Consider the following 288358-nt stretch of genomic DNA (forward strand, 5'->3'; position numbering starts at 1 on the left):
TTAATTCTCTCCAATAACCATGACAATGAGAGCATCAGAGGAGCACGTCATGAAATGGTTGCACAAAGGCAAACACAGTAACATTCTGTGGCTGAGCAGGACAGCCTCCTCAGGCAAGGTGGGAGCTAAACCAGCTTTTCCATTCAATCTAACCTCCCTAGGGGGGTATTCCTGGGGTCAGTTCAAAGGCAACTGTTCAAATACTTCTGTGTGGAAAAGTCAGGTGAGTTGTGTCTCAACCACTGTTGGAGGTACAGTCAGCTGCAGCATTGGTAAACCCCAGGCTACCAGCTATCCCCACTGCCCTTGCAGATGGGAACCCCTGTACTGAGCAGAGGGATGAGACTTGTCACCTGTTTGTGTTGCTGCTGCCTTGTTTGTGTTTAAAATAAAGCCTTCCGCCAGCTGGCCATCTCTTAATGGAGTAAGCCCGATGACACTAATTACTGAGAGGCATCTCTGCTGCACTGAAGGTGGTGCTTACTCGCTAAAAGTTGCAGGCAAAGTTTTTTATCCCCTTGCCTTGGCAAGCATATTCAGAACTGATTTTAAAAAGTAGTATTCCATGTACATACTTCACTGGCCAATAAATAAATAAATAAATAAATAAATAATGACACTTAAATGGGTAAACTCAGGGTAATACACAGAACAAAACTTTCTTGTAGGGCTGGAAAAGGCTTCTACTGGAAAACCGGAGATGTTAATCATGTCTGGATACCTGTTTTGTAAGTTTGACCCAATATTTGTCATACAAACCCACTGGACTGTTGTATTTTAAAACCAGTGGACAACTAAGCACCACACAGCCACTTGCTCACTTCCCTGCAGTGGGATGGGGTAGAGAATCACAAGCGTAAAAATTAGAAAACTCATGGGTTGAGATAAAACCAGTTTAACAATAAAAAAGAAATAATAGTAATAATAATAATACTAATTTTAAGTAAAAAAGAAAAAAAATAACAGAGAAAGATAAAAATAAAACCCAAAAAAGACAAGTGATGCAAATGAAAACAATTGCTCACCACAAATTGACTGATGCCCAGCCACTCCCTGAGCAGCACTCCCCCACCAACCTCCCCCACTGTTTTATTGCTGAGCATGATGTCATATGGTATGGAATATTCCTTTGGTCAGTTGGGGTCAGCTGTCCTGGCTGTGTCCCCTCTCAACTTCTTGAGCACCCCCAGCCTCCTCGTTGGTGGGGTGATGTGAGAAGCAGAAAGGGCCTTGACTCTGTGTAAGCACTGCTCAGCAATAACAAAAGCATCCCTGTGTTATCCACACTTTCCAGCATAAATCCAAAACACAGCCCCATACTAGCTACTGTGAAGATATTTAACTCTATCCCAGACAGAACCAATACAAGATGATAAAAAGCCCCCCCTGGAAGTCATCAGCTGTGTCCATTGGTCATATCAAAGTTAATCATTGTCAAACTGGTTGCCTCAATCACACTTTGAGGTGAATTCCCCCACCCTTCTTCAGGACACAAGTATATCAGATTCTGACATAAGAAAAGAATATTGGTAAATTTTTTCTAGATATCTCTCATAGCTCATCCTGCATAAACTATTTTAAGAACTTAAAAATAGCTTCATCAGAGCAACCTAAGGCAGAGACACTGACACAGGTAGGTGCTTTTATATCCTGTATCACTTCACTTCCATTCTACTTATTTGTTTTACACCTATATACCTCAGTGAACATAATTCAAATATGAGTTTTCACAGTGAAAAATCAGTAACAAAGAAAAATTAGAACTTATTAGGTCTAGACATTTTTGTTACATATTTCATTAAATTCCTGTGTACAATATAGTCTATTACTTGTCAAAGGAGTGTTTGGGAGCTTCTTTGGTGGAAAAAGGCACTGTTTGTAAGCATGAACGTTTCATAACATTCTCCTTTATTCGGACCCAGTCAAAGAGAGTAAAACTGTTCAAAACAAAACTCAGGATTTTTGTCTGTTAAAAACCCAATATAGAGTGAAAACCTTTTCCAAGATCTGTATTGAAAATAAATATACTATAACACTCATAAAATAGATCAGGATAATGATGCTTTAATATTATTGATCATATGCCACATATTCTGTTTTTTCACTTTCTTGCCCTATTTTTCTGTATGTTTGTAGATTGAAGATAAAGATGACTGCTTTTTAATTTCAGTTTTTCTCTAACCTTCCCATCTCTTTCTTGTAACAGATTTACATTCTATTCTATATTTCTGTCTTGAGCTTACTTTTTAAATTTCTGTTTCCCTTTCGCTTTCCTATTTCTATTATTTTAGCTATGCTATCCTCATTCTATTTTTTAACTCATTTTTTAATTTATGTAACTTATACCCTCCTCCATTCTTTTTATTTTTTCTTCTGGGTGAAGACATTTGCTCTTATGCTTCCTTTAGTCCATCAATTCAAAACAGGCAATTTAATTTGAACACCAAATAGCTGGAAGCATCAAAAAGCCCCTGTGTGTTATACTGTCTATGTCAGGTTTTATTTTACAGAAACACAAGATAATCAACTGGTATTAATATCTGCTACCATTGGATGGTTTCTCTTAACAAGCATTTCTTCCTACTGCCTGTTTCTCTATCTCAGCAAGAGCAACAAATCCCATTCCCCTTATTTCTCCATGTGACATCTGTGTCTCATTGCAAGGAGCAGACAACCCACATTCTAGATTTTTGTGCAACTGAAAAGCTAATTTTGCTCACAGTTCTTGAATCTTTGAGTTGACTCTTCTGTCCTGGTTTGCTCTTTTAACCTGTTCAAGATTTTGTTTTCTATATTTGACATTCAAGACTTTCTCTGTTCAACTCATTGTGCCACCTCTCTTTACCACCCTATCTTCCTCCCCTCCATGTGAATGTATGGTAGGATTAGGAGGATGATGAGTTAGGAACCAATGTCTCTTCCTAATTCACCCCTAAAAGAAAACTATTTACACCGGATAACTCCTGCTGTTGCTGAAGCTGAGCATCATAGACAGCAGGAGGGACGAACAGCTGCCATCTGAAACTGAGCTTTGCTTCTTACCCTCTCCTCACCCTTCATTTTCATCCAGAAATGACAAATAAAGGAAGCCCCGTCACTCTGAAAAGTGTGTACAGTTTAAACACTCATCTTGTGCATCAATTGCAAGACCACACACAAATAATATGGAAATGCAAATTTGTACAAGTCTTTGAGAATATAAAGTCCTATGCAAAAGCCAAGTAGAATTATGATGACTATTGGTGACCCTAAGTGCTGTGTGATTTTTTAGGGCAGAACTGAGACTAGTTTGACATATCAAAGAGAAGTTAGCCTAGATTTGAGGCTCTGCTTTAACAAAGTCAGTTTCACACCTGCTCCCTTTGTCAGTCCATATGTTTGTCATCAATGAAAAATCCTCTCCACATGAGCATTTCCAGTGGGAATGATTATGACATATTTCATCATCTTCAGTAAATTTGATGGTTCAGTCCTTGAACTGCTGAATACTCCACAGAGGTCTTGTCCGCATTGCAGACTTCACTCAGTTATAGTATAATTGAGCTGAACTCATCATATAGAGCCTGTGCTTCTAACTCTGCTGCAGAAAGGAATCTTTTCAGCTGTAGTTCACAGCACGCAGGGAGTATTTTTTTCCCAAATCTAAAAAAAAAAAAAAAAAAGAAAAGGTACCCATTTGATACCATATTTAGTCAGTGGAATTGAACAATTAGAGTAAGTAATCAATAAGAGCCCTTATTTATTTCTGATTTCTTAAGTATTGCTTAGAATTTCTAAAACTACACAGTGATTTCTTTATTAATATCCAGAAGATTCTCTTCACTGAATGAGTCCATTTCTATTGTACCTCAAAATAGTTATTGTCTCATTTTTTCCTATTCAAGGATGATAATTACACCTGACAATATTTTTACTCTATTATGAAGCATTTGTCAGGTTAAAGCACATCAAGGTCTTCCGTGTAATGGAGCTAAAGGATGTTGAATCAAAGTAAACAGCCTTTTCTTGCATTTCATTATTCCTTTTCTCCAACAAAGGCCAGAATTCAGTATTTTCAGAGTGTTTTAGAAAGTCAGAGTTCTACATGGGGTTACTGCATACAACCAGCTAAGAAGCAGCTGTTCACAGTTCCCACCCTGTTATCAGAAATAATACAATATATGTTCTTGGCATAGTGAACATTTAATACATACTCTTATAAAACATTGGAAATTATTTATGGAATAATGTATGAAATAACATTTTAACAAAAGCTGTTTTGTGCTGATTTTCCTCACAGAACTCTTTCCTTCATAAGTGGAGAAAATAACCTATGTGCAAGATTTAAACTCAAGGTTTACATCTGTGTATTTCAGGACCCCATATAAACACATTTCTCACTGATCTTTCAGAGTTGAGTTGGTAGTCTCTGGAGTGTGACCACAATACATAAGGCATGTGTCACCTTGTGACACTTGCTGGATTGATTCCTTCAAGTGAGGTAGTTTGAGGAATTCCTATTTTAAAGTTCTCAGTGGGGTTTAGAGATGAGAGAGATTTCAAGCTGCCAGGTACCAAAAGCAGGAGCAGAACTTCATTTTAAGTGAAGCTTTACACTGGAATACACACACTCACAAATTTAAAGGTGCCTCCAGGTGGTTAAATCTTTGGATAATTGCACAGGTATCTAGGTTTTAAAGAAAAATAAGATAAAGACAAAGTGTCATTTTTCAGAAAAAGCTGCCATCTAGTAATTATGAAATGGCTTAAAAACAAATGGGGATGGTGGGCTTGTTTAGGTTTTTATCTTTGTTTTTGTTTTGTCTTTTTGTCTTAATAGTATGGAAGAGTTTCCAAATAAGCAGGGTCACATGAAAACAGCTAATTATTTCCCAGTTGTAGAAAATAATTGGTTTATATTTATATTAAACCCCTCCCCCCCAAATACTGTATCACACAAACACAGAAAAAATATTATTCTTATATTGGAGGATTGTACAAGTGTATCACACCACTTTTTTAATCAGAAGAATATTAACCACAACGATTCAAGCATTATGATTCAGGTTGGGTCTTGGTTGAGAGGGAGAGAGAGAAGAGATTTTAGATTTTAATGAGGAAGCCTTCAGTGTTTGAAGGGCAACTTGTTTATTACAAGATCTGCAGTATCATGAGTAATGTGAATTAGTTTCCAAGAAGATGTATTCTTTTCTCAAGCACCAATAAGTAAAACAGGGAGTGATGCCTCATATGAAGCCATATTGTCTTGCAGAAAACCATGGTCTCTCCATCAAATCTTGATTTATAAGGCAAATGACATGCCGTACTCTGTCACCCATATCACAAAACCAACAGATTACTAGAGAAATTGAATAAAACCATCAAAATATAGTTGTTCTGGCTAGTTTGATATATGAATGCAGATAGTTAGGATTCCCTTGAAAATGTCAGGTCCACTTATTAGCCCTTCCTCTGCTAGTGAGACTTACCAGAAGATCATATCTTTAAATACAGACTCAAGGCAAAGAGAAGCAATGTATGATTTTTGATGATCTATATGATTTACCTTATGAAGAAATAAATTTTTTCACAATATTATGTCCCCAGTGACATTTCCACTGAACAAAGTTCCCAACACCTGGCTGCCTTCTTTTATAGAATGTTAGGTAAAAAGGCATTAACATTTTAGTGAGTAGATATAGTATTTTCTTTATAGCTTTGAATTTGTTTCTTGAAAAAGATTAAAAATATGCCAACTCTAGGAAAGACATAAAGTATAATTAATATGGTCAAAAAAACCCTTGGGAAGGCTAAAAGAGAATTATGTCATTGGAGCTGAAATTATGGTATGGGATGAGAGGAGGGGGAATGTGAGTTCTATATGTAAACTACTCACATGTGAAAGCCATCAATCCATCTTAGTCTCCATTATATAAATGCAGTAGAAGTGGGGCACTCAGGGCATGGAAAGGAGGATTTACTTTTTTCAATGTATGTCAAGAAATGCCATGGAATTAAATGCACTTAAGAACTCCTCAGGTGAACATACTTAATTGTTAACAGCTGTAATTTATTCACATCCTATAAGAATGCATCTCTACTATGAAAACTAAAACATTTGTAGAAGGGTTAGGATTTCAATTCCAGAAATCTATAATAGATTTATTTCCTAAAATTACATCTGATTGTATTTAAATCTTACTAGTTAACATTGTAAAGTCATTGTTTAATCATTTTTAATTAATTTGTTAATCTTTGTAATAAAATTAATCATGATGAATTGACTTGGCAATAATGGGGTTGTCATAAGTGCTTATAGAGGATTTACAGTGTAAAATCAACACTGAGGGATGAATATTTTCTGTTGAAGTTCTTTTTTATTGATGACAGATGTAAGAGTTCAGTAATCAGAGAGAGCAACAAGCTTTATATTTTCTTTGAGATTATGCTTTTTTTTTTTTTTTGAACATTTAGAAATGGTGATTTTTGGATATTATATAAACAGCAAGCTTTGCCAGGAATGGAACTAGTAAGGAAATGTTTTTGAGAGAAAATATTTTTCCTTTTGGCTTAAGTGTAAAACCAGAGTACAGAACAAAAATACTGTCAAAAAAATATCTTTTTACCCCAAACACCCTTTACATTCCACTAACACCGTTTTTAAAGATTGAAGCGGCATCCAGACTCAGTGTATCCTATTAATGAAAATAAGTTGTTTTTGCAGTTAGACTTTTGAAAGAAAATTCATTACAAAGGTAGCTATACTATAACTGGAACAACAAATGGAGAATATCTGTACACCAGAAAAGAATCAGAGGGGCTTTTTTTTGCTACAAATTCTATCTATCTATCATGGTGCAGGGGTTTCTTGTAGATAATTATTTGACAAGATTCAAGTAAGAATAATACAAGAAGCTGTCCCCATTTAAAAAAAAAAAAGAAATCCTGAAACTGTTACTGTACCTTTTGTATTGTCACACCTTTTTGACTCTAGTATTTTTAACATGTTGATAGATTAAAGATGATAAGAAAACAGGACCACTAAATCTGCTGTTTCTGTGGTTTCTAAAATATAGTTAAATTGTCCAAAATATTTTCCCCTCGAACCATAAAATTTTTCATGCTTTTTAAAATTGTAAGTAATGACCTTAATTTATACAGAACATATTTTTTTAGTAAATTTTTTTAAAATCTGAAATAAAATACTGTAGAGAAATAATATCATTAATTTCACTGAGATTTTTGAGTAGTCTACTGTAGTGGAAAAAAACCCCTATAGAATCATGTTCTGAATAGACAAATAGATAGATAGACTATAAATGTGAGAAAGCCATGAAAGATCAGAAGGAAATTTTTAGCACTTTATGTCCTTTTTAGTTTGCATTAGGATTTTCTTAACTTGTAGTTACAATAAATTTGAAGTAGATATACATATGAGAAAGTTAGAAGTAAGATATGAAGATCTCATATCTTCAATTGGCATGCAACTAACAATACTGTTCTTATACTTACCTCCAGAAAGCTGAGTTAAAGAGGTAGTATTGCTGCAAATGCCTGGAGGAGAAAAGAAATTACAATTAGGCACCATAATTTAACTATCTGAATGGTGCCCACAAAGATCTCCAGCAAAGCACAACCTCTGTACTGTTTGGTTATTTAAAAAACCCCCTTCATTTAGACAAATACTTCTGTCAGTGATGCAATATCAATTTATAGCATGGTATTATGATACCAAATAAGATTTTCCTCTTTTCCTATTGTATCTCAGAATACTGAAAGAATATCTTGTATTCCTATTCTGGAGTTTTTCTTTGTGTTTTTGTATGATTAACTCACAGTTGTCAGATGTGGTCATCTTTTACAAATTTGCCCTTCTCCAGAAACAATATGATCTGCCATGACATATCTACTTTAAAAATCCAGAGGGACCAATACTATTGTTATGTTAGTATATGATGGAATGAAAAGTTCAGTTCACATTTATTCATTGATTTCACTGCTCATTTATTCACTTATTTCATTGAGTATTTGTCATTTTCCAATCCTTTGCTTCATATGGCAACAGTGAACAAGACAATCATGTCCCTCAGCATGTCACTTGCCATGCAATTGCCATTCTAAAAGGGCATTTCTTGAATGTGCTAAATAAATTCCCAGGCATCTTGGGATATATTCACTTCATTGAAGAGGAAACATAAAATTAAAATTTAGCACTGTTGAGAAACCATTCTCTGTTAGTCTTCATGTACTTTTGTCCACATTACAACATGATGTCAATTATTTTCTAACTTTCAGGTTCTAAATAATATATGAAATACCATATTTATAAAAGTTATCTGTTTTGTTCAACCTGTCATTTTATACACAGAAACTCTTAGAAAGACATTGCCTGTGAATTTTTTTTCTTCAAATATGTATTCTTAATTTATTTTTTCAATGCAAATGACTCATGTTCAGAGGTTCTCTGGAAACTTCCCCTGTGAGTTAGCTGTTTTCTTTAGAAGCTCCAGCCTTTTCTTAGGATGTTTTCCTTTCCCTATGTGCTGTGTTGTTCTTCTGGTGGTGTTCCATTCTTTCATGTCCCAAGACAAAAGAACTACACAGGCCACATGCTGCTTGTTTAGACCAAAATATCAATTTAATCTTCTCTGAACTGTTCGACATATCCATCCAAATTCAAGTTCTAGCTGATGTCATGCAGGGACCAAGGTTATAATAGATATACTCTTCTACATACCTATGACATCCAACTCTGCATTCTACTCAATTATTTATGGCTCATTATATATTTTTTTAATGACTATATTGATTACAGTTCTGCTTTGAAGAAAACTGGTGTACATAAACCTTGGCTATTATTTTATGTAAATAATTCTTCATTTGAAAATAACATCAGTATATGGGTCCAGTTTTATATCATGTTACACTCAAATAGAACAACTCACTCATAATTTTGGAAAACAGAAGATGACCTACTGTATGGAGGAAATGAGGAAAAAAAATTCATAAGGACTTGAAATATTTATTTTACTCTGATGCACAAGTTTTGTAAATATTTTCTTCAGTTATCGAAAACTTTACTAAAAACCATGAGAAATAAACTCCTAACACACTGTCATAATTTTATTTATTTAAAATTTCTTTAATAATGCTAATTATTTCAATACATTATATAAATAAAACTACATATAGATTTGGTTTTGAACTTGTTTTGTTTGGTTTTGAGTATAAACTGTTCAGTCTTTAGTTTGTTTTTGTACATGAGCCAGCAGTGTGCACTTGTAGCCCAGAAAGCCCACCATATCCTGGGATGTGTTGAAAGAAGTGTAACCAGCAGGTCGAGGGAGGTGATTCTCCCCTTCTACTCTGCTTTCATGAGACCCCACCTGGAGCCCTGTATTTAGCTCTGGGGGCCCAAACATAAGAAGGACAAAGACCTGCTTGAGCAGGTCTAGATGAGGGTCACAAAAATGGTCAGAGAGCTGTAGCATCTCTGCTATGAAGAAAGGCTGAGAGAGTTGGGGTTGTTCACTGGAGAAGAGAAGGCTCTGTGGAGACATTATAGAGGCCTTTTATTATATAAACGGGGCATATGAGGAAAATAGAGAAAAACTTTTTAACAGGGCCTGTAGTGACAGGACAAGGGGCAATAATTTTAAACTGAAAGAGAGAAGGTTTAGATTGGACATAAGGCAGAAATTTTTCTGATGAACGTAGTGAGACACTAGAACAGGTTGCCCAGAGAAACTGGGTGCCCCATGATTGAAAGTGTTCAAGGTCAGGCTGGATGGGGCTTTGAGCAACATGATCTAGTGGAAGATGTCTCTGCCCATGGCAGGGTGTTTGGACTAGATGATCTTAAAGGTCCCTTCCAACACAAACCATTCCATAATTCTGTAAACTTTTAAAATGGAAATGGATCAGGAGGAGTAGAGAGGAGAAAGATAAAAGAAGTTATAATAAGCTAAGAGATAAGATGAAGTTTTATATGTTATCAGTAGAAACATGTGATATCTATAATGGAAAAATATATAAAATGTCTTTTTATTTAGACAGAATTTGAGGACAATTAAAGATACTTATATTGTACTTAATAGACACTGTCTATGCAAATTCTTGCATTTCCCAGATTTGGAGCTTATTAGCTGAATGAGCTTGTATGTGGTGTAGGTGGCAAGATTTTAGTAGTGGAGGGGACAGGTATTTCCCTGCAGTCCATGGAGAGGACCACACCAGAGCAGGTGTTTATTTTTGCTGTCCATGAAAACCCCACTCTGGAGCAGATTTTCTTGATAGCAACGTAGATGGTGGAGGACCCATCCTGAATTATCTGAATTGGAGTTATACTGAAGGACTGCAGTATGAAGTATGCATTATTTCCCTGAAATAGGGAAAAAGTGTGAGGAGAAAGGAAGGGCAGAGACAAACTGTTATGGACTGACCACAACCCCCATTCCCAACCCCCAGCACCACTCAGGGGTGGGGATGGGGGAGTTCTTAGGAATGAAGGCATGAAGTTGAACCTTGGAGAAAGGGGAAGGTGGAGAAAAGATGTTTTAGTTTTTGTCTTGTTTCTCATCATCCTGCTCTATTTTAATTACTTAAAAATTAAATTAATTATCCTCAAGTTGAGACTGTTTTGCCCATCATGATAACTGGTAAGTGATCTCCAGTCTTTTCTTCAACCCACAAGGTTTTAAATCTTATTTTCTCCCACTGTCCTGTTGAGAAAGGAGAGTGAGAGAGTAGCTAGGTGGTGTATTCAGCTAACAAAGGTCAACCCACTAGAGAAATTCACATTCAGTCCACAGATCTGTGCTTAGGGAAATAGTTTCTTCACCTGTTTTTATGTCAAAACTACAGCAAGACTTTGAAAAGGGTGGACTTTTGATGACTATTCAATTAACTGATTTATTTTTCATAGTGTTCCAGATTAAGAACAATAATCTATTACTTGTGTGTATATGTACATGCAGGTGTGTGTGTATGGTCATTTTTGTTTGCCAAGTAGGAAGCAGGAAAGAAAAATTATCTGATATAAAACAATAAGCCATAAAATTCAGCATGACAGTAAGAAATGGTAGACATATGTCTCAGGAAAGCCAGGCTGTAATAAGCAGAAGTAAATAAGGGAAAGAAAGGAAGTATACAGATCCTGTTGTGCATATTGAGCAAATGAAGAATTTAGGGATGTGGTGGCTAAAATGTGAATTCCTTGTCATAGGGCTCAATGAAGCTAAAAGATGTATGGATGAGAAGTGAACTACTGAATAAAACCTGAAGGACATTTTGACAGGTACAAATAATGACAAAGTGAGTGATATCACTTTAAACACATTGTGTAGCATTCTAGTTGCCATTTTGCAGTCATGTTATAGAAATAAAAAGAGCAGTAAATTACAAGACACTAGAAAAGCTCATCAAGGCGTTCTATTGCTTAGAAAAAAAATAATGAAAGCAGGTCTATAAGAAATCCAGAGTGACATGTGAAAATTCTGTAGGCTTGATAGCTTCTACAAGAGCCATAAATGTTACTTTCAGTTATCAGTAAAACTGATATTTTTTCTTTTTTCCCTGAAGATTTGCTTCATCTGAGGTCCACCACAGAGAACCTGTGGTTGAGTCAGTTCAAGGAAAATGAATGAGAAGGAAGAAGAAGACATTTCAATGATGAAGAATGTATTTGGTTTAATAGCCAGAGATTGATATAAAGGAATAAACTCATAAGGTTACAACCCAAAATTTAGGAAAAATAACACTAAACTTGCAGTCCTGTTGTTTTATAATCATCAAAAATTTTCATGACTGTCCATTACCAAAATTATATTGAGTTTTTTTATTTTTTCAGGAGATTTTAATTCTTGTCTTTGGAAAGACAGTTTAGATTCTAGTTCCAAGATGTCCCAGAAAAATATTTTTTTGTCTCTCTGTAGCTATTTAAATTTTCAAGAAGCAGCTTCACAAGTACATCATTCTATAATAATGCAAATGCTAATTCATGAGTGATTTTAATGACAAGAGATGGAATATGATTGAATATAGGATGCTTTAAGAAGTGTGTTTCTTTACATCATGACACAATGTTTGATAGGGGTAACCAACCTGCTCCTAAATAAGCAGTCCAGGTTTGCTTAATGTGCTTTTAGTAACCAAAATAACTGTTAAAAATTATTTATTGAAAAGCAGAGTGGCAATTTTTCCAATCATGCAATACAATTTTGACAGTCTTCTGTGTTGGGTTTGTGTGTGGGCAGGTTTTAGGTAGTAGTGGAGGGTGGCTTCTGTAAGAAGCTTCTTGAAGCTCCCACAGCTCCAAGTCAAACCTGCCTCTGGCCAAGGCTGAACAATTATCAATGCTGGCCACATCTTTGTGATAACATATTTAAGAAGGGGAACCTGAGAGGAGAAGGAGTTGTGAGGGAAATGCCTATGCAAACACCAAGGTCTGGAAGAAAGGAGAAGTAGGGAGGTACTCTGGTGCAGACACTCCCCTGCAGTCCGTGGCGAGAGGGCAGGCTGTGCCCCTACAGCCCATGGAGGTCCATGGTGGAGCAGATACCCACCTGCAGCCTGTGGAGGACCTCACACCAGAGCAGGTGGCTGTGCCCAAAGGAGACGATTCTGAGGAATACCTGCACTGGAGCAGTCTGTTTCTGGGAGCACTGCAGCCTGTATCAAGGGACCCACGCTGCAGCAGTTCGTGAAGAGCTACAGCCCTTTGAGAAAGAGTCACATCAGAGAAGTTCACAGAATCACAGAATTGACTAGGTTGGAAAAGACCTTGAAGATCATCTAGTCCAACCATTAACCTAACATTGACAGTTCCCAAATACACCATATCCCTAAGCCCTACGTCGACTCTACTCTTAAACACCTCCAGGGATGGGGACTCCACCACCTCCCTGGGCAGCCCATTCCAACGCCTAACAACCCATTCTGTAAAGAAATACTTCCTAATATCTAGTCTAAACCTTCCCTGGCACAACTTGAGGCCATTCCCTCTTGTCCTATTGCTTATTACTTGGTTAAAGAGACTCATCCCCAGCTCTCTGCAACCTCCTTTCAGGTAGCTGTAGAGGGTGATGAGGTCTCCCCTCAGCCTCCTCTTCTCCAGACTAAACAACCCCAGTTCCTTCAGCCGCTCCTCGTCCGACATGTGCTCCAGACCCTTCACCAGCTTCGTTGCCCTTCTCTGGACACGCTCGAGTAATTCAATGTTCTTTTTGTAGTGAAGGGCCCAAAACAATGGAGTTCATGGAGGACTGTCTCCCATGAGAGGGACCCCACACTGGAGCAGGGGAAGAGCGTGAGGAGTCCTCCCTCTGAGGAGGAAGGAGCACAGAAACAATGTGTGAGTGACTGACTGCAACATCCATTTCCCATCCCCTTGCACCGCTGGAGGGGAGAAGATAGAAACTCTGGAGCAATGCTGAGCCCAGGAAGAAGGGATGGTGGCAGGAAGGTGTTTTTAAGATGGGGTTGTATTTCTCACTGTCCTACTCTGTTTATTTGGTACATTGGTGGTGGTGGTGGTGGTTAAGTTAAATTGATGGTTTTTTTCTTACCCAATCAAGTCTGTTTTCTGCCATGGCGATAATGGGTGAATCATCCCTCTCTGTCCTTAATTTGACCCCTGAGCCTTTTGTTTTATTTTCTCCTTCCTATTCCTGAGGGGGAAGGAGTGGGTGAGCATGGTGCTCAGCTGCCCTCTGGGATCAAACCATGACACCAACATACCTGTAAAAATATTTTTTGTTGCTCTTGACATCCCTGGATAGATTTAAATCTATGAGGGCTTTGGCCTTCCTAACCTGATGTCCTGGTTTCGATCAGGATGGAGTTAATTTTCATTGGAGTATTTCATACCATGTGATGTCATGCCCAGGTGGGCAGGCTCTCTCGCTCTTGCTCTCTCTCGCACACCCACACGCCGTCTGCTCGTCAGGTGGTATTGTTGCTGTGGGGAGGCCGGTCGTCGCGCTCAGTAAGCCACTGCTGCATTTTACCCGTTTTCTTTTTGAACTTATTATTGTTACCGTTGTTCTCTTGTTATTTTTAGTAAATTCTTTCCTTTTATTCAACCCACGAATTCTCTTCTTTTGTTCCTCCCCTATCTTACCAGAGGGGGGAGGGGGAGGTGAACGGCCGGCCATGTGGCGTCAGGCTGCTGGCTGAGTTCAAAGCTCCACACCTGATCACTGACTAACTAGACAGTTTCTCTTTATTCCTCCCAGGTTACCTGTCCTTGCTTCCACCTTCTGTAGTCTTCCCTTTTATTTTTGAGCTTGTCCAGGAGCTCCTTGTTCATCCACGAAGGCCTCCTGGTGTTCTTACCTGACTTCCTCTTTGTCAAGATGGATCACTCTTGAGCCTGGAGGAGGTGATTCTTGAATATTAACCAGCCTTCTTGGGCCCCTCCTCCTTCCGGGGTTTTATTTCATGGTACTCTGCCAAGCAGATCCCTGAAAAGGCCAAAATCTACTCTCCTGAAGTCCAGGGCAGCGAGCTTGCTGTGCGCCCTCCTCGCTGCCCTAAGGATTTTGAACTCAACAATTTCATGGTCACTGCAGCCAAGGCTACCCTTGAACTTCACACTCACCACCAGCCCCTCCTCATTGGTGACAACAAGATCCAGCATAGTGCCTCTCTTTGTTGGGTCCTCTGTCGCTTGGAGAAGGAAGTTATCATTAATACATTCCAGGAACCTCCTGGACTGCTTATGCCCTGTTGTGTTGTCCCTCCAACAGATATCAGGATTTTCAAAGTCCCCCACGAGGACCAGGGCTTGTGAAAATGAGGCTGCTTTTATCTGTCTATAAAGGACCTCATCTGCTTGTTCTTCCTGGTCAGGTGGTTGTAGCAGACCCCCACTATAATGTCTCCTGTTCCTGCCTTCCCTTTAATCCTGACCCATAAGCTCTCAGTTCGCTCCTCATCCATCCCCGGGTGGAGCTCCATGAAATCCATCTGGTCATTGAAATAGCTGGAAAGAAGTGGAAAGCAAAGGGTGCAGGGTGATGGGAATAAGGGAGACTTTGGGAATGATAAAATAAAGTGAAAGAACACCTGTCTTAAGTGTTGGTACACAAATGCATGCATTCTGGGAAACATGCAGGAAGAACTACAGCGTGGTCAAAAAACTAAACCAGTGTTGAAACAACTAGATGTGTTGACCCAGCTTGCATGTCTAGAGTGCTGCAAAGATACATAATATCTTCAGGAGCAACATGCAGCGAAGGAACACAAGGGAGGATGTTATACTCTGTGAGCAAGAGCAGCCTGGATGTATGGAGCTGTTGTATGTGATGGACATCAGTCTGGGTGAGAGTTTGCAAGCCAGGGTCAGCAGAGAGGCCAGTAAAGGTGACATTGTGGTGGGAGCTTGTTAAAGACCACCCAATTCAAGTGAGGACATCTGTGACATCTTTAAAAACCCCTTGGGAGTCTGCAGCACAGACCTTGGTACTTGTGGGGGTCTGTAACATCCCTGTCAGCTCCTCAGAGGACAACAAGCAGTGAAAGGATTTCTGGTGTTGGGGAAAACTTCTTGATGCATGCACTGGATGGGAACTGCAGGATCTGCAGTTCACAAACAAAGAAGAAGTAACTGAGGAAGTGTTAATCAACGGTTGCCTTGGCAATATTGACCATGAGGAATTCAAGACCCTGAAGAGAAAGAGGAAGGAGAACGACAGTATACAGGTCATGGACTTCAGTAAAGCAAACTTTGTCTTATTCAGGGAACTAGCAGGTGGGATGCCATGGCAGGTAGCTTTAAAGGGCAAAGAAGCCCAGGAAATCTGGGACTTTAAGGACAGCATTCTTCAAGTGCAGAACCAGACCATAAGCAGCTGTATCAGGGCTCCATCTTGGCTAAGAGGGAATTCATAGCTGTTCTCCAGTGTAAAAATGCAGCATACAGGAGGTGGAAGCAGGAACAGGCTTCAGTGAAGGAATTTACAAACAGTGCCCAGGCATACAGTCTTGGTGTCAGGAAAGCTAAAACTCAATTTCACTGCAATGACACAGGCTGGGAAGAACAGACCTGCAGGAAAGGTCCTGGGGGCCCTGGTGGGCAGCAAGCTTAACCTGAGGCAGATGTGTACCTTCACAGCAAAGGTGGCCAAGAGCAGCCATTGCTGCATGAAAGAACACAACTAGCAGATTGCATGGAAGGGTTTATTCCCCTCTAGACAGAACTCATTAGACAACATCTTGAGTATTGCCTCTAGTCTTGACTCCTCTCCCTTTCCCCCTCAGTATAAGAAAGATATTAACAAACTAGAGCAACTTCAGCAGAGGGCAGCCAGGACATTCAGAGCTGGAGCACTTGCCCTGTGAGGGGAGGTGGAAGGACCAGAACTGGCTCAGCCTGGAGAAGAGACAGTTTTGGGGTCACCTAACTGCACCTCCTCAGTGCATCAGATTGTTGTGAAGACACAGCCAAGCTCTTCACAACCATTCATGTCAGGGTAACAAGAGACAATGGACATAAATTAAAAAAGAATTGTGTTTCCCCATGAAGTCAGTCAGGCAGTGAAGCTGACTACCCAGAGTTTTTGTCCTCTCTGTCCTTTGAGGCTTTCAAAACCTGACTGGATAAAGCTTTGAGCAACATGGTTTGACCTTGTAAGTGTCCGTGCTCTGAGCAAGGAGCTGGACTAGCTGTCCTTTGAACCTCAATTACACTCTGTCCTATGACTATGATAAAAAGTAAGGACAGACTCATTGCAGATTGGTCTATTAGGTTATATAGCATTTGCTACAGATAAAGTTCTGGACACCCTACTTCTGTAACATTTTAGCATATTATAAGGTTCTGGCCTTTAAAGAAAGCATCTGAATTTTAAGCAGTATTCTCCCGAAACTATTTGAAAAGTGCATTTCGGTTCTCTTTCTGTGCATTAAGCATGAAAGGTAGCTTTTATTTAATTTTAGCACTCTGAGCTCCATGCAGTTCTTATCACAGCCTTAAAAAAATAATGGAAGCAAGCTTAATCTGAAGCTAATTTATTGTTTATGGAATTCTGTTAGCAGTTGTTAGTCTGCCTTCACTGAGCCTAAAAGGGAATAGTCAATACATTTAAAATTAAATGGGGAAAAAGGCAGGGGGTGCAGGGAAGAGAAGAGAAAATAGGCTTGTCTTGTCACAGTCTTCTACAGTAATTTCACTTACTGAAAAGCAGAGTTGCAGTTTTTCAATCAAACAGAAAACCATTCTGAAAGAAGATGTACAGAATTAAGCACTGTCTATTTAATTCATATATAATAATAAATTGTGGCATTTCTTTTAGCACTTTCCAATTGTCTTCTGCCATTACACAGGAACCCTATTCAATTGGATTACCAAAGGCAACACTGAGGTCAAGGAAACACATTCTGCAGACTCCTCTAGAACAACCCATCGATTTCCACATTGCAGCTAAATTTCTCATTTATATTTTTAATTCATTGTGGTTAAAAAAAAAAAAAAAAAAAAAAAAAAAAAGACCTGAAGTAAAAAGCATATAGATAGTTTAGCAAATCAATGCAGAAGCTTTTATTTCTTGCAGCACTCTCTAGAAGGCAGATTTATTCCTTTGGGACTAGATTGTCTCAAATACTTTTCATTCCTATGGCAATAAATCTGACCCTCAAAATAAAATCATACAGCATTGACCTAGTTTTAAAACTATTCAGTCCTTTAAAAATTACATTTTCACTTTTTATTTGGATCATATGAGCTAAATTAATGATGCATTATTTCCTCTCTAAGCAATTCTTGGGTTTGGTTTGTTTTTTGGGAGTTTTTTATGGCTCAGATAAGTATTAATTTATGACTTAAAATACAAAAAAGTAGAGAATATTTAAAGCTACAGCACATTTGTGACACCATACTCATTTTAACAAGGAATTAGAAAAATATAGAAAACACTTGTTTGTATTTCTTGGGCAATAAGTAGTCTTTGGTATTTTGTGTACCACATGCCAGCTGATAACATGAAATGACTCTGTGCCTATAAAATTAAAACGGCTCCCTACATCTCTTCATAGAGATTCTGCACCTGTCCAGGACATTGTAACCTGTTTAATAAAGACTGAATACCCAGTGTCTCCTTGAAACTTCTCACTGCATTAATCTATTTTGTATGCACATGGATTGCTTTTTCCCTCTTTAGTGTTGTTATTGGGTTTATATTTTGTGCATTTTTTTTTTTGACTCAGCCTAGCACAGGAGTGAAATGACGATACACATCCTGAATTGAGACTGAAAGAAGCAAACACTTTAACTACAGCTACATATACCTCTATCTATCTCTACCTCTATCTAGCTGCATTCTCTAATCCATACTATGGCTATAAGGCATTTTATACTCTGTCAAAGGATAATGTTATTTCCTGATCATGAGATCATTCCAAGTAAAAGAGAAAATCTGAAAATGGTCATGCGGATCTCATCAGCTTATTTTCTCAGGAATTATATTCTGCTTCTCATTATTTATTTCTGCAAGATGTGTTTTGACCATGATTTCATATCTACCCTACACAATAAAGGTCTTTCAGGACATAAAATCTCAAGTATCCAGTCACAGTGGGCTCACTACTTGATACAGAATGCATGGTATAGACAGATCTTCTGTTTATAATACATCATCTGGCTTGGGTATCAGTGAACATGGTCTTTCAAGTTATTCAGTTTATTCCTATACCTTTTCAAAATAAACATCTGTAATAAAACAGTATGTTTTGACATCTACCGAAAGAGAACTAACTACTGGAGCTACAATTATACAATCTGCTCTTAGTACACCATGGATGATAATGTACCATGATTGAATAGTATCACATCCAACCTTTCCTAGCACCTTTACAGCTGTTTGTTGTTCTAGCTGATCCCTCTCAGGACTGTTATTAGTAATGTTCTCATCGAGATTTGGAGCCTTGAGTGAGGACTGGCTTTGCTGACTTCTAAAGAGAGAACATTGAATTTGTCGTATTGTAAACAAGACAAAGGATCTACTGTCTCACTCTCCAGATCTACCACATATATCTCGTGGTTTAACCCCAGACAGCAACTAAGCACCACACAATCTTCACACATGCAGTTCCAACAGATATTCTTAAAGTTTCAGTGAATTATTTAAAAACAGAATACTTAGCTGTTAAAAACTGTGCTGTTATAACTTAGACCTCAACCAATCATAAAAGACAATTCTCTATATGTGCTGACCCTCAAAAAGGTATATCCCAGACTCCATCTTCTCACTGCTTAGTTGTAGCAGCATGATGAGACAAGACACATGACCAGAACTAAAATAAGTCACTATAACCTGTGATTGAGAAAAAGAATATCAAAATCCAAAACGTGTGTGATTCTGCCTTTTAACTATAATCTTAATAGAGTAAGTGGCATGTTTAGTATGTCCAATTGTTCTAAGATCTTCGTAAACAGGGAACAACACAGAGTTTAAAACTGTTCATAAACAGAATGGCAGGATTTTTATTCCTTTTCCTAACTAATAGAAATCAATATTATGATTATAACAACATTGCTTTTCAACAAGAAATTGAAGTGGAACTTTATATATTATATGTATTATATTATGAATTGGAGCTTAGCATTTATATGTAATATATATATTAATTATATTAGAACTGAATGAAATTATGTGAAGTTAATTCTTCTGTGACTTGTTTCAAAAAGTTTATAGGACTGCAGCATGTGACATGCTAAACTCTCCTCTGATGACAGAGCTAAATTCTGCACTAGAATAAAAGTGATTTAATGATCTCTGATTACAGAAAGCAGGGCTTGTCTCTCTAAGCGTAAGTGTAAGGTAGCAATTCTGTGTCCCTGTTTCCTGCATGCCTTTCCTAAATGTTGACCGAATGTGAGCATTTCTTTTGTTCATGATGGCAGAGCCTCCTGGGCAGGCCTTGAAGGGATTCTCAAACCAGAAGATCAAATTATAATGTTTTGGCCTGCTACATCTTACACTGGCTATTGATGGTTTTCATCACTGCTTTGAGTATCTGGGCTTGTTGGAATCGATGAATCAGAAGGTCAGACTGTCACATTGTCTTGGTAGGGTAAAATTCCTTGTAGCTTCTGATGACTTCCACTGCTCATACTTGGAGTCTCTGCCTACTGAAATAGTTTGTTAGATTGTGAAGGTTATCCTGTCAGAAAATGCTCACAATTTCAGAATTTTTGTGCGTCATTGCAAGGCTTTTCTCTTGTGCCTAGATGAACTTGCACATTAGTGCAATCACTGAGCTTTGGAAAATGCTTTTTTTAGTGTCTTCTAAAAGCATCTGTGATCACAAGAGAAAGGTTGTTGTAAGAAATGATTACTTTTATTCTAGTCCTCATTTCTTGTTAATGCCTTGTGAGAATGGATTCATTTTCTGCTATCTTCTGCCCTCATTAGAATTTGCCAACTGGGAAAGAGGACTGGGAAACAAGTACATTTTAGCCTTTAAGTTACACGAAAAAGGTCATAGTCAATTGGTTTCATAATGTATGTCAAACAGTTGAAGATAAATGTATGCCAAGGTTCTTAGAAATCACGTACTTAGTGTTCAAATCACTATAGGTCATATGTTCAGATGCTGACCTTTTCTAGCAAGAAAACATAACTCAGTACATCTGAGACATGCAAAAGACCAAATGGAAAATGTAAAAAAAAGAAGAAAATATTAAAAGAAATAGTGGGTGTGTGAGAGTGATATAGACTCAAAAATATACATGTAACTGTAAAAATATTTTATTATTTCTATCTGACATTTATAACTGCATAATTTTCCTTACAAGTGTACAGTTAATATAGCAGGATTTAATTTTTTAATTAGAGATGCCAAGAACTAGTGACATACAGTATCAAAAATGTAAAATTAAAAAAAGAGTAAATACTAATTACACTGCAGTACAGCCATTATAACTGTTCACTTAATTTGGTTTGAAAGTTAGAAAACATTAAGAAAACTCATATTTTGAAAAAAATCATGACATTTTTCTCAACTGAGCAAGACTTTTAAGGTTGGATTCTCTCATAGATGTAGTTTTTTATGCATATTCAACATGCTTATTTGTAAGTGCTTGAATTGTGAGTTGTAAAAAAAGTATGCAACAAATACTGTAAAAGAGAGTTTAACTAAAGTGTTTAATGTTAAACTAAAGCCTTCTACATTATATATTCAGGCTATCTATTACCTGTGAAAGAAAAAAATTGTGTAAATTTAAGATGAGTATTTTATGCCAGAAGAAAGAATCATGTTAACAGCAATGACAATGGACTTTTTATGGAGTTTCAAGAAGAGCAGGAATGGGAGCAATACCAGAGGCTGTGAAGTTAAAACAATAGAGAGAGCTCTGGGCTGGAAGGAAGAACAGAAGAGAGTCTGGGGGTCAATGTCATAAGGACAAATCTACATGTCAGGATGACTGAAGAAAATGAAGAGAAAAAAAGATACAGTGAAGCAGGAAAGAAAAACTGATCATTGACTGATTTCAGGAGTCAGCTTAGAGTATAATTGCTGATTTAAGTAATAAGGCAGACTTAAACAAGCTTTTTAAAAGATCTGAAGGAATGTTAGAAATAAACACACATGGTCTAACTGCCTCTTCCCATTTCCCAACTGTATGCATTAACAGTGATACGATGTACCTGCCAGCCAGAAGAGCTTTGAATGCAGAGTATGTTAACTCTCCTGTTTTGACATGGAGATGGTATTCCACATGAGGTCTGACTAAGCACCGCACCAGTTTAAAAGATGTGAAATTTCTGGGCTAAGTAATTCTGCAGCAAAGAGATTAAGATCAATGTGTTTGCTCAGAAGCCCTTGTTTTGGATTAATTTCTAGCTAAGAGATATTTCATAAAGTACTGTTAACTAAGCTCAGGGCAAGAAAAACAAATTATAAAAAAATCTTTAAAGTTCTATTCTAGAAGGCAGTGCTAAGCAGTTTTCAAATGCAAACACATTATTACAGAATCACAGAAGGATTGAGGTTCAAAAAGACTGGAGGTTATCTGGTCCAACCTCCTTGCTCAAGCAGAAATACCTAGAGTCAGCTGCCCTGGACCATGTCCAGATGCCTTTGAATATCTCCAAGGTAGGAAACTGCACAGATTCTCTGATCAACCTGTGCCAGTGCTCAGTCATCCTCACAGTAAAAAAAGTGTGTCTGATGTTCAGGAGGAATCTCCTGTGTTTCACATGTGCCCATTGCCTCTGGTCCTGTCACTGGACAACACTGAAAACAATATGGCTTTGCCTTCCTTGCAACTTCTCTTCAGATACTTGTACACATTGATAAGGTCTCCCTTCTAAGCCTTCTCTTCTCCAGACTAAGCAGGCTCAGTTTTCTCAGCCTTTTCTCACAGGAGAGATGCTCCCGCCCCTTCCTCATCTCTGTGGTGCTTTGCTGGACTCTGTCCAGTAGCTCCACATCTCTCTTGTACTGGGGAGTCCAGAACTGGACCCAACACTCCAGGTGTGTCCTCACCAGTGCTGAGTAGAGGAGAAGGATCACCTCCCTTGATCTGCTGGCAATAGTTTGCCTAATGCAGCCCAGGATATTATTAGGATTTTTTGCCACCAGGGCACATTACTGCCTCATCTTCAACTTGGTGCCTGCCAGGAACCCCAGGTCCTTTTCTGCAAAGTTGCTTTCCTGTTGTCAGTCCCAGCATATACTGGTGCTGCCAGCATCACTTCCCAGCATGTACTGGGGAGGTTGTTCCTCCCCAGGTGCAGGGCTCTGTACTTCCTTGTGCTGAACTGCATGAGATTGCTGTCAGCCGTTTCTCCAGCCTGTTGAGGTCCCTCTGGATGGCAGCAGAACCTTTTGGCATATCAGCCACCCCTCCCAGTTTTGTGTTGTCCATAAACTTGCCGAGGGTACACTGTGTCCCATCATCCAAATCATTAAAGAAGATGTTGAAGAGGACTGGCCCCAGTGTTGACACCTGGGATACACACCTAGTTACTGGCCTCCAACTAGACTTTGTGCCACTGATCATGACTCCCTGGGCCCAGACACTGCCTCAGCCAGTTTTCAATCCACCTCACTGTCTCCTCATTCATCCCATACTTCATTAGCTTCCCTATGAGGATTTTCCAGGAGACAGAGTCAAAAGCCTTCCTGAAACAAAGTACGAAATACCCACTGCTCTCCCCTCACCCTCCAGGCCAGTTGTTTTTTTCATATAAAGCTACCTGGTTGGTCAAGCCTGGCTTCCCTTTTGTGAATCCTTGCTGACTACTCTCAGTCACCTTCTTGTCCTTCGTGTGCCTGGAAATGGTTTCCAGGATTAGTTGTTCCAGGATTTTACTTTTTGTTTATGTTCTATATTCTACTGTATTTAAATGCCAGTCTTACAATAAAATCTCATCCAAGTCAACTTTCAAACCTCTAGAGGAGTACTAGTGACTTTGAGATGATATTGATTGATTTTCCTATCTGTAAAAGAGGCTAAATAATATTTTACTGCTTTATATGGAACAGAATAAGCTTATTTTAAATTGGATCCTGAACTAAAAATATTCTGTAAAATCCTTTTTTTTTCTTTTTTTTTCTGACACAGCTAGGCAAGAAAAACAGCTTCATCAGTCTTACATCAATTTATAGTACAATTTGACCCAAGAATATGTTAAAATAGCGCATAATATAAAAAATTTTGTACATTTAGAATGCACTTTCCTGTATCTGTTAGATTGTAGAAGTATCATATTCCAAGTTTAACAGTATTCTGGAAAATTATCTGGGTTTTCAAAGAAATAAAATAATTAGCTTCAACTTGGCATTCATTGAAATGTCTTTCCAGTCATTTATAAAGGCGTTGATTTCATGGACTAGCTTCCAAGTTAATGTTGGCAATAAAGCATTAGCACTAAATTCTAAACATGAGCACCAAGTAGTGACATCACTAATCTACAGAGAAGGTGAGCAACTTCCAGTAATTTATTTACAAATTTCTAATAATTAATTTGATGTAAGTCTTGTCAGTGTCCACTTTTCATATCAAACACTGGTTTCTATTAAAATTGTCTATTTTGGAACATTTCATTTTTTGCCCATACACCATGACAAATAATGAGGGCAGAAAGAGATTTTTTTTCCGAGGTGGGTGGATGGTGGGTGTTGGTTTTTTTCCTCTCCTGGCTTCCAATAAATAACATCTGATACTTGTAAGCAGTAGTAGCTATTATTCTAAAGATATCTTCATTGGCATCTCTAAAATTACCATGTAATGGCTAATTCTATAACTATTTGAGGAATAAACTGTCGTGTATTATTTCCTGTCCTTCCCTATATTTTTTGTCAGTTTAAGCAGTTTTTAGCCACATATGTTATTTTCTACAGAAAATATCTCTTTTTAATACATCAACTTAAAAAAATAACATAGTCATTAAAAAACTATTATTGTATTCTTCTTGAATAATAGTAGGCAAAACTGTCAGCTATACGTTTACCGCATGGTCTTCGGAATTTTTTAAAATTAGAAAACGCAGAGTTTGAATTTCATATCTAATGAAAATATAATGTAAATACATGGAGACATGTATGTATCTGGTGGTTAGAGGGTTCAAAAACAATAAAAAAACCTTCTGACACAGAGACTGATGAAATCTAATACAGAAATCACAGATAAAAAATGAATGTGGAACTCAAGAGTGCCAACGTTTTTGTTAATGTTTAGAGTCCTTATCACTCAGATCATCATGAATGTCTGAAATGCCTTCTAATATCAGCGAAAGAGACTGTGCCACCCAAAATTTGCTATCTATACCATCACTGTAACTATACAAGCACTAATTAGATGAAATACAAAAATCCTACTTGTTTTCTCTCATTAGTACATTTTCAGTAGTATATTTAGGTCTTTGACTGGAGGATTTCTGCCTGCTGCTTTTGCTTCTTTTATTCATTATAAGGAATTCAGTTTAGAGAGGGAACACAGCTCTCCATTAAAACTGTAATAACCACTATTGCAATCTAGTAATGTCGAAGATGTTCTTCGATAGAGTTCTCTTTCACCTGTTTATCTTTTCCAAGTTACTCTTGATTTTCTCCACTAGGTCAGACGTTTAAAACTTGAGGTTGGCTTGTGATGAAACTAAACTTAAATTTACAGTTTTCTCTTCAGAATGTTCAGCATTTTTGTATTAAAAATCTTGTGCCTTTTTTTTTTTTTTTAAATGCTGCTTCCATGTTTTTATAAAACAGTTTAATTGAAATAACATTTTCTCCCTTTTTCCTACAACTACTTTTTTTCCAGTTCTTGTGTTATGATTCTCTGGTTGTTCATATTTACCTCAAACATATTATTTGCAAGACTAGATGAGAGAATAAGAAAAATTTCCATAACTCACAACTTAAACTGCTTCTCTTTTTTGATGTTCCTGTCCCAGGTAGTCTGTTTCTACCTTTCTATTCTCTGTTTTTAAAATTGTTTTTATTCTGATGATATGATATTTGTAGTTAAAAAAAATAATTAGGAAAACTGTTTATCTTATCATTTGCAGAATCAGTCAATTGACACCTACCATATTAAACCTGAACACATATTAATATTTTTTTTTCTTTTCAAGAAAAAAGGAAGTGTTGCCTTTGCAGAGCTGTGGGGTTTAATCCACATTTGGCATTACTTTCAACATTCTGGTCTCAGTTGATGTGCAATTGTGTTCTCAGCAACAGCAGCAGTTATATGATACGTGTGCAGAGATTACTTTCCTTGTTATAAATGTATTTTTAAATGCATTATCATAGCTCCAAAATTGTGATGCAGATGACAGCGTCTGCTTCAATGACTTCACATGTTAACAGCATTAAAAACCCACAAAATACTGGCTATATGCGTACAAGACCTTCAGGGAAACAAGGGCACAAAATGTTGTATATATATCTTCTGAGTCTTTTGTGTGACATTTCCTGTTAGGAGTGATCTTGTCCTTTGAATCAGGCTTAGATTTTATTTTGAGGACAACTGAAATGGTCAAAAACAGGAGCAAGGAGAGAGCTAATGTTTTTGCAGTACAGGCTTGCTTCCTGGCTTTTTTATATAGTAGTGCAACATTAGAGACCAAGAGGCATATATGCATCTTTCTCTATGAAAATAAGCTGGGAAAATTTGACTTTCAGCATGATTAGTATGCATGAGGACTCAGGCTTTCCAAACTGATAGAGAAATGATATACAATTAATACCTATCTTTTTCTTAATTCAAATTCTAGTCCCCATGGAAAAAAAACCCATATGAATCAGGCAAAGTGATCTAGTCTCTTTGATAAAGGTTTTTCTAAGAGTCAAATCATGCATTAATGCTACCACAATTTTGTCTGATATTTCAGAGGTTCCATCTCTTTGTAGAGATACCACTTTGCCACCTTCTCATTCTTTATGTTGTGATTAAAATGTTGTGTTGTTTAGACTCTTCACATCATACAAAAAAGGCAAAGCATCAACACTTGTAAGAGCACTTCAGAACTTTGTCAACACAGATTTTAGGAAAAAGGTTGATTTGTCAGCAGTTGTTAGTTAAGACAAAAATCCTGTTCACATCTCCAAAATAATATAAGATTCAGGAACAAGGCCTCTTAGCATGTGGGTTACAAGTCTGAATGAAGTTAGACAAGAAGTGAGGACAAAAATTCCACTGAGACTCGCAATCTGTGTGTCTGCATCAGGCTCCCTGTAGGTCGGAGGTGCAAACATAATCTATAATGTCCTGCATATATGTATGGTCTATAGTGTCTTGAGGCATAAACTTTGGAATTTTATGCGGTCCTCCTGTCTGAAGCTGGCCACGTAATATGGTTGCAAGACATAATAGGTGCATAATGACTGAACCATGTTGACGAGGCGTGGTTCATTTAGCCAGACTGAAAAATAAGTTGTGTTTGCTTTTATATAAAATTATCATACCATGTTCTGTGCTCTGTGGCTGGAAGTTTTCCCTAAATCTGTCTCTTAAGCCTAATTTCTGTCCAGCCAGTGTGGGTAAATGTAAATTGGGCCTCAAGCACAGACTTGAAGTTAACATAGATCTGGCCTTCAGAAACAAAATATTGATCTGTATAGGAATATTTCCAAAACCTATAGAAGAATGAGACCATAGGGGAGGTAAATACATCTGAATAGGTCATAGCCATGCAATCTTTTCTGGTTTTCCATTACATTTAATTTTCATTAACTTTTTTTTCCAAATAGAGTTACGCATAAGACAATTTTTTTTTTTTTTTTTCATAAAGGCTACTGTCTTCTCTCCATCGTAGCAGTTCATATATGATTGTATTCCAATAAAGCACCCTGATACCAGTTTCACTGGAAACAAAAGTAAGCAAACAAAAAAGACTCAAAAAACCAACAAAACAAACAATCAAACATTGAATTTATTTCAAAGTTCAGCATATGCTTATGTTCTTTTTCTGGGGGGTGAATGAATAAAAAGTAAGAAAATCAGATGGATGTGATTTATTGGTAGGAACACTTAAATGTAAACTAAAATTGTTTTTGAGTAGAAGGCTAGAGGCATAGTATTATTAAAGGGATTGTAACTCTTTGTTAGACTCAGGAGACCAAGTTCCCAACCCCTTTGAATTTAGAATTTTAAAAAGTCTGGGAAAAAAAATAAAAAGGAAATTAAAAGATTAGAAGGAACACTAATCTAATGTTGTTCAATATTTTGCTATAGCTCAAGGAAGGCCCTGTGGCTGAAGCATTATTTCTAATGTTATGTTCCCTTTCTAGAATGTATTTTATGTTTTCTTTTGTACCACAGTGTGAAGGGACCTAGAGCTTTTATCTTTTCTTTAAAATTAATGAGTATATTATTTTACTAAGAAAGAACACCAGAAGAAAATCCTTTCCCTTAGAAACACAGGTTTGTAAGCAGATTTGATTTTCGGTTCTGGATCTTCCTGACTTGTTAGGTGACCATCGACAAATTATTTAAAGTGCTTGTGCTGAAGTTCCTGCATTTTTATGCTGTACTGATATTTGCAAAGTAATCTCTTAGGTGCATTGCATGTCTTCATTAAAAACTACATTGTGATACAAAAATTCAAGATAATAACATGCAATTTTTTAACTAATCAAAGGCTCTTGGCTACATATCTTCCATTCAGTTCAAAGGTGCTGAAATAATATCTTGTAGCTAAAAGACATTGTTATCTAAAAATTTTAGATAGTGTTTGTTAATTTGAAATTAACTGCTCTCCAGCTGAACCTGAAACAGGTTCAGTCTTAACCGTAAAGCTTCAGTCTTGGAATATGCCTACTACTTCATATGACACTCTTCATTACTGGATAAAAATGTAGGGACTTTCCCACACACTAGCACCTGGGAAACACATTAGAGCATCATAGCTCTAACAAAAGAAAACCCTACCATATGAGATATCCCCAAGGCTGGCTGAAATAAAGTGTCCATCCTATGAAAATTTACAAGACTTTCTCTAAGCTTATAAAGTGACTTTTGATACAGTGGCTGCAGGTGTCTTTCTCCTGTAGTACAAGGTGTTTGAGAACCCTCTGCACTCTTCCGCATATATCTGAGACCATGGGACTACATGCGTGAAATGTAGGAGTCAGCTCAGCAGTCTGTCTCTCTCACCTTCCCTTCCCACTACCCTTTCCAAAAGATAGTGTTCTTGCCAAACTCTTAACAAAACTTTGTGAATTTCTCAGGACCATTCAGAGTTCATTAAAAGTATGTTAACTGAACAAATAAACTCTTTATTTTTATCAAATGGAGCACTCAAAAAATTAGAAAAGCTCTAAACTAAGTATTTTGACTGATTTTTTAAAAGTACCCTATTGTCATGGTTTGAACTCAGCAGGCAGCCAAGCACCACACAGTCACTTGCTCACCGTTGCCCCCGGCCCAGGGGATGGAAGAAAGGATTTGGAAGGATAAAGGGAGACTCGTAGGTTGAGATAAATCCAATTTGGTAATTGTAATAAAATAAAACAATAATAATAGAAAGTACAAGCAGGTAATGTACAATACGATTGCTCACCACCAGCCTACTGATAGCCAGCCCATTCCCATCTAACAATCCCGAAAGAACCAAGATCCAACAGTCGCAATCTCAGAAGCAAGAGATAACTCCCTCCTTCCCGGCCGCCCCTCCTTTTTATACTGAACATGATGTCACACGATATGGAATACTCCATTGGCCAATAGGGTCCCTTGCTCTGGCTGTGCCCCCTCCCAGCTCAAGAAAAATTAACTCTATCCCAGACAAAACTAGGACACCTATTCATTCAACTGGTCTATCTTTTAATTTTTCATCCGTCTCTTTCATCCTGAATGATACAAATACAGGACAATGTCTTTATTCAACTCAGCAACTCACTATGGTTTTCATCACAATAAAATTTGGGCAACTACATTTAAGGAAGATTAATTCTAACCTATGTGATTAAGGTATGCAATATGTAAAAAGCATAGGAAATACACAGAGCAAAGCAACCTGTAATAAAAAACTACAAGATGAATTATTGTCCATATCAGTGTCTTCCTAAAACACCAGATAGGAAACAAACCAGTTCAAATTAAATTATGTTTGCAACAGTTCATTACCCCCAAAAAGATCAAGTAGGTTGTTCTTTCCATATGATTTGCCTGTTTGAATTTCTACAGCTGTAATGATACTAGCCTATTTGGCACATACCACAAGAAAGCCCAAATTCTTCATTCACTCATCAGAAAACTGATAGATCATCACTGGTTGTCCAAGCTGTGTTTTATTTGTGTGGAAATGGAATGAATAGCAAAGAAGTGTAGGAATGTTACATACTCATCCCTTCAGCTGATATGGAGTCATGACATGTGGGTGAAATCAGATTGTGATAACTTCAAACCAGACGTACTTTACAGTGTAGAAGAAGCCTAGCACAAAAGATTCAGGATTCTCATGATTTAATAGAACTCATATTCATTTACTTAATTTCATCATGAGTTTCCACTTTAACAAAGTTAATTACATGTTCCCAGTTTTTCTGAAGTGAGGGCCATAGCCCCTAATTACCACAAAGATTAGAAGATGCTCATTAACAAGGTCCATTGTTATCTGGAATGTCTGATCGCATTGTACTGAAAAAAAAGATCCAGCGTAGATCAACATTCAACAGACATTTATTCATAGCATTTTGTATAATTTAATACCTTTTCATTAGTTCCTTTGGAAAATAACAGTGCAGTAATAACAAGACAACTTTAACTGTATTCTCTGTACGCATAGTAATTTTTTTCACCCAATTATCTATGGTACATGTTGGAAGTGTGGGAAAAGCAAAACAGTGAAAAATCTGTAACACACATTTCCTTGACACACGGTGCCCAGAACAAGCACAGGATGGGATGAAGATCCAGTGATTTGTGTTCACCATGTCACCAAGGAGGAATGCGAAGCAAGGTGGAGGCCGTGTGGTCCCATTCTTTCACTTATCTCCTCTCAAGGACTGTTTTGCAGTAGTCTGCCACCTTGTCTCACTCTTCCTCTTCTCCCACAAAAAACAGTGCACCCCTCCCACCAAGGAATGTGCTGTGTCGTTATTCAAGAGATAATGGCTTGACCACAGTCCCACCCACTCACACATACATATTTTGATAAATATTACCCCAAGTTTGTACCTAACTTGGGAGGACAATAATCTGACACCAAATCGGAGGGACAGATCAACGGGTTTGTGCTCCTCGCCCCTTCCCCAGAAGTGACGCCTTTTGGTAAGATTTGAGCCCTTGGCTACACCGAGTGATTGCCTGGGAATTGAGTGTGTGTGATTGCAATAATTTTTCTTTTTGCATGTAGTGCTATATAGCCAACCTGCAGTTTGTGCATTTATCGTAGGCAATCTCAAAGAATCTGTAGATGTTGCGTAAGAATAAACTGTACTATTATTCGTGAATCTGACGGCTTCTCTTGAATGCAACTGGACCTACAGCAAACAGGCTGTTTGTGCATCTGGTGCCAGACCTGTAGTTATGGCCCCAATTGGCATACCTATTAAGAGATAAGTCCAGCTGTCCCTCACCCCTCTAATCTCTGAGGATCGGCTGCAATGCAAGGGGATTCATCTCTTACCAAATTTAGCCTCACCTTCAATGCAACAGTACATACATATGTTCACTGAATGACCCTAAAATTATAAAATGCAGCCATGTAACTTCTCATCCTCATTCAGGATGGTTTTGTTCTTTCCATCAAGCAGTCTAGTGTCAAATGTTTGAAAATTGTTGTATTCTAGTTTATTGGAAAAAAATTATATGTTTTTATTCTAACATATAAAGGGAAGAAAATACCGTAAACCAATTTTCAAAATACTATAATCATCTTGGCTTATCACTGTTCTTATTAATCTAGATGGTCTTGTTATTTATTATTCTTTCTTTGTTGAGTTTATTTTTCAAAACACTATTGCAATTTATTGCTCACAGAAAATTGATCTTCCAATTTTCTTTTCATGTTTATTTTCTTTTTGCCTTCATTAAATACTAAGCCATGTTGAGTCATCTGACTCTTCTAGGTTGTTTTACTCATCTCTTTCTACCCAGCATGAAACTCAAGAGGGCTTACAAAATAAACTGAATTCCAGGAGAAGTTTGATCTTTTTTTCTTGCTTATGTTGTTTTACATACTTTCTGATTATGTAATTGTTATAGATATTTTTTCCCTTAGGAATTTCTTTCAGTTTGCAAAGGGAATTATTGCTTAGGATCACTCTGAGAGTACACCTGAGAAAAGTCTGGGTCTTCGACATACATTTAATTCAGCCATTTACGACATCCTTGATAGTCACTGCTCAAAAACATCTAACTAAAAAATATTACAAAACCAGCTGAATCAGTCCTCCTCTACACTCCTTGGAAACAGGTATCTTTATATATTTTTAAGGCTGTGTTTATACTATACATCTTATAGTATACAAGAAAATGGATAGCAAGCAGGTTTTAGGTGTTAGGAATTCAGAAGAGATCATTGATTGTTCTAATCTAGGGTATTTTATCTATTTGTCTTACACCTTTTTTTTGTTTGTGAAGAAAGCAAGCTTTATTTCTATTGTTCAGGACACACAAGTACACATGCTTCATTGTGCTACTGGTAGAGCCTAGTGAAGACAGCTGTGAATGGGCAAAGGCTTTCTTGAGTGACTCAAAAGACTGATGTTAGTAAGAATTTCAGCAGAACAGAAATTCAGCAATGAATTTAGGGATGTCACAAGAATTTTGAAGACATTATAGAGGTATTTTTCAAATGTGGAAAACCAGTGAAATATCCAACGAATTAAGGCTTCGAAATGAAGATCATATTTTGTGCTTTCAAAGTGGGGGGGTTTTTAACATTTTTTTATTAAAGACTTAATCCTCAGAATCCTTCTAAAATAACTTACTCTCTTGCACTCCTCATAAACCTGAGGACTTCACCCATGAAAAATATTTACCACTCAAGTGCATTTATATACATGTTAAGTGTTTTTGCCTTATAATTCCAAATGAGATACTATTTATTAATAGAACTGTGGAAAGGCAAGTATCATTCTAGATTTAAAATAGTATAGGGTATTAAGATATTCCCTCATATGTCCCAGAAGAGCAATAAGAGCAATATCATTATTATTGTTTTGTATTAATATTTAAATTATATTTGGGAATTATTTTTTTTAAGAGAATCACATGAGGGAAAGGACTCAATCCTCCATTATAAAAAGTCTAAGAAAAGTTAATAAAGAGGGAAAAGATGTAGCAGACAATTATGATAAAATGCACTGAAAAATTACATCCTTTCCATGGCACTTATTGAGCTTTTCAGGTCTTTAGCAGAAAATATTGTCTGTATAATTCTACAGAATTTTCAATAGAAGATAAGAGATTTTCTGCACTTTTGAGAAATACCTAAATTAAGAACACCTTTGGAGAAAAAAATCAGTATAGTGAGGTCAGAAAATCTTTAAACTAATAGTTTAAAGGTAGAGGTAGGTAGATAGTTTATTTTATTAGTGAATCTTTACCTGCCACAAAAACATCCAGGTTACACTACCTACAGCACACTTCTAATCTTGCTCTGAGCATATAGGTGATTATCCTTGTAGTGTTGAATAAAAATTTCAAACATTAGACACACTCTCTGGCTTTCCACTCAATGCATTCCATGACAAAACAGTGGTGTTTAAGTTGACCAACAGCAGTGAACCAAAAGTAACCAAGAGTGGCCAGGAGTAGTGGGGTGCAGTTTGTGAGATTATTTTATAAGTCTTTTCCTGTAGCTAATTTAATCTCCAGCTATGTTCTTTGTTCAATACAAACAAACACTAAACATTGCAGGTATCTCCTATAAGTGAATACAAATGAAAAACACCATTTACATATTCATTAGCATTGACATTTGGTTTTCATCAAATATACATCAAATGACCAATCTACACTAAGTGGTTGATGGCAATTACTTCTGAAATTACAAAAAGATGTTACTAAACTAGTGAACCTCATTAGCCTTATTTGCATGAAGTATAAAGTAACTATAATCTTAAGAGAAACTCAGAAAGGAACATATTTACTTGGGGCTGCATTAAAATAATTTTAGTGTTATGTAGCAACAAATTATATCCTTTTATGTAACTCAATAAAATATGGGAACACCACTGGTGCTATTTCACACATGCTGTAGGTATTTTACTGAAAACAGACTCCAGCACGGGAAGTTAATAAGAAAATGTGTTTTTCTTTGTTATTTTTCTTAAATAACAAACAGCACAGTCCCAGTTTTCCCCCCTAATTTTCAGGTTAGGAAAGGAAAAGCCCAGCTTCTGATCTGAGGATCATTTCAGCATATTCTACTGCTTAAAAACAAGTATGTGCAAAGACCGTGTGCAAATTTAACACCTGGGGGATCCTCCTCTAGGCTCAAATGCCAGTTGGACTTCTCTGACTCCATAGGAAGATGGTGCTTGCCAACCTTGACTCAGGGCCATGTTGTCAAGCTGTGCCATCACCTGAACCGTGCCGGCATGCCAGCCACTTCTCACCCAGGGTTGTGGGGAGCAAGGCACTGGCACAAGGCATGGCGGAACAGGGTCCACACAAACGCAACCCCATAGTCCCTCAGAGGGAGGAGTCTCACCTTGAGGCAGGGGGATCACCCTTGCCTCGTTCTCATTTTTTCTCCAAGGAATCTCTAACAAAGCTTCATGGAAACAATCTGAGGACTTTTTCCAGCTGGTGAGGTCCCTTTGCCTTGATGTTTAGGACACTTTTCTAGAGGCTATTTGAACTGCCTGAGCAACAAATTCAGCACAGCTCACTCTCCAGTTGGGCTGAACTGTCTTTAAACACTGGCTTCTTTCATTAAACCACAGCTCTTTGAACAGGTCTCCGTGAAAGGAAGTATTAGCTCCTGCTGCAATTTGGGTAGAGCCAGATTCAGCAGATGTGAGCAAACCCATTTGGAAGAGCAAACCCCTTCCTGAGCCTTAGGTACAAATGCCAAGCTTGGCTGGAAGCAGAGCGGCAGGTACCTAGGGAAATGTCATGCAGGAGACTCAAATGTTTTCCAAGGTTAAGTTTAAAACAGATGTGCAACACTTGAGTGGGGACTGGGTACATACAGGCCAAGAGTATCATAGCAGGAGCCTAATTATCTTTACTGATATGGGCCCATAAGCCTCAGTTAAAATGTGCACTAAGAACAATACATATAAAATTGCCCTGAACTTTTATTTTCAGTGAGTTGTAGGTGCCACTTTAAAAATATTTTTAAAAAATCTTAATTCAATTTTATTTAGCATATTTGTACTAACCATTATATTATACACAGTAAATGAAATCTCATCTCTTAACTTGAAAAAATCTCCACACTATAAACCAAGCAACTTGTAACAATATTTTCCCTAAAATGACATCCCATGCAACCTAAGTTTGCCTCTCTGCATGTAAAGCACTAGGTCAAGTGAGACTGACAAGCATTATGCATAATCTGTTTGACAGATAATCGTGTCCCTCTGTGTGTGCACAAGTGTGTGTGTGTGTGCGTTACATCATTTGCAAAAAACAGGAAAGCAATTACTTTATCAACAACTCAGAATTAGTCTTCTTTCCTGTGTTTTCAATCTGGCTGTTTTAAATAAATACATAAGGACAACTTCTTCCAGATACTTTGCTACAGAAAACTTCTCACACAGTTCTCTCTTGTGTTTATTCTATTTAGTACTATGGCAGTGAACAACAAAAGGAGTTCATAATTATCCAGATTTTTTTCTAATATCCTGCCTCAATTTACAGGCTTTTGGGTGATGGTTAAAGAGTTTTTTTCCATCTATCAAAACGCAAACACCTTGGTACAATGAAAAAGCCACAGAAGTGTCTGGTTGGTTTCTTTGATTATTTGTTGCTAAAAAAAATCCACTCTAAAAAACCTTATCAGCCTCACAACATGCAGCATGACTAGATTTAATACTTCTGTGCTAGTTTGAAGGACTTTGTATTGAAATACCTAAACCACTGAGAATATGAGGACTTTTTTGTCCTCCGCAGAATAAAGAAAGATACCAATAGCACAAAACACTCCAAAAAGTGTGTTTATCTGCCCTTTCTCTTCTTGGGTCTCCCAGCGTCAGGAACAGGGACACAGTCCCATCCTGCAGCCGTCTGATCCAGGGAACTTCTGCCACCTCTTGGCCTCCTCCCTGTTACATGATGCAGAGTAGCAGAAGGAATCAGAGCAATTCATTAAGGTCATTCTCATAATGATTTGGAACTGATGGGATGTGTTACTTGTCTGTTGCTTTAAACTTTCTGTTTGCAGGCAGTTCAAAGCAGCGGGGGATAGTAAACACAGAATGCCTTTTCCAAGACTCTGCTGGCTCTTTTCTATTTACACAGTTTCTATCACACCTATCACAATGGCATCTAAGCACTTTTCAGTGTTAAAGATGACAATTACACTGACGGCTTTTCTAAACGTATTGAAGCCTGCCACCGATTGGCACAGCTTCCTCTCAGCTGCTAGATATGGCCTGTGAGATTGCCAATAATTTCAGAGGCTGACAGACCAGCAGTGTTTCAGCCCAGGGATTACCCAAATGTATACCCCTTTGGCTAGTGTCAGTCTGTCAGTTATAAGATTTCATCTCAGAATGCTTCTACATGCCAATTTTAATTGTCGTCAAAAAACTGGTGTGTGTAGATGCAGATGCATAACACTGTTAGAGTTTACAAGACAGCTGACAACAGTAGGATAAAGTAGGTGAAATGCCAGATACCCGTGGAAAATTTATGACGGTATGCAGCTGTATTGAGTTTCTATAACATTATTTGAATACAAACAAAATAGATATCGTAGGACTTTATTCTTCTCTCCATTACACTTGTCTTTCAAAAATGACTAAAAAAAATAGGAAGTTATTTGTAGTCTGTTAGCCATCTTATCAAATTGTCACTCCACGTATGTTGAACAAATTTGTCTTCGGAGAATGTGAACCTTTTCATGAAGAAAACAGAGAACTTTTCTTTCTTTATTTACCTCGTGCATCCATCATCCCTGGACCTCAGTAATAGCATTCCAGTGCCATTTAGAAAGTACATTCTGAAAAAAAATATCTGCTGGTCAAAATCCTGATTCCAAATGCTATCCTTGGGAGATTCTGAAATGTCTAGTTATGGAGTTAAGAAGTTCATCTTGCCATGCAAATTTATGCATGAGAGCTTTCAAAAATCTCTCTCAAAGTTAATGATCCAGACAATGATAAGTTAACCTTCTCCACTCAGCAGGATATAGAAACGTTAGGAAAGCCAGGGTTTAGTGCCAACAGGTTATTGTCTTAACTGGTGTAAATGTACATGGCTTTATAAAATCAACACTTACTTTCAGGATCTGAGGATCTTCAGCAACAAGTTAAAATTAGATATCCCATTCCAGCCTATCTAAACTATAAGCTTACATACAAAACTCCTACCTAGAATGACAACATAAAAAGATCTCATGTATTGTTAAGTATATAAAGTACATAAAGCATACTGGATAGTCAATACAGGCATTTTTTAGGCATCTCAAAACTCAGATAATATCCTTGAGCCTTGATTTATTAGAAACCTCTCCCATTCACCACAATCATTCAAAGTTTATTGAATGTGGCCAGGAAATTACATCAGCCAGTTCCCTTAGCCCTCGTGGGCGCATCGTGCCAGGCCCATGGATTTACAGGTGTCCAGTTTTCTTATGTATCTATTTGTTAACCTGGTCTAACCTGTTTCTTAACTTTGTTTAGGGTTTTCCTCTATTTACAGGTATTTGTCTACACTAGATTACTCTTTGGATAAAGAGACTGGCCTTTGTTTCTTCTGTTTCAAGGCAAATGACCTTCCCCAGAAATTGCATCAGAAACCAGGACTGTGGATACAGTAGGCTGCAAGGCATCTGAAAGACATCTGCTGCTATGGTGAAGAAAATAACAACTACATTTTAAGATTTCAGAATGCATCTAAAATTAAATTAAGACCAAGAAACAGAAAGTGTACTGTGGCTATATTTTAATGTACTTGATGCAGTTGCAGTATAATCTTTGTAATATATTATATGTTAAATTAATTTATTATATTTGTCACAGAAACCAGCCCACATAAAGTCAAGAGAAGTTTTGTAACCAGATTACATGAAACTAGAGTTACGGCTTTTGTCTTTTGTTATCAAATATTTCCATAGTCTGTGATGGGAGAAAGACACATCCAGAGAAAAATCTTTTCATTGTCTAGGCAGATTTATGACCTAGCTATCCCTGAAATGGGGAAGTTCAACCTTCTTAGCACTTAACATACGCCTACACTGTTGGCAATACTATGGTTTTCAGAAATGTCCTAGATATGTCACCCTTAAACATAATGCCATGAACTCCCATTTGTTAATCTGAATTAATGAGCAACCCCACTAAGGCTGGAAAAAATAATAATCATATATTGTTAGGGATGATTCACATACACAGGCATGTAGTATTTTCTATGGAATAAATCCTTTATCACAAAAATTGTCTATGTTCTTCCTAATTATGTAAGCATACCTAAAGTTTTTCTAGGGACAAAATTTTGACTAAACAGAGAAAGTGCAACTACATTATCTTTCTGGGTTTTTTTTGCTTGATTTTTGTTTTAAATGAAAATAAACATTGACACTAGTGTCACATCCCAAACAACCACTCAGATTTGCTGATTCCCGGGTCAGGATTAAGGGGAAATGACACTAAGGATTCTTCAATTCACAAAACTCAATTTTTATTTGCCATAACAGATGTTAGTATGAAACTTTGTCAGTAAACCTTGAAACCTCTACAAGAAGTGGTTGTGGTGGTTTAGTCCCTGCCGGGGTCTGAGACCACGTGGCCGCTGCCCCTCCCCCACAAAGGGAGTGAGATACAAAGCCCTGGGCTGAGATAAGGAGAGGTTTAATACAACAGTGCAACAGCAACACAACAAACAACAACAATAACAATAACAGTAATAACAATGAACAGAGCAAGATATGTACCGATACAGCAGTGAGAACAGAGAGATCGCATAACACGTGTTCACCAACTCTCCCGCGCTCCTGCGCTTGGGCGCCAGGAGGTGACGTCAGCATGGTATTGAATAACCTGGCTAGAGCTTTCCCCCAATGCTGGGGAAACTTAACCCTATTCTAGCTAAACCAGGACAGTGGTAAACACCGACAAACCTTACAACACACACCAACTAGTGGCAGATCTTATAACATGCCCTGACAAGCTTTAAACATGCCCCAAGAAGATCTGCCTTATATGCAGGGATATAGGAGAGTAATGGAGAGAAAGAGAGAAAAAGAGAGCAAAAAAGACAAAAAAAGAAAGATTTCACTAGTTCTGGTTCCAGTTTTGGTCTAGCCAGCCTAGGGGTCCAGTTCCAGAGGGGCACAGCCATCCGGGGCTTTGACTTGTGTTCTTTTATTGTTCCTTACCCCTCCTGTGGCTGGTCACTTGGACTCATTTGGCTAATTAGGCATCATGTGCAGCCTATGTTTTTTGAATTCTCCTTGCTTTGGTGCATGAGTAGTTTGTACCTTTAGAGTTTTCTGGAAATGGGTCAGTGGTCTGGGGAGTCATTGGGGAGTTACTCCCCCCTTCCTGAAGTTATGACCGTTGTCTTACCTTTCTTCTTGGCATATGCATTGTGAAAACGGCTTCTCTATTGGGTCTTTACAGAGTCATTCAAGATAGGGAAGTTCAGCCTCAGAAAAGTGTGGTCCCACCTCCACGGGATCCCCTCCTTTCACCAGGTCTTCCTGCCATTTCCTGAACAGCCCCAGTGTTTCCATAGAAACAGTTTACCAAAGTTCTTTATCGAATGTCTGAGACATGAACTATGGTTTCATCGGACCATCACAACCAGATACAACATGTTTTGTGGTATTTTTGTAGTTTTATTTTTACAGGAGCAGAAAGAAATTGAATATTTGTTATTTAATATTTTCAAATAATAATTTAATATATATTACTAATCCATTTTAACACTTCTACAAAGAACATGAGATTTATTGAGAATAAATTAAAAATGTATACCATATTTTCTACTCATCCATGTTGTTCAGTGTCTGAAATTCAATGCTTCCTTGTTTTTGTGGTAACAGGGTATTTTTAGCTATTTTTATACTTTAATTATACACAGTTGTAGCAAATGAGTATTTCTTGGGACTTTAAAGATTTCTCTCAAGAGAAGGGGCACAGAAACAACGCCTAGAGACATTTTTGTTTAAACTATAGTGCAGTTAATTTTCTTTTATTTTGTAAAGTATAAATTGATTAAAATATTTAAAGAAATAAATATTGTAAAACAGCATAAAAGCCCAGATAATTATCTCTCTGAATATAAATATAAAGCATTATTTTTGAAACATTTTCTGAGAAGTCTCAGCATAGTACTTTTTTTCAGTCTAAAATAGTTATATGTAAGATTATTAAAATCATATTGTTACTTCATGTATCTTTTGCTACAGAATACATAATTATAATGGGAACATTCCCTCAGAAGTATACATTTTATATTTAGATGGTGGGATGGTTCAGTCGACCACTCTAGTTCGGATTAACAGGTACAGAACAAAATGTGCAACCCTTCAGCAAGAGGAATTCTGGAGCATTAAACAACCCACACAAACTCCTAGTTCTGGATTACTTCAGACGTTGGAGTTGTTCATGGAATGTGGTGTGCAGTAAAATTCGAATCTTCGCAATGTCTTGTAATGTCTTCCTGACTGACCCATCCTGACTCCTTATATCCCTTTCTAGACCCCATCTGTTACACATGCTCTCAAATAAACAACCAACCACAAAAAATAAAAAATTAATTATTAACACAGTTAACTAGCTCTCCATAAATAACAGGTTCAAATGTCTGTGAGAGGAGAACAGAACAACTTTTTAGGGTTTAACGGCAACCCAAAACGCAGAACAAAGCCCCACTACCCAGGGTTTAACGGCAATCCAAACCGCTTTATCACTCACCTGACAAGTGAGGGCTCTCAACCTCGAGGACCTGCTCAGGGCAGCGTGCCGACCCAAGGCACCTCGAGGAGTTTCCTTGGGCAGTGTCCTGACCCAAGGGGAGAGTCCTCGACCGCAGCGTGCTGCTCCAGGGGATGAGCTCAAAATGGCTCCCCCAGGGGACTCCATTTATACCCAGGCCGAATCTGACCTGTAGTCAGTAGCAGCTCTCATTGGTCAAAGGCCCCAACTACTGTGAAGCACAGAGAGCAAAGGCAATCAGGAGCTGCTACACTTCAGCAGCCAAGAAGCTCTGCTTTCATTGGGCAGATGCACCTGCCACACCATCTCATACTGAGGTGCTGATCTGGAGACTTTAAACACCTCTGTCATGATCAAGAAACACTGAAAAAGTATAGCAATGCAAAAAGGAAACTGGTGATTCTTCTTGTTCTGTCTTTTACCACTATGGTTCCCAGGCTGGAAAAGATTGTATGTCAGAGAGATAATAATAATAAAGTAGCATAATTATTAATAAACTGGGTATTTTAAAAGGTTTATTCACTTCCAGCTCCTCTGAAACAATTTCTTACATTTAGTTTATGAACCCATGCCAGTATTTTATCCCTTCTGAGGCTAGGGAAAACTGCTGATGGAAACAGACTTTCATGTAATTGCAGTGCTAGCTGCATAATATTTTCTAGAGAATGTTTATGTTGACATCTTTTGTGTTATTATCTTAACTCAAACCTATAGATTGTGTGGTTTTGTGTCATTAGAAATGATGGACAGAAGTGTTTTGATATTTGTCAAAACAGAGAGCTGTGAGAACATGGGAAAAGTGGGATTGTAGATCATCTAGAGCTGGATTCATCTGGTCAAAAAACAGAAAACAAAGCAACATAAATAAAGCAAATTTTTCTTTTAACCTAAATGTATTGTAAAAATTTATATTTCTTGGCTTTTTGTGTTCCTTTCAAAAACTCTTTCAGTTGTAGCTTTAAGAAAATTATCTTAATAGTCAAAGAAGTTTTTGAGAAAACTTTTAAAAATCAGTTTTAAAAAAATTCATCTTTCAACACTCAAAATTAGAAAGAACAGCCAAACAATACTTATATCACTTCCTTCCCTCCTCTTCTTTCACTGGCCTATGGTACCAAGAAATTCAATAAAGCAGACTGTGTTGGACCAGCCCTCAGAGTGCTTTGTTGAACTGACAACTGAGCTGAGGAACTGCTGTTCAGTGAGGGCACTGGTAGTTCTTCCACTTTTGCCTGTGCTGCAGGAATGTTTTCTTCATCATCCAGAGCTCTCTAGATTTCACTGATTGTATTTCCTCTTCATCATAATCTGGGGATAAGATATTTGAAGTGTAAGACTCTTTGCTCACGTACACAGATTCTCCTTTAAATCTCTGTGCTGCAATTCTGAAATCAAGCCAAGGGACAAAGGGTTAATCTTCCCCATAATGAGCAACTCTTCAGCTAAGTGCTGGTTGCTGTTAATTTACTGTGTTTACCAGTTATCTAGTGTTTCTCCAGAGAATCCATTTGTGTCCTTTCCACAGCATATTATTCATTACCTATTTGTAGAATGTGTTAAAGAGTGGTTTTATGTAAAAAAACCCCAACAAACCAAAACAAACACTAAGAAAGCGGCTATAAATCTCTAGAATTAATTATACATGTTTTAGAAATCAGAGTTTTTGCAGCCTGTTTTCTTCAGGCGTTCTGTAGAAGTATATGTTACACTACTGAGGCCCAACTTCAACACGTTCACCAAATTCTAGTCAAATGTGTATATGAGTTACAGTATTAGTGAAAGCAGATATGACGGTAGATATGACAAAATAGAATATCTTAATTCTTCACTAAAGTTTGGCATTTAAATAAAATGGCCTCATCTCAAAAGGTACAATTGTGTTTGATACCTATGAGGGAACAGCTTGGGAAATATATTTTGAGAAGAAAAGCAAATCTTGTTAAGATATTTTTAGGTGCTATTGGTGAAGGTCCTATTGCAGATGAAGAAATGAGTAGAAATAATAAATCAGTGATGTCCGAGGGGCAAAAATGCAGGAATTCAATATATTTTTTCACATGAGCTTCAATGTCATTGAGGGAATAGATGCTGAAGTGATATACCTCCTAACATTCGTAAAGCTATATTTGTACGGCTTTTCTAAGTTATTTAAGTTTAATTTTTTCAATTTATCATGAAAGTTTTAAACACATTTTAAATACTTAACATGAGGTTTTCAATGTTGAGAGTTTTACTTTGGCCATATATATAAATAATATAGGTGACTATACTAAACTCTCTTCTCAAAACATACTTTATCAGAATAAATTATAGATATTCAAATCTGACAAGTTTTCATTAATTTTAAGAAATACCTACTAACTTTTTAGGAACTTTTATAAGACTGTAGTTCAGTAGGTATAAATCAGTACATTTCTACTGGAACGATGATAATTTATGTCATACAAAGTTATAGTCTATAGACCTATCTTTCTAGTTTCACTCTTGCAAAATATTGAGTACCTTCAATTTTCACAGAAATCAGAGCTAGTTAAGGGAAACAAGGATCTTATCAGATACCTCAGTACATTGCAGAAATGAACTTCTGAGTCCACAGGCTATAATCTATGCTAATGAAAATATCATTTTACACTATCTTGCATGGATGCATAGTTTAGAAGGTAAGGACAGTGAGTCTATAAATCTGGATCTTATTCTTGGCTGAGTCATTAATTTACTGCTTTTCTAGCACAGAAGATAGTTCTTAACAACCTTATCAAAGTCCTGGTCATCTCATCTGGGTGAGAGCTCCCGTTTGTTTTCTACAGAAACCAGGATAGGTTACTTCTTATCACCCAAAGCCTCCCCTCAGTGTGGCATGAAACAGCATGCTGTAGCTGGAAACACTGCTATAGGTCTTACTTAAAGACATATCTTCTATAAACTTAGGCAAGTGCTTTTGTTACTTTGTGCATTTATTTTTTTGTCTATGAGGTTGGGTTCATGTTTATGGAGTATAAATAATTTCCTGTTTATATGTTTCCACATTCTCTATCAAAAGAGGAGACTAATCTCTGCTGAGAGTTCTTTATGCTTTTATAAAATAAAAATGCTACAGCATAATTATTTTAAGTGGAACGAATTGCATAGGTACAGCAACAACAGTTCAGAACACGTTGTTGTTGTTTTCTAGTGTGTTACAAAAGATGTGCATATTTAGTAATTCTGATTTGCTTCCTGCAACTGTTGTTCCTAACAGGAATGTTAATTGAACACATCTCTTAAAAAAGAAAAAAATAATAATTTTCAAAAATGGGATTAATGAATACTCACCATGAAGACCTTCTTTGAAAGGATACAGAAGCCTTTTCCAATGTTATAATTACATGATTTGTCCAAATCAAACAATGAACTTGAAGTACTGGACTCAGTCTGTTCATAATGTTTACTAATTGCTTTGTAGCACTATAAGTGAACATTATTATTTTTACACTTTTTTGTTGTATACTTGACCTGTGTGCCCACTAGGTCAATGTGCACACCATTACATAATAAATTGTCTGATTTACATTTAGCATGCTTATGTGATAACATCATATATGTGTCAGATGGAACTGACTGAAATTGTCTTGAATAAATAAATAGGTTTTAATTAAGACTGGAGGGGCAACATCTACCATATTCAGGGCGAAATACATGTATAGAAATGGGCAATTCTGTATTTATCAAGTAAAACTGGTAGCATGTCACAGATATAATATCTTACTACAAGCCAAACCCTTGTCTTTTTGAAGGCAAAAGCAAAATGTCTGTCATAATCAAAAATCATGGATCACAATTTTAAAATATTTTACATATAAGAAAATTCAGTTGAGAAGAAAAAAAAGCTTTAAACTTTTGATATATTTTTATTTAAGAAAGTTGTCAAAACTGCTTATTTCTATTTTTATCTAATTGAAATGTTTTCCTGACATTTTAATTGATTTTTATGTTCTTTAATGGAAAGAAAATACCTTACACTTTTTTTAACTTAACTCAAAGAAGCTTGTAAAGAAAACATACAGTCCAATTTCATTGAAATTGCAGCCACTCTGTCTCATTATAAAGTTCAAAGCACTTCAAATAACTTTAATGAAGGAGATTGGTAGTCATATTGAAAATGTCAGCATGAACATTTGTATTTGTTATTAAAAATAAAGAATACAATTTAAATGTAATTTTACATTGCCAACAAGATCTTTATTTTGAAAGGTTGAAAAATATTTATTGTTATAATTATTGAGCTCCTTTATCTGAGACCAGCAACTTGTATTGTTAACTATTACGAAAATACATCATCAGAGCTTACAATTTATTTTCATGAAACAAAAGTCAGTAAGAGGAAAGCAAGGAAATCATATTGCTCAAAACCTTTTGCATAGCTTGGGAGAGTCAGAAACAGAGTACATGCTAGAATGTAGCCTGTTAAAAATATTAATTAGATTAAATTTTATAATTCCTTTAAATTTTTTTTTTCAAGCGGTTGAAAATCTTTTTTATTATATGCAGTTGTTTAACTCTCACTTATCTACCAACAGGTCATTTTTACTGACAATGCTCTTTTCTCTCATGCTTTGCATATTATATGCTTTGCACATTATAAAATAACATAGCATATTTTCTATAGAGATTTCTAAATGGCCTTAGAAAACATGTTTCTGGTGTTTTACCATTGGTGAGAGCTATTTTCAAAAAATTAAATTAAGAGTTAGTGTAGTTATGGATGAACATTTTAAAAATCCTTGAATTTTGAAAAATTATATTTTATCAAACACACACACACAAAAACTATAACAATGACAGAGTAAATACATCTCATTTTTTACATTCTGGGGTCATCTGAATAACAGCACCATGATAATGAAAGTAGACTAGAGGTGAATCCTAATATAGGAGAAAATTTCAAACATATATCCAAACGAAATATAACATTACTTCTGATTTTCTTTTTCACATCTCTCTAACTTACTGCATATTCTTTTAGGCAACAGACATTGGCAGTTCTTCATGTCTAAGCATGCTTTCTTAACTTCACAAATATCTGTTGGAAAGTAAGGATAGTTAGTGTCTCCTTATCATTTCATAAACCTATTCAATTTATGGGCGTAAATTTTGCAGACAAAATATATTCAATATCAGTGACCAGTAATAGATAGAAATGAATGAAAAGTAATACTGGCCACAGAATTTCATTGTTACTGTTAAAAGAATTTGGTGTCCTCTCATGCCTAAGACTGAGAGCAAATGGTTCATTTGGTAGAAGGCTTGGCAGATCCCCTGCTTACACACTTTTCCCATCTAAAGGAAGAGATACACTTGGAAAATGCCTTTAGCTGTTGGAAATTCTTTTAGAAACTCAGAAATTTAGTTTTTATCATTTATTATGTGACTAACAGCTTCTAGCACAATGGAGTCAAGGCAAATAGGTGTCCAGCTGCTACTACAATGTTAAATAAGAAAGACTTTTTTTTGGGTAGTTTTTGAAGCAGGAACGTCTTTTTATTTGCTCAGTCCCTAATTCAAACGTACTTAAGAGTTAAATTCATTGACTTTGACATTAAGCCTGTGAGTCAAAGGGTACCAGAAGGAGATTATTTGGAACAGGGTCATCTTTCACTCTGGGCTCAACACCTGCAAATACAAAGTTTTGAACATATATAAAGAAAACTGTATGGTATGTGCACTGGTCATAGCTTTCCTACTGACATGATATTAAGTCCTCTGTACATTTGTAGGTCAAATTTAAGAATAGCAGTTCCAACACATACAGCAGCTTATCCTCTCTTTTTCTGCTATGAGGTGTCCTTCAAACCAGATTCCTTCCCTTAAGTGTGTTGCAAGAGCAGTTCCTCTGTCCCAGTCTAGATCATTACACAAGTGTAGAGATAAAGAAATACTGCTCATCATTTACAGGTGTTTGAAATGTTATATAAATATGAGTGGATGAAGTCACATTACAGACCCTGGTCAGAGCATCAATTACATTTGAGTTGTAAAACTGCTAAATATGTGTTCCCAAGTTTTTAGCCTACTGTACATTTCAGAATTGCCAATTTACTTGCTTTTTATGATCTCAAAGAGAGACTGGGCTCATGCAGAGAAAGCAATTCTGATAAATACACACTTCTCAAACTGCACTGCCTTATAAGCCATCAAAGCAATTTGAAAATCAATTTGATGTTTGACAGGGAGCCAGTGTATTCCCTTCAGGATACAACCGACATGCTGAGGCCACTTAGTGAGAGGAAAATTCTGATGATACCATTTTGCCAACATTGGAGTATCTGCAGTGTTTTCTCTGGAAGATCATAGAATCAAATATGATAAGAGTCTAACCTAGAGGTCAAAGTTCAAAACATTGGTAGCTTTAATATGTACACTCAACTGGCGCAGCTGGTTTCTGAATAGGTGATGCAACTGCATTATCTTTTTTTGTCAAGGGATGTGAAGTGCTCACAAGTTCCCAGGCGTTCTTTATTAAGCAGTAGGCATTAACAAACTAGAGAAAAATGTTCTTAGTCTGTTGGGATCATTCACTGATACTTTAAAACAATTTCTGCAGAGATGACTCAAAAGACTAGTTCTTAAGAGCACAGATTCTTTCTTTGTCTTTTTTCATTTGAAATGACCAGTGTGTATCAGATTACTGGTGTGCATAAAGTATTTCCCATTGAAAATGTTTTGGGTTTCTGGACTGTTTTGCATAGCTAGTTTGAATTACATAAATGGATTTTTTTCCAGATCTCCAGCAACTCAATATATCTGTAGTTACATTAAAATCAGTGGTATTACTCGGAGTTACATAAAAAGAAGTATACAGCCATTGTCTGTGGTTTTAGTTGAAAAGTTGTAGCAAATAGTTTCATTTCAAATGGAAAAGGATGGCAATATTCTCAGAGGTTACAAAAATAACTATTTGGAAACATATACTTTTACCACAGGGAAGAAAGTTGAAATTTGTATCATTCTTTTCAAAGTTATAGACAAGATAATGGTTGTAAATGGCCTAAAACCAGAACAAGTATATATTACTTTCCAAAAGACTAATTAATCAAGGATTGCACAGGTCACCATGAGATAAAACTGCCAAAAACTTACAAATTAAAATTGTAGTTCGATAGACATTCTCCAAGGTTGATCAAAACATCTTTTTGAGAAAAATTTTAATCACAAATGAACAAATTACAAAATTTTAATTAAAAGCTAACATTAACAACAAAAAAAAAAAAAAAAAGAAAAAGTTTAGAAAAGCTTTAAACATGTCCTTATTGAAAGCGAACTTAACTGTGGATGACATTGGCAGTCTTGACAATATTAATTTATCATAGTCATCTGCAGATCACAAGTAAGAATTTTGATGGACACACTGAGACATGGAATAGTTAAGGCATTTGTCCAAGGTCATGTGGGAAGTCTCTTGAAGAACCAGGAGTAAAACTGCTTCACCATCCTATCCTTAACGCTATTTACCTTTTCACTAAGTCATTCTCCTGACACAAGACGAGCTGCTTTCCTGTTAAAAAACATAAAAGCAAGTAAGGATCACTTTGGCCCCACCTGGCAATGAGGGTGCGTAAAGGATAGTGTCAGCTTTCCTTTGAGCTAGACATGCAGCATAATGCCGTTTGAACTTCTGTTGATTTACTGATATATATTTTCTCCTATTCATTTCCCTTTAGTCTGCCATGTCATGTGGGTGATTTATTTCTTGAGAGATGTATCTGTTATTACACTTGAGGCCATCTAGCTGTATTTTTCGTTATCTTTATCTTTTTCTTTATCATTATTGCTTCTGTGCTTAGTTATGCTTACAGAACACCTAGGAAAAGATGCTGTACTTGGTCACAAAGCATAAATCTTCTTCACAAAGCTTTCTTTAAACTCTGAATACATTCTTATGGAAGGGAACTGCATCAGTAGTTTAGTTGTACACCAGGTAACCTAGTTAACACTGTAAGGTTGTGGCAATTGTGATTACTAGTACCATTGCAATAGTCCCTGAAATGCTGCTGTGTAACCCAGACCCAGAAAAAGATTTGTAAGGAGCAAACTGGCAGTGTGAGTGAGTTACCTCTCCTGTGGTGCTGTTCTTCATTCTGTCAAACAGAAAGGAGAATGAGAAAAGACAAAGCTTTGATATATAAATTCAGTATGAAGAAAAGTGATCTGAGTAATGATAAGATGTCCTATTAACTACAGAGATTAGTTTGCTTATAACAAGTGATAATTATTTTTTATTTCCCCTATTTCCCAGCCTGCCTGCAGTTTCTTCCTCTTGTCTCTTCAAAATCCACAGTCATTCAGTCAGGTCAAGTTTAAGCCTGCAGATGAAATTATTGCATTAGTAAGTTTTACTGAACTAGCCACTTTCACCTTTTGGTCTTTGTGCTAATGTATTTTCAATGATCGTGTTAATTTAGGTGTGTAGTAACTCATTCTGCATGTGTAAATCAATGCAATTTCTTTTGTTTAACTTTACATACAGACAGCCCAGTAATCACTGGTAAATGAACAGAACTTAATATCAGAAAGATTTAGCTAATAATATGACAGCTTATAATTTCACACAAGGTAGGGGTGAACAAGAAGGCAAAATATTGGCAAATCATTTAAGTGGAAAGTCATATAAAAAGGAACAAATTTGTGTTCACAAGTGAAACATAGAACTAAAATACATGAGGCAGTTTGTGAAGCTCAGAATTTAGTTTTTATAATCAGTGTTCTAATGCAAATCAATAATGTCATTCTTACCCATTTAATTCTGTAAAAAATAAACATATTGAACATATGTATTCTACTGGAGAAAATATATGTGATCCTCAACATAACAAAAAAATATCAGGTTGAATCCTGCGATACATGTACATACAGAATTAGAATACAAGTAAGCTTCACAAAGACAAATCCATGCAGTGTTTTTTTTATTTGCTATTTTATGTGATAAAGAACAAGACTTCCTAGAAAATCTTTACATAGGTAACAGCACATGCTGTGTACAAAATAGGGTGAGGTCAGTAGGTCAACTTCGAATAAGAACTACAAACATAATCCTGTCATGGGAGAGCAGAAGAGAGTATCAGTTGCACTAAATACTCTTTCCTGTAAAGCAATCAGTAATTCTCCAAATAATAAACTTGCAGTGGTATTAACCGGAGAAGTTAAAGACCCCTGAGGAACTACAGAAAAGACAGCTACTAATAGCAATAATTTTAGTGCTGAAATGCTGGAATGCTTACTTGTAGCCCCAAATTCAAGGTATTTGCATTATCATTTTCTTTGCTTGTTTTTGAGCTATTGGTATTCAGTATGAAATTAAAGCTGAAATGTATATAGTTAATGAGGAAATATTATTCAACAAGGACCAGAGCAATCTCATTTAGTATATTTTTAATAAATTGCAAGCTTTAAAAGAAAAGCCATGAACATGATCTCTTATTGTCAGTTACTGTCAGGAAGACCCTACATGACTGCCAATAATCTGGACAATTATCAATATAGTAGTCTCAAACTGAGGGTCAAAACCTGTCATGTTGCAAGTGAAGAACTACAATGGGAATGAATTGCAGGTTTAAACACACAAGGGTATATTGCACTTAATGATGAAATCTTAACATCAGGTATCACCTTTGTCTATCACCAAATGTTTCAATCTATTGAGAGAAAACTAGATGGCTGTTACAGCATGTAAGGAGGAAAGACATGATGGGAAGAGATATAATGCCTTCTTATTCTCTCCATATTTCATTCTTTCCACCCTTCAAATAACATCAGAAGAAAAATGTTTTATTACTCTTTAAGAAGCCACATTGGCCAGCTAGTGGGACAGCAGAAATGATGGGACAAATCAAAGATCCCTTTGAGTATCTGCCTGTTTTTAGGTAGGTATGTCTATGAGTAAACTTTATTATTATCTTTGTGATAGCATTAACAATTCCAAGAAAAAGCAGTCTGAGATTTAGAATCGGTACTTCTACTACATCCATGAAAGGAAGACAAGGTCTACCAAGCTGAATCACTTAGAGTTAGCCTACACTGAAGAAAAAAAACACAAACCAAAACGTCCTCAGAATGGACAAGAAACAGCAATGAGAAAAATGCTTTGCATCTACCAGTGGAGTTTACTGATACTGTTTGTTTGAGACTGCCCTCCCAACAGGGGTAAAGCCTACCAGGGCTGCAACAGTTGTTTCCAAAGAGAATAAGCTGTTGGATAAGTACCATAGTAGAGGATTCAGGATGAGAACTGAATTTCTTCCTTTTAATAACATGTCCTCCAGTTAAAACAAAACCCAAATAAGGTGTGGAAATACATATCAAAAATATTCATCCAGCTTGATCTAAGGTTGGTTTATTTATTTGGTTTCATTGATTCATCCTGGCCTAATTATTTTTGCTGCAGTGACAGTGACCAACATTTTCTGTGAAACAGCTGCTTCTGGAGCCCTTGTTAGCTAGCAAATTCAGCAGAAAGTATGTGCGCCAGAACTGCGCTGAGAATCTGTGTATGCCACAGCATGTCCATCTGCTGTATACAACACATGCCAGTCTCTTCAGTATGTGCTAGGAAGACAAGGATGGAGTGTAGGGAAGCAGAAGAATTGCATGCAGAATATAAATAAGACATATCATGTATGATTACCACACGCATATCTTTTTTTTTTTTTTTTTGTTATACATCCTTTCACATTAGTTCTTGTTAAGGTCAATGATCATATGATATTTTTTAAGCACAACACATAAACAAATAACTTTGCACTAAGGTGAGTTATTCACACTATGCATCCTAGTACCAAGCTTTCTAATTTCCTGAAATAAGCAAGATTAGAGCTGCCAAATTCTGCTATGTACTCCTGCTTGTCTGGTCACAATTTCTGGCATATGTTTCAACATCAGAAATCTGGTCTTTGAAATTCTGATATTACATGGAAAATAGGACAAACTAAATCAACCATTGAAACCAAGCCAGGCTTAAATTCCTATACTCATTAATTGCTTCGAATCTGCATGGTCCCACTGGGGATAACTATTACTCTATATAACACCCAAATCTGTGTGTAGGTCAATGAAGAGATGGTGACCTGTCTAGAAAAGAACAGTCTTACCAATGAACCCAACAGCCAACAGCAACTTGTTTGGTGTCCAGACAAAACCTGCACAGGTAACACTTGAGTAACTGTTTACTGCTATACAGCTGTGCAGTTGAGCTTTACACAATTATTAAGATGTGAATTTTTGTTTTGTCTATCTGGGAAGTTCTTCAATTAGGACACACATCCTAGACATACTCATTCATAATGGTAAATCTCAGGAAAGAGATGTAATCACTTTGGAACTCTGGCAGATAAGTAATACAGAGATCAACCATGACACTTAGACACAACCTTGTGTTGTGGAACTACAGTGTGTCAGAAGAAGCATGGGAGGGTATTTGTGAGGTAACCAGCTTGCTGTCAAGTGACAAGTGAGCTCCCATCTTCACTGGAGGTGAGCAAAGATACGAAGAAAAAGCAAAGAGCTCTTGCTTTCCCTGTTTGGTTTTTTTTTTTTTTTTTTTTTTTTTTTGTTCATTTCAGGTTTTCACTTGGGAGGTTAAAAAAAGTGGTGCCTGTATTTTAGGTATATTTCAGTATGTTTCTCTGAGGGGCTACATTAATTTGTCATTCATATTACAGTGGGAAACGTCCTTGATGCAGTCTTGTAGCACAGCTGGTTTCAGGGATTTCTGTCAATTCCTTATGCAAATTTTGGTGCAAGAAACGAAAGGGAAATCTGTTTGGTCACTGGATTTCACTCCAGCGTCTGTGTTTTATATTGACAACAGCCTGTTGCAAGCAGACCAGTATCTTTTCCAAAGGTATATTGTACCTAACATTGAGGCCAGTAATCAGTGTTCATTTAGTTCTCATACGAGAACAGTTCTGACTGGCTTCAGCAGGAGATCTCAGTCTAGAGGGCCTGAGTTAAAACAGTGTTGGGCAGGCTAAACATCTTTTTGTGTAAGTGTAGACAACCTGTTTTAGAATGCAAGTTTAATTTTGTAATAACATCGTAACAACAGCTGCACAGTTTAATAATAAATGTTTGCATATTTAAACATATAAATATTTTTTAAACTAAATTTTCTCTATGTCTCTAAGTAAAAATTCAATAAAGGCAATATAAGCTAAAAAGTTTGTTTAGATTAATTTATTAATCTGAAGTCATAGAAAGATTCCTTAAAGAAATGCTGATCAGCAGCATTTTCAGTTCATACCTGACTAAATTCACATCCTTTGCACAGAAACATTTCTTGTACGGTAAATATGCTTTTGCTGTCTTTGGAGAAGATATATGTACATAGTCTTTTCCCACTCCCTGCAGATAACAAACTCCCACTACAGTGGAATGTTCATTCTATTGCCTCACTACATACACTAAAAGAAAAGAGTTCATGTTTTGATAGCTACTGTTGCAATCACCCTTCCTCTTTTATAATTGTCTTTTTTATCTGAGCATAAGATATAGAGATATCAGTATAGTGTTCAAGTGGCCTAGAAGAACTTTTGTCTTTTTCTTATTGACTTGATCATAGGAAGAGAGATATATACCTGTTTGGATCCTGTCATATACAGGTTACAAGTTATTTTCACTGTTATTTATGGAATAAACAGTAGTTAGATTTCTGCAAAGTCTGATAGAAAGGCAAGAAGGAGGACCCAGGGAACTAGAGGATGGTCAGCCTTGTGTCAGTTCCTGGGAAGGTGATGGAACAACCTGGAAACCATTTCCAGGCACACGAAGGACAAGAAGGTGACTGAGAGTAGTCAGCAAGGATTCACAAAAGGGAAGCCAGGCTTGACCAACCAGGTAGCTTTATATGAAAAAAACAACTGGCCTGGAGGGTGAGGGGAGAGCAGTGGGTATTTCGTACTTTGTTTCAAGAAGGCTTTTGACTCTGTCTCCTGGAAAATCCTCATAGGGAAGCTAATGAAGTATGGGATGAATGAGGAGACAGTGAGGTGGATTGAAAACTGGCTGAGGCAGTGTCTGGGCCCAGGGAGTCATGATCAGTGGCACAAAGTCTAGTTGGAGGCCAGTAACTAGGTGTGTATCCCAGGTGTCAACACTGGGGCCAGTCCTCTTCAACATCTTCTTTAATGATTTGGATGATGGGACACAGTGTACCCTCGGCAAGTTTATGGACAACACAAAACTGGGAGGGGTGGCTGATATGCCAAAAGGTTCTGCTGCCATCCAGAGGGACCTCAACAGGCTGGAGAAACGACTGACAGCAATCTCATGCAGTTCAGCACAGGGAAGTACAGAGCCCTGCACCTGGGGAGGAACAACCTCCCCAGTACATGCTGGGAAGTGATGCTGGCAGCACCAGTATATGCTGGGACTGACAACAGGAAAGCAGCTTTGCAGAAAAGGACCTGGGGTTCCTGGCAGGCACCAAGTTGAAGATGAGGCAGTAATGTGCCCTGGTGGCAAAAAATCCTAATAATATCCTGGGCTGCATTAGGCAAACTATTGCCAGCAGATCAAGGGAGGTGATCCTTCTCCTCTACTCAGCACTGGTGAGGACACACCTGGAGTGCTGGGTCCGGTTCTGGACTCCCCAGTACAAGAGAGATGTGGAGCTACTGGACAGAGTCCAGCAAAGCACCACAGAGATGAGGAAGGGACTGGAGCATCTCTCCTGTGAGAAAAGGCTGAGAAAACTGAGCCTGCTTAGTCTGGAGAAGAGAAGGCTTAGAAGGGAGACCTTATCAATGTGTACAAGTATCTGAAGAGAAGTTGCAAGGAAGGCAAAGCCATATTGTTTTCAGTGTTGTCCAGTGACAGGACCAGAGGCAATGGGCACATGTGAAACACAGGAGATTCCTCCTGAACATCAGACACACTTTTTTTACTGTGAGGATGACTGAGCACTGGCACAGGTTGCCCCAAAGAGATTGTGGAAATATCAAAAGCCATCTGGAAACAGTCCTGGGCAATCAGGTCCAGGTGTCCCTGTCTGAGCAGGGGGATTGGATCAGGTGACCTTTTAGAGGTCCCCTCTGACTGCAACCATTCTGTGATTCTGTGTGAGTATAGCACTGTATGACAATTTTTCAGCATTTCATGCAGATCTTTAATGGTGGCTTTTAGAGAGCTGGGGAGGGTGTGAAACTTAGAAGCTTTCCGCACCTGCCAACACTAGATAGGGCAGTGCAGGTCCATGGCTAAATAATACAAACATCATAAGGAATGCTGTACATAGTAAACATTCTTCTGAAAAAAATCATTCAAAGAAATAATAGTAAAGGAAAAATTATGAGTGAAACGTAAAAACAAATGTTGTAAAATCTCTAAGTCAGAGAAACTGTTATTGAACTGAAACAAAATTTTCAGAGGGAAAAGAATAAAATATAGATATATGTTAAGGCTTCACACATAGCTAGAAACAAAAAAAATCGTTTTTGTATTTTTAGCTGATATTTTTCTGGAGGAATTTTTATTTTCTATTGATCTTTTTCCTGTTTTTCTTATCACAATATTTTAAAAAATCCAACAGAAATACAAAAAATATTCAGTTATGTAGTTTAACATTTTGAAATGTTTGAGCTGTCAACAGTTTGTCCTTTAAAAACTTTTATTTTTAAAATCTAAGTATTTAATATCTTTTTAAAAAGAAAATGAAAATACTACTTTGACAGCTGCTTCCTACAGATGGATGTTAATATATAACAGAACAAAAACATTAATGTCTTTTAAAAGCAACGCCAACTGTAAGACAGCAATCAGGAGGAAGTTAATATTGAAGCCAACGCTTGAAAGCTCAGAATGAATGGAAGAGAAATACATCAAAACAATCATTAACATGGACTAAGACTGGCTTGTTCTTCTCTGGGCTCATGCTGTAATCCCATCATACCTGACAAAATCAAACGAATGTCATGTCGTTGTCTCAAATTTTCGTTAGGAAGATATATACATATTTTATATATATATATGAAGCTGATATAATAGCTGTAAAACATCTCAGCCCAGAAACCTCTACTAAGAAGAACATGAATAAAAAGAGTCATTTCAATGAAACAGAATGAGCAAGTACCATCCGCTGTGATAGCTGGTGATAAAAATCCTGTCACATACCGAACAACTAGAATTTGTCATTCCTACTTGGTGCCAAATATCTGCCCTGGGATATCAGCCAAGCAACCTGATGGACTCAATGGACCCTTCATGTACAATTTTGTAAAACAGGTTAAGGGGAAAGGATGCCAACTGCATGGGAGTTTCTATAAGAATTTGCTTATGTGGCATTTTAGAATATTTGGGAATATTTTCATTTCCCTTACACAGACAGTACAGGCAAAGCCCATCGTGCTTTAGGGTAGTTCATTCTCAAACCATGTTCCTTCTGGCTATCAATTTAACTTTCTGAGCACTAGATTGTTTTTTTTTTTTAGATCAATCATCAAGCCTTATTTACTGTCAGACAGGCAAACCACTGTGTAGACAGTGAGATTTATTCAGAAAACTGTGTAGTCTTCAGAAAGTCTGCTGTCGCTAGGCTAAATAATCTCTGCTTTTGTTCTTTAGCCTTTTTAGTGGGCAAAACACTCTATGCAAAAAGAACAAACCTCACTCTATATATCTGAGAAATAGTCCAAAACATGTTCCTATAGTGCTAGAAAACACAACCAACGTTTTTGATACAGAATAGAGGTGCAGAAACTTAACCTCATCATGCAAAAAGTAGGTTTCTCCTCCCTTGCCCTGTCCACAAACAAGCATCCCTCATTTATGGAGTCTATTGCTTTATAGGTAACAAGTTGCAGCAGCCGTGTGCCCCCTAGTGCTATAGGAACGTGCATCTGCGTTCCCTATGGACAGTGCTGCTTAGAGCAACGCGTTTCACTTAAACTCTGACCTCATTGCCAATGAGGAGGATGAGATGTGTGCTTCTTGCCAATTCTAAGCTCTGTTTCCTTTAAGGGGAAGTTGGTTATTTCATTTACAGTTCCCTTTCTCTGGCCTCTGTCTCTCCTACAGAAACGACTGCAGCCCCAAAACAGCAGGAGACCCACCGTGGTGAAGAAACAAAGAAAGCTCAGTCCAAAATCCCTTTTATTCTTTCTTTTTTTTTTTTTTTTTATTATAAGAATCCTTATTTTATTCTTTTTCTTAGAGGTCTTTTTAAGTAATGCTCTCTCTTTGTTTGATTTCTCAATTTGTGCAGTATTTCAAAGCTCTTCAATTATAGCAATAACATTTCTCTATTGGCTGGGATTGCTTATTCTTCATTCTTTTTATTTATAACAATAATAATGACAAAACAAAACAAGCATCTGCTACACTGCTGTAAATTATCTGGATTTCTATGCTCTGTGCAGACTGAAAATAGCTGAAGTTTATTTCATAAAGTGAATGTTTTCAGGCTATAGTCTGCTCAACATGAATACTGCTCGAAGGCAGAATTTAACCTTTGTTCTTTCATGGCTGGTTTGAAGTGCTCAACTACTCTCCCATAATTTTCAACAATTTCTGGCCCTGAGTTTCTATAAGTTTTATATGACCAATTAATTAGAAAATAGGGCACCACTTGAAGAAACAAGTGATTGATAATGGAAGGTCCACTGCTGCAGTTTGCAGTGTTATTGGATGCTGTTAGAATAGTTAGCTCACAAAATACTAACACCTGTTGCCCTGAGAAGCTGCTCTTTTGAATTTGACCTCTAATAGCGTAATAATCCTCACAGAATAAATCAGGCTAATATTGGCTAATATTAGAGTCAGGCAGGTGTAGATATGTCAAGGCAGCCACATGCAAGCCAGTTATGATACTGGAGCTGGGTTTAGGCCAAGTTAGCATACTGTCTTTCTAATAAGGGTTTATTTCTGTGCTTGAATGGTAATATAGATTCTATATCTACAGTTGGCTGGCATCTGGACAGCTCAGGGGATGGTGAGAATATTCACATGATACTCTACACCTATCTGTTTATTCGTTCGTACATACATACACACACATGAACCAGGGTGACAGGAGTGGAAAATCTACCGTGCAGACTCCTATCTGTACCACACTTCTGTTGTCACCTTCCCAGCAGCGTCTCCTACAGCAGAGCATACTACATGGTTCACTATACTGCATTGGGTGTCACTTTGCACAGCAGTTTTAGTGAACTCATCAAGCCTTCCTGGTCCCTTGCACAGAAGCACTTATTGGCTATGTATGCAGTAAAGTAAATAATTTGCAGCTGTTGAAGAGTGTAGATCAATATCCAGACTAACAATTTGTTTTTACAGTTAGCTTTATTATGACTATACTTCTAATAATTGGAGGTAAAAGCAGCTCATGAAGCACATGACAGATGTTGCACTTAAAATGGGATAGATGGGGTAAAAAAAGAGGATGCAAGTTTGAATATCCTATAATCAAACTGAATTGATGGGCATTTCTGCTACATGGAATGACCTTGGATTATATAGGCCTTAAGAGCTCTACAATGGATCCATACCTGTTTCAAGAAGAGTATTGCTGTAAAGCATCAAATACTTTAGCCTATCACATACAGAATAGTAATAAAAATGAAAAATAAAATCACTATCTTATAAACAGAGAGCTGTCATCTTTTACAGACTCAATTCCCCAGGCTACTGTTGGGTGATGGCTGGTCATCTTGAGATTCAAAAGTCAACCCTTATAACTGTGTAGATGGGTATTTTCTGAGTATGATTGTTCTTATTTCTCTAATGTCCCAAAGTCAATAACAGGCTTTAAGCCAATCATTTCCCAAAACTGTGACAAGACCTTCAGTAAATTTTAGATCCTTGTTATTTACCATTTTTCTCCTCTCCTCCTCCAGCTAAACTCATATAGGTAAACCACAAACAAGCCTGATTTGTTTAACAGTGGGTGCTGCATTAACAGTTACATGTGAGTAGACAGAAAAATCACTTAGAAAGGAAAATAACTGAAATATTAAAGTGTGAGTCTATTTTGAAGTGAATCCTTTAAGAAAGAATAAGAATTATTTGCAGTATTGATTTATGAGAAGTTGAAAAAAAGAAGAGGATGTACAATAAAGACATTTCATATGAGAATACTGTGTTTCTAATGAAAGTGTTCAACTGATAACTGGCATAAACTTATTAAAACCTAGAATTAAAATCCCATCCTGCTGCCACTGAAAAGTTAATCACAATGTGAAGTTAATCCTGGATATCAGGATTTTCCCACCAATAAGCTCTGTGGCATATAAAGTAGACCCTACAGTAGCACGTCTGTGCTTTACATGTTAAGATTTGAACCCATATGAACCATCTTAAGTTTAAAAAAAAGAAAAAGAAAAAGAAAAAAAGAAAGAAAATGAAAAAAAACACAGTAATCAGCATTTAAGTTAATATAGGAGCATGAAAGGATGTATATAATCATCTACTTAGTGGAAGCTACTTGTGCAGTAATTCTCAGTAAGCACTGGCTCTTCAGGTCTCTTGTAAAGCAACAATAATTTACTGCTTAAATAGATGAAAAAGTATTTTCTGCAATCAGCAGAAAAATAAACAAATAAATAAAGGCAACAGACCTAGCTATAGTTCATTAGGATTGTTTCCATAACTTTACAAAATAAGTTCAGCTGATGAGAGCTTTAAACACAGCAAACAGCATATTGCAACAATGAAGACATATTAGAGTAGTGGTTCAAAAACCAAGAGCTTAGTCCTACTGCTTTACTCTGATGTTTTGCAATGAGATGCAGAAACCTAATAGACAACTGATAAGGTTCTTAATAAAGTTTTTAGGCTAGTCCAGCAATGCAGAATAACACTAATATAGAATTGTTGGGAAAACATTTTCAGAATTTTTTCTATAGTATAACAGTCTATAAAACTTCTCAGTGTAAAGAATATGAGTATAGTCTTAATGAACCCATGTGCTTCTACAGACACTCAGAATTTCCAGCAGTGTAACTGTTTAGTGACTTTTTTCCCATTCATTAGTCTCAGAAAACCTGTACAAAACATTACCACCAATAGCTCCATACTTTAAAAAAAATCATCATAAGTATCCCCACAATGACATTATTTTAAAGACTTTTCTAATATGGTTTCTCACTGTATGGATGATAGATTGCTTTCAGCTGAGAATCCTGTCTCAGTAAAAAGAAAAATATCTTTTAAGAAAATCAGTAAGTATTTTTTTATTTACTACTTGTTTTGCATAGGATAGGGTTAAGTATGCACTGGGGCTTGAGCATATCACTTTCAGGTGGTAAGGATTTAGAACATGTGTTGTAAATTGGATAATTAGCTTTTTTGATGAGGAAGCATGCAGAGTAAAAATAGGCATCTGAGACCAGAAGAAGGAAGTTTTTGAAAGCTATAATGTCAGATTGAGCTGGACTGTTGCCTAGAATGTGCTCAAAGATTCATTTAAAAAGTTTGAAGTATAAATAACATTGAAGAACATAGTTCTTCTAGTAGAAAATGATGTTTACCTATATTTACACTGTTGCTATGTATGTACTTTGGAAAGCTCAGAGGATGGATCAGAGGTATAGTGACATTTTAAAACAATTGCAGAGGAAAGAAAATTGATGTTTGTATTTCATATTCATCTCTAAATCTTAGCTTTTAGTGGGTTTTCAAGATCTTAAAAGGTTTTTTTGTTTGTTTTTGGTTTTACTTTTTGTTATCAAAGATGACTTGTGACTTAACTTCTAATTTTGGTTTTGAGTTGCATGACTCTTGTTTTCTGTCTTGTCTTCCCACATTGTTCTCTAAGGTACAGGCTATAGGGGTTCCTTTCAGCAGCTACTATGAGAGATTCTAATAAGGAGTCTGCTCGGTTTGTGTGGTGAGATTTTTTGTTAACGGGGGAGGAAGCTACAGCAGTGGCCACTGTGAGACGTTTCTCGAAAGTTCCCCTGGCTCTAAGTAGGACCCACCCCTGGCTAAGGCCGAGACAATTAGTGATGGCCTCTGCAATAACATATTTAAGAAAGGGAACCTGGGAGGAGGAGAGGTGTCTTGTGAGGACAAGTCATGACACCTATGTGAACACTGAGGTCAGCAGAAGAAAGGACAAGGAAGGGGGGGAGGTGTAGTGGTGCAGAGCCCCCTGTATCCCGTAGTGAGACATCAGGGCTGCCCCCCTGCCACCATGGAGGTCCATGGTGAAGCAGAGGTTTGCTTTCAGCCTGTGGAGCCCCCCACACTGGAGCAGGCAGCTGCACTAGACTGGGACTCTGTGGGAAGAAGCAGCCCTCACTGTTGTAGTTTGGTGCTGAGAAGACTGCAGCATGTGGGGGTGACCCACGTTGGAAATCTCAGGAAGAGTGCATCCCATGGGAAGGACTCACAGCAGGGAAAGTTTGTGGAGGACTGTGAGAGGGGAACCAAGTGGAGCTGGCAAGAATGCAGAGGAGTGCTCCCCCCCCACCTTGGAGGAAGGAGCAGCAGACTGACCAAAAAACCCCCATTCCTTGCTGTCCCGATCCAGTGTTGGAGGAGGTTTCAATATAATCCCAAGAGTGAGATTAAGACACAAATAAGGTCAAATGCCATACACCCAAAAGAGTTTTTATTATTAAAAAAGAAGAGTGGTAGCAATAGGACAGAATGGAAGGAAAAGACAGAAATCAAGTAAACATCGGAACAGGGTTGCAAAAATATTCACCACCATGGATCCAGCAGCATGCTGCTGGTCTTCATTCTTCAGTGGTGGGTGCACACACAGCAAAGGTCTCTGTCACCTTTTAAACTCATCAGCTGATTTGCATACTAGACAAAGAGAGGCAGGTATTCCACGAATTCATTTCCATGAGAGCCAAGGAAAAAGGTGGAGCATGGGTTCTGTGCATACATTGAGGGGGAATGGGGTGCACCACCCATTTTCCAATTGAGTATGTGGTCCTGCTTGCCTTTGGTTTTGCTTCAGTTCCCACAGATCTGCTGACTTCATGCTTCTTGAGCAATCATCTGGCTTCTGGGGCAAAAACGATCACCTCTTATCAGTTCTTATCACCTCCTCACTGGTGAAGTCCTATAGTCGTTTGCAAGGCATGCATGGCATCTGTCATACACAATAGAGCCACAAAGTATTGGTCTTACACGGTGGAGCCCTGTGCTTGAAGAGAAAAACCTGGTTTCACCCAGTCCATGTTTCCTCCTCTTTGAGGCTTATCCAAGGAGTTTGTCAATACAAGTGCAAGGGAGTGGGAGGGTGCATCCTTCAATACACTCCTGCTTCCTTGGGTGACATTCCTTAGACTAATTACAAAGGCCACAGCTGGTCCTTGATGAGTGTTTGAGACATTACACCACCCCATAACTCAAAGCACACACACAAGCAAGCTTTGAGACAATCATTTGACATCTCAGTCTCTCACACCTGCCCACTGGGGTGAGGAAGTAGGGAGATGGAACAAAACTGAGCCCAGGAAGAAGGGAGGGGTGGGGGGAAGGTGTTTTTAAGATGTGGTAATCCTTCTCACTGTGCTACTCTGTCTGTAAAGTGTATGTTGTTGTTAGTGTCTGAATTAAACTGATGTTCTCTTTTCTTCCCCTGATGAGTCTGCCTGCCCATGACCATAATGGGTGAGTCATCCCTCCCTGTCTTATCTCGATTCCTGAAACTTTTGTTTAATTTTCTCCTTCTCATTCTTGAGGAGGAAGGGATGAGTGAACAGCTGCAGGCTGCATGGTGCTCAGTTACCCTCTGGGCTCAAACCACTACAGGGGGTAGGAATACAAAAAGTCCTTCAGGTATACCTGGATTAAGTCTAACTTTTTTTAGGGTATAACAACTTCTGAAAAATGGCAGGGAATATTAAATTCCCAGGAGGTCAGGCAATTCTCATGTTTTATTGCTTCTAACTGTGATCAAACAAATAAATAAGCAAGAATTGTTGAGCTTAGTATGAAGTTATTTATCTAAGACAGCAGAATTTGTATGCTGTCTCTACCTACCTATGCATATTACAGTGTTGACAAAAAGTTGTTTGCACATCTTAAATCATCAAAAACCAAACAGAAAGCCTATATTTTGAGCTCATCTGTGTACTAACTACTTTCTAGATAAGCAGATGGTTATGCTACTTATTGTGTACATTTCCTTTCTCCCACCTAGAATTTTTCTGCATGTAACTATTACATTTGGTGAAAATTATCCCTAAAGTTAAATTGGCTAACACGTTGTTTTCCCTTCTGAATTAGCTAAACAAAAGAGATGGCAGCAAGTATCATAGTAGCATGTGAAACTCCATGCTCAGACGGCTGCTACATCTTCCAGTTTAATGATGCAGGACACCTACGAACAGTCATAGAGTCACATTTCCCTACCATTTCAGCATATTGCTGTCTGTCCCTCTAACTTCATCAGGTACCTTTTGGGGGCATCTCTACCCTTCAGCATATTGAATGTTCCTCACAGTTTGGCGTTGTCCATGAACTTGGTGAAGGTGTGCTCTCTACCATTGCCCAGGGGATTGTTCAAGACAATATGCAGTATTAAGTTCAGTAACAACCCATAAGAAACACTGCTAAACTAGACAGTAATGAAGTGTAGGCCACAATCCATTGAGCCCAGTGGTCTAGCCAGTTTCTCACTCATATTGTAGTCCACCCATCCAACCATACTGATCTTTTTCTACTTCAGGTAGAGTACCTCCTAGCTGGTCCATGGGGTTAGTTCTGTAACCAGCCCATCTGATTTGTACATCAAACAGCTGTCATCTAGCATGCCAGAAACTTCTGGATTGCTTGCATTCTACTGTGTTGTTCTCCAAGCAGATATATTGGGGTGGTTGAGGTCCACTATGAGAACCAATGGGACTTTTGTCTTTTTTTTTTTTTTTTTTCTGTGCAAATTGGCATAAAGATTTTTTCCTTAAACAATTCCTATAATCAAGGAATACACAATCCTAAACATTTTTACACTATCAGACTTCAACTGTCAAATTATTTAAAATAAAAATAGTAATAATAATAAAACCCAACAGGAATATCAGACCAGATAATGTGTATATAAATATTCTGGTTATATCTACCTTAGAAACATCTCTCACATTATCAACTCCCTGGGTTACAAAATACTTCCCAGCCCACTATCGTGAGCTTAAGAACTACAGTAAAGTATCTGTAACGTCATACTAAAGACAACAAGGTGATAGAAAGCACCTCTGGTGTTCCAGGTAACTGAAATAGCAGGAATGTTGTTAGGCATTTATAAGGGTATTTTGTGTCCTGCAAAGAGAAAATAAAGGTCAAAATTCTTCTTTTATTACAGCTTAAATTGTAGAACTCCTGGTAAGATTCATTTCTGATTGTGTTTCAAATGACATTTCACAGTGGCATTTCTACCTGCTCACTGAGTTTTTGGTTCCCTCCTGTTCTTTTTATTTTTATTTTTTTTTTAAAGGAGCACACAAAAAGGAACATCAAGAAAATGTTCAGAGCAAAAAGTGCACACCTGTCAGAATCAAACAAGCCAGTAAATCAATAAGGAAGAGAAACCTAGCAAGCTAAAAGTCTTCTGTATCATCTTTGGAGTAAACCAAAAAAGTGTGAATTTTACAAATAATGTCAGGAACAGTTATTTATGTCCTGCACACTACAAAGGAAAATTAGAAAGATGGTACAAACTGGACAAAATTTTCAGTGTCCAGAAGTGCTATTCCTTTCCATTTACCCTGCTACTCAGGCCTAATCCATGATATCAACATTACTAACAACCTGCAAATATTTGCTTCATACCCAAGAAATGAAGTGGGGTTCCAGAGTGGTCTGCTACAACAGCTATTTGGTGTATTTTGATTTTTCTCACAATGACTTGCATTGCAAAGTTCTTTTACTGGACAGCAAAAAAAAAAAAAAAAAAAAAAAAAGCAAACATGAAAGCATCAGTCAAGTAGATTCTCCTTTGAATTTCTGCTGTTCCAGAATTTTGTAAGTTTATAGCAGAAACCTCACTTTGTGGATCTTTTAAAAAAGATTTGCTCTCTAATCACCAGGTCCTCATTGTCTCTACCACTCTCCAATAAAAAGGGAAAATAAGTATTACAATCCTGTTGCAATAAGTATTGTGGATGGCTTGTGGTTTGTTTGGTTGTTTGGGTTTTTTTAGTGAATCTAAACCATCTAGCACATAGGAGCAGTTATACAGCAGAAAGCTGAGGAACTTTTCATCTAAGGGCAAGGATCTGCAAACCAAAACATGTGGTGAGCCATCAGGAATGTCATATTGCAAATACAGCCTGAAGAAATAGCAAGGATGAAAACACATTTCTGGAAAATGCTTACATATTAGTTCTAATGTTGGTTACTTTTTCTCTGGTAACTCAGATGAACAGAAAGGTCAGGGTTATCCTCCCCTTCTTTCAGAGGCAATTACTCTTCCAGAAATACTTGAAATTGTAGGAGACAGTTAATTCTTAATTTCTGATTCTGATTTCCCTTTGAAAACCTTCCAGGGATTGTAGACTTATAGGTAGTAAGTATGGAGATGACACTGTTTGTAAGAGGCTTAGTGTCATAATAAGACAGGCCTCAGGACTGCTATTCTCCAGACTTTTCTTGGTCTGATTTGGGATACGTTTTGGCTTGTTTAACCATAAAAGAAATTACCTAATGATCAGGTGACTATTATCTAATTTGTTTTAGCTTTGCTTGGCTTTGTATAATAACTATATATGTATGTATTTATATACTTTTGTATTTAATTATTTGTAAGAGTTATTTGCTGTAGAATAAACCTATGAACTTAGAATAAAATACATCATAGAACAAAAGCACAGAATGAGAAGAGGCCTTCAAAGTATTGACTCCAAATGCTGTCATTGCACAGGATGCTACAGGGTACAAACAGCTTACCAGTGCTTAATTTCTGATCACCAAAGGGATGCAATATTGGGAACTGGGTAAAATGATCTTTTTCACTGTTACATTCTTCCTGTCAAAGGGCTAGTAATACTGATGACTTCTGGTACCATTCCTTCTCCTCCAGACTGAAGCCTTAGGAGGATGAGCATAAAACCAGAAAAAAAGGAATAGAGAGGAAGAAGTTTATTAATATAGCACTTAAACTGTATATAACCGTGAGTTTTAACAACTGGAGTAATAATAACTTCAATCAGACCAACAGTAAATTCTGGCCTTTGAATATAACTGTTTCTCTATAACAAGATATTGTGTCTAACAAATTGGTGGGTGTTCAGGCAACCTACTCTGCAACTTGACTGCAACTAATTGGTAACAAGTCAATGGCGATTTCCTTAAACATTTCAACTCTCTTTTAGCTCATTTCCTTTTGCTTCTTCACAGTTAACTAAATCATAGTCACAGACTGTTATTTACAAAGTTCCTTTAAAAAAAGGAATATTGTGAGAGGCCAACATTTGCTAAGGCTTTCTGTTTCTTTTAAGGTGTAATGGGGCAAAGGTGGATCTAGATAAGTTATTATCAGGGAGAGGACAATATAACGTGTTTCCGTGAGCTGTACCCTTAACTGGTTGTTAGGTTTTTTTTAAAGCCATTCACGCACTTATGGTCTAGTTTATATTGGGAAAAAGCATCGTAAACAAAGAACTAGCAGTTACATTACTGTCACCTAGTTTAAATATGGTCATATGTAAAAGTTATTCAAAGTGACCTACAAAACCAGAACAGACCAACTCAGGTGAACATAGCATTTTTATTTTAAATTACACAGAATCACAGAATCGCCTAGGTTGGAAAAGACCTTGAAGATCATCTAGTCCAACCATTAACCTAACATTGACAGTTCCCAAATACACCATATCCCTAAGCCCTACGTCGACTCTACTCTTAAACACCTCCAGGGATGGGGACTCCACCACCTCCCTGGGCAGCCCATTCCAATGCCTAACAACCCGTTCTGTAAAGAAATGCTTCCTAACATCTAGCCTAAACCTTCCCTGGCGCAACTTGAGGCCATTACCTCTTGTCCTATTGCTTGTTACTTGGTTAAAGAGACTCATCCCCAGCTCTCTGCAACCTCCTTTCAGGTAGTTGTAGAGGGTGATGAGGTCTCCCCTCAGCCTCCTCGAGACTAAACAACCCCAGTTCCCTCAGCCGCTCCTCGTACGACATGTGCTCCAGACCCTTCACCAGCTTCGTTGCCCTTCTTTGGACACGCTTGAGTAATTCAATGTTCTTTTTGTGGTGAGGGGCCCAAAACTGAACACAGGAATCGAGGTGTGGCCTCACCAGTGCCGAGTACAGGGGTAAGATCGCTTCCCTGTCCCTGCTGGCCACGCTATTTCTGATACAGGCCAGGATGCCACTGGCCTTCTTGGCCACCTGGGCACACTGCTGGCTCATGTTCAGCCAGCTGTCAATCAACACCCCCAGGTCCCTCTCTGACTGGCAGCTCTCCAGCCACTCCTCCCCAAGCCTGTAGCACTTCTGGGTGTTGTTGTGGCCGAAGTACAGAACCCGGCATTTGGCCTTATTGAATCTCATACAGTCGGCCTTAGTCCATCGCTCCAGCCTGTCCGGATCTCTCTGCAGAGCCTCCCTACCCTCGAGCAGATCAACACTCCCACCCAACTTGGTGTCATCTGCAAACTTACTGAGGGTGCACTCGATCCCCTCATCTAGATCATCAATAAAGATGTTAAACAGGAGTGGCCCCAAAACCGAGCCCTGGGGGACACCACTAGTGACCGGTTGCCAACTGGATTTAACTCCATTCACCACAACTCTTTGGGTCTGGCCATCCAGCCAGTTCTTTACCCAGCAAAGCGTGCGATCATCCAAGCCTCGAGCAGCCAGTTTCACCAGGAGAATGCTGTGGGAAACGGTGTCAAAGGCCTTACTGAAGTCGAGGTAAACAACATCCACAGCCTTTCCCTCATCCAATAAGCAGGTCGCCCTGTCGTAGAAGGAGATCAGGTTTGTCAAGCAGGACCTGCCTTTCATAAACCCATGCTCACTGGGCCTGATCATCTGGTTGCCCCACACGTGTTGTATGATGGTACTCAGGATGAGCTGCTCCATCAGCTTCCCGGGCACCGAAGTCAAGCTGACAGGCCTCTAATTTCCCAGATCATCCTTCCAACACTTCTTATATATGGGCGTCACACTGGCCAATTTCCAACCTTTCGGGACCTCCCCGGTCAGCCAGGACTGCTGGTAAATGATGGAAAGCAGCTTGGCAAGCGCCCGAGCCAGCTCCTTCAGCATCCTCGGGTGTATCCCATCTGGTCCCATAGACTTGTGTATGTCTATGTGATGCAGCAGGTCACTGACTATCTCCTCCTGGATTGCAGGGGGCGTCGTTCTCCCAGTCTCTGTCTTCTGTCTGAGGAGGCTGGATTCCCTCAATACTAGTCTTGTTATTAAAGACTGAGGCAAAGAAGGCATTAAGCACCTCAGCCTTTTCCTCACCACTTGTTACCGTGTTTCGTCCTGCGTCTAGCAGGCGATGGAGGCTCTCTCTGGTGTTTCTTTTGCTGCACACATACTTATAGAAACATTTCTTGTTGTCCTTGATTGCTGAAGCCATATTAATTTCCAGCTGATCTTTAGACCTCCTGATTTCTGCCCTGCATAGCCTCACAGCATCTTTGTAATCATTGCGAGTGGCTAGCCCCTTCTTCCAAAGGCCGTAAACTCTCCTTTTCTCCCTGAGTTGCAGCCAAAGCTCCCTGTTCAGTCAGAGTGTTCTTCTCTGTCGCCAGCTTCTCTTACAGCACCTGGGGACAGCCTGCTCCTGTGCCTTCTTAAAGAGTGTCCAGCCTTCCTGGACCCCTATACCCTTCAGGACCGTCTCCCAAGGGATCCTGTCAAGCAAGTGCCCAAACAAGACAAAGTCAGCCCTTTGGAAGTCCAGGATGTCAGTTCTGCTTCCCCCTCTCCTGGCCTCTCTAAGGATAGAGAACTGTATTATTTCACGATCGCTGTGGCCTAGTTGGCCTCCAACCACCACATCATCCACCAGTCCTTCTCTGTTCACAAAGAAGAGATCCAGCAGGGCAACTTTTCTGGTCGGCTCACTCACCAGCTGCGTCAGGAAGTTATCTGCTGCACATTCCAGGAATCTCCGGGACTGGTTCCGCTCTGCTGTGTTGTATTTCCAGCAGATGTCTGGGAAGTTAAAGTCTCCCACAAGAACAAGGGCAAGCGATCGTGAGATTTCTCCTAAATGCCTATAGAATATTTCATCCACCTCTCTGTCCTGGGTGGGTGGCCTGTAGTAGACTCCTACTACAACATCTGCCCTGTTGGCTTTCCCTCTGATTCTAACTCAAAGACACTCCACCCTGTCTTCACTACACTTGTACTCAAAGCAATCATAACAGTCCCTAACATACAGCGTCACCCCACCACCTCTCCTTCCTTGCCTGTCCCTCCTAAAGAGCTTGTAGCCATCAACTGGTGCACTCCAGTCATGGGAGACATCCCACCATGTTTCTGTAATAGCCACTACATCATAATTTTCCTGTTTCATCATGGCTTCAAGCTCCTCCTGTTTGTTACCCATGTTGTGTGCATTGGTATACATGCACTTCAGATGGGCTGGTGTTTTGCCCCCTTCCCCCTTCAAATCTAGTTTAAAGCTCTGTCAATGAGCCCAGCTAACTCCTGCCCCAAGATCCTCTTCCTCCTCTGGGACAGGTGCATCCCATCTAATGACAAAAGGTCTGGCGTCCTGTATACCAACCCATGACTGAAAAATCCAAAGCCCTGACTGTAGCACCAGTCTTGGAGCCACAAGTTCAACTGTTGAGTTCTCCTGTATTCTTCCTCATCCATCCCCGCAACTGAAGGGATGGAGGAGAACACAATTTGTGCCCCTGACCCCTTAATCAGTTTCCCCAAGGCCCTGAAATCTCTCTTCATTGCTTTAAGACTTCTCCTGGTAATGTTGTTGCTACCTACCTGAAAAACCAGGAGAGGGTAGTAGTCCTTGGGTCTCACTAGAGTGGGGAGTTTTGCCGTGAGGTCCTTGACCCGGGCCCCAGGGAGGCAGCAGACTTACTTTATTATTCACTAAGAAAGAACAAGCAGATCTGCAAAAAATTAACTGTAGTCCAGAGAGCTGAATATTTTGGGATCTACAGCTAGTTTCCAGCTTAGGAGCTGACCAGTTATGTGAAGCATTTGACCTCCCTTGGCCTTGATTTCATTTCTCTTTCTCTGCATTTCCTGAAATCTGTGATTGCAAAATAGCTATCTATACAAGGAGATGACCTGGCAATCTTTAGCTGTTAGTAGAATGCTATCAAGCAATAATAATCATTCACAACTGACAGGAACTACTGTCAAAGAAAAATATTTATTAGGTTTTTAAAAATAAACCCACATGTACATGAAGGTAAGAAGACAAAGCGGAATCCTTATACCCCTGTCAGTTTGGGGAAAGCAGATGAAGCTTTGGGGGTGATTCAACAGTGGGTTAGAGTTCTCAGTGACACAAAGGAGAAGTATTAGCAGGAGTTCTTTGTTGTGGAAGGTCTACCATGTCTAAGTCAGTCACCTAAGGAAAGATGTCTCTTTCATTTTGCTGTCCTGGATAGCGTCCAGCCTGCCCTGAACTTCTGGGAAGTCTGCGGGAGTGGCAACAAAGATGGCAAGGAAGTAGAATAATTTACACCAGTTTTTACAGACTCGCAGAATCATCTAGGTGGGAAAAGACCTTGAAGATCATCTAGTCCAACCATTAACCTAACACTGACCATTCTCAGCTACACCATATCCCTAAGTGCTATATCAACCCATTGTTAGGTTGGGTGAGATGAACTGCAGTGAGTGCAAATGCTTTTAGATGCTAACTAGTATGTTTTTATATTTAGTGATGGCAAAAGCAGGGTAAGATATTTGTGAGAATAAGATGTTTTGACAAGAACCTGCATAAAATATTACTAAAGCCACCGTAATCTTTAAGAATTCCCATGAAATATTTGTAAAGTCATTGTAATGATATTTTTAATTCATAAATAATGTAAGTAAATTGACATTTGCAACAAATGAAATTAGGTTTACCGAATATATAATGAAATGTGTGCATATTGAATCAGGCTGTTGAAATTATAAAAGCATAAGGATAACTTCGTTTATCACCTCTTTTACATCTGTTAGACACCTTGTCTGGCCTAGCCAAAGAGTTTATACATATGGAATAAACAACAAATTAGTAACAAGATTTTGTCCTATGAAAATGCTTTAGCAATAATTAATATTGGAACTACCTTTGGATTACAGTTTAAATGAATGTGTGACCTTCAGAAACAATATTAGCGTGGCTGGTCAGAGTCTGACAAAAGAGAATGAGCTGTCAAGTAATTAAACAGGTAATCTAATCTCAATCTAATTTCATGATCAATGTTTTCTTTTGTCTATTGTATTGTCTAGTACAGCTTTGGTTCATATTTGATTTTTTTGACTTTTCTGAGCTGAATCTTGTTGGCAGTTCATAGTTATTTTTGCAGCTAGAATATCCTTGTCCTGTTTAATCAGTCTACTGGAGAAGTGTCCAGTAGTAGATTTTTTTTAAAAGAACTATTTCCAGAGTTGACAATGTTTATTTTTGCCATTACCTTTTATCCATTTTCTATTCTCCAGTCTTCAAGGCCATCCAGTTCTTGCTTATATCTCAGGAATCCTCATTATTAATAATGGGGGATATTTTTGACACTTCCACGTTCAACATACAAAATCAGTACATTAAAAATTCTTGTTCCTGCTCCTAAACTACTAAAACAGTTATCCAAGATGCCCTTTGTAAAGTGTCTTTTCAGAGAAATTTGTGATGACAGAGATTAATTTACTCGTAACAATGTCAGTAACAATGCATCATATATCTGTGGGTAGGTTTGCATCCTTTTAAGATTTAATCCAGTAACTTCTGTTGCATCTTTTTGTCAGATATATGTATGCAGATGTTACTGTTTCTCTGTAAACCAATCCCATTTGAACCTCCATATGTGGAGTATTGTTTAAACCATAAACTTTAATATTATTAAAATGTTGCCTAAATCACAAAATATTTTGGAAATTAAAAGCCATTTATATCCTGCTCTGGTTTCTGCTATTGGATAGTTTTGTGAAGTAGTGATGGTTTCTAGTTGTTCTTATTAATATTTGCTCTTAGTTCCATATATCTAACTGCCTTTCTGGCAGATATCCTCTTCAGTCTTAAACATATTTCTGACTATTGCTGTTATCTATTTGTGTGGGTAAAGTGTTCCATACTGATCCAAGCAGTCTCTCTGTATTATCCTTTCGTGCATTATAGATAAATTTACTGTTCCTTGGACTCTGTGTATGAGACGTAAGGTTGATATAGACCCATATATGAAGAACTCTTTTTTCCTGAATAAATATTACTGTTGTAATATGTGTCAACTTTTGTTATAAACATCAATCCACTTTATTTTTCTTTAAAAAATATAGGTTTACCAATTTTCTGGTAGAGAAATCTTACAGACTTTACTAATAGCTACTTATTGTTTTCATATAACTTCTATTCTATTTGTTCATATTCTGGATCAAGGGTAAAATGTATTCTTTGCCAGAATGTAAAATCACATAATCTCCTTCAACTTTTACTCCTCAGAGAGTATATATTAGATCTGACTTTAAAGCATAAAATGCACACTCTTTTTTCAAAAATATTTTACTCTCATCTGACAGGGTTACCCCATACAGTTAAGAATGAGTGTTAAACCAACCCCATTTCCAATGCAAATTTTGAAAGCAAAGCTAGGAGTGTAATGACAGTATGTGTGAGAAAATGTGATAGGAAAATTATGTGAATTAAAGACTAAGATTTTCCTCAGCAGCAAGCAAGATTGCTTCTAAATGTTATGATAATAAAATACCTACATTGTGATATACAAAATGAAAATCAAATGAAAACATTTCATTTTGGGTGAATCCATAAACAAAATACACTTTTCCAGTCACAACAATGACTCTGAAGCTGCAATGTGCTATCAAGTGATTTTGCTCTTTTGGTTTTTAATTTAAAACATCTGAATGTTAAGCATTTATTAATGTATGCATAGTCTTAATTTCCTTGGCTTTTAAACAATAAAAGCAATAACACAACACTCTGAGTCCTGATGAACAAGGACTGAAACAGGAAGCCAATCTTTTGTCAGGTATTTCACCACTTCTTAACCTGTCTCATTGCCATGTTACAGAAAAAGAAATCTACAGGAACATCTTTTCAGAGCATTCATACAGAAATGGAGTGTGTATGATCATTCTTCCTTTGACCAGTCAGTAAGTCTTCCTTATATTCTTTTAGGCAGGTGATGAACAGCTGAATATATATTTACCATCTGGTACCATACTTGCATTCTTCACTTCAGCCAATAGCATAGCTAATTCTAGCTACTAACAAATTTTAAAAGATAAAGGTAACAGAGGTTTCTCTTGGGAAAACCATTCCACAGTTTAATAGATCTCATTATCGGGAACTCTGGTTTATCCTTTATTAATATCATATTATTAATTATCGCAATATCTCTTATATGTTTAATTTCAGCTTCCTCAGAATGTTTACGTACTTCAAATAAACAGACACTTCTACAAAACCTTTTTGCAGGTCAGCTAAATTAAGTACAGTATATTAAAAGAAGTGTGAAGTTACTAGGTCAGTTCAATGATTCCTTTCTCACATGTGGAAATAAATTGACAGGTTTGACTTAGATTGAATACCAGAAACCTAATAAGATGTGGCCCAGTAACAGCTAGGAATAACATCTTACTTTGGAGCAAAACACTCCCTTTCTCTGCTGAGCAAACACAGTTTTATGCCTTTTCAGCTAAAGATCATTTAAGACCCACTGTAGGCCATTATTCTCTTTCATATAGAAGTTACTGACAATGGCATACACTGGTTACAAAAATTACGTGACAGTGGTATGCACTGGTTACAAAAATTATTTACTGTTAAAGTTCCTTACAGTAAAAAGAGAAAGTTATAAGTGCAAATATGGTTGAATGTTCAAGGCTATTTTTCCCACATAAATGGACAAAATCTCTGGATTGAGAGAGGATCAGACACTGTTATCCTTTTTGTACTAAATACAGCCTGAAAGCATGAGTAATTCTATTAATGCCGCTGGGACCATCTGTGGAATAAGGATCTGTTTAGGGTATAACCTGTGTAAATCTATAGACCTAATCCTAAAGATGTATTTTTCACCATCATCAACAACCAGTGCATGAATAGTTGTTCTTTCTTTCTCTATTCCTTTCCATGGAGCAAATTACTAATATGTACAAGTTTATCTCAAATAAATGTTATTTTGTCACATCTATTTGGGAGCCATTGAACACAAATATTAGAGTCATTAATACAATGTTTTTCCTTGTACATCTTTTAAAGCTGTTTTGTAGCTGCATACTGGCATCCTAGCATGAGACTGGCAAGAAACAGGTTTTACTTATGAAGCAGATGCTGTTTCATCTGCACCTGCTCGGATGACCCCTCCCTGTATTTTTCCAGCTATGAATATCATGAATAATGTTTCTGCCCTTACCAGACCTCACATTGGAAATCTCTCCTGGTTTTCAAACTCCTCCACATATTTTATTTTTAGCTGACAGGAATTTAAACTCTGCACTGGCACCTTTCCACTAAGCCTACATGCCTTGGTTTCCTTCAGTGAATAACGATTGTAGCAAACATTGCAAAGCTTATATGTTACATGCTCTTTTTTTGTTTGTTCAGTTTTTTTGGTTTGGTTTGGTTTGGGTTTTTTTTGCATAAATTTTGCCTGGCTCTCTGTAATTTAGTAGGGTTTACTTAAAATCTTAAAAAAAAAAAAAGGGTAAAAAAAAAAAAATATTGCATATTCTTTACCCCGATGCTGGCTTTTAGCTCTGGAAATGTATCAATTAATTACATGATATAATTTCTGTAAAATAAGTACCTGTTGAAAGTGAGGTGAATAAAAACCAGGCAGGTTGCTTTTTTGCAGACAGACCATTTTGAACATATTTGATGACCCTCGGATCCAAAATTGCTGCTGGGTAGTGGTGTAAGTAAGATTAAAGAATTATTCTGAGACAGCTTTATATTCATTATGGAATGTTTGGCAAAAAACCAATGAGAAATTAATTTTGAAGTCTGACTTGAGTGTCGCAGTATGATTCAGAATCATTTTCAGAAGTGGATTAACATTAAAGCATTTTATTATCTTATTATCGAATGTTATACATAAAGTTTTATAACCATCAGCTTAGAATTTTAAAGATTCTTAATATTGTTATAATAAAACTGACTACTGCAGATAATTTTATATTCCATAATAAAAAAATAAATCTGTGCTGGTAAATCAGTCATCCTTTAAACTCTTAATAAAAGGAAAAATGTCTGTATTTGGATAGTATTTTGTTCTAAGTACTGTAATATATAATGTGGTCGATCGCAGTATTTACGTTGAATATTGATTCTAACTTGAACTGATTTTTTTTTCCTATCTTATTTGCTAAATTAAGTATTGGTTTATACATTTTCCAATAGCTCCATTAAAACCTAAAATGGCAGCAAATACTTGCTGATACTGTAATAGGTCTTTATTTTTACACTGATAGGAAAAGACATTTGTTTTAGATTTATCATCCTAAGAACAATAAATAGATGATTCTGTGAGTGCTTCTGACAATTGAATTAGAATATCTAGGGTCTACTTTTTCATACAAGTATATTTATATAATAAAGCATTATACAAATATGTTTAACTTTGGTTAATGAATATATTCAACTGCAACAGAAAAAGTCTGTCTTAACTTTGGAAACAGTTTATGGATGACAGAATATTTACTATATCTATTTATGGCTTCTACTCCTCCTTTTGTACTTGCAGAACACAGGTTTTCAGTATCCAGAAGGGGGCCTAGATATCCAAAGCAACACAGTTTGCATTCAGGCACCTAAGCCTAAGTAGCCATGAGATTTTCAAACGTGAGTCTCCATCTACTCACTCCATGACACACCTGGTGTGTTTTTTCAAAAGATCTCCACATCCAAGACTTTCCAGAAAAAAAAAAAAAAAGGCTTTTATTTTTCATGCTTAAATGTGGGATGATCTTTTAAAAATCCACAGTTGTTTTGGGCTGCTGAGATTTAAGAAAGTAAAACAACAAACCAAAAAGTAACTAATCCCCCCCACTTCTATGGGAAGTGTACATGCCTGCAAGCTGTTTAAATTGAGGTCCCCAGTCTGTAAGGTAGTCATAACTCTGATCAGTGTCTGACATGTTTGAACCTAAAGAGCTGAGGGATCCTGCCAAAGAGCCAGTCCCCTCAAATGCATAGGTCTGAAGTGAGTCATATGGAGGAGCACTAGGATCTGTATTCGCTTCTTCAAGCTTTTCTGAAATGAATTGCCTGAAGATTGCGCTGTCAGGACCAACCTGCAGAGACTGTCTGTAGAGGCTGTGGATTTCTGTGGTGACCTTCTTCCGAGGTTTGTGCGTTCTCATGACAGTGTGGGTTCTCAGAGCTGAAATATCAAAGGCTTCTGTGTCCTCCTCACCACCTCCTTCATCATCATACCTGACAATGTTCTCTCTGAATTCTTCTGTTTTCTCTGAGAAGGAAGACTTCTTCCTCTGCTGCCTTATGGCTACAATTGCCAAAAAGAACACTGAAAAGAAAGGAGAGGAGAGGAGAGGAGAGGAGAGGAGAGGAGAGGAGAGGAGAGGAGAGGAGAGGAGAGGAGAGGAGAGGAGAGGAGAGGAGAGGAGAGGAGAGGAGAGGAGAGGAGAGGAGAGGAGAGGAGAGGAGAGGAGAGGAGAGGAGAGGAGAGGAGAGGAGAGGAGAGGAGAGGAGAGGAGAGGAGAGGGAGAGAAAAGGGAGAGAAAGAAAAGGGAGAGAAAGAAAAGGGAGAGAAAGGAAGAGAAAAGAAAGGAGAGAAAAGGGAGAGAAAAGGGAGAGAAAAGGGAGAGAAAAGGGAGAGAAAAGGGAGAGAAAAGGGAGAGAAAAGGGAGAGAAAAGGGAGAGAAAAGGGAGAGAAAAGAAAAGAAAAGAAAAGAAAAGAAAAGAAAAGAAAAGAAAAGAAAAGAAAAGAAAAGAAAAGAAAAGAAAAGAAAAGAAAAGAAAAGAAAAGAAAAGAAAAGAAAAGAAAAGAAAAGAAAAGAAAAGAAAAGAAAAGAAAAGAAAAGAAAAGAAAAGAAAAGAAAAGAAAAGAAAAGAAAAGGAAAACCAGAGACATTGAGTGTGCTTGGAAAGACTTAAAAAAATGGTAACATTTCTTAATATCAATGCTATTGCAAAGTGAAGCTATCTTAACAAATTTATAGAGCTGTAATTTTAATGGATTTTACGGTTTTGAGATGAGCATAGTATGTGGTGGGAAATGGTTACAAAGGGACTTATAAAATAGGTGAATGAAATGGAGCAGTTCTTTTGGTAGATGGGAGTTTGAAACTGATGGAAGCACAGGTTATGCTTTTTGAAACTGCTTTGGTTTATCACATAATATATCAATTTCACATTCAGAATTTAAATTCTTAATCTCTCTCTCTCTCTCTTGGATCAAAGCCCCAGGAAAATCAAATGAAAAGTGAGGCAATGAGCAAGATATCCTCCTCAGATGGTTGAATCATTCATTTCCATAGACTATGCAGGGTGTGGTCCAATTATTTCTGTTATGCTGGTTTGGAAATTTGAAGACTATCACTAAATTTTGCGTGATGTTGTAGCAGTACTTAGTGTGAAGACCTATGAATCAAAGTACCTTGTTTCTTTCATATATGAAAGCTTTTTTAAATTTTATTTTAAAGCATTATTTTTTAATCCTACCCCATCTCATTTTTAGATGAATGATCCCTTTGAAATAGTCTATGACTTTCACAGAGGTTAATGATTTCAGTTTTTAACTAAATCTTACTGCAGTTCTATTTAATAAGTAAGTAGTTTGTAGACTGTAATTTTTTACTCAGGATATAACATGATACAGCTATCAACAATGACAGGATTCTACCTCACTTAGGGATATGAGGGACCTGAAGTAGCTCTATATTTCTACATATTTACTGTATACTATTTCATTTGACTGGGAGATACCATAATTTCTACAATGTTATATATTTACAGAACCCAGATAGTTTCAATTCTCCAAACCCTCTGCATGGTGAACTCTTCTAATGGTGCACATGATGATACAGGAAAATGTAAAAAAATGAAACCAGGTTTCAGATGTAAATGGCAAACATATTATGTATAGAACCTCCTATTATTTCATTTTAAATAATCACAAAAGTCTGTAAAGACTGTAATAGATTAGGTTTTTATTTTCTTTCTGATTAATATATGTATCTATATCCCTGCTTTGTCTTTTGTGATATGCACAGGCCCAGTAGACACAAGGGTTTATTCCATCTGGAGAGAGAACCTCTCTGCAAGCAACCAAGAAGCCTTTGGAGGAAAATTCCACTGATGACCTAGATACTACAGTGATGCAGTTTGTATTATCCTCAGTCCCTTAAGTGCATAACACAAAGCGACCAGGTTCAGATATCCTGCAATAATCAAAGAAACTTGAAATGCACACTGGCCTGCCTGTAAGCTCGCACTGACTGCAAGGTCTAAGGCAGGGAGGGACTTCAGTCAGGGGGGCTGCTTTCCAGTGACGCTACTGAAGATTGTCTAGGACAAGGAAAGCTCAGATTTAAATAAGATGACTCTGGAAGTGGAGCAAGTTTAGAAACCACAAATTCAATCATATGTTCCTGTTTCCTCTGTTGGAAATCAGGATATGCATGTAGGGGCACTAGTGCATTCCTGGACTTTGCTATGGAGTCAAGAAACAGCTAGTGTCTGGCCAAAAGTATTTATATATATATTTATGAATTTATGTATTTTTATAATTTATAAATATTTATGAGGTACCTTTCTATTGTCTTCATCCTTACCTTATCTATTCCCTGTGTTTGTAGGGATAAATAAAAACATATGTGTTTTTTTGTAGGCCATTCTGCTCTGTAGTTTCCTACATGTCACCTAATCTTGAGAGTTCAAAGTCATATGAAGGTGCTGACTCATAATTAACATGCATGGGTGCTGCTTCTGGGCAACTCATTTAACTGTGGGACTAAATTATGGGGTTCCGTTTTAGGAGAAATTTCAATGATTTCTCACCAAGAGCTTCTGTGAGGATGATAAAGGTACAACAGGAAATAATTAGAGCCAGTTTCTATTCCTTATGCTAAGGAAAATAAGCCATAACCTTGTGGGCAGAATGCAGAATATGGGGTGATTTTTAACTTATTAAATTTCTTTTTTCACTGGTGTAAACTCAAAATAATTTCATTAGCTTTATTGGACTTGTCTTTCTTATTTTCTGTTGTTACTATGGCAGATCAAAATACAGCATCAGAATAGAGCTTCAAGCCTTCATTTTCAAGCTTCAGCTTTCTTATAGATAATGATGATATGCTTAGTATTATATGCTGTTATTTATACACTAGTAGGGTTCATATTGTATAATGAGGGTAGAAGAAAGAATGTTCTTTACCTAGATAGCCTTCATATGGGAAAAAAAAAAAAAAAAAAAAGCAATGGTTTTACTTAAAATTGTGTATATTTCTTTCAATAATATAAGAGTTTAAAAATATTACTATTGTATTTGCTCTCATTAACAAAGACATGGAGAGAATAATTTTCACTGAAAGTTTTTGTTTCTTAAGGCAGTGTAATTTCTGTTATTGCTTCTTTCTTTCTGGACATTATACTTGTGTAGCTAGATATTATGCTGTAGTCTTCTTGTTTTGATTCTGATTATATTTCTCCTTTTTTGTTTTAGAATTTTATTGAAAAACAATGTATTCTAGGTTTGCACAATTTATTATTATGATTTCATATCACACTGCCTAGTAAAATCCTGATTCTATTTTCATTTTCTTACTTTAGAGTTGTTTGCTTGTAGTTTCATTAGTGGAAAAATGTTTTTACTAACGTAATCCATCAATTTTTTAATGGTATTTTTGAATATGGCATTTTTTGAAACATATTGCTATATGGCATAATATGGATATGCCATTTTATTACATAGGCAATGGGGATTTGGAAGTCTTTTATTGTTGCTTTATTGACATCAGCTTGAATTTGGCCTTGAGGCCCATGACCACCAAGCTCTAAGATCAGTTATTTTTCCTTGGAAAACAAACTTACCCATCTCTATCACTTCTCTTTCTTTCCTGGCCTCAGTAGCTACCATTCCTTAGCCTCACTAACTCAGACAGGTACAGAGTTTCAGGATGGATATTTAATGATTAGTTCAGTGTGCCTGCTGTTATAATGTGTCAGTGTCACCAAATCACTCATTGAACCCTGCAGGAATATTCTTTTTCTGAAAAAAAGGCAAATGCACTGTAGCAGCGATAACTGCATGCTTCACCAGGTAAAGAAGCTGTTTTCCTGACTGTTGTCACTCCAACTTATCTTGCAGCAGCCATAACCCCATGCAGTGCAGGAGTAGCCAGCCTTGGGCAGTTGGTCTGGTTCTGAATGCCATTTGCGAGCTGTGCATGACCCTTTGCAGAGGTACAAGCACAACTCCTGGGCATTCAAAATGCTCTCAAACTCACTTTTCACATCCACAAGCTCCTAAATGTAATGGAGGTTAATTTGGTATCTCCTGAGATTAAAAAGATGTCCAACCTTTGGAGAAAAGGCTGTCTGGAGATGCAATTTTTTTTAGTTGACAGAGAAACTCCCTGTTTGTTTCTGGAGTTGCTTTCTGAGCATATCAGATTCTCTTTTTCTTTTATTATTTTTTATTGATCTCTAGCTCTACATTTGGCATACCTAAGGCAGAATGAGTAGGGTGCTGCTCTTTTTGTTATATTCTTATACTAGTCAATTTTCTTGTGTAATGTTGTCTTTAGCTTTACCTGGGCCCAATACAGACTTTCGACTCCCAAACTTTTATTATTGGCAGTGATGGAGGAGTAAGCAGGACTGTGACTCAACTTTTAGGACATGATGTTAGAATTCAGATTTTACTGAAAACCGGGAGGGAGGGGGAAAATATAGTTAAGAAAACAGAAAAGAAACTAAATGTTTGCCTTATTGCAATTTTTCTCAATAGCAGAGTACTTCCCGTCAAGGGAACATCTTTGTCATTTAACCAAGACCCTGTAAAAGGAAACAAAGTCATTTCTCATACTTACCTAGGAGTATTAGTATGCAAGCCAAAATGGCAACTAAAGCTTCTGTGCTGAGACCCATGGAATACATGAAAGCTCCGTATCGACAGTAGAAGGTGTTAACTTTGGTGTCACAGTCGCAGACAGTGATGGTGAGAGTATTTGTGCTCGTCAGCGGTGGGATTCCATTATCCAGAATTAATATTGGCAAGTAGAAAGAAAACTGCTCTTGCCTTCTGAAACCACTTTTTGCTGTGAAAATTCCAGCTGTGTTATCTAAAAGATAAATTATTATGCATGATATGCATTTATTACTTTTAACAACAACAATAAAACTCCAGTGGAATCTGACCTATTTGAAAACAATAGTACTGTGCAAAGCTACATATTAAGAAAGTTAAAAAAGTAAAATCAGGCACTGACATGTGGTGGGTTTTTTTCTGTCAATCGTGAATAAATTGCATTTATTTTTGACATATGTATTCCAGGGGCAATAATAAAATTCGACCTAGGAGCTCTGTTTTTAATGTTCAGAGCTAAAAAAATTCCCACTGTGTTCAGTACCTGACACCTGCCCAGACTAATTAATTGGTTCTTAAAATGGTTCCATGTAACCATCTGCTACCAATCCAGCAGTTCACAGATGAAATATAGACAGTTTACCAATCAAAAGGCTTCAAAAGTGTGTCTGACAGCACACAGAGGAAGCAGGTGGCAAAGAAGAGAAAGCAAGAAAAAAGTCCACTAAAATAGTCTCTTATTTCTTTCCCTGACTCAAAATCTAGATCTGTCTAAGCTCCTACTATCTAAATTAATAAAAAGTTGCTAGAGGCTCTTACCTTGCTTTGTATTTAACTATTAGTGTTTAGAAATCAGTTCTGTAGAAAACCCAGTAAGCAGCTTAAATTCAGCTCCTGCTGCATATCCACTAATTCAAATCTGAAACTTAGTTTATTGCAAAACAAATTAGCCTTGTCTAAATCTGTGTATAATGGAAAGAAAAATCTATAAATATTTACATGTCAGATTTTTTTCTCATGTCAGCGTGAAATACTGCATGCATGCATACATGTACATAGAAAAAAAAAATGCTTCTGCCATTATCTGTATAATATATCCAAGCAGTCTACTGAAGTTAGCTCCCTCACATTTAAGTTCTTCTAGGTTTCTGTCATAGTTCAGTAACTCTGAGATAAAATGCTCCAGATGTGTAGAGCTGCTTTTGCTTTTGCCTAGGAATGTCCCAATTCACCCAGCCATTTCTATGAAATGCAGCAGAAGGAAGAGAGGAAGAGATTGAGAGATGATTGTACCATATTTTAAAAGATTTTTTTTCCACATCAATAGCCACCAAAAGGAACTGGACATAATTGCCTTGTGTGTGGCTCTACTTAGGCCTTGTGCAGAATGAACAAATGTGGGAAAGGCTCACGGCTTATATGCAGTTTGACCTTAATGCAACAACTTATCTCATCCTGGCATTGAGTGAGAGGTTAATGAAGCTGGGAATTGAAATACGTATTAATACACTGACTAACTTTGGAGATATTGAGAGCAGTTGTTTGCTGTTCAACATAGTCTGAACTTTCCAAAACTTGTTTCCATTGATTTATTCACCTAGCCAGAACATTCAAATAATTAGCAAAGTCAGTAAGAACAACGTGTACTTTAGCTGAATCTGAAGAAGCTCTTCTTTGAAGTCTCAGCAGACTGACTCTAAGTGGTCATCATCCCTGAAATTCCATCAGATATTGCACTCAACGTTTTCACCGCAGAGTGATTTTGCTCAATATCTCTATATATCACTCTTTTAATAAGAGTCTCAATCAATAACAGTTCTGAATAATATTAAAGTACATATAGATGACGTTTGTATGATGTCATCAGTAATCAGCGTATGCAGTTCAAAATGTATTAGGAAATAAGATTACATTCGTATTTATCTGTGTTTATAATTTTGATCTTGCTAAAGTGATGAAGTAACATATTAACAGCAAACTTCTCTTTCTGGTGGTCTTGTTTCATAAACAAATAGATAATTTTAACAAGAAAGTTTCCCACTATATCCTACGTTACGAAAATAAATTTATTTCCTTGAAATAAATCTGTCTTCTTCTGTTTGTTACCCTTCTGAAAAAGGAATATAAACTGTTTGGTATTACTGAGTTATTGTTTTGAAGTGCACCTCATATCTTATAATGACAATTTCTATTTAAGTGGAAATCTCTATAAAATTACTGATGTGAGGACCACTCACATATCTTATACTGACTATTCCTATTTAAGTGGAAATTTCTAGTGATATAATGAACACTAGAAGCATGCATTTTTCATTAGGAAGGTCCTAAAGAGGTACATGAATTACACTACCTTTATTATCTTTGACAATAAAATGTGAGTTGTTTGTGGCCTCCTGGGCCAATGAGAAGTAAAAATGGTGACCTTCTGCTGAGTCATCTTGATCCACTGCACTGATACTTTGAATTAGCTGTAAACACAGATAAACATAATTGTTTAAGAATAGAAGCATTTACTTGCCCTTTAAAACAATAAAAGGACATATCAGGTATGTTAAACTGTTAATGTTAGAGATGTGATCTGTGAATACATACTGAGTGTATGTTATGCACTCACAAATACACACCTTCAATACCCAAACAGGCTTATTGAGATTCACTTTCAGTAAATACGTTGCTTTGATTTTTCATCTATTTTAGACAGGCAGGCATTAAAATCTTGAAAAAATGTAAAATATTGTCTGATTCAATAGACCAGGGGTAAATGAAGTTTCCATAAATGAAAAAAGTAATCAAATGTATAGTGTTTTGTCCTTTTTTTTTTTTTTTCAAGGTGAAAAGTATATCATTCTACATTTGAACAAATCCCACTATACAAACCCGATTTTCTTCCAGCCCACAAACACATTGACATCATTCAACTGATATATTGTAGCTCCAGTAAGTGAGATATGGTGACAAGTTCATGTGCTGAATTGCTGATTCTGGGTATTATAGCAGATGGATTATGAAACTTTTTAGCTGCTTTTTCTCAAGAAAGCAAAATAGTCTTCATTTACAAATATGTCAAACCAGATAGACATTGCAAGATAAAATAAATAAATAACAGTTATCATTCAAAAGAATATCTTTAATCTCTGTAAATAAACAATCACACTAGTTAACATAATCTTTCTGCTTAAAAAGAACTTATATTTACTATTTTTATCACAAAGTATTTAATGATGTGAAAGTCTGCATGTATTTGTAAGTGAGGTGAGTATCCTCGCCGATCTGGAGGAAAGTAAACTTATGTAAGCCCACCAATTTAAAGAAAAGATAGTGTCCAATTTTGAACTTGGGCTCTATTTTTTCAGTCATCTCATGCCCTGTAGGTATTTTTACCCAAGACACTTGAAGCCTCAACTGTCCCCAAACCAGAAAGCACCTGAATGCTACAAGTGGCGCTTTAAAAGCAAAGCAGTAAGTCAAGGGAATTGACTACAGCTTTCCATCTATGCCTTTGAAAATTCTTTCCTGATTAAATCATTTTTCAGTAAAAAACCTAAGACTTCAGCACACATTATTTTTTCTTTTAAAGCAAGCTAAGTTTGATGAAATCATCACAGCAGAGTACAAAATGTGGTTTACACCCCAGAAGCTTCGTATTCTTAGCATTGTTCCCTTTTTGTATGTCAAATGTATTTCAAATCTATATTTTCACTCTATGAAAAAATGAGGACTCTTGAGATTTTTTTATTGCCGCTAATGAGAGGAGTGATTGTTCAGTGATGTACCTGGTGACAGTGTACAAAGGATGAAGCTTCTTGGAATTTTTTCCCTTTTTTCAGAGCAAACAAAATAGCTAAAGTGATGCAAATACAGGTATAGGCATGCAGGTCAATAAATCAGTGAAGAGCAATAACTGATCACTAATATTACCTTGACAACAAACCACAGGCTTCATTTTTATAAGGGAATACAGTTCCCAGAATATGCTCAATATGAACAGCAGTAGAGAACAAAACTATACATCCAGTCTAAAACATGAACAATGGCACATTTTCATGATAATATTCTGACATATACCTCAAAAAATTAAAAACCACTATGATGACCTTTGTTGACAATTTACTGGTAACATCTCTATGGCTGCAGCTGAGAAAAAGCTTTGTATGGATGTATATCTGTCTGTACAATTCAGGGTCTGTCAAGCTAGACCAAATATGCAGAGTAACATAGTAATCTACAAAGACAATTTAGGCACATCTAATTTGGTTTGGTTTGGTTTGAATGTAGTTGCTTAGTAGAGAAGAATTACCTGCTTACCAAAAAAAACCCCCAAACCAAACCCAATCATTAATTATAGATTTCATTCTGATTAACAGGTATTTAATCAGATATTAGCAATGTCTTTGGAAAGTATATTTTTAGGTGTTTATCATGTTTGGAAATCATAAAATTATTCCAGTGGTAAAGTAGATACTGTTTTGTTATTTCATTATTAACTTCTGTTAGTTTAGATAGAGAATGTATTTGACCCCATAGATTTTATCTATATCTGATCCAATCAATAAAATTCTGAGGAGTATGTGGCTGACTGAAAAAAAAAAAAACAAACCACATCTTCCCTTGCTTTGATCTGTACTGTGCTGTTCTACACAAACCTAAGACTCCTATGGTTATTCTAGACATATTCACATGCCTTTAAGAATTCACCTTAGAAGCAGGGGAATATTTTTAACATAAGGACAAGGCAAATCCTTATTGTTTATTTCTTACTGTATCACTTCCACTAAGATTCAGCAAAACCCAGATGAGTCTATAAAATATTCAGAGAGCAATAGGCAGCTCTGGTTTTGCTGACTCTAGATGAAAAATCCCCCAGAGAGAAGGAAACTTTCTTTTTTTTTGTAGTTTCCTAGGCTTTTGTACATCTAACCTAGGAGATTCTAGACTTTCACCAGGGAAACTGACATCACAGCCTGAAAAACTGCACTTATTGCTTGTGAGTCAAGCTTTAAAAATCCCCACATTTTAGTGTGTAAACGGAGAAAATAGAGCAAATGATGTGTTGTTTTCTGCAAGGTTGTATCAGTTGTTGTATTGACTAGACTGAAATTTAATTGCTGTAAAATTTCTTCTTTCAAGGCTTATTAATGTAGAAGTTTTAATAATCCAATAGTCCTTTTGAAAATGTACGTTTCTTTAAAACTGAGATTAATTCACTTGATTTTTCTTGAAAAAATTATTTCAGTTCATGGTGTGTGGGCCTCATTTACTGTTTATTTTCAAACACACTGAGACCCGTGCTGGGAACAACAGGGGCTCCTTTGATCAAAGGTCACAAAAAGATATGTCCTGCTATACTCAGTTTCCCCATCCATCTAATTAGTGGGCACTTTCAACTAGTAAATATCATCAGTGAGGGAGTCTAAGATATCAGTAACAGCTCTGATCTCTCATTGATTATTTTGTATAGAAGAGATTTTCTGTAAACCCTTCTGGGTTGACTGTCTAGCTGGGTGTTGTTTATTTTGCAAATACCAAGTTATGGAGCATGGAGTAGTTGACTGCCTGGTAGTCTTGATGAAAATTAATTGAAAATTCATTTCCTCAACTCAAAGTGGTCTCACTGAATTGGAATTATGGAGAAGTCCAGAAGGAAAAAGAAAACTTCTCTGTTACAGTCCTTTCTGTTTCTAAGAGCTTTGTTTCTACCAAGTTCAACTTAAGGCATAGACTGTCCATCTGAACAAATATCAGTACCATTAATTTTGATGCTACAGTACTCTGAGTATATAATTTGGAGTTCTTTGTGCATGCTTCCATACCCAACTATAGTGTTACTATTTCCATTAGACAGATGGAAGGAAGTAGGAAAAGATTTGCCACTTCTTTCTTTCTAGTTTAGGGTTTTTTTTGTATTGCTTTTCACCCAATATCCTTCAATAGGAGTTCTGCTGTTGTTTATAGGATGTAAGAGATCTGATCACCCACCTGTTCTGGGAGTGCAGAACTGGTGTTGTTCAAATTGGCAGAGGTCTTACAAGTAGTAGAATTTTTCTTATTGCTTAATAATCTTTGATGACCATCAGAATTTAGTGCAGGTAAAAGATTAAAATGTTCACTACTATAATCACCTGCATTTTCCAGGTAGACCTTCTACCTCAAGACCAAGGTTCCCCTTTTGACTGCTTCTATTACTTTTTTGAAAAGCAAATTGGCACAATATTGATCTGACTTCTCTGGGTCTACAGTAAGATGCTTCTGCTCATCTATAAATAAAATGGTGTACCTCTCAGCAAAGGAATAACGATCATAAAGCTCATGCCATGACACTTAGGTGCCTTTTACGTTTGTTTGTATATGCTGATAAAATCTTCCTACCTATTCCATTCTGCTGTGAGATAATGTTGTAGAATCATGGTCTGTATAAAACAGAAAAAGGGAATTTTCCATGGACTGCTATGTCCACTGTTTCGAAATGTCACAGGTAACACTAAGTGCATCTGCAGGGGTAGCTTAGAGTAAGGGCCTGCTAGAATGTATGGTGCTTTCACAGCTTCACCATGTTTTTATACTCTAAAGGATGCTTTCATTGTTTTTTTTCTTTTTAACTTTTTATTTTCTTATCACTACTGCTCAGATATTTTTTGTAAATGAAATATGTTTCCTGCATGATATGAAGAAAGACCAATATCCACAAAAGGGCTGAAATTGCCATGCATACAAATAGGTACGTTCTGAATGGTCAGCTTGCTTATACATCATGTGAGATATTTGATATAGATTACATCAAACTTTTAGGCTGCAGTTTCAGGGTGAGTTAATTTATTAATTAATTGGGAATTAAGCTTTCTGGGTCAAATACATTCCTGCTGAGATGTCTCTAGTGTTACATTTGAGACAGATTTGGTCCACTTTGTGTTCTGATCATTCTTATAGAACATTTCCTTTAGAATTCAACAGTCTGTAGTTACCATACACATACATAAAGGGTAACTAAAAAGAATTGATACCACCTTGTGGTCATCATTTACCATGTCTTCATACAGTTATAAGGTCAGAAGGTGCAATCGAAAGGGAATCACGGATTTGGATGCCTTATTAATATTGTTCTATTTGATCTGATACTAGCTATAGCTGTAGTAGGATAGAAGTCTATTTTACATAACAATTTTCATGTTCAAGTCATTTTGAAAATAATGTATTTAATACTGGTGGTGCAGTGAAAGTGGTTTTTCAATGTGCAAAAGGAAACTTTAGTTGTGGTTAGCATACAGCTGACTTTTGGATTATAGGACACTACAGAACTGTAACATGAACTGGATAGTGAAAAATCCATCCAAGATGTCTAATAAACACGATGAATGGATTTAGAATGGTGCCAAAAAACACCTATCTATCTCCTTTACATCTATTTTTATTGCCATATTTCAGATTATATTCTCACAGACCAAAATGTAATCCTTTTGTTTGAATGTCTTTTGGACACTATACTAAACATGTCTGTAACTCTGACAAAACCACTCTACAGGGTCGTGAAGATCAACACTCATGCAATAAAAGTAGACAAAGAATTTTTGATAACCTTTCAGAAAATCCAAAACATCAAAACAAGCCTTCTTCTCTAGACTGAAGCTACCATTAACAGCCTATGAGTTTCAATAATTAGGACAACAATTAGTTTTATTCATGATGTGTTTCACATCCTTCATCTTAACTTAGTATACTCTAAGGCTGTGTAAAAGTAACTTAATTGCCACATGACTCTACGTTGCTTTTGTTGTAAACCAGACACCAAGAAAAAGGCACTCGAATAAGACAATTTGGTTTTTGACAGCATCTTTCCCTCTGCAGTGCCTATCCTTCCTTTCTCCCAGACCCTATAATCGGGGGGATGCAAAAATATTTTGGAATGCCTCATGAAAGTATACACAACTCAGCTGAGATCAGGAAAGGGAGTGAATTCCAGAAGTTCAGAACATCTCTGAGAATATCTCTCAGCATATAATTTCCAAGTAAATGGATAGCTATTTTAGACATTGAAATGCGATAGAGTATCTCTACAAACTTTGATCTCAACTCATAACATGTAAGAAGATAACTGAGCTGTTTGGAGTTGATTGCAGAAATATGGTTAAGAAAGAAAACATATGTAATGTCATGATTAAGCCCTTCAACTGCTTAAACTGATTGTTCTGAAATGTGAATTGTGTTGTTCAGTAGACAACCAGGCCATTCATAAAATAACTTTTGAAGTTTTTGGCTTCTTGCTGATGAAAATAAAGAACCTTCTTTCTGTGAGTATAAAGTTAAAAAAAAGAATAGCACTGAAGGAGATACATCAACTATCAATTCTGTTTTAAATCATAAACATTGAAAAAAATATGATAAACTCTGACTGTGACAATTATGTACTTCAGTAGCAATTTCCTGTTGTTCTTCCTAAGACCATTTTTTAATGAGAAGACTGTTTAACGTTATTGTCATGGTCTCCAGAGGCTAAACTGAAGATGCCTGTGACTCTCAAAAACCTATAGTAATTAAAAAGGAAAAAAAAAAATACCAAGAAAAATAAAATCTAGAGTAACATTTTGCCTGTCTGTAAAAGATCATGCTCATCCTTCATTCAGATATTACAATGTTAAAGAGGAATGATTTTGTATCTTATGCTCAAAGAGTTTATTATTATTGTTACTACTATTCTTTACAGTGCCATTTTCTCCAGTGATTCTCAAAATACTTAATATATATATATACTTGATTGTTATTGAAAAGTAGCCAATAACAGGTTAGCATAAAGATGTTATTTATCAGTAGACAACTATGGAATGATAAAAACCTTGGGAAATAAATCACCTCCATTTTTATATTATAGGTAAGTCCAAAACATGGATTATAAATATCCATTTTATAAGCTTCCATATTTTATTCATGGTGCCTTGAAGACAAGGAACATGAAGTGGCATTTGCTTTAATGCCTGTACTTTGATTTGACGACGTGTTACCCAAAGACCAAAAGAAATGGCTTGATCCAAGTCCCTCTGAACCAGAGGTAGCCTTTGCAAAGTCAAAAACTACCAAATGCAGAACAAAAAAACCAACTGTTAATAAAAACATTTATAAATGGATGGGAAAAAACTATAAAGAAATTGCTTTTGCTACAAAGAAAACTTTATTTAACTGCAGACTAATCAAGGTCAAAGCAAACCAAGCTGGTGTAAAAAGAAAGGCTCTGTGATTCAGAAATCTAAACAACAAAATGTTTCAATGGAACTATCACAAATATTGAAAAGGTCTCTTTCGTCTGCCCAAAGAATGTTTTAAAGTGGTGAAAAAACATAGATTTTTCTGTTTATAGCTTTTTGTTGTTGCTTTTTTTGTTGCTCCTTTTGATTCTTTTTTTTTTTTTTTTTTTTTTTGAGAATTTTGAATATCCTAGTTTTCCTCTTGCAGTTTTCTTTTAGACTCCTGTGTGGATCCTGGTGTCATGCTAATTGCATAATTTAGAGTTTAGGCTGTAGAACAGGATTACTTAAGAAAAATGTAAAGCTGTAGAGGAAAGTGGGTGGAGGAAAATGGAGAGTCAGCAGTGTACCTGGGGGGTTAGGGTAGCTGACTGATGGACCCCATTTGCCTGGGGGGTGAGTAGGAAATGAAAAAAATCCTCCAGGGAAGGATGCTTAATAGGGCAATCTCATAAACTCTCATCTAGGAAAGGTGTTGCAAGGACCGTGACTTAAAGATCTTCAAATTTCCACTGAACTAGACAGGATTGGAATTTGGTTCCCAATAAATTATTTCTAACCAAAGAGCACAATGAATCTGGTTTGAATCTGGTCTAATTCTGGTTGTTCCAGACTACATTATGCTGTTGCTGTAAATATCAGGCCTAGTTTTAACTTCTGTGACGTGAACATGAATCAAATCTGTGTTTTAAGTTGGTATTGTTTAAGAAATTTCTGTTTGTATTTCTCCATTACCTGTTTTGGCAGACAAATAAGTGTATTGATTTTGTTTTAAAGGGGTAAAAATACATATCAGTCTTCTGAAATCTAAAATTCAAACTATACACATACCAACAGAACTGATTTTACAATAGATAAAATACAGCCTGTACTTACAGCACTGAAATAATCAATATTAAAGAAATTGTAACATCTCAGACCAAATCTTCATTGTAATGAGAAAGCTGATGGTTAGTTAACTCCTTCACACTTACCTGTCCAGAAACCGCATTTTCACAAACAAATGTTTCATAATATTTGGGGAATTCTGGCGCATGATCATTAACATCGAGAACTTGGATATACACATTTGCTTCTGAAATTTTTTCAGGATTTCCTAGTGGTTAAAAAAAGACAGAATTCAGAAGTTATAATCTACTACATATTTTAAATGTAGGCATTAGAAAATTTTACTTATATTCTGTAGAGAAGAAAATAGTCACCAAGACTTATAGACACATTTTATACTAAATCTTTTTAATAAGTTCAAATATATCCTACACATACAAAGAAGGATTTTTATTTTTTTTTTCTGGAGTTCTGTTTACAAGAGATGGTGGGATTTTGTTTTTGTTTTTTTTTTTCACTAATCCATCACATTAGATTATAATAGTATATCTTGTAATATGTGAAGATATTTAATGTAAATTTTTTTATTTATTCACTTATTCATTTACCAAGTCAGAAACTGATTTAAATGTAAAGAATAAAATCTGATCTGTAGAAATTAAATGAGGGGTTTTTGTACGTAGAACAATTTACTGTACTAGTCGTGTAAGGGTATGTGGATGGAGTGTCTGCTCCTCTTAGGGTATCTGGTCAAGGAGCTTATTCAATGCAACAGGGTTTAATAAGAAAAGGAGGAAACCATAAAGAAAAACATAGAGGGACACAAACCTGAGGGACAAATGATAAGGGACGAGGTGATGAGAATCAAATCTAGTCAGGCACGCTAATTGATGGGGGCATGTAAGAGTGTGAGAAAGTTTATTCCTGCGAGGTTATCAGATCAGAGACATTATCAATTGGGAAACTGAGGGAAAAAAAGGGGAAAAAAAACCCCAAAATATACCAAGATACAGACCTGACAAAGCAAACATGGAGACAATGACAAGGAAAAAACCTCATAATAATTGATGGGTTATCCAGAAACCACAGGACAACAATTCCAGGTAGATCAACCTGGACTTTGCCACTGGTAAGACTGTAAACCAGAGGGACTGCAGACCCAGAGGGGGGTTGGAATCAGTGGAGGTGTACACACCCATGGGGGATGTGCAGGGAGGAACAAAGAGGAGGCAGACAGAAAGGGGTATAACAGGGCTAGTCAGTACACTTGTCTGACTGAGCCCTGTGCCTGGTCAGTCATATCATCTTATATCTTGTTAAATCTTTTCTTAGATATCTCTCTGCATAATCTCACTCTCTATCATTGTATGTGTGTACATGTGCTTCAGGGACTAAGTACCAGCTACTGATGAGACCTGTGTGTGTGTGTGAGTGAGAACTGGTGCAAGCTACTGGAGTCAGACAGGGATGTGGGCGCCCCTGGCCTATGGTGCCGGCTACTGGACTGAGTGGGGAGTGCAGGGCACAAGTGTCTGTATCTTCCCCAAACTGGGTATGCAGCGGGTCTGTGTATGTTTTCATTAGCAAGCTTTAAGCTGGACTCAACAGTGAGTAGGGGGTCCTTGAGTCCAGGTGAGGTGCTCAGGGGCAGACCTGTGAATGTGGGGTGTGGGAGTGTCAGCTCTGCGCAGCTGTGGAAGATTCAATATGTTAAGAGTTGAATCATGTGTTACTGGTAAATGATTAAGAGGCAAGTCGGCATTGGCCTGTCAGCCCTGCACAGCTGTGGGAGATTCAATACTTAAGAGCCAAATCGACATTGGTTGGGGGAGCTCTGTTTTGGGAGCTCAGCAAAGGTAGAGAGCTCTGCTTGAGAGAACTCTGCTTGGTGAGCCAGGTAGGCGCTCTGTGCTGGCTTAGAGAAGTGCCAGCTCTGCTTTGCGCTGGCCTGGAGAAGCAGCAAGGCTTGGAGGAGAAACAGGTCTTGGAAGAAAGATAAGTCAGCTTGGAGAATGTATGGAACTGTTTTGGGAGAGGGTTGATGACTGTCTAGTTGCTGATTTGCTTATCATGAAGAGCTAAGGTAGCCAGAGCATAATGAGAGCATAAGTATGTACCATTGTAATAATAAAGGATTTTTTTTCTGCACTTCAATGGAGAGTCTGTGCCTCAGTTGCCATAGTGGGGTGTATGAGGGATGAGTGTGTGAGTGCTGTGGGTTTGCCAGCAAGCATAGAGCATGGACTAGATGGTGAGCTGGGGACCCATGAAGCAGATAATAAGACCTGGGATCCAGGCAGGGGTGTCAGGCTGACAGAGGCTCCATGCAGGTGCTGATGGGATCCATGAGTGTGCATGTGCTTATGAACCTGGAGACTGATGTGTGTGTGCCTGCACTAGTGACCTTCTGCCTCTCCATCTGAGGAGAAGGAGGGGACTTAGCTGTCCTTGCAGTTTATGTAAGTCCTGTATGCAGGCGCTACTGAAGGCAGTCCCTTGTCGGTGGCAGTCTGTGTGACCTGCTGTCTTAGTGTCCTCTGTGTGTGTGTGTGTCTGGGACATGTGCTTATCTTTGCTACAGGTTGAGTCTGCAAACACTAAAGCATCAGCCACATCCCTTAGCCTGAGCAGAGGCCTTGGGTCCCCAGACACCAGGTTGGGCTCCAGCAGCTGAGCAGGAGGGTCCAGGGCTGGAGCACCTCAAGGATGTGGCTGCACTTTCTTACATTACTTAACATCATGGATACTATAATGATTGGTGACAATTCTTTAAGAAATTCTATTGCTCTTCCTCTTCTTTAGCATTTTGAAATGTTGAAGCTTTGGGAGAAAATGTCACCAAAATTCACATGCTTTAAAAATGTTTCTGCCACTACCAGACATGGAGTATCAGTGGACACTGATACACCACCCTACCCAGAAAGCTGAGACTTTGAATTTTGGACAACAGAGCTGTTCTATCCACTGGTCTCCAAATATGTATGTGTGAAGAAGTCTGATTTTTGCCCAGGCATGTCTAAAGCATTACTGCTGATAGACTTCATAGACTGAGCTTATAGCTTTGTTCCAAGTATTAATTGTACAACAGGATTAATTCCTATGCATTTTGTACTGCTTCTGTTATGCAAGCATACTTTATTATTGTATATATCTAAAGCCACTTTATTACTTTGGCTTTAGATGGAAAAACTATGTCAGTATGGCTTATTCCCATATGAAAAAGAAAATAAACTCTGCTAATATAAGGCACTTTTTTCCTGCATTTACACAAGGTTATATTGTTATAACTGCCTCACACAAGGAAAAGCCAGACCTAACTATGCTAGTTTCATGGTACAAAATTTGTATGTAGACTAGGCTGAAAAAAATTGTTTATGTAATAAAAATGTTTGTCACCTGAAACTAAGGGAAGGAAGATCTGCAGGTACAGTATTCTGGCAAAACTGGCTGTTCATGGTTTGGATTGGTGTACTCTTCACTGAGTAAAACTTAGGCTGGATGAGCAGGCCCAAAGTGTTGCAGTGAATGGAGTTAAATCCAGTTGGTGGCTGGTCACAATTGGTGTTCCCCAGGGCTCAGTATTTGAACCAGTTCTGTTCAATATCTTTATCAACAATCTGGACAAGGGCATCAAGTGCACCTTCAGTAAGTTTGCAGCTGACATCAAGTTGAGTGGGAGTGTTGATCTGCTTGATGATAGAAAGGCTCTACAGAGGGATCTGGACAGGCTGGATTGATGGGCTAAGGCCAATTCTATGAGGTTCAACAAGGCTAAGTGCCAGGTCCTGCACTTGGGTCACAACAACCCCAGGCAATGCTACAGGCTTAGGGAAGACTATCTGGAAAGCTGCCCAATGGAAAAGGACCTGGGGGGGGTGTTTGACAGCTGGCTGAATATGAGCCAGCAGTGTGTCCAGGTGGCCAAGAAAGCAAATAGAATCCTGGCTTGTATCAGAAATACTGTGGCCAGCAGGACTAAGGAAGTGCTTGTCACCCTGTACTTGGCACTAGTGAGGCTGTACCTCAAATACTGTGTTCAATTTTGGGTCCCTCACTACAAAAAAGACATTGAGGTGCTAGAGCATGTCCAGAGAAAAGCAACAAAGCTGGTGAACTGTCTAGAGCACAAGTCTTATGAGGAGCAGCTGAGAGAACTGGGATTGTTTAGCCTGAAGAAAAGGAGGCTGAGGGGATACCTTATCACTCTCTACAACTACCTGAAATGAGGTTGTAGTGAGGTGTCAGTCTCTTTTCCCAAGTAACAAGTGATAGCACAAGAGGAAACATCCTCAAGTAGTTCCAGGGGAGGTTTAGATTGGATATTAGGAAAAATTTCTTCACCAAAGAGTTGTCAAGCATTGGAACAGGCTGCCCAGGGAAGTGGTGAAGTCACCATTCCTGAAGGTAGAACTTAGAAACATGGTTTAGTGGCGGACTTAGCAGTGTTAGGTTTACAGTTGGACTCAATGATCTTAAAGGTCTTTTCTAACCTAAATGATTCTATGATTCTGTGATTCTATACTGAATACCTCTCAGAAGTCCTTTGCCTATCAGCACATGAAACCCTCACTTACATGGCATAGCTCTGAGAAATGTCTGCCTTCCTCACAATGTAATTTATTCCTCTAGTAGGCAAGAAGGTTCACTGCAACAATAACATTCACATTAACTTGATGGGTTGGGTATGGACCATGGTGAGGACATTCTTCCAGTGAATAAAATAATCTTAAGACATTACAGGAATACTAAATATCTATCAATCAACCTAAATATCTATCAATCTGCTCTGTCTAAACCAAATTATGTCACTCACAAGAATATTCGTTATATGTGTTAAAAAATGCCTTATGATGGGTGCTAGTGTCACTGCTCTGACTGTTCAGAAGTCCTTAAGGCATTTTCTTAAATTAGTCAAATGGACCTTTAAGAGAAAAACAAAATATACTCCTTTCTGCCTCACTTCAAACTGTATGGGTTTGGTTGGTTCTTACATTGCTTTTTTAATGTATAATTCACTAGTTGCTTGGAGCAAACATTTGTTTTCTTGGATCTTATGGAATCTGTGCTGATAGCTTTGAGACTTTTGCCAAAGGAAATGGCAGTAAAAACAACTACCACAGAGATAAAGGGCTAGATACTCAGCAGTTTCACATTGCTATTCCTTCTGTGAAATCATTAGAGTTGTGTTAATTTACCAAAGCTTATGATCTGTCAGAGTCATCTTAAAAGTATTTCTTTGTGGGATGACATATCTCTTGTTGAATCTCAACATCCATATAATAGGCAATGAAACAGTGCTGAGCTTATTTTTTAAATATACATAAAAAGTAGAACAAATTCCTTTTAGAAATAACACAAAGAATGTAGGACTTAACCTCTTTTACTTAAGTCAGAATCTGATATGTAGGGCAGAGATTTGGCTGAATTGGTTTTGAAAGGAAAACTTTGTAACACTTATTGAGAGGCTGGGAACACCTTTGGTGGCCTCAGTTGAATACAAAGTTACATGGGAAGGACCCAGCTACCTTGGCCTATTTCTAACTTGCTTGTTCATAAGATTCATGGATACTATATTGGCTTTCAAACCTACCTTTTGCTTGCACAAACATTAAGATAGCACCTTTCAGCCTAGAGCTGTCATTCACATCTGTTTTCTTTTACCAAATTATCTTTCTTTTTGATTTATTTTTGGTAATAGTCTTGTTTCTACTTCCTTACTGTATTTGGGTTGTTGTGTTGTGATTGTTTTGTTTGTTTCTTTTTCCGTCAGCATATATTTAAATGGCAAGAAAAAACATTTCTCACATTGATGTTGGAAGATAACTGTACAGAAGTTTTTAATTTTCCTGAAATCACAGGTGTTTAGTTTTGGGAGGGAGCAACACTTTACAAAGACACTCTTGGAATCAGCGTCTGGTAAATATTTAGTGAAGATTTTGGGCAAAGCAGAATGTAATTGGGGAAGATGGTAGGCAACACTTATTTTGCCTTTTATCCCTTACATGGGAAAATATTTTTCAGAATTTGAATACAGCTGTTGTACTCATAGCCTACATTAGGTTAAAGATCTTTCAATGAGCAGAAAACTTCTTTGTTATAATCTTCATGAGAGAGATCAGAACTTGAAAAACAAGGTCTGAGAGAAGAGGATAACAAATGCAATAGGATGGATCAGTGTGAAGAATTAAGCTGTTAAGATGTTTTAATTACTAGGGACCAAAATTAGTAACTTGCTTATTTTGGAGCTGTGTGAAAAGAAAAGCAGTGTCCATCTCTAGAGACAAAGTAGAACTCAGTACTTGCAGGGGATTAAAGAAAGCTTAACATTGTCATCAGCCAGTAAAAGGAAACTTGTAGTACTACTAATAATAACAGCAACAATAACAATAGCTGTTATAATGATAATTTAGGCTAAATCAAATTTCTTTACTTCCTAAAGGAAATGAACACTTTTTTTTTTTTTTTTAAAGGACTAATTTAAAAAGTTAGAAGTCTGTCAACAGAAACATGTATGACCAAAGTGAGGTGACAATTAAATATTGAATTGATGATATGGTGCATGACTGAAACCTTCAAAGACCTGTAAGTTCTGTAGTCATGTCACAGGTCTGGAACCCACTATGAAAGGACATCTGCAAGACCCAATTGGAAAATGACTGCTGTTTCTTGTGGATAAGTCTGCTTATGACTGGTAGTGCACTTTTCCAATGGGCGTATAGAGAAATGAGTATCAAAGTAAGCTCAAGCCAGCTGTTATCATTGGGAATTTTTGTTGGTCATCTGTAGTTCAATAGAGAGAAAGCTGAAGCAGATATTCCTCTTCTAAATTAATTACTTGTCAGTCAGTCTTCATCTGACACACTTAATCAGTGTTGAGTAAAGCTGATGACTTAGGATTTCTTGCTCTCATGCATAGTTAGAATGCTCTTGTTTATGCTTCATCCTTGTACTAGGTGGAAGCTGATTACAACCGAGTAAAAACTGATCAATGGAAACTTGATTTTTCTTGAGCTAGAACCATATTAAGCATAAAGTAGAATAAGACTCAACAGATTGAAGGTTCCAACTGCTTGCATTTAAGGTCCAATGAATTAGATCTACTTCTGGATACCTTTAAAACATGCTATATCAATCATATGAGGATAGGACGATCCACATCACAGGTCTGCAATAACACAGGTAAGCTTCTCTTACTAATCTCTTATCCCTGTCATTGTAAAGGAGGGAAGAGGCTTGTGTTCTTTATGAATGCTAGTACCTCATTAGGCCTGTAGGGAGCTTGCTGTTGTAATGCAGTTTCAGTATCTGTCTCAGCTGCAATGAGTATCTTGTCTGGATGGCATTCTGATTTGGCTTCAGTGGAGCCACAATGTCATCCACCAAAAGTCTCATACACGCAGTGTATGTTATGACTATATTTCATGGAATAAAATGTTACTAGTTCATAATATAAATCATTTCAGGTATGCCCAGACCAACGTGACCTAACTTCAATGCTTTTGAAAACAGTGTTATAGACAGTGACCTTATCATCATTAAAGAAATAAAGAATAAGAATATGAAGATAATGAGGGCTCGGTTTCTCTACAATAACTTTCATTACTGTGAGAGACTCGCTTTCTTTTGCTGCAGGAGACACTTTTCATTTGTACATTTGGCTCTTTCCTATTTTATTGTTTAACTAAACAGAAAATTCCAGACCAAAGTCATCCTGCTGTGTTTCCATAGTGCTATTCAAGACATGACAAAAATATGCCAGAGAGCAATTTTACCAACGCCTGCCAGCTGCCCAACAACATGAGAAGTAAAATACATTCACTCTTAATAACTCACAGAGAAGTCTAAAAAGAAGAAAATACTATCAATTTCCAAACACAAAATAAAGACTTCAGTGAAAATGGCTACTAACTGTCCTATATTAAACTTATAGTAGTAATATTCTATATATATGTAGAAATGCTCCTTTTTGGGATCAGTGTAACTTATGAATACGTGTTTAAAGAAATCAGCAATAAATAGCATTTAACTGAGATTCAGGTTCAAAAAACATGCTAAAAGTATTTGGGAAAACCTGTCTGATTTATTGATTGGCCTCTAGTTTCATATGTTTTTTCTCCTTCTGATGATGGATGTGATTAGTTTGTAAATAATATCCCAATAAACTTGTTAAACTGCCTTATAAATCAGTAGCTGTTAATTTTCTAGAGTGTTGTCGCAGAGTTAGGGAAAGCAGTTCACCAAAAGCACAAACAGGCAATTTGCATTTGACTTTCAAACCAAACTGACAGGTGAAATCTATCTAAAGGATGCTTCACAGATTTAATTGTCACTGAAGAGAACTCTAGCTGATTTAGGCCTTACATTCACAATTAATGAGCCACAGGTTTCTGACTGGTGTTAAATTAGACCCTGGCTAATTTCACACTAGTCAAAAATCTGGTGTGAAATTAACCAGGGTCTAATTTAACATAAGATCTTGCACTGCAGGAGCAATTCATATGCTACAGTGTAACTTGAAAGTGTTTCAGTCTCTATCTTATTACAATTTCCTTTCTTTTTTTATAAGGTCATCTTTTATGAAAGAGCATAGGACCTTGGAGCTCAAATACGTTCCACTTCTATTTAACTAATCATTTTAATAATGCTCCTTAATGTAGCAAGCAACAGTAATATAATGAGAAAGAAGCATGTTTTCCCCACTTAAAAGAAGGCATATTCAGAAGATAATTACAGTTCACAGTACATAAAACACAGCATTCCTTAAATTTCTTACTCACTTGTTTCTGTGGCTGTAACAGTTATGTTGTGCCAAGAAGCTATCTCTCGGTCCAGAGGTTTAGTTGTAATGATTGTTCCATTGTGTTCATTGATGCTGAACAATCTCTTTAAATGTATGCCATGGACAATAGAGTACCTGCACCAAAAAAAGTAAAGAGATTCCTTAATAGTGAAGTGTTCCATCAGAGGCAAGGACATAGAAAGCTATTGTCAGTTGAGAAAACAGAGTTGCGCATATATACATATAAATGTGTGCTGCAACAACTCAGAAATCATGAAAAATGTACACTTATAAACATTTAAAATTCACTGCTGCCAAGATCAAAGCTCTTCTTTTTATAAAACTAAATATGTCTCAGATCTATATTAATGTGAACTGAATCTGAAATGCATTATTCATTCTTCTAAGTCAGGCTCACAGCAGGTGAATGACTTCGTTGAAAAGAAACAGCAAAAGTGCCACTTGTGAAATGAATAACACTAACAGCTAAGTGGAGGTATAATGACAAATCTATTTTATCATTGCTGACATGCTCTGATGCCAAGGGAATGGGCATTATAAAGGAAGACAGACAACTATCTGTAATGAGGTGACACCTAGGCAGGGTACAAAATCCTAATGCAGAGGATGATTACAAATGAGTCCAGTGTTCCTGAGTCTTCACTGAAAAGGCTCTGGATGCTATGTCCGTATGTGGACATGCACATGTGCACATACATACATACCATTCAAATTGTTAAAGTCTAACCACTGGTCACAGGCCAGAGACAGACTGAAAAAGACACCAAGGATATTGGTTCAAATAGAAAGGGTATTTACCGATATCTTTCATAACATAAAAAAGAAAGACTCTATGTCATAGTTCCTAGTGGAGTCTAGTTCATGGAAATTAAACCTGTTTGAAGAGTTGAAAGGTTCTTACCACTCGAGTTTGGAATTCCCACATGCAACTATTCCCTCTTTTTTTGTACCTTTAATTGTGCTTGACAAAGTCTTTCTATCTCTTGTTGGCACTTAGGACTCCAGCTCAGATTATTTGCCAGCAGTTGGATGACTCTCTAACTTGTTATTTATATTTACATTTTGTCTGTTTTGAAAATCAGTCAGAGGATAAATCAAGGAACCAACACAACACAGTCAGTGAAAGTTCTTATCATTTGAGCCAAAGATCTGACATTTATAAACCTCTAGTTTAGGGATTTACAATTCAATTTCTTAATTATTTTTTTTATGTGAGTATTCTTCATCCTCTGAATCCGAAGCTGACATTGGTGTTGTGTGTTGTTTGGGGTGTTTTTTGGTAATCTGATTCTTGATAGATAATTTTCAGAAAATCTATGTTGGATATTTTTAGTCATTTTTTTATTATTTATGTAGTGAGGTTTTGTTGCATGTATTTTTTTACTTTGTTTTTTTTAAAACTGGGTCCACAGGGCAGCACAGCTGGTTTTCTATATTACAAGCAACTGCTGTCATTTATCATAACAATGTTTTTAAAATTAGATTCATATGCATGGCACTTAGCCCAGTAAACAGAAGTGACATAACCTATTTTAAAAAAATTGAGTGATGCAATATATGCATCACTGTTTTGGGACTATACAGACATATTCACTTTGTAGCAAGGTCCATCAAAATATTTCAAACTAAGAAGTCATAGATAGGCAATGTGCTAAATGTTTTGCCAGAGATGTTGCAGTCATCTAAACAAACCACAAAGTGTATACACGTACATTTTTTAGGGGAAAAAAATGTACATGTATATTTTTATTTATTCTTATTTAATTTAACCTATGACTAGCTTACTAAATAGTAAATGAATGTAAAATCATAACAAATGACCTTGCATTGACTAAACCTCTGACGCCATGACTATAGGTAGCAATATATATACATATGTATATATTTCTGCTATTAGGAATTTATACACCATAAATTATTTTGTGTCTCATCCACAGTGAGTTTGTCTAGTTTGTCTGAATTGCGCAGTACATAGTGACATCAAGTAAATCAAGAAGCTATTTTAATTATAAAATCCCATGTTAAAGATTTATTACCTGTTTTCTCCCTTAAGAGACAGCAAAATTATTTTACAAAATTAAAAGCCTGGGGGACTCTATATAATATCTCTGTGGGGCAATTGTGGTAAATTTTTGTCATGGTGAGCTGAGAGGAGCCATGCATGAGTCAGTGGGGCTGGTCTGTGTCTCCCTCCCAGTGATGAGTCCATTTCTCCATATCTCCAGAAGTTATTAGGAACTGGGGGAACTGGAATACCTTCAGGCACTTACAGGTTTGGCTGTGATGCCCTAGCTCTGCTGCTATGCACAGTCTCTTCTGGGTCACTGTTTAAAATATTATCTCATCTCAAAGGTGCACAAACAAAGCTCATTTATTTAGATTTTGGGTTAGAGGTCAGAATTTAACCTCCTGTGCTGGTTTTGGCTGGGATAGAGTTAATTTCCTTCACAGTAGCTAATATGAGGCTATGTTTTGGATTTGTGATGAAAACAGTATTGATAACACAGGAATGTTTTAGTTATTGCTGAGCAGTGCTCACACAGAGTCAAGCCCTTTTCTGCTTCTCATACCACCCTGCCAGCAAGGAGGCTGGAGGTGCATAAGAAGTTGAGAGGGGACACAGGTGGGACAGTTGACCCTAACTGACCAAAGAGACCTCCCATACCACATGACATCATGCTAGGAAATAAAACTGGGAAGGTCTGCCATTGTTCGAGAACTGGCTGAGTATTGGTCATCTCGTGGTGAACAATTGTTTTGGGTTCTTTTGCATCACTTGTTTTTCTTGGGGTTGTTGTGGGTTCTTTTCCCTTTGTGGTTTTCCCTTTGTTTCTTCCTTTTTTGATTATTAAGCTGGTTTTATCTCAAACCATTAGTTTTCTCACTTCTACCCTTCTGATTCTTTCCTGCATCCCAACGGGTGGGGGAGTGAGTGAGCAGCTGTGTGGCCCTTAGCTGCCTACCAGGGTTAAACAACAACACCTAGAATAACCTAGGCTATCACAACAAAAGCATGATTAACTGTAATCACGAGACAAGGTAAGGAACAGAAATAGGCTTTGAAAATCCCAACTACATTTATATTTGAGGCCTGTTCACATTTTAAGTTAGGTACCTGACTGGGCAGTCATCATCGTCTGGATCTCTAGCAGTTACAACACCCACCAGTGAGCCACTCACAGCCCCTTCAGCAATCTCCATCACATAGTTGTCCAAGGTGAAAACTGGAGGTTCATCAGCATCTTCCACGTTGATTTTGACAATGGTTTTGTCTTCAAATGGTCCATCTTTCAGAAAACGGTCATCAATATACCTGTTTACAACTTTTGCTTCAATACTGTATCTCCTCTTGCTCTCATAATCTACTCTCTGTTAAGAAAGAGAATGAGATGTGGAATATTTCTTTACATTTGAATTAAATACAGTTCAATAAGTGGACTGAGATTAAAGACAAAATAGTGCTATTCTTCTTTTGGGAATGTTTCAAATATAGTTACTTCTAAGATTTCTTTTTTATGTTAAAAACACTAAAATTAAACTGTGCTATGCTAATTGTTTGCTTTCACATGTAGGCTAGCCCTAATGTTACAGTTAAACATCACTGTAAAAGAAGTCTTCCCATAGAATGTCAGCCCTAAGAAAAACAATTTATTCTATTAGTACTTTTATTTCCAACATAGATGTAGCCTTAGTGAACACTATTCTTTACTCTTAAATAAACAGAGTGAATCAGTTTATCTGTAGCAGTTGAGTATGTTAAAATTTAGTCTGTAAAGGAAATAAATTCCAGAAGGCAAAAATGAGTGTTTAATAAACACATAGTTATATTACTATTTTAGATGGTCATTATCTTCTGTAATTAAAAAAAAAGAAATGCTAAATAAATACCTTCCTGAATTGTAATAAATCCAAGAAAAAAGAAAAAAAACCCAAAACAACCCACAACAAAAAACAAGCCACCAAATTTATCGCATTCAGTTCTGCAGGGTCCTGGATTTCACTAGACTGTCAAACTCTATCATCATTTCAGATGATGACCCAGATAACCCAGAAATCTTCCTATGCAATTCCAAAATGAATTACACAGTATCAAAGCCTCTTATATATCTTAATTCAAAAACTGGTGTCTTTTTTAGTGTGTTTAGTGTCTTTTCAAAGCTATGTCACAACAAAAACTCCACTGTCAATATATCTAATACTGTAACACATTCTGGCTTCAGTTAAATTTAACAGGAGGTGTTGGAAGTGAGGAAATATTGTGTACAATTTATTGATAAAGATTTTACAGATGATGCACAGAAGAGATAGAACATTTTCTCACAATGGGATACACTGTGTTGCACAGCTAGGAGTAACATTAAGATACTTTGACTGCCACTATTGTATTCAGCAGTAATAGGAATGAGTTAAAAAAAGTAAACAGAAAGAAAAGCATGTTTCTTTTTATCCCCCAATATCCCAATGAAATCACAAAGCCTGAAGAAAGAAAAAATAGTAGAATCCAAAGCAATAGGCCTTTTTTAAACATCTACCTTGCTTGAGGAGGTTCTTTCTAGTTTTTAGAGATTTTTTAAAGAAAGTTTCTGAGATCTCACCTTTTTTAATAAGATAATTCCTTCTTGAGTCTCATTGTTAGTAATGATGTCAAAAGTATCTGAGCTATCTCCTTCAATGAAATAATTCATGGCTGCATTCTCCCCTATGTCGCTGTCTTCTGCAAAGACTTTGCCTACAGTAGTTCCCACAGGAGCCTCTTCAGAGACGTTCATATAGTAGAGTCCTAAAGAAACAAATACTGGCACAGTTTAGTGAACTGCCATGGTTAATAGCTGCTGTAGCTATGATGGCCCGAGGCTCTCAGAAAGTTGGGGAAAGTCCCAAACTTTTATTAGAGCAATGGATCTAATCCGACTATGGATAGATCTTGGGGACAGGGAGTGGCAACCTTCCCACTAGTGAGTCCTCGTCTCTCAGCTGCACTTTAACGTAAAGAGGTAAGGAGAGCCAACAGGGTGAAAGAACAGTGGAGGGCAGCACTTTCCAACTGCATTTCACTAGTTCTTCCTGACCGCCCAGCTAGCAGCTCCCAAATCTGCTAGAAACTCTCTGGACAGAGAGGGTCACATCATTTGCCTCAACATTTACGGTATCTGTCAGCAAAGAATGAAGAGAGGATAAAAAGAAAGAAGGTGAGTGAAAATGCTACTAAATATCCCATTGCTCAGATTTTAGGCTTAGATAGAGCAAACTATATGGAAAGCAGTTTAGTAAGTAATTTGTCTCCAAAGCCTAGTGATAAAAACATCAGGCTTGAGGTGTTTTGTAATGATACAATCTCTTTTCCTCCTCATTTTTGAGCTTTTGTGGGGGATTTTTATTTCATTTTATTTTTATTTAAATTGGTATGCTGCAGTCAAAGCACAGACCTGTTCTGAAAAGACCTACCAGTGAACTTAACAGAAAAACAGCAGATCTAAATTTCCTCAAGACTTCAACTACTGTAAGTAGCCTATACTCACGCTGTTGAAATTTAGGTGGATTGTCATTGATGTCAGAGAGGTTGATGGTAACAGTGGCTGTTGCTGAAAATGCTCCTGCTTGCCCAACCATATCTTTGGCTTGGATGATGACCAAATACTGATCTTTTGTTTCTCTATCCATTTGGGAAGCCATTCTGATGACCCCTAAAAATGAAAAGTATAAGATAATAACATAATAGTCCCATTTTTTCCCAACATCTGACCTATGGATATAAAATGGACGCAGTTAACACTGAACACAGTTATGAATTTACATTCTAGACAGTGCATAGCACAACTGTCCTAATACTGGGAATCAATACTCATGGCAACATCTAGGCTGTATGACAGATCCATTCTGCATAGTTAGAGTTCTGGGGAGCAAAATGCACTATATATCTCCTCTACCATATATAACCATCTTTCTTCCACAGAAATCAGGATTTTGGAGGGATGTCACATATCTGTGGTTTCTTCAACATAGTTAGGAATGTCACCTAATGAGTTGCAGAGCTGTTAACCCAGCGGTGTTCTTAAGTCCATTTGTTGGATGGGGTAGTCAGAATCCAACTCCTTTAGAAGATAATTTGTTAAATAAATTGTTGATTCTCTAGAGAGAAATAATTTCAACTTCTTATGGGAAATAAAGAATTGGGGGTTTTTTAGATCTAGAAAGATGTACAACTATAGGGTGGTATCAGTTGATCTTTGTATTGAAATGAAGAAAGACATTTTTGCTTGCATCTATTTTATGTTAGTCTATGAATGTTTTAAAGTTACAAGATCATTTGTAGTACCTGTCTTTGGCTCCACAGAGAAATAAGGCTGTCCCTGAATGAGACTGTAAAGCAGACGGGCACTATTCCCATAAGAAGGATCATCACCATCTGTAGCTGTTACCTGTGTAACTGAAGTACCTCAAGGAAAAAATAAAATAGATTATGTTTATTTTCTTCTTGTATATAAACATAAACTGTTTAAAAACCTTTTAACATACCAGTTATATTAGCAAACAGTCCTGAAAATTTACAGGAGCAAATAGCACCTTCTAAAATTCATCACTAAAAAGGGAAAATATTTCCTCGGCAACTATTCTTGTTGCATTCAAATTTTCAACAAAAATAAAAATAGATAGCGTGTGACTTTTCAGCACTATATTTATGTTTCTTAAAATACTACATATCTTATACCTTTTTCTGTAATTTCTGATATGTGAATGGAGTATAGCAAATTGTTTCTCCTCCCTTTGTATATTCTTCAAAGTATTTTATAGAACTTTCCCATGGGAATAAGAAAACACAGCTACTTTATCACCAGTAAGCCCACTGGTGATAAAGAAATTAATTGTTAGCAAGCAAAGCAGCCAAGAAGTATAAAAAGGCTCTGATAACATTTTTCATCCTTGAGTCTTTAATGAGCCTGTCCCAGTGCAAGAGTGACGGCAGAATCCCCAGTGACACAGCAGAATCAATCTGCACAACTTAATTTTATCTCTGTCTGGAAGCTGGTAATATCCTAAACAAAAGATTGACAACAATCTCATGGAACCATCAGTGACGATTGTCCTTTAAAAGAAAATATTCATGGTAGCATCATTTTGTAAGATAATAATTATTTTTGTCTTTTTTTCCTCACCTAGGTTCTGCATAAGAATACAAATATCACTTCTTGTGAGGAACAGCAGGAAATCAAGCTACTTTCTAAAACTTTCTGGCATACGTTCACATGGTTGCACCTGCTTACCAATATAGTTGTACAGTTATGCTGGAGGAGAAAAGAAGAAGAAACGATGGAGTGCAAACAGTTAGACCAGAAACACCTTTTTGTGACAAATTCAAATTTGATAGTTATCCCCAGTAAAACAAATATATTCATTTCTAAGTTTTCAAGCAGTTCAGTAGTTCTATTTTTAAACAGAAATGAGGAAAGCTTTCTCATATAAGTACATGCTGAATGACATTTTCATTATTTAAAAAAATAGTTCTTGCATTTTCTCTCAATTTATTCAGCAGCACTTCAAGTGATTCCATAATGCATGTTATCTTCTCTCAGAGTGGAGGTACACTAAAATGTTATTAATTGCCACCAACTTTTGGAGTTATATGTCCTTCAAAATGCACCTACAATACCAAACTTCTGAAATTTAGGTGTGTATTAAGTGTGTGTATAGATGTATACATATATATGCCATTCCCTATTGCTATGGAGAAATTTTAAAGATAAAATAACAGATTAATATTTCATCAGGACACATATATGCTTCAGAAATAACAGTATTTTTTAGTAAGACTGAAGGGTAAAGGAAATCTTCAGCTACAACACTGTTAACTTGAATTCAGCTGTCGTTTATGGAATCTGTTTGAACTAATACAGGAAACTCATCCTATAAGACACTTTAGTATGACTAAAATGTAGTTTCTTTAAAAAAAAAGGAAAAGGAGTGCTAGTTAGGAAGAGATCAAGAGCTATGAATAATCCAATAGGTACAGTCTGTTATAAATGCCATTTTCTACTAAATATACCCAAGTGTCCACAACTATGTTTAGAAATGGACTTGTTTACAGCATCATATTTCATCAATCAGGAATAAAATCTAACATGTATAGGACTGCAAAGTTATCATTACAGCTTTTGTGCATCTCACTCATTTAAAGGTAGGTTTCTTTTCTATAGTTTCTAACCAGTAGAAAGAAATGTTGAATGTTAAACCAGCATTTGCTCCTTCTTTAAGCCCCAGCCTACTTTTCTGCTTGTCTGTTGACTCTTCCAGAGCATAGCAGAAGGCAGAATCATGGAATTTGCCCAGCTGGGCTCAGTAAGATGCAGCTGGTGGTTATAATGGAAAGGTGAGCATGAAAGTGGCATCTGGTAAAGAGGGACCTGACCTGGAGGGAAAGAGTAACAGATCTCTCATACTCTCAGGAGGAAGACTATTTTTAAACTGGGGTGGCAGGAGATCATGTAAAGAGAGGGCTATAGTTTCTCAATTTTTTTAGGACAAAGTCTTCATGATCCCTGTATGAACCTCTATATTAAATATAGATTATGTAATAAGCAGAAGAAAAATGTTATCCTGGGTTTAGAATACTTTTCCAGTTTTTAATTTTCTCTTCCATGAAGCCCGTATTTTTTTACACGTTTAACCCACAGCAAACAAAGCAAGCCATTTGCTGAATGAAAACATGTTTACCTAGACATCTGTACTTGAGCAATAGAAATTACAATGTTAATATTATGTACTCAAAAACTCCAAAAAGCCATTTTTTGTAACTCCATGGTTGGGAGAAGAATAATTGATCAGAAGCAAATAATATCTTTTAAAACCATCAATTAACATATAACTCCCCCTCCCCCAACAAACAATTTAAAAAACCCCCAAAACTCCACCGCTTGATAGTCCAGCCATGACATGATATAATTGACAGTGCAACCATGATACAGTTTCACAACATCAATGTGAAAACGGATATCATGGCAGAGACAAATTAACTGAATATGTCTGTGGGCTTTGAAGCAAGCATTTTTGAATATTGGAGTCTGTGTGATGTTGATATAAAGTTTAGCCCCAAATATGTGTTTTGGGTACATAGTAATGCCTTAAACTGGATAGTAAACACGCTTATACATTTTTTTCTTTTTATTAACTTTATTTAAGGCAAATATTTTGCTGATTGCTGTATAAGATTTTTACTTTGTATTCCTACAGCTTTGGTTTTACCCTTCTTGGCAAAACATAGTAGTGCCACTTATATATTGCAGCCCATTAGGTAAATTATAGGGCTCTCATATGGCAAATAGTTACTCATTTTTCTAACTAGAGCTTGAAATCTATAAAAACGTTAAGTACTGATATGTTATTGCATCTGACTCTTAGCCATTCCATCAGATATACTACATTTGTATGAGTCCAACAGCAATATGGAAGACACTTAATGTAAAATTGTACCAAATGCCTGAGGGAAAACCATAGTCCTATACTCTCAAAAGACAGTCCTATGAAAGGTGACACACTTTTCATTTGCTGTGACACTTGCATTTAAAATCCTAATAAAATTTAGTACTAAAGATGAAAGAGAGCTAAGAAAGAAGTAAAAAGTATTCATATTTATTGGCAGATTAGTGTATATACATATTGACATTTGTGCCTAACTTTAGGCAAAATTATCTGTGCCTATTTTCTGTTTTTCTGTGGTTCTCTGAGGCAAGTGGCTGGTTGTGAATTATTCTCTCCTTGCTTTCTTAGTTCCAGACAAAATGTTCCCTAACAGTGGACTTCTTTCCCGAGTATTAACCATTCTTCCATAGCGTGTTTTCTGTAAGGAAATTACTAGGAGATCCCAGGTTAGCATCAGTGAGCTGAACTGCTGCTAGAGAGCTCTGAAACAGAGCAAAGGCCAAGTCTTTCTATTGCACTGTATCATTTAAACCATCTGCACCCTTCACTATACAAGAGGATGTTCTATTTTACATTTTCATTTTAATGAACTATTAAGTTATCGATGCTGCAAACTTTAATTGGTTACTGTTTCTACCTACTGGGAGGTTAGAAATTTCCTTGTAAGGATTAATGCTTTAGAATGTACACTGACAGAGGTTTCACCTCAGAAGTGTAGTCCCTACCCTTTGAGAAGCAGTGTAAGTGAGCCCAGAGGAGTCCTCATGGTGTGGCTCAGCTGTTTCACTGGAGCTAACCACTGTTAAGGTATATACTATTATATACCACTCCACTTACATTCTATATGGCACACATAGACATTAGTATGGCAGTAGTGTAGCAGTGTCTACATGGAAGAAGTAGGTGAAAGAATAATCTCTGAAATAACTATGGTATTAGTGCTAGAGAAGTCAAACAGAAGAAGCAGTGTAGAAAATATTTCAAGACCCATAAGACTGACTTAGATTCACACATCATACACTGGATGATTTCAAATCTGTAAGTTTACTATTTCAGGTAGCCTGTGTCTGAAAGAGAAGGCACACAGGGATCTTATTTTTCATCTATTCTGACAAATGGGAGGTGGTGTTTCTTCTGATTTTTCTGTTTTTTTTTTTTTTTTATTTCTTATATTTCTACAATTTACTGGAATGGGGTTTTTTTAATATATATAATCTTGCAGGAATATCGCAAAATAAATAATATTTTTTGCACTTTAATCTTATGCTGAAGTGATATGGTATTTTAGGAATTTAAATATATACTAGATGACACAGGAGATTGCATAAAGGCTGCAGAGCCTTTAATTTTTAGGGTTATCAGTTTATAGACAACTCAAGTCAATACATATTGAAACTTCTCATCTGTCAACTGCTGTTGGTTTTGGCCATAAGTACCACCCTACTTAACTTTAATTTTTTTTTTCCATATAGCCATCATTAAAACAGGAGCTCATCATTAGGACAGGAAGATGAAATAGAAGGAATACTTAAGTCAATTCTTGATATACTTCTGTGAATAGTTACAGGTCTAAATCAAGCCACACAAAATTAGCAGCTATTTTAAAACCATTTTTATAGGAGACGAAGTGCCTCATAAGCAATGTTTTACCACAGGAAAAAGAAAAAGAAAAAAGAAAAAGTTGAAGTCCTAAAGCTGTATAATCCCAGATAAAAATACCCTAGTCAATGAACTATGCCCAGTATTACTGCAAGCACATTAAAAAAAATACAAAGGTCCTTGACAAGGCACCTGTCTTGCTGTCTCCAAACTTCAGTGAATGAGCAAGATGCAAAGACCAGAATCACCCTCAGAACAAGCAACTGATTATATTAGAAAAAGTTATTTGACCAAGAGCTCAGATGCAGAAGTCTTGAGATAAATGTCTGTGTGCACGGAAGAAAGTGGCAGTGAAGAAACAATCGTAGACCCAAAAGTGATTTCCCTGGTAGAAGGTGATATAAGCAGGGTGACTAGGAAATAAATTGATTAAATGGATGTCTTTTGTAGCTATTGCTGATAGTGATAGTGAGATACTGCTTCCTGGCAGAAATTAGGATACTAACCCCACTTTTGATTAAACCTTAGGCATGAATATGCTTTTCTTGCAACAGTTATCCCGGCTGGCAGAAGAAAATAAAAGTTTACAGCTCCCTGTGAAAGATTCACTGAATCTGCCCTAAAAGTTGAACTGGTAATGCTGAATGAAACATAGTTTTTATTACCTTTTATGATCACTGATGCTATTATGTTAATGACCTCATTAATTCATACAGTTTTAAGTAGCACAATAGTTTTATTTCTTTTCAATATTATTTGTAATAGAAATAACTGAAAGAGATAGGGGTACAAATATAAAAGATTATGGGGATTCTTTCTGTAAAGTTTAAAGAATCCAGTTTTCAATTGATTTTTAAGAAAGTTATTTAGAGATAGCAGCATCTATAACATGCTTATGTCAGCTGCATTCACACTTTGGATTTTTTAAAGTGTTTTAAGTGTATGTATATACATATTATGTATGCATATGTGTATGTACACTTATTTGTATCTATACACCAATATCTGTCAGATGTTGACTTAGCTTTATATGTGTTTTATTAAGTTTCCAGACACATGACAGATCCTGGTACAGGTCTGTTTGATCATGTGGGGGTGGGAAAGAAGAAGTGCAGGGATTAAGTTTTTCCTCTTGACAGGAAAACTACAATTCATGTGCTCAGGAAATCAGAAGGTGGTCCTTCACTGCACACCATCTAAACCAAAAGAAGATAAGCTGACTGATAGGAAAGAGTCTTGGCAGTGTAAATAGATAGGCATCTGAAGTGCTAAGGCTTGGACAACAGGCCCAAGCCAGAGTTGACCTATAGATGAATCCTGTATATTTTATAACTGATAACCATTGTGCTAGTAGGTATTGTACTAAGTTATAACAACCCACTTATGCTGGTGTAAAAAGTGCTAAAGCATTGAAATACTGAAGCCTGAACAACAGGCCCCAAGCCAAAGGTGCTAACTTAGCATGTAGTCATTAATGAAATATGTAAACTCGCTAGTGAAAGATGCAGCTTAGACAAAATATAATCAGTAGTGAGGAGAGAATGTATCCAACTTTCCTTTTGTAGCCTTGTACAAGGCTGAGAACCCAAGTATTTGGCCTTGTTAGAAACTCCCTTGGTTTCCCCCACCGAGCCCTGGCCAGGCTTTGGGTGGAATCCAACAGGAGAATGAAACCAGATATTTTCCGCTCAAAACAAAGGTGCCAGTTATTCTGGCTTGTCGATCTCTGGTATATAAGGCTGGGTCCATTTGCAGCGACTTTGGATGCCTCACCTATGGGTGGACGCATCGCGTAGGATTTCCCACTTGCCGGGACAGGCTCTCCAAATCCTCGCTGTAACCGGGGCTCCCCAGCATCTGCGGATCTGGATGATGATGATAATATATGCAAGTGGTGATGTATTTCTCTTAATCACTATTCTCTCTCTCTTGTGTAGTAATGATTTGATGCATTACCCTGTATTTTCCCATTTGTTGCTTTAAGTGCACTGTTCTGCTTTTTTCTTACTGCATGTTTTCTGTATTACTCTGTTACATTACTTGGTTATCACCAGTAAAATACGCCTACTCTTTTCACTCTGGTGTCTGAGTTTAATTGGTATCCTTAATCAGCAAAACAACACCATACATGGTGTGAGGGTGGTCATCACATCAGCCCCACATCAGCTTCATACCACTCTTGTTCTGAACCCATTATTTATAGGAAGGAAACTACCCCTGTCTTTGAGGGGGAAATCGTGAGTGCCTGTGATGTGAATGTGATTCTCTTCCAGTTACAATACATTATGATTTATACTATGCAGAGTATAATAATGACATATTGTTTTATTATTGAGCAGAATCAGAGTAGACTGAAGGATGGTGTTGAGTACCTTTCAGTTCAACCAAGCTTATATTTATGTCCTTTAAAAGCGACAACTGAGGTCAGAGGACTTTAAAGTTTACATGCATGCTACTTTTCTTTCAGATTGGTAGAAGCCTGAAGAGCTGACAGGTTGTAACAATAATCATACAATGAACAACTTTCTAGAGATTATGGTACTATACTGATTGAAAAAGTAGTGAAAACTGTCAGCCCCAACTCTCTTTTGCAGTATCAACTGGCTATAATACTCTACCTATTTCAAACAGTGACGTTATATTTTTAAACAAGTAACAATTTCAGTGCTGAATCACCGATGGGAAAGACAATTCTCTAGTCAATTCAAGCATGTATCTGGATTCTGTAAAAGGACTTGGATACATGTAGGTACCTAAATATTTAAAATCAAGTATGTTAACTAGAGTTGTGCACAGCCTTCAGTTTAATCTTACACCTTTGCAAATTTCCAAGCTTGTAAAATAGTTTACTTTCTCCACTCTGAAGGGCGGTCTATAAAATATGCTATTAAGATTTCATATCAACACAGCTATCTAGAAAAAAATCAGGAAATAAAGACTTTGGTTCATAGCATGTCATACCTTCAGGTGACATCTCTGGAACAGTGGCCATATAAGGTCCATCCAAGAACTGTGGTTCATGATCATTGACATCTCGAACCTTGATAATAAATTCTGATTCAGGTTCAACAGGAAGCTGGGTGCTCCTGTTAATTGCTTGTGCTCTTAGGGTGTAGAAGGGTTTTTTTTCTCGATCCAGCTTTTCTGTCACGTAAATTTTGCCATTATTTTCATCAATGACAAAAATGTTTCCAGCTCCCTCTCCAGTCAAAAGATATTTTAGGTTGCCATCCTGCTTGTCTAAATCTGATTTCAGCTGCAAGTACAAAACACAAAAATAAACCACATTTTTGGAAGAATAAAGTTTTGGAATATTCATTTAGGATTTGTTTGTTTTCATTCAACAGTGAACCCTGTCACTAGCAAGCCTTCTTGGATACTAATATTTAAAAGAGGGTACTGTCACATTTTCAGCCAGTTGTGGCTCAGTTTTAAAGTAATGGTAGAACAGACATATAAATGCATGGTAAACCTGAAAAAAGATGTTTCAGCCACTTTGAAGTGAAGGGAATGAATGTAAGTACCTATTTTAGTTCATTGTTTTATCAGCTCCCATAAACTTCTGAAAACAATACAAAGGTCATTAAACTTTATCTAATTTTTTTATTACAAATTACAAATGAAAAGTGTACTTTGTAATTATTTGTTTTTGTACTCAGCAATATTAAGTGTAAATATGAGAGACAGTGGTGTTCTATTTCTGTTGAAATGTTAAAGAGAAGAAAAGCCATTCTGTGGTATAAGCCTGTATTATTTATTCTGAAATAAATTGATAGACATTTTCCATTTCCTTCCATGATGATCTGCATTGTCTGTTGTCCCTTATGTCTCTAATGAACTTTATGATGATGATTCCTCTGATGAAGCTGATCCCTGGAGACCATTGTGGTCCAGCTGTATTTGTTCATGACAACAAAATAGTTCTGTTAATGTTAACAATATGTAACAGTACTTTTTTAATAGCAATAACTTAATTTTTTAACATGTCAAGCATCCACAGCTGAATTTTATGGGAACAACAATTTCTAGCGTATCATTAATTCTCTATTTTTTTCTTTATTTATTTTGGGTTTAGAACAAAAGGTGTCAAAATCTCTAAGAGCCTGGATAATCATTGAAAAGTCCAATATAAAAAACCCCCAACTTTTATTCAGCCTGTTTCTTCTACAAAGCAGCAGGTTTTAAATGCAAATAATGTCTACCTGTTTTTATGATTATTGATCTCATCATTTTGCTTCATGCTTGTTAACCTTACAGCTCGGTGTAAGATATGAGGCTACAGAGTGGGAAAGTAACTACGGGGTGTAAAGGGCATATTCCGCTGTTGGATTTACTCAACATATTTTGTAATAGCTTCTGAAGTTGCAAAAAAAATTTTAACTTTGTCCGTGCCTTTTGAAGATCTTCATAATGCATAATTGTGTGCATGCATCAAATGGATAGTTTATTCAGAATGTGACTGGGACACTGCTCTGAGATAGAACAGTTTTGAGTTCCTGCACTGAGTTTTGTCAGGGTATTTAAGCCCTAAATTATAGAGTTAATTCCCCTTGCCACTACAAAAGAGAGAATTTTCAAGGTTAGGTAGTTCAGAACCATTTAAAATATGAACAACTTAAAGTCAAATGTTTTCAACAGAAGTAGTCTGCAAAACATGGAGTGGATTCACCCCTTTATGAGTGGACTGGTTGAACTCATTTTAACACCATTCAAATTTGGCATCTGGTTAAGGGGCACCACAGATCCTTTTTGATCCATAAATCTTTGTTTCTTTGTCATGAACCCCAGGGCATGGGAAAGGTGATGAATATCTAGATCTTTAACCTAAGATGGGGTTCAGATGTGATCACAGAATGCATCAAAGCCTTAGAGACTGGAAGCATGCCTCTGAATGGCTGTTTAGACTTAACCTGTGTTGAACCACTTCACTCAGAATCATTTATCCCCAAAAAATTTTCATGACCTTGACCATGTTAAATGAGAGGTCTCTTACAAATGATATTTGCTGAGAAAGCATACTGAAGGCTCTCAGTTTACCTGTATTATTAAGCTAGACACAAAAGAATAAATTGTCTTTCTGTTGTAAATGAGAACTGGGAACAAGAATTTATGTACTTGCCCTCATACATCTGCCATTGCAGTGCTGATGGACACATTTGTTTTTCTTAAACATGATAATGAAAAAGGTTTTATGAGTCTACATCAAATAAAATTTGAAGATTGAGCTCTGAATCTGACTGCAAGAAGTTGATATGGAATAGTGACTTAAAAAGAGACTGTCTACCTTTTTATTTTTATTGATGCAGTTTCCTTCAGGGCTTTATTTACTAAGAATTCATGAGTTGATCATAGACTATCACTTCATTTACTGAAAGCAGATCATATTCTACTCTATAAAAACAAACAAGTAAATATGTCTGATTAGACAATGTTTAGAATGCAATAAATTAACCACAATATTCAATAAAAATTTCCCTAGTTTACCTGTGAGAAACAGAAAGGCAAGATTATGACATTTTTCTAAAGCTGTATGAAAATACGTGACATGTATGAAATTTCTTTTCAGGGAACTGTTTTCCAGCTATGGGAAAAGTAATAATAATTAAAAATGAGTATGTCTACACTTGCTCTTTCAGAAGTGAAACATCACACTTCCATAGTAGTTACTTCGAAGGGGCTGTGAAAAAGTAATTAATGAATTTTGAGCACTTCACCCTTTGGGCCCAATTAAATTTTAGTGCTAGTTAATTAGCAGTTAAACTTATTTTGGTTCATTCATCTAGAAAGTGCCTTAAAGAAAAGAAAACTAGATCTCCAGATTATAATTACTTCTAGCATACAAATAATAATAATAATAATAATAATAATAATGGAGAAAAAGGCAGATAAAGCCTCATTAAGACAATTATCTTAAAGCACATTTTTAAAGGAGGGTGAAAAATAATTTCTCGTTGTGCTAAACCTACGTTAATCTAACGAACCATGCAGATTCCTGTAGTTTCTCAGTGGTAAAAGGATTTAGTATTAATCTGCTTCATTAAAAATTAATGAGGGGTAAATCAGCTGCTACTTAGTGTAATAGAAAATCATGCTAAACACTGTTTGTAAACTACACTGCACTCAGTATGGCTGCCTTGATGCAGTGCCAAAAATAGCACAAGCAAATTGCCAGATGTTAATAAATGAGTCCTTCACTTTCATTCAGAAGACAGAAAGGAAGTATTCAGCTTGATACCTTTGTCTTCTGTGTATAGAACTAGTTTTAGTAACAGAGTAAATGTGAAGTTTCCTTGACAGCAGACCTAAGTGAAGGAAGGTCCTTGGTACTGCCATGACCTCCAGCTTTTGGAGTTCTCTGACCTTAAGTCAGGTCACAAGAAAGGAGAGATGTTGTGCTGCCTAATTACAGCTCCCTGAGCTCCTCTTTCTACCTTTCTTGATATTACTAGGTCACTGGAGATGCTTGGTCTTCCAAGTCAAGGTAGTAAGCTGCTAATCAGCACATTAGATCTAACCTTGTACCGTCCTTGAATAATTACTTATCATACCTGTCCAACATACACAGGCACCACTGAAGTTTGTTCCTCAGTTGCAAAAAGTGGCTCCCACACCCAGCCACGTTTCACTCTTCGAACTGCTGTGAAAGACTGATCTGTGTTTTGAGTGCTGCAGTTCTGCATGCTTGGAGAACAAGGGCAAAGTTGAACCAGCATCAGCATGAGAGATAACAATGAAAAACAATTCATGCTGAACCCTTCTTTCAATCAATTTTCATCTGTGGAAGAAGAGAAAAGAAGAAAAAACTTTGACAAAGCATCACTTTTGTCTTTACACTTTTACATATTGATTCTGTGCTAATATAAGAACTGATTTCCAGTGTTAAAACCTCCTCCTCTCCCTAAAAGGAAAGAGCTGAAACAAATTCTCTTTCTGATTAAAATAGAGATTCTCTTAGAGACTCTGGCATGAAAGTCAAGTGTTCAACTTTCCTTTATGAATATCCTACACAGGGACTTTCTATGCAAAAAAGGAAAATCATCCTTCAATTAATTCATCTTCCAAATTAAGCTGGGTAATTGTATTGTGTAGCCTAGGAATAATTTGATTGGAATAATTGTATGTTTCTGCTTAGACAGGGCTCATTTTGAGCTGCAGTCACAGAACTGCCTGAAGGGTGAATGTCTAGCCTTAGTGGCCTTGATGACTGACAGCTGAAAAAGAGCAGTGCAGATATTTTTTTAACCTCTTCTTTCCCTCTTTCTCAACTCAGCAAAATGCCTGCAAAAATGCTGAAGGTGGTAGGGTGCCATCAAGAAGCAGAAAAATGTGCAACTTTCTCCTTTCTGGTCAATAGGAATTGTCTTAACTGATTTTACCACCTCTGACATTCTTGTCTTCAGTTAAACAAAGGGAAATGCATCTTGAAAGCTGTAGGTTTCTGCAGCTAGTTTCACTGGCACAAAGTATTCTTTCAGAAAATGAAGGCTTTGCATAAACTATATGCTATTATTGACTTCTCAGTGATTTTTGGTACAATAAATGAAACTCTGAATTTTAAATAAAGTGCAATGCTCAGTTAAGAATGGCCATCTTCTAAGAGGCAAGAAGGAAAATTTTCAAAATCCCTATCACACACATTTCAAATCTTAAAACCTTAAAACTTGGCAATGGCATTAGCTGTTCTTTTCAAGGCTTGAAGAATAACATTTTCTCTGCAGGAGTAGTGTGATTTATGAATTTATCACATGCCAGTCAGGTTGCACAACACAATGGAAAAAATATTTGGCTGCATTTACTTTAGGCCTGAAAAATCCATGAGCCTTTTACCTGTCCAGGATAAAATATGAATTTATGTATTTTAAGATAATGATTTAAATAATAATATTATAAATACCCATCCTTATACAAAGGGAAATGCCATAATTGCTTAAAATAACAGACATGTCATATGGACAACTCTTTCTTTCTTTTCATGTCATATGGACAACTCTTTCTTTTCAGCAATTTTACATGACATTGAAGATTATTCCGTTAAAATGTAATCTGCATATGCATATTTACTGAGAAAAAAATAAAGGAGTTCTAACAGTAAGGCATATAGAATTGTGGGCATTGAGGTGCACATTCCAATTTCTTAACATCTTCTGTTTTTCAACTGTAAAAATGTAACAATGCAAGATGAAACTTGAATGGAAGGAATGTGACTTGTGTACTCTTGTTTCAGCTTTCTGTGGAAAATTACTTATTTTTTAAAGCTGCAAGAATAATATTTGTGACATGGAAGACAAGGCCAACAAAGCTCAATTTGGGTCTCAAAGCTTGAGTCAGTTTTAAAAGGCCTAAAGGCCTTAGAGACTCTCTCTGTACAACAGGTGTATTTAATGCTAAGTGGTAATTTGCACAGAAACTAATCTTGAAAATGAACATTCATTCTATTGCAGTACATACCAAAGGACAGACAACTGAAACAATGAAAGCTGAATAGTCAAAGAGCCCTTTCTGAGGAATCATAAAGAAATTAATTTCAATCACTATTTAAATGAGGAGACAGGTGTTCAGTCTAGGCTATATCAAATGCTTCTGGCTACCCATTGTGTTTTGACCACTTGTTCTAACAGCATCCACCTTGTTCAGCAAAGTATTTCAGGCTTGTGGGGCAGTATGTCATGCAGAGTGAATGCCAAACAAACACTCATTATCAAACTCATCTGACAGACACCATGTATACACATCAACGCATCAAGAATACAGAATATGGCTACACTGGTCTACTCTTGGCCAGCTTTTAGCAATGCACTCAGCAGTTAGCCATCACCAATGAACAGCTTAAGCGCATAACTAATATTCTGATCTGTTTCAGTGTCTCCTTTTTACTAATTCATGTTAATAGTCTATGATACATGGATTCAAGCATCACATCTCGGACAAATTGGGCAGGAATAAACATTTTTAAATTTTGACATGTTGCACATTGTTATGTGTATAAAAAGACTTTAACTTGAAAATACAGATAGTAGTCAAATTATTGTAAAAAACCCATAAAGCTATGTAATGGAATTGAGAGTTATATGTATTTCTGTTTTTCTCTTCTCTGCTATATCAGACATACTCAATTTGCCTTTAACTTTCAGGACCTTTCAAAGCATATTTACTTCCAACATCTTCCTACTCATTTGGCATTAAGACACTGCCTGCAGCCTCTGGCCAGTACATGTTGCCATTCTTTATAAATCCAATTGTTCCCTTGTGAAACAATCACCTTCTTTCTGTTCCACACACTGTAACTCACTCTCAGAAGTAGCTCTTGTAAAATATCCAGAAACTAATTTCTTACTCCCTCCTCTATTTCTAGTCTTTCCTTAAAAAACCTAAGTTTCAGTGTTATCTACTTAAAGGAAAAAAAGTGATCACAGGAGATTCTATGTTGGGACTGCTCCCTATCACAGCGACTAGTATTGTGTCATTATTCCCTTGTACTCCTCTGTCTTTCCTTATCCATCAGTTGTCTCTTGTTTGACACTCAATTGATAAGGTTTTGTAAATTAAATGACCTTGTACTCTGTGTTATAATCATAATATAGAGCAGAAGGAAGGATTAGTAAAAGCACAGAGCTTTCAGGTGCTATAGTAACATGCACAAATAGATAAATTTTTAATAGAATATTCTGTCATTGAAAAAAAAGACAAATATATTTTCAGAGATGAGCAAATGAGCTATCACTAATATTTTGCCAAGGGAATGAGAGAAGTGGAGACCATTGTTCTGCTCCTGTCCTATTCTTCAGGAAGTCCATCTCCACTCTCTCACTTGCATTTGATTGCAACAATAAAGACTGATACTTAGAACAGAGTAATGAGAACATCAATTGTAGTTGTAATAAGCAAGCTACAGCTTTTAAACCAGTATCTTCCTTTTATATCCAACGAAAATCACAAGTTTTCTGTAGACTTGGAACAGATTGCCTTCTCAGCACAAACTTGTAGATTTCTTTGATAGGTTTGTTCTAGAACCATCACCAAGTGACATCCTGTCACCGCTTGAAACCAGATGTTAGTTTTAGGTTTGCTGGTAGTCTGACTTGGTTGTGAATTCCCTTTGTTTTAATAATAGTAATTTATTTTAAATTATGACATTGTGTCATTACATTACAAAATAATACCTGCTATTGCCTAGCATTGCAAGAATAACAATAGGAAGAATAAAAGATTCAAAAAATACAGCCCCTGAGATACAGTGAAGTTATATATTTGTTGGTGGAAAAAAAAAAAAGACTGTGGGTGGACAAAACAATAGCCTTCAAAAGCACTGAAAAAAACCCAAACAACAGGTTACAGTGAAGATGAGGATAAATTCTGTTCCAGTTCTGTTAGCTGAAGAATAAGGAAAAAACAGCTTAATTTTGTAAAAAAAAAAAAAAGTCATCATTTGATATAAGTAAAGTCTTTTATTTAGGAGGTAACAAAAAACTGAAACATGGTAATAAATGACATAGTAGATACTCCTTAACTAGAGACCATTAGGACCACCTCATGTATGTGCTTGATCCTACTTTACAGCAGGAATTTGGAACAGTGACTCCTGAGAAAAACAAATCTCTCTGTCCTTGAAAGTACTAAGCAGAACCAAAAATGCCAGACTGAAAGACATTGCTTTTGTGGAATTTGGTGTTGTCTTTGCTTGTTTTAATAACATCAAGCAAACAACAGCAATAAAGTGGAAAAATTCATGTAAGCCAATCTAATTCATTAATATGCAGTTTTGGAAACATATTTCTTATCTCAATGAGAGGCCTAGCATGATGTTGTTTCAGTAGCAAGTTCTGGTTTGTGCATTAGTGTTATTATGATTATAGTGAAATTTGTCTCCCTTGTATGTTGCTATCTTTAATTTTCACTTAATAAGATAAAGAAGAAAGGGTATTTGTAACTAACACCTACAGATTACTGTGTTAGAAAAAGCTTGAATGGATAGAAGCCTTCATAGTTTCAACTATACATTTGTTCATTTGTACTATTTTTACTGGTTATTTGACCTAGCTGCATTTTATATGACTGATTACTGATAATCCTAGTGTATTATAGTGCTGCTGCTCTATTTTCCTTACAGAGAAGACTGTATATGGACTCACTTTCATTGACCAGTTTAGATTTCACACAATAATGTAGACACCTAGGGTATGTTACTTCTAGAATTCCCAAAGAATTAATCATATATATACCAACTAGTTTAATAAAGGTATATGTTTTGTGGGTTTTGGTTTGTTTGGGGTTTTTTAAATCTTTAAATGATAAAATCTTCCAGACTGTGCAAAATAGTGGACTTAATTCTATTCTTGCTGTTTCTTATCATTGTTGAATTTCACATAGAGGCAGATAATATTTTTTACAGGTTTGGTGTGTTAGAAATTCCTTATTACCATTTTTATTGATTTTTAGCTGTGATTTGATCTTTTTCAATCAGTGACAATATTTTTTTAATGTAAGTTTTCCATTCTTCAGGTATTTTAACTATTTTATTTGGATACACTAGTAAAAGGAATACTAAACCCCTAAGGAATAAATATGGCATATTTAGCTCCAACTATGCTGGATTTGCCCTCTGGTTCAACTGATAACTACCACAGCAGATTAGCAGAGGAGAAGTCACTATTGTGACAGTAATGTTTAACTGAGTTCATAAAAAGCAACAGTGGGAAGAAAGGACTAAAATTTACAAGAATTTATTTTGCTATTTGAACTTCATTTTTGCCTGAATATCACAGTTGTTGTATGCCACAAAAAAATGCAGTGTGATGGATTGATTGATTGATTGATTGACTGATTCATTTATTCATTTTTGTGAGTGGGTAAATTTGATAATAGTTCTGTGGCAGCTCAGGTCTCATTTTCTATAATGCCTCTCAGCTTATGTTTATCTGCCTGATTTCTTTATGATTAGTTTAGCATTTAATATTTTTTTAGTTTTAGCTATTATTTGTATTGAATCTAAATATTTTCATTTAGTCTTTTTTTGACTATCTGCTCTTTCACACTTTTTTTTTAAAAATAATTTGGACTGCTACATCTGAGAAGTATACTGAAATTATTTATACTGTGGCTATCAGAACTAACATCTAAAATGTAACAATGTCTTCAGTCAATTAATTAGAGTTATATCAATAATAGTCTTGTTGGTCTGTTGCATGACTAGCTAGTTTAAAAGCTACTACTTAACCTTGAGAAGTGTCTTCTTTAAGATACACCTTGATGTGACATTTGTCCGAATTATATTGACTGGTAGTGCATATTAACACCGTACGGCTGCATGTGTTTCAACTAGTCACACAGTACTTCACTTACATGGAGAGCAATTACTTAGATTTTATGAATGTAATATAAATTTCACTTCATTCTAATTGGTACATTATTTTCTTCATTTTGTAAATATGTTATTGTACCATTAGGGAAGGCCTTCAAACTATTATATGGAATTGCCAGAGTAATTATCTGTCAGTTATACATGGCAAAAAATGGGCTTAGAAGAATTAATTTATTAGTTGATTAGTGCCTTTAAGTCTGTGGATTTTAATCAGTGTAGAGCTCACTGATTAGAAATTCTGTCATTCCTACTGTTTTATAATGGTTTATTGATTATCTTAACAAATATTATCTGACTCCAGTATTTTACTAAAATATCTGTGGCACTGTAGAAAAAGCCCAGATGCCTTTTCAGATGATAAAACTCTGCGTCTTCAAAGTATGACAAGCCGTAGCCAGAAGTGTGTCCATACTCGAGATTCAAAACATCTTTTAGAGTATCAAACTGTGATATTTATTTCTCCCATTAAAAAACTATAGGAACTGTGGGGAAAGGTAGGACATTTGTTTTAAAAGAAGGGAAAGGCATGAAAGGTGGAGGATGAGATTTCCTGCAGTGACTGAAGAAAACAAGTGGTAGAGCTCTTCCCTGTTCAGCCCACAAACCAAAGGAGATAGTATTGAGGGTGGGGTGATATATTCTATGTTTTACAACCTCACACCACAGTATCTTTGGTTGTTCTCATTCCCTTAGTGGAGTTATATTAATCACCAAAAGATGTGATTAAACCAGCATCGAGAAATAGCCTTTTTCTGAAATAACCCAGTGACTACTGCTGCTATTCTATTCTGTTTGAACTTTGTCATATAAAACTGGCTGCACAATACCTATTTCCTAATGGATGTGAGCATACAAGATGAGATAACCAGTCTCTTGCCTTTTTCAACCCTGTTCCACCAGTATTCTTAGAATTGAGCAATTGATTGCTGATCTGCAGTTTGCTGGAGATATACATATCTGGGACCACCTCAATATTTCTAGGTGTGGTTCAGCATTCCTATATTTGACTACCTTTAGATGATCACTGCCACTGCTGTGACTCTATGGAAAATTTTGGAAACATGAAATCATTATTTCACTCACTGTTATAAATCATATTACACAGAGCTGGAAGTGCAGCCTCAAACACATCAGTCATGCCCAAGGCAGAAGGAGACCCAAGTCTTCTCATTGCAATTCCTTTGAGCTCCTTTAGAAACAGCCTGGTAAAGATGACGCACCCCATCTAAAAAGTCTCTGAGTAATTAGACCTTTAGGATTTCTCCCTGCTTTGTGTGGCATCTTCTCTTCTTTTGGAAGCATAGCTTTTCCACATCTTATTAAATGAAGAATAGAAGCTATTTGGTGAATAGTTTCATAGACAAGAGACACAGATATTCCTACTTCACTTTCTTGTAAGGAAGAAAAAGGAAGCAAAAACAAAGTAGGACTTCATGTCTTGTCTATACTCTGGTAAATCAATGATTATATTTAGTTCTTTTTCACAGACTATTCTGCCATATAGATACATTCTACTTTAGTCCAGATGCTTACTAGCTAAAGAAAAATTGAAATGCTTACCTTAGGACTTAACTTGATGAAAAATTATGTTCATTTTCTGCAGTCATTCAACAGCTTTAGCAATTTTATTCTGATGAAAAAATCAATTTAGTAAACAGATGTTGAGATGCTAAAAATTTCAGTTATTCCAGTAGTTCTGGTACACTCCACTCTCTACACTAAAATAAATAAATGTTTAGTTTTAATTGTAGCTTTCCTTAACTATGACTATTATTTATTTTTAAGATAGTTTGCACTATAGAAAATTATGACTAAACTTATGTCTTTTAGCATAAATATTTTGCTGATTAAAAAGACTAACACATGTACACAGTAAAACCAAAAATTCTTGCCTTCTGGCATTTCCTTTTTAATGTAAAGAAGTAGCAAATCCAATTACAAGATGTTTGATTCACTGGGCAAATCCTACTGGAACATTTTCGACTCTGCAGGATACCACTCGGTACTGAAGAACCACTTGTCAGCATAACGATGTAATGGACCACATTCTGTGATTCACACTTGAATCTGTTTGCCAAATTATTTTCAGGAAGGCACTTCATGAAATGCTTAAAAACTCTTTAGGATTCAGGTTCCTTTTTTTTGCTTTTATTCATAATTATTCTTTACATACACTAAAACTAATAGTGCAACGAATTCACGTTTTCCATGGCTTTTGAGGAGGTTTAATTCCTCCAAAAGTGAAATGCCTAAGGATAAAAAGAAGCTTCAACATTTCAGTTAAGCAGATGCTTTTTTATATAATTTGACTATTGTTAAACTGGTGGTTTTGGCTTTAGAGTCAATTTTCCACATAAAATGAGGTAAATCAGAAATGAAATCATCCAGTCTGTGTCAATGGGAAACTGGACTGAAATCAGATTCAACTGCTTATATTTGAGGAAACTTACCAGGACTCATTTGTAAAGTAAATAAATAATCATAAAAACCATCCCTTAGAAGCAGTTAAAGAATGCATACCTTCACATAAGGGGGAAAAAAAAAAAAAAAAAAAAAAGAAAAGATATTTTTTTTATTTTCATTAACTCACTTTGTGCTGTTTATTAATAAAACACATTAAGGTAAATAAAGCAGGGAAAAATTACTTTCAATAGTATGAAGAGTTTTCATTATAAGCTAGAAAATTTCCACTGATACATAATACAGTTTAAAGATACAATTTAAATTCATGAACAGACACTGTCACTTGCATACATACATGCACTCTGTGCACCACCACAGTGGAAGTCAGTTGGAAAAATGCTGAATGTACCTCATTCAGGAAGGTTGCAATATCAGACAGGAAAGGGTAGAATTTGCCTGCTTTTTGATAGACACAACAAGCTGAACAGTATTTGTAGTTTTCAGAATAATGAGGAGTAGAGATGGAAAAAAATTAATTGACAAACTTGCTAAAATATATAATATTGTTTCTTCCCTTTTTATTCTCTTAGAGTTCTCAGCTGATGAATCTTCTATTATCTCCTGCAATGGAGTATGCTCAGTTTCAGTTCTGCTTAGGTGTCAATGAGCAGAGGCTTGTCTCTCCCTTATTCTTTTTTTTTAATATTTCACTGTTCTGCTCCGCTTCCAAGAACATATCTTATCCTCTTTCTTCACTCATTCTATCAATTATGTTAAAGGCTAATATCCTTTTTATATCCATCTCATGTATCAAAGATATATTAATCCAGTGCAGTTCTTATTTGATTCCATTAAAGTTTGTAAGCACTTTTCAGGCACTGAGGTACTCAGAACAGGATAGGAACAGAGCATTAGGTCATCCAGGCCAAATAAAGGGTGTTGTATAATCAATTTCACATCAAAGATTTTAAAAAAGGATTTATTTTCTTTTCTGTTCTTTTTCAAGGTGTGGAATAAAATACTCCTAGTATAGTCCAACAAACCCCATCAGATTTGCAAATTTTGCTTTTTTTTTCCTAATGGAATCATATTTTATGAGAGTCATAAAAAAAATTCCTAAAAATAAAATGCTTTTTCTAGCTATTAGCAATGCATCCTCCAAAAATTCTTGACATTAAAGCTATTTTTAAAGGATAGGAGTTACTTTAGACTCCTCTGATATTCCTATATTCTAACATAACATCAGAGAATAGTTTCAGGTAAAAAAAAATATTAAATATAAATTGTATAGTATCCGGGGCCTACGTCTTGACAGTCTTCATATTCAGGTTAACTTTTCTTTCTATGATATTACAGAGCATAAATTTTGACCATTACTTTTATGCTTATGCATAAAATAAAATTCCACTTGCTCTTTTCATCTTGCTACTTGGTAAGTGTAGCATATCTCTTCCTGCAAAATGAGGGGGGAAAATACTGTTTATACTTCCATTATCATTCAACATAGTCCTTACCTCAAATCAAATTAATCTTGGGATATTCTTATTAATTATAAATTCCCTTTTGACTAAAACTCCATTAATCAGAAAGTCAGGAACACCACTAGAATTTGTGTTGCCTTTCTAAAAGTCATTGTTCAGGTCATACTGTGTTGTTTGGTGGGTTTTGTATATAACTATGTAGGAAATAGCCTTTGAAAAGTTCCTAACTATTATTTGGTGACTTGAACATCCACATATACTTCTAGTAAAATGCTGCCTTTTTAAAACACTTTTTTCTCAGGTCCTTAAATTCTGGTCATTCTTCAAGTGTATTTCATTATTTTAGAGGGGAAAAGAGGGTTTTTTTTTTAAAAAAAAAAAAAAAAAGCAGTGACAGCAGTGGAGAATTGGATTAACAACTCAATATGGCTGAAGACTTTAAAGTAACTCCCAAAATTCAGCTGATATTATTTCAGCTAATTGTTATCGTTCGTTGATAAGATTAGTTATCTTCAGGATTAATACTCTTGATAGAAGCAAGCCAGACACCCAGTTTTCCTTGATGCTGGAAAAATATTTTGTTATTTTTGCATATTTTCTGTTCTGTGGTTTTTTTAACTTTTCTTTTCTTTTCTTTTTTTTTTTTCCATTTTCCAACCAGTTTTTACCTTACTACAACAGGATTCTTCCTTTTCCTAGCCTACATTGCATTCTTCTTTCTCACTGAGAAGCTGAGGCACTGAGGGTCCCTCCCCACTTTTTTCTCATTCTTCATTTAAAAACTGCTTTTCTATTTGCACCTAAGACTGATAAACTTACTCACCTGTCAGTTCTGTCCCCACCACTGTAACTCATCTGCAATAAAAGTTTATTGGATCTTTATCCAAGTTTTTTACCTCTCTTTAATCTTTGTGTGTCACTATCCCCTCATTATCTGTGTGAGCCTCTGTTGCTTCTCTGTTCAGTATTATCTCTCAATCAGATCTCTCAGTACAGATTTCTTTTGATATTTTATTTCATAGAAACCTATTGTAAAAAATAAATTGTGCTGTATTATATTGTTGAGTCAGAGTCCCTGTGAGTCATTCAGACGGTAATTTTGCCTATTTCAAGAGCGCTTATGTACTTTGTAGCCTTAGCTTTTGTATCTCCAACTGAGCAGGTAACCTCAGTACTTTATGTATTACTAGAGTGTTAAAATGCACAATCAAACTCAACATTCTTCAACTTTATCACCTACTTTTTCTTTCGCTCAAAGAAGCTTCTTAAACCAAGAAGCAAGTGGAGGAGAGAGGCAGAAATAGGAGTAGTTCACACCAAAAGTTAAATCCTGACTAGGATGACTTTAACAGGGTAGGAATCATGGTGAATGGCAAGTAAGAAGTGAGAGACAAGTAGAACCTTGTGTTTAAAATGCGACTTGCTTTTCACGCAGTGATTAGGAAAGAAAGAAGTTAGACATGGAATCAGACCTGTGTTGGAAAGTAGCACCAAGTGTGCTGGGCCAGGGGCCTTTCAGTCCACAGGAGACATGCACAGGATGAATTGCCTCCTGTTCTGTGCACACTGCCATAGAGCAAGGCTGTGGAAACCAGCAGTCAGGTCCTTTGCATGTTTCAATTTTCTCCTCAGCTTTAAAAGTCAGACTTTGCTGAAAACTATAGACATATCCAGTCTAGCTCACCTGAAGTCATTCAGAAATAATACCTCTAGAATTGTTTTTTGTCCTTTCAAACTGAAACCTGTAGGAGTTGCAGAAACTGAATGCAAGAGCCCCATGTCTGGTAGAAAGCAGCAGAGCACTCTGCTAAGTATTAAGTACTCTCCCAGTTGTTTCAAAAGAATATTAAAACCACCAAAGGTTGGGCTGTGACATTAACGTGGTGCATTGCATGGTCAAAGTAGTTTCTCCAAAACAAAGGAGGTAAGAGAATGGATTAAGAAAATTCTAGAAGTTACTGTTATCAGACCTTGATGATGAAGTGGAACAACACGTACTACCAAAAGAAGTTTTGCAGTCAAGAAAAGAGCAGAGTTTATGGAAGGCAGTAGTAGCCTAAGAAGATTTCAAACCTCCATGAAGAACTGTGTTGAAAATCAGGAGACAGAAGGCTTGGGAATTGAACTAAGGAAGAAACAGGAGGCCTTTGCAAATAGCAAACTTATTCCCAGATGATGCATGTTTGAAGAGCTAACAGCTCCAGTATTTCTGTGTTTCTTTTAAATAAGAATTTCCTGAATAATTTTTCAGAATAAAGAAACAAAATAACAAAATAAAGTTTAAAAAAACCAAACACAAACACAAAACCAACCAACACCAAACTAAATGAAACTTGAAAGTATATTATGGGTAAAATTGACTTTCTACAACTAATTTTGTACCATTATCTGTATTAATTCTCTTAAATAGAAGCAACTATATGATAATCAGTTTGGCCTTGGAAACTCACCTATAAAAATTAGGGACTTATGGTGTTTAGTTGGCAAAATATGACCAGAAGTATTTCTGTCATGACTGTTTTAGTAAATTTTATTACTATATATATTGGTAAGTTTTATATGTCTCTAAATTTAGCTAGTGACTCATACAGAAGAGAAACAAACATGGATTGTATTTCCCATCCCTCACTGTATTAATTATTATGTTTGAGAGAGGAGTGGGGAAGTTTCCTCCAGGAATTAATATATTAAGAAAATCTCAGAATAGGACATAGGAGACCTCTTCATGGAGATCGGCATATTTTATGTGAAATTGATGTGTAAGACTTTGGGTACTTCTTTTAAAGTTTATCCCTTCACAATGGCTCATGAAAATTTGTAGTGAAGAAAGCAACTCAAAGTCCATTGAAATGAGTAGATACTTTTCACATCACTTCTTGCCCTTGGACCTGGCCATCAGCATTCTTTCTTTGTAGACATTTCCTTTCCTTTATCAAGCTTGAGAGCATTCTCTGGTTCCTACGCAGCCGAGAGGATAATTTCAATGCATATAAACATATGAATATGCATGAGCTCTCAAAGAGGCCATGATTCACTAAATCAGGTTGTTTAAATTTGCCCCCAAAATAAGTTCTTACAAAAGAAATTACTGAAATATGTTTCTATGGATATCTCACTTCTTTAAAGCTAGTCTCATCTACATAATTCCCCTTCTTTCAGGAGTCTGCCACAGTTTCTGACTTCAATTCATTGCAAGCCAGCCAAAACTGGGAAGTCCATAAAGTTGCCATAGTAACTGAATGGACAAAGACTTAATTCACTAGTTTATATAAGCCAGAACTCATATCCTGCAGACAGTAATGGTCTTAAAATATTTAGGTCTATAAAGTCCACTGTTAATGGATTATATATATATTTAATAAATAGGTGTCAGTTCCTTAGTTAGTGAAAAATGGGCTTTGATTGCCCCATGCTGTCTCAGAAGTAGTTGTATGTTGGATAGTAATCCAGTCAAAAAGTCAAAGGGAATGAAAGGAACAAGAAACCAGGGTATGGTAGCAGTAGCATTTTCCATGTTAAGAGAGGTTACGAGTTATGTTATTAATTTATTAAGAGTTATTTCAAAAAAGTTCCCCAAACTGAGCTGTTCAACTCCACAAAAGCTGTGTGGATTTAACAGTAACAGACAACAGCACACTTTGAATTTTGCAATCTAGTGAAAACAATGAGACTGGAGTCAATTGTTATTATTCCCACTCCACAGGTATAATCTGCAGTGACACTGCTCACGTAACAAGAAAGATGTGGAAAAGCAAAACTGAAGGAGAAGTCTCTTGAATAACGTGTTATGAATTACATCATTTCATCATGGGCAGCATGATTTACTTAGGGGCGCTGCATTCTTTTGGATTAAAACAAGAGTGTGGCATAGTCAACTGTTATGATGGGTGGTGCCAAGATGGATGTGACAAAATTAAGTAATAAAAAAATATATATATATTTGCTTAGTTCAGACAATTCCCTGCTTCTCAGCTTCTTGATCACGAACTAAAAATCTTTTAGTTTGAATTGATTTGAGATCACTCCCTAACTCTGAGAAAAATAGCAGTTTTCTTTTTCTGTCTGCTTAATTTTGCTCTCCTTCCCACACCTTCTGCTTTATGCAACATTTAGCAATTGGGCAGATTAGAATCGTAAACCAGCCCTGCTGCACTGCAACTTTCCTAAATAGCATTGGTAAATATTAAAAATATCATAAACATTGTTTGGGAACTTTGCACTAGTAAATGGGTAGGGACATTTTAATCATTGAATCTACCTATAACTTGGGACATTTTAATCATCGAATCTACCTATAACTTCAGTGTCTTAGAGAACCAATTCTATATAACTTAATTCCCTAGATTAATGAATTTTGTAGTTCTTTTTCATGAGATTCCTGAGTACATCAGTTATTCATTTTAATCCTGCAAGTTTGAAAAGAACAGCCCAGATGGGAATTGCCACTACAGCTTTATTGTATTTTACGTTGCTTTCTTTCATTCTTTTCTTGCATTTTAATTCTAGTGCCAGCTTTCAGCAGGATGTTGAACCTGAAAGTTTCCCCTGCACATTTAATTCAAAGAGCAGACTGACACCTATATTTCTCCCTGGGTGGAATTCCACTGCTCATCATGCTATCAGACTTTATCACTAGATTTACATTTTGTGTCATGCCAGCTATCTTATATCATTCCAGGTGGTTTCAGCCCTTTTATAAATTCTTGCCCAGGACTTGTAAATAGTGGATAAATGGCATGAGAGGCAACAGGATGTGGAAAACTCTTCAGAGAAATAAAAAAAAAAAAAGTTAACAAAAGTGAAAGAAAACAGGGAACAGTTAGATACACCGCTATTGTAAATTTCTTTTGTTGTCCCATATAATAATAGAAGAGTCAGAGTTTTTTGTGATGTTAGGAAGTTTTGCTTTGTCCAGGAAGCTCTCATAAGCTGTGAGATAACATAGGCAGCTGCCTTAATGTTAAGTTTCCTCTCATCTTCCTTCTCCAACTTCCACTACTGTTCAGCACATTTTGACTTTTTAGAGGTCTCTTATGGAAAAATTTTTTTTATTAGAAGATATCCTGTAATTCAGGACTTCTGATATAAAACTAGTTTTTATGGGGTTTTTTTGGTTAGCTTTTTTTTCCCTCAAAGGTTGTTACAGAGCATATGAACTTTATTAAAACAGTAAGTGCTAATTTTAAAGAAAATATCTGTCCTCTGGACACTCAGAATCAAAAAGCCACTCTGAAAATCAGTGCCTGAATCACAGAAACATGTTTAACTGCTTTCACAAAGGACATCATATGCCAGTGTAATGAATGGAAGGGCATTTTCCCGTGCAGGGTATTTGCAAAATACAGAGATATTCTCAGTTACCTTGGATTGAAACTTCATTCAGTAGTCCATCAAAATTTCACTAGTGCTTTGTTTAGAAAAAACTCAGATTAAAGTATTTAGACAACTGGCTGAAAATTCAAGGAGACATAAACTGGGATTACACCCTGGTCTCACATTTTTGCTTTAGAAAAGATGTACAAAAGAGCACTAAAAATATTTTAGTCCTGAGTTCTTGCTGTTATTACCAAAAATTGGCATCCAGGAAAGTAAATTCTGTACACTTCCACTCTCATATTCCTTCAAATAATTTTTGTGACCTTCTTGACCTTAACTGAAATATGATCCAAAATGTACGTCGCTAATGCTGATTATGTTATTATGCTATTTCACCCTTGCAGCCATGCAGTAACAAAGAAGTTGAAAAAGGGACAGGGTATTAGCATGGTGCTATGGAATCTTAAGAATGTCACAGAAATAAAAAATTCCCTAGTGGATAGAAAGTATAATTTTCCTAACAAACAAATAAAAGTGTTTCAAGCTTTCTTAGTAGAACATGAAAAAAATCTCTACTCTGTAGAGTAACCAATAAATCTAATGTTTGAAAAAAATATTTTACCTTGAGGAAATGGTTGAACTCTGAGCTGTTTCAATGTTGAAAAATTCCAAGCTGATCAAATTCTCTGAAATGCTTCAAAGGAATATCTTTCTCTCTTAAAGAGAATCAGAACGAAAAAACACGTTAGCTCATATAAATCCAGTTGGTTCATATAAAGAGGAAAATGGTGCCATCTGTGGATGACACCACTTTTTTTTTATTTTTTATTTTTTTCAAATATTGATATCAATCTGGATGATAAACTATTTGCAGCTAGGATCAAATAGAGACCAAGCAGGCTTGTGAAAAGGAAATCTTAAAGCAAAATATGATCTATTATCAGGATTCTTACAATTCAGTCTATTTGGATTTACAGCACCATCTTTGTGGAAACAGCAACTTATTCAGTATACAGGCCACATAATTCATCTGCAATGAAACCACTTCACCTTGAAGAGCACTTCCTCCACTGGCTCTCAGTAGAATATTGTTCTGTATTAAAAATTCAGTTCTTTCTGTGCTAAATGGTAAATGAACTGTAAGAAGTCCCCTTTGTATCCTCTCAGAGGACTACCTTGCTCTCCTGAAATCCTCTTAAAGGATAGTTTATAGTTTATAGCGTATAATTTAACATAAGTTTTTTCAGTATCACCATGACTTTAAGCTGCCTTTTCCCTCTCTTGTAACACCAGCCACTTATGCTGCCCCTGATCCACTGCTCTTGTTTATTTTTTGAATGAGGAAATCGAATGCTATGAATAGAACAAACTAAAAAAAAAAAAAAAAAAAAAAAAAAGTATTTTTTTGCCAGGTTAGTTACTACTTGTACTATAGAGGAGAAGGTTTGAAGGGAGAAAATGCCTGATTAGGTAGGACAGTGGCTGGGATGTTTACAGCATGTTTATGGCATAGTAAAGATAGTACTGTTTCTTTTAAAGGCTAAGGTTAATCTCTTCACGTCCTAGGGCTTTTTCTTGTATAGTGTTCATTTTGCTGAGCATCTTAATACAATATCTAAGAACTACTTCCAACCTCACTACATCTAAATCCAAATGCTTATTCCTCTTTAGAATGTTTAGACAATATCCCCAAAATAACGTTGGGGTATTTTCTGTGCAGGAAACAGAGGGATGGAAAGAAATGAAAGAAAAGAAATATTTTGAGATGTCTTTTGATAAGATTTTATCATAATATCCTGATACATAAATATCACAGATTGGTTCAATACAAGAACCAATGCAAGATAGAAAGTACTTGGACCTTAATCACTTTACCCATCTGATAACCAAAATTCTTCCTGGCTTTCTCATTCTTTATAGAAAGAGGTCTTTGACTGGGTTGAGTTTAATGAAGTAAACTGAACTCTATTTTTTGTTTTTCAGTATTCATAATGCTCTCTAACTCTCCCATTTCTAAATCTGTGACAAAGAAAATAAAATAATTATGTCTTTCTCTTGCAAGTTACAACTATAGCAGGGGAGTCTTTTACCACATTTTGAGATTAATTTGCCATTTGCTAATAATCCTAAACAAAACCTATAAACTAAATATATATATAGTTCCTGCATTTTTAGAAGTATTTCAGAAGTTAAAAGTGTAAAATAATTTCCAACACTAAAAAGGATGTTTTTTTAAAACACTATTAGTATCACTGGTGGACTATTGCTACAGCAATGATCAAAAACCACCTTCAATTTATGTTTGCAAATTAAGGAGCTTATATGTGATTTAACAAACATGCTATCAAATTGTTTCCTTTTTTATATATCTCGATTATTTTTTAAATAAATGGTAAATAGTGGTAAGCGCACAGACCTTTATGCAAATTTAACAATATATATCTATAGCTAGCTACCTAATGAAGAAGTCTTGAAGATCTAAAGCAATTACTGTTGAGGTATGCCCTCTAAAAATCTCTAAGTCATTGTGACTTCAGTGCAAGATACTTGAATGAAACATTTTTTTTAAAAACAAAAAATTGTTTTCCTGGTATTTTATGACCATTGTTTATAAATAAGTGTTTAAAAATAAAAACAGTCGGTTTTGCATGTGAAAACCATACACTGTAGCATTTTATTTTTTCAAAAGTTGAAAAGGGGTTCTCTGTTTTCTTTAAATTAATTTCCTCTCTGGAGATGGGGCTATGAGAATATTTAACTTTAAATTTTATTTTTTAACTGATTTTTAACTAATTGTGAACTAATTTTGAATCAATTTTTAACTAATTCTTAACTTCATGAAGCAATACAGGGCTAGACTGAGCAGGCTGTGACTAATAAACCTACTGTGATTTGTCATCAGTGCAGCTGCAGCCTGCATGCCTGAGCTTGGTGGTGTGACTGGCAGCAGGGCTTGGCTGGCTCAGCATCCCCCAGTTATCTCCTTCCCTCAGCTGTGGGAAGCAGAAAGCCATCAGCAGCGGCTGAGGCTGTCACCTATGGTTCTCCCTTGCATCAAGCGATCGATGTGTCTGACGGGCAAATACCTTACATTGTCTTTTACACAGATGAACTTGCCACCACTTGACAGAGTTCCAACCTTTTACACCTATTAAGGAAGGAAACAATAATGCTGTCCTCTTCTCTCTAGGGTTTTCTATATGCTGCCTCTCACTGTGTCCTAAATGAATCAAGAAATCAATTTGCAGCCTCTCTGCCTCAGTTAAATCAAACTTATTCACAGTTTCTGCTGAGCAAAAAATATTCAGTGTTTCTCCACAGGTACCTACTGTCACTTTGACAAGATATATCAGAGTCTTGGCCAAAGTTACAATGTCCAAAATGTTTGTCTTTTTTATTTATTTAGCCTTACTTTTTACTTCTTAACTATTTTATTACATTCCCTTTATTAGTATTATTTGTGTGAATTAATTCTACACCTAGAATCATTGCGTGCTAAATATAACTGCTAAATGAAGCAGAAAAATTTATTTTATTACCAGAAGAACAGAACGTAATATGGAATAAAGTTCCTTTTATTGAAAAATTGTCACTACAAGATGAAATATTACAGTGTTTATTGTGGACTCATAGACATTATAGGCCTGTTAATAACCTAAGAGTTTATCTAATTTTTTTCCATGCCTGCGAATGATTATTCTTTATGGCATAGATAGCATTTTTAGTTTTAATAATACAAAGCCTGAGGCTCGCATGTTTTCTTAAGACTGCATTTATTAATTTAAGAGCCTGAAAGTGAAAGATCTAGTGTAACGTGGCTATGCAGGCTCCCTCAATAGTCAACGGAAAGAGAAAGGCATCTGTGTTTTACTGCACTGTAAGAAAAGTAACTAACATATGAAGTCTAAATCACCCTTTTTCTGTCTAGAGATCCTGACAATTAACCTAAGCTAATAAATTACCTAAAAGACATCTACAAACAGGTCAGATGAACTGCATCCTTAATCTTATTGCAATCACCACAGAAATATTCTATTTTTGAGCAAGTTCTTTCACATCTGAGTTCATATTATTATCAGTGAAGATCAAGACACATCTTGTTAAATATGTTAGTACTAATTTACATTAAGGAGTAGAGCTCACAGTTCCTCTGTTAGATATGTTTTGTATTTTAGGTAGAGATAGATGATTCCAGTAAAGGCAATGAGACTAGAAAAAATATGTTTCCTAGATTAACTAGTTTAAAATAATGTTTGAAATTCTTATCAAACACACTATTTATCTTCTTTATTCAAGTTATTTTGAATTATAAGCACTTTTTAGAAACCATTTGTCTCTAAATTAGACAAGAGGAATAATATTATCCAAAGGAGTTCACATTTCTTCATGTTTTCCAGTATATTAAAAAAAAAATTCTCAAGGAAACTTTTTCTCACACATTTTGAATCCCTACTTAACAGAGCTAATTATCATAATGCTTTTCCTGCATATGATTACTATGATTTATGATTAATATGGTCATATCCTCATACTACTATGATATCATACTCTCATATGTAAATCATAAATACTATGTCATAGTGTAGAAAGAAAAGAAACATGTTTCCTTTGGATGTGAAAAAGCATCAAAGTAAAACTCTTTTCTACATTTCCTCACTTTATATTTTTCTGTGATTTTGTCACATATATATTAAACTCACATTTTTCATGCATTACAGGTGAGTATGATTTCAGCCTTTTACTGACATCAATTCATTCTCCAATAGATTCTGCTACATGAGCCTGTAGGTTCATCCCACTTCCCTGGTTTAGGTATAGTGAGCATTGCTCCAACATACCAACATACTCAGACTTAAAAAAAGAAAGCCTAACAGAACTACAAATTCCTAGAAAACTAAAGTTGCTGTCTGTATAAGGCCACTGAAATTGATCCAACAGAATTTATCTTCAGATATCCTACTGAAGTAGTGTACTTTTTACTCTCTCTGACATTCATGATTAGTAATACTCAGGAATACAGTCTATCATTTTTATGATACAACATTAGTTGCTGTGCTGCCTTGTTTTCATTTGAAACAAAATGAACTGAATCAGGTTATAGTAGCTCAGACTTAAGCAGTATTTCTCCACTTGGAAATCAGTTATTATTCTGGAGAGGCTATCTAGAAGAACAAAACAAAACAAAAAAAAAAAATTAAAATTAAGAAAAGTCAAGGCACACAACAAAAAATACAATGGACAGAAAATCCATGATTTATGATAACTTACCAGTTATTCATATCTTTGAATTATTTACAAATCCAGCGTGTATGATATATTTGGAAAATGTGATTATAAATCTATATTTCAGGGTTTCTTTGAATGATTCATACCTGCAACAAATCCATGCTTGTAGACACTATATTTGGGGGTAAGTTTCTGCTTTAAATTTTCTTTTGTTCTGAGAGAATAGTTTCATTTGTGGGAAATAAACAATAATATCTAGCGAGAAAAACTTTTAAGAGAGATCCCAGAGGTACATGGGGGAGGGACTCCAGAGGTATGTGAGTGGAGAAACTATTTGGGTACATGTGGGAGGACTCTACAAGGGACTCAGAGAGACCCCAGGGACCCCCATGGCCGCATCCCAGACTGTGCACCGCACGATGGGGATTGTTGTGCTGACCTGCCTGATCTTCCTCCTGGAGGGCACCATCTCCCCCTTGCAGGTCAGAGGAGTCATGTCACTTGTAAAAATTTCATATAGCTGTGATTAAAATGTTCAGGTAACAGCCCATTTAGTCTCCACACTGTCAAGTTGGTCTTAACCTGTGACAGTCTCTGAGTCTAGGGACTGTTTTCCTGTAATCTCTAAGTGGGAAAAAAATCTTTTCATAAATTGATCACTTAAAAAAATTGTTGAGGTAAAGAATTGAGTCGAATAATATTACATGTAAGGCACCAGAAAATGGGTCTAATTTTATAACATTTACACACTCCTGAAAGTGCGCATATGAAAAGCTGAACAATCAGCACAGTTTATCTCTATGTGACATTTCCAAATGCTATTTATACATTTCATGGGTCAGTCTTTTATGAAAATAGCCATGTACACCAGCTATCTAATGATCTGGCATTTGAAACCAATTCAATTTATATGTTAAAATTGATGTTAGGGGAAAACCAATACACTTACCACATTTTCGTTCTGTAAGTCTGGTTGTCATCTTAATTTGTCTGGAAATATCTTTTTATTTTCCTGGGGTACCTCATGGGATATAAAGTAGCATAAATCATTCTAGCTCATCTACCACTGGGAATTACAGTTAAGGGTAAATTTTAGTCCAGCCAATATATATCACAGTGATACATAAAAAGAGCACCAGCAATGACCTTAATCTTTTCCGATGGCTATCTGCATCTCATGGAGAAAGACAGAGTGAGAGACCAGCTGTGTGAAGATGAATAGGACAGTAATTGAAACTAGCACTGTTTTCCAATTTGTTAGCAAAGAGGGGGTTTTACATTTTTCACTGTACTGGCACACATCCTCCTCTCCCTTCATTCTTTCCCTCAAGTTTTCTGCAGGCTCCATGGGAAGCTGAGGCACCTGGGAAGAGCGTCATGAGTGTGACCCATTGTCACGGTTCATGGACCCTTGGACAATGGTCTCTTTTTTGTGTTCTTCATCTGAAGGATGAAAGAGAGAAGGATTTTGCAACATTTAGAGAAAAAATCCTATTTCATATCACCTCAAATGTCACAGATAACTCAAAAAGCAACCAAAATTAAGGACTACTAGTCTGTGTTCATCTTCTCAAAAATACGTGCAAAAGCATCAGGGCGCTAAGCAGCTTCTGTAGTGGTTTGCACATTCATAGTCCTCATGCCAATATGTAACACAGAACATGGTTTTGTGTATGAGCATATGTGCTTCTATGACTGTTTTCAGTAAATTTCAAAAAATATGCAGAGAATATTTAGAGTATTTTGTATTATAAAAATTCTTACATGCTGCTGTGTTATGATTTTCTCAGCTTTATTGACGAAATTTGTTGACAGTTTTCTTGAAATTTTCAGAGTGCTTCCAGTCATCCAAAAATCACAGATTAATGATATAAGAACAATTCACATCTTTTTGATTTTGGCTTCCATGTTTAGTCACTATGGGTAAAACTCCTGTGAAGCAAGCTCTGTTCACTTGTGATCACATCCAGCTAACCACAATCCATTTACAAAGCAATATAAGACATATATCCTTGTTTCATCTCCTGATTACTTCTGGTTTGGATATCTAGATCTCATTTAACAATTTCAAATTGTTAAAGAGACAATAATAAAGTTTTCTTTGCAAAGTCTTTTGTTCCTGTTTTTTTCCGACCAGTTTTGACAGATCACATTATCCCACTTATGAACTGCAGGAGGGAAAACTTTACCATGTTTCCATGAAATTATTCCCCACATATTCTACATATCCTATTCACCATTCTGAAAAGGTTCTCTAAAGGGAAAGAAGTGTGTAACCATAGTGTCTTTACCATTTGCCAAGCATTGTTTCTTTAAATCCCTTTTAATTTTTGTAATATTTGTATTTAAAGAGGACCCATCAGTTTGGCTACACCATCAGAAGGCTAACAATGAAAAGTCACAACCCTTCTTTATGGTGCATGAGAATAAGGACAGGGCATTTTAAATATTAATATAGATTATATCAAGTATATATTATTGTTACGTTATTATTACATTATTTATATAATATTATAATATTCTGCTATATTATTAATAATTATATATTATATATTTGAATATATAATATTGCTTAATACATTTGTAAAAAACAGTCTTAAGCAGAAAACTGCCAGGCAAAATAAAACTTCAAGAACTGTAAATTTTTATTTTATTTACCTGTGTTATTTACCATTGGCTGTCTTAAAGATTTGTAAAATACTGAAAAAGAGTTTACTGTGCAGAGAGATTTTATTCTGGTTAGATTTGAATCAGAATAAATACATAAATACAGTTCTCAGTCACACTGAATCCAGTTATTCTTTTGTTTTTTATAATTTACTCTACTAGGATGTGTTTTGGCTTCCAATATGTCATAATTCCATGTAAAAAGTAAAACAAAGATGTTAAGTGACAGCTTACAGTACCTCTAATATTTAGTTAGCAATTTTAAGGTTGCAACAACTGTCATGCATATTGAAAAAAAAATAGTGCCAATACAAAAAAGAGATTGTCCTCCACAAATTTAGCATTGCATCAGAATTTATAAACTTTAGAGTTCTCCCTTAAGATACTCTTAGTAATCTTATTCCAGGTATTACAATTCTTTTAGTTCCAGTGTTATATTTGCAAAGTCTTTTACTGAGGTTTTACTTCTTTAATTTTTCTTTTTTTTTTCCCAATTGAATATCCTTTATTTTGTTGTCTATTTGAATGTTTCTAATTTTGTTGTCTCAAAATAGTTTGTTTTAACAGTTAGGTCAGTGGCCTAAGAATGGGGGATTCTAATTTATTATCACCTTCCATTTACAAGATCTTCACTATGTTTGTATCCCTGATAAAAAGTCCGAGAGTAATGTCCTGTTGCAAATATTGTTAACAGTTGCATCTTGTTAACAGCAGCAATTGCAATTCCTTTTATGCTACAGGTAATGCAGCTGTGGAAAGGAGACCTGGATCTGTGTATCCAAAGCACAACTACGTTCCCAGGTCTGTCGCATGTCGTCTTGTTGACACTGCTCCATCCTCATCAACTTCCTCTGTAATGAATATGTACCTTGTCTAATTTGCAGGGTCTGGAATGAAACCTTCCACAAAACTCAGGATAGCCAGGAGGCTACCATGCACACTCTCTGGCTTCTCAATTCATTCATCTTTAGAAACAATTATTTTGCTGGGTTAAGAAGATTTAAAGGATAGATAAACAAGACATTCTGTTACACCTTTCTTTAGCATCATGTAGATTCAAAAGGGCTTGGGAATATAGTTGAAATAACAGAGAAAATATTGAGTGACCATGGAGGAACTAATTTCTACTGACTGTGGTAGAAATCAAGACTTTCTGTGACTTGAAAAGTAAAGCAAGAATAATGATTTTCACCTACAAAAGAATACAAAAATACCCTAATTCAGTATTATCTATTGAATTGTTAGATCTCTTGGCAAAATTACCTGTTTTAAATTAAACCAATTTAATAAATAGCCAAATGTCTCAGATTAAGCTAAACAAGAAGCTTCCAAGTATATTTATAGTGAACATGATGCAAAGACTACAGAACGGAAATTTCACCCCAAAGAGTTATAAAGTATCAAAGCAAATAAAACAAAGGGTAATGATAAAAAACAACGGGTAAACCATGGACATCATTAAAATCTGCCTGTATAGCATATCATATATTGCTCTCTTATTTAAATACCAAAATGTGCTGATATTGTCTGATATTTACTTCAGGTTGGCAATTGTAAAGCATTCTGAAACAGAGAGGCAACATATTGAATTAATTTTTAAAATATTCTACATTTAGCAGTTCTGAATGTAAAATGTGCATTATAATTTCACAAATTACCTAGGTTAAAATAGTTACATTTTTGTTCTAAAAATGCATGGTTTCCATAGTGGATTTGTAATTTTGTTCTTCAATTTTAAGCTACTTTTCTTAGAGTGTTTTGTGGGGAAGTCCGTCTTTCCTCCTCTCTTCTTTACCTAAAAATAATTCCAAGAATGGATTTTCATTGTCTACTAGTTCTTACACCAATGTATTTTTCTATATTCATTTTATGTAAGTGCTTCGTTCAACACTTCTAACAGAAAAATGCTGAACATAGAAATGAATCTTTATAACTCCTAAAACTGAGTCCAGAGATGAATTTTTTGCACCTTAGTGCAAATTTATCCTGGTATAAATGAAAAGTAGCTTATCTGAAGCACATTTGCAACCACAAGTGATTTTAAATTACAATCTATTAAAAATTTTATAATCCAAAAGCAATGTAATTCCTACCAGTTTCATACCAAAATAATTTGTAGAAATGAACAAGCTGACGGACATTCAGCATTTTGATGACCAATCAACAGCTATTAAATATCTCTGGGCTATATTCTACTGGCTGTTTCTTGACTACAGTGTAACCGGAAAATTTGAACATGAAAAATAAATTGTAGCTATACCTCTTAATAGAAGGTTTACAAAAGAAACATGCAATACAAATATTGTGATAGTATACATACTGCATTGCTCTTTAAGTATCTTATTTATTAACAAATTGCCATTTTACACTTGAGATCCAACAAAAGTAAAGGCATCCCATTTTTGTGGTCTGAAAGACTTTGCTGTTGCTAGGTGTGGGATTATAACGAAAAATGGAACAGAAATGTGAATATAGAGTTAAGACAACATCAAAACCAAGAAATTATTATTGATACAGTAGAATGGAGAGTAGCAAGCCAGGGAGTATTTCTAAGTGTTCCTGTAAAACAAAAGACTTTTCACTCTTTTTGATGTCACTGTCAGAAACTGTAAGCACATTTTAGTGACAATCACTTGCATGAGTACAGATGAAGTAATCGCAAACAGTCTGTCAGAGGTGGGGGTCTTGCAAAAACAGATTGATAAACAGCATGAAAATTTGAATGTGCAAGTTGAATACAAAACAGGCATAGTAAGAATTTCCTCTGGTAAATGTAACTTAGAAAGTTGGATTTCCACAGCTATAGAAGTTAGTCGGTGGACTCTGAGGAAACAACAAAAGCAGAGTTCTTCTAAAGGTTTTGAATGGCTTATGGGTTTGTCTCTGCATGTTGTGGTTTTTGCACTGGAGATACACAGCTAAATGTTTTAAATTTGATTTTTGAAGATAATAAAAAAAAAAAAAGATAAAGATCTTACCTGTGTAACCTCAGGGCCTTCTAGGTTTAAAGAAATGGGTATTGTAAAAGTTGAATTAAGCATCTGATGCAGAGAAGTAGTTCTCCTTTACTTCACTGTTCCTCGCAAAGCTGTAGGAGTTACAGCTTCCTGCCAGTATAAGTCACTTCTGCTTTTAGTTTTGAAAACTCACAGTATGACACTGCTTACTGCATGCTATTTTGGTGCCCTGAGTAAAACTATGAACACAGGCACTTTTGTGCAAAACATCATAAGGCCTCTCTGATGTTCATTCAGAGTTCAGAATTAAAATGCAGAAGGCTCTAGCAAGCAAAATACAAGCTGAAATTTTTTTTCGTAGTGGAAAAATAAAGTACTCCCTTGGCAAGTAACCAAGGTGGTGGGAAGGTAACTCATTTTATGTGAGAGTATTTTGCAAGTGAAAGGGATATGTCCTCTGTTTAGAGATTAGTCAAGGAAACAAGTGATCAATTTAGAGCAGTCACAAAAGTTAGTCAAAGAGAGTTTCTAAAGTCTGGGGTTTGCCCACTAGCCTTTTTTTTTTAGTTCCAAGAACCATAAAATCTTCACGTTGAGAAAAAAACACATGCCCAAGATACTGGCTTATGTCCTTACATAGTTTGAGACACATGAAATTAATCCTTTTACTTTTCTTGCAACTGTCTACAGAAGTTAATTTTTGTCTACTAGCTAGTCCTAAATGGTAAAACAACAAACATGACATTTTGTCAGACTTAATGTATCCTGTTAATGATAAAACTGAAAAAAAAAACCACCCTAAAAACTTCTAAAACTATTTTAGATTTTCCACTATGAAATTAGTAGTTTAAGGAAAAAAATGCCTTTAGTTGACAGATTTTTTTTTTTTCTCTCATGAAATTGCCTCCTTTAAACAGAAAGATTTAGACATCCTCAGAAAAGTTATGTCTTCCTCCTTCTTCTTCCTCACCCAGTGTAAGAAAATTTAACAACTGTTTCTGTGTGGAAACTGAAAAACTCTTGTGTGTACTTTTGTCACATATTATAACATATTTTTTTCTGGAAAGGAAGGAAAGTAAATTCTGACCAGCCCTGCAGATCTTACTCAGATGTTCAGGAATCTTATGGCCAGAACACAAAATACGGAAAATCAGGAAATGTGATTCTTCAGCATACATAATACTATAAGAAAACATGACTAGTGTTGCCAGGTCAGAGAACAGGAACAGAGCAGAACATAGTCTGCAAAGGAAACAATTCTGATTGATGCATATGGGAGCTCTGGTACCTCAGCTAACATGAATCACTGTTTACTGTATTTATGTCTGGATGTCAGGGGCAAATCAGCTAGTTCCAAATTAATACAAAATCCCCTAATATGTCAGACCTTAAAACTTGAAATGAATGCACTTGAAGTAACACAGGAAAACTGTCCATACATTATATCCATCTTGACAAGTCAGAAAGCCTTATACTCCATAGAAAAGTATTGTGTACACTGTCTCAGCAGTTGGATTTTTGTGAGGTTATTCAGAGTTACTTCTCAGTCTTTGAGGATGATCTCCTGGTAACTTCTTGAGAATTATCTTCTAACTACTTCAGTATAAGTAATACAGTTCCTGTATCAGACTGGAAATGAAGCCAGAATTTTTCAAATTATATAGTTTCAGCTTTAAGAAGTACATTGGCTAATTTTTTTTCTCAAATCAGAGTAAATATGGTAATATTATACAGCTTCTGGTTCTTCGATAACACTGTGGTTTAGTAATGATTATTTATGAAATTAGATATCAAAACCAAGCCGACAAAGATTTCTTTCTGATGTTCTTACCTCAAGCATTTTTGCCTGTGCTAGCCAAAAAGTCATTTCTTTGTCTAAAACTTGATGTTAGATTTGAGTGAGGGAATCAACATAAACTAAGGTTACATTTTCATATCTTCTGCACTTTTTATCATGCTTGTTGGTTGGGTTTTTTTTTTAAGAAGTAGGAATGTTTGGGGAGAGCTGTTATTTAGTAAGAATGGTTACATCCTACTTTTGGTTCATGGTCTGACACCAGCTTTGCACAGGGTGAGGTATAGCAGATGCAAAATAGAAAAATGGGAAGAGGAGAAGGACGCTCTCCTAAAATCTGTGGCAACTGTAGAAGTCTAATTGGAATTCAATGATATGTTATCTTTTACCACCTGGAAAAACAGCTTTTTTACCAATGCTGCTTCTCACTGGCTTTCTAGCAATACAGAATAGGTGACGTTTCATTCACCAAGTCAGAATTAACTAGACATAGGTGTAAGAAAAGGGCAAGATCATTGTTGACAAGATACGCTCATTTACTGAGAATGCTGGATCTTGTCACAAGATGTAATCTAAGTAAGATGTGCTATGTGAAGGGAACAGAAATAAGCAGCAGGAAGCAAATAAAAATAGAAGTTTCTTGGAAATGTTTGTTGAAGAACTGATGAGTTGAACTGACCAGAATAGGAGGGACTTTTGACAAGGTACAGATAGTATGCAGCAATAAGGAAAAAATTACATCAGTTGTGCTGTCTGCACCTTAAAAAAGAAGTCAAATAAGAAGGCTAATTCACAAAATTATGAGAAAACATTTCTCAACTGAGAAGAAAACATATGCTTATTCACAGTACAGTGTTCTCGTGTGATAAACCGTTTCTGCGTCTCTGTCTAAGCACCTGTTAATAACAGGTAGGTTTTTTGATATTAACATTGAAAAGAAATAATTTGGACTGTCACATATAAAGGAAAACAGTTACCCGGTTAGCTCCTTCATGATCTCACAGACCATGCTATTTACTGCAGAGAGGTATCTCAGTGATATGGTAGCTTTCAGCAGCCACTGTCACCTTGAACGTTGTCACAGCTTCTCTCCAGGGGGTGTTAAAAGCTTAACATCATCTTGCTCCATAGGGGAGACCTGTTGCTTGCTGACAGAAGAATTAGTGGCACAATCAACATGAATGGGCAACCCAGTTCTGAGGGAACACGTGAGGAGTTAAAGTCACTGCCTGAGCAAAACCTTACTGGAAGTTTGGAAGAGTTGAGTAAACTTTATTTTACCTAAATGAATAATGAGTTGTCATACAGACACTGGGGACTGAAAGAGAAACTTCAGAATTCCAGTTAAACCAATTGGAGTATTTTCCTTCTTCATTATGTCTGTTGTGATTAAAAATAGGAATTTTATTAATCCAAAATATATAGCTCAATTAGGTGCTTGCTTGAGAGCAAGAATATGACAATTATGACAAAAAAATTGGAATTAAAATCTCTATACAATTTAAAACTTGATTACTGATAATTCAATTGTAATATGATATCTATTCATTTCTTTTTAAATTATATTTCTCTTTAAATATAATTATTAATCATATTTTGTGGATATATATGTATGTGCTATAATGACTTGAAGAAAGACAGTCCTATGAGTTCAGTAGAGTTAATTATCTTTTTTAAAGGAAAATCTATTCCATTTTCCAGAAACTAAAAGAAAAATAAAGATGGGAAACTATAGGAGTATTGTTTATTTTAAAACAGAATAAAGAACACTGGGGAAAAAAAAAAAAAAAAAAGAAGAAAAGATTAAAAAGGGGTCAGTTCTCACTCAGTGAGGGAGATGAATGAGATTCTATCCTCATCTTTGACACTTCCTTAATTGGACTAATCTCAGAAAATTTCACTCTCTTGGGTTCATTTAGTGGGACTGTAGGTAAACAGTTCTTCCTTAATCACTTTCCAGTATGAGGAGAATTCAAATGTAGACAGATCCTTTGGTAAGGACACAAGCTTTTCTTGAAAAATCTTGGAAAACCAAAAGGGGAGACAAACAAAACTTAAAAAAAAAATAAAAAAGATGACAGTGAGGAAAAAAAAAATTAAAAAAATAACATTTTTTTATTATTATTTCATTTATTTGTTGTTTAATTATTCTTCTACTGTGTTTATGGGCTGCATTACCCAAGGCAGGGGTTTAGATGAAATTCATTGATAGGATTTCAGGTCTCATAAAACACGGAAGAAAATAAAAAGACTTCATACCCAAACCAAAACTAGTTTTTTTTCTTTGAAGATATTAATCTCTAGAAAGTGAAAAACAAATTAGTAAATTGCATCTATATTTGGTTGCAGACAATAAGAAGACATGGTTTTATCTATAAATAAATGTGATTATTTTAAAAATAAAACAGTATTAAAAGCTTCATATTTTTGTAAAAAGTTATTAAGTTAGTCAAACATCTGCTGAGTTTTATGACAAGATGTTATATAAAAGCAACGTAAGTAAACACTTATCTAGTAAGTCCATTCCTTGGTTTTACAGAGGAGTACATTGCTCCTGTGAACTAAAAGTGGGGGGAAGAGGAGGCATTCACCTCCATATTTGGTCTCTGAATATCATGCAGGTTATGATGCTTTTACACTTTTATAGATCATTGGCATGAAATATGACAAGATCAAGTTGTATTCTTTGGTTAGTTTTATTTTATATATGGTATTTCCAACTTTCAAGTAACAGTTTACAACCTTTGCAAATATATCACGGAGAAAACAAGGTAGGTTATTCAAATATTGATCTGATATCAGAGTAAGTTGAATTTACTCAGTGAGGGACAGGGAGGGAGAGGGACAGCACTCAAGGTTTCAAGAGGGATGATTCTCCCAAATCACCTATACCCAAATCATGGCTCTTGTGTTTGGAATAGGCATCTGAAATTTGCATGAAGCTAAGCAGAATTATTCCAGGCTAGGTAAGTAGCCAGCACAACTCTGCTAAAAGGTGGAGAAGGCATTGTGAAAACAGCAGCACTGGGGTATGAACAATATCAATGAGAGAGTTCATAATTTCTTCATTCCTGGGGACTCAATATTGAATTTTGAGGCTTTGTGTTGGACTTCCTTTATTGTTGGGATCTTTGTAATTTCTAGACGGACTTTTTATGGGCCTTCAGATATGCAGCTTTTCCCAAAGCAAGTCTTACCTGTTACTACTTAAGGGAGGTACAGCTCAGAGAGGAGCCAAGTGGAACCAAGAAGAGGAAGGAGAAGTGGGACTTGGAGGACTGCATAGGTTGAAATGCAGTATTTTTTGTGCATTCCTGAGCAATATCTTGGCATTATACAGAGTAAATATACTATGCTGAATGAAAGCATTTTGTTAAATAAATGTGTTTTTTTCCCCTCCACTTCTTTAATAATTCCACTGCAACTAAAATTCAGTTGCCACTAAAATATGTTACAAATTACACCTCTGGAGTAGAAGTTAGAAGCTATTCATGAAACAGTGTAAATATAAAAATGCATGGATTAATCTACAGTACCAGTGAGACATTTTTTCATGGAATTATTGGGAAACAGTCTCAAAATCTCTTTATATCTTATTTGTTTCAATATTTAATGATCAGCTGGAGTGGTTTTGTATTTTTCCCATGATTCTGTGGTTTGTGTTATGATATCCTTTTTTTTCCCAGAGGGGAAAGAAGTTTAATGAATTGCAACAAAGTGTAATTACTTAAGATAAGTGTGTATTTAGTAGTATATGTGAAAAGTCTGTGGAAATTGTGCATAACCTTCTTAATTAAAAGAATCTGAATATCACACTGTAATCAAACCTTTCCAAAGATGGTTCCTTTCTCTTTCCTTTCCCCTTTCCTTTTCTTTTCTCAGTGAATATTGTTATGATAGAATATATTGTGTTTGAAAAATAATATGCAGACACCTCATTATCTTTTCGTGTTTATATTCCCATCACAAGATACAATCAATAAGAGCAAATTCAGAGCAGGAAAATCTTCAAGATGATTCCCTGAAGGAATGGAGTTCCCTTATTCTCTTACTGTTACACACTGTTTAGATATAGATTGAATGAAACTGAGGATGTCGTCTTATCTCTGTCTTTAGACCAAGGTCTCATGCTGATGATCACATCCTAAGAGCCTGAATTCAGCTGATTTCTGTAAGTAACTAGTTCATATTCACCCACCTGTCTCCTGCAGAGAGGACAGCAGTTGTTATTAGATACAGGTCATATATAGTGCAAGTCAGAATTCAGTCATGAATTATTATAAAATATGCTGAAGAATAATAAGACAAATATTTCTTTCCATTTAGTTAGCTATGTAACCCTCATATACTTTTTGACATACATGATCAGTCTACTACAAATGTTAGAAGGCTGTTCTACCTCTATGGTAAGTAGCAAAGTAAGTATTATTATGCTCATTTACATGTAGAAAAAAATGAAGCATGAAGGTAGAAGAAATATTAGAAATACTAAATGCAAGTTCATGAAGACCAAATCTATAGCTGTGACTGATCAGCTCAGTGATCTGATGTATTATAACCTCTCAGTCTAAAAACTAGTGCAGAGATCAGTACGAGAATGGATATAGAGATTACAAGGCCAGGTCAGCCTAATTTGGAAAAGATTGTTATGCACAAATTTCAGTGGCAGAAGAATAACCCTGTTGGATTAGTTCAACAGATCTAAATGACGTATTCCAAATTTAGAAATGTCAACATGTTGTTGATATTTTTTTTAATTAATCCCCATGACATTTCCATTCCAAAAAATGAATGAAATTAAATAGAACAAAATAAAATAAAATTAAGGATTCCTGTTTGAAGAATTTCATAATGTCAACATTTCATCCCATGTCCCACCAGCAAAGCCTAAACAATAGCTTGGAAGACAACCGAGAAAAGTGAAAAGCCTTTGAGATGAGCTGCTGGTTAAGGAAAAGATCCAAATCTCATTCCTCCTGCGAAGAGGGAGAGGAAAGCAGAAGGCCGAATTTTTCTCTTTTCCTTAATGGGCGTTAAGGATCACATAGGACAAGGTGCCTGCCCTCACTCTATGCTCCATGGACCAGCCCTCATCTCTGCATTTTATTGATTTCTAGGTACAGCATAGGGGAAAAGAGTGAGACAATTATTTTGAGCTTTCTGGTTTCTCGAATGAAAAAAATAGGCTTTTCAGTTACACCCTGAGAAAAAGTTTTTCAGCCAGTAAAAAAGTAATTAGAAGAACCTTGGTCTGTTTCACACTAATTCCTCCTCCCCTCTTTTTTTTTTTTTTTTAAGGAATTCCCCCCTCTTTTTATTTGTTGTTCTAATTCAGGGGGAAAAAAATTAAGGGAAAAGAGAATTCTTTTTTTTGCAAATTGTGTTTTGCATTGAGGCTTAGAGGTAGAATCTTGACACAAAAGAAGTTTATAGAGTTTACAGTTGCATTCTGGCCACAACATTTTAACTTCAATTTTCATTATAATGACACTAATCTTAACTTGTTTCCTTTTGTTTTTACCTAGAGGGTGTATGATTGCTTGCACCATATTAATACCTATCACACACTGAAAGGATTGCTGGTTTAGTTAAATAAAATAATTATTTAAAAATAAATGAAAAAATAAATTTGTGTTTAAAGCATTTTACCCTCCCAAAAAGAGGGCCAAATTAATAACTTCAGCTGAAATAATTCACTCTACCTCCTGTAAAATATCTGAAATCAAGCTTATACTGTGATTTATTTTTCTGTATTTCTCACTGTAATATCCACAGTGAGATTCTCCTATTTAATATCTGTGTACAACTGTAAGCATTAACAGCATGTTCTGTCTAAAAAAAATTTTGAAGTTGCACTAAAATCATTGGAAACCCTAAAGCAATCAGCAGATCAGTTTATGTGAGCTAAACATCCGAATCCTGAATTTTTCATAAACAATATAATTTTAATTTTTTTTAAATGCTACCATAGTTGTTATTAAAGAGTTAACATAGCACTGCCTAACAGAGATTTATAGATGGTATAAAGTAAGTCCGTCCTATCTTTAAAAGTCAAAGACAGGTCAGATAGATAGTACTGAGTAACTGCTGCTTGTAAAATGCTCCTATTTGATCTGTGAGCAGGATGGGCAGATGTAAACTTATCTAGCTTCATTGACTGCTGTGTAGTCTACACCAATTAGACCAGCTGAAGGCCCTGAGATGAATGCTACATGAGTAACAGCATGGAAACGCATTGACCTCTAAGAGTCAGAGGCACAATCAACCAACAAACAAGACTTTGTGTGATAAAATCTGAGGAGAAAAATCAGCCTAGTTACATTGAGATATTTTATAGTAAACTAAAAATATTCACAAAGGCACTTACTTTTAAAACCATCATCTGCATTTTACCATTTGGTACCAAGAATATAAGATGTTCACATGGAATTAATTTTTATGAATGTGTATTGTTAAAGAGCTTTACCCACCAAAGAGAGAGGAAGGGATATATGTGTATACTTAATAGTGGTGTATCAAAAGGTCACTGAAAATACAGTAAAATGATAAAGATTTTAAGCTGTTCAATTTTATTTTTTTTTTTTTGGGGGGGGGGGGAATGCTTTTACAAAACAGTAGAGAATAAACAGTTAAGCTGTGTAAAGATGGAGAAGCTATCTTGTGAGAAACTATGTGCCAGCTACTGGAGAAAAGACAAGAAGCAATGGACAAAAAAAAAAAAAAGAAAAAAAGATAAATTGAGAGAAAAACAGTCAGATCTCTTCTTCACAATTATGCAGTAATCTAGCCAAAATTAAATACGTTGTACATGCAGTAAGTAGGATGGGGGGAGAGTGCAGGGTAGACTGACTATCCTAAACTAAGAACATCTAGTTCATTTTTCCAAGAATAGACCAGCTGGAGAAACTGTAACTAGATCAGCTTGGACACTAGCCAGGTGGAGGACCAGTTTTTCTCGCAGTCAGGAGAAAGGGGAGAGCCATCTATGAGAAGCACAGCAAAGTCTCTGAGAGATGAAGATGTGGGTAGCCCAGGAGCAAGGTCAGCCCTGCCTTGGGTGCTGGCCAGCTCACCCGCCAGATGGCCAGATGGAGAACAGCTCGTGCAGCGGTCAGGCCACTGCCTTCAGGAGCCATCCCACCTCCTGTGCAAACAGCAAGGCTGTGGAGTTTCACATGGGGAAGGAGGCTGATAAGAGAAGGAACTATCATTGCCACTGGATGACTCTACTCTTTAGAAAGGGTTAGGGATTCAGGAAGCTAATTGTAGCAATGATGCAACAGAGGCACTTGAATTTTGTTGTTTGGTACAAAACACTGAAGCTCTACTTTCTATTTTTGACCTTGGTCAAATATCTTGTCTCTTGAAGTGCAAAAGAAATACAGTATTATTTACTCAAATTTCCCAGAGTTTTCAAGATCACCAGTGACATTTATTATAGACCCATTCTCAAATTTGTCTGCTCCTAGAGAACTTAAAAGTAGCATTTGTATTATTATTGCTATTAAATGAATTAAAATGTTTGACCTTTATTTCACAGGGGAAAAAATGAAATATTTTTCTGTGTTCATGTAAGATAAAAAGTCTGACATAGCTTTCATTAGTTTAGTACTGTAGTTTATTGATGTTACTGTTGTTCTAATTCCTATATGACAAATTGAAATAATGCTTAAATTGCAGCCCCAAAATTGTAGATTTGACCGTTAGGCAAAACTTTTCTCTGTGTCTTGGTTTTTCATATGTGAATATTTTATAATCTGTAGAGGTTAAACCTTCTTTTCTCTTCAAAAGAAATGCCATGCCTCTATCCAAATGCAGATTCAAAATATGAATGTTTACACCATAAAACTGTGAAAAGAGACATGAGATAGTGGAAACTTGAGTTAACATGTCCAGAAACTGAGATCCAGAAGTGATATATATGTAGCTTCTTTCACAGGTACCAATGTACCAAAGGTACCAAAAGACAGGGACATCTCCCTGGTTACACTTTTGAGCTTGTGTGATTGTATGTATCCTCATAAAATTGGTCTACTTTGCAATAAAATGACAGACTTCAGAGTAGCGATAAGTATAGCTCTTTATCTTATCCCTCATCTTAATCTCAGTGATGAGTGCTGTATGCATTATAAAGCTAAACGTGTCCTGGTATGCAGGGCCCCTATATGGTGTGGAGGATGATTTAGTGATGGAGGTTACCTGACTGGAGTATGGAAGATCACTGGTATGAAGAGGAATATCAGAGCTAAACTTAATAAACAGTATACCCATAGCTATACAGTTCTGCACTACATTATATGGACTTGCCAGCTTGGTTTCTGTGCTGGTTTTGTCTGGGATACAGTTAATTTTCTTCATAGTAGCCAGTATGAGGCTATGTTTTCAATTTGTGCTGGAAACAGGGACATTTTCATTATTGTTGAGCAGTGCTTACAGAGAGTCAAGGCCTTTTCTGGCTCTCACACCACCCCACCAGCAAGGAGGCTGGAGAAGTTGGGAGGGGACACAGCCAGGCCAGCTGACCCCAACTGACCAAAAGGAAATTTCATACCATATGACATCATGCTCAGCTTATAAAGCTGAGGAAAGAAGAAGGAAGAGGGGGACATTCAGAGTGATGGCATTTGTCTTCCCAAGTAACAGTTATGTGTGATGGAGCCCTGCTTTCCCGGAGATGGCTGAACACCTGCCTGATGATGGGAAATAGTGAATGAATCCCTTGTTTTGCTTTGCTTGTGTGCATGGCTTTTGCTTTACTTATTAAACTGTTTCTATCTCAACCCATGAGTTTTCTCATTTTTACACTTCTAATTCTCTCCCCCATCCCACTAAGAGGGATTGAGCAAGAGGCTGTGTGGTGCTTAGTTGCCAGCTGGATTTAAACCACAACAGTTTCTTCCAGCATTGGTATCTCAATTTTATCATTTTCACAGAATCATAGTTTCCCAGTGAAGTAAATTCTTAAATCCAAATATTGCTTCAGATCTTTGCTACCATCAGTCTGGACTGTATTTGTTATGAAGAAAGCAGCAATTTCAAGATTTACAGCTCATTAGTTTAAACTATGTTACAGAAAACAAAACCAAATGGCATATGCCATTGTAAAATCTGTCTCGTCTTACAAATACACTCCAGGCCTGAACTGGAGAAAATATTTTCTGCATAGTCCCCCACATGGCTCTGTATTAATTGAGAAAATATCTTCTATGCTGGAGTCTACCAAGACAATCAGTTAATCTGTTCTATTGCCAGTGACTTGTTGGCTGACTTTAGAAAAATTAATCAGTCAGTCTGTGATCTTGTAAATCAACTTCAAGCATCTTCTTAGGACCATCTCTTTCAAGAAAGCGTGAATAGTCTTCCTCCTTAGTAGAATGATGTCATTGCTTGTAACGGGCTACAGGCTTTGTGTTAATAAAAAAACCACATTCTCTAGGACTTACCAGGGTTTGTCGAGACTCACCTCTGAAGATCTTTTTGAGTTTGTTTAATCATAAAAGCAATTATCCAATGATCAGATTAATAATTATGTGATTTCATTTTATCTTTGTTTAGCTTTATAAAAATGTGTAACTATGTATACACATGCATATGTGTTTGTGTGTATAGCTATATACATTTTGGTAGCTGCTTGATATTCGTATTAAACAGCTTTTTGGTGTAGAATTAATTATCTATGGCCCTGGAGTGAAATGCTGCATAGAGGAGGGGAGCCACAAAGCAGAGGCCTTAAAATTTTGGGCATAGGATGGTACCAGAGATGAGATACTGCTGTTTATGAAAAGAATACAACCTGATAATCTGAGTAAACATGTAAACCATAGCATATATAGTGCATTTAGATGTGACGTGGTCCTGCAGACCAGGAAGAATGTAAAAAAAGAACGTACTACAGATGTAAAAAAAATCGCCTCAGTCAGTGAGAGGGAAGATGCTATCCATATCAACATTTAGCACCTTTCAGTAAAGGGCTAGGGATGCTGAAATTTCAATGTACAGTTTCCCTCAACCCAAACTGAAGCTGTTGACCTCAGCACCCATCAGGACACAAGAAGTGGTGAACACTTCACCAAAGAAAAAGGGAGCATACCAGGCTATTTGAGCATATTAATTTTAATTGTATGTATTTTGAACTACAACTTATTAAGAGGGTAATTGGGCCAATAAATATTATTTCATTAGACTCTAACTAGAGCAACAATTTCTTGATTTTGAAGACAATGTCTGTTTGTTGGGCTTTGTTCATAACAAGATTTGGGAGTAATTAACTCAGAGGAATCCAAGAAGACAACTCTACAATGTAGATGCACCAAACTGGTAGCACAAGTATTCATGTACCACAGTGTTTCAGAATTTGAGATTCTGTGTTCATCAGATGAGTTAATGTTTGCCCTATGTCATGAAATTTTTGAGATTTTCAAGCAAAAAAGTAAATGTTTGTGTGCAGTTATTTACATTGTTCAGCATTCTGAACAAAGCAGAAAATTATTTAGTATACACACAAACATACACAATCTAGATAATAAATGAAAAAGAGAATGTTGCTTTCTCATTTCAGTTAAGATATTCAAGAGAAAATTTAAGAAGATATTAATAGCTTCAGTTTTGCAATCTCTTCGTAGGTCAAAACATATACTCTGCATGTTCAATTATTAGAAGAAAAAAGTAAGCTTCATTAATTTAGTAAACCTTAATCTGATTATTATAATCAATAAACTAAGTTCTACAAAAAATGGGATGCACGCAATGTATCACATCAACTGATTGAAGTAAAAATTGTTGTTTTCTCCTGGTTCATAAAACTTTCTGGATCCTATGTGGTTTAAACATTAAAATTCTAATAATTCTTCTTTAACACAGTAAATAAATTTGGCTTGTAGTCTAGTAATGATATTTCCCATGAAAGTTAGACAATTTTGTCCCTAAATGCCCAAAGAATCTCTGATGCAATCATCACAGATAAATTTTTCTCAATTATTTTTTCTAACTACCCAGCTAGAGTGGGTATGTACTGTATTATATGCCAGTAGTACTATATCAAAAAGGCCATCTTCAACAAAAGTAGAAACAAAGTATTCAGAATAATATCCTAAGATTCATCAAACAAGGTAGTAAGGCATTCTCATCTTCTGCTTTTACTGTCACATAACACAAAATTTACACATTTTAACTTAGTAGTTTTTTCAACCTAAAATTTTACAATCATCTTAAAATAAGCAATATAGAAAGGGAATGTAGAACTGCTCAGAACATAATTTGTAAGTAATAAAATTAACATTCCCTATTACAAGGAATAATATTAATTCTCTAGAGGTCAATTATAAGACGTTTCATTTTTAGTTGTATTTGACTTTCTGCCCTTTTTGCTTCTAAGGCCAATACATTGTCACAACCAATTCACTCTTTCATATTACATCTTTGTCACTTGATTTTATTTCATAAATCCTTCAAACTACTAGAAATGTAATTCTGTAAAAATTAAGGGCACAGTTCAAGAAATAAATTTATTCTGAAGTGCTACCCCCCTAGGTTAATAATATTATTAGTTTTTCATATTATGTGTAGTCATGTCTAGGAGACTGTAACAAATAGCATTTTCATAGTGTTAGGTACTGTACATACAGAGAAAAGAGTACATTCCTTCATCCAAAAAAAAAATGTAATCTAGGTATTTCAGTGAAAAATAAGAGGTTCTGCTGGTTTTTTTAAAGGTTAAGTCTGATATCCATAAATTTAAAAAATAATTATTCATCTGTATATGATCTGTTCATTTTAAGCATAATCAGGAAAATATCAGAAAATAGATATTTCTATCAACAGTAAAAATAAATCTTTCAAAACTTTGTGTGCTTAGACCAGAGCACTTTCAGTTCAATGAACTTGTCATCTTTGAGTTGTCCAGTATCTGTGAGTCTGAAAAGCTGGAGATTTTCCAAGAGCCTATGTTTTTATAAGATTTTGAATATTCTGCTCAGTGACTCTATCAGATCAGAAACACAGAATTTCTGAGATCTCATCTCGTGTGTCTTGTCATTCAGGAAGTACAGCTACGAGTACAAATGAAAACTAGAAGTTTAGATTTTCATGGATACTTTTAAAAGTAAAAACTTGTGGATCTGTATCTACTTTGTATTCAGTTCTTCATTAATTCAAATTATTTTCATTGTCTGTAAGAAAAAATAAAAGTTATCTAGGCCTTTTATACACATAAAATGCATTTTGAATGTATTTGACTGCATTTCTACTATATTGGTCACTTATGGAGATTTACAAGCTATGTTATTCATAACCTAATGTGATTTCCAGCCTTCTTTATCTAAACTGTAATAAAATTAACAGGGATGACCACTTATAATCATCTTTAAAGAAATTTGTGCGTGACCATGGCTTCCTCTGAGAGTTTATGTCCATGACTTTCAAGTTACTTAAGTTATGTTCAGCAGAAAGTTGGAATAGATCCAGTATCAGTACAAAAGTCATTGGAGAAATGTTGGAATAGCAGCACGGGATGTGGCCAAATTCTAGCTCGAATAGGAGATAGTCTTCAACAGTTGGTAATGTTAACCTGGTCCAGGAAGTTATAAAATGCTGTAGTAAGTGATTGTGGGATAACATGATTCCCACTTTTTCTGAACTATCCATTTCAAAATCCTTACCAAATCTTTAAGTTTCAACAACCTTATCTTGAAGACAAAGAAAGGCAAAAAACGTTTCCTATGGAGTAGCATAGATCTGGAAGAGAGCTCAGGTTTATCAGATGGTGGTAATACTGCACATAACCCTGAATAACTGAAATCTTTCCACAAAATAAGTAAGTTGAAAGTATGTGTCATGATACCCACTATGGGGTGGGTGAGGCACTCTGCTTGGGCACAAGGGCTGGTTAGGCTGCACTTTATGAAGAAATGGAGAACAAGTTAAGATCTGAGCAAATAGCTCCAGCAAAGTTCTGGTATGTACAAAAATGATAACTCAAAAGATTTGGGTTGACAATTGTTCTATTTCTAGTTTTTGGATCAGGTGAATGAGCAGTACAGGGATTGGAGGGATTTCCAAGCCTGATGTAAAGAAAGTATCAAAAAGGTGCCTTGCCTTATACTAAAAATCTCTTCATAATGAAAGGTTAATCCACATAGTTTTCTAAAGTATAGCTAAAAAGAAATAAAAAAATAAAAAAAAGTATTAGCTCTGTGTGGAAAAGTAGTTACTAGGAAAGAGCAACACCATTAGATATGCACTACAGGTATCTCCAAATGCTAGTAGGTACAAGTTTCTGCTCAGGATAACATGGTAATATGTTGTAATTTTTTGTTTCTTTTTTGCCAGGCTTGAAAGTTGTTGATGGAAGCAGATTATAAGGAGTACTACTCAATCCACCAAATTTATGCAGAGTGAGAGAAATAGTAACCTGTTACAAGCTAAGAGACAACTATACAATAAAAGAAAAAAATCAGCTACGTAGTAAAATACATTGATATGAACTATAACGATATTAAATTGGAAGGTTGAAAGTGGGTAATTATTTTTAAATACGACACCAAATTAAGGAACAGTTGGTATTTGCAAAGAACTGATGTTAAAGTTCATTATTATAACCACTGGCAATATTGTATCTTATAATAAGCAATATATTAGCACAAAATACTGTGGGAGCAAAAGGAAACCCATGTTAAAATAGAGTTTTAAGGGCAAAAAACTGCCTTGATTAATGTTAATTGAGATCTTAAAAATATAGTACATACCTTAAATAATCTAAAAAAGTCACACTTTGTTCATAAAAAAGAGAAAGTAAAAATAACATTCACCAAATTCTCTGAATAAAAAAAGCATAAAGAACCATGAGAGTGGCACCTTATTATGTACTGCTAAGTGGGAAACAGCTTCTCATATCTTCAATGGAGCAGATGACAAACATCATTATTGTGAACATCAATATCAGCATCTAAGTTACATGCACATTTGAACAGTGCAAAGGTACTACTCCCAGTGGGAGATGTCACTGCCTGCTGCTAGCCAACCAAGGAAAGGAACGACGTTTCTTGTACCCTGTTGTAAATATACTGTTTTGGAATCAATGGGCCATTCAACAGAGACGTTAAAGGAAAGATATGAAAACGTAAACCAGTAGAGTATTTAGCTTATAGCACAGGTAGCTAATATATGAAACAGGAGGAAATTACTTGCCAGAAAACAAATACACAAACAAAACCTCCAGAAGAATTTCTGGGGGAAAAAAAAAAAAAAATTCAATGTAGAATGTGTCCTAGCCTCATTAACTCTGGGGTAGATCCAAGGGCAGGGGAGTAGTTGTTTTGTTTTGGTCCTTTTTTAACATTTTTTTCCTAGAGTTAAGGACTGTCAGAAGCTGGAAGACTAGATGACCTTTGAGAAAGAAGTTCTGATAGTCGTCTACCTTGATCCTCCCTCCTTCTGCCTTTTTTTTTTTTTTCCCCTACCACTGGTTTACAATGAAGACATTATCTTGAGAAGGTATGTGCCTTCATTTTGTTGATGAGAGTGGCAATGTATTAAGTACATATGTTAGGAAGACAGATAAATAAAAGACCTGGAATTACAACTTTTGAAACTCTAGGCTACTGTTTGGAAAAAAAACCCAAAACACATTCATACAATTAGAATAAAGACACTGGAATTTTCCCAGTTTACATTGAACAACATCACATACTTGCACATTTGTGCAAGGTTTTGGATCATTTTTTCTAGGCATTTAAAATATCTTCTACAGCTTGAACTTGACTTCATAGTCCCAAGTTTGTGTTTTAATATTGCTGCTTATTATACTTATATTTTATTTGTTCCTTTCCTACCTTCCAATAAAGAAATTGAATCTACAAGGATAAAAAAGACAGGAGGGAAAAGACTTACATGCTGTAATTCATATGAAAGTGCTGTAGTGGCTCATTTAGATATAGTTTTGACATATGGGCTAAATTAAGACTTTAAATAGTGCAATACATCTTTTAATGCAAAAGAAATAGTATAAATGGGATTCAATTAATGAGCGGAAAATGTAAAAGACATTCTGGAAAACCTATAAATTGCTTACTAAAATAAACCAGAAAAATTAATAGATAATGACTCTTGCAGCTCACTGTCATGTCCTCTTAACCACAACATCCATCAGAAAAAAAAACATGCTTACACCCACTTATTGAAGCTGCATGGGTGAACACTCTGATAAGGATAATTGAAAGTCTCTTAAATGGGCAACACAGAGTAAAGCAGGACTTTGGATAAAAAAAAAAAAGTTAAACCTTCCAGCCCCATGTGTTCCCACGTGGCTCCCTGCTTCTGTAGTAACAAAGAAGCACCTATCAGCAAGCTCCTGATCCTCAAGGTGAGGGCATGGCTTCTGATCCCTCCTCCTGTGCTTCCGTGAGGGTCTGCCTGCCTCCCAGATTGCTCCTCCTGCATGAGGAAATGGCCTGCAGATGGATGGTGGGGAAATGCCACAGCAGGCAGCCCCGCTGGAAGGGGAAAAGCACAAAGAGAGGCAGGGAAGGGTCAGGTCTTTGCCGCAGTTCACTGGCACTGGTGTGACAGTTTTGCTTCCCCAGGGCCAGGGAGGAGGGGCACAAGGCAGCAGGACACATTTCTGTGTGTTTAGCCACGAAATGATTAAGACAACAGAAAGTTTTATTTCCTTTCCAATAACTGTTGATGCCACCACTATTACCATTTTCTGAGATAAATAAACTCACTTCAGGCTTCAGCATTTAATTTCGTGCTTACAGAGGAAAAACTGATGAGGTGTTGTGATTATTTATATTACTGCTGTGAATGATGACTTTAGCACTAACATCCCAACCCAATGTATAGTTCTGCTTTACATGGTACAAAAGCTACATGTGATAGTTACCATATCATCTTTTATTAGTGACCTACCATTTAGCTCCTCAAAGAACAGCAGAATTCTTTTTTCTTTCCTTCTTTTTTTTTTTTTTTTTTTGACAGGTATGTACAATGCAAACTATTATTTCTGTTCTTTGATCTACTTGTATTAAGATTTTTTCTTGTTGCAGTGTTTTTAATTACTTCTAAGATAATATAGCCAAGCATGCATCTAATGCTCTACCACTCTTAGCAGTGCCTCAGACCTCAATGAACAGTTTCATATTATTATTTATTTTATCTGGTTCCTGCCATAACTACAGTTCTAGGGTGGGTTTTTTTCTCCTATTTTCCTTCTTGATGGTTATCATACACATGGTACTCTCTGATTATCCTTTCATATGTAATTTACTGTTTCCAAGGTTGTTAGAGTGCTCTCATTTATTGTCCACAGAGTAGCTTCTCTGTGTCTTCAAACATTTCTAACTTCTTTTCCCCATTAATTCTTTTTCCAGTTCTGTTTTACCTACACACTGTTAGAAATGGTCATGCACTGATATTTCAAAGAGGGACAGGAGAAGACAGAAATTAACATCAATAGAAGTAAAACAGGCACAATACGTCCTACCTTCAGGCTGCAAATAGAGGAAGTTTCATTGGAGAGGAAATGTAAGCTCTGGCCTTCAGTAAGCTTCCAATGACAAGAAACATCGATATCTTTCTTCAAAGCATTTCAGATTTGACAAACTCATCTTTTCACTGAATTTCTCTTAAGCAGAAATGTTCACATCATTTCTAATCATTTTGTAAGACCTGTCACTCAGCTACAGTGGGCATTGCTGTTGTTTTAAAGTGATGGTGTCTTTGACAGGGAACGCAAGGGAAGCTACGGGGAGGGCAGGGGTGATGTACTTCAACAGTGATACTGGAGCAAGTTTACAAATTTAGAGAGAAACATGGCAAATTATAAATCTGTGCTGACATTTTTGGATATATCATCATCTGGAGACAGTACTATCAGAAGTTAAACCACTCCTGATAAGCCTACAGAAACATGGACATATGGAGGTCTTTATGTGTACATACTGTTTCTGTGTGCTATAAATATCTATGCTTTCTGTTTTTTTCCCCCATACCTTTTTCTCTAGAGGAAAGACTATGAAACCTGCACCTTAGGTATATTTCCTTTCTTATAACTGTACACATTCACAGGTCTGAACCTTTCTATCTGTAGTTTATCATAACCTGTTCAATTGTCTTACTTTGGTTACAATTTAATAATTTTATATATAAATCAAAGATGCATTTCTCTGTTTGTTCTGGGAGTTTCACACAGCTAAATTATATCAATATTTAATTTGGTCATTCACACAATCCCAGGGATAAACAGTACAATGATTTAGATAGAAGTTGGCAGTGTGGCAAAATGTGATTGAGAGCAAATATTGGAGTCAGACTCTTGAATGCAGAGGAAAAGCAAGCTGTTTTAGAGGAAATCAAAATATTATAATGAGGGTAACATTTTAAGAAAATGGATAGAGATAGATAAAGAACATTACATCTGAACATTGTTGAAACACCCAGGCAATAAGATGATATTTTAGATAGGACAATTGTTCCACAGAATATTTTGAAAGACTTACTCGGATATTGTGGTGTTTAATAAAGAACAGTTTAATAAAGATAGGGTGGTGTATTACAGTATATGATTTTTTTTGATATATTGAAATCTGTTAAGAACATAGTATAAAGGAAAAGAAAAAAATGAAGGAATGAGGTAAAGTATTCACCATGATCATCATAGGTAGGACAAAAAAATAATGAAGATCTTTCTAAGCAAGAGAGCATGAGAATAGTTATCAGGGAGAAAAAATGAGTGAGAATAGGTAAGTGTTATTTCTTGGTTATAAAATAATAGGCATTGAGATAGGGGTGATTTATACAAGAGTTTACAATGTGATGTAGCAAGAAAAAGCTTGAGGGTGATGAAGGTCTAGATGCAGGAGCAAAGTTGTGTAATAACATTTGTCTTTTAGACCAGACTATTCAAATATCTGTCAGTAATATTTTAAGTTCAGATGATTCTGCCTTTGGACAAAGGAATGATCTAATGGTGCCTTAAGGTCCATCCCAGTTTTATTTCCTATGATTCCAGGGTTCTGGGATATGAGGTCATCTTAACATTATGTCTTTTAATATCAGAAGGTTGGCAGAGCAATTTGTGCCATAAGTCAGTTTTCAACAATGTAATAATCGTCCTTAGCCAATCCTTCTATTATCCATCACTAAGAGATTGATTTATACTGCATGGATGAAGACATTTTCAGTCTTCAGTAGTTTTTAAACCCATTGAATGAAATGTGGAAAGAACTACTCTCTTTTTAAAAAAACTTTATCTCTTTATACTTCTCTGAAATCTTTTAAATCGTCTTATGTCACTGGCCTCAGAATCTGTTTTTTTCCATTCCTGTTCTTGTGCCTTTTTAATCTCTCATGAATATCAGATAGACTGGCCTCAAAACTAGTAAGGACAGTGATGTTAATTTGCACTAGTGACTACAGCAGCTGGACCTCATTTGAAAATCTGGCCCTATTCTGAGTTGATTATAAAATCTGTAAAAACATACTTGTCCTTTCTAAATCAAGAAGACAGTCTAGCAAGAGCTAACCTCAACTTTTACGTTTACACCCAACCTTTGTTTCTGAAAATCAGTGAAAGAAAACAATCAATAATTTTTCTTCCTTCAGAGGGGTTATTTCACTTCTGGATTAGGATTAATTTAAAAACATTCCTGAGGCTTCAGACCCCAGTCAGACAGAAATTACAGTTTTCGGAACCTGTCAATGAATGTGCCATTCACTCCTGTACATAATTAAATAACTATGTCAAGTCAACAAAACAAAAGAACAAACTGGGAAGTTTGCTTCACATACATACTTCCATAAATATATGTATATTTACATTAAATATTTGAGAGTGGAGTACTGAATCCAGAGTGTGAGGCTTATTTTTAATTTGCAGGTTTATCCATTTTAAATAAAAGACCTTGCACAACTCCCAAATGCTTTTTTTGCTCAAAGATAAATAGCCTAGTGGCATTTATGGAATATCCTAAAGTGCTGTACATCAACAAAAGTTACTATCATAGGTATTTGAGTGAATTTTTACTTCACATTAGATTATTATTTATGTCATCCCTGAAGATATATGACTCCTCTTCAACATATTTTCATTAAGATTTAATACGTTATTCCTAATGAGTTGGCTCCTTTCTTTCTTTGCAGTTTTTTCCCATAGTAGCACTTGTTACTAGATAAAATCATATTTTTAAAACAGTATACCTCAGTGACATTTTGTAGTGGAGAGTGTGTTTCTGAACTGTTAGCAGAGTGATACTTAGGAAATAATATCTCATACATGTTGGAGTAATCCCTATTTTTCATGTGGTAGTATAATAAGAAACAACAGACAGGGTGGGAGGAAGAACCTTGAAGTGGTAGCTACCTGTGCAGAAATGAAAAATGGAGGGAAAGAAGTTGAGTGACCTTGCTCTGTCATATGTGTGTCATATTCCCAGATCAATGATCAATCCTAGCAAGACACAGGCACTTGCCTTAGTGACCTCAACTTGCTTTTGCTGGTGGGTGTCAGTTAGTGCTGTAAAGAATAAAAAGAAAAGGTGGACTGATGATAAATAGAAGAGAATGGAGGGGAGAGTAAAAGAAGACAGTTGGAAATCTCCAGACAGCATGGATCCTTGGAGAAGGACTGTTGGCCCAGCAAGTGCCATATTTGCTGAGTTGGGGTGGTTTTTGTGTGTGTGTGTATTTGCAATTTCATGAAGCTTTGTTCTCATGACAAAAACTGTATTTCACTTTTATGTACAGTCTACACACTTTCTGAATTGTAAAAATAAGAATTATTCTGATGAAACAATAATTGAATTCAACACTTACATGTCTCACACAGAAGTCAAACAAAGGAATAGCTTAGCAATGCACAGCGATACTCTGCAAAGAAAAGGAATCTCGCTTTGCTAATTAACAAAAGATCATATCAGATACAAGATGAAATAGGCAAACCATTTTATTCTGGGTTTCAGTAGACTGTGGGTTTTTTTGAACTCCAGTATTGTCAGGAAGATGAGTGAAAAGCTAGCTTTGTCCCACATTTCTTCATTCTCTAATCTTACAGTTGTGGTTTTGATCCAAACTAGAAACCCCATAACTGACATCGTTTTTACCTACATTCCATTTTAAAACCAAAACAGCAACCAGAGACCAGCTCAAGGTGTGAATATTTAATTGCCTCTTCTGTGTAATTGAAAGCAGCCCCAAAATGAGTGATCTAGCTTAATGAAATATACAGTGACAATAAAATGTGTTAAAAAGATGCAGTGATATAGACATAAAGATATAGAGATAGATATAACAATATAAAATTAACTCCACATTTTTTCTATAGTAGAGAATTTTCACCACTCATGTTTACCAACGGGAAATCTTATAGGGCAGATCAGAAGAACTCAACAGTCACTGCTAAACTGCATTTTCATGTCCAAGACAGGTTCTAATGTTAAGATTCTAAAATCCTTTATATTTTCAGCCCTCTTTAACATTAGTCTCTAATGTCTGTCTTGCTTTTCACTCTCTTGAACATGATGCGCAAAAAGAATATTTTATTTCAGCATAAAGGAAAGGTTCCAACTTGAACATTTTATATTGAACAAAATACCTATCCATGTAATTCAGCTTGCTGAAAATACTCATAAAGCATTGTAAATGCTTGTTGGGCTTCTGTAATTGAGCAAATACAAATTAGCGTGAGCAAGGACTACAGTCTGGCTCTGGAATATTCTTATGGGTGATTTGCACATTATATCTTTGACTGTCACTTGCTCTTCTCTCTAGCGGTTATTTCTTCTTTTTCTGCACTCACTGGATGCAGGCAGCCTCATGTAGCACTGGTTTATGCCCTCTGCCAAGCAGCATGTCTCTGCCCTGGAGGATGCTGAATAGTGCATCTGAGCCAGTTAGGACAGATCAAAATCTATACTCTCACTGTGTTGCCAAGGGTACTTACACCCTCACCAAGCAGACAAAGGTTTTGAATCTTTTATTTTTCTTTTAATGACCATTTCTCTGCTTGTGAGAGATATAACTATATGCTGCTCTGTATTCAGTTTTGCGGCAGAGCTATGTTTAAGTTTATAGAAAAAAGAGTTATGGAAATAAAGTAAGTTCCAAGACCTTGGAAATGTATAGACACACACAAATACACACCCATGTGCATACACATATGCAGACCTATTTGCATCCAAAATCAATACTACCAAGCTTTCTTACTTCTTTCTGCAAATAGAAAAACAGAATTTCACACTGATTATCTTGAACATGGCAAAGATCAGTTAACGAAAAATATGATTTAAAGGCTAAGATGCATGAATCATGGAAGCTGACTGTCTTTATCATGAAAGTAAACTGTTATCAATGTAAGAAAACATCTGTCTGTACTTACTTTAATCTGCTGGGCTTTTTTTTTTCAGATGTAAACCATTTTACAAAGTCAAATGGAGTGGTAAATATAATAAACTAAATGCTCATTGTATGGGAAAGAAATGGTGTCGGGATCTTGCTGAAAAAGTAAAAGCCCTATAAGGTATAGCTTTCATCTCTCCTAAAAGATAGACTCCAATAACTGAAGGAAAAATTAAAAAAACTTTCTGGAAAAAAAAAAAGAAGCAGCAACAAAGGTGCAGGGATGGGGGAAGAGGTCCAGCCCTGCTGTGGTGAAGGTTCATTTCCCTCCCTCAGAAAGCAGCTCAGCAAATGGTGGCAGATGTCACCCTGACAGGGAAAGTGGCAAGCGGCCATCTCAGCTCTGCTTGTAACTTCTTTCACAAGAGTCAAGCTGCTTTTTCCACTCCATTCAGCATGTTTGTGAGTGCTGGGTTTGTTCAGAAGACAAAACGGGGCAAGAGCTCTAGAATTCAATAGAAGGTCAGAATGGCAATCTTTTTTGCCGGGTTGGGCTTCCTTTTATACTGTGACATCTGGCACCATTACCAGAACAAATTAGAGCAATTCAAACCACCAGCAGGAGAAAGTGGGTTTTCTGTTTTTCATACAGCAGAGCTACAAATTTGAGAACAGGAACTGGGGCTCCCAACGACTCAGCATAGCAATAGATTTGCTACACTTGTTTTACAGATTCATACAGCAACAAATGTAATCAGTGATTAAGTTAAACATGTCCATCCTTCAGCACAGCTTCCACAAAAGGAAGAGAAGAAATAATTACACTGATGAGTTTGCACTTCATTTTCAGCCTGTTACAGCATGAAGCACTAACAGTTCCAAGCAGGCACGCTGCAGAATACATAGCATGCCTCCCATTCCCCCGTCTGGCATTTTAATATCTGTGGCTAATGTAATTGCCTTTTATTCTGTATTCCAGTAAATAATAACACATATTTTACTTATAGATAAGGCTGTAGCCTCCTTAGACTATTTGGAACATTAAGTCAGTTACTGATATTAAACATTTTTTAATATTTTGCCATTTTTAAGCTTTAGTGTTCATATTCTTCTCCTATACATAAATAGAACCAAATTCTTTCTACTGCCTGGAAACGAGAGACCTGCACAGTTAATACATCTTCTAGGTACATTAGCTGCAGGCAAAACTGGGTCTTACACATGTAATCTATACTTGTTAGTGGGACTCTGTTCAACGGTAAAACAATTTATTGTGTCAAATTGGACTGAATCTCACTTTCAGAGGACTTTTACAGCTTTTATTGTTAAAATCTTTCCCCTGTAAGAATTCAATTTTCATTTTGATTGTATAGTAGCTTTCTTTACAAAATATACCTTGCTCTGATCTTTTGTTCAAGCAGAAAAAATGGATCTTGATGAGATTGAGCAGAATTGCATGTGCAATACCAAGGCTCCTGTTCCATTAATAGGAAATATTATCTTCTTAATACCAGAGACATTATGCTGCCCTCTGTTAACTCAGCATTTGTAAAAATATCCCCTGTAGGCAAAAATCTCACTTTCAGCCTGAGAGCCTACTCTGACATGTCTCTGACACCTTGCTATTGGGCTGATGGCCAGCAGATGATGCCTTTCACTTGTAGCACTGAGTTATGTGGACTTCAAATCCATGGTACTGTTTCTCTTAAACTGCATATTGTTTGACTGACTACTATACACTTATAGTGGGTTCCTGAATAGATTTATAATGTAAAAAATAAGATCTTGAAAATAGACCTTTAAGAATACCACAGGCACCCTTTAAACAGAGATGAGCCATTTGTTCATGCTTTGATCTGGAAGAATCTGCATTCGGTGCAAAGTGAATAGGATTGACAAACCTAAAAGTTGAGTTCCAGTGACACTGTAAAATTAATCCATCAGTAATCATGGAGCAACTGTCCTAACTCTACCAATAATAGCAACTTTTTTGTTTCTTTTGTTTTCTTTTATATCCTCGATTGCAATTTTTAATTTTCCAGAATTGTGATCTCATGAAAATAACATGTGTTACTCACTTAGTTCATAGGGGCATGGCACAAAGTTTTCACCCTGCTGTGTATTAGCTCTTATCTGCCAGCGTTTTCTCATTACATCATCTGTAAGCAAACATGATGCCAAACAACCCTTGATACTGGAGGACATCAGTCATCAAACAGATCAACGGCATTTTAAAAACTGTTGGGAGACTGGCAAATGCTTCCTCATCATCTAGATTATTAGAAAAAAAAAACATCTTTCATTACTGGTTATCCAGAACACTTCAAACACCCCTTTAAGATGAAGACTTCATTATGGAGAGACTATTGCTTGTATAACCTGCAAGTTGAATCACCATAACTAGTTTTTTGTCCTGGTTTTTTGTTTACTTTTTGTGGAGCTGGGCACAATCTCTAGAAAGGAGAATGCAAGCCTATTCTGGTGGAATTTTATTGTAAATCCACACACTTTATACCACTATTTTAGATGCTAATCCATCAGACTGCCAGAGATGATATGTGAGACCTAGTTAACAGAGATTGCATCACTTCTTGTCTCACAAAAATAATAGAGGTAAAGATAAACCAAGGCTTCCACCATTAAGTATAGTCTAATATTTACTTCCCAGAATAAGTCAGGCTGAGCATACACTTGCCGATGCACAGAACAAAACTGAATTTACCCAGATATGATCTGCTTAATCCATTCATCCAATGCAAAGAGTCACGCTACTGAGAGCAATTTACAAACCGATATATGGCTGCATTTGGCCCTTACCAACAAGTGGGATTAGTATGATTAACCGCCTGAATTATCAACAAAAGGGTATGAATATTGTTTATTCAGAATTTGGCAAGCACTGATGGGTTAATAGATTTTAGAAGGGTACTATGACTTCAGATAAGTAAAACAGTTACCAAGTTGAGGAGTTTGCATTTTATTTAGTACAAGCTGTACCATAACTTGTTTATAATAATCAAAAGTCTTAACTTCAGATGACATGCAAAAGTAAATGCTATGCCTTCTAATGGTCAGGTCAGCTTAACATAGTGGATATGCTATATTCACTTATTAACATACATCTCACCCCTTTGGAATTACTCATGTAACCTCAGTTTAGGATCAGTGTCAGCACAAGTGTATATAGGGCTTTAAGAAAGTTACATTTCACAAAGCATATTTTTACCTAGAGGCATTTGCTTAATGGAACTATTTATTTCAGAGTCAATATTCCTTGTCTTTATTATTTCATTGGAATATACAGGTTCCTGCAAATAATTAATGTCAGTGAGCCCTGAGGAGAGGAGCAAAACTTTCTAGGGTCTCCTTTATGATAAATCGTTTCATGACTTTTGACAGTGACAACTTCCTTAGAGCAATGATGTTTTAGGATACTAGTTTTGCGTATTTACTTCACATTCAAAATGACATTCATTTTACTTCTGCTACAAAGAAACCTACTACTTCCTGAACATGCTGACAGAATGTGAATCATATTCAAGGTTAATAACACACTTTACTGTTCAAAATGCATGTCAACCAAGATAGCACTTTATTAAGTTCTTTCATCTATCCTTCCTCCCAGCTATTCCACTTTAAACAGATGCCTTTTAGATACTCTGCAATTAATGTTAAACTGGTCTGGTCAGGGCAGAGGAAGAGATCCTGACATGATCAATATCACAACACTCTTTTCTCCAAAGCTGACTCAAATGACCTGTGAAAAGTACTTTCTACTATTTTTATAGCCTTGCACCTTCAGATCCAAAGACAGTGAGCAGGAAGTGTAACCTGGACCTAAACCAAAATGGCTTGTCCATCAATATGCAAAAATAAGATTACCAACCTAAGTAGTTATTACAACCAGTAAAGCTGAAGTACAGTTCAACAGAGGAATCACACTCAGATGCTAATGCTAAAATGCAGGGATTTAAAGGAATGCATTTAATTTATTAAAATAAAGTTATTTTTAATGAACCTTTACATTAATCTCATACTCATTCTTACTAGAATACTGCACTGCAGATCTTACTGAGACATGGGATCATAGTATGTTTTCAGGTATATAATTACTCTCATTGTTTATTACTAGGTACATTTCTAAAAGCATTTTGCTCCGCCCGCCCCCCTTATATACTTGGACTGCATTTGTTCTCTCAGGAAAAAACAAAACTATGTGCTTTCACATGCAGAAACATTTTTCTTATTCACTAGGGTGGATAGCCAGGGTTACTGTGCATATGAAGGTAAAAGCTTGTAGAAAGCCAAGGCAGAAAATCTCAGCTCAGATATTCAGCGGAAGGTCACTTTTTCAAGGGTAGGAATAACTCTCCTCTCACCCTTAGGATACAGATAGTCAAGGTTTCCCTTCTCTAATGCATGAGAAACACACCTGCATGAGCATGAGGCTTTTCTACTGATTTGTTGTAGAAAATTACAATAACGGTTATTAAGCTGACTTTCACAGAGAAGGAAAAAAAAATCTGTAATTCTTTGTTCTGTATGTGCAGAGTAGTAGTCATACACTGTCCCCATAATAGTAGTCTGTCACAAAAAAAGCCTAGTTTCACTGTGGGCTTACAGCCAAACATTTTGTGCAGACTAACAATAGAAAATGATTTCATAGGCACAGGGTCTGCCCTGAGCTCAGCCAGAGGCTTGAAGTCATTCATGCGAGCTCCCTGTTCCACTCCGTCCTTTCCCCCTTGTGCCCTTCATTGACATCCAGAACACAAACCTTCTTGACTAAATTTGATATTTATATGAAGCGCGCTCTTGCCTACAACTGACAGATTTCCAGTGTCTTGACGTACGTAGCTAAAACCTCAGTATGAAAAATTGAAATTATGACACCCGACATAACCAACACACCATGCATTTACTAAATGGGATAAAAATATGGCAGCTTCTTCAAAATGGACAGATTAATTTTCTGTGTTCAAGGGCATAATATTTTTAAATTAGGTTTAGCCTTTGGATTTCAGGTAATGTAGCAAAGGTGTTGGGTGTCATGAAGAACCCTCCTAAAACTTTAGTTCATACCTGACAACACACCTACGTGGATGTAGTGGTGAGAAACACACGTCCCATTTCTCAGACCTGACTGGGAGGTGTTACTGAAAGAGACTTATTTGCCTCACTCCAAGAAAAGTTACATGAAAAGTTGGATTTCCCAGCTGTTAAAGCACTAGCCAAGGACTCAGGCACTTGCTATTAAAATGTAAACCTGATAGAAACTGCCTCTTTTATGTGTCACATAGCCTTTCCTCACTGCTCCCTAAATCCAGGATCTGTGCACTGCCTGGCTGGAATCATGGCTCCAAGGAACACTTCTCATGGATATCTTTGTGATCGTGACAACCACTCGCCATGTGTAGTGGGTTCAAACCTCTAAAGGAAAAGAAGAATCTTTTTCCATCATGGTCCTTTACAAATTCATTTACCTGTTTGAATTACAGAACATGTCAGGAGTCAGGAACTAGTGCACAATATATATTTTACACAGCCAGTGGGAAAGTGAAAATTTCAAAGATCAAGTTTTCACATAAGTCAGGTGAAACTGAAACTGAATATCTGTGAATAGTTTCTTTAATGGGAGGGATCTAGTCCTGTTGAGTGATGACAAAGCTGGGAGGTTTGGGGGTCCCAGAGTGTTTCTAAGTGACCAGCCAGTGGGTAACCAGTTGATAACATCTTGAGTGGCCTATTGGGATGGGGGTGTGGACCCCAAGAAGAGGGGGGTACCTGTTAATATCAAGGTGAAGGGATTATTGGAATTGTCAGAAGTACAAAAGGCTGCTTGTATTCAAGCGATGTATGTGAGGGAGCGGTACAAAATACCAATTGCCACGACGGTGGACCCCAGCCACCTTAGACCTCTTATTAGAGGACTCATGGATGCTTTAAAGATACATGTTCAGTCCCTTGGAGAAAGGGTACAGGGGACCATCGAACACAAGGAGCGAAACCCTTCAACTCCACCCGCGCAACATTAACGTGGGCGGAAGTGTTACATGATCTGGTTGCTTATGGGTGTGAGATGGGATGGACTGACCTGGGCAGTGGTGTGGACAGAAATTGGAAGGTCCGACAAATCAGCTTAAAACTCCACCCTGAGCAGCCTCCTTGCTGGGAGTCTGAACCTCCTCAGGGTAGGCCAGGTTGACCTTATGATCCAGGAAGCAATATCTTTCATGGAAGGTGTTGGCATTGGGGGCACCCAGAGCAATGTTACATGGACAGTCCACAGATTACATCTGGAAACTGGTGGAATTGCTGGAGGGGAAAACTCAGGATTAAAGGGAAATGCAGGTAACCACACCCCCTCAGGAAGTGAAATTTAACCTGTTTGTTACATCATGAGGGGAACTGGGAGAGTTAAAAAAGACCCTAGAAGCTGTGGTTTGGGTTCTGGGCTACCCACTCTGTATGGTGAATTCTTACCAATGGTCTGCTGACAAAGAGTCTTATATACATATCCCTGTGGGTCTGAAAGGGATAGGTTTAGACTTTTTAATTGATATAGGGGCCCAAATTAGAGTTTTCAACAAGACGATGAGTTAGGAATTAAATCATGAAGAAAGGGAGAGAATACATCTTTAATTGATTCCCACAAGGATATAAGCATCTCCCTCATTACTGTGCACATTGCTTTGAGGAGTAGAGGTGATGTCAGGACTAACTATGGCTACAACTGTTAGTATGGCTACTGGAGACCAAATAGTCCAAGTTTTGTGAGGATGGTTTAGTATTTTTCCCATCCCTGAATGTATTTAAAGGGACAATGGATCACATTTCATGGCCATAGTGGTGTAAACCTGGGCACAAGGAGAAGGTATTAAGTGGGTGTTTCTGACTTCTAAGCTGATTCCTGGTTTCTAACTCAAGGCCTAGTTCTGTGTTTTTACAGGACCATGGGAAAACAGATTTCCTTGGCATCCCTATTGACGGTGGTGACAGTGACCCATATGGGCAACCAAGACTTAGATGACAAAGTCATAGCAAATTGATTTTAATTTTTGTGAACTTGGCACCACCTAAAAGAATGTGATTGGACCTGATGTTATTAAAGGGTGAAGGTGTATGTGGGGTTTTAATTCTGTTGACAGATCTATGTCCCAAATGTGTCAATGCCACCACAGGTAAACAAATTAAGTGGCAAAAGACTCAAAAGCAGTTGTTGATGTATTAAGTATTAACTGGTTGGTTGGATATGTTTGGATTTTCCTTGTCAGAATGGTTAATTAGTTTCCTTCAATTTTGATAATGACTGTAGTTATGCTTATAATTTGTATTATAATAAGCTGTATTACTTTTCATGTTAATGGTAGAGTATGTCTTTTAAAATCTCTTTGTATCATCAAGGAATGATGATCCACAATGATCGTTAAAACTCACTGGGACTGTGCACCCTTCTAAACTTGGAGGAAAGAGGTGACTGCCACCACTCCAGGAAAACCACCTGAATCATGACTGTGGTCACAGGGTGGATTGTGCAGCAGGTGCACCCACCCTGGTGAAGATGGGGCTTCCTGGCTATTGAAACATAGTGACTGCTGGTTCCTTTTTCATGCAGTTGTTCTCATGTCATTATGGTAACTGCTGACCTCAGACAGTAAGAGCTGATCCTGACCACAGACCAGATTCATCTGGGGTTAAATGGAGTTCCCCTGTGGGAGCCATTTTGAGGCAGTCCCCCTTGGAACAGCCCCTTAGGTCAAGAGGCTGCCCAAGGAAACTCCTCGAGGTTGAGAGCCCTCACTTCAGGTGAGTGATTGAGCATTTGGATTGTCCTTAAATCCTAAGAAATTTTTTTTACTTGACTGTGCAGTAATAGTTTCTCCCTCTCACAGGCATTCAGATCTGTGGTTTATCAATGATTGCTGGAGGGCCAATTGATTGCATCTAAAATAAACTTTATTTTAAGTATGTCCTGTTTATTTTGAGAGCCTCCACAACACATTTTTATAATATTTCATAGATATTATTTTCTTCCCAATGCAATTTCTTTGCCTAAATCTATAAAAACGGGGAACAGCTAGCAATGAACTGTGTCCCAGCATGTGACAGCTAAATTGTTTCCTTCCTGGTTTGGTTACAAATAATGACTGAATCCATTACTAGATAACTTAAATGTATTACTAACACAGATTTGAGATTAGTCTTAATAAGTGGGTAGATTTTACCTCCCCAGATTTTTAGACATAACTTGTAAGGCTTAGTTGGAGACTCTCCCTTCCCTCTTTTCCTTATCATCCAGTTAAAGGAAAAAGTAAACTTCCATAGCACATTAGCTTTTTCTTTGTAAATTTTCCTTTTAGCATGCTGTTTGTTTATCTCGTTCTCCATTTCTAGTATTTATTTAGCTTCACCTCAGTGAGAAGATCTTAACTTCAAGGGGCAGGAATGGATAGGTGTTGTTTGTAACTTGTATTGAATCCCACAAGTTTTCCTCTGTTTTTAATTATCCAGCATATTTTTTGCATATTCATATTGCCTTTTACACAGCACTGATACAGTAATTCAAACACATTTGTAATATACTCCACATCATTTTCAGTAACTGCTGCTATTTATAGCAACAGTTCATGTTAAGCCTTTGGAATAACTGTGAAACAAAAAGGTTGTGTTTTTTAAATATTACTTGGAACGATGTTCTTTTTCCACTGAAACTGAAACATCTAAATGTGATTTCAGATATGATGTCCCATTTTCCTCATTCATATTAAACACTATCAGGAGGGATCAATGATGAACATATAGAGTGGAAGGCAAAAACTGCTAATTTACTTTATGGACCGAGAAACACTTCTTAAAGTTATAGAATTGTCCTTGTGTATCTCAGAGAGAAAAAGATTAGACTCCAAAGAAAATGAAAAAGGAAAGATACATGTAGGTGTTCCTTTTTACACCCATATGATACATATGGTGCAAAGATAAAGAATGCATATGTTTTAATTATATTTACAAACAGAACACAAATTTGATTTGACTGCATTTTATCTGAAAGTTTTGTTCAAATTGGGCTAAATTCTCAGCTGTGAATGTGATAAACATGGCACAGGAAGGAAAACAAAATATGTCACAGATTTAATTGATCACCCTTGTTTGAATACTGCAGGATTGCTGTGAGAGCTTTTATAGACTTTGAATCCTCTAAGTAATGAGTTTTCTGGTGCTCTCTATGGATATACTCTGTCCCTGTCTGAGGTATATAAGATATGAGTTTCCCACAGCTACTCTGATAATCCTTTGGCACAAAAGTGCCCAGACCAACTTGGTCTTGGAAATAAGGTTTGCATTCCCCAGGCATCTCCAGCAGCTCTGGCTGAAGATTAAATTCTTTTAGCTTTATATTTAATGATTTCAAGAATTTGTGGAATGTATGAGTATTACACATATGGACACTTTGTCCATACTTGAAAGCAAATTGCTGTCAGACTGCATGAGAAGTGTCAGGCAAAACAGATAAACAACAGAACACCCTTCCCTGCCTTAGCGGTCTTACTGCTCTGAAGTGTTCTGGGACACTTCTGGGAGCATACTCTTATGTCTCCTCTGCATTTCAAGGGCTCTTTAAAATCAAATATCTTGCATACTTGTACTCGTTCTCTTGTCATGCCTGGTCCTATAATTAAGCCAGAGTAACATTCTACCTACTCGCTACCTCAAGACCATGATTTCCCAAATGCTGAAATCAATCTTTTTCCGTTCCTTTACAAAGCTTTCTCTGTGCATTTGTAGATTTTATCCATTTTGTCTTATTTCCCCAGTAATGTGTTTTTGCCATTCTGTGTCTTACAAATTTTCACTGCTCAAGTTCTAGCCCCAGAAAAGTTATATTGCCACTGAGACAGATACTGTAATAATCCCTTTGAGAGTGTACTGACTCCCAAGGGCATCACCATTGCCTGATGAGAACACAGGCATGATGATCTCTTTGTTCCCAGCCCAGGAAGATTTGTTTCAGCTTCTCTTTGCCAACAAGAGCTTCCACATTTGCTGAAACATTCAATGATATGACAGGTAAAAATAAATTAATTGAACTTCAGAGCCTGTATCTGACTTCATGAACTGTGCTAGCATATTGATTTTGTTTGGTTTCCTGGGGGAGTAGGGGGTGAGCTGAAGTTTTTATTTCAGGGTGCTTCATCCTCTTAGATGTTTGGGCTGCATGGAATTCAATGTTTCAAAATATACCCTCCTGGTACATCTCATTCCTGGGCATTCAAAGTACAAATTATGCAGCTAGATTTGTTTTGTTTAAGGGAGTTTCAATATTTTCCTGCTTATCACAAAATTCACTAGTCAGAAGAGGAAAGTTTATGCTAGAAATCAGAATCTCATTTTTTACACTGAAATTAAACACTGAAATCCCATAATCAATGTGCTGTTGAACTCTGTCTCTGCAAATCTTTAAATTAAGACTAAGAACATTTCTAAAAGAAATGTAACCCCACCTGATGTTATCTGTGCTAACATACTACAATACTAAGTAAGAATGTAAAGCCTTAAGATATATAAGAATTATGGGAGGAAACCTGTCACCTTTGCAATTCAAAATGTTAGATTAAGTGACCAAAAAGTCCAATCCAGTGGCTGGAAATTGATCACAGAATAAGGATTTCTTGCCATCTCTTTTTAACCTGGACAGTCTTACCTCTGAAGAGAGCTGTAAAAGGGACTGCAGAAGATGCCCTCCACACCATAAATATAAGACTTTATTTGGAGACAATATCTAAGCTGTTACTGAGATTGACTTAAAGTAGCTTTTCAGAAGGAATGAATAACTGCAATGCTGAGATATCATTACTTAAAATATGGTATATATAAGAAGGAACATTTTAAATTCATCCAGCTTTCTTCTCACTATTGATTTTTAGCTAGCTACTTTTTTTCAGTTGTATAAATTTATTTTAGTCCTGCCTGACTTCCATAAATATCAGTTTTTAAGTTCCTGAATAGTTTTTTCTTTCTTCAGGAAAGCATCACAATCTTCTGTGTGTGTGTGTGTGTGTGTGTGTGCTTGTGCCTAACAGATGTCTCATACAATGGTAATTAACTATGAAATTCCTTTATAAAGTAGAAATTATATGCAAGAGAAAATAACCTTACAATGGAAGAAAAGATCAAAATTGTACTCAGCTCCTCTATCACTGATTTTGCTGTTCTTTTTGGCAATGAGAGAACCTTGGCTTTCCTCTACATGAAGCATAGAGGACCCCAGGATTCCAAGCAATCATTTAACTGCAGCAGACCTCTTAGGAACCCAGACATCCCTAAACCTGAGGAAAGCAATTGTTAAGGTTAATGTTGCCCTTCAGGAGAGTCAAAGAAGAATGATTGGATGTACATGATCCATATGTTATGAATTGTTAGTCTTTAGGAACAACATGGTACCTGGCAAATCAGTTTCACAATGTTTGAGAAATGCTGTTTAGAGAGTGCAATGTAGTTGGTTTCAAATCCAATTCTTGATTCTGAGATTATTGCCTGACATTCAGCTGCTGCTCTTTCAATACAAAATCCAAACACTGCAGCTCAAATAATGACACAAAGTATATTAGGACAATATTGTACACTTAAGTACTTTTAAAAATGCAAGATATCCCTAGGCCAAGTTAGTATTATTATCAAGATTGAACAAGTAAAAAGTGAAAATGAGAGAGCAGCAGATGCAGTTGCAATGCTGTCAAAGGAGAATGCAAATCTGCTTCTTACATTACTAATTTATTTTGTATTCAGGATTTAGAATTTACTGATGAATCTTTTTGTCACATCATCCATCATAGCCTGGCACTAGAGAGAAGGAAGATAGAAAAATTAAAAACCTGCTTGTTACTGTAAACTGAAGAGCATGAACAACATCCATCAAAGACAGACAGATGGAAGATAAAAAGTGTTAGCCAGAGCCAAGTGATCTGTGCTGATTTTCTTTTAAACATTTATTAAAATGCTCTAAATGCAGATTCACTTTCTTTTGTTAAATATTTATTATTATTTCTTTTGCTGTGGACTGGAAAGTGCAAACAGTAATAAATTAATTGTAAGGGTCTGTAATTTTGCTCTTGCTTTTATAAATACATTTGCATCTTCTGATGAAGTGTCATTTTTTAGCTCTGAATTAGCAGAGACACATCCTATATCAGCTGTTAAGTAAGATGCTCTTTCCTTTTCTTTGCCGAGAGAGTCACATCTGTCATTAGTGGAGGACAGATACTGCACAAGGGACCTGATACAAAGCTACCTGCTGCCAGTGGAAGTCTTTTCATTGATTCAGTAGGCTTTAGATCAAGGTAGAGATCAACTCTTGTGTACCCTCAAACCATAAATATCTGAGCTTTACTTACAAAGAAATACAGATATTTACTTCTTAAGAGGTAGTCTGAATGCCAGTCTATTTCCAAATTGGAGCTAATGCAACTGTACCCTCAGATTATGCAGTATTAAAACATATACCAGAATGACTCGTCTTTGTAGATAAAATTGCAAGTTGTAACATTTATGATAGCAGTGCTACTGGGCCTTAGACAGCAAGTGCAAGGAAGAGGTAAGAGTGTCAAAGGCTGTGCTCTGACACATAATGCACAGTGGGAAACCCGTAACAAAGGAAACCCAAGTGTGCATAAAGCAAAATTCAGAGGGCCTTTCTGAGTGTCAACTCAAGTAGCTCTGCCCAGTAATTGCACAAACAAAGCTGAAGGGAATGGAGAGACCCTTTTTTGGCTACAGGGGAAAGAAGAATGAAGTGCTTTTGAGGAACTTCACAGCTAAAGCAGAGAAGAAAAAAAAGTGAAGAGGTTTGAGGAGGGTGAGTTGAAGTCAACGTATCATGAGCTTAGCTCATGTGCATGTTAATGAAAGGCAGGGGGACTACATGAAAACAAACATGAAGACACATGTCAGGAAACTATATTCATTGTAGTCTACAGCAGTGTGATACACCTACCAAGGAGGAAAACAAATGCATATAAAGTAATAGTTTTAGAATTAGTTTTAACCTAGCAGAAAAAAGATCTATGTATCAACACAGGTGGCATGTTGAACTTGGTTTCTCAATTCAAGTAAGTAAGTGTTCAGAAAAGCTAATAGTTTTTTATTCCATTACGAGAAGGTAGAGAATAATATGAGAAAGTGAGTTAGTATAAGTTGACCCTCATTTTCAGTACAGGACTGATTTGTGCTACATTATTCCAGTTTTGTGTCAGCAAATCTCCATTAAAATCCTGTACTATCACAGAGTACAGATAGCCAGCCGGCTGCATTACATTTTGTTTGCAGCAAAAGAGTTCATCTCTCAGCAAAAGCACATTGGTTGCTGGCATAATATTCTCTGTAAGAGACTCCTACCTCTGCAGTTGTCTGTTCTGCAAGGTCAAAAATAATCCCTTCAGCTTCTTCATAGTCTACAAAACATGGGCCCTGTGAGAAAATGCAAGATCCCTGTTTCTGCACTGGGCCCTCAGGGCTGTGCTAGAATGAATATTCATGTATTAACCCCATTTAACTTTGGGCATCCGATTTAGAAGTTGGCAGGCTCTTAGGTTCTTTGCTGAGTGTTGAATCATACTCTGAGAAATCTGTTAACATATTTAGAGGCAAAGCTCCATTTTCAGGCACTTAAGGTAGATGTATAAAGTTAGACCTTAACTTAGGTTGTATGTGGGACTGCCACATCAAATTTCCCTGTTATCCTTTCCAGACTATCATATCCTAGTGGTGCAGTTACACAGGAAACTGAGATGACTTGATAGCTTGCTACCTTCAAAAGGAAGATAGCAAGATCCTACTCCCCTACCTCTGCTGCTTCCACATTTCTCCCTGGACAACCCTTCCCAACCTTAAGACATCTCAAGCATTGTCTGTGCAGTAAACAAATTCAGTAAACTAAATCCATCTGGAAAAAAAAAATATACAAGAGAAGCAAGCAATTTTGTGTTGTTATGGCAAGTTGAATGGGTTTATTGACTCCCTGCTTTCACAGACTCTGATGTGCATTTGCCTTCAAGAGCAGACATGTCAGAGCAGACACAAGAGAATTGGGACTGGTGCACAGAGACAGGAGCAGATATGAAGTGGTAAAGGAGGAGTTGAAGAGGAGAGAGGAAAGATTAAGGGAGGAAGAAGAGAGAGAGATACCTCAACCCCTTGAAGAAACAGAGAGCAGTTAGGTTGTATCTGTTGTCTCATTGAGCTGCATCAAGAGAAGGGATTAACTCTTTTTTTATGTCATAGGCAATGACTGTATTTTCTCTCACTTTCAGTCTTTAATATGGGGCAATTTTGTTGAATGACTGAATAGGTAATGCATCTTATTTACTTTGTAAGTTCCTGTTTCACAATTTTTAACACACTTGACTACCAGCAAAAGGAAGTCTGCATTGTAGTTATATTTAATCACTAATTCCAATTTAAAGATAAATATGTCCACTGCTTCCCAAAATGAATGGCATTTGCTAGTTTTCTTGAGAACTGAGTTTTATTTTAATTGTTCTACTGGGCTTAGAAGAACTAAACTGCAGCAACAGATCCCTAACCCAACAAGACTGACACAGATAGAAGCCTGTAGAAAACATATTCATATACCAATAAAATATAAGAAGTCTACTTTTCTCTGCCTAAACATGCTTCCCTTCTCTGTGTGAGATTTGTTTTGTTCATTTCCCTTGTGACTCTAAAACATAAACAGAAAAAAAATCTGAGTGCCTTTTTTTCTACTGAAGTGTAAACTCAGGCTTTAACTTTCATTTTGATCTTAACTTCATGCATATTCACAGCTAGAAACTTTTCACTAGAGTTAATGAGCACCTTTGGTTTGAGCTAGCTGACCCATGTGATGTTCTGAGTTTGAAATCAAGAGCTCAGTTGTTGTGTGCTGTTATTACGAATGCTCTGTGCAGTGACTTCATAAAGGAGTTCACTTAAGTGTTGAAAACTTGAGTTAACATCACTGTGAAAACAAACCAAGAGCTTGTACAAATGACTAATCTTGAGATCACCCTTATCAGGACATTGCAATAGTAAAAAATCAGTAGAGAACTTCACAACAATGCTTTAATCCAAACCTAAGTGTAACCCCAGAAGAAACTGTCTTTTCGAACACATTTAATTCTCAGTCTTTTTATTGAAGTTCCTAAACAATGCTAGTTCTGATGATGGATTCCCTGATGGAAACCCGCCTCCCAGGAAATTAGCTTTTACAATCACTGCAGTCATTGTACACGTGCTATGGAAGAGATACTGGACTTTGAAAAGTGTAAGTATTTCTTGATCCGAGTTAGACAGGGATAAATGAACTATGTATTAAAGTCTTTCCACATATTGGAGCCAAGTGGAATCTTCAGTCAAACAAAATTTTAAGTTTTTTTTTTAAAAAAAATTGCTAATATATTTAAAGCATGGTTTTTTATGCAAATGCATTTGAAAAGACTAGATAATGAGTTCCTATATTGCATACAATACAACTAGTAGCCTCTTTTCGATTTGCTTCAGAAGTTGAAGGATAAAAATATGCGTACAGTGGGAACTGGATATCAGGCAGTTAACTGTTTATGGTTTTATCTGGCTTGATTATGAAGTTAGAAAGGTAGATCTATGGGAATATAGTTGAGAAGACACGTCCTGCTTTAGAATATTGTTATGAATATTTGATGAAAACATAAAATGTACCTGCATGACTACAGAACATTCTTCAAATTTCAAGAGGTGAATCAAAATTGAGCTTTCCAGTTTATGAAAGGAACTGATACATGTTGGTGACAGATTTCAAATCTGAAGACCATTTTATATCATTAAGGTTCTAGGAGTAAATAGAAAATTGGAGCACAGCTCAGATAAAAGATAATAAAGCCATAGAACAAAGTTCAAGGAAATGAGAATAAAAGGAAAGAGTATAAATGAGTTCAAGAGATTCCTAGGATACAATTGTTTCTCAACAAGGAAGAGACTGATGGATATGATGAAAAGGTGAGAAGTTGAATTGTGGAAATAAAACAAACCTAGGGGGAAAAAAAAAAAGTACACATGCTGAGCTGCTTGGGCACTTTGAATTTCGAAAGTGTCTCATGTTCACTAACCTCTGATAGAATTCTTTATCAGTTTGATTTGATCGTACTGCAGGGTGCACTGTGGCAGACTTTTGCCAGAGCTGCCCATTGCTTCAATGAGAGCTGTTAGCTAGAAAGTGAGATGCTGTCTTTAATTATTTCCCTTGAAATATGGAGCCCTATTGTGTGTATTGCATACTATTTTTAAATAAGATTCAAGCCTTTGAGAAAGCCACATGTGACCAAGTTTGCTGAGGCAGTCCCAGGTTTTTATATGCTATTTTAGGGGCCATTTTCTCTTTTTCTTTTTACAGGAAGCTTAATGTGGCTTCGTTTTCATTTTGGCAGTCAAGTTGTCCAGGATGTAGCAACTATAACATGTTTGTTCAAGTCATAACATCACCCTGGTAAAACAGTGTTGCGTAGCCCCTTTTCACCATCTGCGTGTAGCTGTGACAGCTACTGTTTAAAGGCAAGCTTGCAGGTTTGCCCAATGAGTTGGCAACCTGGCCTAAAAATAATTAACAAAAGAAGAAAAATTGGTGCAAAACCATTCTTGCTGACCATCAAGAATAGGTGAGTGGTGGAATTGTATGCATGATTTGTTCTTTCTCTTCTCACTTCTTTCACTTCCTGAAAGAGAAGTATGGTTCCTCAGTTTTCCTACGGCAAGTTCCAGTGCTCTAACCAGATCCTCTCTACACTAGTGGGAGCCAAGGAAAGTTCAAAACTTGCATACCAAATAACAGTTAAGTAATCTTAATATATAATGCTGAAAAGCGCAGGCTTGCTTTTCCTTTTTGAAATATTCTTTGTTTCCTAAGATCACTTTCCTGTTGTTTTCGGCTGGAACAGCAGCAGGCCCATAAGAATGTCACTTATGTCTAATTATATAGACTGTATTGTCTGATTTCAATTGACATGTATTCTGTGAGGGTATTCATACACTCTTAAACTTAGAGACTTCTTGTTCTTTTCAATTACAGAAGTAACAGAGGCCACAGCTAAAATCAAGAGAGAAATTTGGCAGAGGAAAATAGGAAACACTGTTTGCCTGTGTCTCTACTCTTTCACTTGGTTTCTTCTGCTTTATCTATATCCTTGTGCAGACTCACTCATCATGTTAAATGAATGAATGAATATCAACCTGGGAAAGTCAAAGAGCATTCTTTGTTTGTTTGTTTGTTTGTTTGAACACAAGCATCCCAAGATTTATAAATCATCCCACCCTTCTGAATTTACTTAGTCTGGCTATCAGGTGAATGCTCTTTCCTGAAAGGAGCTTTGTATGTATTTTGTGAGCTCTCTCTGGAAACATAGAGAAGAAAATGTTCCTCTCAGGTTGGATTTGCATTCACAGTGCTGAGCACTGTGGCTGTGATCCAGCAAAGCATTTAAGGTTAGTTTATCTTTAAGTATAATCCCATTGAAGTTAGTGGCATGATCCATGTACTTAAATTTAAACTCATAGTTGAGTGCTTTGCTGGATCACAGCCAGAGTACTCAGTACCTTACAGGATTGAACTCCCTCTCTTCTTTGACACTGGCCTAAGGCAAGATATAGAGAGATGTGTGAATATATGTTCTTTATAATATAGAGGTTAAATACAGTATTATTCTCAGGATTACTTCATATTTCTTTCAATGAAAGACATTCTCCAGTTTCTTAAAACTTGCCAGTTGTACTAAAAGTGAGGACATTACTATTCCGAAAGAGTATAACTAAGACTGTCACTCTCTTTTTTTTTTTTTTTTTTTTTTGATCATGCTGAATTTTATAACTCAGGAGATTCAGGTCAAGTTGGTGTTCTGAATGAAGGTAATTTGTTAACACATGCTTAAATCCCTGCAATGTTCTGCTGACAAAGGCTAACTTAATACACAACAGATTTGACACATCTCCAGTGCTAGTATACATTTTAAATGAAAGTGCATTTTACAGATTGGACTAACTTGAGCAATTTAGAGCTGATTGAATGTCAAGTGCTTCAGGCAGCCAACATAAAATATTTCTGTACAAGTTTGTTTAAAGCTGGTTTGAATACTACTGTTCCTTTTGAAATATGAACATGTCTTGAACATCAGAAAATATGTAATCCACTATAGAAACAATAGTCAACATCTGCTGAGGTTTATTATTAACTTGGTGAGATTTTTGGTATGTGAAATATTCATAATTGTAAGAATTATGGAATTAATTCAATTAGATAAGAAGAAAACTGCTGAGTTTGTGTAAAATCTGAGGGCCTTGGGGGTTCAGTTTGGGGGTTTTTTGTTGTGCTTTGTTTGGGGATTTTTTTGTGTTTCTGGTTTTATTTTAATTTCAAACATACGTCAAAGGTAGCCAGTGCACTGTCTCCATCAGATTAAACCAACTATAATGCCTATAAATTAAATTAATTTGTTAATAATTTTTTTAATTGACTGTCTGACAGAATATTTAAAGGTGGTATCAAATCAGTCTAATGTGAATAACTTTGACTATAAACATGGATTCACTTGAGAGGCGTTTTTCTCCTCCTTCTTTGTTTTCTTTTTTTTTCCCTCTTAAGTATCCTTTTGCAATTTAAAGTCCATATTCCTTATCTGAATATCAGCCAATCGGACTTTTTATCTGCACAGACTAATGTACATTCCAAGTCTTATTTACTTGATTATAAAGCCTGGTTTGATGGGATACAATCACTTTTCTGTTCTCAATGACCAACTGAATGGTGACATTACTCAGAATTCCATTTAGATGATGCAAATGACCTAATCTGCTTGTCTTCTGTCATGGCAATAACTGAACTGAAATGTCAAAGCAAACTTAGTAAACAAAATCTCCCTTTTATATAACTGAAATTATGCTAGGGGAAGTTTAGGAATATTAGTTATGGAAACTGTTTTGTTTCTTTCTCTTACATGACATAGGTATACACACCCATACTCATTTTATATAATGGCATTCCAGGATTTTATATTCTAAGCAAATAAGAAAGAAAAAAATTCATAGCAAATAAGTAAAATGACACTAAATTAAAACCACAGCAGTTATTTTGTTTTGATTTCAATAATCATAGAATGATTTGGGTTGGAAGGGACCTTAAGGTCATCTAGTTCCAATTCTTCTGTTACAGTCAGGGACACCTTCCACTAGTTCAGGTTGCTCAAAGATCCATCCAGCCTGGCCTTGAGCACTTCCAGGGAGGGGGTATCCACAATTGTCTGGGCAAGCTGTTCCAGTGTCTCATCACCCTCTCCGTGAAGAACTTCTTTCTACATCTAATCTAAATTTACCCTCTTTAGGTTTAAAGCCATTACCCCTTGTCCTATCACTATATGCCCTTGTGAAAAGTCCCACTCCAGCTTTTCTGCAGGCCCCCTTTAAGTACTGGAAGGCTGCTAAAAGTTGTCCCCAGAGCCTTCTCTTCCCCAGGCTGAACAACTCCAACTCTCTAAGTCTGTACTCATAAGGGAGGTGCTACAGCCCCTTGATCATCTTCGTGGCCCTCCTCTGGACTCACCCAACAGGTCCATGTCCTTCTTATGTTCGAGACCCCAGAGCTGGACACAGTACTCCAGGTGGGGTCTCATGAGAGCAGAGTAGAGGGGGAGAATCACCTCCCTCAACTTGCTGGCCACACTTGTCTTAATGCAGTCCAGAATACAGTTGGCTTTCTGGGCTGTGAATGCACAGTGCCAGGTCATAGTCAGTTTCCCATCCGCTAGTACTCCCAAGTCCTTCTCTGCAGGGCTGCTCTCAATCCACTCATCACCCAGCCTGTGCATGAGATTGCCCTGACCCATGTGCAGGACCTTGCACTTGGCCTTGTTGAACTTCATGAGGTTTTCATGGGCCCACCTCTCAAGCCTGTCAAAGTCCCTCTGGATGCCATGCCTTCCCTCCAGCATGTCAACCACACCTCACAGTTTGGTGTCATTGGCAAACTTACTGAGGGTGCACTCAATCCCACTGTCCATGTCACCAACAAAGATGTTAAACAGTACCGGTCCCAATATCAACCCCTGAGGAACACCACTTGTCACTGCTCTCCACTTGGACATAGAGCTGTTGACCACAACTCTTTGAGTGTGACCATCCAGCCAATTCCTTATCCAATGAGTGGTCCATCCATCAAATCCATATCTCTCTAATTTAGACACAAGGATGTCATACAGGATAGTGTCAAAGGCTTTGCACAAGTCCAGGTAGATGACATCACTTGCTCTTCCTTTATCCACCAACACTGTAACCCCATCATAGAAGGCCACCAAATTTGTCAGGCATGCTTTTCCCTTAGTGAATCCATGTTGGCTGTCACTAATCACCTCCTTATTTTCCATGTGCCCTAGCATAGTTTCCAGGAGGATCTGCTCCATGATCTTGGCAGGCACAGAGGTGAGACTGACTGGCCTGTAGTTCCGCAGGTCTTACATTTTTCCCATTTTAAAAATGTGGGTTATGTTTCCCCTTTTCCAGTCAGCAGGAACTTCACCATTCTGCCATGACTTCTCAAATATGATGGATAGTGGCTTAGCCACTTCATCTACTAGTTCCTTCAGGACCCATGGATACATCTCATCAGGTCCCATGGAACATTTCTTCACATTCCTTAGGTGGTCTTGAACCTGATCTTCTTCTACAGTGGGTGGTTCTACATTCTCTTAGTCTCTGCCTTTGTCTTCTGTGACTTGGGCTGTGTGGCTGGAGCCCTTGCTGGTGAAGACAGAGGCAAAAAAGTTGCTGAGTAACTCAGCCTTCTCCATAACCTGCATGACCAAGTCTCCCCCTTTTCCTTCCAGAGAGAGCCCACATTTTCCCTGGTCTTCCTTTTATCACTGTTGTACCTGTAAAAGCTTTTTGTGTTGCCCTTGATGTCCCTGACCAGATTTAATTCTATCAGGGCTTTGGCTTTCCTAACCTGATGACTGGCTGCCCAGACAGTTTCTCTGTATTCCTCCCAGGCTACCTATCCTTGCTTCCAGCCTCTGTAGGTTTTCTTTTTATGTTTGAACTTGTCCAGGAGCTCCTGGACAGGCGTTCTGGTGGTCTTATATGACATCGTCTTTGTCAGGATGCATCACTCCTGAACTTGGAGGAGGTGATCCTTGAATATTAACCAGCTTTCTTGGGCCCCTCTTCCCTCACAGGCTTTATCCCATGGTAGTCTGCCAAGCAGACCCCTGAAGAGGCCAAAGTCTGCTCTCCTGAAGTCCAGGGTAGTGAGCTTGTTAAGTGCCCTCTTTGATGCCCTAAGGATCTTGAACTCCACCATTTCATGGTCACTGCAGCCAAGGCTGCCCTTGAGCTTCGCACTCCCCACCAGCCCCTCCTTGTTGGTGAGAACAAGGTCCAGCATAGCAGCTCTCCTCGTTGGCTCCTCTGTCATTTGGAGAAGGAAGTTATCATCAGGGTATTCCAAGAACCTTCTGGATTGCTTGTGCCCTGGCATAAGCCCCTGTGTTGTCCCTCCAAAAGATATTGAGGTGCTTGAAGTCCCCCATGAGGACCAGGGCTTGTGAATGTGAAGCTGCTCCAGTCTTCCTGGTCAGGTGGGACTGCAGCAGACCGCCACTATAATGTCACTTGTCCCTGCCCTCCCTTTAATCCTGACCCATAAGCTCTTGGTTGGCTCACCATCCATCCCCGGGTGGAGCTCCATGCACTCCAACTGGTCATTGACTGACTAGCTCAGTCAGTCAGTCAGTCAGTCAGTCTGATGAGCTAAGCGGGTGACAGCTCCTCTTCGTCTCCCGTGCCTGTTCTTCCATTCTAATACTCCAGTCATAGGAGTCATCCCACCACATCTCTGTGATGCCAATAACATCACAGCCCTGCTGATGTGTGCACACCTCTATCTCCTCTTGTTTATTCCCCATGCTATGTGCATTTGCATAGAGGCACTTAAGTTGGAGCCCCCATGAAGCTGACTTACTGGCTGGAATTCCTTTGTGCTGCTCTTCAGGTGCTCTCCTGCTGACCTGTGACCCCTCTGCAGTCTCTGGGCATCTATTGCTGACACTGGTAGGAGTGTGGATTGAGGTTCCTCTCCCACAGCAACTTTAGTTTAAATCCCTCTTCACCGGTTTAGCAAGCCTATGACTGAAGATGCTTTTCCCCTTCTCTGACAGATGGACCCCATGAGTCCCCAGTAGACCAGGTTTCTCAAAGCAAGTCCCATGGTCTAAGTTACCAAACCCCTGGCTGTGTCACCAGTCCCTTAACCAATTGTTGATTTCCCAGATTCAACTGGCCCTTTCATAATAAATTATGCTTTTATTCAAAATTTGGGCAAAGTTTTCAATGAAGCAAATACTTCCCTTCTGAATATTCAAGTGCTGATAATAGCTGTTCTGTTTCCTCTATTTTTTTTTTCTACCTTTACAAAAAGCTTGAGTCAAGCAAGCTACGAATTAACATCAGTATAGTATTAGTAGAAATAACCACAGTAGTTCAAGGTTATTTGTATCACATACTGTGATATGGGTCATGCAAATGCATCAAAATTATCTTTAAACTGTATGTCTCGATAGCAGTTTAGTTTTGACAGCATTGAGATTCCCGGGAAGCAGCTCCTGTTTCTGCTTATAAGGCCTATTTAGCTATCACTGAACTTGCTGGTTTAGGTGCTTTATCCAATCTTCAAGGTATCTAGTGAAAAATAGACAAATAATAATTGTGTGTCCTGCTCTCATATCTTTGTTACAATACAGGCTTCCACGAAATTATAACTCAAAAAAATGGGCATAGTCTTCTAGATTGTCTCAGATACACAGAGGTGCTTTTCCAAAAGCAAATGTTTGAAACTCCAACCCAGTCCTTGCTCGCACACTGATTTGGTGGCATTATGGCAAAAAGTCTTGATAAGTAGTGGTGAAATGCTGCCAACTAGATCTTCCAACTATTTTACTTTTTTCTCAATAGCATTCTTAGTTAAATGTAAATGACATTTGATTGTTTAAAGGAGTTCTTATGCTAAGGCAATGTTAATTACAGTATTTCTGTGAGAGCGAGAAGTGAAAGTAGTCAATCTTAGTAGTGTTTCATCACAAGTGATTCAACCTTCCAGGTTGTCTGCACTTTTGATTTTAGGCAGATTCACATGTGCCACAGAACATAATGCTCTTTCCGTAATAAGATTATGTTCCTGACATATTACATATCTTCTAAGCTGAAGATCAAGACGGAAGTTTGGTGGTCTGCAACAGAAATCATACCTGAGATCCTGAAGGGAAATCAAAAGTACTTTTATGACCTTGGTGTGATAGATATTTTTCTTCTTTTTTGGATACTAAACCTACAGGTATCAATATCTGTAAGAAACATTATAGATTCTTGTTGAAAACATTCACTGTTGGAGAGTCTGTGGCTTGGTGTTTCAGTGATCACTTACTTCATGTCAGTGAATCTGAAGTTATTTTTCTGTAAGCAATGCGTGCCAACAGGGAGATTCTTATAGACATCATATTATCTACTATACCCAAGCACATGTATCTAACACAGAGAAAGAAGCTTCAGATTTGAATTCATATCCTTTCTTCAGTCGTTCAATGAACCGTTAAGGAACCAGTGTGAAAGTCTTATTTCTAAATTCACCAAAGTCTGTGATTTTCTTCAGGAATTAAGACAACAGCAATTAAAGAGGAATAAATAGTGAATATAAGGAAGTATATTTGAAGTAGAACTGTGTTGGTTTTGGCTTTTTTTACATCATCAAAACTCCCTTTTTCATAGTTACAAAAATCAGATATTAAATATTGAAGGGTTAATAGGCTGACACAATCCTCCGCTATAAAAACTATCCCCAAAAAGTATATAAAAAATATTTTCTATACTGTGCAATTATTCCATATTTTTAGAAGTTGTGTACTGATTTAAACCCTGTATTTATACCTTTAATCTGACCATATCTTTCAGTAACAGTTGTCAGTCCAGTTTATTAACTTCTACTTATGGTCAACAGCTCAAGTTCATAGAGAACATTTTGTTGTTATGGATATATATGTTTATACAGACACACATCTATGAAATAATATTGGTTATCTTTAGTATAAAAAGTCACACAGAAACATTCTGAAACATTCAAAGTATGATAAAATCTATTAAATACAATTAACTTAGAATTCATTGTACAATTTAAAGATGAACATCAGCCTCATCATTGTTTATTGCATCTGTGGTCTTCTAACATATTTTTATTATTTCCTGACCCTTTTTTCCCCTCAATTTTATCTGAAATAGGAGTAATTAATTTTAAGATCCCAGTATTGGGAATTAGATAATAAATGTCCTGCAACAGCCAAGCCATGTCATCAGCATTATTTTACTGCAGCTTGATGCTCTTTTTGCCATAAAGATCATTGTGTTTAACACACATAAAAACACATTGACAACCAATCCTACATGCTCCAACTTTTTCCTCCCCTTTCTTCTTCTTCTGCAATACTCCTTGCCTTCGATGAGATATTCTATGGTTCCTTGATGTTAAGTTCTCAAAAGAAGTAGTAAAATTTTCAAAGCCTTAAACACAGAAGGAACAAATCAGTTAGCTTTTGTCTATTAACAGGAAATTGTTGTTGGATTTTCAACAACTTTAACAGTCATGAATGTTTGGAGTCCATCTGTCATCACTTTTGGTTATTCATTTCATACTTGAGACTTAAAAGGAGAGGACACTGGCAGAATAAAGACCCTCTTTTCATTACTGAGACAGTTATATATAAGTATCGTCAAGACTATTCTGTTCCCTGGTTTTAGTAAGTAAGTGGCATCTGACAAACTAAATCATGAGACAATTTGTCCATCCAATGTAGTAGAGACCACACAAACCAAGAGCACCTTTGAAATTCAGAATCTAAGAAGGGTTCCAGTCAGCAGTCTGGTATATCTGGATAACCTCAGAGGGATTAGTTCTCACTGTAAATTGCTTTATTCATTATCATCTTGTCTAGATTTGTCTGGGTATTCAAAGGCTTGACATCTCAAATTTTTAGTTTAACTTAGTGATTTTGCTTTTGTCTTTTCTGACAGAAACTTCATGAATTTTATGAAAAAACAAGTCCCATATTGATTATATTTGTTTTGTTTGTAGCCTAATGAGACAGATGCTTAGACAAAATCGTTGACTCAAAAATTAGAACTTGAAAGAATGAAACAAGCTGGGAGAGGTAGCTATAGCTTTCTTTCCCCTGCAACATGACGAGTCCAAACAGTACTGTTCTGTGTGAGTATGACTTAAATACTGCTAAAATTAAACAATGTATGTACACACACTTACATAAACACACATATTTACACTCACTGTTCAAAAAAATCAAACAAAACCAATATTCCCTAAAAACATTACTCATTTGGTTATCCTCAGCTATACTCAAATAAAAATGTTGTGCAAGTATAAGATCTGATTTGTAGTAAATAATTCAAATAATTGTATGTAAAAATTTACTTATAAATTTGGTAAAATGCATTTAATTTTTAAAATATTGTATACATTTGACATACTTCAATATCTACTTTACAACTGCACTGGTACATTAATTTCATGTTTCAATATATGAACATTTTGAAAATATTGATTTATTAACAGAAAAAAAGAAAAACAATCCAAGAAACCCAATCCATACACAGATTTCCATAATGGACTCTATTTTTCAAGTACACTTGAAAGTACACGGAAAACAAAAGAAACAGATCTCCAATCTATTCTAATTCTTGGCATGAATGCTTCTTTATTTGTGGATCATTGACCTGACAGACTGGAAAGGCAATGACTTCTGTTTCTTTTGGTGTCTCACATCAATCCATTGCTAGGAAAATAGACGAAGGGCTCAGATTTGTATAGTCAGGCATCAGATTGAACTCTGCTGATGGCTATATTTTGCTTTTGTAGGAAGAGTGGGATTATATCATATCCACTGCGTGCACTGTTGCTGAATATGTTGTTCATAAATGTCCTTGTAGGATCAGTTGTACAATTTTTGTGTACTGTAATATACTAAAGCTTTTAGACAGATGAGCTTTACAGAGGTGCAACTGAGCCATTCTGTACTTTAACAAATTGATAAAGGGGAATGTGGGTCTTTCTTTACATCCCTGAAGGGGAGCAAAGAATGAATAAGCAAGTAAATTGAGTAATCCAACTGAAGACTAAGCACAGCTAGGCAGGTAGTGTGAAGAAAACCACTTTTGCAAAGGAAAACGCAACTGTTTGCTTCCATGGGAGGGATAACACTGGATACAGTCTACGGAAAAACAACTGTGGATCACAAATTTTTGTTGTTTATTCTGTGAGATTTGCAATTTCATAGCATAGTCCATAGGAAAATATGCAAACAGCCCTCCCCACCCCACAGCTGTCTGCATAGAAAAACTTCACCCTTCACAGAGGCCATAAAGCTTTCACCCATTGTTGTTGCTTAATTCTTTTTAGGATATCATAAGCAATAACCGTGGTGAGATGGACTTTGTACCACCACTGTGAAAGGAAAGAGTTAAACGTATCCCACAGTTAGAAAATTCTGCAAGTCTCTAAGCTCTGTGTGATGCAAGGACAAAAATGTGATTCCACAGTAGGGAAGAGAAAGAGCAGACATAGATACTGATTGCTCTTCCCAGTTGTCTTCATGATCTTTTCCTGGGGAAAAGAGCTAGGAGGATTTTTTACTCTTGCCTTTTACATTTCAAAATATGACCATTCTTGCAGCAGGCCAGGATAGGAGGTGTAATTGGACCAAGCTGTCTACCATGTAATGACCCAAAACCAGAATGCTGAAGCCTTTCCTTGGTTAGTCACCCTTACTACTACTGAAGAAAAAGGAGTGAATGGGTAAACGCTTAAGTGTCTTCTTACTCTCAACAAGCATTAGAAGAGCTAAAAGTGTCACTTATGATAAAACTAGCATGACGTTTTGCATAGAGACCTACAATTGTTGTAGAAATTGAACAGAAAAATCATACTACTATTTGCAGCTTCTCAGGACTGAAAGAAAATACATGAATCATTTAGTACCATAGTCTGCTGTTATATCGTGGTTTTCATTGCTCAAGTGGATCAATGATAAATTGGTTTAACTGATTTTGTTGCTCAGAGCCAGACTACTTTGGCCATAGAATAATTCTAAGCTCTAGAACTAATTCTGAGGAAATGAATAGGGATAAAGGAATATACCATCTTCTGATGATAAGTATTATTCTTCCAGTGACAAGCCAAATTACTTTCTGACCAGTTTGTACCTCCCTAATCTTCTTTTAAACCAAACATAGTGATAATGATCATGGGAGGCATAGCATGATATGTAATATTTTCTGTGTTTATATTATAAAGTTGAACTGAGAAATAAAGAAAGTCTATGAAAATAAATAGGAAAAATGTTGATTAATTTATTCACTTTTCTATCTTTAGTTGTAAATCATTTAAAAAAATATATATATTGCTTTCCTTGCCCATAACAATCCTGAATTCTATGAAAATAAAAATTAAACTTAAAAAGAAATTATGAGTTGGTAATATCTGACATTTTTTATCCGGTCAATTAATAATTAATTTTAATTTTTTTTTTCCTTAAAATGAAATAAATTCCAAAATGGAACATCATTTCAATCAACTAAAACTTGAACAAGCAACTAAAACTGGAAAATGTTAAAGCATAATACTTTAATAAGTATTCTTTTTCCTTCCTGTGTAAGACAAAGAAATTTGTCAATACTTACATTTCTCCATCTATTCATATTGCTTTCAAGAAATTTTTTTCCCAAAAAAAAGTTTTCATTAGAAAATTCCTAGATAGTTGATATTAGTTGCATAATTGAAACAATTTTTTAAGAAATACACTTTAACATCAACAGCAAAAATGTTAAAGCAAGCAATTTTTGAAGGTTTTGGAATCTGTATATTCTCATGGTTACTGAACGCTACCTCTTCTGATAAAGTGGATCAACTATAATCTATACTGAAGTGAGTTTAAAATGTCCTTATTGACACCTGGATCAATGTCAGTGAGTCACACTTTAATACTCACTCAGCACAATTTGTTTCAGAACCTCAGAGCAGGGTTTATAAAGGTCTATGATTTCCTTTATAAACTCTCCTATTTTTGATGGGGTTAGATCAGAGCCTGGTACAAGATATTGCAAAGTCTTTGATTCCTGCTTTCACGCTCTGGTGCTTCTGAGACAATTATGCCTATTCTAATTAAATATTTGCCATACTGTAGTCAGTGTAGACTATAATATTTATGTTTCTCCATAAATAGGATATGAAAAAACTCAAAGTGTTCTTCATCTTCCATATCCTACACAAGCTACTGAGCTTCTCAACCGGGGTTTGAAGGTGGTTTCAAAATGAGGTATGGAAGAATAGATGGAGCCATGATTCATAATTGATAGATAATGACTGAGGCATTCATCTGTGAAATATCTGCGTGTTTTCAATTAGTTGCAAATGTTCTTTACACAGTTCAATATATGAGATAGGTTAGTTTGGAAAACCTGTACACCCTTTCAAACAACAGAGATGCTCTTCAGGACAACTTGGACAAGTTGAAACTGAGGAAAATACATAAACACATCAAGTAAAATGAGGAAAACTAGGAACATGCTAGCTATTATGATGGAGTAACAGCAAGGCATAGTGAACCACAGATCCATTCTGATTTTCAAACCTACCTCCTGAATGTGCACACTGCTTTCTCAAAAGTGCAGGACAGCTTTACAAGAGCACCTTTACAAGCTCTTGATCACCATCTATACCTATATAACCCCATCCTAGACATGAGGAAATTAGGGGTTTGCTGCTGTCGTGTCCAAGACTGTCTTGAAACAGGACTCTGAGGGAGTCAAAAACAAGTCCCAAAGTTTAGACACTATGAAGACAGATGTGCAAGGGAAAAACAAATGCCATACCTGCTCTCTTCATAAAATCAGTTGTCTCTTGCTGTCAAGGAATTCCTCTTAGATTCCCTTTTCTATGTGTGGCTGTGTCTCAACATTCACTCATTTTGTACATCATTTATCACTGCCAGCACTGGGAGCTACACCAGCATCTGTGGGATATGTAGTATGTTTTGGATGAAAGCTCTCCCTGTTACCTTTAACAATGCCAATTGTTCTATATCCCCAGTGTTCTGCACTCATCTTTGGTGCTTAGAAACAACATTCCCAGCTGCAGTGTGAAAGGGTTTTGAATAAATATTAGGCAGACAGCAAACATAATATATATAAGCTTTACATGAATTTGCATTTTAAACTATGAGCCATATGGTAAGTTCTAACATTCTTTACGAGTGTGTGCTGGATTTGTATGTGTGGTGGGAGTTTTTTGAAGTGGGGGAGGGGGCTACAGAGGTGGCCCCTGTGAGAAGCTTCTCAAAGCTCCTACGGCTCTGTAGGAGCCAACTCTGCGCCAAGGCCGAGCCAATTAGTGATGGTGGCTGTGCGAACCTGGGAGGACTAGTTGCAGCTGTGAGGAGTTGCGAGGAGGACACCTATGTGAGCACCAAGGTCAGTGGAAGAAAGGAGGAGGTGAGGGGGAGGTGCGCTGGAGCAGAGACCCCCCTGAAGCCTGTGGTGAGAGGGCAGGCTGTGCCCCTGCAGCCCATGGATGTTCATGGTGAAGCAGATGCCCACCTGCAGCCCGTGGAGGACCCCACACTGGAGCAGGCGGCTGTGCCCAAAGAAGGCCGGGATCTGTGGGAAGAAGCTCCCGCTGTTGTAGTTCAGTGCTGGGAGGACTGCAACACACGAGAGGGATCACCTCCAGAGCACCTCAGGAAGAGCTACAACCCATGGGAAGGACTCATGTCAGAGGAAGTTCATGGGGGACTGTCTCCTGTGAAAGAGACTCCACACTGGAGCAAGGGAAGAGTGTGAGGAGTCCTCCCTCTGAGGACTGACTTCACCCCCTCATTCCCTGCCCCCTGTGCCACTGCAGGGGAGGAGGTAGAGAAACCACGAACAAAGCTGAGCCTGGGAAGAAGAGAGAGGTGGGGGAAGGTGTTTTTAAGATATGGTAATGCTTCTCACTGTCCTAGTCTGCCTGTTAAGTGGTGGTGGTGTTTGAATTAAATAGATGTTCTTTTTCTTCCCCTAAGGAGTTTGTCTTTTGCCCATGACCATAATGGGTGAATCATCTCTCTCTGTCCTTATCTCGATTCCTGAGCCTTCTATTTTAATTTCTCCTTTCGATTCATGAGGGGGAGGGGTTGAGCGAGTGGCTGTGTGGTGCTCAGTTGCCCTCTGGGCTCAAACCATGACAGATTGTCTAAATCAGGAGCCTACTTTATTAATTGTTAGAAGGTGTCTAAGGAAAGACCTTTATTGCCCTAACAGTCAATAAAAAGAGTCAGGCTTTTTTGATTCAAGGTATTGCTTGTTCAAGTCTGAATTCAGGCTTGAGACCCAGACCCAGGAGGCACTGACATTGTAGATACATTGCTGACAGCAATTTCATCCGCACTGCACTTTGGTAGAAGTAATTTTTTCCTTCAAATGCTGTCTACATAGTTTTGTGTTGCAATACAATAACCCCTCTGGTACAAACTACCCTATCTGCATCATTCAATCTTCAGAAGTGTTGGGCATGAGAAAAATTTCTTATGCGTAGAAAGGTCTGACTCATCTCTCACCATGCTGTCCAAGCAAGCTGTCTGCAGCTGCTGTGACAGCAAGAAAAACAGCTGAGATCTGTAAGAAGGAGGCCACCTCAGGATCTCTGTGTTCCCTGTTTGGGAATGACATGCATCCAAAACTAAGAAGGTGGGGTTATTCCTCAATTTCTTTTCTGTCCTTGACATTGGGAGTTTTGGGAGATATACTAGATGGGAAACTACAAATACATGTTTTGGCAGACGAGATCACAGAGGCCTTGTGTATACCTTTACCCTTTCAGTGACAGTTGTGAAGGAAAGAGACTAGCACTTGGTGATGGGATCCCATGACTCCTGAAATATGCGTGCTTACTTGAATGATTTGGACAGTAAGACCAAAGACTCAGAACAAAAATTAAGCTAGGATGGTATCAGAAAAATTGTGTTGAAGCACCTAATTTAAGGACTTACACTCTGACTTGTTCTTTTGAGCAACTTTACTTTTGTCATTAACACTGTGGAGCTTATTATCTTCATACATGAGATGACTAAGACCTAACATAGTGGTTGGGTTTACAGTTGCTCAAAGTCACCTCCACTGCAGAAGAATCTGTAAAAAAATGGGGCTTGGCTTTCTGTTAATTTTAAAGTTTGAAAGTTGATGAGAAGACACTTACTACCAACTGTTGTAGGTCCAAGAATGTTAGTCCTTCTTCCTTTGTTTGTTTCCAGTTTCATTATGTCAACAAAATACTTGCTACAACTTTGTTCTTATGAGCTGATTTTGTCGTTTACTTGGGTTTCAATAGCTGTTCTGCAACCACCAAAAGAGAGGTTGCCAAAGAGAACTGATCTGCTTAACTACAGGACATTTCTCATTCTTGCATTGTATCTCTCTATATTTTCATAGACATTTACATATGTCTGTCAGTCATCTGTCATGTGCCAGTTTGATGCTAGATCTGGAATGCCCCCCTTTATTTTCTTTCCAGGGCATGCAGATGAAGGGCCATGGCAGTAGATGCTTTACTCTTGCCCTGAGGTGTTGTCAGGACACAACTGAGAAGTCATACCAAGTTCTGCAATCTAGTGCAGTTTCCATGTCCCCCCACCACTGAGCTACATGTTTGTCTAAAGTCTTGACAGGTTAGTTAAGGTTTCAGGTCCATTTATCATCTGATTTATTTCAGACACTGTCAAGTGTTTTATTAATACTAAGTGCAGTGGGAAGTCTTGTGATTATCATTTATATGATAAAATGAGATAGATAATACGATAGTGATTTATTCAGGGATAGGAGGAACTATTCTTAAAATAAGATGCCTACAATCACACTGTCAGCATAGGCATTAAGAAAAACAACTAGAACATTCCACACCCACTGCACAGAAGTGGATTTTGGTGACCAACAGTACAATCAATTTGTAGAATTTAAATCTAATTGTGAAAATGGCTATATCCTTTCACCTGTCTGTATTATTTCTAAGTTTTGTTGGCATTTGTCAACATTTAATCCCGTGTGGACCTAACACTGCTTCATAAGACACTGATTTTTGTATAGTAAAATAACTTCTTTGACTTGATGTGTATATATAGTAAAGGAGAGAATAGATGAGCATCAAGTTTCCAGGGTATTCTCAGATATTGCTATAATTCATGACAGACAGAAACACATTTTTTGGGGTGGTATGTATTCTTACAAAAATGCTCTTCAGTGTTTCAACATCTAGTAAATATTGTGACCAGCAATTTTTACAATTCATTATTTCCAAATGAAATACACACTGAGTGCTTACTGGTTTTTAGTTTATACATGTGTTTGATATTCCACAAGACTCATCTGTGAAAAAAAAAGAAGAATAAAAAGAAGGTTTAATTAAGTTGAAAATTATGGGTTTATTGTCAGTGAGGAACAATCATTTAATTCCAGCAGTTCTTTCATGGGTTTATGGGCTTTTAGAATCATTACAATGGTAGCAGAGATTGAGAACATCTGGTGGAGACATTTTGTATTACCTGCATGTGGAAAATACAATAAACGTATGCTTCAGATCAGGTTCAGTTTGGTCATATGAGCATTTACCATGCAATACTAATCTTTAGACATTAGTGTTAATAAAAACAAGGAAAAACCCTTTTGAGACATGATAATTACAATACTCGTTTATCCACATTTGTCTTCTTTGATAATAAAATCGTTTACAGCTGACTCCGGTTTATAGCAGATTCACAGTTCAGTTTGCTTTTAAAAATTACTGCCTTTGGCTATGGCTCATAAAGAATCTGTAACCTGGATTTACTCCCTGAGAAAATTCTCTTGGAAACCTTTCCTGGAAGAATGGTTTAGAGGCTATTCTTTTTTTCTGAAGATTGACAGAGATGACTGTCATCCCTTACTGGTTCTAACCTGCAAGTTTTGTTTCTTGTAAATGTCAGCTTTTGTGTGATGTATACATACTTCACATTTATATTATGTAGCAGTCACCATTAATTAAGCATTTTTTTTCTATTGGTATTATTCACTACTACTAAAACATGTCTGTGTAATAGTAAAACAACAAAACAGCACTCTTTTATAATGGAGCATGCTTATACACACAGGAAGGCACATCCTAGCCTTTGGAAGTTTGCAGAAAAATGGACAACACAGATAGATGGTGGGAGGAGGAAAACTGGCATCTACAGATGCCAAACCATGAAGACAGAAATAGACATAGGTCCCTTAAATGCTCTTATTTTATACGGTTTTGATTTTTCCAGAAACTTAGAATAAATATTCATAGGAATACTCAAAAAGTCATAAACTCCAAGCTGTGGTGTTTTAAATTTGCTTTGGAAATATCATTCCTGAGCCATAAGTTGTTACCGTCTCTGAAAGTAATTTTGATTGGAATACTTGAGCCTAGAGTGGAAACCTGGCTTTTATTGCTAAACCCCAGTTGACTCATGAGCAAAGCAAAATTCTTGAGAGGCACTTGTATGAACACACAGCACCCATGTAATCTTTCTACAGATATAAGCCAATCAACTCACATGCCCTGTAGTCCCTCATTCTTAGACTGATGAAGGACACATCAGAGCAAGAATATGTTTAAATGTTGTCTGCTTGCCTAACCTTACCAGCACTGGTGCTTATGTCCTGAATCAGTGAAAAAGTGCATCATGACTACATATGAATGTGACCAAACTATGTGGGCTCAGCTAGGCCAGTCTAATTAGACCAAGTTTTACTGTTCCTCAAATTGTAAACCTTGAGTGCAGTGCAGCTTTGCTCACTTGCATTGACCTTCAGCCTCTGATGCTCCTGCAGTCTAAGTGGTAGAAGGACTACACTGACAGTAATAAATGAATGCTTACTTGCACATTATTTTATATTTGCTTCCCTTCTTGTGACTTGCCCCCAGCACTGTTTTAATTTATAAAATTACAACAAGGTTTACTTTCTGTTCGTATATTTCTTTCTTCTTCTTTTCAGACTCATTTGACAGATTCGTTTCAGATTCAGAATCTGTTAAAGTCCATTGCTTTAGAAGAGTTTAAGTGGTAAAAGGCAAATGTTAAAAGGTTTTCACTGGAGAGCTTTCCTCCATGTGTTTGCAAGTGAATGTCAGTTTCAATGATTTCATTTGAGTGGCTGTTGCAAAACTGAAGCACTGGCAAAAAGAGAAGGTGTATCTGTAACTAACCATCTAAATTGCACCATTGATGTTTTCTATATGTATTTATTAGTAGTTTAAAAAAAATTTTGATACCTGGAATCTTCCCAGCTGTTCATTATGACAGATGCTGCAGCTCTCTGTGTGGCAACCAATATAAGAAAATGGCTTGTTGGTCGTCTTTACTGAAAAAAACTCCAAACAAACCCCACAAGTTACTTTTATCCTCTGAAATGTCTCAAAGAGTCTGTCAGGTAATCTCATGGAAGGGTTCTGATCACTGAAGCTATAGTCTGTTGGGAGTCTGGGGGCTGACATGAATACTTCACTATTTTCTTTATGATCTTCAAAACTAAATGATTATTTAGCTGCTTGTGGCTTTAAATTTTCACTGCCAGATGAAGGGGTTAATATTTTTTTCCTTTTTTTGGTTCAAACTGAAAATTGTACTGTGAAGTATTCAGAAAGAGAACAGCAAGCACAACCTTAGCAAAACTAAGATATGATTTCCCTCACTTATTTCTTTAATAGAGACATCAATCTCTTTGTCATGGTTTTGTTGTTATACATATAGAGCAAACATCTTCTTTTTTTTTTTTTTTTTTAAGGCTGATTTACTTTTATTCTAGATTGAGGGAAACTGACAAACAAAAAAAAACCAGCAAAAGAGGAATTGTAACATGCTGATTCCCAACTGAAACACTAAATGGGAGCTGTTTCAGCAGGGAGTATGCTGTATTTAAAGGCACAGTGAACACCGAATACTCATTTTCTTGTGCTATTTATAAACTTCTCCCTCCTTGTTTGTTTTCAGTCCCATTTACTTTACTTGACTGTGTACGAAGCACTGTCACAGTCTTCCATTTTAAATAGCATAGTGTATGTGAGACCTGCTCCTACAGGATAGGGAGCAGCCAACAGCTCACAGTCATTGTAGCTAATGCTACCTTAGACATAGACATGATGTCTTCAGAGTAATTATGGTTTTATTCTGAGTAGTTTGACTCTAAGCTTTCTGCCTTTTCCCTGGATTTAATGGCTCACAGATCTTTTTTCTGCTTTGTTTGATCTCTCCTTCAGAGATCCCAGGGTACTCAGGTGCTGCTGCTGCTACACTATGCTAATGTGAAATGAGGGCTTCATGGAAACTCCTACCTTATGTTTCTCATGGCCCACTGATTCTGGCTTGCTCTTTTCCAGCTCTCTCACCAAGTGACTGCTCTGATGGCTCTTAAAATTCATGGAAATCTACAGAAATCTTCCCAAGTCCTATCAAAGTTCTGCTCTTTGTTTTTCTCTTAATCACTCGATTTTAGAAATTACCTGTAATTATGTATTAATAAGTAGCAAAAAAGTTAAAATAGTTAGGCCTCAGCAGCATCTGCATCTGTCCATCTGAGACTTGTATATGAAAAGACCATTTCAAAGGTGCTTCTTGCTCTTTTATAGTGATTAATGGGATACGTTATTTGACCGCTGTAGATAAGTTTATTCATATCCTTAAAATTCAAAGCTAGTATTACTGCAGTGCTTCTTACACAGTAAGTATTTTCACCAGGTTCTTCATATTTTTCCTCCTTGCTAGTTTATCCCAAGTATAAAAAGTAATTTTAAACTTTAAATATATTACAGCCAACACTGCAGAAAAAAAAATAAGTAGTGGGCAACTTTGGTTTAGTCTGATTTAATAAATGCCTAATTTTGAAATTTCTGAACGTACATTTACTATGCAGAGTTATTTTACATAGTAGCACGCTCAGGCTAAAACTTAAAATTTTCCTTTGGAAAAAAATAATAAAAATTTCAGTGTGACAGCTTAAAATTCTGGTCTGTGCACATTAGAGAAGACAAACAATATTGATTTTTGAACACAGAAAATTTCACTTTGTTTTGTGGTAATGGTAATAGAATTAGTAGTCAGGACAGCGAAGACTGTGACTTATTTCCTGGATGTCTCTGGAAATTCATTACTCCAGAATTTTCAGATATAATTCTTTCATGCTAAATAGCTGACAGTTCAATGCTGAGTTAAATTTCTAGATATATTGAGCAATACACACAGATATATATATAAAAATCACATTAATCTCTACTCTATTTATAATTTATAAAAAGGAAAATGTACTGTTCTACTCAGTCAACATCTCAGGATATGTCATGGTCAATGTATTACTCTGGCAAAGACAGACAGAAGGGTCTTAGTCAAAAAGTACTTCAGGACTAGTCTTACCAAACAATTAAAGATCTCAGCTTTGGTACTTCAGGACTAGTCTTACCAAACAATTAAAGATCTCAGCTTTGAAGGACCTTATAACTTTTAGTTGCCTTAAAATCTACAGCTTGATTAAGATACTTCACTGCATAAGGAAAGTGTAAGATTTAGAACAAAATTGAGAAAATTTTCTTGCCTTCATTCTATAAAATGCCACGCTTCTAGTTAACAGTTAAACGTTAAAAAAAGTTCTTTACTTGCTCTTTACATGCTTTACATCAACTCTACTTCGTCTTTCTATCTTGCTACTTTTTTTTAACTTTCCTTCAGCATATGGATTACTGTTCAATGCCTGAAGTTCTCAGAAGACATCTGTTTTTCATAGGGTCTCCCGAAGACTCTGCACGGTGAGTGTTTGTCCTGGTTTGAGTGAGTGGTGGGGATTTTTTGGTAGCAGGGGAGGGCACTACAGCCGTGGTCCCAGTGAGAAGCTTCTTGAAGCTCCCCTGGCTACAAGTCAGACCCGCCTTTGCACCAAGGCTGGGCCAATTAGCTGCACCTCTGCAATAATGTATTTAGGAAGGGGAACCCCAGAGGAGTTGAAGGACTTTTGAGGAGGAGTTGTGAGGAGAAAATCTGTATGAACACTGAGGTCAGTGGAAGAACAGAGGAGGAAAGAGGGGAGGTGCGCTGGAGCAGAGACTCCCCTGTAACCCGCAGTGAGAGGGCAGGGCCACACCCCCCGCTACCCATGGAGGTCTACAGTGGAGCAGATGCCAACCTGAGGTCTGTGGGGGGCCCCATGCCGTGACAGCTGACTGCGCCCGAAGAAGGCCAGGACCCTATGGGAAGAAGGCCCTGCTGCTGTAGTTCAGTGCTGGGAGGATTGCAACACGTGGGGTGACCCACACACCCATGGGAGTGACTCATGTCAGAGTGTTTGTGGAGGACTGTTTACTGTGAGAGGGGGACTGCACTGAAATAGGGGAGGAATGCCAGAAGTTCCGCTCCCTGATGTGGAAGAAGCAGCGGGACTGACCGCACCCCCCATTCCCTGCCCCCTGTGCCACTGGAGGGAAGGAGGTAGAGATACTGGGAGCAAAACTGAACCCGGGAAGAAGGGAGGGATGGGGGAAGGTGTTTTCGGGATGTAGTAATGCTTCTCATTGTCTTACTCTGTCTGTTAAGGGTGGTTGTTGTTAGTGTCTGTATTAAATTCTATGTTCTTTTTTCCTTCCCCTAACGAGGTTGTCTTGCCTGTGCAGTAACGGAAGACATCATCCCTCCTTGTCCTTATCTTGATTTCCTGAGCCTTTTGCTTTATTTTCTTCTTCCCAGGACGGGGAGGGGAAGACCGAGTGAGAAGCACCTTTGCTTTATTTTCCCTTTCTCAGCACTGGGGGAAGGGGAAAGTGAGCAGTTGTGCGGTACTCAGTTGCTCTCTGAACTCAAACCACAACAGTGTTTCAAACTGCCAAAATAATTGCAAAACTGTCCAGACTGAGATCTGGAGAGCATCATCTTCCCCTACTGATGTCATTGTGGGGATCTCCATTCATTACCAAACATCCAGGAGAGATATGAAGAGAACTGACGAAATGTCAACTTGCTTCCTGTGATATTTAATGTCATATTCAAAGGACAGCAGATTTCTTGTCTACATATGAACCATGGTAAAGCCGCAAGAAAAAGCAGATATTAAGATTCAAACTTCATACTGATCCAGGCACCTGTCAGTCACCCTGCAATTCTAAGTTTTTGCTATGACTTTGCTAGGTCTCATGTTAATTCATGAGACCAATAAAAAATAGAAAAAAATCTCTGACCTTTCCTACTCCACTAAACTACATGTATTAATATGTTCTTCATAAAATAACTTTATCTTACTATTTTGACAAATTTCTGCAAGAACTAAAGATATGATCACTGTAAAATATGCATTTCTACAGTAATTTTTGTCTTTATTTCCAGTTAAAGGGATTTTTATCAGATGGAAGGTTATTTTGGTTTAGATTATCTTGTTCCCTGTAAATTCAAAGGAAGGAAACCAATGACAAACCACTGAGAGCTTTGAGCAATATTTTTAATACTGCTTTGGAACTTCACTGCTTCTTATGTTTAGGCTTCCTCATTTTGCAACACAAATTTGACCACAGAGGCATCCTTTCAAGAAGAGATACAAAGCTGCTGTGATGAAAATCCCAGAAGGACCTTTCTTGCTACAAACTGAAAAAAATTTTAAATGATCCCCAGTGTACACTAAACCATTGCAGAGTCCCCTAACAAAGGTGAAAGGAGCATGGTTCTCAGGTTATAAATCCTTTGCATGGAAAATACATTATTCAGAACGTTCAGAGGAAGTAGCCATAGCATATTGTGCTATGCTCTGGTTTTCCAATCTACAGAACACGTTTTCTTTTGTTTTGTTGTATGCCTTTCCCCTTTCCTTTATCTTTTCCATTGTTTAATGTTAATACATTCGCAGCTTCACTAACCCTGGCTATTACTCGCTACTCAGAACAGTAGAAGATGTAGACATATAAAGCAAGATAGCGTGGTTCTCAGCTGTTGCTACTGTTTATAAATAATGCTGTCAAACTGCCTAGACACTCCAGCCATGTATGTGGGTTCCACAGAACTGAGCACTGTCTAAATGTGTTTAAAAAGATGGTCATAAAACAAAAGTGTAGTGTAACATTCTATTGTAATTTTATACAGTTAATGTGAAATTCTTCAGGTCTACCTGCAGGAGTACAGTCTATCTCTAAACTGTCCACCGGTAATGCTGTCTAGTACTCTTGTAATCTATCTCCCTGTTGGAGAATATTCATGGATAACATAAATATCAGTCCCTCATTTTAGAGATTTAGAAGAAATGAACGACTTCCCTAAATAATAAAAGGCTGAGAAAGACCAAGAAATAGAACTTACCCCTTATATTATGATTTAAATAATAAGGTTATAAACACTTAAGCACTGTATAGCTAAAGCATAGTTAAGGGGGGGGGGGGGGAGAGAGAGAGAGATTTTGCAAGTTAGGCAATATCCCTAAATGAAGATAAATTTTCTTCACTTTTATTTTTTTCTGATTCTATCACACGTTGTAGAAAATGAGGCTTCATGCATAGCCAAGGATATCTGCATTGTTTTTTAGAGAATAAAGTTTTTGACCTTAACTCTCAAACTCTTAGAGTATAGGTTATCTTGCAGAAATAGTATTCTATATTTGCTCCAATTTTATTTTCTTGTGATTTACAAGTGTCATCATTTCATGTATCTGCCCACACACACACAAGTTCCATGTGTTAGAAGCCACTAAGAAGTGTAAGAAGTATAACTGTCTCACAGTAAGTTTACAATCTTGTACTATTAATATTTTCCCATATTTCCAGAAAGATTTCCACACTTTTTTGTATCTGCTTTAGGAGCATGCAAGGTTATCCATAGCTGTTGTTTAACTTGCTGTGCCACATATTCCAAAGTTCCTTCCTTTCCCTCAGCTTCTTAAACTTTGGGTCTTTCTTTGTTAAATGACACATGCCTCATTTTTCTAGCATTGCTCACACATTGGTTCAGCACCTAAGAGTCAACAGTAAAGTAGGGAAGAAAGCAAACTTGTTTTCTGTTCTGGATGAACTTATTTTCTGATCATTCTGTTTCATGACAGCAAATGAGGCTGACATCACTTCAACTAAAAGAACTGATAATTCTGATTTTCTGTACAAGTAATTGTGGTTATGTAGACTATAGATAGAGTCTGGTTCTGGAAATGAAAGGCTTGAAAGAAACCACTGTTTTTTGGTTTTTATGAATCATTTGCCTAACTGGACTTTTTCTTCTGCTCTGACATTTAAAAAAAAAAAAATCTAAAATATTTTCAAGTATTAAAAATACTTTAAAATATTAAAATATTTTTTCTAAATAGCTCCTGTTCATTTTCTTTGTGAAAGAAGAACAGGTTGATCACTACTTTGTGAAAGAACAGGTTGTAGCTGATTTCTCTTGCTAGGAGGAAGAAGTGGAGTATATATGTGTTTTCTGTGCTGCAAGGCAGATTTTCTGGCCTCCTGTGGGCTTCCCTGCTTAGGAAAATAGGTTATGCTTCGGTTTTGGTTTTTATTACTATTATTCCTGAGTCCATTCTTATTTTCTAGTGTTGATTTTTTCATCTGCAATTCTGAAGCAGTGGCAGATTGCTTTTCTGGGTTAGATAATATAATCAAATAGATCAGTGTCTTAAGGAATACTATCATCTCAAAAATTACTTCTGTTTGAAAATGTTGTGCTTGCTCTTGTTATAATTTACAAGAAACAGACCATATTTCTACAAAGAAAGGAGACCGGAGGATAATCTAATTTCTTTCAGTGTGTTTACTCTACGCATTTCATAGCACTTTATCTACAGTCAGTTTCAGTTTCTTGTGTAATGTCTGCTAGACAGACTCCCCTCCTGCTTCTCTGTTTCTCTCATACAGGCAGGAGTATTATTTTAGTTGGAAATCATCACCCTTAAATCACAAAAGGTGAAGAGAGATTAACTAGCATATACAATACCTGAAAATATTTTTATATTTATTTTTTAAATTGGCTATATTTCATTTTGACAGTGTCTTGTTAAGTAAGATAATATTCTCAGAATTTTCAGTAAGAATAAGTAGTTCCTTATTTCCTCTGTGCATTAACAAATCATGCATTTTTCAGGCTTTAATTATTTAAATTATTTAATAATTTTTTTCCTCCTCTGAAGCAACATCAGCTTCACAAAACACTCAGTGCTTCCTGCATACAGAAAATGTATGTGCGTGTACGTATATCTGAATATATAGTATCTAGCTATGTATAATTACACATACATGTCTGTAATGAATCTTGATATTAAATTCCTATAGACATATGAATTTTCATACTTAATGTACAAGTTTATACTTGCCTAATGTACAGTTCAAAATCAAGGGATACTTACACACATAAGTTCTGTTACGAAAACCTATTACTCCTTGACAGTGCATCTAAATTCAAATTATTTTAATAAACAAAAATTTCTAAATGGTTGTGTCATAATGACAAAAGAAAATTCTTCCTTCCCTTCCTCTTTTTCCATCAAGAGTGTTTCCAGTTCTCAATTTTTCTAATTACTTACTGTTAGAATCCAAATCAATTTATTCCTTTTGCATGTAGAGAGGAGGTAGCCTTTTGCATAAATTCTACCACATCAAATCCATCTTTAACTTCATGTGGCCTTCTAGTGGTCTTCCTACATGTCAGAGAATTGGAAACTTAAGAACAATTCAGCATGTTGAGGGGAGTCTTTCTTCTGTAAGTTAGAAAGAACAGTCAAAGTATGATCATGTGAATTGGAGGGAACACACTTTAGAAAACAGGCAAGTGTCCCCACAAAGGCCTCTAAATGATAGACAGAAAACAGTATATCAGAAACTTAAGGAAAGAGATCAAGAGCTTATTTGACTGGAAAAGAGAAGGAATGTAAGCTAAGACTTACTGTGAATTGGAAGACAGTAGCTCTGCAGAAAAGCAGGGGAGAGAAGCTGAAAAGGATTTATCTCGAAATTGACCAAATCTAGTTCATTTGAGCCAACTGATAAAATCTGAACATGACTGGCATGAGTTGTTTTTTAAATTAATTTCTGGGTTTATGTAAGAATTGAAGACATCACGGTTAAGAGCATAATACAAAACATCTGAAATCCATGCACTTCAGTTGGAATGATATTTTAGAATAAAACAGTGCTGGAAAATATAGACTGAAAATTAAGTGAAATGAAAACATCTGTTGGTGTTTCTATCAGGATGTATGTAGTTTTTGATTAAAACTCCCTTTTTTGTTTATATGCAATCAAAAATGGAATAGGAGTTTGGTAGTATTAAGTATTTAAAGGTCACTCTATTTAGATATCCAAGTTCAAGAAAATTCTTGCACAATCAGTGGAAAACTGCAACACTAGGGAAACTATGAGAACTGTCCTTTCATTATTACTCACTTTAAAATAATTGCTCATAGGGTACACTCTCAATCTCAAACCTCATACAATGTAGCTTGTAAAATGTCACTGACACCCATAAAACTCCATAATACAAAAGTCTGTATCTAGCTTTTCTTGCCTTATACGTGTATAAGAAAAAAAAGTTTTGTCTAGAAAACTGTGACACATAAGATTATTTAGTAAGCAGTATAAGCACAGAAATTCTAATATTTCTGAAATTAAATTTCCATTGAGACCTAAGTGCTTTATAAATATCATATTTATATCATATATCATAAATACCATTTCTTATATCATATATCATCTATTAAAGTTCATATATATGGCCTGCAGCCCACAGCTGGAAGGAAATAAAACAGGGTGAATGATGTAAGGACAAAACCAAGGTCATTCATGTGTATATGAAACTGTGGCAGACTGAGCTTTTGCACCCATTTTACTCTTCAGCCATAAGTACAGTTCATATGCAACTCATCAAGCAAGTTGCTTCCACTCAAACACAATTCAGTTGCTTAATTTAAGTTTTTGACTTGACCTTTCTAACCATATAGAAAATTCTGTGGTTTTGAAGTTTGATACTTGTTTTACTTTCTTTTTTTGTTTGATTTGGTAGAGTGTTTAATTTCTTGGCTCTAAGAATGTAGAGCAGAAGTACAGGCTTAGATATAAAGTAAAAGAGTCATCATTCAGACTGCATATCTAATAATACCTGTGGTTGAACTTCCCTTCTTAGCCAGAGTTATGTGTGACTCCATTAGAATTATTTCATAAAGGTTTCCTAGACACTATTATAAAAGTTCTTGGATTCCCATTTTCCCCTAGATATTTATGGAACCACTAGGCTTTCAGCCTTTGGAAATTGTGATCTTTTAGAATATCAATCATATCTATTACTGACATATATGTATTTAGTTTCATATTGGAAATATAATTAAACCATAATCATATATACCCAGCAATCATTAGTTTTTAATTTAATGATCAATTCTTAATTCAATAGGATGATCTTTAGTCTCAAATAACCTCGTTAGGTTTAATAGTATAGCTTTATTATGATCTAGTATTTTAAAGTTCTGTAGTAGCCATTAAATGATTAATGTAATGCCCCTTTAATAAATGGCTATTTTTCCTAAATTCTGGAAAGAAGTTTAAAATACCACAACCTATTTTCTAGTCTGAATTTGATGTTTGCGTCATGTTCTTGAAGACTGTATCTCTTCTAGTGATATACCATTTGCAGCATAGATCTACAATACATCTGCAATTTTCTACGTAGAATAGATTGAATGTAATGAGCATTTTCAGTTACAAATATAAAGGAAGCATTTTTGTAAATTTTTGTAGCATTTTATATTAAAAATGGGAAACCTTGATTTTGCTTGTTTTAAACCTTTATTTTTTAATTGAAACTAGGAAATGTTAAAAAATATATATTCAACTTATTCTTGCTTGAAAATGCAACAACTTTCTGACAGCTCTCTTCTGAACTTTCCCTTTTGTTCAGAAAATGTGGTACGCAATCCTGAGTCTACAAATATTGTTAAGATTCATGAGAAAAGAAGATTAATACAACACTTATTCATTTGCCTTGTAGAAGTAAATGATATCATCTGAGTAAATGCTGTCAATAACTTTAAATATGTCTTAAGTGAAGAGATTTCCATAGTTGTTCCTACATTGGAAAAGATGTGAGCAACATTTTCCCCTATGAGGTGACACAGAAATATATGATGTTTTGTAGCTGAAGGTGGACAATGAAAAAAGTACTTAAATAGATTTAGTGGCAATTATCATAGTTTTCTATTTGACATTATTAGGGCAAGTCTTCACACTAGATATGTCATGCCTTCATTTTATATTCCTCTTCTGCCCCATTCTTTACCCAGTTTTTAAGTTAAAAAGGAATTTTGCTCAGTGCTTAGTTGATTGGTGAATTAAGGTGCTATTGACATTTTGTGAAACAATGATTTGTCAGCTCAAATTTCTAATCATGTACAAACAGCATTAAGCTTAATGGGCTATGAGTGCTTTATGGATTTTGAGCTTCTAGCTGTAAAATATATTTTAAAAGAATGATCTCTTCTGATTTCACCAGGAAAAAAAAAAAAAAAAAATCAGTGAAGGTGGAAATATTCCTGTTTCTCTTTCCTCTGCTGCATTGTCTCAGATGTGGCAGGTTTTCCCTAGTTTTCAAGCACACCGGTCTTTACCTTAGCCTGTAGTAAAAACCCAAACCAAAGCAAAACAAAAAACCACTCTCCAAAAAACATTTACAGAATAAATACAATCATTTATAAATAAATATGGAAATTCTAAATTAATGAAAGCATCTCTCTGACATTAGATAGAGAGGGTAACATATTACAGACTAACAAATACAAGACTTATTCATGTAAGTAAAACTATGTAGAAAGACTAGACCTTCAGTTGCTAATTACATGTGTGTTACCTCCTTGCCTGTCCTGTGTTAGGAGTTACGTGTGTTATACTCAAGTGGTATTCTGAGCATCTGAGAATTTTGAGATATATTGAAGCTAGTTCAGACTAGACCATCGACCCTGTTTACAGTCATCTCCTATATTGTACACACACAGAAGTAAACTTGCATTTCTGGGCAGCACTCTAAAAGAAAGTAGTGTTGTCTTGCTTAGTTACAAACAGGTTACAGGCCTTTTTTTTCAGAATAATCATTCTCTCATTCATGATAGTAATGCATAAAAGTAATGAAATACCTTTTTAATAGCCCATCCATTTTCAAGCACTGAAAAGTTGGTATGGAATGAACAGTCCTTGTTTTATCTGTTTTATGTTTAACCATGTTGATTAAGAATTACAGTTCACTGTAATTCACACATTCTCTCTCTAAATTGTTTTTAATTTAGTTATAAACATCTATTGATTTTTTGCTCAGTGCCTGTGGAACTTCAAAGGTGCAGTAGGGGTAGCAGAGTATGCAGAGCAGTTCAGAAGTGACATGATTCCTGAAAGATTTATAGCAGAAATAGGAACCCCATTGAATAGGGTTACCTAACTGCAGATAGGCTCAAATGCTTGATCAAAGCAGTCTGCAGGTTGTTAGAGATAAAAAATGCGAACAAACACAGAGCAAGGTGAAGCTCATGTGAACCCTACATGCCCTACCTTCAAATATTTTGATAGTTTTCTGAAGTCTGAGGTTCCAGCTAGTTAAAAGCAGTAACATCTCCTATAATTCTCTCCTTTAAACACAGAAAACAAAAAGGTTAGGAAATGTCATGCAAAAATATTTTCTGCAGGTGAACTTCGGAAAATGTGAACTTATGATGGGAATACAGTCCCAACTCTTTCTTATTTATGTGGATTTTACTACTGACACTTTTAGTACACAGCTAATGGGAGGGAGTGTAGTTGTCAAAATGTTCCTAGTAATCAGAACTTTTGTCTATGGATTATCCTGAAAAATTCATATGTTTACTCCTGCTAGAAAACAGCCTTACATCTAATAGACATTTCTGTTTGTTTGAACATCTCAGCCATCTAAACATACAGAATGATCACAGCCAGCAGCCTCTCACAAGTCAAAGCATTTTTTCCCCTAGATCTTCGATGCACCCAATAGAGCATCTTGTAATTCTTTTTGTTGAACAGAAGCCAGAATGTAAACAGAAACAGAAACTGAGCTTTCAGTGCTTTCTAAGATATAATAAGAACATAAAAATATTTGAAAATAAGACACTTTATTTCCTAGGAATGCTTTTATAGATAAAAAGGTACCATCAGCAACAACAAAACAAAAAGGAAATACAGAGGTACATCCTGAATCCCACAGTTCTTCAGAGTACAAATACCACATTGAAAGACTTGATTTCACTCTTCTTTTTCTCTTTTTTTGTAGTTATTGACCTTTTTTCTTTTTTTTTTTTTTAATTAAATTGCAGCAGCAGAACATGTATTATCTAAATGATCTTAATGTTTTAAAATAATTGTCTATGTGGTGAGCAGCATTAGTTCTGTTTAATATCTAGCCTAAAGAAAACCAAATCCTTGATTTATGGATGCCTGAACTGTAATGTTATTTGTTCAGGTTTGAAGGGAAAGATGCCTGTTATTAAACTAATTGATACTAGTGGGGAAAAAAAAGTCAAACAAGTTTGCAGGCTCTTAGGCTTTCTTTTTCAGATAGCAGGAATACAGAACACAGTGCCCTGTAACCACCCAACATTTGCATCAAAGCTGTGACAGGACATATGTAGGTCATCTTATTATGGAACCAGAAACAAAGGACCCAGCATTGTCAGGGATATACTTTACTAAAAGATTCAGCCTCTCAGTGTAGTAGAGATACCAATTCCTCTGCACTGTTTTATGAGGAAATAATTTTTATCCCTTCATCATGTGGGCCTATTTGTCCCTTGGCCTCATAGTTTATCCATTCTGAAACAAAATTACAGTGTCATAAAACAGTGCAGTGGTATTCTAACTGCATAATTAGAATTCAATGTGAAATACTGTGGACTCTTATCAAGAAGTTATTGGGTTTTTTAATTGCTGATTATAAAATAATATTAAACACATCCATTGATAAAACTTTTATAGGCAAAACATTGTAAAGATAGGCACAAATAATACACATTGTATAATGATTAATCGTACATACAGGCTTCTTTAATTTTGTAAGTCTTGTCGGTATTCTTTTTCTGACTATATCATATACTATTTTAGCTCCATTACTATAGCCTATTTCTGTAAATGCTTGAGGTAATCACACTCTGCATCCTTGAAAAATACCGTGCTGCAATTTTTATACTAGGCAATCCTCTTGCATAGTGTAAAGACTTCTTTAATTAAGGCTGGATGAATCTCACAATGTCAAGACTGAAGTTGACTGAGATTGAATAATCTATCTAAGTGTTAATGGTTACCTGCATTTAACTGAGAATACTCCAACAGTGAACTTAGTGACTAGAGATCTTAACCTTCCTAATATATCTTAGTCTTAGTTAGGAACTAGATTATAAATTTTTATTTCTTTGTTAACCCAGAAAATACAGATATTGAAAGAAGATTGAAGCAAAAATTAAGCCAGAAATTTGACCTGAGTTTTCACAGAGATTGGGTCTGCATCCTATTCACTCTATATGGCTCTCCTCCCATTTGATAAACACTATACTGTAAATATAATATACTCCCCTCCTAGATCCAAATTAGAAATTTTAGAATACCTAAACTAACAGTTAATCAGAAAGTTTGCTAATAGCTGATTGTCTTTTCAGTAAACCATGAGTTTCTGTTAGATTAAATTTGTTTATACAGGGCTGTATCAGTTATCTTGTTGAATTTTAGTTTGTGTCCCAAATTCATGAAGCATATTTAACACAGATATGGCAGCTGCTGTCTTGCCTGACATAACAGGAATTGAACCAATGAGCTCCATAACTAAAATCATAAATTACTATAGTTCTAGCAAAATAGTCAACATGTTGTTACCAGGAGCTATAAGAAGTTATATCCTCTGTGTAATGGCTCTGAAGGGTACTTACAATGTAGTCTCACCAATAGATTGCTTATTTCTATTGCCCAAAACAAGCTCAAAACACTGGAAAATAGATCCACAACAGCTATAATAGGAGCTTAGATGCCTAGTGCACGTGTGGGAACTTATGTGTAGACACATAAACTTATGAGTTTAAATTTGATGTTGAATTTGACCTTGATTTTGTAACTGTAAATTCCTCAGAGCAGAATAGTGTTTTGGGCTTTATAGAGTATTCAGTGGCCCCTGTAGAGCTCTCTGAAGCCATGAGGTACTCCCTTCCCCAGCTGGTAACCTGAGAAAAGATCTTTTAGTCAAACTGATGTTTTTTGTTATATCTCTGTAGGAGTTTTCAGAGCCAGCGTAATGAAATTCTGCTGTCAGGAGGTAATCTACTGCAACTGAAACTACATAGACTTAGCAGTTGTACAAGGTGAGGGCTTAATTTCAGAGAAAAGAAAAATATCCTTGTCTAGAAACCAAAACAAGGTCCTAAGAAGACAGAAAAAAAAATGGTGAAGGGAATGTTTACAGAGACTAAAGATCTTTTTTTCTTTTTTTTTTTTTTCCCCCCAGACTTTCATACAGAGTGCTTGCCACCTGTTCTCATGGTTGATTATAGAAAATGATATTATAGGCAGAGGTAAAGGATATAGAAGGCATAGAGTATTTTTTTTGTTTGTCCGTTGTTTATTCATCAAGTTGGTTGGTTTTGTTTTAATTATCCCCCAAATGAACATGAAACCTCTGATTTAGTGAAACATGGGGGAAACAGACTTTTACCCTTATGGAAACAAAGCTTATCTCCTTGGTTAAGAAAAGACTGTCTCTAACCATTTCCTCTATTTTCAAAAAGTACCACTATCTTTCCAAAGAGTCCCATTACTACACATTTTGAAAAAGACTAGTAGGAGTTTTTTCTTTCTAAAGAGCATTGGACTCCTAAGATATATCCAGGTGATAATATACATTGTGGCAGAATGAGAATATGTCATATTCCTCAAACAGATTGCCTTCTCTTTGCTATCTTTATGCAATGGGATACCACTATTTTCTTCAGTTCAAGCACACTCACCTTTTGGGAAAGATTGTCTCAATTCTTAATTATTTTCACTGGATCAATGAATGCTTTTACCATTTCAAGAACCTGGTTTTGGATAAAAATAAGACCTCTCTAGTAACATAGTTGACATGGGAGACCTGACCCCTCCCATTCTCACACCTCAGTAACATTTGAACTCATTGATTAATTGAAGCCTAATTTCAGAGAGAGGTAGAGATCTTAATGTTCTGTTGCTAATGATATTTTTTGGGGGCCACTCCTGTTTAACATCTTTATTGATGATCTAGACGAGGGGATCGAATGCACCCTCAGTAAGTTTGCAGATGACACCAAGTTGGGTGGGAGTGTTGATCTGCTCGAGGGTAGGGAGGCTCTGCAGAGAGATCTGGACAGGCTGGAGCAATGGGCTAAGGCCAGCTGTAGGAGTTTCTATAGGGCCAAATGCTGGGTGCTGCACTTTGGCCACAACAACCCCCAGCAGCACTACAGGCCTGGGGAGGAGTGGCTGGAGAGCTGCCAGTCAGAGAGGGACCTGGGGGTGTTGATTGACAGCCGGCTGAACATGAGCCAGCAGTGTGCCCAGGTGGCCAAGAAGGCCAATGGCATCCTGGCTTGCATCAGAAATAGCATGGCCAGCAGGGACAGGGGAGTGATCTTGCCCCTGTACTCGGCACTGGTGAGGCCGCACCTTGATTCCTGTGTTCAGTTTTGGGCCCCTCTCTACAAAAAGGACATTGAATTACTCGAGTGTGTCCAGAGAAGGGCAACGAAGCTGGTGAAGGGTCTGGAGCACATGTCGTATGAGGAGCGGCTGAGGGAACAGGGGTTGTTTAGTCTGAAGAAGAGAAGGCTGAGGGGAGACCTCATTGCCCTCTACAGCTACCTGAAAGGAGGTTGCAGAGAGCTGGGGATGAGTCTCTTTAACCAAGTAATAAGCAATAGGACAAGAGGTAATGGCCTCAAGTTGTGCCAGGGAAGGTTTAGACTAGATGTTAGGAAGCATTTCTTTACAGAACGGGTTGTTAGGCATTGGAATGGGCTGCCCAGGGAGGTGGTGGAGTCCCCATCCCTGGAGGTGTTTAAGAGTAGGGTCAACATAGTGCTGAGGGATATGGTGTAGTTGGGAACTGTCAGTGTTAGGTTAATGGTTGGACTAGATGATCTTCAAGGTCTTTTCCAACCTAGGTGATTCTGTGATTCTGTATGTTGTCTAAGAGTCTGTGGCTGTTCCTGTTTATCTGCAGAGAGGCACCATCAGCTGTTGTCCCTTGAACATCCAAGCCAGTGCACCTATTTTCTTTTTCTGGAATTGAAGGCTACTACAGAAGCTTCGGGGACTTTTTCCTTACCTTTCCTCATTTTCCTTTCCTTCTGTTTGTTAAATTACCTCATAGTGTCAAGTTTAAGAAGTAGAATAAAATCTGTCTCTGAAAGATGTGGCTACAAAGATACAAGAACACTGTATGAACAATAGGGACCTTAGTACCACTTTAAAATCCATAAACATGAAGATGACAATTAAATTTAGCAAATAGATTGTGGTGTAAAACTGTTAACATTTTATTACTTGTAAGTACTAATAAATAAAGAACTGCAGCTCAACTCTCAGAGTTGAAGTAGAGCTGGCAGGAGACAAACAGTTTAAATAGATTTTTGCCTGTACTTTGAGAATGCTTGATATGAAAATTGCTGGGAAAGGCAGTAAAAATAGGATCCCTTTAAGTCATTTTTGAGTCCTAAAAAACAGCAGTGGGATACATATCCTATAGGCAATACCATTTGTAAGTGACTTCTGTGGGAACTATTCATAAATAAAATGACTAGAGTTCAGAATAAAAAATGATAAAACTGACATTTTTTCTCACTGAACTTGCCAGTTGGAGGGAAGGATTCCCTAGCGGGCCATCTCTAATAATGAGAATATAGAGGTAACCGTTAATGAGAATAAATGTATTGGGAGCTTTTTGGAGGTTTTAAGTGCCAATAGATAATCTGCAGTTCTCCTTAACTGCAGGGAAAAAGGGATTCAGATCGATGGGGAAAAAAGACTTAAAAAATGTGGCACTCTGTTCCTTGATTTAAGTTCTCAAATGACCATGTTAGAAAAAGGAAAATTGGCACAATAGATTATAAAAAATACAACCTCAAGAGGGCAGGCATTTATCCTTTACAATAATCAGAAAGTATGGGCAAGAAATTTTCAACAATAAAATTAAATATAGAGCTATTGAAAAATCAAATAAGGCCTTAGAGTTTATGGTAGTGACCCTATTTCTTTTATAATAACGTTTGGAAGCTACTCTGTGCTTAAATCTTATAAATGATTCTTTGTACCTTACAAAATTTCAGTGTCCACATGCAGAAGCCCAAAGGGACAATAGCAGAGGGAGAGATACAGTTTTTATAGTGAGTGCTAATCTCAGGCACAAAATAAAGTAAGGATTTAAATCCTTCTAAGATAGAGCTTTCAAAAGACCAGAGTTTCTTTCTCCTTTGTCACACATTAGGGAAAGTCAGTACTTTGAAGAATTAAACAAGCATGGAGTAAAAATTTGAGTCATATCATAACTATCTGGATTTCAAAAATAGCTTTGTGTTTTTTTCTAGTCAAAAAACAGTCAGCAGAAGAAAATATAGAAAGTTTAAAGGAAAGTAATAAATACAACTTTAGGTTTGGAGACCCTGGTTGGCATAAAGACAGGTTATAATTGTTAAAAGAACTGTGACAACATAACTTTCAAAATCTGACTCTTTATTTCCAAAAAGTACTGCATCTCCATTGACTACTTCTGTTCAGAAATGTTCTCCTCCTTGAAGAAAATGAAGTGAGTTTAAATTGTGTTAATCATATATATGTATGTATGGGTATGTATATGTGCACACACATATCTATATAAATGTATTAAAAATGTTGCACTTAATCATTTAAGAACTTACAAGTAACACACTTAAGTATTAGCCATTATGCTTCTATTGAATTTGTCATTTTATTATGTACTTATGAGACTATGAGTCTTGGTCTACCTTGCAAAATACAGTTTGAGATTTTTTTATGGTACATCGAGGTTTGATTTCTTTTTTATATTCCATTGCAAATTCCATGCAATTAGGGAAAGGTCATCTTTCCTGCTACCAAAATAAAGCTACATTCCCAATGTTACATTCAAGGGGACATAAGGTACACCAAAATGCCACATTGGTTTTAATACCACCGCTTCCCACTCCTCACCCCTCATGTAAAAAGAAAAAAGGAAAAAGCAAAAGAGAAAAAAAAACAGGTAAAAATAATAAGACAGGCAAGAGAAGAAAGAAAAAGGAAAACAGAAAATAAGATAGAAGATGAAGGAAAAATAAATATGAAAAATAAAAAGAAAGGAAAAACCCCTCAAACAAAACTAACATATCTGAGTCACAAGCAGAAAGATTGTTTTCGATCAGCTTAAATTGCTGCTGCCTCAGAATGGAACCCAGAGTTTTTGTTGGGGAGGGGGTAACTTTAATGTTTTTTTCTTTAGCTAAATTCGTTTATCTAATAAAATACTTCTGAAAAGCTTGCCTTACTTTAAAAATTGAACATTTCCATATTGGGTATATTTAAGTATTTTCAAGTGGCTAAAGATTATTACTAATCCACCTGTGGCTACGGAAAATATTAATAATGTTTGATTGATTGTTTAACAAGTCTATATAAAAAGTTTACTGGTTGCCCTTTAACTGTCCCAGTATTCCCATGTTGGGCAACTCAGTAATGACTCTTTTCAGTTACTTACAAATATTAATCAGTTGTAATGGCTTTGCTGCATTCCTGAACTTGTCCAAATGCAAGCAATTATAGTTTTATACTCAATTTTGGACATTAAATGCTGTGCCACATAGCTCACTTTTCAGGTTGTGATCAGGTCACATACAGACAACGAATAAAGAATTCTTTTCTCCTTGAAATGAGAAAAGCTTAGGGGATTCCTACCTTTCTGTTCCTGGCCACCCATTCATCATCTGGACTACTCAAACTAAAAATGAATATGAAGATCATTCAAGAATTGAAAGGATCTAAAAATAAAGGAAGACACATTTAGAAAGTCTTTAATGAATAATGACAGCATGCACTTTGCTGAAACCTATGGCATGTGCTAACATTATAACTAACGAATTTAGGTCTTTCCGCTTTGCAGACATGGGAGACCAGAAATGATGATGACCTCTGGCTAATTATCCCAACAGGCGGTTCCAGCCAAAGTTACCTCCCCCACAGGCCCTACGGTTTCCTGCCAGTGTTAGAGGTCCTACCGCAGTAGAGACCTGAGGGTACCTGACTACAGATTTGTGCCCCTCTCTGAAATCTAATGCAGTCCTCCAGCTACAGATGTCCCTTCATGCTCCTGGCAGGCTCCATCACCTGGAAACTGGGAGGAAACAACCATGGCAGAGTCAGATAAAACTCCAGGGCATGGCACAGTCAGAGTAAATGGTCAAGGTGCCATCAGGTGTCAGTGCTGCAATACTTCTGTGCAGCATGGTAGGTTTGTGTAACAGTACCAGACATCCTGAAACACTGGTAGTAAGATGTTTACAGGATTAAATGAATCAATATTTTAATACTGCTATTGTTATGATTATTTCTTCCAAAGAAAGAATCCATGGAAAAGTGTACCATTAAGGAGCTCTTGCCAGAAACTGTTGGAATTGGCTGCTGTACTGTGCCTATGTATCCCTGATATCATGCAGTTGTCTGCTGAATTGGATTCAGATCCTATGCGGTTCAGTTGAATTCCATTTTTGCTTTTAGTCTGTGACATCACTTGGAAACTGCTATCACAGGTCACAGATTTCAGAAACCAGAAAGCTGGCATTAACATTCTTTTTGTTTTTACCAAAAATCAAAACATGTTTCATTTTTTCATCAAGTCAAAAACTGCTGGCAGCTTTTCTTCAGTTGCTGTGTTATCTGTTTCCATATTTACAGCCTTGTATGGTCTGCTGAACAAGGGAATGTGCTGCAACAAATCTCAGCTGTAAACATGTCTTTTTCTCAGAGCTGGTTGAGACATTTTGGTTGCTGGCACAATTTTATCTGTCTTTCTCCGCTCTCTTCCTCCTTCTTCATGTAAATATGAAAAATGAATATAAATAAAAAAGGAAAGTTTGTCTTATACCTTATTATATTGTTAGCAGTGACAAACATCTATTTTCTTAGAGCATTCAACATGGGTTTTTTTAGCACCATGCCTAGATTTTCTGAAATGGGATCGTTTCCATCACTCTCATGGAAACTAACTTTATTCTGAGCATTTGGTTGTTAATTTAACATTCTTTTTTTTATATATATGTGATGGTTTAGCCCCTGCCGGGGTCTGAGACCATGCGGCCGCTGCCCCTCCCCCACAAAGGGAGTGAAATACAAAGCCCCAAGACTGAAATAAGGAAAGGTTTAATACAACAGTGCAATAGCAACACAACCAACAACAACAATAACAATAACAGTAATAGTGATGGCAATTAACAGAGCAAAATAGCTACCAAATACAGCAGTGGGAAGCACGATGTACAAAACCACGAGTGCACCGCGCTCCCGCGCCAGGAAAAAATGTGACCTGCCAGGATGTGACGTCCGCATGGTATCTGAATAACCCGGCTAGAGCTCCCCCCCACTGCTGGGGAAACTTAACCCTATCCTGGTTAAACCAGGACATAATCCACACCTTTATTCTATACCATGTGCGTCACATCCAGCTGCCACTTAGCAATTAGCATTGACAAAGAAAAATTAACAAAAGCACAGTATAACTCACGGTGTGTTTTCACCCACAATCAAGTCCCCTTGTGGTACGCATCGGACCTCTCCGTCCTTCTGCATCACCCACCAGGTGCACCCAGGTCCTTGAGCAAAAACAATCCCGTGGATGGGTTTGCCTTTGCCTGGCGCAGGACTAACCCAGACCATTTTTCCCAGCAGGTCCCTCATGCGCACCACAGGGACTCTATCCCTGTCCACAACACGTGGAAGTTTTGACTGAGCCGGGCCAGCTCGATTGGCAGATCCTCTTGTGTTGACTAACCAAGTGGCCTTTGTCAGATGTGTGTCCCAGTGTTTGAAGGTTCCACCCCCCATTGCTCTCAATGTAGTTTTTAACAGTCCATTGTAGCGCTCGATCTTCCCAGAGGCTGGTGCGTGGTAGGGGATGTGGTAGACCCACTCGATGCCGTGTTCTTCTGCCCAGGCATCTATGAGGTTATTTCGGAAGTGAGTCCCATTGTCTGACTCAATCCTCTCTGGGGTGCCGTGTCGCCACAGGACTCGCTCTTCAAGGCCCAGGATGGTATCTCGGGCAGTGGCGTGGGACACTGGATAAGTTTCGAGCCATCCAGTGGTTGCTTCCACCATTGTGAGCACGTGGCGCTTGCCTTGGCGGGTCTGTGGCAGTGTGATGTAGTCGATCTGCCAGGCCTCTTGCCTCGGCGGGTCTGTGGCAGTGTGATGTAGTCGATCTGCCAGGCCTCTCCATATTTATATTTCATCCATCGATCTTCATTCCGCTGGGGCTTCACCCGTTTGGCTTGTTTGATTGCAGCACATATCTCACATCCGTGGATGATCTCTGCGATGGTGTCAATGGTGAGGTCCACCCCTCGATCTCGAGCCCACCTATATGTTGCATCTCTGCCTTGGTGGCCCGAGGTCTCATGGGCCCACCGGGCTATGAACAGTTCACCTTTACGCTGCCAGTCCAAGTCCACCTGAGCCACCTCGATCTTAGCAGCCTGGTCCGCCTGCTGGTTATGCTGATGTTCATCAGTGGCTCGACTCGGGTATGTGGGCGTCCACATGGCGCACCTTCACAACGAGGTTCTCCACCCGGGCTGCAATGTCCTGCCATACTTCAGCGGCCCAGATGGGTCTGCCCCTGCGTTGCCAGTTGTTCTGTTTCCATTGCTGCAACCACATCCACAGGGCACTTGCCATCACCCACGAGTCAGTGTAGATATAGAGCCTCGGCCACTTTTCTCGCTCAGCAATCTCCAAAGCCAATTGGATGGCTTTCACCTCTGCGAACTGGCTCGATTCACCTTGTCCCTCAACAGCTTCAGTGGTTTCTCGTGTGGGATGCCACACTGCAGCCTTCCATCGTCGATGTTTTCCCACAATGCGACAAGACCCATCAGTGAACAGGGCATATTGTTTTTCTTCCTCTGGCAGCTCGTTATATGGTGGGGCCTCCTCAGCACGTTTCACCTCTTGTTCTGGTGACATCCCAGCATCCTTGCTCTCTGGCCAGTTCATGATCATTTCCACTAATCCTGGGGGGTCACGGTTCCCTATTCGGGCCCGTTGTGTTATCAACGCAACCCATTTACTCCACGTGGCATCTGTTGCATGATGTGTGGAGGGAGCCTCTCCTTTGAACATCCATCCCAGCACCGGCAGTCGAGGTGCCAGGAGGAGCTGTGTCTCAGTGCCGACCACTTCTGAGGCAGCTCGAATTCCTTCATACGCTGCCAGTATCTCCTTCTCAGTCAGGGTATAGTTAGCTTCAGAGCCTTTGTATCCCCGGCTCCAAAAGCCTAAAGGTCGGCCTCGGGATTCCCCATCTGCTCTTTGCCAAAGGCTCCAGGAAGGGCCATTCTGCCCGGCTGCGGTGTAGAGCACGTTCTTAATCTCCTGCCCTGTCCGGACTGGCCCGAGAGCCACTGCCTGGGTAATCTCCTGCTTAATTTGTTCAAAGGCTTGTTGTTGCTCTGGGCCCCATTTAAAATCGTTCTTCTTGCAGGTTACGTGGTAGAGAGGGCTCACAATCAGGCTGTAGTTTGGGATGTGCATCCTCCAGAACCCCACAGCGCCCAGGAAAGACTGAGTCTCTTTTTTGGTGGTTGGTGGGGCCATGGCTGTTATCTTGTTTATCACCTCCATTGGGATGTGGCGACGCCCATCTTGCCATTTTATTCCTAGGAACTGAATCTCCCTTCCAGGCCCCTTAACCTTCTGTCGCTTGATGGCAAAACTGGCCTTCAGGAGGATTTCAATTACCTTCTTTCCTTTCTCAAAGACTTCCTCAGCTGTGTCCCCCCATACAATGATATCATCAATAAACTGCAGGTGTTCTGGAGCCCCACCTTTCTCCAGTGCAGTATGGACCAGTCTATGGCAAATGGTGGAGCTGTGTTTCCACCCCTGGGGCAATCGATTCCAGGTGTACTGAATACCCCTCCAAGTGAACGCAAACTGTGGCCTGCACTCTGGTGCTATTGGGATGGAGAAGAACGCGTTAGCGATGTCAATCATGGCGTACCACTTGGCTGCCTTTGACTCCAGCTCATACTGGAGCTCTAGCATGTCTGGCACTGCAGCACTCATCGCTGGCGTAACTTCATTCAGGCCACAGTAGTCCACAGTCAGTCTCCATTCGCCATTCGGTTTTCTCACTGGCCATATAGGGCTGTTGAAAGGTGAATGAGTCTTGCTGATCATGTTCTGGCTTTCTAGTCGACGGATCAGCTGATGGATGGGGACCAGGGAATCTCGATTAGTACAGTACTGCCGCCGGTGCACCGTCTTGGTAGCAATTGGCACTCGCTGCTCTTCAACCTTAAGCGACCCCACCACCGAGGGGTCCTCTGAGAGGCCGGATAAGGTGGACAATTGCTCAACCTCCTCCAGGGCAGCTATACCAAAGGCCCACCGGTACCCTTTTGGGTCTTTAAAGTACCCTCTCCTGAGGTAGTCTATACCTAGGATGCACGGGGCATCTGGGCCAGTCACAATGGGGTGCTTATGCCAGTCCTTCCCAGTTAAGCTCACTTCAGCCTCTAATAGGGTCAGCTGTTGGGACCCCCCTGTCACTCCAGAGATGCAGATGGATTCAACCCCACTGTGGCTTGATGGCATCAAGGTGCACCGTGCGCCAGTGTCTACCAAGGCCTTATATTCTTGTGGTTCTGATGTGCCAGGCCATCGGATCCACACCTTCCAGTAAATCCGATTATCCCTTTCCTCCACCTGGCTGGAGGCAGGGCCCCTCTAATCCTGCTCACCATCACTCACTTGATCTAAGAGTGACTCCTGCAGGAATGATTTCCTGGTCCCCTCAAGAGGGTCAAGCGTACTGCTGGCCATTCTACTCTGTCTGGGGGATTTCTGACTAGACACTGGAGCTGCATCTCTCTTGGAAGACTCCCCTTTCATGGTGGTCTTCCCTTTCAGTTGCTGTACTCATGCAGCTAGGGCAGAAGTGGGCTGTCCATGCCACCTTCTCATGTTCTCCCCATTGTTGCGGAGGAAGAACCACAGGGTGCCCCGTGGTGTGTACCTTCCACTGCCCTTCTCTTGGGTGGGGAAACGCCTGCTTCTAATGGCTGAGACATCGGCCCATGCAGGCGGAACATAGGACATGTCCTGTTCCATTTTCTGGAGCCTCTGAGACAGTTCCTCTACGGCTGAAACCCAGGCATGTTGGGAGGAAGGGAGACTTCCCTCATAGTGCCGGAGCTGCATAGTCACTTCATCCACTGTCTGATTGTCTCGCCACCAGGATTCTGCTGCTAATGCTTTGGAATGTCCCTTTGGTCCACTTTGCAGGAACTTCCGCCACATCAGCTGTGTACAAGGGACCTGATCTGGATCCAAGGGTGACTGCTCATCATTCAGATCACCATAGATCATATCAAACACAGCCATTTCCCTGAGGTTTTGGATGCCTTTCTCCATGTCGGTCCACTTGCCTAACCGACATAGAACATCATCCTTGTAGGGGTACCTCTCCCTCACAGCGAGCAGGAGGCGCTTCCAAAGGCTGAGGGTTTGAGCCTGTTTCCCTATTGCCTTGTCAATACCAGCCTGCTTGGCTAAATGTCCCACCTGCTTGGCCTCTCTCCCCTCCAATTCCAAACCAGCAGCTCCAGTATCCCAGCACCGGAGCAACCAGGTGCAAATTTGCTCGCCTGCAATGCGGCTGTAAATCTTCTGCATATCTCGCAACTCACTGAGGGATAGAGATCGGATGATTACCTCCGGCTCTTCCTCCTGCTCTCGTGATGGGCCTGGTTCATTATCACCCTGTACATTGCGAGGGGATTTTTTGGTATATTTGGTTTTCTGTATCAGGGCAACTGATACTGGTACTGCTTGTCCCTCCGGCTCAGCTGCTGTGCCGGTGGAGGCGACCGGTACTGGCGCTGCCTGTCCCCCTGGCCCAGCTGCTGTACCAGCAGGCTCACTTTCAGACCCTGCAGTTCTTTTGCCCCCTTGGGGGCAGTGAACAGTGTTAAAGATGACACGGTAAGCATGGGCAAGCCCCCAGCACATCGCAAGGATTTGTGTCTCCCAGGATTTGTCAGATTGGCAGCACACCTTTTCCAAACACTCCACCAGTTTATCAGGACTCTTCACTTGTTCGACAGTGAGATCCCAAAGCATTGGGGGTGACCACTGACTCAGGCACTTGCCCATCTTCTCCCACACACCTTGCCATTTATAACTATCTGCCCCCGGGGCAGGTTTCCGGGTGGTGCTATTGTTGGAGAAGTACCGCATGGCCCAAAACAAGATCTGGCAGGCATTTAGAAAGCATTGTGCCGTGAACACAGTGGCCAGGAGGCTCCAGGGATAGCTAAAACTCTCAAACACCGAGAGAATCTCCTCCCCTGGCTCACCCATAGAGGGGGTGAGACCCCAAACAAAAGACCAGGCAGCAAACAGGTAGCGGTGCACCCCCACAAGCAGCGAAATGAGCCCATTATAAGCAGACAGTAACCAGTAGAGCAAAATACAGCCCTTGACACATTTTCCACCGACAATAAATGCCACTACTAGGAGCACAGAGTGGATATGAGGATTAATCCAGCCCCACCACGCAAGCAAATTGCCCAGCATTGCAAACATTTCTTATCAAACAATACAAGTAAAACAGAAAAATTGCACCTAACAGATTGCTCTAACACACTTCTCCTTTTGTCCTTATTTCAGTCTTCTCCAGCCCCACGTTGGGCGCCAAAGTTGTGATGGTTTAGCCCCTGCCGGGGTCTGAGACCACGCGGCCGCTGCCCCTCCCCCACAAAGGGAGTGAAATACAAAGCCCCAAGACTGAAATAAGGAAAGGTTTAATACAACAGTGCAATAGCAACAACCAACAACAACAATAACAATAACAGTAATAGTGATGGCAATTAACAGAGCAAAATAGCTACCAAATACAGCAGTGGGAAGCACGATGTACAAAACCACGAGTGCAGCGCGCTCCCACGCCAGGAAAATGTGACCTGCCAGGATGTGACGTCCACATGGTATCTGAATAACCCGGCTAGAGCTCCCCCCCACTGCTGGGGAAACTTAACCCTATCCTGGTTAAACCAGGACAATATATATTTCTAGAAACACTACTGTCCTGGTTTAGCTAGGATAGGGTTAAGTTTCCCCAGCAGTGGGGGGAAGCTCTAGCCAGGTTATTCAATACCATGCTGACATCACCTCCATGCGCCGAAGCATGGGAGTGAACGCGTGTGTTATGCGATCTCTCTGCTCTCACTGCTGTATCGGTACATATCTTGCTCTGTTCATTGTTATTACTGTTATTGTTGTTGTCTGTTTTGATGCTGTTGCACTGTTGTATTAAACCTTTCCTTATCTCAGCCCCGGGGCTTTGTATTTCACTCCCTTTGTGGGGGAGGGGCAGCGGCCGCGTGGTCTCAGACCCCGGCAGGGACTAAACCACCACAACTTTGTTAATAGCATTAACAACAGTAACATTAAGGTATGATACCTTACTTTGTATGTAGCTTAGTATAATTATAATGATCTGTCAGATTCCTTAGCTCTGAGTAATTCCTGTTTCACACACCACACAGCATATCTTCTCCCAGTAAGCGCTCGCTGCACTGGCAAACGCAGCCAAGTATCCATCCTCAGTGACTGAACAGCAGCAGTAGTTACACAGCAAGAAATTTTCAGGTGGTGAAAATTTCTGGCAAACAAAAGGTAATAGTGTCTGTGGTGGAACAATATAACCAAGTGTGTAAAACAGAGAAAGGCTTATCTGCTACATGTCTTCATTCTTGACATCATGTCAAATCAAAACCAGGACAATGACTTGCAGTGACAGGTGAGTAATGACAATTCACAGGTGCCAGGGAAAAAAGCTGAAGGCATGGGCAGAAAGCTGGAAGCTTTGAATATTCTTTTGGAAGGCCTAGGCTTTTTCTCTTACACAACCAGAGCTACAGATCACACTAGACTGCTGATCCTGCTCTGAGACTTAAATGTCACTTGTAGGTAGAATTTGTCTGGAAAGTATTTAACTGGAAAAAGCAAAAATCTAAAAAGCAAACAAAATCACTGTGACTCTTATCCCTGGCTAATTGTCTTCTGACTATCAAACAGAAGACTAATTCTGTAAGTTAACTGGAAATGGTAGGTAACTTTGAATTCAGCGTGCTCTTATCTCCTCATCCCATGCTGAGCTTGAAGTAATCAATTTTATCACTGCATCTTTCTATGAACCAATTTCAAAGATTTTCCCTATTTTATATAGATAGTGTTGAGGACAGTGATTTTAAAGCACCTACAAAAAACCAAAACTAAATACATAAAATCTTTGAGTAGATATGTGACAAACTCTACGCAAAGCTCTTCTCTTACCTGGGATGTGTGCAAGCAATCCCTGAAAACTGACCATTATTTACCTCTGTGTTTTGGTTTTGCCTATTACATAATCAATGAATTTAAAGTGTAAATATTTAAATTAGTATTTTCTGATGTGTACAGGAAATTGTAAATCAGTTTCAAGATGTAAATACCTGTCTGGATCATAATTAAAATTTTCAGTCAATTTTCAGCTGAAGAACTGTATTTGAAAGCTCTTACTCCTTTTGACACAGTTTGTCCTCTTGTTTTTACAACATTAGCAAAAAAAAAAAAATCTTCCTATGTCTATAAAATAAATTTATATATAAACATTAATATATAGCTTGAATCTTGAAAAAACTCTGCTTTTACATTCTATTATCATTCTTCTCCGGTGTTTTTCTACTGTGTAGTATAGAGAGCTATTGGTATGATTTGTATTTATTCTGGGTGGGTAGTCCCACTTGAAAGAGTCCATATGAGGGACTTTTGGAGTCCCTGATCCACTGAGAGTGAGTGCTTTTTATCATGACATTGCTCAAAGACCATGTAAGTCCCCAATGAATTAATCACTTGTTTCTCAAAAATCAGAGCAAAGTGCACCAAGGGCTGAAAAATTTATTTTGACCCCTGCCCAATGCTAAACCAACATACCAATTCCCCATATGGAGAGGGCACAGATTAAATGTAATCAGTATTACTGCACTCAAAAGCAAGGAACTTCGTGTGTTTCATCTGGTGTCTAGTCTTATACTGATCCAAAAATATTTTCATGTTTTTACATTCTGTTCTGGTCTCATGCTATTCTCCCTGATTTTTCAGGACAGGTTACTGATTAAGAAGACTCAGTCTCAGAAGATGGAATATTGACTTATAAATGCTTTTATTGAAGTTATTTCTTGTAGGGGTTTAAAAAAAAAATACATAACATGTAAAGCATTTTAATGAAGTCCTTTAAATTGTAGAAGGAACAGCAACTCTTTCCCCCTCATTAAAACAATTTTAATGAAGCTTAGACTAGGCCATTATTCAACATCTTGAGAATACTGACTAAATTAATCAGTTTATTTCTACCATGCAATTGCCATTCTTTTAACCATGGAATGAGAAAACGTCTATGAGAACTCAACCTTAAAACTTTCATAGTTATCCTTATATTGACACTTCTTTGTATTTTTATTCCTTTATATTTACATTGATTCTTACCCTATTTATAATGACTATAAAATTCAAAATTTTTACATCTACATTTAAATTTAATGGAAGTAAAATATTATCATCCTCAAAGAAAATTCTTTCATTTTTTCTAATATTTCTGTGGTTTTTGTGTTGTTTAATTATGCTGGACCATCTAAGGACTATTATGCTCCTTAAAAATCTCTGAATAAGATAACTGAAGTGTTACGAATAACAGCTCTGTAATTTCAATATGTGCTGCACTTCTCATCTTAAGAGTTTTATTACAAAGGTCAGTACTGAATGAATAACTTGTAGAAATAAGGTGTTTAATAGACGTGCACACAACTGCAGCAGCTCGGTCAAATCTAAGACTATGGAAAATCTAAGAGACAGCAAGGATAGTTTGAAGGACGGACAAGGAAGTTGTTTTAATACAATCTTAGTGTTACACCTGTTAGTCTGATATTCTTTTTTATCTAATGTCAGAGTCTAACCTGTGCAAGGTCTTTTATCATGATAAATCTGGATATTACAGAAAATTAAATATGAAAAATAAATTGATGTTGCCATATGCAAACACTGCAAATTGGTAGATATACGGTTTCACAGAGCTAACATTTCTGTTTCCCAGTTAAAAGCCTCAGGAGATCATGGCTGGTTTTGATGCTTTGTGGTGGTCCAGGCACAGAGTAGTGTAGTAAAATACTTGCCTGTGTCTGTACCTGGTTCCCCATGGACACTACTTTTTGATATTTTGTGTACTATGACTGAGATATGAAAGAGAGAATTAATATTTTGAAATGTCATGAGAAAATATTAATTTTTTATGACAACAAATAACAAGTGAAGAATGAGGGTGCTTTGGTGACTTCCAAGAAAAATAGCATGCAAAAGCATGTGTTCCCAAATAAAATGAAGTTTCTATTTCTAAAAAAAGGTTTTTTTTAAAAAAGAGATTATGTGAAATGACAATAGTGCCTTCCTGAAAAGAGATCTGGTCATAAATGGAAATAGATTAGACACTATATATGCCTATTAAGTAAAACTGTAGTAACATTAATATAATATTAAATCACATTTGATTCTAGGTATATAATCTATGTGTCCATATGTCTATGCATATACAAATATATGAGCAGACAGTAATTTTCTATTTTTGGATGTTGTATTAGATGTTAAAAAAATGTGTCCTTTATACAAGAATAAAAAGTTTAAAAACTAGCTTAGAAATAGAGATTAGTACATATATGAAATAAATTATAAAAGCAATAAAGCTGATTGAGCAATACTAAATATTGAAAATGCTGTGTTATGTTAGAATAAAGGATTGTAAATATGTGAGTCTGTGACTGGTTAAAAGATAGTGGGGCCAACCAAAAAAAAAAGGTACTGTAATTGAAAAATAGTCAGGTAAGGATTGCTATGTCTGGTGTTATTCTGAAGTATTAGCAGGAACCACAGAAACAAGGAAATTCGGTAAGCGTATAATTTACAGGTAAATTGCAAATACTTACAAACTTTTCAAGGAGTTAAAATCTCCAGAATATCTACAAATTTATTCTGCTTATATAGTAAATGTCTAGAAAATTTGTATGCCAATGTATATACCAGAAATAGTTTGCATATTTGGTAAGACAAAGTATTCTGCACAATATTTACAACAGAATGCCTTAAATTACAGGGCTCTTCATACAGACAGTTCATTATATTTTCTAGAATCCTGGTATAGTATCAAGATATCATTCTTGAGATATGATAAATTTGATTTATATTATTCATTAAACTTGAAGATTTAGCTTGAATCTCCTCTCCAATTCTTATAAGCTTAAGTGTAGAGCTCTCAGATACTGAACTCCATATGACAACTGTGTGACTTTATAAATCTTAAAGTGTAACAAGTCAGATGAGAAAAAGAAGGATGTCAGGGACTCAAAGTTCAGAGAGAAGGTATATAGGAATTGGTATGTTGGTTTAGCATTGGGCAGGGGTCAAAATAAATTTTTCAGCCCTTGGTGCACTTTGCTCTGATTTTTGAGAAACAAGTGATTAATTCATTGGGGACTTACATGGTCTTTGAGCAATGTCATGATAAAAAGCACTCACTCTCAGCGGATCAGGTAGAGCACCTGACAGAGCAGATCTAATCTCTCACTGAAAGCAGTGTATTTCAATCATCTCTTTTACTAACATTTTGTAATTATGCACCTAGAAATTATCATAGTTTGAAAAAAAAAAAAGAAGATGCAAGTCCTTTGAAAATATGATTCATCAGGAACTTTTTAGTTATTGTTAAATGAAAATATCTTGAACATGTAAAGGTCACCTTGATGTCTCGGTATCAATCCCACACAAATACCTCTTTAATATCCAGATAGTATGCAGATGAGAAAGACTGGAATTATTCCAAACCTAACAACTTAGAAATAGTCATTAAAAACATGGCTTTTAAAAACTTTTAAAGGTCCCTTGTTGAAAAGTATTCAAGAAATTATAACACTGAGGATTAACAAGAAGGATCCTTATGAATTAATAACTGTCCCCATACAAGAAAAAAAGACCAGAAAAAAAGGTCAGGGTATACAAATATTCAGTGATTATGTGTAAAATGTATTACCACCCGAATATCAAAAAGATCTGTAGTGAAACCTGAGCTATTTAATAAACTCCTAAGTGATCCAGAATAAGTTGTGAATGCTGACATCTAAATATTTTCTAATGATAAAAAAATATTTGGAATAAGAAAATATTTAATATCATTTTTAAAAACTCTGCCAAAATAAAAATTTTGTTAAAAAAATCTCATGATAGTGGTCAATAAAATGGCACCTAAAAATCAACACAGCAAATGAACAGAAACACATATGAAAAAACAAAAAAATTTTGGCTATATACACAGACTGATAGGATAAGTCTAAATCAACTATTTAGGCCCAAGAAATGTGCTTTGAAGGTACTCTCTATAAGTCCATGATAAAAGTAGTGATGAGAGCCAAACAACAATGATAAAGAATGTTAGGAATTTTTATGAAGTAACTCAAAAAGAAATTGCTACTATATCACTAATTTATACTGTGCTCACACCTGAAAGGCATACATAATGCTGGTCACCTGCTATTAAACATGACAACGTAGAATGAGCAGGGTACAGAGAAGGGCAAGACAGCTGTTTAGTAGTATAGCTTCCACATGAGAAGTTATCTTTAGTCTGGAAAACAATGACCTAGAAGAATTTTTGAAAGGTACCTGAATGATTCCTGTCAGGAATCATAGAATCATAAATATAGGATGATTTAGGTTGGAAGGGACCTTAAAGATCATCTAGTTCCAACCTCCCTGCCATGGGCAGGGACACCTTCCACTAGACCAGGTTGCTCAAAGCCCCATCCAACCTGGCCTTGAACACTTCCAGGGAGGGGGCATCCACAGCTTCTCTGGGCAACCTGTTCCAGTGTCTCACCACCCTCACCTTGAAGAACTTCTTCCGTATATCTAATCTAAGTCTACCTTCTTTCAGTTTAAAATCATTACCCCTTGTCCTATCACTACATGCCCTTGTAAAAAGTCCCTCCCCATGTTTTCTGTAGGCCCCCCTTAGATACTGGAAGGCTGATACAAGGTCTCCCAGAAGCCTTCTCTTCTCCAGGCTAAACAACTCCAACTCCCTCAGCCTGTCCTCATAGGGGAGGTGCTCCAGCCCCCTGATCATCTTCATGGCCCTCCTCTGGAGTCACTCCAACTGTTCTATGTCCTTATATTGGTGGCCCAAGAGCCGAACACAGTACTCCAGGCAGGGTGTTATGAAAGCAGAGCAGAGGGGGATAATCATCTCCCTCGAACTGCTGGTCATGCTTCATTTGATGCAGCCCAGAATACAGTTGACTTTCTGGTCTATGAATGCACAGTGCCAGGTCATAGTCAGTTTCCCATCCACTAATACCCCCAATTCCTCTCCACAGGGCTGCTCTCAATGTGCTCATCGACCAGCCTGTATTTGTGCTTGAGACTGCCCTGACCCATGTGCAGGACCTTGCACTTGGGCTTCATGAGGTTTGCATGGGCCCACCTCTCAAGCCTGGCAAGGTCCCTCTGGATGCCATCCCTTCTTTTCAGTGTGTTGCCTGCACCATGCAGCTTGGTGTCATTGGCAAACTAAAAAAAAAGGTGGCTAAGGAATGATTACTCTCTATTTCTCATAACAGAGAAGCTAGAATAAAAGAGATAATTTTATCATTGGTTTTAAAACAAAGAAAAGTATATATATATTTTTTTTTTACATACAGATTATAATTAAATTATAGATCTGTCTCCTGAAGGACATTGTGAAGTTAAAAAAGCAAAGGCATTAAATACCTTCACAGGGACTAGATCTCTTGACATTAAATATAATTGTCCACACAAAACCTATTACTGACAAAGTTCCTAAGTGATCAGTTGAGGAAAGTTAGAAGAGTTATCCCTCTAGAGTTTCTCTCAGCTTTGTATTTTTTATCTCAGATTCTTATTATGAGCCATTATGGGAGAGAAGGTGTTTGTCTCTGTGTGCCTGTTCCTACAGTCTTAACCTGGAACATTATTTTTCTGCATTGATAAAGATTATCTTGGGGGTAATTATAAATCTTCTTCAAACACTTTTTAAACTATTTTTGCCATCTCAATCTGAATGTTAACATTTTTTACCTAGGAATATTCATGAATTACAATGTTTCAGGCAATTCTGCTCAGTAAAAAATTGGAAATTAAGTTAGAAAGGCAAGATTTAGTGTCCACTATTCCTAGTACACCCTTCAGTTCTTTCCTAGACCTGGGCAACAGCAAAGTCAAGTCTCAGAAAAAGTTATTAGGACTGGCTGATAATGGTTATGTTTAAGTCCTGACAGAGCAAAGCAGCTCCACTGGCCTTGCTCATACAATGAGAAATTTAGACCTACAAGACTTGCTCAACAGAAGAATCTAGACTTCATTCTTCAGCATTTTCACAGTTCTGTGAGAACTCTGCATAAAGTATGATACCACTTTGCATTTTCAGGTGGTGTTGAATTGGCACAAGTACATTTATTTCAATGAAGTTACATCATTTCCTACTGGCTAATGAATGAGTGTCCTTCTCTTTTATACACCAAATTAAATTTCAGTGAATAAATTGAGTCAAGAAGAGCTGCCATTCAGTGTGGTACTTTTTCTTATCAGTATTATAAGTTGTATCATAGATAGGATTTCTGTAAATCCTAAACTTAATAGAATAAGTGCAGTAAGGTAATTACTTTGTTATCACAATAGTAAGTATAAAAAAATGGATTTTTTTTTATTCCTCTCCCATTACAAAGATAAGGCGATCTTTTCATAACGATAACAGAGATCAACAAGCTTTGTATTACAGCTTTGCAGAATTTGTGGCCAATTACAGGAAATAATTAAATTTAGTTATGACAACACTACCATACACAGAAAAGAATAATATTATGTCCTTTTAATGGTCCATCTCTAGACATGACAAAAGGTAGGATAAAAGCAAGAATTACCTGTGGACATATTGAAAAATCATCATTATTATCTAACATTTTTTCAGGCAGAGGAAGTACTTTTCTGTGCTCTGCCTTACCACCTTTATTCCTTCTAGCAGGCATATATTTTAGAAGCCACCAGATGCATATTAATTCATGATCATTTTTACCTGCGGTCTTTTTCCTGCTCATCACCTTTTAAATTTTAGTATGTCCCAGTCCAAGCATCCAGTGATGACATTTGGTGCCAAAAGTACAAAGGTTCATGCAAAAATGAACATCCTCTCCTGACAAACATTGGTAGATTACAGTGACTTGGAGACAGATAAAGTTTAAAACATTTGGAATTCAAAAGGGAAACAAAAAATATAAAATTTGGCATAAAATACTGCTGTGTTGTACGATAATCTTCGTGGATTTTTTTTTCATTAGTATTTTACCACTTACTGAAGAATTACATTACTTTTATATCGAGAAGAGAGAGAGTCAGAAGTGATGGGCACATCATAGGAGATCATGTATTGCATACTTGCTTTCAGTATAGTAACAGTTGCATTTGAGATAATACTCTTCCTTTGATAAAACAGAACTGTTCCAATGAATATGAAGGTGATTTCTGTTAAAGACATAGACTATTATTAATGGTTGGACTAGGTGATCTTCAAGGTCTTTTCCTAAATGATTCTGTGATTCTGTGATACAGAGCTAAATCAGTTTTTTCTGCATACCATTACAGTTCCTAGACTACTTCAACATAGTCTTTGTTCTTTAATTTTAGATTCACCAAGAAATATCTCCCTAAAGCCTAGATTAACTTTAAAAAGTAGTGGAAAAGAATGGCAAAATAAAAATAACTCACTTCAATAAAACAAAATCTAGAGATAGACCAGAAAATGGATGATGAGGCCTTTGGGCTTTTGGAAAATATTGTCTTTGTAAAACATTGAGATCAAAATTAGAAAGCTTTTGGTGTATTTAAAAACAATAACATTAAGGTCAAAGTCACAGTCCTAAATGAACACATTAGAATAACACAGGTGATGAAATGAAGAGAAAGCATAAAAGCAGAGATGGGCCATTTAGTCACATTCTGCTCTTTTTCTGCTTTAGCAGAAGCACTGAGCTGCCAAACTGATGGCTGTTCATAAATATCTGCAGTACAGTTGGTCCCAGCACCGAGTATGACAGCTTTCAATAAAACATTCATTGTGATGCTTTGAGGTCTTCAGAGGTACATAAAATAGTTCCCAAACTGCACATTACATGCAGTTTTCCATTATACACTGCACAAAATGTCCTTGACATTCAAGAGTTTGCCATACATATTTTAACATGCATCACTCCAGGGTGTATTTGAAAATACCCTCCACTTGCCTTTAATAATAATGACTTGTCAAGTGGAATCCAGATCTTGGTTAATCTAACATAATATGGACTTGATGTTTTTTATTAACTGTCAAATGGAGCCCAATAGCCGTCAGAAACATTTTTCCCTTCTGTCATGCATCTGTTCCCGGCGTGTTTCATTTCTGACCACTAATGTAAAAGGTTAATAAACTGCAGTATTAAATGTCATTAATATTCAATATGCATGGCATGCGAATAATTGTGAGATTTTTTATTTTAAAGATGTTGGGATGTTAATGTAGCTACTCTGCAACCTTACAGAAGTGTACCATGCTTCATGCATTGGCTAATTTGTCTGTGAAGAGTCTGTGAAGTATCTGTACCACATTAGACTCTCTGCATCTTTATAAAAATTCAAATGACTGCTTCAGAAATCTGAAGGGTTTAATTTGTTTCCAGGAATATCTCCTTCTCCCCTACTTTTCTCACTATCACAAGGTGTGATTAATCTAATATTCTTTCATAAACATTTTATCCTATGTCAAGCATAAAATGACCATAAATAATAAAGAGAAGGTGTAATCTTCAAATATCCATTTGGGCCACTGTCATTACAAGGCTGGTTATCAATGCTTGTTTTTCTCCACATTGTTATGCTTCTCAAACAAAGAAACCAAGTCAAACCTTGTTATGGCTATAAACAAATTGCCTCAGAACCAGTCAAGCTTATCACAAAGTTAGTACTGAGATATAGGTGGATAGATGGAACTATCTTAGATTTGTGTGATAATGGGACAAAAATATTGTCATGTTAATAACACTGGTAAATGAATTTGATTAAAAAAAATTCTTACAATGAGATATGAACTAGAATAGTAGGCTCTATTAGAGATTATTAACCTGTTCTTCAAACATACATACTGCAACTTATTTCTTAAGATTTTTTCTTAAGTTTCTAGTCTTAACATTGGCCATCACTGGGAAAAAAAAAAATTCCAGTTATTATATGTTCAGTTACTCCATGTCCAAACTCCAATATTAGCCAGTCTTATTGCTTCTTGTATAAGTAGAATATGGGTCTTGTAACATCCTACTTTCAGAAATATGAAAATCAGGGGGTTAAATAGTAATTTTAAGGTTGACCTAGAAAGGTAACTGTGGTGTATTTGGCTTATGACTAGAAGCAATTATCAACTTTAGTGTGTTGACCATGTGACAATCAGACAAATTACATATACTGATGCCTTTCACTGTACTGTATGCATATTCATAAAATGTTAGAGGATAAATTGGCCTTGTTTACCAGTAAAATGCAACTGTTTCTCAATAAAACAGAAAATAGGCCTATTACTAGTGTGTCATTCCTTGTTGCTGCTGAGTATTAAAGCTGTTTAAACAGAAAAACAATTGTTTTTTTGGGTTTTTTTGAGTTTCACTTATGATTGGGAGAAGATTGAGGAAATTAATGATGACTAGGTTGTTAAGGACTATGTGAAGTCAGTCTAGTTCTAGACCATTTTTGAGCTATGCAGGAACATTGTTGGTTCTTTTAAAAGTTTCTTAGAACTCGGAATAAAATCATCAGTGTCCTTCCTCTTCCCTGAAAGGATCTTTAATCATTTAAAATTCCAGTGTATTTGTGGCTTAGTTAAAATCCAGTGTTTATTTAAAACTGTGTCAACAGATCAAATTCACACTATGAACAAGTGCTCTGGTGATGAGTGACACTTCCAGACCAGGTGATCATGAGAGAGCACGTAAGTGCTCTTACCTTAATGAAGTTCCTACTTCTAGCTGTTGCTGTCTTCTGTGAAGACAGAATGGATTACATAACCCCTGAGAGTGCAAAACACAGTGTGCAGTTTTCAGGCCATATGAAGCTTTGGTACTGCCAGTAGACATTGCTGCACTTCTATACTGTTTTCTACACTTTGGCACTATTAATAAAAATTATGCCTATCTTTCTTAAGTATCTCAAAAATAGTACTTTATACAAATCTAATAGCAATAATATATTCCCAGACATCAATTATTCACGAATAATAAAATCTACCTATTTCACATCATCATTCAGTCAACTAATCATACATGAAAACTTATTTGCTTCTTGAATTACTGTTTACCAAAGAGCACTTTTGGCAGACATAGCAACTCAACACTTACAGTTATTTTCTTTCATATACCCTATGGAAAAGAAAATCCTGAATTAATGTTTGGAAAAGATACAATAATTACTTTGTTACAAGATGAGGTGGTTGCATTGTATCATATCCTATTGTGTTGTTAATTGGTTTTCACCAGCATAAAGAAATTTAATCATGCAGTGTGCTCCAAATGCAGAATATTCCATACCTTTGGTCTCATAGTATCACAGAAGTTGACTTTTGATGATGATATACACAGAATTTGTTGCCAGCTTATATTATTAGGAGCTGTCTCAGTACTAACATGCCCTCTTCAAAACGAAGAATAATCCAGAAATTCTTTCACTGGGTACTAACCACATTAAAAACAACAGAAGGAAAAGAACAGTAATGAAAGGAACTATACTTATCATAGAACTTGTAAGAATGGGTGCAATATATTTAAAGTTTTTTTTAACATATTTGCTTGTCCTGTTAGTATGTTTTTGTCTGTCCATCTCCATCATTAATCTACATTAAATTTTTGGTTTTAGTAATGCATGTCTGTATTTTAAAATAAAATATATGGGGTTTACTGAAATAATACTAAAGACATTATGCATTCTTCTGTGTTACTAAATGTTGATTTGAATTTTTCTCCCATGGTGATGAGACCGCAGTACTGTTGGACCAAAGCTGGCTGAGATCTAACTTGGAGTGGGAAGGGTGGGAGCTTGTGTTTGGTACACCCTGTGGGAGCTTGTTTCTGGTTCCACTATGTATGTCACACATGAAATCTCCAACAGGTGAAGAGACAAGGAGGAGGTAAATGCTCTGCAAAATTTATTATATTCTAGTTAGAGTCATTAGGACAGAATGTCCTGTTACTTGTATATAAAGTGGCTCACTGAAGTAAAGGGACTTACTCTGCTGCGCTGCAAGGGATTTACTTGGTATTTACAGCAGCAAAACAAGAGAAAGGATATTATTCCCTGCTCAGAACCAGGAATTTTCAGCTTCCAAGATTTATCTAAACTCTTTTTTAATCACTAACTTTTTTATTTCACATGTGATGATTCTGCATGCAAACACTTCAGAAAGGAACTGAAGCTGCTGAATAGCTGAACAGAAAACAACAGTTACTACTCCCTTCCCCTGTTTCCACCTATTTCATTGTAAATGGGCTTTGTGCAGGGAAAGGTGAATTCCTCCCTTGTTAAATAAATGTATAGACTTTAAAAAATAGAATAAACTGGGCATGGTTTAAAACAAAACTGTATTTGCGCACACCTTTAATTAACAATATAAATATTTTCAAAATAATAACATTTTTACAGTGGCCATAAGACACTCTGAAATGAACACTCGGTGGTGGTAATTCATGCTTAGTTGCACTGATGGTGACTTACCCTTCAGCCTCATGGCTAGGAGCAGCACACTAACTATGAATTAATGCAGTACAGTTTATGCCCTACCACACCTTATTGCTTAATTAAAAATGAACCAGTTTATTAAACTGGAGAGATGAAGCTTCACCCCCTACATGCCTGAATGAGTCTTTGAGGAGCACAAAAGTCGCTTTCAACTTTCCCCATTTCAAGCCTCTCACAGTAACTATTCACATAGAGATTTGTTAACTGTTCTTGAATACAGTTGCTTTTTTTGCACTGTGGTAATCCATGTATATTTGCAGGATAATGAGTTGTGGGAATGCCTAGATTCTGCACCCCTACCTTTCTTTTAAGATGTCATCCTGCCATAATAAAACCTCTCTCTGGAAATACACCCTAAATAACTATTTCTGAAACAGCAGTATAATTTTATTTCAGTACTTTGCAATGCAACAACACTGCCAATGACAGTGCTCACAGAGCCATGACTTTCAAAAGAAACACAGAGTTGGTTAGGTAATATTTATTTGAAGCTGGAAGACAAAATCTACATGTGGCAGTAATGATAATGCACTTGCTACAGAGTTATTCTGAGTCTCAGATGATGTGAGCTGATAACAGAAAACGGTATACTTGAAGTAAAATTAGTATTTCTAATGGGTTTCAAAGATAAGTTCATGTAATTAATAAAGATATAACTTACTGCTAGTGACATCACTTTGTCCTGTTTTAATACTTTTAGAAGCTTATATTGACTATAATTACATTATCCCAAACTTAATTCACTGATCATTCAGATTTTTTTCCACTTACGTTTGAAGAATTATTCTTCCTAATTTACGGGAAATTTTCCTCTATATCTCTGCTTTAAGAAGATATTACTCCCTACAAGTTATGCTTCCTATCCTATCCTATCCTATCCTATCCTATCCTATCCTATCCTATCCTATCCTATCCTATCCTATCCTACCTTTTTGTTTACTGATCCTTCACTCATCTTCCCAGAAACTATCAAGAAAATGTTTGCTAGAGTACTGTCCACAATTGGGGAAATTGGTCACAGTATACAGTAATACATGTACCCTTCCATTCTTCACAAGGTAGTCAATTATCTGCATGAAATTTTTTATCTTCTTTTGCAGCTAGTTAGCTGCAGGTAATTAGGTAGCAACTGAACTACAGGCAGCAGATGTGCAGAAAGATGTTGACCCCAATGAGGTTATTGAGCGTAATCTTCCATTTACATCTTCCTTCAATGAAAGGGATATCCACTTCAGTGAGACTGCAGGATGGTAGATTTATTTCCATTATTATTGCTTCAGTAGGAAACGTATCACTACTTTTATAAAATTATGAGCTCTGTTTGTTCCTCTATTTTTATCTTTCTAAACATCCCTTGGAAAATGTCTGACACTGAATAATTCTTAAAGTACATTATCAAACCTTTATCATTATCAAACCCATGCAGAGTAGTGATATCTTTTTTCATTTGCCTAATCAGCATCACACTTTTCAGTTTTCCTAGATCATTACCCCTGGCACGTGTCAGAATACTTCTGGGGCCTACGAATTTAGCTAACAACTCAAAAAATGCAAAAACATTAGTTGCAGGCAAATGATTCCTTTCTGTCCAAAATATTCACTAAAATTTGTAGACAGGCATGTGATATTATGAATGGTTTTTGTTAATACACACCTTGGCCCTGGTTAATGTAGGAGTGCTCAGAATAGACCACTTAGTCATATTCGTGTGTATGTGAAGGACAGAGCATGGAAAGAACTGGATTTGAAAAAAAGGTGTCTAGAAGGTCATATAGCTCCTGATGGTGCTTCATATAAAATATATATGCTACAAATTGTAATTATACTCATACATAGAGTGAAGGCGGGTTAATGTTTCCTGTTCGGAAGCTGTTTTCAGCTACTGTTAAAACTTTAGGCATTTGGACTGAATTGTGCATGCTGCACCACCTTGATCCCAAATTTTGACATAAACAGATCAAAAATCTCTAAGAATATGTTTAGAGAGAAATAAAGAAAAAACAGACAAAAAAATGTTTGTGTAGAAAGAGACAGTAGCATCTCTATAATTTGAATGAGGTCTTTGAAACAGTCCTTCTTTTCAGATCTGTGTTTGGATCAGGGTGTCAGTAAACAGCTTTTCAACTTACTGCCAATTCTGTTTATTAAAAAAAAATGCCACTCCACACTTCCATCACATGCTTCAAATCCAGTCATGTAATTGACATACATTCAGGAGAGACCTGTTAAAGATTTGCTGCCACACTCTGAAACTGAGTTGCATGTGGTCCAGAGAGGACATACAGTTTCTATTTTCTGAACAACTCTGAACCACCAAAGAAGTAATCAGCCATAGCCAGAGCTGACCTGAACTTCTGCTCCTTCATGCAATGGAATAATGTGCACAGGCCTGAAAAACGAGACATATGTTTCTTCTTGATTTTAATTCCTTTCCTGAAAGTTTCAGGACAGCGAGGAAAGAATGAAGACATAGAAGACAAAGAATTTGTGGGAAAATGAGAGTGTGGTGAATAAGAACTAGGTGTAAAGAGTACTATGTTATCTGAGAGAGAAGTAGAATGGCTGAATCAGTAGGGAGGAAAGCTATTTGCTGATAGGGAATTCACAAATGCATTAGTGCAGACACAGGACAAGAGAGGAATTATTTTCCAAGGGATTTAAAAGAATGACAGAAGAAGGAATTGAGGGAAAATAGGATTATATGAAGATAGTAAAAGTAGGGGTAGAAGTATGGGGTTTTTTATTTGGCATATTCCTACCTATAGCTGCAACTGATTGCAAAGTCATGAGAGCCTACATAATTTTCTGCCAGAAAATTTTCTCTAAAAAATACATTCCTCACTGCTCTTTTCATTCCTTTCTGAGCATTAGTCTGCATAAGAGAGCTGCCTTCTACTGTCACTCTTTCCTTCATCAGCTCAGCTCACATAAAAGTAAGGACCCTCATACTGATACTGAGTACCATTTCCAAATGTATCAGTTCTTTTTTTTATAAGGTTTTTATTTTTTAAGGAAAATTGCATCCAAGAATCATGTAAATAATTTTGAAGTCGACCTTGAACTATATTACACCATCAATAAACTTTATAGCACTGAATTCTTACTGGAAACTGTTTCCAATCATATATTATTAGTGTAATCTTTTGAAAGACAGAGCAGCCCTCTTCTCAAAGGTCACATCTTCTCAATTCAAAAGAAACTGGGGAAAAAAATGAAACAAAAGAATGACCATAAAAAAAGAAAGAGATGAAGAGGAGAGGACTTAATAAGCAGAAGCTAATCTTTGGGTGAGGAAAAAGATAATTAAATTCACAGCGAAATACTGAGCTATTTTTGGAGTGGTTTAGGTGACATTTGACCTACTGACAACATTATAGGACAAGAACAGCCTCATTTCCACTTGGTGTAAGCAAGTTTTTCCAACAAAATGGCTGTGCACGCTTTTGACTTTCAATGATTACATTCATGCAGGGGCAATCTTTACATTGCACATTAATAAATAATATTTTACACAGTCAAGAGCTTTAGATTTACAACATACAGGGCAAATTAAATAGTGAGTGTGGTGCAGTTTGTCTGAAAGCTCATTCCTTTTCATGTGACTGAAGGAGTGGCGATTTGCCAAAATATTTTTGTTTCTTTTTCAGTTCATCAAAATAAGCAATGGTTAGACTCCAGATACCTAACTTTTTTTTTTAGGTCTTGCTCATAGCATAGACTTGCAAAAATGTAAGAGCTGTGGTGTTCCTCTGAAAAAGTGGAAAACACTGTCTTTTGGCAATATTTAAGAATTCCCCCAGCAGTGGAAACAACTGTGCTGCAGTTAACAGTCCTAGAAGATATTTCAAGTTTGGCATCACTGTCCAGACACTCAGCCAGCCAATCACTTTGTAGCCTGAAGATATAAACAGAGACAATATAGAGGGGATTTACAGAAGTACTTGAACTTCAATACAGTAGGTGACAATAGAGAATACAGATATATGGCACAAAGAGAAAGCTGCTGCTAATAATCTGTCTCAAGAAAAGGATATTACGGCTCAGTAGTTAATTTTACTTTTCCATTTTTCTGTAATTGCTATGTATCAGTAGTGAAAAAAAGAAATAGTATGTTCTTAGGTATTCTTTTATTGCATAGTTCACAGAGAAGATTTCTTGTAGCATTTGGTAGAGCATTTCCTTCACACACTGTAAAAGATGAATTATAAACTGTGATTATAATGAAAATAATGTTCTCTAATTATTTTGTAGTGAAGTAGCTAATAAGAAAAATGACTGGTAATTCATTACTCTCTTCCTGTCTATCAATAAAATACCTGAAGCAAGAGAATCTCATAACCTTATCTATCTACCTTTGCTTCACCAAACAAATTTGCTTTGTGGTTAATTTTGTAAAAGACATTAATGAGTCTTTTACTACACAGATTTTTCAGATTTTTTTTTTTTTTTTACAAGATTGTTTTCAGGTGAAAAGCATTGTGTTGGGTTTTTTTTCTCCTTGAATATTGTTATCTCTGCTGTGAGTCTCAGACATGTGGATGGGGGAATTTGGCTATTATGCTGAAAACATTCTAAATGTGAATTTCTAATGATGTGTTAGATTAGGTCATGGAAAGAAGACTCATACAGGGTATCCTACAGCTGGTAGTCCTATGATTGAGGCTTTCTATACAGTCTTATAGAATGTCTTATTTTACAGGGAAGACATATTTGATTCATCTGAAACTTCATTATCCATGTTTACACTATGATACTCTGTTGGGTTGACCTTGGGTGGCTGTCAGATGCTGACCCAGCCGACCCTCTCACTCCCCCTCCTCAACTGACAGGGGGATGAAAAAGCTTGTGTGTTGAGATAAAGGGAAGGAAATCACTTACCCTGTTCATCTACCTCCTCCTACCCCAAGCGGTGCAGGGGGATGGGAAATGGGGATTGTCATCAGCCCGTTAACACTTTGTTTCTGCCTCTCCTTCCTCCTTACACTTCTCCCCAGCTGGAACCAGCATGGGTCCTTCCCATGGGCTGCAAGATAAACCTGCTCCAGCATGGGCTCTCCAGTGGCTATAGTGTCTTTCAGGAAATATCCACCTGCTCTGGCATGGCCTTCTCCACAAGCTGCAGGGCAATCTCTGCTCCAGTCCCTGGACTACCTCCTCCCCCTCCTTCTTCACTGACCTGGGTCTCTGCAGGGCTGTTTCACATTTTTTTCCTCACTCACTGCTGCATGGCATTTTTTTACCCTGGCATATGCTTTCCAGAGGTGCCCTGCCCATGGCTGAGGGGCTCAGTTCTGCCGTGCAGTGGGTCAGTCGGAGCCGGCTGGAACCGACTGTTTGGCTTGGGGTAGCCCCAACCTCTCTTCACAGAAGCTGCCCCTGCAGCCCCTCCACCAGCACCTGGTCACTGTCTGCACCCAATACAGACATTTTGTGTAACATTTACTTAATATGCTACTAAGTATTGAGAAACATTACAAATAACTGATAGATAGCATATATGAGAAAGGACAGCTTGTTGTAGCTTTATATAGAATCAGTAAAGAATGAAAGCTTAAAAGTCTGTTACATTCAAAAACGGTAAGGATTTTAAATATTTAAATCAGGTAGTTTAAGATGATAATTTATCCTTAGCAGGAAATAGCTTGATACATTAATTTAAAACCAAGAAAGATGATACAGAATACCAGAGCAGAATTTTCTTTGGAAAAACTGATTTTGCTCATTTCACCCTAGCACAGTGGCAGTAGAGAAAATTACCTTGCTGTGAAAGGTTTGGTAACAATTTGGATAGGATATGAATTAACTGAAAAATCCAAAGAAATGCCGAGCAAGGAATGAGAAACTATTGGAGGTCCCATGAGATGAGCAAGTGCCATCAGGTTGTCAGTAACATCTAGATGAAAATTAGTATGAGCTCTCTTATTTATTGTGAACTGAACTTTTGAGACCATACCTAGTCTGCAAAGAGAAGACTGCAAAGCTATGTGGAGCATGCAGAGCTCAGAAGTAAATGAACACAGACAGTATTCAACACTAGCAAAAAAATACTTCATCATTTAAATGTTGGTTTTATTCTAGCATTCTGAACAGTCAGAAGTTTCAAGGAAACAAATTAATCTTATCATTAATCTATACTTTGTCTTTTTGAAAAACTTCATTTTGTTACAAAAAAACCCTGTCCCTGTCTGTATATTTATTTTGCTGTTATGCACAAAATGGTAATCATAAATTACAATTTGTACTTGAAGTTGTCAGTGTGTTTGTTATTTTTTCTTGAAGAAATTTCCCAAGGCACAAACACTGAGGAATGTTCATGTTTTCCCCAAAAGAAGTACTAGTTTCTCTTAGCTTCTAATCAGTATGAATTTAGAAGTTACTCCTTCTGGTTATTTAAAGGTACCTGTCATTTCTCTTTAGAGTTTAGCTGAGTTTTATTTTCAGTTCAAGATACTATTTTTATTCAATCATTTATTGATTTCTAGGTCTATGAAATTTATTCGCACTTGATTTTAGCAAAGTGAATTAATTTAATCTTATTCAGATATGATGGATGGAGCTTTCACTGATTTCACTTTATCTTTCATTCAGGAAAACTTTCCTTGTTGTGGAGCACTTCAATGCATACGTAGCATTAAGCTCACATTAAAGTTCCACAGATATAGTATGCAAATACAAAGACTATCCTGATTACAGGGATTTAGTGTTTGTACTTTTACAGTATTATCCAATAACCACTGAAAGTTGTGATATGAATTGAATAAGAACTGAGAAAAGGAAGAATAATGCTCCTGATTAATATTTTTTCATGAAATAAAAAGGAAACTGTTTAAGACTTCTTCAGGTAACAAATTTAAGTATTCTCTAAGTAAATCAAAGATTATTTTTACATTGACACAATGATCAACACAATTAAATTCCTGTGGCATTAAAATACATTGGAGCATTTTTACAGGAGACAGACTGCAGGTAGTAAAAGCAGCTGAGGTGACCTATGTCCTATGGATGTGATTTTGTTTCCCCTTCATGTCATAAATAGATCCCGTGCCACTGATGTCCAATAGACTTTGGCAAAAATTCAAATGAACACCCTGTATGCGAACAGTTGCAGAACTACTTGATCACATAGACATCAGGGAAAAGTATGGTCCCTGGATGACTTATGTGAACCTCCAGATTTATTGTCTTTGAATATTTTGTGATGGAACTTAAGATATTTATGATAGGGCGATTAGTAGGTACCTTAACACAAAGTCTTTATGTTAAGACAATTGTTTGGAATGCATCCGTCTCTTACAGCTATTAATCCTCATATTTCTGCAAAATCCCATTCTAAAAGCTTTCCTGGCTCCTGCCTGCTTCCTTGTTCCTCCTGTTGTCTCTCCTGTGGTGTTAGAGTCCTCAGATGTGACATTGCAAATTTTAATCTTCTTTGTAATAGACAGTAAACTGTTTATTCATCAAAACCCATCAAAGATACTGGAAGCTTGTGTTATGTTATTCTATAAACTATGTAAACATAGCCTAGGATTAATCTTAACTATTACATTGTGTAACGACTAACAGACTATACTAACAGACTATAAGTGCTTATCTAAGTTAAAATGCTGAAGCAAGGACTTACACTGTGTAAGAGACTAAAAGGAGGGAAAAGGAAGGGGGGTTGAGAAGGGCAAAGGGGAAGTGTCTGTACTCTGTGAGGTATAAACAAAAACTTTGTGAGACTACCCTCAGGAAAGCAAGAAATACGAGAAATTCGTGACACGAGGAAGATGCGGAGCCTTCATCACCACGACCACCGGGAGGCAGAAAATGACCCCCTAGCAACAAGGCGCGCAGACGCAGAATACACCCTTTGACGAAACACAGATACCGGGAGACGGAGGATATAAAAAGGAAGACTTTTGGGAGGTGTCCGTGGGCCGTTGGCGGAGTTGAACTCCCCGGCCGCCCAGCGCTGTTTTGCTTGTTGCCGCTTGCTGAATAAACAATTGGGATTTTTATTGGCCCTGTCTCACATCAATTTGAGAATTTACTTATAACATTCTTTATTATAGAAATAGCGCAAAGCTTTCCCACCAAATATTCATTGACCATTTTTCATAGAGAACCAGCTAAAAGAGCATTTTGAAAACATCACTTCTGAATTTAGCTATATGAAGTTGCCTGCAAATGGTGACCACATTTTATACTTCTGTACAGTTAAATTCACTATATTTTAGACTGCTAATGTGTTACAAGTACTGACTGTCAGTCTGACTTGTATCATCTCAACTCTTACTCCTTTTTATATTAATCTGCATTATTGTTTTTTCTTACTTAACAGTAGTAATATATGATCATACTCCAAGCAGTGTTACAGTTTAAAGTTAAAAAAAAAACTCCTTTTCAAAATTAGGAATATTTTTTTAATTGAGATTTTTAATGTTCAGAACTTCAATAGTATATTTTATATTTAAAACAAAAAATATTCTGCTTATGGGATCTATTGTCTATATAGTTCATAACAACTGCAGTACTTTTTTAAACTGAAAATTTTTTGTTTCATTTGACTTGTGAATAGATTTAATTCTGTTTTCTGATACTCATGGATAACCTTATCTAAACTAGGCAAAACTAGGTCCCAAGTTCAGAACTTCAGTCTTTATCCTGATGTTGATGCCACTGGTTGAGGGCCATCCTGTGTGTTTTAACACTTAAGGAAATTTCTGGAGTGAAAAATGTGTTAGTTGTAGCACCTTGAAGAGGTGTCAGACCTTTTTTTTCCTTCCACATGAATAAAAGCAAACTTTCCCTATAATACCATAAATCATGTGAAACTGACTGCCATGAAGATCTGGGGTCACAGTCTATTTCACAGTGCTGCTGGTACTAAATGACAAGTGCTTATGCATAGGACAACAATTCACAGCAATTTCTTTTTACTGCAACTGACACCTGGTAACTCATGACTCCAAGGTGAGAGACTGCGAATGTGCAGAGCAGTTTTCTGGTGAAGATTTGAGTATCTTGATTATTTCCCCTGAATTTCAAGTACTGTCATTACAGATATGCTTGTATGTTTGTGGCATGATATTTTAAGGTAAGAGGTGGCTCAAGTTTTGTATATAAAAAAAGGCTTTTTACAAATATTTTCAGTTTGTGTTTGGTTTTTTTTTTAATGTTGTGTACAAAGCATACATACATTGCATACTGTGTTGCAGAAATAGGTAAAATATGACTGTGAGAAATAATAAACTTTATTTCTCATGAGTGTTTTCAGGATAAAATTACCAGACCATGAGAAGATTAAAATTTTGAATATTAATAGAAGACTGGCTTGTTAAAATGAAAAAGGTGTGTGGTTTTTTTAATTGTAGAAGAATTAAAAACAAAACAAAACAAAACAAAAACCCTAAACAAAAGAAATTAATAAAAAGTCTATATAATATGACATATTATAATAATGCAACTTGCAAGAAATATTTAAAGAAAAAGGAACTCTTTTAAATACTGTAAATCTGTTATCTTGAATATTACCACAATGACCTGTATTAGATTACTTAAATTTTCTAAATGCAATTCATTTCTACAAATGTTTCAACTTTCAGTTGTCTGGTTTTATACAGAATATAGGTAAGATTTTAGATTTTTGGACCATTTCACCAGGACATTTAGAAAGCTAGAAGACTAGGATTAGAAAGTTAAGTGAAAATCTAGAAATATTGCTGGAATTTATGCTTTTTTGTTCTTATCATTATATTGGTTAAGGAAAAAAAAAATCTTGGGTTGTTTTTCTCTTTAAAATTATTTGGTTTTGACCGGTATAGTAAATTACTTTTCGTAAGAGAAGAATAATTACCTGTCCATATGCCTATGAACATCCATTGTTTTCAGATTTAAGATGTCGAGACTGAACAATATAGTTTTAACACACATTTCGTCTCCTACAATCCAAATGACACCATTTTTCTGCTTTATGTCTGTGTCTAAAACTATTTAAGTAGATACAGCTTATTGCTTTTAAATATATATTTTAATGTTTTTCCTCCCAGTTAAAGCTTATTTAATCAAAAAAATGTCTTGCAAAACCAAAATTAGAACATAGCAGCTATCAGATATCAAAGGGAAAATTAGTATGGTGAAAGTATGTTTAAAGCTAGATATCAGTATCTAAGAAAGATATAAAATGTTGAGGAGTATTATGGTAGTACTGGAATAATCACCAAATGGTGGCATTCTTATTTTAAAGTATGGAGAGTAAGGTACCTGAATAATTTTTATGCAGAAATTGTTTTATTTATTCCTTTAGTAAAGATATCAAACCAATGCGTCTGTTCTGTTTGTTGTTGGTTTTTTTTTTTTTTGAAAGTGTGTTCCCCTTTAGCCTACTACTGTATAAAATGCAACAGGAGTAATCATCTGATATCTGCAAGACAAAATGCTTTATGTATGAAGTTGTATCAGCCAACACAGCTGAATGATATTGAGCTTATAATACTACAAGCCTTGATAGGTTAGTGAACTTGTGCATTATTAATACAGGAGCAGTTTAGTGGGGAAATATTGCTTTACATGAAATATAAACACATTGCTTGAACTTCAGAAGAGCACTTAGATTTACTTGCACGTGTACAGCTAATGAAGCTGTATTAAAGTTGAGATCAAATTGAAAACACAAGATGAAAATGCTGAATACTATTTTGTATTTTGTAAATTTGTTTTGCTGCTGTCTTGCACTCAGAAGTCTCAAGGTCTTAAACACTGGTGTCCTGGTTTAACCAGGATAGGGTTAAGTTTCCTCAGAAGTGGGGGAGGAAGCTCTAGCTGGGTTATTCATATGCCATGCTGACGACACATCCAGGCGCCAGAGCGCGGGAAGAATCGGTCATCGCGTGGAGTTCGCGCCGCCGGGTTTTCTCTCACTGCTATATTGGTAGATATTTTGCCCTGTTCATTGTTATTACTATTATTCTTATTGTTATTGTTGTTGTTTGTTGTGTTGCTATTGCACTGCTGTATTAAACCTGTCCTTATCTCAGATCGGGGCTTTGTATTTCACTCCCTTTGTGGGGGAGGGGCAGCGGCTGCGTGGTCTCAGACCCCGGCAGGGGCTAAACCATTACAACTGGTTATGATAAATGTAAAAAAATTAACTTTTCAGGGTCCTGTAATATATCTTATTTCTTTTAAATGTGTTTTGCATGTTTAAATAAAAAGAAAAAAAACCACACCAAACAAAAGAACAGATCTGATCATTTAGGATGACCTTATGACTATGGAAATTTTTTTTTTTTTTATTACACAGGCAATCATAAATTAAAATCTTTCTATCTGATGGTAAGCATCAATGAATAAAATATATCCTCCAGAGATTGCTATGACTGTTCTACATATGCAGAACCATAGAATCATAGAATGGTTTGGGTTGGAAGGGACCTTAAATGTCACCTAGTTTCAACCCCCCTGCCATGGGCAGGGATGCCTTCCATTAGACCAGGTTGCTCAAAGCCCCGTCCAACCTGGCCTTGAACATTTCCAGGGAGGAGGCATTCACAACCTCTCTGGGCAACCTGTTCCAGTGTCTCACCACCCTCACAGTGAAGAATTTCTTCCTTATATCTAATCTAAATCTACCCTCTTTCAGTTTAAAACCATTAACCCTTGTCCTATCTCTACATGTCCTTATAAAAAGTCCCTCTCCAGTTTTCCTGTAGGCCCCCTTTCAGTACTGGAAGGCTGCTAAAAGTTCTCCCCAGAGCCTCCTCCTCCCCTGGCTGAATCCCCCCAACTCTCTCAGCCTGTCCTCATAAGGAAGGTACTCCAGCCCCCTGATCATCTTTGTGGCCCTTCTCTGGACTAATTTCAACAGATCCATGTCCTTCTTATATTGGGGGCCCCAGAGCTGGACACAGTACTCCAGGTGGAGTCTCACCTCCCTTGACCTGCTGGCCACACTTCTTTTCATGTAGCCCAGGATATGGTTGGCTTTATGGGCTGCAAGCACACATTGCTGGCTCATATTCATTATTTTGATAGACTTTGTAATCAGTCCATAAAATAACATTACTGATATATATACATTCTTTTTTCTCTAATGATAATTTATCTATGGCACAGATTTTACAGCCTATGTATGTCATGAAATTGCCAGTCCACTGTGATCACATTTGGTGAGTTCCTTGTATGCTATGGTTGTAAGTCCATAAGTTTATAACTGGCTGCACAAGTTGAAGACCAGTGAAAACCAATACCTAAGTATAAAAGCTATGTTATTATGTAATTATTTTTTTTGCAGTCATGAGGTTAATCACAAATAAATATTCTAAATTATATGTGTATTTATAGAAATGCACATGTATATGTAAAGCATGTATATATTTCACATGCATTTATGTATGCTACATGAAATGAAAGAAATTGGAGTTTTTGTTCTTTTAGGTTATTAAAAACAAGATTCAGAATTAAAAATGGGATTCTAATATGGGTTTTCACACAAGTAAAATTATGTTTTCTGCATGATCCTTCTTAAATGCAGTTCTCAAAAGACCAACAAGAAGAGGCTTTTGTAGTGAAACAGAATATAAGCATATCTTTAGTTGAATAAATATTATTAAAAGCAATCAGCTGGAACTTAGGAGTCTTGGAGAAGGCTAGATAAGTTTGTGTCATTTTGGTACATAGAAAGAGAAAAACTCAGTTAAACTACATTTTAAGAGAGAAAATATCAGTGTTGTTATCTATAATATTTTATCCTTAATCCCTTGAATTTGCCAAAAGTAGCAAGTGAGTTTTATAACAGCTAGGAATGGAATGTTTGGTGCCAATATGATAAGAACGAGTCAGGGGTGACTTTCAAAATGTTTCCCAGTTGAATAACCTGGACCAGTTTCAGACAGAGTGCACAAGAGATGGTTAAAGACAGCTAGAGGTTCTTTATAATTTAGAAAACTGTCTAATTTTTCAGTCAAATGCTTTGTGTTACTGGGCAGAATAGCAACACTGATAAAATAATATTGAGATGCATATCACTTTGAACAGATATGACTAACTATGGAAAGATTCAGGATGGAGCATATTTTTTAACATCGTTTTCTATATTTTCAACCCAAGAACCTTTAGAAGTTTAAACATTGGACTTGCATTTATAATGAACTGTGATGTTTTGTTATTGAATTCAGTGAACTGAACCCTTGAAAAATAGTACATTGCTGGGTGGTGCTTAAGTAAGGATTGTATCTATTTACTGAAAAGATTTCTTATGTTCTTTATTCAACACTGTACCTACAGACTGTGATTATGATTCTACAGTGCTGAGCTACATAAAATCAGAATGTTAAGATGTCTTTGCATTTTTTGTTTTTCACTGCTTATACTCCTAGTGAATCTCTAAACACAAATGCCTTTTCCCTAAATCCTAGGACAAACTAAGACACAGGAAAAAAATGTAATTGTATATTTTGAACATTAAAATTATACAGTAAGATGCATATTTATTTACAGCTAATGAATTATCCAATATCAGTTTGAAATTGCTATCACACTTTTATTTAGAGTGCAATTATAAAGCATTGAAAGCTTGCAGTGCTTTTCTGCAAAGACCTACAAAATTTCCCAGAAACGTCTGCCTTCGCTTTCAGAAGTTTCACATTTCCTTGAAAGTAAATTATGAATCCATTTATGTTCATTATTTAAGAACTGAAAAAAGAAATAGGACTATGTCCAAGTGGATTTTTAATATCTCCAAGGATGGAGACTTCACAACTCCGGGCAACCTGTGCCAGTGCTCAAACACCTTCACAGTGAAATAGCTTTTTCTGATGTTCAGATGGAACTTTCTGTGTTTCAGTGTATGTCCCTTGCCTCTGGTCCTGTCACTGGACACCACTGGAAAGAGCCTGGCCCCATCTCCTTTATATCCCTCCTTCAGGTCTTTGTACAGGTTGATAAGTTCCCTGCTCTGAGCCTTCTTTCCTCCAGACTGACCAGTCCCAGCTCTCTCAGCCTTTCTTCATTGAAAGATGCTCCAGTCCCTTCAGCATCCCTTCATTGGACTCTCTCCAGTATGTCCATGTCTCTCTTGTAGTGAGGGGTCCATAACTGGACCCAGTACTCCAGGTGTGGCCTCAACAGTGCTGAGTAGAGGGGAAGGATCACCTCCTTCCACCTGCTGGCAACTCTTTTCCTAGTGCAGTCCAGGTTACCATTAACCTTCTTTGTTACAAAGGCATATTGTTGGCTCATGTTTAACTTGGTGTCCTTTTCTGCAAAATTGCTTTCCAGCTCAGTGACTCCCAGCATTTACTAGTGCATAGGGTTGATTCTCAGGTGGAGGACTTAGCACTTCCCCTTGATGAACTGCATGAGGTTCCTATAGGTCCATTTCTTCAGCCTGTCAAGGTCCCTCTGGATGGCAGCACAGCCCTGTGGTGTACCAGCCACTCCTCCCAGTTTTGTGTCATCAGCAAATTTGCTGAGGGTATGCTCTGTCCAATCATCCAGATCATCAATGAAGATCTTGAAGAACATTACTCGCAGTATTGACCTCTGGGGTACACTGCCAGTTACTGGCCTCCAACTAGACTTTGTGTCACTGATCACCTCCCTTGGACCCAGCTGTTCAGCCAGTTTTCAGTCCACCTCACTGTCTGCTCATCCAGCCCATACTTCATCAGCTAGTCTGTGAGGATCTTATGGGAGACAGTATCAAAAGCCTTCCTGAAGCCTAGGTAGACAACATCCACAGTTCTACCCTCATCTACCAAGCCAATCATTTAATCATAGAAGCTTAACAAGCTAGGAGTGCACACTGTCTGCATCTCTACTGCGGTTGAGGTCTGGCAATGTTCAAGCTGCTGTGTAACAGAGGAGATCTTGCCTATTTCGCTTTCATCTTCTCTGATGCGGGGCCTGCTCACTTCATCCCGTAACTCCTCCACTTAGTGGAACAGCTCCTCCAGGACAGCACACCTCCTGCAGGACAGAGGGCAATGTTGCCTGGCACCTGGACATCTGCTTTCACTATCTGAAGGTCTGTCTGCATTGAAGATGTCCAGATCCAATGTCAGGGGAGGTTTCAGTATGATTCCAAGAGCGAGATTAAGACACAAACAAGGTCAAATGACATACACCCAAAAGAGTTTCTATTATTGAAAGTGAAGAGTGGTAGCGATAGGACAGAATGGAAGGAAAAGACAGAAATCAAGCAAGCATCCAGAATAGAGTCGCAAGAATAGTCACTACTATGGATTCAGCAGTGTCCTGTTGGTCCTCAGTCTTCAGTTCTTCGGTAGTGGGTGCACATGGAGCAAAATTCTCTGTTGCCTTTTAAGCTCATCTTATCAGCTGATTTGCATACTAGACAAAGAGAGGCAGGTATTCCATTAATTCATTTCCATGAGAGCCAAGGAAAAAGGTGAAGCATGGGTTCTGTGCATACATTGAGGGGAAATAGGGTGCACCACCTATTTTCCAATTGAGTATGTGGTTTGCTTGCCTTTGTTTTTGCCTCAGTTCCCACAGATCTGCTGACTTCATGCTTCTTGAGCAATCATCTGGCTTCTGGGGCAAAAAATGATCACCTCTTATCAGTTCTTATCACCTCCTCACTGGTGAAGAGGCAAAGTCGTTTGCAAGGCATGCATGGCATCTGGTGTACACAACAGAGCCACAAAGTATCAGGCTTACGCAATGGAGCCAGTGATCAGCAGTCCTTGTGCTTGATGAGAAACACCTGGTTTCACTCAGTCCATGTTTCCCCGTCTTTGAGGCTTATCCAAGAGTTTGTCAATACAACTGCAAGGAAGCAGGAGGGTGCATCCTTCAATACACTACTTCTTCCTTGAGTGACATTCCTTAGACTAATTACAAAGGCCACAGCTGGTCCTTGATGAAGGTTTGACACATTACTTACAACACACCATGACTCAAAGCACACACACAAGCAAGCTTTGAGACAATCATTTGACATTTCAGTCTATCACAGAAGCCTCTGCCCTAACTCTAACACATGACAGGGAATCTCCCCTGTGGTGGGTCACCACCACATGTGAGACTTACTATGGTACAAATTCAGCTGAGCCCCCTCTTTGTTATGCCCTTCTGCACAAACTGCTATATCTGTTGGCTGTGCTCTGGACCTGGCTCTTATATAGGGCCGCTCTTGAGCACTGGCTAAAAGAGTACTTGACCCTCCGTAATCAGTAGGCAGCTGCAATAAAGGCTCCAAGTCACCTTGGGTTAAGGACAGCTGATGGGGCTTGTTAGAAGCTTCTAGAGTTTCCTCATTGTTACCTAGCAGCATCAGGCTGTCCGGATCCAATGTTGGGGGAGGTTTTGATATGATCCGAAGAGCAAGATTAAGACACAAACGAGGTCAAATGTCGTACAACCTTTCAAACTTTATTCCCATAACAAGAAGTAATAACAATAGGACAGACGGAAGCAGAAAAGGTCAGAACAACTAAGCAAGCAAATGGAAGAGATGCAGCAAGATCAGTTACCATCATCACGAATCCAGCGGTGTCCCATTGGTTTGCTCTCAGTGCAGGTGATGGGGGATCCACCGAGACAAGAGTATGCAGTCCTTTTATCATCCCAGTCTCCACAATCAGTCCGCTCATTTCCACGGAGCTCATTATCATACTCACTGCCCCGTGTTTCCCCATGCGTGCATGTCCAGGTGTTCACTGTGGTCGTACCAGGGGGGAGTCGGCCGGCGATGCCTTTAGCCCCTGCACATCCTCCTCATCCCAACTTCTTCCGCTGGCCCTGTGCACAAGTGCAGCTTGGTAGATGTTATGAAAGATGTAGTTGTTTCAGCTTCGGGCAGATGCTGTGGGTTTTTTGGAGATATTTTCATTCTCTTCAGGGCATACTTCTTCACGGCAATGGGATGTTGAAACCCCATTTAGGCAGTGGTGCAAAGTCAAAACAGAGAACTAACACAGTCCCTTACACAGGCACTCTCTCAGGTTTCTCAGAAAGTTCCCAGGCATTCCCCAAGGATCCTGGACCTTGTCCTCAGAAGGTCCAGAAGCTCCCAAATTGTTCCATCTTCTGGCTGCCTCTGTTAGCTTCACTGGGAACTGTGCTCTAGAACTGTTCAATTATTCTGCGTCATTATTAAATATTTAAGTTGACAATTTTCTTACAGTTCCTCACCATGACAAAGTTTTCCTTTCCAGTGTTTCCTGCAAATAACTCTTGGTTCTCAGCTTTACCAGAATTCATAGACTAATTCAAAAGTTGCCAAATAACTACTCAAGCACTTAGACAACAACAATTTAGTACAGTTTTAATTTAATAGAAGTTTAAAATGCTGGAATGGTAAGAAATGACTAACAATAATGTTTCTGCTTCCGTGTTCCAAAGGGCGTAATAATTAGTATATTATTTAAGATGCTATAACTTGAAAAGAACCAAATTCTAACCCATACCTATAATACATCAAGGACTTTGGAAGAAGAATTATGTGAAAGTGAATGATCATAAAACCACAGCAACTTCACTGGCACCCCTCCATCAAAGGATATAAAACAAAGGTCTTGAAAGTCTGCAGGAACAAGGTCATACCGGACACCATTTGTTTACACAAATGACCAGCTACTGGTGCAGAACTGCATAATGAGCTAATGAAGCTGGTCACATCTGCCAGCCTAGTGGAAATGGCTTTAAGAGTACTGATACAAGGAAATGATCACCAACTTTGCAACTTATTTACTTACAGTAACTTATAATGATTTCTGAATATTGCTTAATAATCCTGCTTGCCCTAACTGTTCTGTGGAAGCTTACCAAGGGCTACTGCTACTGTGTTCATCAAAACAAACCAGTTTTCTGTCGAAACTTACCAAGAATTACTATGTTCGGCAAAAATATGTTTCTTGTCGTTGGAAAGCAGATGTGCTCTAACTAGTTTAGTCTTTGTAATGAATAGATAGCCATATATGGACAGTAGAAATTGATACACTGGTACTTTTAGATAAGATAGAATGAGTAAACCGTCTGAAACCACAGTTATTGTCAAGAAATTGGATAAGAGAATCTGTGCATGCTCTGAGAAAAAGTACAAAGTGAGAAAGACTATGAGCCTTCCTCCAAAAGACCCCCCGAAGATGCCCACGAGGTGGCAATGCACAGGTGCAAAGTTAACATAAACTGCTGACACCAGCCTTTTGAACCCAGCCTTACTTATGCATATGGATATTTGTATTATGTAATCCAATGAATATGTATATCCACACTATAAGTTTTTAGAAAAATGTGCTGGGGATGTGCAAGCTTTGTGGAGAAATCCCCTTGCACCCCGGTGCCAGAGCAAACATACCTGCTTTATAACTCTCTCAGAGTTGTAGAGTCTGTTTCTGCAAATCAGAAAAGACAGAAAGGTCTGCAATGAAAACAGCTACTTGTATTGGTGTCAATTCTTCAGACTTTGTTGGGCAAAACTGATCACTCATATTCTGTACTCTACTGTTACATGCACAAGTACTGTCTTGTTGCCACTGAAGGAAATTGTAGCTTAGTGTTTGGTGTAAGGCTTTGTTCATTGAGTTTGCTCTAGCTAGCCACCATTGAGCACTGGCTGTTAAAGCTGATTCACAAATCATCTAAAAATGTTCCTAGTACTTTTGGTTTCATTTCCTTTACCCATTTTTTTTTAACCTTTACTTGTTACTAATTCTGTGTAGTCTGTTAAATAGCAATTACTTAAAGAGGAATGGCAACAGATATTAGTTACAATTTATCAGTACATAGTGATAAAGACTGTAATGATCAGAACACTTACCATTTACACTTATGAATATCTAGCAACATCCAGTCTCTGCTTGGGCTTGGTTTTGATTGTTATGGGTTTGAATGCAGACAGATAACCTACAAAAGCAACTCTTTTGTAGACAGAAGTTGAGGCTGCTGGTGTCTCATGGTGAGAGTGAGAGTCATAAGTGAACAATGAAGTGAGGGAACTGGAAGGAACTTGATGTTGATTCAAACTCCATTCATTGGGAAATTGCAACCTTAAGTATTCAAATGCATAATTAAATTAAATTGTCAAAACCTTTCTTTCTTTGCATACATATGCTTCCCTGAAGTTGCCAGTGTATTATTATATCATTAGTTGAAAATACTTTCTGAATTGCTAGCTTAAATTATGTTTATGGCTGAAATAAATTAGTATACCTTGTCAGAAATATACTTGTTGATGAAACCCCAGTTCAATCTCCTTTTCTTCTGCAGAGGGATGTCATTGACAGGTGCTTACAGGAAGTGGAAGATTCCACATTCTCTTCCACAGCTCTGTCTATAAGTTTGAGTAAAGTAACAGCACTCCATTGGGATTTAACTGCTGCTTCTCCACTGGGATATTATAAATTCATCTCACATACTAGCATAATACTTCATGTTTACAGAATTGATGTACACATTTGATGATGCACATCATAAACATCCTCATATGGCACACAATGGAAAAATAGGCAAGGATAGTATCTTTCTTATCATCTTTCACTTAAAATTCCATTTCTGTCTTGTTGCATGACTTCAGTGCTAAAAAGTAGTTAATTTCAGTGAGATTTATATATTGGTTGAAATCTATTGGTATGAAAATTGCAGGATCCCATAGCTGAGGTAGGAGGTTTTTGATACAAATGAGGCAAATCTCCATGAAGTGAAGAGATTTTTTAAAGTTTTGATATGTTTTGGATGGATACAATTTTCTTCATATTAAGAGATCACTAAACACACACAATCCTACACACATATGCGTATGCAGATAGTTACAATACTTACAAATCTTTCCAGTTAAAAAATAGGTTGCTTTATCAAGCCAAATTATAAATAGGACAATAGGAGTTCTGAGGATGTTACGGAGGCTCTCAAATAAACAAGCAACTACCAAAAATTAAAAATTTATTGTCAACACAATTAACCAGCCCTCCACAAATTACAGGTTCAAATGTCTGTGAGAGGAGAACAGAACAACTTCCTAGGGTTTAACGACAACCCAAAACGCTTAACAAAGCACCACTCCCTAGGGTTTAATGACAACCCAAAACTCTCTATCACTCACCTAACAAGTGAGGACCTCCTCAACCTCGAGGACCTGCTCAGGGCAGCATCCCAACCTAAGTCACCTTGAGGAGTTTCCTTGGGCGGCATCCAGACCCAAGGGGAGAGTCCCCAGCCACAGCGTGCTGTTCCAGGGGATGAACTCAAAATGGCTATATTTATACCGAGGCCAAATCTGACCTGTAGTCAATAGCGGCTTCCATTGGCCAAAGGCCCCAACTACCGTGAAGCCCTGAAAGCAAAGGCAATCAGGAGCTGCTACACTTCAGCAGCCAAGAAGCCGTATTTTCATTGGGTGGGTGCACCTGCCACAGAGGATTAAGGAACATAATCTCATTGCTGGAGTCATTTAGTTGCCATTATAGTAATACCATTCAATAACACAGTCAGTGACAACCAACAGATCATACAATTTATTTCCCTTCCCTTCCCTTCCCTTCCCTTCCCTTCCCTTCCCTTCCCTTCCCTTCCCTTCCCTTCCCTTCCCTTCCCTTCCCTTCCCTTCCCTTCCCTTCCCTTCCCTTCCCTTCCCTTCCCTTCCCTTCCCTTCCCTTCCCTTCCCTTCCCTTCCCTTCCCTTCCCTTCCCTTCCCTTCCCTTCCCTTCCCTTCCCTTCCCTTCCCTTCCCTTCCCTTCCCTTCCCTTCTTTTCTAATTTTGCTTTCTGTGATTTTATTTTATAAACCTAATAGCTTATGGTAAGCAGTTGCTTTGAGTTTCCCAAACGTATTTAAAGGAGTATAGTGCATTGTTCTGATGCACAAACTATTTCAGTGTCATTACTTCTGAACTAAACATTCATTGAAACAATAGAAACTGTGTGAAGAAATATTCTAAATTTGTTCCTAAGACCTAGACTAGAATGTCTAGTGTACTAGTGTTGAGTACTTGAATGCAAATGCTCTATATCCCATTAGTACTCTGCGAGCCATTCAGTTATTTTGATACTAATATCTTTAGGAAGAATATGAATGACTGTGAAACTGTTGGCTCTGCAGCTGACCACTTTTGCTGTTAATGTGTACTGATGTCAACCAGTTGCAGGAAAGCAAAGGACAACACAAAGACCAGATGCCAAACAATTTTCATTCCCTGTAGTGGGGAAATTGTTCCCTTGGAGACTCTTATCATCTTTATAGCATGAATTCTGCACAAGCTTCAAGTATACTTACCGCTTTCTACTGCATTACTGGCACTGTAGTTAATGCTCTGGATCCAAATTACAGAGGAAAAGGGCTGAAACAAGTCTGTATCACAGACATGGAAATTAATAGACCACCCTGCTAATGTCAAATTCCCGGTTCTGAGAAAAGTTGCAATTTCATAAATGCAAATATGTCCCTACGGGGAGGGGGGCGTGAAATGTGTGTGCGCATATATATATATATATGAAAAAATAAAAGAACAAATTTTTTCTTAATTAAGCTAACCAACTTTCAGAAAAAAATCTTACTCAAGAAGCACAAAATTATGAAGATCACAATGTTAAATGAGGAACCATAATCCCGTGAAAATAAATAATTTAATTCTGAACTTGTCAAACATATTTCAGAAGGCAGAAGATCACTTTAATGTCATTACTTTTTCTGGCTGAAATGTAATCAATGTGGCACTTTAGCAACTGCAGTTACATACCTTTCTGTTTGAGAGTACAAATATAGGAAGTTTTTCATGTCTCTGGTCTGAACATGATAGTCACAAAGACATATTCCTGGGAGATGACTATAAATAGCTCACATTAAACATAGCAAAATGTGATGAACTTTTGCTGAGCTTACATGACAGAAAAACACAAGGATTTTGCTAAATGTGCCTAGTTTATGAAATTCACAATCAAAACCCCCTTATTTTTAATAATTTCCTTTTTCCTTTACATTTTTAACTATGTGATTTAAATACAATTTGTTTAGTTGCATACTAATCTGTATTCCTGTGCCTTTGAGAAACTGGGGTTTATATAAGCTTTTTCTTCTTGCATTTTTGTTTGAATGCAGTACAGACTATATTGTTTATTGGTTCAGAAAGGATACTTTATTTGTGTGTGGCACCTAATCTTTGCACATGTAAATGTGTGCTCAGACAAGCCACCATCCATATTTTTTGCTCAATTACACTCACATAACTTTATTTCAATGACTTCAGTGACAGAAATGCAACAGAAACAAGATTTCACTTACTGTATGATAAAGATTCTTTCTTGTCAGTAAATATTTGAAGATTTGGTAGGCACAATTTTAAACAAGGCCTGGATGAATATTAGACTGCATTTCTTAATTTTCCCCATTTGCCTTGAGTGTACTGCAACTTTAACTTAAGTATTGGCTCACACAGGTACCTGATACTACAGATGTAACGTCATGGCTGCTGAATTTTATCTCAACAACCCATTCTCCATGAAAACAGACATGGGTTGTAACTGAAAGTAATGGAGGTTGCTTCTACAGTAGTGAACATGCAGTGTTCATTTCAGTGACTGAAAGAGCAGTACACCTCAGGATCCCAATATTTAGTCCCCTGAAGGTAGAAACATTAGCACTATGAAATGAAATACATTACCTCTGTAACATCTGTCTACTGATTTTTTTCCAGAACTGAGAGCTACATAGCTAGAGATTGTTGGAGAATGAGAGTCAGTGTAAAAGTATAAACTGGAATATTTAGGACTGAGATAATAAATCCTGTGCAACTCAAGCTATACAGCTTCTGGACCTCCATTACTACCTCTGCTAGATCCAGTGCTTCCGCTGGGGAAACAGGACTGCGTCTGAGCAGAAGAAAAAACAGTTGCTTACAGTGAATTGATTATTCAAAGCAATATTCAATTCAAATATTTAATTAAAGAAAAAAAAATGACAAAAAAACCAAATAACCCCATTACTGTTCTCCACTGAATGCTATAGTCACATCTGGTGAAAGTTTGGTTTTTACAATGCAATTTGAAGATCTTGGTCGAGTATCAGTTTACATTAATTCAGTGTTTAGATTTCCAAAACTTGACATTTCTGACCAATATCTGCTGCAATGTCCTCCAAAACATATTTTTCTTTTCTGCTCTTCTTGTCCTTCTCAAACATGCAGACTACTGTTTTCCATTTCTGTACTCCGTACTTATACTAATCTAAAAAATTCTTTCTCTGAACCCTCTTTACCTTTCTCTCTCCCCCCTAGAATTGTATGCCTCCCTCACAATGCTAAAAGACAGTAATTTCATAAACTGAGAACATTCTAAAATATAAAATTTTTAGTGCCTAAATGATACATGACCATTATAAGAGGATTAAGGGAGAAAGTGTATGCTATTAAATTCTCAGCGAAGACTCTTATGAAGTCACAATATGTGTAGCAGTATGGGGAAAGTAAATCAAGACAGATGTATCAAGCACCTTTATGCAGTTCAATCAGAGAAAGATAGTTCCCCAGGATCCTGCAGTACCACTGTGAAAAATCTTGAAAAACATTTTTAGCTGACACTTCCTTATCATCAACAGTTCTTCTGAATGTTGAATAATGCTTACAGCATTTTCTATAATTTAGCTTAATCATAAATGTATTTGAATCATTTGCTACTAAGTCCTCTTATTTTAAGACAGAAAATGTATAAATAAAATATAAATCTGTGTCTACAAAGTAATCAACAACTAAGCTAAACAATAGCTAAGAATTTTCCTCTAAAAAAGAATATACAGGTGACAGAGGCTCTTCCTTCTATCATCCAATACTCTCCTATGTAAAGAGCTAAGAATATGGAAACTAGAGACTGCTGGGAGATAGGCGGGGGAGTTACACCTCATCTGAAAAAGAATAGCATTTTTCTTAGGATGGTTGTAGAATATAACATATACTAGAAATACAGACTGGTAACACCTTGCCTACTCATTCCTCCTTTTCCCTTCATGCTCAATTTTTCCAACATCACATCCTTCATGCCTTTTTGCTTCTGTGATTTGCAACAGATTTGTATACATTTGATGTGTCTTTAAGGTTTGTCTTTTATGGGATACATAGTCTTTGTGCTTGAACTCTGCAAAATAATAGGATACATCTTAAAAAGAACCAGGAATTGAGTTTTCAATGAACTCCTGATCGACAGTGCTAAAAAGCTTACCCTCTGGCTCTGTTTTGAACCAGTTCAGCTAGCTGTTACATTTAAGTTTGCTCTCACTTGGGGCTGTTGCATTGATCACCTTGTATCTCACTCACTTCTGATATCTTGTTTCTATACTTTGAAGTCATCATCTGAAGACAGTTTATTCCAAATTTAATATGCAAAACACAGTCCAGGTTTGGCTTCCTCCACTGTCCATAATCCTCCAGAATTTTGTAGAGTAGAAAGGGGAAGACCTGAACAGTGTGGACATGAGTCAATATATGTCTTTTGACCTCTGTGATGGGGACATATCTCAGGTCCTCTTTTACTTGACATTAGAGACACATCCATCAAGTTTGATGTTACAGGGCTTACAGTGTCTCCTGGCAGGAGCTAAGACTTTTATTTCCGAGTGACTTCCATGACAGCTGAGATTATTCTGCAAGTATTTATGTTATCCTGTATTTTTAGAGCAGCAGATTTTTGCCTTGGTGATAATATCCTTCCTAATAGTTTATTATTACTATTTTCCAATGAAAATTATATGAATTATCAAGTATTTCATAATCTAACATAGTTAGTAGTCCTCTGATATCTCAGATGCCAACTTTTTGTCTAACTTCCAAGATTACTGATAAGAAGCATTTGCAAGAAACATGTTCACTCTTTCAATTAGTGTTTACACCATATACTATTGATCTGTCTTAGCATGGTTGCCAAAAATCTTTCCACCAGACCAATATCCTGTAATTGCAGTTGTACAGACAAAAAAAAAAAAAAAAAAAAAAAAGAAAGGTTCCAATTCTAGGGGCATTAAATTGATATGATATTTTAGAGTTGCTAAGTATATTGAATAACATAATCATGTCAAAATAAATTCATACTGAAGTCTTTATGACAGGTCTGTTTACAGACAATATTGTTATCACCTACATACTCAAAATCTAGATATCATCTGTTTTCCTCCCTTTAGTAATGAAATAAATCATCTCTAGACTTTGCTCAGCCATACCCAAATACTGAGACCATTCTCTTCACTATGGCAGAAGTAGTATCTACTTTTTCTGAAATGCAAAATACTAGTCTCTGATGTAGACTGTGAACTCATTGTAGAGAGTAAAAGTGAATACATATCTCCATTCCTGACTGGGCTACACCACCCAGGGTGCAGACACATACCATGACATTACCCCTGGAACAGTAAATACATAATTGTGAAAAAATGGCCCAAAATCTCTACAACACTGGCTAGAAAAATGAGCTTAGTTTGGGTACAGCATAGGCTAAAAGTTTATTATGTTGTAGGAGATTCTTGAAGATGAGAAGGAAATAATTTTTGCCTAGTGTTTAACTGAATTAAGGTGATACATAGTAAGTTGAAGCCACCTGCTTTGGAAAAAACAAACAAAACTAAACAAAACATGCAAATAAAACATTTACACTATACAAAGTCTTGAAAGACAACAAAAGAAAAGCTATGTTTTCCTTCACCTTTAATGAAAAATGAAAGTACGAATCAGTGAAAATCATAAAATAAAATTATTAAAATATGAAATTGCTTGACCAAACCACCAAAAGCTCCTATTTCATATCAGACAGTGTTTCAAGACAGCTGTAGTTCATATATCCCATGTCATCCTACAGGGGCCAGCTTCCCATTTAGACTGCAATTTCTAGCAAACTCCCTTCCTAGTGAGAGCTGAGGTGAGGGTAGAGATTTGCATCTCTTTTGTTTACCACAAAGGATAGGAAGCACTACAGGGAAGAAGAAAGGAATATGAACATAAAACTTTACCTTAAAAATTTACTTCATTCAGACACTCATTTTCCATCAAATAATCAGACTGGAATGAAAACTGAAGCCTTATTTTTCATATACTCCCAAGTCTAAGCCTGGTGCCCAATGCAAAATATAACTGCAAAAACTCAGTCTTAGTGTCCTTTTCAACACTGATCTTTTGTGAATCTATTCACAAATTAAAATGCTGCTCATCTTCTGTGAGGATTAGCACCTTCCTTAATGGGTTTTGAAAATTTATCACAGAATCATGTGTTGTAACATTTTGTAATTTGGCTGAAACAAAAATGTATTGAATAACCTGAAGGCTAGCCTCAGAGTCAGACAAAGATCTTAACAAGAATCTCAGGGAATAAGTTATTAAAATCCCACCAAGGGTTGGTAAGAGGTGGCTTCAGAAATTAGGTGATCAGCATTCATTGACCTTCCATAAAAGTTCAGTAAATCCCTCAGTCATGTGAAATTTTTGTCTAAATCTTCGGACATAAATTTCATCATGAATATGCAATCTATATCAATGGGGAATATTTTCTCATTCAGCTCCAGCCGTATTCATGGTCTTGACATATGTATTCATAGGAAGCTGATTTATTTTTTACTTACTCTTTCCATGCAGTCTTTCTTATTGTCCTCTATTTCATCTATGCTTTATATCCCTTGCTATAAATAAAATGCTGTTTTTGTAGTTTATTCTTCAACACTAACACCTCTAGTCCCCCTCCAATGAAGTGTTTACTGTCAAGAGGAGTCGAGGGCAATCAGCTCTTCACAGGATCAATCTTTATCTTAGCTCTCAAAGGCAATGCATTTCCTAGGCTGTTAAAATACTAAACCTGTGTAAATCACAGGGAGTAATGGAAGGAAAAAAAAAGATGAAAAATGTTTAATTCTGAAAAATATGTCAATGAACTCTCTGCAACTTTTTTTGTAAAAGATAGTACATGAGAAGTGTCCAGGCATCATTAGCAGTAGCAGACCAATGTCTGAGCTAGTCTTCCTGACATTTTCATGGGATTTTTCCTTAAGCATGATATCTGCATTTTCTGCATTGTTTTAGCAGTGAGCCCATCCCACCCAGTCCTATAAGTCATGCTCAAGACGATGCCTTAGCTGTCCACACATCTGTTCTGTGCTCTTTCATTCCTGTGTGTAGTACATTTGCTGTCATTGTTGATTAAAACATTGTAATTGGCAGGGCATTCTGACCTTTGTATCAGTCTGGCAAAAACTTATTTTAATTAAGAGATTTCTACCGATTAGTTCCATACATTTTTAATCTCTCACAGTATAGCAGGATTTGGGCATACTCTAAGGGAATCCATAAATTTTAAAAAAGGATTCAGAATTAGGATTGGAGAAAAAAGTCAATAACAATAAAACAATTTTCCTCTATTTCCCTGTCCCTTAAGAAACTAAGTAACCTTTAATTCTGTGACTCTCATTCCTTTCAAATGCTTTGGTATTCAGCTAGAATAGCTGCACTTCTTTAGGTCAGCGTTACTATACACCAGCCTTTCCCTATATTTATATCTGGATAGCTCCACTGAATTGAAGGAGGTCATGCAAAGGAACAAAGTAATATAGAACTTGGTGTAATGTCATTATGAGGGAAGATCTATACCTGTTTCTATTTAGGCATTGTCAATACTTCACAATAGCTTTACTAAGCTATACCTACTGTTTTTCAGTATATTATGTGCAACAGCAGGAAACATTAACAAAAAGACTCCCATAGACCTAGCTCATGAATTTGAACAGCAGGAAATGCTTCCTCCTACTAGTTTTATATCAGCACTGCAATTTCGGTTGCATGTGTTTCAATAGGTCCTAAATCATAAAAAGGACTTCAAGACCTGGCTGTGCATTTCATATAAAAACGTCAGCATTAAAAGAAACACGGATTACTAAGTCTCTCATGCAAAGAGTGATCTAATCAGAGAGATATAGGATTACTCTTAAGCTCTCTCTATGACATATTTTTTTTTTTTTAGTCAGAAATGGTTTTGTTGGATAGATTAGAAGAGCTCCATTACAACAAGTCTCTATGTCTCAACAGATAGGAGATACATATTCAAATCCTTCCCAGATAGGCAGGGGTTTGAATTCTGGTGGACTGAATATTCAAGCTGCTGCATAAATGTCAGAGCATTACACGTCAGTTTGGATGTATCTTCTAGCCACCATCTCTTCCTTTAACAGACCTACAACAAAAGAGTAACCTCATCTATACCATTGTGAAGAGTCTTTTATAACTGCTATGTGATCAAAGACTATTCCTTAGACCAAGATCCTTAGGGGAATCTATGCAGAAGAGCTAAGCTCCTCCCTAAGCTTAGGTTGTGTGTAGATGCTATACTTTTAAAATTGGGGAAGGTTTGAACACATGCAGAAACAGAATACTATCCAAGGGCAAAACTTTTATCAAGGAATGATGCCTCAAGGCACCTTCAGAGTAAGGGAGATAATGCTGAACAAGGAAGTTTTAGATTACAGTAGTGGACCTGTGTAATTTAAATTCTGTTTGGGGTTGATTAATTCCTAGTTACAGATAATCCTAGTTCCAGCTCAAATAATGCTTTATTTACCTAACTTTTTTCTTTTCCACAGAACATGTATTTTGGGCTATTCCCTCAAGGGGCATAGATTTAATCAATTTTTAAGCAAAAGTGTTTTCTTATGCTCCTTTTTTTTCCAAGTTTAGTTCAGCTTGATAGTTATGAGACAGCAGATGCACGGAGCAAAGTGAAAGACAGACTACATTATTGTTCATTGTGTATTGGCAGTACACCAAGGAGGAGTAATTAAATAAACAGTCCTGGAATCCAGCTACAGTAAGTACCTTAGGCAACAACTTCTAAGGGTGAACTACAGCTCCCAGGGAGGCCAGAGTCTAGAATATAGTGTTATATTATATGACTAAATACAAATATGAAAGGGTATGTGCTTGTGTAGGGAAAACTGAAAGAAAAAGCAGAATAAAAATCTTAAATTAACCTTCAGTATGTTTACTCCTAGTGGTGGATGTGAGAGAAAAATACTGTAACATAAGTTTTGATAATGAACTAGAGACACAGCTTAAAATAACATTGAGGTTATCTTTCTCCTTCCTGTTTTCCTGCCTTTCTTCCCTTGGTCTTCAATATAGCTTCAGAAAACAGCTTCTTTTCTTTATTAATCAGAAAATCCAGCCCACGAAAAAAAAAAAAAAAAAAAAAAAGGAAATAAATTTATGTTTATAAGTAAGAGTAATATAGTCCCATCCTGAATGAAAGGGCATTTGCCCATCATGCAATGATGGTCTCCTCTCACTTTGGTCACATGTTGGTACCCCTAATATTAGGTTACATAACAGGGCCTAGGCTAAAGGTATGAGGCAACATTTGTTATTTGTCTAGGTCCATGCTCCACAATTTTCAAACACTTCTGAAAGAAAATGTATGAAAGTCGTAGCACTGCATCAGAAATTGTCCTGGTTTAACCAGGATAGGGTTAAGTTTCCCCAGCAGTGGGGGGAGCTCTAGCCGGGTTATTCAGATACCATGCGGACGTCACATCCTGGCAGGTCACATTTTCCTGATGCGGGAGCGCGGTGCACTCGTGGTTTTGTACATCGTGCTTCTCACTGCTGTATTTGGTAGCTATTTTGCTCTGTTAATTGCTATCACTATTACTGTTATTGTTATTGTTGTGGTTTGTTGTGTTGCTATTGCATTGTTGTATTAAACCTTTCCTTATTTCAGTCTTGGGGCTTTGTATTTCACTCCCTTTGTGGGGGAGGGGCAGCGGCCGCGTGGTCTCCGACCCCGGCAGGGGCTAAACCACCACAGAAATGCATAGCAAGAGTGACATGGTTATGGAATAAAGAGCTTTTTTTTTACTGCATTTTCAAGTTTCTGTGGTACCTTTTGTGTCCATTGCTGTGTATCAAGCTGTTTTGTCCTCCTTGTCTTTCTAGTAATTTATCACATATGCAGCACTTCACCACATAAAGCAAGTAATGTTACTCAGGATTTTTCAGTAAATGAATTTTCACTGCTTAGTTACCTCCAAAATTATTGAGCTATTATTTTGCTTTCTTATGGGCATGTGAGAGTTTAAGCTCAGAATCAGAATATATCATATTGTCTAACTTATCAGAAGTTTCATTTTGATTAGATTTGCATGGAACTTGGAGAATAAAGATAGAGATGATAGAGAAAAGACAGTGAAAGAGATGGTATTAAACTGTTCTAGTGCCAGATGGGCTAAATCAGTAAGCTGAAGCAGTCTGCAACAACTGAAGTTAGTAAGGACAAGAAATTGTATAAGAAATTTCATATGGGGAACATTATTCTTTTAGCAGCAAATTGGAAGCAGGAGTCTTTTGGAGCAAAAGCTTTTTGGAATGTGGAAAACTTTCTATTTTCTTTATTTGCATTGGAAGTGCTTTAAAATCCTTGGCTGCTGGATGTGAGGGAGATGAAGAAGCAGACTATTGGTTTGTGACAGTCTAGCTGAATGAAGGTCTAATACATAAATAATCAAGATATTATTACCTTTTGCTTTAGCTAGGATGTGATTCCTACCCCACTTCCTTCATTTGAAGGAAAGGAAATTTCAATTAATAGAGCAAATTTAAAAGCTCATAATTATAAAATAAATGCCAAGGCATTTCTCACTTCCTATGATCAAAGTTGTGAAGTGTTTTTTTGTTTTTAATTTTTTCCAGTCCTGTAATCTTGATGGAAAAGTCATATACAATTAGTAGTATGCAAAACTAGACTTCAGGCAAAATGTTACCCAATTAATAGAACCAGTGTCAGTGATTGATAGTCATAAAAGAAGAATATAAACATGAAATTTTCACCTCCCAGATACTTGACTTTAACTTTGTACAAAGCTTCAGCTTGAGAAGAAAAATCAAACATGTTATTTGTGATGCTTCCTTTTTGTGAAATCTAAGAATGCATATAGACTATTAATCTGATGCAGAATCAAAATGAGTACAACTGTAACTTTACTAACAGGCTCAAGATTTAGCAGACTCCAGTTTGAGCTGGTTCTTGTTACCTAAAGTGAAAACAAAACATGTTCTAAGCTGCTATAATTATAACTTAATAATAGAGAAATGAAAGAAAGGTATTTAAAAATCCACAAAAATCAGTATATACTATGGCATTTGGGTAGCAGACATCTAGATGTATATTTTGATGACTGAGTTGTGTCCAAAATACAGAGTGAGATTTAAGTCTTCACAAGCTCCCTGTGTCCCCTTCTCCTCTACCCCAGCAGAAAGCAAGACTTGGAGACTGACACAGGCAGAGGCTGTGATGCACTTTAAACAAAAGATTATTTGGATGACTCGGGAGCTGAGCAGTGCTGCACCACATGTCAAAAGATAAATTGCAACTTGAGCATAGCGATGCAGCTGAGAGAACGAGGAAGCCAGGTTCAAACATGAGGTTCTGTGTGAGAATAACATGAGGTCCACTAGTGAAAACTCATGGGTGCCAGTGATTCAGAGATACCAGCTTGAAGTTTCTTATTCTTGTGTACCAAATGTCATCAACCTGTACTGAGAGGAAGTTCTACCAGGGAAAGAAATAGTAAAATTTCAGTCCATTGCCTTTCTGGGACTAATCATAACATTTAGTTCTTTGTCAGGAGACACACTCCAATGGGATAGTTCTGAGGATGCCATTTTGAGAATCTGTTTGAGAAACAATTCTAGCCTATCCAATACACAGGTGGGATATGATCCATTTCTTATATTAAGTATATGGGATATTGAGTTTGACTCAGTATCAGCTTCTTTTTACCATCACAGCTTCTCCTCCAGAACAGGCTGTGGGACTTTGAATTTTGATACGTGTGTGTTGTCATTGCTATGGATAGCCTTGCTCATATTAAAACTGCAGGATGTTGCACATAACATTGGATTCTACCACATCAGTTTTTCTGGCCAGAGGAGCTATAAACTATTCCTTCTTCTGGCATAGATTATCTGTCATTTTATTGGGATAAGGCAAATAGTCTACCTAGGTAATACAACACCTTCAGTTGGTTTTGATACTCCTCAAACTAACAGAAGAGGGATAGTGTCCTTCAACTGTGTGAAAAGTTCCCTCTTTTTGAAATAATTGAGACAAATCATTCTTCCAGTCAGAGTGCCTACTGTCCTTGGTTTACTGCCGAAATCTTTTTAATAGGATAGCAGAAATTATGTTGTATTATAATCCCATTTTCAGCTCCTAGGAAGTGATTTTACAAAAAAATTGTTATTACAGAACAGATTTTTAAATAAAACAATTTCTTAGAAAAAATAATTAAGAAGATGAACTGAGTTCCATTTTAGTTTTGCTTTTACTTGCTAAAGGACAATGTATTTTAAATAATTGGTATGATTTAAAAGTCAAGGAGATAAATAACTTAATAACATTCCCAGGCTCTGGAAAGCCAAATTAAATACTGGTTTAGTATGATTTAAATACAATTAGTTAGTTATAAGTTAGCTCCTTCTTTTATCTTATCAAAATGTTAAGATTACAGATTGCATGCATAGACTTCCTGGAGACTTTATTGTGAAATAATACTCATCCACAAGTCAAAAGAGAATTAATATTCTTTGAATATACATTTTTATAGAAATCCACAAGTAAGCAGAACCAGTCATGACAGTAATGGCAGAATTTAAATCTAGTATCAGTTGTATCAATAGCATATCCACAAACAGTAGTAGGATTGCATTTTCATAATTTTCAAATAGGGATTTTGTATTTCTTTTTTTGTATATAATTCACATATAATTTATAGATCTGATTTTGTATTTATTCATGAATATTTTGTTAAATGGTACCTTTAACTGTCCTTTGGATATTCACTTACACACTCTAAAAAGATATATTTGAAATTAAGATGTTAGATAAATGAATAATCACAAACATGTCTTACTTAAAGCAACAAGTTGTACTTTTATACTTTTCTCTCATTCTACAGAAAACTGAAGAGAGCAAGCAAGAAAAAAAAACAACTGTTGCAAAGCCTCTTCATTGTCAAAGAAGTCCTATGGGAGAAAAAAAAAAAGTCTGGATACATAGCTATATTTGTAAAATATTGAAGTTACATTAAATAAGAACTTCAAGGAGAATGAAGTGAGTGATTTGTTTAAAATCCTTCATCTTTTAAATGAGCGCTTTAAAGCTATTAGCTTACATTTTTATGATTTATCGAAAGTGAAGGCTACTCCTTAATCTCCACAAGTCAAAATAATAATAATAAATAGTAATTAAAAGAAGTTGATAATACCATACAGTTGAGTTTTCTGGGTTTTAATAACCTTCCCTTCCCATGCTCCTTTTTCACTCACAGCCAGCTGAAGAATCATCATCAGTATAATTTATTTGCAAAATCAGTGCTCATGAAAAAGTTGATCACTGTATGCTCCCATTACCTTAAAGCTTTATGAATTCTGTTTATGTGCTGAACTCAAATTTGGAGATAAACCTTCCCTGTGCATTTTTGAAGTTAAATATAAAGCCCTAGAGTTATAAAACTTGATATAATTTTCTAACTGTACTATCAACACTGATCAATATCAGTTTGAACAAAGAAACTCATAGGACTTTAATAGCATATTTGAAACAAAAAAAGCAGCATTCGAGATACAATTTGAATAGATAGTACTAATTGTTTTTTCAGTGTGGTTCGGAAATTGTTCTCTTAGCAAATTTTTGCAGGAACATCTTTAGCTCTTAATTGATCACCCATCCCTGAAAGGTTAGAAGGCATTGTTAACACTCCTTCTTCATCCAGGCTATCAATTCATATAAATGATACAGAGTTTTCTGTTGAAATTAACAGGAGATTGTAATGACTTAGGAAGGAGAGTTCTTGCTTATGTTTGTAAAGCGCTGTTATTTCCCATATAATTAGTAGTCTGATCTAGCTGAGGAATTACTGTCCAAATATTGGCCTATGCATCCATTCTTGTGCTTTCAGTAAATGTTTTAAGGAAAGTATTAAGCTATTAAATTGGCTTCTTTTCTAGCTTATTCTAGCTCTTTCAACTCCATATTCTTAGATCCTCCAAACTGTGCTAAATTCCCAGTAAATATGCAGTATTTATTTCAAAGCAGTATGGTACAATTAGTCTTTTCTTCTACTAAAAAGCAAACTCTCAAGAACAGTAGAATTCTTTTGTAATTTAGCTACCGCTCTTAAGTTTGCTGACTACTTGACATTGCCTGAAATTCTCCAAATTCTTCAGCTGAAGAGCAGTCATAGTAAGTTGTCTGCAGTAATCTCTCACCTTTTTGCAATCATATAATTGCCTTCTGAATACTGTCCAAGCAGTGCTCAAAATTGACTGTTGATCCATGCTAAGGGTAAACAGCACACGTACTGTTAATCTTGTCTTTTCTGAATTTGGGAACCAGTGTTCAGTATTAAGGCCCGCTTTGAAGTGGAGCAGAGCCCACTGTGCCTCCAATAAAATCTACTTCTTCATTGCACTGCTGGTATTTTCATGCATGGCTCAGTTCTCAGTTCAACACATGATGGTTAATGTTATCAGCCCTTATAGATACAATCCGTAAAACCCTTAACCATGGAATGTGTACTCTGCATCAGCAAGGGCTTCAAAATAGCGTTTCTATGACAGAACTTCTCCAAGGCACTTTAAGGGAGTAAAAAATCTGATCTCTTTTGAATTCCAATAAGGCCTCAGCAGTTAACTCTTCTGTATTCCTTGAAAAATCCCATCTTAAATGCCCTCTTTTTTTAAAAAAAGTGCATCAATTATGCTTTCAACTCCTACTTGATGTCTGGGGAAAAAAGAAGGCATTTATTTTAAGTGGATTCTGTTGGGACTGATAGTCTGTCTGTAACAGTGAATATTAGATATCAGATACTTCACAGGAAGATGCAACGGCCTCTGGAGAGAGCACTTCTGGAATAACTCACCCTTTTCTCCATCAGCTAGTAGATGACTTGCACTTTCTGACATAAAAAAAATCTACCAAAATTTGAAAGAAATTTTTTTTTTTTTCTGATAAAATTCTTGGATTTTTTTCTTTTTTCTTACCTATGTATATATTTCTACCTTTTGAGCAATTTCCAGCTCTTGGTCTCAGTGGTATTATGTGGCAAGTGAATTAAATCACTTTGTCTTAGGCAGAACCACCATCACCAGAATAACTAAGTACATTAATAAACACATTTAGACAAGATACACAGAAGAATTCTGTGATATACAGAAACAGAATCTTTATTTTTCACATAGAAGACTGGGGCACATAGATCTTCACTAGTCTGACAGAAATTAATGGAAAGTATGTACCTAAGCACCTTTGAGGATGCGGAACAAAGAGATTAAATTATTTGCTCAAGGTCATTCTTCAAGGAGTTCGGTCAGTGAAAAAATAATTCCTGAAATCCACAAGTCGTTTGACTTCATCTCTAGGCTGTGTTCTCCTCCATTTTTTGGACTAAGGCAGGTGGAATTAATAGAATACTCTGGGCAATATCCCACTGCAGACTGCTGAAACAATAGTATCATGATTCTTTATAACACTCCATTTAGGGACTAATGAGGACAGAACACCAAAAATATGCAGTTATGACACCAAATTATTCATCCTATGGATACATATTTGAAGAAGGTAGAGCTGCCCTCTTTGTCCATATGTCAGTCAAGGACCTCAAGGAAAAATAAAGAAAAAGCCATGTCAAATCAAGCTGAACGCTCAAGGTAGAGAAATGGCTCAGAACTAAGATCTATAGTCCTTAAAGCTCTATATCTTAAAAGTGAACACAATCCAAACATGCACCAGCTGTAACATGTACTAGCTGTACTGAATTTACGTGTGGTAGGAAATTCACTAGGACTTTTCTTCAGGCAGCCAAGGGAGACCCATTAGAACAATCCATTCACTTTTTAAAAACTGAAGCACTGATTAGGCATTGGTAATGTACTGGAATTCAGTGGAAACTGTGTTTCTCCTTTTTTGGGAAGGTGTCTTTTTAAAAGCTCAGTTGCAGAACTCCATTCTGGAGGCTTTACCAGGGCCTGAAGGACAGGTTAAGAATGTGGAAGTGGAGCCTCTGAAGAGGTGTTTTCTGCAGCAAATAAATTGTTCCTCCCTTTTTATTCACCTCTTCCTATTTCTCTGGTTCCTTCATCACTCTACCCCATAACTGCTATCAACATTCATGAATTTGATCTCCCCAAGCCTCAATAAAATTTGCTGTTATTTTTATCCTTGTGATGCTTAGCTGGAAACTGAGACCCTGAGGGACTACGTTCCACATTACTCATGGATTGTGAGCTGAACCATAAATAGCACCGGTATACATGTCCTGACTCCCCATTTCTGTGCCTTAAAATCACCAATATCTTTGCTTTCTACAGTAACTTCTAAATTATTTGATTTCTTGTGCTCAAAGGGAGTCTTGATTTATGGATGTGCTTTCTGGCACTCTGTAGCAAGAAAAGGAAAATCATCCAAATAACAGAGGATTGTTGACAGACTGGGTTTCTGAACTATCCAATTTTAAAAGAAAAATCAGAGGTTAAACTGTGTAAGGGCAAACATACCCACCATGCATCTCCAGGGATACAAGGTGAGAGCTGGCAAAACTTTTAATAACATTTTTAAGGAATGTTGCATCTGTGTTCAGCCATATCTTTTATACAGTTTGCTCCTTGTAGTCACCTTGCAATTATTTTAATAATTGCTGTTACTTTTTTTTTTTCTGTCCCATTTGCCTTTTCATGAAGTATTAACCATTTTGATAGCCTGAATCAAAAACAAAAAGAAAAATAAAAACCAGCCTTGTACTAAACACCTAAATATGATGCATCATATTGCTTTTATAGGGCTTTACCATGTAGTTTCTTTTGGTTTTCTATGCACTCTGAACCAAATATTGAATCTTTCCTTAACTGCCTTCATCAATCCTTACAGAACACTTGATTCTGTAAAAATGAGAGGATTTTTTAACAGTTTAGTAAAAAATAATAAAGCTGTATAATATCATACTCTTACAGAACAGTTTGAGGAGACTGCAGAGCACGTTACAAAGGAGTTTAATAGTCATTTTAGGGCAAGAAGACTAAGGTGCAGAGAAGTGAAAAGACACTATATCAGGACCAGGCATATGAAAAATAAATCAGTTGGGTTTTTTTTAAAATTACTATTATTTTATTTTCTGTCTTATCATGGTAAGTATGGTTAGGTAAGTAACTTGTAAAGTAATTTTGCAGGGTCATTGCATATGCAAAAGGACTGAGACAAGTCAAGCACAAATTAACTTTGTATTTAACTGAGGTGGATTATACTATAATTACACCTCAGATAATGGTTCTCAATGAGTGTTTTGGTTGGACAGATGTTGGCAAATAAATGTTCAACTTTGAGTCAAAATATTGACAATGTAATTTTATACAGTATGAGCTTCTTCATACCTTCTTATTTAAGGAAAAAAATAGGATTTGATAATCACTAAAACTTTGTTTCTAATTATATTCAAACATGGAGAATGCAAGTCGAGGAATAATAAAAATCCTCCCTCCTCTTGTAGAAAATAACAGAATGTAAAGGGTTCTCTTTACGTGCTTATATGTAATCTAGTCCATTCAATTAAGCAGTGCTACAGCAATTTCTCAGAGACTTTAGAGACTGTTCCATCAGTCTAACTTAAATAGTAGAGGTAACTTACTAAAAGGACACTGGTTTTCCTCATCCTCATCCCACATCTTCATACCCACCATCATTCCTCATATTGCTCATCCATGATGTCCCTGAGAGCAGTTCTTTGTTAGACACAGTTTCTGGGATCTCTTGCTGTGATAGTATTTCTTTTTCTATGGTAGTGTTATGACACTCTACCCCAGAGGTGTTCCTGAATAAGAAATATTCTTCTTCATTAAAAAATAAACAAACAGAACAACAATTGTGTAACATTTGTTTCGGAGAAGTAAACCACCTACCTAAGCAGCCAATCAGCAGCTGACATAAATGCCAGTATTCCCATAGATAGCCTGAATCCCATGCTTTGTTCTCATCTTTACTGAAGATGCTCATGGGATTTTCCCAGCTGGCATTTCTCAGCACTGGTTTTCCAAATTGCTTTTCCATTTTCTAGGGCATAGCCTTGTTATATAAACCAGCAAAATTCTAACATGAATAAATGTATAATTAAGAGATAGCAAAAGTTATTAGAATATTTTTTTCTTATGAAAGAGGAGCATTTAAAGTGCTGTACATGAGACAGATCTTACATAAAACTAAAAAAAAAACAACCCACAAAAAACAGAGTATTTGCAGAAAAATAAAGCTGAAGGTGCCTGCAGATCTGCAGCTTGTTAAGAATTCAGAAAATATGAGTAAAATTGTTAGAAATGGTTACATATTCTAAAGGATATTATTATAAAAAACCTCCTGAAGAGTATCTGTTGTCAGCACACTACCTGATGACCTTCAAATTACCTTGTAGATAATGTAATTACCCAGATAATTTATCAGGAAGTAAGTTTCCTTTTGAAAGAACAGATCCATATTTTAACCTCAGTAACTGCTAAAAGAAGGCATATCTATTGCTTGTTAAAAACATCAGAACTGTATAAGTTATAGTATATTATATTACTGACTGTCATGGTTTAACCCCAGCCAGCGGCTAAACACCAGGCAGCTGCTTGCTCACTCCTCCCTGCTCCCAGTGGCTGGGGAGGAGAATCAAAAGAAAAACCAACTGGCAGGTTGAGATATGATCAATTTAATAACTAAAATAAAAAACAATTTAATAATAAGATTTTAATAATAGCAGTAGTATTATATTATTTATTATATTCCATAATAATGTAATATAATAAAAAGAGAGAAAAATAAAACCCAAGAAGAGACAAGTGATGCACCCATTGACTGATGCCCAAGCAGCAGTACACCCCTCAACCAACTCCCCCCAGTTTATACACTGAGCATGATGTCCTATGGTATGGAATATCCCTTTGGCTAGTTCTGGTCAGCTGTCCTGGCCATGCTCCCTCCCAGCTTCTTGTGCACCTCCTTGCTGGAAGAGCATGGGAAACTGAAATATCCTTAATTTATGACAAGCCCTACTTAGCAACAACTAAAACATCAGTGTGTTATCAACGTTGTTTTCACACTAAATCCAAAACATAGCACTGTACCAGATACTAGGAAGAAAATTAACTCTACCCCAGCCAAAACCAGAATGCTGACATTATTACTGAATAATTTTGGGGTAATTATTAGTATTCAATAATACCTGACATGGTTTATTATGGGTTTTCAAAGTGACTAAAAGTAATTACTTGCAGCTTTCATACTCTGTGATCTTGAAGTCAGCAAAAAGTTGTGCTTTATCTCCTTTTCCAATTAGAACTGGTTTTCAAAGTTTAGTGGCAGTTTATTGTTAGTGTGCAAGACCCACACAAAAGTATCTTTAGACTAGTAAGTGTCTGTTTCATTGGCCCTTTCTCAGATTCTTGTCTCATAATCTAACACTGAGCACCAGCTGCAGTTTCAGACATTGAGGGAAGGAGCTGAGGAGGTTTGCCTGGTCCCCTACCAGGCATCTGTGCTAATTTGGAAATAATCAGACCAAAATTGACTGCCCTCCTGTGAAACTCCTGCTGGGTTTTCACCTCTGTGGGTTTACAATTGAAAACAAATCTACTCCATGAAAAGATTTCTTATCTGGAAGATAAAATATGCATTACCTGAATTATTTCAGATCTGTGTCGCCTATTGACCACTACTGGAACATTTCAAGACCTTGACCCACTATTGTTCACCTCGTTCTATTTGCTGGTTGGTACTTAATACCAACTATAGCAAAGTCTGCCTCTGACTAACTGGGACCTTATCTCATTAGTCACCTTTAATAACATTCTCAGCATAACACTGGTTTATCACTGAGATTCCACTATTCTAACAACAGAGCAAGAATACTGGGCCCAGAGATACCAGAGATTGAAGGACTGAATAGAAATGATACAAAATAACACCAAAATTGGCATAGATAATAATTTACAGACCAGTAATCCCTCTCTTTAGGGCTCTCTTTCATTATTTTTGGGTGGGATGAAAAAAATTCTTTCCCTAAAGCCATTGAACACAGACTTATTCATAACCAGCTTTATTTCTAAGGTCAAGGCTGCTCTTTCCAAACTAAGGGATTTGAAGAACTACAGAGGACTGATAGTTTCCTTCCATCTGCCCTACAGAGGATGGACACAGGACAATTTCAGTCCTAAAATGGTTAAAGGGAAAGGCAGTGGAATTAGGAGTACAAGCACAAGTACGGTAGAAAATGCTGGTGTTTTATAAGTGTCATTCAGTGAGTGATCTAATAGCTATTAATTTCAAAGTCAAAATACTTAAACTCTTTAAAAATCTCATCTATGTATCTTTATACTTATCATCACAAGATGGCTCTTGTCATCACAATAACAGAAGCATTTTCTGGTTGGAAGGAGTGTAAAAATTTAAGAACAGATATCTCAACCCCTTTTGGATGCTTTGTTAAAAAAACGAATATCAATAATGTTGATGTTCGTGAGCTTGTGTGCAAAAATTATTGAGAAGTACTAAGCCTTAGAGAATGGTTTTGCATCTACTTCTGCTTGTTACAGGATCTTTAGTGGGCACTCTACTGTGGCAGTGAATTCCCTGTTCTAACTTGAATATCAAAAGGTCTGTATTCTGTGCCAATAAACATACCTTTATTTTCCTGTGTCCATTAAAATGGCACAGTCTATAGACACCATAATTGGGTATTATGGGAAATCTTCCAAAACATAAGGATCAATCCATGAGAAATATGGACTCAAATTGGAAGATCATAGTGAATGTGTTGACAGTGACTTCTGTTATTGTGCATTTTTTGTAGTCAAAAGCTTTACTGGAATATACTGCAACCTGTTCTAGCCAGACAGGCAAGAAAGCCCTCCAGTTCTATACTGAACTGAAGCAGAATGAACTTTGCAAGTCCTCTTCAGGTACTCATTCCATGAATGACAAAGCTCCCACCTCATCCAAACAATGAAGTAACTTGTAATCAGTCCTATTAATGCAAAACAGTGCTCAGAAGCACTGAGCATCATCAGTTCATAACTGATAGTTCAGGACAGCTAAAGAGTCTGTGTGTCCAGCATCCGAAATAAAGAATTGACTTTATGTTTAGAGCCTTGGAGTCCTTTCATTCTTATAGTAGGCTTAAAAAGACCTATTTCTTTAGATTTGCCTTTCCTGAACAATTACTCTTATATGAATTGAAACAAACCTACACAGCTTTTCATGAGAAACAAAAGAAAATAAAGACATGAAAATTGTTTGTTTACTTTATTCAAAATTGTTCTGCATTCTGATGTTGAGATTTTGAGTGACAGTTAAAGTGAGAAAATACACTAAAATAGATAAAATTATTATTTTACAATATTATTTTAAATCTAAAATGTTACGAAGAAATTACTTCACAGTAATTAATTTATAACATAAATTGGAGGTCTCGTAAAGAAAAACCACAAAGTACTAAAAGAACCCAGTGTGATAAACTGAAAGCTGAACCCAAAATATAATTGATATAAAGAACTCATCATTTATCTGTATGTACAGAAATCTAGGAATCATCTGTATATATAGATGTAAAGCTATTTATGTATACATATAAATATATATTAAATATATATTTTTTACATTGAGAGGAAAGAAAATGCAGGATTCCTTTTTAAACTCTTTTAAAAATATATGTGCGTAAATCATTGTAACAAGTATATCAAACCATTTTGAAAGTGTAGAAACAAATCCCTTCATCCCCAGAAAAAAGCTACACTGGTAATAGTTTTTCATCACCCTTTCTTTGATTTTAACGTTTTTCAACATATGCTTATATAGTTTTAGTGAAGTTGTGGAGTAGGTTTCAATGGGAGAGTAGGTTTATTAATGCTGATCTTGGCCACTCTTCAGTTTCATTATTTTTTACAGTTTCACACTTCACAGAGAATGCATAAAGTATGGCAAATATTGTTATTATATAAAAATATACTCTGTAAAGAGTAGCCAAGCACAGGAATGCCATTTTTTAGTGACATTAAAGAAAATGCAAAAAAATATAATTTTCAGTCCATTCAAGGACTGCGGATGACACCAAACTACACAAAATCTTTAAAAACTTTTATCAATATTCATGCTTAGAGAGTAGAAAAGCTATTTCATAACAACTGGTTTAATATAAAAGTTAAAAACTAGTTTAAATGCTATGAGCAAAATATTCTGACATATCCAAATTATTTACTCTTTTTTAAATACTTGAAAACTCTGCTCTTCATACTGAATCAGTCTCTAAAGCTATTTTTGACCAATGCAGCTTCATTAAAATCTCAAGTGTGATAGTTTTCAAATTTCCATTACAAGATGAACTTTAGATATCAAGACAACTATGACAGTAAGATAGGGTGGGATGATATCATGTGGCTCAGTGTGTGGAACTGATACACTGTAAAAGGCAAATCTGTGAAAAAGAGCTGACAGAAGGTCTGAGATAGTCATAAACAAGTTTAAAGAGAGCGTCATAGCCCTGTGGAAAATAGAGCCTTGTCACCATTGAATGGCATAAAAGCTATGTGAGACAGTTTTTGTGATCAACATGAAAGTTTTGTTAGCTGTCAGTGCACTGAAGAAATGCTCCAGTGACTCTCCCTTGAGGAATCTGTTCCCAGTAGACCTCAGCATCTCAGGTTTCTCCCTAACAACCTTGATGCATGCTAAGAAGTTGCAGCTGGCATCTGCTCTCACCACCATCTGGTTAACTTCTTCCTATAACTAACAATATACATTTTCAACTTCCAAAACATGCCTGTGAGCAAAGAACTTTGATGACTTTTAGGAGACTCCCACTTAGGGTTGGCGTGCAGGCCACCGAGAACTTCAGCAGCTGTGCACACACCTGACATATTTTAAGAAAAAGATAAAGTACATTTTTTGTAGTAGAAGGCAAAGTTTAAGAAAAAAGGTACTATATGAAAATAAACATAGAGAAATAGTGCAAAAAGCACCTTCTCAGTTGGTCTTTGTCTAGTATAACTTCAAGTTAAAAGCTTGAGGCTGAGGTGAAGGTTCAAGACAATTCCCAAAGACAATTCAAACTGTTATTTAGAGCTAGTGTTAATCCTTCGGATAAAGTATGAACTTCTGCCATCCCAAATGGGTGCTGGCTTTCATAAGCACCATTCTGTGGAGTATTAGTCTATGTGTAGACTTTCCTGTCTCTATTAGGTTTGATGAGTCAAATCATTGATTCCTGTATCCCATGTAAACGATTTCTCATGTGAAAGTAGAGCTGTGTATATGTGCAATGCTGCTCCTACAAATAATGGAAAGGTATAAAAAGACTCAGTGACGTATTTAGCTTGTTCCAAGCATACCTATTTACCCAGTGCAAATACATTGTTTTGTGACAAATGGATGAGCAAGAATAATACCACCTCCTCTTATACATGGACATGAACACAAACATGTAACTCTTTTTTGTCATAGAGCTTCATACGTGTTTTCCCAAATACAAATAAAACAGTGAGGCTTAATGATAGCTCTTAATAAAGATATCACAGGATGGCACACAAGCTAACTTGAAGACAGAAGTGTGTTTGGATTATAAACATAATTTCCTGGAACTGGGAACAATGACCTTCATAAAGATTTAAAAGGACATACAGCATGTTCAACTAGCTTGACACCTGAAAATACTGGCTTCAGCTTCAGAGATGATAACTGGTTCACATACAAAGAAAACTATGCCAAAGTTGAGATTCAGTAGAAATGGGCTTATTGAAGCTATTAGAATATTGCATGTTCATTTTTAAATCTATGACAACACAAAGGAAAGTATCACAGTCATGAATATGTTAGATCAGCCAAGTTCTGTGTGATCCCCATGATAGTCACTGAAGAAAATGAATTGCTTCTGAAGGGTAGCCTATGCTCAATGAGGAGTGCTGCACTTGCATCAAGTCTTATAATAGATGTGTCCATCATTAAAGTTTGATTGAGTCAAAGGCATGACTGATTATTCCCTCTAGTCACTTGGGAGATTCCACTGGAGAAATAGCTAAAGTAGAGAGAGATGTGTCACTGAGTAGCTATGGTGTTGGATTTATTTACTATTGATTGATCTTGAATTAAGTAATGGGAATTTGTTGAAAGTCAATTAATTCTTATGGTTTAGTTAGTCTAAATTTTATTTATTTATTTATTTATTTTGGTAAAGGAATGCATAGAACCTGCTAAGCCTATCCCTGAGTCTCTATTTTGGAGTTCCTACTTCATAGCAACCAAAATTCAATAACTGAGGATGCTTCATTGTCCTCAAGGGCACAATTAAATTGCCAGCATTTGTGAGAGTGTTGCATTATTCTCTAGGTGAATTGATCCTTCCTGTAGTCTAGTTATGTTATAGCTCTGCATTTCCCAATATCTGACTTATTTAGATGCCACAGTAGTGAATCACAGGATGTGAGCCATACCACATTTGTTTAAACAAGCGTTTGAATATTATTTCCATTGCCTTTTGGATATTTAGGTTTATCAACACATGTGTCCATACATTTACAATATATGCTGAGCTGAAAATAAATGTCAAATAAACCCTTTTTTATAATTCTGCATTTATTCACTGAGTGCTACTGAAATTGGCTAACACTTTATTTCCTTGTTTCCTATAGCACGCATCCTATTTGTATGTAGATGCTGCTACTTAATTAATTTACAGATTAGTGATCAGGGTATTTGTGATGTGCAGGTAATATTTATAATTAGTGGCTAATTTGAAATGAATATTTATTTTGATGTCCACATATCATTGGATTAAATCAGAATCAACTGACCTATTTGCAACTTATTCTAGGGGTTTTTATCGTCATTTTTTATCTTTTAAAGGTATAATCTTAGATTTTTTGTGTGAATATTCTGTAGTGTACTCCAGTAGTTTGACAGCTACTACAGACAAGATTGTTAGAAAGATGGTGTGAAAGACTAAATCCTTTAGATTCAAAGCAGTGCTCCAGAACCGAATGTTATCTTTCAGCATGCTTTCATATAAATAAAGAAACCTATAATTTCTGTGTGGATAATTTGACATTATAAACTTGGGGAGGGGGGAATTAATGAATACTTACTGTCTATCTGTACAAAGCCTGTAATGTTTCTAGATTTTTTTGTTTGAGTACATATTATAGATATAAACTAAAATAAAGAGGTAATTTTCCTTGTGGATGTTAGAAAACTAAAGTTCTTTCAGAGGCATGGAATTCAGATATAGCGTATTAAAAAAGAAATAGATTAATACTTATAGCTAGGCTTTAATACTTTGGGCTAGATCTTGATTGATTTTATAATTAAAGCAGGTTAGTTTACTCTTGGGTTTATTTCCAAGAATGGATAATATTTATCCTTTTTTTTTTTTTTTTTACAGCAATAGCTGATTGAGAACTATTATTAGATGACTGTTGTATGATTTTCTTCTAATCAATTACAGTACTATTAAAGAAGAGTAACACTGCTGTGCCTGACTACATTACTCCATTCTTCACCAAGAACTGTCTCAAATCTGTGCACAGAACAAACAGGTTATTTGTACAAGTGCATTAACTTTCTGAAGGAACTGACAGTGCTCAGCAATTCATAATTTTTTCTTCTTCATTTTTGCCTCTTTTTCTCTTGCACCTCTTGGTTTTTATAGGAGGCAGTTATCAAACCCTTAAATTTTAGTCTCTTTTCTGATATTGTCAGCAACAGTAATTACAATTTATTATACCTGTAGCTTGGTAACTTGTAGCTGCAGTAGAATTTCTACATTGCGTATGTTGGATCTGAATTGAACTTTGGAATCTTTTCATCTTATGAATAGTGAAATTTGCTGTGAAATTTAGAGTACAAAATGCAAATCGTATTATAACACACTAGCCCCAAGAGACATGAGAAATCACTGAGAAGGATCTGAGCACTGCCCTGAAATTCACCTTCCAATCCAGCCCCCAATTCATTATGATCTAATGTTATTTAACATGTGGACAACTCTATTAAAGCTAACTTTCTGCTTCAAACTCATCATATAATTTTTCTCACATATTCTGTACAGGGAACTCACACAAGGTTTCTGAAATACTTAATCATGGTTATAATCTTTTCTTAAATACTCCTCAGTCATCAGTTTAAATCTATATAATAAATTTACTTAATGTTAATAGATAATCTATATGTAAATGCCTAGAAACAAAAGGGTTTTCTTTTCTTATTACCTATCAACAGAAAAAAATGAATATATGTACAGATGGACCCTCCCCCCTCACACAGCCTCACATTTTAAAAATATATTTTAAAAGAAGCAATAACAATTTGAAATCTACCAAATTTCCTATGATTTGTCAAAGCATCAGAGAAATGAAAGTACAAATAATTTAATCATTTCAAATCACACTGTGAATGACAGGGACTTAAAAATATTCTGACTGTTTATGTCATTTCACATATTTTTATGCTCAATTTAATTTTCTGCCATATATGGTTGTATTAAAGATATTGACTTTAAATTGCCAGAAGTTTCTATGATATTTGTCTTCTCAAGACTAGCAATGAACTAAAACACACCAAACTGGCTGATAAATACTGTCAAGGTTGCAGGCATTATCTGCATCTATTTTGTGGAAATACCCCCAATACAATAAAAATGTCAGTGATTTTATGAGGAACAAGAAAGGAGATCTTAATTTAAACATGCCATTCAAATACTGCAGTGCAAAAATAAGGCCTTGGGTCCAAAATCTTTGTTGTTCATGCTATTCTGTCCTGGCACAAATACAGAAAATTTAACAACACAGCTGATGCTGAAAGACAATCATACCTGGAAATAAATTTCCCAACTAACCTCCAATCTTTAATAATGTCAGGTTTTGGATGTTGTTTTTGTTTTGTTTTTGTTGTTGTTTTTTTTTTTCCCCCATGGGTCAGCCCACAGCAAATGGAGCTGAAATTTCTAAAGCAACAAATAAACTCCCTGAATTGCTAAGGCTTGGACAACAGGCCCAAGCCAGAGTTGTCCTATAGATAAATCCTGTATATTTTATAAATGATAATCATTGTGTGCTAGTAGGTATTGTACTAAGTTATAACAACCCACTTATGCTGATGTAAAAAGTGCTAAAGTGTTGAAGTACTGAAGCCTGAACAACAGGCCCCAAGCCGAAGCTGCTAACCTAGTATGTAATCATTAACAAAGTATGTAAGCTCACTAGTGAAAGATGAAGCTTAGACAGAGCATAACCAGTAGTGAGGATGAAATGCTGAGAGAATGTATCCAACTTCCCTTGTTTAGACTTGTTCAAGGCTGAGAACCCAAGTATTTGGCCTTGTTAGAAACAACCTTGGTTCCCCCACCGAGCCCTGGCCAGGCTTTGGGTGGAATCCAACAGGAGAACGAAACCAGAAACTTTCCGCTCAAAACAAAGGTGCCAGCTATTCTGGCTTGCCAGTCTCTCGTATATAAGGCTAGACCCACTTGCAGAGACTTTGGATGCCCCACCTGCAGATGGACGCACCGCGTAGGATTTCCCACTTGCCGGGACTGGCTCTCCAAATCCTCGCTGTGACCGGGGCTCCCCAGCGTCTGTGGATCTGGATGATGGTAACATATGGTGGTGATGTATCTTTCTTAATCACTATTCTCTCTCTCATGTAGTAATGATTTGATGCATTACCCTGTATTTTCCTATTTGTTTGCTTTAAGTGCATTATCCTGTCTTTTCTTACTGCATGTTTTCTGTATTACCCTGTTACATTATTTATTTATGACTAGTAAAATACGCCTACTCTTTTCACTCTGGTGTCCGAGTTTAATTGGTATCCTTAATCAGCAAAACACTACCTTACTGGTACCTCCACAAGAGAATCATCAAAATCTATGGATTTTATATGTCAGTATCCCAAGATATACCACATGTCCCTATGGAAAATAAGTGAATAAACCAACAGATGTGATACACTAGAATGGTCTCACACAGGCAAACAACAAAAGATAGAAGTGCCTGTTTGCCCATGTTAGAGGACTTTTTGTAGCAAAAAACCTTTCTTGTCCCCTTCTTCCACTTTCATCCTCTGCAGAAAACTGCACAGTATGCTTAAAGGAGAAGCTTGAGAACTAGCACTCAGTGCTATCTGTCAAAATTCATGAACCTAGTAGAGATGTTTTGTGTTACACACTACAAGACAATACTCTGGTTAGGTGTGGATTAGAAGGGATTGAAATTATTTTTGCCCTGAGTATATTTCACCTATAAATAGCTGGTCTCTTTAACCATGCCCTAAAACCTGCTAAAAGTTGATCTGTTTAGAGCTGTTTAGTAAATGCTTTCCAATGCTTGCTGAACTATTCTGGGTTATAAAGACGTAAGTAATTAGCCTTTTCTCCTACTCTTAGCTCCCAAGCGATTCTTTGACTAAGCAGTATTACAGGGTAAGCAACATATTTATTGCTTTAAACAAACTCAGCACACTACAATGCAGAACAATATACCTTAAATTAAGACAGCCTCTTTAGTCTTGAGAAGATAACTTCCCATGTATTTTCAATTAATTGATTTCAAGATGCAAGATACGTACCAGGAAAAGCGATCTTGTTAATTTTTATTGAGTAAAACCTTACTGAAGACAGAAAGCAGTGCAATAAATAACCGTAACCTTTGCTTGGCGTAGCTATTGGTTATGTGAAGGCCAACACCTTCTCATGGGAGTAAAGACTATCTTTGTGCTGATTACCATTTCCTACATGAAATGTTAAATGTCTAAGGACTAATGAAACAAATCTTTCCTGATAATCTAACGTTTCAGGAGTTATATCATCCTTAAACATCTTAAGTTGTTCTATTGGTTACTGCTGAATTCAGAGAGATTTTTAAGACAATCTGTCTCTGTTCCTTTTCTTCCCCAGAGAATGTTAAATGAATAATGGCGGGATGTGTAGGGCTCTATATTCTTCAGTTTGGCTTTTATTTTAGTGGGGACACTCACCAAGGGCACATCCCCAGCTCGGAATGGTGCTAAAGTTTGAGAAT

At 36.8% G+C, this 288358-nt stretch overlaps 1 protein-coding gene across 1 annotated transcript; it reads right to left on the reverse strand.

Moving 5' to 3' along the window:
• Positions 1-69762: 69762 nt before the first annotated feature.
• Positions 69763-195124, reverse strand: LOC141922797 (cadherin-19-like). Its single transcript, XM_074822732.1, has 13 exons — positions 195006-195124; positions 132685-132778; positions 117053-117279; positions 113466-113760; positions 105808-105927; positions 105011-105175; positions 104087-104271; positions 102607-102860; positions 99469-99605; positions 90838-90959; positions 82984-83101; positions 80638-80889; positions 69763-76109 (listed from the first exon to the last, which is right to left on the reverse strand). The coding sequence occupies exons 3-13, from the start codon at positions 117248-117250 to the stop codon at positions 75619-75621; spliced, it is 2337 nt and encodes a 778-aa protein (XP_074678833.1). The 5' UTR covers positions 117251-117279; positions 132685-132778; positions 195006-195124; the 3' UTR covers positions 69763-75618.
• Between the last annotated feature and the right edge of the window lie 93234 nt (positions 195125-288358).

This window comes from Strix aluco, chromosome 1 (genome assembly GCF_031877795.1).
Source record: "Strix aluco isolate bStrAlu1 chromosome 1, bStrAlu1.hap1, whole genome shotgun sequence".
Classification (NCBI taxonomy): Eukaryota; Metazoa; Chordata; class Aves; order Strigiformes; family Strigidae; genus Strix; species Strix aluco.

Bases quoted from the DNA above. Each gene is read 5' to 3' on its own strand.
- LOC141922797 (XM_074822732.1), bottom strand. From the start codon at position 117,250: ATGAATTGTTTTTCATTGTTATCTCTCATGCTGATGCTGGTTCAACTT. The intron at 105,928-113,465 runs GTATGACATGCT...TTTTTCCTTGAG, and splicing joins TCCAGAGATGTCACCTGAAG to GTACTTCAGTTACACAGGTA. The intron at 105,176-105,807 runs GTACTACAAATG...TTTCATTTTTAG, and splicing joins CTCTGTGGAGCCAAAGACAG to GGGTCATCAGAATGGCTTCC.